The 275,281-nt window shown below is 39.8% G+C and overlaps 1 protein-coding gene, 1 long non-coding RNA gene and 1 other non-coding gene across 11 annotated transcripts; 1 reads left to right on the forward strand and 2 right to left on the reverse strand.

Moving 5' to 3' along the window:
• Positions 1-24,373: 24,373 nt before the first annotated feature.
• TNS3 (tensin 3) lies at positions 24,374-226,592 on the reverse strand. 8 transcript variants are annotated; one of them, XM_063158875.1, is made up of 32 exons: positions 226,457-226,592; positions 201,304-201,415; positions 182,477-182,551; positions 181,608-181,646; positions 157,338-157,388; positions 156,782-156,834; positions 155,853-156,024; positions 151,815-151,865; positions 150,471-150,593; positions 148,923-148,987; positions 144,447-144,530; positions 141,094-141,206; positions 139,406-139,466; positions 139,177-139,252; positions 128,272-128,401; positions 127,260-127,325; positions 123,823-123,927; positions 99,501-100,757; positions 89,776-89,951; positions 89,299-89,416; positions 89,084-89,167; positions 54,533-54,704; positions 51,537-52,177; positions 50,828-50,914; positions 46,788-46,916; positions 44,396-44,509; positions 40,885-40,962; positions 39,166-39,243; positions 34,936-35,104; positions 33,895-33,963; positions 33,739-33,765; positions 24,374-32,843 (listed from the first exon to the last, which is right to left on the reverse strand). In XM_063158875.1, exons 7-32 carry the CDS (start codon positions 156,000-156,002, stop codon positions 32,699-32,701), a joined length of 4,368 nt encoding a protein of 1,455 aa, XP_063014945.1. In that variant the 5' UTR covers positions 156,003-156,024; positions 156,782-156,834; positions 157,338-157,388; positions 181,608-181,646; positions 182,477-182,551; positions 201,304-201,415; positions 226,457-226,592; the 3' UTR covers positions 24,374-32,698. The 8 variants fall into 8 exon arrangements, 7 of the variants coding, with proteins under 7 accessions (XP_063014945.1, XP_063014927.1, XP_063014937.1 ...); XM_063158857.1 differs by lacking the exon at positions 182,477-182,551; XM_063158867.1 differs by lacking the exon at positions 157,338-157,388.
• TRNAE-CUC (transfer RNA glutamic acid (anticodon CUC)) lies at positions 55,421-55,492 on the reverse strand. The gene has a single exon. It is a non-coding gene; the product is annotated as a tRNA-Glu (tRNA).
• A 55-nt stretch (positions 226,593-226,647) lies between the features above and the next one.
• On the forward strand, positions 226,648-235,380 carry LOC134419541 (uncharacterized). 2 transcript variants are annotated; one of them, XR_010028077.1, is made up of 3 exons: positions 226,648-227,026; positions 230,236-230,322; positions 234,754-235,380. It is a non-coding gene; the product is annotated as an uncharacterized LOC134419541 (long non-coding RNA). The 2 variants fall into 2 exon arrangements; XR_010028078.1 differs by having other exon boundaries at positions 226,648-226,788.
• The last annotated feature ends 39,901 nt before the right edge of the window (positions 235,381-275,281 follow it).

Raw genomic sequence — 275,281 nt, forward strand, 5'->3', positions numbered from 1 at the left:
AGTTCCCTCTTTTTGTTTTTAAATACAAAGGCAGTGTCTGTCATCCTCTGCAGGGCCCTTGCAGACAGAATGCCCTTGCAGACTAACACGACACAATGTACAGAATAATGATGGTGACACAGATAATGCTCCTAATTGAAATGAGGCTATTTACCCTACTCAACAAGTCTAGCCTTACCAGCTGTTAGTTTACCCCACATCCCTTCAAGAGATTTTACAAGCATGTCCGGGAGCCATCAAGAACAGCTTTGCAGAGTGGTATGCCCCAGGCTATTTACATCTATGGCCTAATTGTACAAACTTAAAGAAAGTTACAAACAAGACAATTCAAACACTGTCAGATATAACAAAAAACTCTCTGGGGTAATGCACCACTGTCTTGTTTCCACTATAATATACGTATCCTTCTACTCAGTCCTGTCTTTAAAATGTCTGATTCTTGAAGTTAAGGGAAGTTTTAGGCAAATCTTCATATCACGGGTATATATCCTTCTGCTTAGTCTTGTCCTTAAATTGTTTGATCTTCAAGTTTAAGTGAAGCAATGGGCAAACGATTCCACAATTGCTGACAACATCTTGCATCTGACAACTGTCAGTTTGTTAGGTCATGATTGAGAATTTTAAGAACATCCACTTTTCATGGGGGTATATGCCATCCCTGCACCTCCTTCTTTGTTTTTTAAACATGCATTTCAAAGTGCCATGGGAACAGTCAACAGTATCTTCCTTTTAGCTACTACTTTAATTACATTTTCTTATATTCTTTCCAGCAGTTCCTACAAGGAAGCACTAGATGTTCCCATGCTATTCCATTTTTTATATAAACAATTCCATAACTGCTGGTTTAGAAAAGTCTAGTTTCTTTTAAACATGCATTGTGATATTGTTTAGCTGTCTCTAGCACTCATTTATGGTACATAAATTGAGTTGGACTGAAGTAAGTTTGGGTAAAAGACCAGATCTATTGTGCTCAGGCACAATATTTCACTGTTTAATTCTTGGATGACCTGTTTTTCCCAACATCATGGTTTAATGGAAGTCTGATTTTCATTTGGGGGAGGTGGTTCCCTGTGGGCACCTGCTGGAGCCAATCAACTGGCTAGTTTTGAAGAGCCAATCAGCTGGCTAGGTTTGAAGATTGACACCTGCTTAAACCACTTACAGGAGTTGAACATGCCTCTGTGGAGAAGCACATTTGAAAATGAACAAAGCCCAGGAAAATGCTCTTGGCTTCTGGTCTTTGGAGGGGTAAACTGGCTGACTGGGCCCCGTGCATTGCTGGGGCAGTGCATGGCAGCACTGCCCAGTCAGGGCAGCCCTCATGTGGCCTGGCCAAGATTTTCTGACCCTGGCAGTGTGGTAAGCAGGCTGCCAAGCCCCTCACCAGGGAGTCCACCAGGCCCCTTCCCAGCAGGTGGCTGGGGCCCCTTCCTGGCGGGGTCCGGGCACCTGCGCTGGGAATGGCCCCTAGTTGGCACTAGGGGCAGCTCTGAGGCCAGTAGAGGCCAGGGCCAGGAGCAGCCCTGCAGCTACTGCTGTCATGGGGCCAAGAGCAGCCATGCAGCTGCGGCCATCCCAGGCCAGGAGCAGTGACATGGCCAAGGCCACATGGCCAGGATCAGGGCAGCATTGTGTGGCCACAGCTATCTTGGCATTACTCTCAATGGACTGTGTTTGCTTAGCCATTTTTAGCTGGCTATGCTGCAGACTGAAGGACAAAAGCAGCAGCAACAGGTATTTTTTCTTACTCTTTCCCGGCACCCCACATGAAGGAAAAGCATGGGGTAGCACCAGCAGCTAGCACAGCTTGCACAGTGCCGGTGGAGACCACATGATTGGCAACAAAAAACACAGCAATTCCTCAGTTGCAGAGCCTAGATGAGATCAACCTTTCAATGATACAGAACTCTATAAAAACTGTTTCAATTGATATCAATTTGAGAACAAATTGATATTGAGAACAAAGAAACCTACAAAGATCAGTTCTCTCCTGAATCAAGAAAAGGAAAGGGTGAAGACATGGAGAGACAACAGCATGTGACTCTAAGGTCAGTGAAGAAAGAGTCAAATTCTAGATAGGAGGAGACTGAGGAGATGCCTTAGTCTTAGGCTGAAATTCTTTTTGAAAGGCTACAGTGAAGATATATTTGATCTATCAGACTGTTTTTCCCTCAAACTCAGGGAAATGCATTAAGAAGATGTAGCGTTCTAATACAACTGTAGCTGAAGCACCAGTATTAAAGCAAGCAGATGCTGCTGTAATCCATTAAGAAACTTGAACAAAAAGAGGTAAGAGAAATTAAGAACTTTTCCCCAGGAATAGTAATAGAAAACCTCTGTTCCCAGAGATGGATGAAAAAATTTTTTGTCTTTTGCTAGGACAACTCATCCATAAAATAGCACCCCCATAAATTGACGTGGCCCATGAAAGCAGCTGCGGGGAAGCTGTAAGGCATGAGAAGGACTTTCACACTACAAAGAGATTTTCCTTTCCCAGGTGGCTGATTCGCTTTAACAATGAAGCCACAAGAGAACTGTTCCTTGCGGAAAAGTCTCCATAACATGGCAAGAGAGATTCCTCTCCCTAAGTGGGCTAAAGAAAGATTATTTTAGAGGTGGTAAACTGACTGAAAGTCCCAAGCTTTGTCTCTTTACATTGTCAGTGGGAAAGAAAAGAGGATGAGGGAGAAGTGTTCTGAAGGTTTATTCTGATTTTCTTATAATTTTTCTTTTAATTCTGTTGATAGAGTTTTCTTTATACCCTTTAAAGTTTAAGTCTGCTTTGTCCTCCTCCTAACCCTTATCTCACAGCAGAAAATGGTAAATAATTGTAGTAAACAATTTAGCCAGTGCTGGATCCACTACATAATTAGTGCATTAGCCAGGAAACCTCAAGCTGGCAAACCCAAACCACAACACCAAATAAATTTGCAGTTCTCACAAATAGAAGGGAGTTATATGTTCAAAACATTAGGGCAGATACTAAAATTCAGACTCAGTGATAATTTTGTTACTTTCTCAATTACCTTTTGCAGATGCATTTAATAGATATTCTTTGACTGCACATTTGATACTTGCAGACCATTAGTGCGCATTCAAATTTAACCAGCATTATTATAATGTAATGGTTTTCAGTGAACCTCCTCTAACTGAGTTTGAGAAACTGCCCACTGTAAACTTTGCCAATCAATTTATCTGATATTTGTATCTTACTGGTTTGAACTTGCTGAGGATGAGAGTCTCACTGCTGATTGCATGGATTATGGATGGACAGTCAGCCTACCAAAGACAAGAAATAGTTAATGCTGTCAATTGCAATCAAGGAGAAAATAATTCATATATCAGAATTCCACTGATGTTTTAGTTCTTTGACAATTATAAAGACAATTGCTTTAAAAATTCAGTTCAACTTGTGTTGCAGGTAAGGAGATTCTCCTCACAGCTAAGTGTCAAGGCAGCTGTTTAATGCATGTTCAGCTGCATAGTCTGGTCCAGGTGAGTTAGTGATAGCAGCCTACAGTTTCATAAACAGTTTGGGCTGCTGAAATTAATATATGTGACTTTCGGGTAAAGTTTTGTTATTCATTTGCTACTTGGAAGGATGAATCTGAGTGGCAGATGGTGGAAGGCCATGAGTCAGGCTTGGCCCAGTTGGTTGAATTGAAGGCTGTTGCCATGGCATTCCAGCAATTTTCTCAGGTACCTGTGAATCTGGTCACTGATTCTGCTTATGTAGCAGACATAACCAAACATTTAGATTGTTCATTTCTGAAAATAGTCAATAATGCATCTTTGTTTCATTTGTTGAAAACTTTGTGGTGTGCAATTCAGGCCTGAGTTCATCCATATTACATCGTGCACATTCGGAGTCACACCAATTTACCAGGTTTCATAACAGAAGGCAATGCCAGGGCTGACAGGTTGCTAACCCTTCATGGGTAGCACCTCATCCAGACAAAATTGTTCAGGCCAAAGCTTCACATGATTTTTTTCACATACTCTGCAGAAACAATTTCAGTTAACACCAATGGAGGCTCATAACATTGTTAGTTCTTGTGCTGACTGTCATGGCTTGGCTGCATCTTTACCAGCAGGGGTAGACCCCAGAGGCCTAAAAGCCTTGCAAGCTTTGACAAACAGATGTCACCCATATTGCCGAATTTGACCAACTTAAGTATGTGCACGTGTCTATTGACACCTTCTCCTCTGCTATGTGAGCATCTCTCATACTGAAGAAAAGGGTCACAGTGTTATTGCCCCTTGGAGGATGGCTTTTGCAATCTTAGGTGTACCTTCTTCTGTGAAAACTGATAATGGTCCCGCCTACGTCTCGCAGAAGATGTGGCAGGTTTTACGTTTATGGGGAGTGTTACATGAATTTGGTATTCCGCATTCTCCAACTGGTCAAGCTATTGTTGAACGCACTCATGGTACTTTAAAGTGTGTTCTTGAAAAACAAAAAGGGAGAATGCCAGGAGAAACCCCTCACAACCAATTGGAAAAAGCTGTACATACAATTAACCACCTTACAGTGCCACAAAATTCAAACAATCCTGTCATTTTAAATAACTTTCTTTCATTGCAGTCTTCAAGCGTCATCCTTTGCTAATTGCTAACATAAAATCTGTCTTAAGTTATTATCCTCAATCTGCTTCTTTAAGGCTGCTGCAATTTTCTGAACAAATGGCAGAAATGGTTCCTTTATTTCTTGGGTTATTGTCACATATTGTGGCCTGAGAGCAGCTGTTTCTATAGTTTTTAACAGTGCCTAAATGCTTGTCTTTTGGCTCTGCTCAAGAATCCCAGGGTCCTGGGTAGCCTGAACATCAGGATTAGAAAAGACACCTTCCCCATAAGAGCATCTACTCCAACGGTATATCAGGGATCAGCCTGAGGCAATTGCATGTTATCTGCTGCAGCCTTATCAGCTATCCGCCTCCAGCTGTCCTCAAAAACTCTGAGTTGCACAGGTTGGAACAACACTTGACCCAGATGTTTAATATCATATAGGGCAAGCACATCTGTGTTTAACACCCTGCTAACTTGGATAACTTCTGAAGAACCAAGCCCATATTTTGCTACTTCATCTTGTAAATCTTGCACAACTTTCCATGAAATGACATCATGCTTGTCAGCTTGTCCCATTGGGAAGAGCATTAAATATGGGAAAGCTTGGACACCCCCATGTGGGGCTACAATGCCTCCCTGATTCACCTGCATACTTCCTGCAGAATCTGGAACAACTGCTTGACTTTCCTTTGTGTCTCCCCACCCTGCATCTACAGTCTTGATAATGCTGCCGCCAGGCATTCTCATCTTCTCAAGCAAGTCCCAATTCCTCATTTCCAGAGTTTGCAATTTGACCAATTCCCAAAAACCTCCAGGGTGCTCTGGTCACACGGTGACCTGACAGGGTGGCAATGTCCACAGGTGGCTCTGAGGCATTCTCACAGCATGTCGGTGCCAGGTATCAACTGACAAGGCAGACAAGCTGTCAGCTTTCATCCGTGTCACTCTCCGCATCCTGGGGCAGCAGCACATGGAACAGCCTAGAGGAAGTGGAAGAGGGTGGGCCAGCGTGAGGCGCTGAGGTGGGTGGGATAGCCATGGTGGGTGCTGTGGGCAGTGGCACTGATACAGCAGAAACAGAAGGCACGGTGCCCACAGTTCCACTTGTGGCAGAGGGAGGAGGTAGTGCAGATGCTTGCTCTGACCCCTGATGGGAACGGGGAGGCTGAGGGGACAACGGCTCCAGCTGCATCACCTGTCTGCAATGGAGCCACCCTTGTTGCTGCTTCTAGCGCAGAGGAGGGAGAAGCAAGCGGGGGGAATGCTGCTGGCTTCAGCGGAGCCACCCCCTCTGCCTCTTGTGGCATGGAGATGATAGTGGAGCCCTGGAAAAAGTTAAAGATAGAATCTAAAATGTTAAGCTTTGTGTTTTCCCAGATCAACTGCACCTGCGTAAGCAGTACGATAAATGGGTTATATATAATATATAATTATATAATTGTTAGATGTGATGATTGTTTAGTAATTAAATACAATTATTATATAACCATAAGAAGAATCATGAGAAACTATGTTGGAAATTTAAAGGGGGACTATGCTTAGCTGAAATCTACATATACAATAGAACAATATAAGTTTAATAATTAACATGAAAGTTATATAACGATAGAGTATAAAAACATGATCATCTCGGATGTATGGTCGGAATTAGATTTGGGTTCTAACACCCCGATTCCCAGAGCTCTTAATAAAAGCACAGCGTATAATCGCTTATGTGATTATGAGTTTCTGAATGCTAACAGAGAGAGGGATGCGCCAGTGGGAGGAACAAAGCTGTCTACTGCAAAGGCTCTGCCGCCACTGCTTGAGATGCAGAGGGAAGAGGCAGCAGGGCAGGAAACAAAGCTGGGCGCCACAAAGGCTCTGCTGCTGCTGCTTGTGGTGCCAGGAGAGGCGGTGGCAGAGTGGAGGGGACGGAGGAGGACACCCAGAAATTTCTGGCTGGGGTTCAGGTAACGAAGCCCTCACAAGCTGCATGACCGGTGACGGATATGTTGGCATTATATAATCATGGGGAGGGGGATATATCAGGGGGACGTAATCTTGTGGTGAGGGATATATTTTGCGAACAACTTCTGTGTCCCTCAGGGGTACAGGCAGAGCCAAGGGAAAGCCACCAGCAGCCCTCTCAGCCTCCTTACCTTCCGGCATATCAGTGTCCAGAGACGGATCGTCCACATCTTCTGAGTCCACCACATCTGTTTCACCCTCCCCAGGTGTACTGTTTTGTAATGCTTTAAAAAGAGTGCCCTACATAACAGATAATTCAAATGTGTCTGTAAGAGACAACTGCTCACTTTGAACATTTAAAAAGGTTTATTAAACCTTGACAAAAATACAACAAAAGGACTGCATAAGGAAAAATTCACAGTGCTGGGAACTGTCCTCGTGGATACCACATGGCTGGTTCGTCTTCAAGATGGGTGTTCAGTCTTTTATACGCCCGGAGATTGAATCAGCCAGCCCTGGCCCCTCCCAAAGTCTGTCAGTCAGCTCCTTTTGCCATTTATTGGTGGACACTGCTCTCTTGTAACTTGATTGGAGATCAGGTGTTGCCATGCCACACCCCCTAAGCAACAAGCATTTCTATTTCTATTCCCAACTGTCCCATGCAAGTGCAAGGAACTCATGCCCCATCCTAGACAACCGAGGCTGTCTGATGGCAATAAAAAGGGGAGGGGGGGGGAGGGAGCTATGGGGAGAACAGAAAGCATCTAAACTATAGTAACATAACTATATAACTACACATCACTAAAGTTTTCTTAATATTCACACAATAGTTATCCCTTAATTGCGAGAGCAAATTATCTCATTATTCATCTATGACAATGTCCTTATCTCCACTGGAGATTTCTTGCCAGAGCTGGTTTCCTAGCATCTGCCAAGTGTCTAAACGAAAAGGAGTCCCAGTGTCCACTGAAAATCCATGAGCCTTTGCCCAGCAAAGCAGGACGTGCATGGAGTGATCCGATACAGCGACTTCTATGCATGGCAATGCGTCCTTCCACACAGAAAGCATGATTTGTTCCTCTGTAGAGGTTTGATTTATCATCTCAAAGGGAATCTCTTCCCAGCAGTCTGTATAAGCAGTGGCTTGGGCCAGAACACAAATTCTCGCTTGCTGGGGACCCATCCTAGTAGTCTGTCTCCACTGCTGTAATATATGTTGGGAAATAATTCATGCTATGTGGAAGGGGCTAACAGCGGACCTGTTAGCTAAAGGAGCGAGAAGAAGCTGAGAAGCAGCTCTCTCCAAGGTTGTAACCAAGAAGACCGAGAGAAGAAAAGTAAGAGAACCTTGCAGCTGGATGAAGTATTTTTAGAAAGTTACTTGGAGTCACTATAACTTTTCACCAATAGTGTTATGTTGACTTATTGTGGCCAATAGTTAGGATAGAAGAAGCATAAACAATTGGAAAATGTATAAAAGGTCAGTCATGTTCAATAATAAAGGGTTGCCAACTGAGACTGCTTGTGGTCTCTGCTTTGTGTTGTGACCGCTTTCACAACAAAATCTGTTGATCCCCAACATGATAAGAACATAGTTGGCGGGGGCCCATATGGTCTCCTAGCAATTGGCAACCATGACCCACTGGGACGTAGTGGGGGAGGTGGTGTTGGTGCAGCTGAGAGTGGCAGGTGGAAGACACAGGAAGGTCCAGACCTGATTTCCTCCTATGAAGACACCTGGAAGTAGGTGAGCCACCAACTAGTAATAATGGGACATAATTTATCTGAAGAGGAAGAAAATGTTTTGGTTACATGGAAAGTTTTGTTACGAAATAAGGGAATATTTCAGACTATGCCCTTTGTAATATATTGCTGTGGGCTAAGTCACAGAATTTTGGCACTGATCCTGACACAGCATTTAGTGTTAAGGCATGGAAAAAAGTCGGGGACAGACTGGGAAGTCATCTGAGCGGGAGATAAAACAGTTGTCAATCTAGCAGTTACTTGGGAATCGCTCTTTGAGGCATTAAAGGAATGGAAAACAGAGCGAGAACAAGCAGAGCGGGATGCGGACGAAGAGTTGGGGCTGATAACAGAACCTGACGGGGGGGATGAGGCAGAGGGGCCTCTGATGGGGAACTTGGTAAATCTATGCTTGAAGAAAGTCTGGGTGCCATGCAAGTTACCTGGCAATCTGCTAACGCTTCTGGGAAAGCTGCCAAAGCTTCTAGGAAAGCTGCCAAGGCTTCTGGGAAGGCTGCCAAAACTTCTGAGCAACCTGCCACAGCATCTTCTTATCAGACCCCTAAAGCTCTTTATCACGCATCTGCGCAGCAGCTCACGATGGTGCCTGTATATACTACACCGCTACGCCAGTTAGCTGAAATGTCTTTAGCAGAGAGAGAAACCCAGCCATCTGCCCCGCCCACTTCCGTCTGCTCTCGTCCAGCCATCTGCCGCCCCGCTCCCCTCTGAGCTGCTTGAACAACCTGCAAAGCTGTATCTTCCGTTACCTGACAGTGACAGCAACAGCAAATCAAGTGATGAGTCGCCCACAGTAACACCTGAGTTGGGGCAAGGAACTCTGGTCGCTTTACCTCCTAAGAGCTCTAGCCTTACTGCCTCATGGACTTTGCCTCCACATCAAGTAACTGTGCTTCCTCGGCACCCTCAGGAGTTTTGGGAATTTGTTAGGAGGAAAGCAGTTGAAGAAAAGAATTCAGACATCACAGAAAGGTTAGGTGCTCCAAGAGTACCTCAGGAGAACAGTGCCAATGCAAATGTTGCTTGTGATAACCCTATGGCTTTTCCAATTTTTAAAGCAGCTTGTGGAACAGGGCAGGATGACAGTCATCATGTCTTTGCCTGAGGGGTTGTGCAAGATCTCCAGTCAAAAGTGGCTCAGTATGGTATTAATTCCTCACAGGTAATGCAATTAATAAGTGTAATTAATGCAGATCTGCTTGCACCTTATGACATCACGCATCTTGCTACAATTCTATTCCAGCTAGTACAATATGGTGTATTTCAAGAAAATTGGAGGCAAGTGGCTGAGCGCACTGCTTTAACAAATATGCAGTGGCCTCAACACGACCCTCGTCATGCTGTGGGTGTTGATGCCCTACTGGGCACTGGGCCTTTTGCCAATCCAGATTTGCAGGCAAGGTGGGATCCTTCGATTTTGGCACAAGCTCAGCAAATTGGCATGAGTGCCTTAACTAAAACAATGGAAATGGCAGCTCCAAAACAGAAATATGTCACTACACAAACCATTTTTGCAATTTGCAGAAAAACTTGCTGCAGCTATTGAGAAACAGGTAGATGATGAAACTTTGCGAGACAAATTGTGTATACAATTGGCTAAAGAAAATGCAAAACCAGACTGCAGAAAGCTTATTGACTCTTTATCTGGGGAACCCACATTGTCTGAAATGGTTACTGCTTGCTCAAAAGTTGGTTCAGTCGAGCATAAAATGGTAGCTCTTGCTGCCATGCTAAGACTTTCAGTGAAATGTTATAATTATGGACAACAAGGGCATGTAAGGTCACAGTGTACTGTCCAGAAAACAACATTTAAGCCAAGTGCAAGCAGCGATTTTGTATGCAATCATTGTGCTAAACCTGGGCACTATGCTAAACAATGCAGGAGTAAATATCATGCAATCGGTCAGCTATTGCCGGGAAACCCAAAGGGGAGCGCGAAGGGGCGCGTGGGGAAACAAATACCCCAACAACCACCACAACAGCAAATGCGGGCCTTCCCAGCACTGCAAAGCTACCCATTTGCGAACAATACTCAGGGGCAACAAGCGGGTATGCAGGGATTGATATACCCACCGCTGACACAGTAACCGTTCTAACAAAAGAAATATGTAAAGTGCCCCTCAATGCCTATGGTCCAATAAGACATTTTTGATAGGGAGATCAAGTACCACACTTAAAGGTATTCATGCGCATCTAGAGCTTATTGATGTTGATTATTTAGGACAGATTCATGCTATGGTGTCTATCAATGACCCTCCTGTCACTATTCAGAAAGGAACTTTCATTGCTCAAATTGTACCTTTTGTGAGTTCTGTTGCAAATACAGTGGACTGAAGTCACGGCACGGGAAGTTTTGGATCGACAGGAGTACCTCAAATGTTCTGGACTGAGAAAGTAACAGAGAGCCGTCCAGAAAATACATGCACTCTCACCGCCAGTGGATGTCATCCAGGAACTATATCAGTAACAGATTTGATTGACAGTGGAGCAAATGTCACAATACTCTCGCGGCTTTGCTGGCCTCAGTCATGGCCTCTCCCTCATGCAAGTTTTGGACTTCTGGGGTTGGGTGGTGCTACAACAGGTGGCCTGTCAGCCATTGTAATTAATGTGAAATATCCTGATGGCCAACAAGCTAACATCAGACCCTATGTTGCCGATCCTCCTCAAAGTTTGTGGGGACGAGATTGCTTATCTCAATGGGGTGACAAAATTACTACGCATTTTTAACAGGGGCCACTGTGATGCAGGGCAATGAACGTCCAGGTGTGGCCCTGACATGGTTGACAGATAAGCCTGTCTGGGTTGGCCAGTGGCCCCTTACTACTGAAAAGCTTACTGCCCTGTAAGAATTAGTCACAGAACAATTGCAAACGGGACATATTGAGGAATCATTCAGCCCCTGGAATACCCCTGTTTTTGTAATAAAAAAGAAATCGGGAAAATGGAGACTTTTACATGATTTACGGCAGACGAATTCTGTAATGGCAACAATGGGAGCTTTACAACCAGGCCTTCCTATACCTACAATGATTCCACAGGAATGGCAAATAGTTGTCATTGATCTGAAAGATTGTTTCTTCACTATTCCATTGGCTGAGCAGGACAAAGAAAAATTCACTTTTACTCTGCCTTCTATAAATCATGCTGAACCCAATAAAAGATATCAATGGAAGGTACTCCCCCAAGGCATGAAAAATTTGTCAACTATTTGTCAATGGTTTGTGGCACAGGCCTTGTCAAAAGTGCGGGAGCAATTTAAAAATTGCTACTGTTATCATTACACGGATGATATCGTGTTGGCATCTGATAACAAACAACAGTTATCAGCTCTTAAACAATGTGCTGTGACAAATTTGAAAGCTTATGGTCTGATCATTGCTCCAGAGGAAGTGCAGGAACATATGCCTTGGAAATATCTAGGTATGTTGGTGATCAACACTCAAGTTATGCCCCAACCTGTAAAGTTAAACATTGATGTTAAAACTGGTATTGATGTAAAGAAATTGGTTGGTTTAATAGGTTGGATTCAATCATATTTAGGTATAACTAATCATCAGATGCAGCCATTGTTTGACTTACTGTCAGGCATCACCTCCTCTACTGGTAGGAGGCAATTGACCCCAGCAGCAAAATACAGTTACTGATTCCATTTATGTTGCCAATTTGGTTAAGCATTTAGATCAAGCAGTGTTGTATAATATTCAAGAGAAACCATTGTTTATCATGTTAGTGAAGTTATGGACAGTTATTGGTGCTCGAAAACATCCTTACTTCATCATGCACATTCGCAGCCATACATCATAACCAGGATTATTTGTTGAAGGCAATGCCTTTGTAGATTCTCTAGTAGCTGCTGCTGCAATCAAAACTGTACCCAATGTGTTGCAGCAAGCAATTTTATCTCATCAATTTTTTCATCAGAGTGCTCAAGCTTTACAGCAGCAATTCAAATTGTCTCCTGGTGAAGCAAAATCAATTCTTTCTTCTTGTCCTGACTGTCACATGACTCATGTCACTCAGTATTATGGTACCAACCCTAGGGGTCTTTCCACATTAGAGGAATGGCAAAGTGATGTTACTAAAATGCCAGAATTTGGTCACTTTAAGTATATTCATGTTACAGTTGATACTTTTTCTCATGCAATGGTTACTTCAGCATTCACAGGAGAAAAAACTAGTGATGCTATTCGTCATTTTTATCACGCTTTTTCTATCCTAGGTGTTCCGTGTCATGTAAAAACAGATAACAGCCCAGCATATGCTTAGCAGAAAATGCAAGTATTCATTTGTGCTTGGGGCATTGAGCATTCAGCAGGCATTCCACATGTCCCCACAGGCCAAGCAATTATCGAAAGAGCTCACGGACTTCTTAAACGTCAGGTTCAAAACCAAAAAGGGGGAATGCAACAGGAGTCACCTCAAGTGAGATTAGATAAAGCTGTTTATGTGTTAAACTTTTTGCATCCCCTACCTGACTCACAGTTATCTCAAATCTTTTACCATTTTTCTTCTTTGAATTCTAAGCAACCAAATTTCTGTAGAAATGTTAAGGTATGGGTAAAGGATTTAATTACTGATATGTGGTCTGGTCCAGTGGAACTAATAACCTGGGGTAGGGGTTATGTCTGTGTTTTGACAGATAATGGTCCTCGATGGGTTCCTGCTCGCTGTGTTAAACCTTACCTGGAGCACACAGGAAAGGATAGGATGGATGGTTCCACAGCTGAAGCAGAATGTGCAGATGACACTGGCTAAGAGCATATATCAGTACTTATTGATGGATGAAGGACGGAAACGATTATATTAAGAATGGGAATTTTGTTGATGGCTGTGATTGTTGTTTTGTGTTTTCCGTCTGCTTGGATTTTTGCAAAGGGCCCTGCAAAAACAATTGGAAAATGTATAAAAGGTCAGCCATGTTCAATAATAAAGGGTTGCCAACTGAGACTGCTTGTGGTCCCTGCTTTGTGTTGTGACCGCCTCGACAGCGACAATGCTGTAAAAGAATGTATTTTATAAAGATTGTGAAATCCAAACGAGTCTCTGACCACAAGCAGCCCAAGAGGTGGACGTCTGTTCAAACTCTGAAATTCCTGAAGATGGCAGGATAACAATCGGCATTTAGCTTATGGAGAGACGCACCCAGCATGATGATCACCGCTATCCTGAGCCATCGGAAGACACCTAAGAGCGTTCATCGCTCTATTGATAACATCATTCAAGATAGCTGAAGTCGCCAGAAAGATACATGTGAATATGTGACTTCCCGGGATTTGATCAACACTGGCTATCAACCAGGAAACAGCAATTGTCCAGCTCTGCCCAGTGAAAGAACCAACTGTGAATATGCAGAGTTACAAAAGAAACTTGGATTCCTTCATCTCAGGCACAATAAACTGTATAAAACATCCCTGCTAGAAGCGACTCTCGTGAAAGGGGGAGGGTCCGATGCGATAGAGGTTGGATCCAGGTTCACCCAGCGCCGAAGCCAGGCTGTCTCTTTGGCTGTGGTGGTTTTGAGGACTGTATTTTGGTCGTGCAAAAAGATAAATCTTTTCGCATTTTTGGTAATTTGGCTTTCGACTGATCATTTATAACAACTACCCATGGTCAGAAAAGACCAGCCCTCTCTTAGAAGGGCACAGGGAAAAGACATTGTACCTATAGTCTCGGGGAACGGAGGCAACTGCAAATATCCAGTCTTGGCTGCAGGGAACATTGGAGATTACTGGACTCCTTGTTCATCAGCATCAGCTGCAGAGAACAACGGGGTCCACCAGACCCCTCATTCTTCAGTCTTGGCTGCAGTCACATCCAGGGTCCACCAGATGTCATTGTTGTATTGAGGACTGGTGAATAAAACGACATGCAGACTCCAAGGTCTCAGAAGGCAAAATGCAAAGTTTATTAGAAACCACACATTCTTTTTATAGACAGTTACAATAAAAGTGGACCTGACTGGTCCTTAATCAACACCCCTCACACCATTGGCTAATTAGAAACACCCTTCTTGCACCTCTTACAAGTAAACAACTTGTTCCAAACACCAGCTGCAGGATTGTTTTAATTCTTTCTCTGTGTTTTCTCAAAACTTCCCATAGGAAATTTCTGAGAAAGTTTACCTGACTGTTTCTCTGACCAGACTTTCAGTATCCATAGTCAGCCTCACTGATCAAAAATGCAGTGGATTATGGTAACTTTGGATAAACTTTTAAAAAGCCTTAAAATTATATCCAAAATGAATGCTGGCTGTCAGTCTGGAGTTCAATAGTTTTTAAAATAGAGTAATCTAAAAGGTTTCAATGTTCGTTGTTATGGTTTGGGCCTGGCAAAGCCAGAGCCCCCATGAGTACACCTTCTCCCCGGTGTCTGCTGTGAGATGTGACCAGGAATAAGCAAAGCAGGCTCCAAACTTAAACATAAAGAAAATTTTATTAACTAAGCTACACACAAACAATTACTAAACTACACACAAAAGAAGAAAGAAAAAAAACACAAGGAAAATGAAAACCTCACAAAAAACACTCTCCCCCTCCTCCCCCCTAAATTCCCAATACAATACATCCTCCAAAATCACCAATTCTAGGTCCAACACCACCCTTTAGATTGCTCAAACTTTCAGCTCCTCAAGAGGAGAGGGAGTCCTTCCATGTGTCATGGTGGCCTCTTCCGCCTTGTTCCGGTGCTCTCACCACCGAACAGGGATCAGGGCTGCTTCCAGGGTTGTCTTTTTAAGGATGCTTTGCCCAGTTCCAGAAAAGCACAGTATCTCACCTTCCCACCTTTGGGACATCAATCCCCCCCATATTTTATATACCCCCTGGGGCCGAGGGGTCCCCACACTGAATCTTCTTTGGCACTGGGACATTTCTCCCCCTGGACTCAGTCTCTGTATCACACGGAAACATGGCTCTGTCCATGGCTACACGAAAGAGTCCAGCATAACATGCCACTCCATCTTCTCTATTCTTTCAACATCTCTCACTCTCTCTCTCTGGTCCAGACCTCCATCACTCGTTCATTTCCTTCGTCCTCCTCCACTCTTATCACTCGTCTAGGAAGGGTTAATGTTCTGTAAGGCTTTCATTGTCCAAAAAAAGGGTTAAAAAACTCCTCCAGGCGGCTGGACTCCTGGCTGCACCCCCCCCCCCCATCTCCTCAGCTGGGCTGCCTGCTGCCCGCACATATTTACTGAATTTCAAGGTAACGACACAGGCTGCACTCTCTCTCTCTCTGTCTCCAAAGGGGGAGGGGGGGGGGGGAATGGCTGCCTGATGTCTCTTGTTGTTCTCCACCCTTTCATCCTCCAAGGCCTCCTCACTCCCATCTCTGTCCAGGCCCAGGCCTACCACATGGCTGCCCCTCCCCCGCCCAGCAGCAGCGGCTGGACGGGGGAGAGCTCCGACCTCCGTCCCTCGAAGTCCCAAGAGGCCTCCCAGGGCCGAAGCTCTGCTTTTAACCCCTGTGTGTTCTCGGAGGTGTGTCCTAAAACCCACTGGCTATACCAGGTGCCAATATCAAAATCCAAGCACCCATTGGTTTGACCACAACATCCCAGAATTCCCACTTCTTCCTGGTCAAACCACCACATTCGTGCAGGCCCTGACCTAGTGAACACTAGTCAATCATAATACATACTTGTATATAGTGCCACTAAAGATTTATTCAAGTTATCCGCATCCACTTCTGTTCTCAGCCTTAATAATTCAATCAACATAATTCAACCTATTAAATTCAGAAGAGTGTTCAGGACAACATGCACCTATCCCCTTATGAACAGTAAAACAATACATTCAACAAAATAATAAGCACCACTGAACAAAAATACCTACAACTGCCTAAATGTTTACCATCACCCAAGGTCTGCCATAGCTGTGAAGCCTCTTTTCCTTAGGAAGGACTTGGAAAGCCCGTCCCGGAGCAAGACCTCCAAGTCTACCTTGAGAAAGGGTGTCCAGCTTTTATAAGACCAAATTTACAATTCAAAGTGACTTGATTTCATTTTTAGGACAGAAACACCTGGGTTTGATGGCATACTTCCTCTGCCAGCCAGGGCCACAGCTTGGTCAGAGCCAAGACCTTGTATGGGAGGTTTTCCATATCATATCATATCATATCTTAAAAACAAACCTCTGTTAATATCTACTGAAAAAGTTTCTTAACATCAGTAACTTACAAATAATCAAAGGAATGCAGACAACTAACATAAAATAATATGTTATTGCTGGATCCCTATCTGTGCCAAGCATTGAGTTTAATAAAATTTAATACAAATACACAGTTAGGAGACGAGGTTATGTTCAGATTTTGATTTCAATTTCATCATATATTACTAAATTTTGCAAATGCATCAGCAGTACACTTAACAACATCCCTCTCTGGACTCTCTAGCTGACATGATCTCACACCAATTCCAAACAGGCAACCTTAAAAACCTTTAGCTTATTTCTAAGTGGGCAAATATTAAAACTGGTTAGCAGAATTAAACACCAGAATCTTCAGAAGTCATTCCTGTGCATAGTTAAATGCTGCAAGATAATCTCACATTTAGTATAGCAGACTTTCATAAGAGTTGTGTAAGTCATAATCAAATCTAAGTGGTTTTTGTTAATTCAAAGTTTACAGCAATATCAAAAAAAACCTGGCAATCATCAATTTCACAACTCACAGATATGGTCCTTAAATTCCATAATGCCAGACATTTCAAAATTTAGCAAGCTGTTGGTTGTTATTGCATCTTTCTACTGCTGGAAACTTCTTGGCTAAGACTTTCTATCATCACTTGCCTTGCTGTGTCTGATTATCAGTTCTTTGGAAGACCTCACCAAAGAAGCCTTCCTCAATGCATTTCAACTTGGTAAATAATTCTGGGTCTCCTCTGTGCATTAGGCACCTGCATCACGACAGGCAAGCAGGCCACAGCAGGTTGCAGCAGCCGGGAAGGCACCACCTGTTGCTCCCCATGGCTACCTTGCCCATGCCCTGTTCCCCAGTCCCAGAGCGGGGGCGGCCGCTTGGAGCCCCCCCAGGATAGTGACTCTCAGCATTGCCGTGGTTGGTTCAGAAGACTCTGTTGGGCTCTGGCTGTAGACAGTCGTTGCTAGACGATGTGACTTGTCGCCCGCTCTTGGCGGCATGTGGCTCTTGTTCGCTGGTTCCCAGGGCCACTCACAGCCAGTAGGGTCCTCCAGCCCCTCAGGCACTAACAGTGGAGCTGTCTGCCGCTGTGTCCCCCAGGCTTCTCAAGCCCCAACAAGGCTTGTAGAGCCTGTTCAGATATGTGTTTTATCCTGTCTGCATAAAAAGAGGGTCTATACCAATACCACGGCATTTTCTTCAGTGGAAACTTGTGTCCCCATGTCCCCAGTGTCTTTTTCTATTTACACAGTCCAGACCTTTGCAGCAAACCCCGCTGTGAGCAGCTCTCCTTCGCTGCCCTCCTCTGCTGGGGTTCCATCTCTGCTGCTATCCCCGTGGCCTGGCTATTCAAGACAGACACATGACACAACATTTGAGGTTCATGCCACAACAACCAACTTTTGAGTTTCTTTTACATAGTCATAGACATGTTTAGATATGTTTACATAGTTGTCGTAGGGTGGACAGCCTTTATCCCAATATCGTGTGTTATGTCTGGCAGCTGTGCCTTTTCTCTCTTCTCCCCCACCCCGGCCGTCTTGCCGCGGCGGGGCGGGGAAGAGAGGAGGGAGTGTGACCGGGCACTTTTGCTTTTGGCTTTTGGCTGCTTGGCTTGGCTTGGCTTGCCACTTGCTTGCTTGCTTGCTCCTGCCTCGGCCCCTAGCTGATAGTTTAGGGGGTTTTTTGCTGCTTTCTGCTTTCTGCGCTGTTTTTTTTCTTTTCTTTCTTTCCCTCTTTCTTATCCTCCCCTGAAGATACTGGACCGGCTCCGGACCTGACCTGAGACGTCCAGGACCCCCGGAGTCTGCGAGAGAAGCTCAGCGCCCTCCACAACACTGCCTGGTTTCTTTTCTTTTCTTGTGTTGGGGAAGTGTTCTTTTGTTACTTGTTGGTAAATAGGTTTTGTTTTCCACTTTGCTCCTCCAAGAAATTCCTTCCCGAACCCGGTATTGGGGGAGGGGTGGTTGGAGGTTTGTTTTTTTTTGGGGGGGGGGGGGGCTCCCTTTTGGAGATTTCCCCTAATTTGTCCTAAACCAGGACAGTATATTTTTTGGTGCGTTGGCCAGGAAACGGAGGCCAAAGACAGTGGAAAAAAAACCCCTATAACAATAATATTTTGGTTTTGGTTGTTTTGTGGGCATATTGGTAATTCATAATGTCATTTGGGGTGGAAGCTTGCTGATATTTCTGGTCCCTAGGGGTTTTTGAAGTTTTAAAACCGATTCTTGGATGGTAGCCAACGCTCTATGGGGATGGCTGAAGAGATGGAAAGAGGCCAACTGGCAGTGCAGAGGAAAATCAATTTGGGCTGTGGAAGAGTGGAAAGATATCGCTACTCGGTTAGAGAAGTTACCTGTGAAGGTTCGCCATGTAGATGCCCATGTCCCCAGAAGTAGAGCTAATGAAGAGCAGCAAAACAACCAGCAAGTACACCAGACAGCAAAGATAGGGGAGTTGAAGATAGATCTCGACTGGGAGCATAAGAGAGAGTTATTCTTAGCACAATGGGCCCATGATGCCTCAGGCCACCAGGGTAGAGATGCCACCTATAAGTGGGCACGAGACCGAGGGGTGGATCTAACCATGGACAGTATCTCTCAGGTTATTCATGACTGTGAGACATGCGCTGCCATTAAGCAGGCCAAGCGGGTGAAGCCCCTCTGGTATGGGGGGCGGTGGTCTAAGTACAAATACGGGGAGGCCTGGCAGAATGATTACATCACACTGCCTCAAACCCACCAAGGCAAGCGCTATGTACTAACCATGGTAGAAGCCACCATGGGATGGTTGGAAACCTACCCGGTGTCTCATGCTACAGCCCGTAACACCATCGTGGGCCTTGAAAAGCAGGTCCTTTGGAGGCACGGTACTCCCAAGAGAATTGAGTCGGATAATGGAACTCATTTTAAAAACAATCTTATTAATACTTGGGCTAGGGAACATGGCATCGAGTGGGTATACCATATCCCCTATCATGCACCAGCTGCAGAGAAAGTGGAAAGGTACAATGGATTGTTAAAAACCACCTTAAAAGCATTGGGTGGGGGGTCTTTAAAAAACTGGGAGCAGCATTTGGCAAAGGCTACCTGGTTAGTTAACACTCGAGGTTCCACCAACCGAGCGGGTCCTGCTCAGTCTGAGCTCCTTAATATAGTAGATGGGGATAAAGCCCCAGCAGCCCATGTCAGAGGTTTGTTGGGAAAGACAGTATGGATCAACCCTGCCTCGAGTACAGACAAACCCATCTGTGGGATTGTCTTTGCTCAAGGATCAGGTTATACATGGTGGATAATGCAGAAAGATGGAACAACATGGTGTGTACCTCAGGGAGACCTGATTGTGGGATGAGACTCATATATGAATGTCATTGTTTGTTGAATGTGAGACAGAAGGAAACTGTAAGTGTCAAAGGTCTGAGCAAGTAAGATGAGAGGAATGCGTAAGTGTCAAAGGTGTGAGTAAGTGAAATGAAAGGTTTTTATTGTATGTTCATGATATGGGATAAGGGGTGGAGTGTCGTGGGGTCACAGCCTTTATCCCAATATCGTGTGTTGTGTCTGGCAGCTGTGCCTTTTCTCTCTTCCCCCCCATCCCCGGCTGTCTTGCCGCGGCGGGGTGGGGAAGAGAGGAGGGAGTGTGACCGGGCACTTTCGCTTTTGGCTTTTGGCTGCTTTGCTTGGCTTGGCTTGCCACTTGCTTGCTTGCTTGCTCCTGCCTCGGCCCCTAGCTGATAGTTTAGGGGGTTTTTTTGCTGCTTTCTGCGCTGTTTTTTTTCTTTTCTTTCTTTCCCTCTTTCTTATCCTCCCCTGAAGATACTGGACCGGCTCCGGACCTGACCTGAGACATCCAGGACCCCCGGAGTCTGCGAGAGAAGCTCAGCGCCCTCCACAACACTGCCTGGTTTCTTTTCTTGTGTTGGGGAGTGTTCTTTTGTTACTTGTTGGTAAATAGGTTTTGTTTTCCACTTTGCTCCTCCGAGAAATTCCTTCCCGAACCCGGTATTGGGGGAGGGGTGGTTGGAGGTTTGTTTTTTTTTGGGGGTGGGGGGCTCCCTTTTGGAGATTTCCCCTAATTTGTCCTAAACCAGGACAATAGTTTAGACATAGTTAGACCACATGGTTGGTCCTGATTTGCTGAATTTCATTACCACCTGGCTTACTGGCCAATAGCTGTTTGTGTCCCTAATGACCTAAACTGGTTCCCTAACAGCCTAGACTGGTTGAGTTAATAGAACTCAGTTAGGGTTGTCTGTAACTGTGAGGCCCCCAGGCCACCTGTTGGCTACCACATGTCTCAACTACCCCTCCTAAGGAAATGCAGAGCATTGTAGTCACCCCCAAGCTTCCTTCTCTCCAAACTACATAAAGCCCAGTGTCCTTAGGTATCCTCAGAGAAAATACCTACCAGTCTCTTGCTCAGCTTTGCTGCCCTCCACCAGATGCCTTCAACAACCTTCACATCCTTTTTACCTCACGATACCCAATTGTGAGGCTGTGCCAACAGTGAATACAGCACGATAATCACCTCTTTGGACTGACTGTTTGATGCATGCCAGGACATGGTTTGCCCTCTGGGCTGCCCAGGCTCACACTGCTGCATGATATTGATGCTGCCAGTCAGCAATCCTAGCCCCCTTCCTGCAAGGCAGCTCTCCAGCCACTCCTCACCCAATTTAGACTTGTGTCAAGTGCTACTCCATCCTGGGTGCAGTTAGACTTCCTAAATTTAATCCCTTTAATCACTGCCAGATGTGGCCCTGTTCACTGCAGCGCGTAAGCTCTGCCCTTCAGCAAGATCTTCACCCAGTGCACCATGAACTCACTCATCCCACAGCTGCACAACTTGTCTGAAGAACAGACTCACCATGTGAAATACTGAACCAATTCCTTGTTTAGCTTTGCTTGCTCATGCAGCTATTGCTTTACCTGTGGCTGCATTTCTCTTCACAAAGCAAAGCAAGGCGCAACTTCTCAAGGATTTTCTGGGATTCACATTCTCTGAACCTCAGAGAAAGAAAAAAACAATTCTTATCTCATTTACTGCTCCTGTGTTTTAGAACAAGTGGAATGCATTTTGGAAGATTGTTTACCTGAAGGGAATTGGTAATTGGATTCTGGTGTGAGTGTTTTTAATCATTGACCAATTGAATCCATGTGTGTGTGTCAGGACTGTTGGCTGACAGTCACGAGATTCTGTGCAGTTGAGTTGAGTGCTTGTGCAGTTTAAGTTTAGATGTAGTGTAATATAGTATAGAATAATTTAGTGTAATAAAATAATTAATAAGCCTTCTGATTCCATGGAGTCCTCCTTGTCTTTCCTCCCATCATCGGCCGTTGCCTTGCTTTCCAATACTTACCTACTAACCTGTCTTTGTCAACTCAACCCATGAGTTTTCCCGTTTTCACTCTTCCAAATTTCTCCCCTATCTCACTGCAGGAGAGTGAGAGAGTGGCTATGTGGGATTGTCACTGCTTGCATTGCCAACACCCATCAGCAGCTCCAAGATCAGCTGGGGGAGAACAACCGCCATTCAGACGAGCTCTGCCTTCTCCATGTGTGTCCCTTCTCCTATACCCGCTGCTGCCCATTGTGCTGCTCTGGTGTCCATCGCAAACAGGTGCAAACCAAGAAGTAGAAAAATAGAGTAACAGCTCCCAAGAAGCTGTGACTTCCCAAAGAAACCTCCATAGGGCTGTGCTACTGTGAGCTGCATCACTACAACTTTGTGTCAGCATCATTCCATCAGCTGGCAAGAGGTCAGATCAGGAGGAGGCAAAAAGGCAAAAAAAAAAAAAAAAAAATTCTATTGAGTTTTTTTCACTGCACTTTGCCTTGTATTCTCATAAAGGTCTCAGACGTGGCTAATTACATGAGAAGCTGAGATGTAAGTTTTAAAAATGAGCATGTTTCTAACCCTGAGGAACTTCTGAAGGTCTAGCACCCAAGAACCTTCAAAACCACAATGCAGCCTTTGGGACATTTTTCCTGATTTCTTGAGTATTCTTTGCAATTTTTTATTTCTCAAGGTCAGCATTTTTTGTTAACAGGGAAAGGATTTTACATTTTCCTTAATGACATGGTTTTGTCTAGATCTTCCACTTTTCAATTTTTTCCTATATTACTGCCCTTATGTAAACCTAAATATAAGGCAAATTAAAAACTCTCAACCACCTATATTTTAACTAGAGTAGAAATAAGTATTAAGAAAAAAAATTAATTAAATTCACACTAATTCTCCCTTTCCAAGGCTCAAGTTTTTATGTTTTTTTCACAGCATACCATACTGCTACCTCTTTAGGCATGTTGCTCTTCCTTTCTCAGTCAGCCAAAAGGTCCTTGAGGATAGTGGGCAAGATTCTACATGGTTATAAGAGCACACAGGTTTAAGGACACAAAAGACAGCTCTGGAATACAAACACATAAAAACAGAGATACATGTCCAGAGATACTAAGTCAACCTTAGCTACTGCAATTAAATATAGGAGGAACAGGTCAAAGTCATGATTTTTTTGATACAAACCCCTACAACTTTACCCATCTCAGAAATCACAATTGACAAATTTACCATAGTATTAATGTTCACAGGTTATTTGCCAACAACTACTTGTCTAGTGTAAAGACAAAAACTTGAGACTGGATTTTTCCATGCAAGCATCTACCATTTTATACATGATTAATCACCTCCACTAAACAAAAATAATCAAGTCTTGTCAAATATTTTACATTGTTTTTCTTTTAGTGGTTCTATGATTTCAAACTCATGTGAGATTTTTTTATCTTTCCAGTAGTTTCTAAAAATCTTATCTATTACATGTCAGCAACATCTTGCCTGAGTCTGAAAGTACATACACCTAGATAGCCTTACTGTGAACACTGTACTTTAAAAAAGCCTTTGTGTGTCATAGTTTGACACTGGCTCAACACCAGGCATCAAAAAAGTCAATTTGCTCACTATCCCCTGCCACAGCTGGGCAGAGGAGAGAAAAGAAAAAATTAAGAAAAAGAAAATAAAGAAAAAGGGTTCATGAGTTTAGATAAGGACTGTGAGAAAACACTTAAAGGGCAAAACAGTCTCAACTTAAAGTTGCAAAGTGAATTTATTACTAACCAAATCAGAGGAGGATAATGAGAAGTAAAATAAGCCCTTAAAACACCTTTTCCCCCCAGTTCCTTCCTTCTTCCCACTGACAGTGCGGGGAAGCAGGGCATGGGGATTTTGGTCAGTTCGTCATCCCAGATCTTCTTCCACTGCTCAGGGAGAGAAGTCCTTCCCCTGTGAGACTGTGGGATCCCTCCCATGGGAGACAGTTCTCCAGCATGGGTCCAATCTCACAAGCAGCATTTCTCCCAAAACTGCTGCGGCATGGGTCACTCTTCCATGTGGTGCAGTCCTCCAAGGACAGGCTGCTCCAGCCTGGAAGCAGAGGTGCCCTCTCTGTACCAGGTCTTCCACTGGATCACAGCCTCCTTCACAGCCTCCTCCAAGCATCCACCCATTCTAGCTTGATCACCTCCCCCATGGGCTGCAGGGGGACAGCTGCTTCACCTTGGTCTCCAATCACCACAGCCTGCATCTTGGCTCTGGCACCTGGAACACCTCCTCCCCCTCCTTTCTCCACTGACCTTGGTGTTGCCATGTTGTTTTCCCTCACATGTTCTCACCTCCTCCTCTGTGATGCCTGAAAGACAGGCTGGAAACAAATCCCCACAGACCTGCTCTATAGAGCAGGTATTTGTTTACTGCAGCCAGTGGTGGCCTGTGGGATAGCTTTGCCTAACTCACTCTCCTTTGTCAAGTGCTGTGGTATAGCAATGTGGCAATATGGATGGTGTTAGCTGCTACCTGCCCAAAAGTGTCTTCTGAGAAAGCAAATACGGACAGTCACTCAATCCACACACACACACATCACAGATAGGTCAGTAAAGAAAAATGGAAAGGGTCTCTGTATAGAGTTCCAGCGAGGTTTATTGTAGTCATGCTGAAGGATTCCAGGGACAAAGACAGGCAAACAGTGCAGGGCACTGAGTTAACTATAGAGTCAGGAGCCAATCATATGGGACCACAGGGGTAGTACAAGGGCAGGGCAAAGGGCAGTGACCTATGCAGAAAGCACAGATTAACATAATGTCGCAGGGCATCATGGGAGAAGCCCCTTTTGACTCACCCTGAGGAGAGAGATATTCTCAAAGTGTCTAGTAAATTATTCCAAGGAAATACCCTAGAAGCTTCCCTAATAGGCTCAAAGGCCTCCACACTGTGGTATATTTATACAGTAAGCATTGCTTAGCATCATTATGCAGCTACAACATCATCATGTACATGCCAGAACTAATTTACATTGTATGATCTCAGGGTTATTCGTTCTTTTGCACTGTGCTCACATCTCCCCAATTTGGGGGTTATCAGGGATCTTTGATGAAGGCTTCCAAAGTCTTCCTCACATCTGAACTTTTCAACTTTGTCTTTGGATCATGTACAGTTACGGTGTTCCTTGATATGTCTGGTCTTAACCGGCCTAAATTCTTTGGTTTGTGGCTAACTGGCTTTGTATTTGCCAATTTTTCATTAGCACTATACTTATCTATCTCTAAAGCTATCCACCTGGTGAGTTTTTCTTCCTTTTTTTGTCTATTCAGCAGTAAGCAATTAGTTAACCATATACTAGCCAATACCTTGTATAAAAAGTTGTATCATGCTATATAGGTATAAAAAACTATTATTCAGGTTACACAGGTATCAGGTTATACAGATATATAAAAAGTCATTCTTTGGGTTATATTGATATCAGTTTATATAGACACACCAGGTTATACAGCTATATTATAACTCAAGCTATATAAGCACTTTGTAACTTTGATCTAAGTTATACAGGCATCTCTGGCTAGGAAAACTGTGCCCTCACTTTTTCGTTCTGTTCTTAAATATGTTATCACAGAGGCATTACCAACCTTTCTAATTGGCCCAGCTTTGGCAAGCAGCATGTCCATCTTCAGACCCATCAGAGATTGGCTTATATGATGGAAGCTTCTAGCAGCTTCTCATAGAAGCCACCTCTGTGGCCCCCCTGCTACCAAAAGCCAGGGCATGCAAAACCAATACATTGTGTGACAGTGCACACAGGAAAATGTATACTCAGACTGCATGTCACTCAATGAACTGGACTAAGGTTTAGGCCAGGAAGTATTCCACACCTAACAAATGTATCATAGGTGGGAGCAAGCAAAATTCTGAGCTATTCAACATGTTATTCTAACAAAATAAGGCACAAAAGTTTTAAGTTACAGTGAAAGGTGACTAACTGTTGCCACTGAAGAGATTCAAACCATGTTTATTCCATTTCTGCTGAGAAACAGGTGTGGATGGGTCCCATGTAAGAAGTAATACAGAAAAAATGCCAAATCTGGATGCTCTTCAACTGGCATGAGACTAAATATATATTTGACAGGAACAAATTTACATACAGGTTTCAGTGCATGTATATACCATATACTGTAGTTATGCCACTACATGCTCAATACAGCCTGTAGGGATTTTTTCTTAATTGCCTTGTGACAGAACATACTGACACATGTTAAGCCACATTTCCTCATAAAAATCCTTAACAGACTTCTAAGTGCTATTTCAAATATCTGGTACCAGATACTTCTTATGGAAAGAGAATGAAGTGGTTAGAAGTTGTACATAATACAGGTGGCAACAGAAAAAATCCAAAAGTCAGATTTAATTAGACTGGATACAAATAGTTGTAGATATTTAAAACAAAATTTGAGGACAGTATGAAACAGAAAATAATTCATTGTTACATAAAAAGCAAGTTCTGCTTTTTAAACAACTCTTCAAATAACACTACTAAAGACATTAGAAGATTTTTACAATTATGAAAATGTACTTTAATGATTTTAAAGAATTAGTTTTTTTAAAAGGTCATGCAGAAATCTGAGGTGAATCCATTCGTAAACACTGCTTACCTTACTGTAAAGGCCCCAGTGATTAGCTGCAACCCAGAACACCTTCCATAAAACACTGCTGAAATTGTGTACCTAGAGAAGAAATCTTTGCAAGGCAAAGCACCACCTGTTTGTAGGCCACAGAATCATAGATCATAGAATGCTTTTGAGTTGGAGAAGATCCTTAAAGATCTCTACAAGGGCAGGAACATCTTCCACTAGATCAGGTTGCTTAAAGCCCAATTCAACCTGGCCTTGAACACTTGCAGGGATGGGGCATCCACAGCTTCTCTAGACAACCTGTTCCAGTGCCTCACCACCCTTTGACTCAAAGAATTTCCTCTTCTAAACTTACCCTCTTTCTCTTTAAAACTATTACTCTGCTACCCATCATCTGATCACTAAACTGCCTGATAAAGAGTCCTTCCTCATCTTTGCTGTAAGCCTTCTTTAAGTACTGGAAGGTTATAGTCTCCCAGGAGCCTTCACTTTATTAGGCTACACCATCCACATCAGTCTGTCTTCACAGGGGAGGTACTCCAGCCCCCTGTCTACCTCCATGGAGTCAGCATGGCTTCATTAAAGGGAAGGGAATTAATCGCTGATCTACCTTCATTAAAGGGAAGTAATTGATGAAATTACTGACTTAGCTCAAGGAAAACCAGTAGATACTGTCTTCCTGGACTTCAGTATGGCCTTTGACACTGTCTCAGATAACACCCTCATAAACAAGCTGTTGATGTACATAGATAGGCAGACAGTAAAGTGGATTGAAAACTGCCTGCATAGCTGGGCACCGACACTGCTGATGAGCAGTGCAAGGTCTAGTTGGAGGCCAGTAATTAGTGGTCTATCCCAGGGGTCCATACTGGGTCGGGTCCTTCATACCTTGTTAATCGATAATCTGGATGAATGATCAGGCAGAGTGTATCCTCAGGAAGTTTGTTGATGACACAAAACTGAGGCTGTAGAAGCTGTGCCCTGGCAAAGAGGGCTCAGCTCATCAATGTGTATAAATACAGGGAGGGTGCCAGACTCTTTCCAGTGATGCTCCTTAACAGAACAAGAGGTGATTTGCACAAACTGAAACTCAGGAGGTTAGCTCTGAATATTAAGAAACACTGTGAGGGTGACTAAGAATTACCACCGATTGATCAGGGAGACTGGAGATTCTACCTCTGGTAAATTTAAGCTGTTTGGGCAAATGGCTCTAGATGTCCTTATTTAAGCTACACAGTTGGACTAGATGATCTCTTTAGGTCCCTTTCACCCTCAACCACCCTGTGATTCTGCAAATAATAAAACATTAAAACTGGTCCAAATATTTGTACATTGTGAGACAGTAAATGTCTTCAAAGAAAGGGAACAGTTCCGATTTGATATCCCTTGTGACATGTGATGCAAATCCCTTCTCAGTTACTCAGTAAGATCCTTTAATTCTCTAAAATGCTCCCCACTGCCCTCTTGGTAGCTTGCCAGATGTGCTAGGTCTCCTGCAAGCTTCCTGTTTCTGACTTTGGCTTTTAAAAACTTCTTCAGCTATTTGCCCTTGTAATTTCCTTCGTCCATACCCCCTGATACAGTTTACATTACTGTAACCTTTATTCTAGGTATCAACAGCAGAAGCAGATGAAAGATTTACTCTGCCTATCTCGTGGGCCGAGTTTTCTGGTTGCAAGAGTTTTCTAATACAAACATTTTAAAAATTAGAAGGCAGCAGCTACTGCCCCTTTTTATACAGTGTCTGGCTGTATACTTAACAGTCTCTCCAAATAAATTACATATTGGACAAAAAACAGCCTTTCAAACACAAAAGCACATTAAAGCCAAATGCTTTTGTTTAGCCTTGCCAAAAGAAGACTGAGGCGGAGCAGAACTCCTGCTTTAATATCTCAAGGAGAGGACAGTTATTCATACTAAGGGAACACTGGTATAAGAACAACTGCATATGAACTAGTGTGAAACTATCTAGGATGAATCCTGAAAGCAGATTTTCTTCCACTGGAGCAAAGACACTCCAGAGCAGCCTTAAAATACACCTAACAGCAGCACACATACACAATGGCATCCAGGTTCAAGGACAAAAGTTTAACAGGAGAGACTGGACTCCTGACACAAAAGATCATTTTACTATTCCAACCTTGTCATCTGTTTCACATCATAATTCCTTCTAATAAAAGACCAACACTTTTTATAGACAAATGTCACTTTACAACCATGCATAAACCTCACAACCACTGGTGCTGATGAATGACAGTCAAGCACACGAAATGAAAAATTCCTGCCACTGTATGCCTCACTGTCCTGGGTTGCAAAATGTGGGTGGGGGTCTTTATTCTGTTATCTCCTGTTAGACCAGAGCAGCAGCTTTATTTTTCCACTGGATTCCCAGAGTAAGACCAGGCCCATCTACACCACGACTGGGCCTTCAGAGGAAAAAAGACACCCTTCTACAGGATCATTGCTTCAACAGAACCATATCTGTAACTCCAGGAGGAGTGCAGTCAGCATTTAATTGGACTGCTACCAACACCCTGAACAACAGGGTGTTAGTAGTGCTGTCAGTGTTGTTTTGTATTACTGCATTTTTTATTTTCATTTTCTCCCCTAATAAAGAACTGTTATTCCTTTTCCCATATCTTTACCTGACAGCCCCTTAATTTCAAAATTATAACAATTCAGAGGGAGGGGGTTTACATTTTCCATTTCAGGAGAGGCTCCTGCCTTCCTCAGCAGACCCCTGTGTTTTCAAACCAAGACACTCACAGAAAGGGCATAAGCATGACATACCGGAGTTTATCAGTCTCAGAAATAACCCTGATAAAGCATGTATATAACTCAATCTTGACTGTCTGGCTGATGCACTGTTTCAGCCAGGGGTTAAATTTCTCAGCCCCCTCTGGAAGGTTTTCCAGCGTAAGCAGAGTGGAGGCAAAGTTAAATGGTTACAGTATCTCAGAGGATGGCATCATATTCTTCCTTCTTACACTGAAATATGCAATGCAAGCAATAGATACTTTTATACCATTATAACCACAAATTAACTAGGAAAATCATACACTTCAACTGATTTGAACCACTAACAGGCTCATCTGAAGTCCTTGAAAGAAATCTCAAACATTTCTTACAACTAAACCCCAGCACCCAAATTATTCTTCATTCATGAAGAAGGTTTTGCTTATTAGCTGATTTCAAATGCCAGAAGGTAACTTGCATTCAGGATAGACTGTCCTGTGACACCAAGTGGTGGAATTTCACTTTTGTAATTTTATTATAATCTGAAAGAGGTGGCATCTGAAGAGCAGAGAAAATGACTATACAAAGAATTTATAGAACATTCATTTATATACTGAAGACTTTTAGATGCTTCTTTACAGTTTGAAGAAAAAAACTTAAAATTTTCACTAGTAGGAAAAAACAAGAAAGAAATACTAAATATATAATGACAGTGTTGGATACATGAAACCGTTAATATAAAGCATGGCTTTTAGCATTTTTGTAGTTTAACACTGTATGATTATAATAATGTATTTATGAACCACATTAACAGGAGTCTGGCTAAATATATGTGTCAACTTGCTGCTATTAGTTATGAAATTGTATATACATATCTACCAAAAATCTTGAAAGTAATCTTATATTTCCTATGAACATGTAAGTTCCATTACTATTTTTCTACACAGACTACATAATGTTACATACTGAACTATCTTGCTTTGTCCATTTTAAAATTCATTAAAAAGCAAATGCACATGGCAATATACCATCCAAGGGAATGCAAAATAGAAAATCTCCCTGAGAAACAGGGTAACTTCTTTTTTCCCACTTAGCAAGTAGAGCTAGACTCTCAGAAAATACCACCAGGAGTGTCAGCATGCAATCCCTCATGCTTTTGAATTCAGCACACCTTAAGAAAGCACAAGGAATATAAAATAAGGTCCTGAATGGAAATGACAATACAGGAAAAAAAGACATTTTGTTTTCAGCCCAAAGGCCAACACTTAGTGTCTAAGAAGATACACTAAAATTTATTATCTACATAAGTGAAAAAATATAGTTTAAAAATCCTCCTCATTTCAATTCTTACGACACATCAGCTTAAAATCTAAGCGGGACTTAAATCTACTTTTAATGTAAACTGAAAAATTTCTGTGGGCTCCAACAGGGTGATGAGATTACGCAACTGGAACCTTACCACACCAAAAGAATATTAAAAGAAAACTTGTTCACATATTTTGTAAAAGGAGCAAAGCTCCTAGTTGTAAGAACTGCATTCTTTTTTTGGATGGTACATAAACACTGTTAAGTAGTATGCCTCTGTGCCAAAAGAACAGAATTATATGTTACTAATCTGAGGTACTTGCCTTTTTTGCTTCAATGGATAACTATTGAATTCCGCACTTTGAATTGCTTCACCCCTCTACAGATATCCAATGCCTGCTGCTACTAATAGACCACTTTCTGGTCCAAATACATAAAACTTCAAGTATTTCTTCTCTCTCTCTCTTCCTCCTCACTTTCCTCTTAAAAAACATAAAGTTATTTACACAAAATTGGTAGTTACACAAATAATTTGGTAACGCTTCAGCTATGGTCACTGAAAAAGGTTTAACATGGCCCCAACACTTCAGGAAATACAGAAAGAGCTGTTAAAAAAAAAACATATTTTATACAGGGCAAATATAGTTGAAATTGGCAGATAAAAGGATTAAAATCTACAAGTGGATAAAGTGGCTCATCTATCAACATACAAAATACAAAATGTTATTTTATTCCTCAGGTTTTTAACTAATATTGACAGCTGCACATGAAAGAAATAGAAGCAATGAAATTTTTCAGCACTTGCCCCACTAAAGTTGCATTATAACCATCAGTTCTGATGGGGTCTAGTACTGCTCTTTTTGAATGAATGGGAACTGGAAAGGAGACCTCAGTGGCTTACTCTCCCTTCCATTTCAGGCTTCCACTGTAACCTACTGCATCAATTTTCCATAAAGCTAAATAGCACTTTCTTATGCATTTCATATATCAATGTGTTAAGAAAGATAAAGAGATATGTACAAGTGTGCTGGATGCAGAAATCATGACATAATTGCTCTCAAGAAATGGGACGAAGTAACAAAATAAATTCAATTCACTTTCAGATTCTCTAGCTCAAGGAATAACAAATCAATATAGTTCCTATAGATGAAAAAAAAAGGTAAAATAATCCTCAGAACTCCAGCAAAATAATGGGGTAGAAGAGTCCGTAAATATAATTACATATTATGTAGGGGAATAAAACAGTGTTGCAGAGGCAGAAAATGGGAAGAGTGTTGTCACTGTAAGACAAAAGACAAAATATCAGACTATTTTCTCTAGCAAGGCCCAGCCTACACACACATTTGCTTACACAAATTAGTGCTAAAGGTAAAGCTCAATAGTGGTCTAGTTTAAGAATTATCTCTCTGGCATACCAAGATCTGAGATTCACTATAAATAATCTGTTACTGGTGAAAATGCATAAATTATACAATCTTTCTCTTTGCTTTCCTCTCATTTTTATCCTGTAATTATAAAATGCTTAATCTCCCCTGCCTAGTTCTCCATATTAAAAAAATTACAACCCCCCCTCAATTAGAGAACAGATTTTCATACCTCTTTTTGTTTTGCCACTTCTGCTCTACTGAAAAATTTTCAAACTAAAATAGCTCAGCCTTCTTAACACTAAATACAGAGCAATCTTCCTGAATATTCCATACTGCCACTCCTTTCTTACCACAAAACAACTTGCACAAACGTTCTCTTCACATGCATCTTCCTGTTTCTCCATTCAGTTCTCATCACTGATCACAAAGACATAGGGAAGAGCAAATAGTTTTCCTCAGATGATCACTCTCCTAAATTTATGTTTGCAAGGCCTATAACTACCATTGATGCAATCATGGCAAGTGTCTTTGAGGAGGCTTTACAAAACACTTCCTGAACAAAAAAGTAGTGCAATCTACTAAGTATTTCTGCTCCAAACTATGAGAAACAGCATATGAAGATACATTAGAACTCATCAGGAGGAAAGTTCTTCATTTATGCTTCATTCAGGTAAGGGCTACGTGGTTTAGGGTGGCACCCAGCTTCTTTTGTTTTGTCCTCTGATATAAAAACAAAGAAATAATGCATCTTGAAATAAAAGCCTGAGGTCTTGCAAACACAATACACAGATCATCCTCTGCTTTCATTATTGGGAATGACAATATTCAGACATTGTTGCTGAATAGCTTTTCTCCCTCTCACAGTGATTTCCTTCAGTGAAGCCAGCAAAGAGTTCTGAATCAAGGATGGAAAGGCATCAGATCTTCTTCTGGGATCCAATCATGACCTTTGATACAAAGTTTACAATAGCACTGGCAGGTTGTTCTGGATCATGCTCTGCAAAGAGGTGGCATACGTTGTCTGTGGCACTGCCTTGCTTCCTGGCAATGAACCCAAACACTCTGCAAGGGCAGCAATCAAAGTATGTCAGAGAACTGACAGATAGGCATTGCCTCACTTCATAAAACAGAAAAGATACTGCAAAAACCAAGCACACATATCAGACTTCTCTGTTCTGATGGACAAGGTTCCATGTGGGTGCTAAACACAGTGGTCCAGATTGACCAGCCAGCTCAGGAGAGAATCAGGGAAGCAGACTGTCTCCTTCCTGCTACTCTGTCCATATGGCATCCTGTACTGTTTACTGTCAGAGACATGCTGATAACCCTGGAGATATATTTAATCGGATTCGGTTGCCCAAAGAGAAGAATTAGAGGGCCACACATCTTAGTGGACTGAGTACTGGAAAAAGGATTTAAGCCATCTATTTCTGTTCCTTTCCAGAAACAAGTGCTGAGCCTCTCTGTGTAAGTTATTTCTTTTGATTAAGGGGCAACAACAATGTTTGCCTTCAACAGAAAACACTTTGCAATCTACAGGTAATCATGTATTTATGCCATACGCTAATATTACTAGGAGTGTTTTCATCTATGTACTAGAAGAAGGGTTTTTTTTAAAGCTATGAGTCTAAGTGAGAGAACCTTGCATAAAGCCTTGCTGGACAGGTGGAACACATAACTGAGAGAGCAAGTATCATTGGAACGCCTGAAACCACAGTCAAATCACAGACCCTCAATCTAAATAAACCATACGAGCTCTGGCTCCAGACTTCCCACCCCACCTATCACATAATTAGACCCCAATTTGCAGAGGTGTAGATGAAGTAACCAATGTCTAATTACAGAGATATGAGAGACTTTTGTCTCTCCCTTCCACTTCTCAGATGCTTTCCCTTCCACTTCTCAGACAAAAGTAATTTAGGACACCAAATATTCAGTTAAAAGAGACTCTACTTACTTTGCAGAAAGACCATCTTTCATCCACCTTGTCCATTAAGAAAACAGTAAAAAAAAAATTGGAGAAATAAAAATGTTAGTTTTAGTTTTTTGTTGGGTTTTTTTGGTAGAACAATACAAATAACTTTAAATTAAAAATACTGCTTGTCATACATACTTTCTGTCCTGTGGATCCAAAGCACAGAAAATAACAGTGTTGACTGAATAATGTCGCCGAAAAAAGAGTCTGTATAGGAAGAAAGAAAATTAATTTCAGAAACAGTAAAGATGCTTGGAATTCCAAACAATAAACTAATCTGAAAAATAAATTGTGTTTAGTCTTAATTTAATACAGACATTTTTTTTTGCTATCTCTGAGTGAATTTGAAATCTACCTGAACTGCTCTAACCCAATAAATACATGTTTAAAGCACTAACATAAAGTTTTTTGAGCTAAAGGAAAACTGACTCTCAAGCTAAGAGCTAGGAGTATGAAATGTATTTTTTCTAAAAACTGGCCATTTAGATACTATTTTAGTGAGACAGACAACTTTGTGGAACTTGCGAATAATTTGATCATATTACATTTCAAAATATGCACACTCCTAGGCATTACCATTAAGGTAAAGGTTCTGTGATCTGCTACAAATGATTGCAAACCCCATGGAATGAAGAAGTCTGGTACTTTTTTTTAAACCTATAATGAATTCCTGCTGTCCTTCTTTTGTTATTGTAATTTTTCTAATTGAAAGAGTTTGTTCCAAGTGCTAGTTAGGCTACCACAAAGTAAATATAAATTAACTTTTTATCACAGTTTTTTACAGGCTATCCAAAACACTGTTTCAGATCCTGGAGATATACATCATCTGCTTAAGTCAGCTCTGTTCAGTGATACTAGTGAAAGACATCATGAAGATAAGTTACTTCACAGAACAAGTTCAGTATCAAATGCTAGCAAAGCCATTACTTTCCTAAGAAATAACAATAAAAAATGTCCTATCAAAGTGACCTTCCAAAGGTAAAATATACCATGTGGAAATAAAGCACTCAATGTTAAAATATATTTTCCTGTACTACAGCTATCTTACACAGTCACCATCATTCCTATAATCCTGGTATCCTCTGAGACAGAGATTGCAAAATGTAACTAGGAACACCAAATCAACAGTGGCCAACGGGGACAGGGACAGATAATCCCTTCCCATCCTTATTTGCTTACTTTCTTTGATTATCTGTCAGTGTGATTCCCTGAGCAGACACCTTGAAATGGACAACGGTTGAGATAGGAGACGGATCTTGCATCAGCGTCAGGCTCAAAGCTTTCTGTACTGCCTGGTATCCTGTGAGGGACTCCATCTCTACTGAATTCAGGTACCAAACGTTACAAGCTGTAATGAAAGAGGGGAAAGATTTTGAGATTCATAGGCCTTTTACTCTCTCTTTGGTTTTGATACCTTTATATCAAAGCCAATGAATATATTTATTATTACCCGTAGATATCCTGAAATTTAAATAAATACAAAGCAACACCAGAGAGTACACTTGTAGGTAGTACTGGAGTAAAGGCATTCCTGAAAGAATGGGGATATTTTGCTTTAAAGTTAAAATACATCAGGCAGTAAGAAAATACACATTTGCAGCATACATTCACACATTCTACAGTTTCAAATATTTAAACTATATTCAAAGGAAACCATTCACTTGATTGGCAAGACAAGAATGTTTTCACATCAGAAAGAACTGAGGGTTATTTCAAAGCTCATTTCTCTTTAATTCTCATTAATAGTATTATGCATGTTTACTGATTTCAGAGCAAGTAAAACAATTTCCATACTGATAAAAATTATTGACATATACTTTTAAGCCTTTTCTTTATTTCAGCATGCACTTACTTCTAAAAGTACTATTCCTCTTCTAGAGATATTAGCAACTTCTGAAATATCTCTATAAAATAGATACTCACTGGTTTCTAAGGTTATCAAACAGTTACTTTTTTACATGGTTTCATATCAAATCTGCAGTGAGCACTAGAAAGTATGTATTAATATTATATAACATTATACAGTAGTACTGTATACTCTATACTACTACATAGTACAGTGGCATCTAAAACATGGACTATTGCACGGTATTAACAGAATTATTCACACGCTTACTATGGAACGATGGTATAAAGTCAAATTTACAAACAAATTAAGAAAAAGCAAGAATGATTATGCACATCCATAGCTAAACACTAGCACCAAGAGATTTTATGTTTGGTAAAAACACTTGTGTAGTTATCCAGGACAAAATTTACAACTCTGTCAGCTGACACATACAAATTACCATGGTTACATTTCATTTGTTTAGCCGTTTCATTTGGCTTGCCAACATTACTATGAAAGCAAAGATTAAATTAAATCTAACAGTTTATCTTTTTATTTAGCTATTCTGTAATCTGTCTTAAGATTTTTCCTATGACCATCTGCATAAAATTATAGAGCTAGACACTGGCACTTTCAAAACAACCAAGTAATCATACACTTAAAAAGTGCATAAGCCTAAGTTTGACTCCAGCATAATGATCAGCCCAGTAACTTCAAGCTCTGGAGTCCATCAGTGAAGGAATGGATCCTGAGATTTCATTTATCTGATTTGCAAGTGTAAAATTTCAAAAATATATTTTTGCATTGCAGTGAAAATTTCAAAAACTTTTGCTTCAATCAGTTAAATTCATGCAGAGAGGACTTAAGATGATGAGTAGCCAACCCAAAACTGTAATAAACATTCCAAACCGTAAGCTCTCTTCTTCTCCCCACATTACTGTGTATGGTCACTACAGATCTAAAGCTCTTCTCTATCCGGTGGGTCCTTCCCCAGAACAGGAAGTTTCCCTTCTTTCACAGCCACACACATCAGAGTCCCTTCCTCTTCTGTCACACAGTGCATTGCTGTCAACAGACTGTTTTCAGGTTTTGTTTCTAAATTAAATTTCCAAGCATTTTATCTAGATTGCCCTCAAAGTGATAGTTCTAACAGAATTTACCCAATACACTGTCCTTTGCTTCTGTAGCACAGAAAATAATAAATGGAAACTTATGAAAGTGTTGCAAAGTGAAAACATGTCATCTTAAAAAGGAAAGGAAAGGTAATGAGAAACACAGAAAGATTTGTCATTATAGAACATCATGCATGGCCTGACAAGGTAGCGACAACAGTAATCCTGGAGGAACCATGCTCCAAGTTGCAACAAAAGGAAGACCTGTTGTTCAGTGCAGCTACCCTGCAATGTTGCTGCTTTTATCTTTCACAGGTGACATTTTGAAGCACATCTGTGCCACCAGCAACAGCTTAACAATGCTGCTTTTAGACTGGGAATGTCCTTTGTTCAGAATGCTTAGTTTCTTGACTGTATCAGTGTAAAGAGAATTAAGAACTGCAATTTATTTGAGTAGAAAATTTTGTTGCTGAACAATCAGATTAATAAAGCAAGGTGTATTCTAGGGAAAAACCTCTTATCTGTATGGTTTCCAGTCTTCAATTGTCACTGTCTAAGAAGCAAAGGATTTCTAGTCAGCTTCAGCACTCGGAACCTGGAAATGCTCATTAGGTTTTTCAGGGAGCTATAAAAAATAATCACTCTAGGAAAACACACTGGTTTTTTGCTTGTGGAGTGAGAGAAGTGTGGGTATAGAAGGGCAGGGAGTAAGTATATCTGCTTTAAAGTTTCTTTGAAAGGACTCAATTTACATGTTTTGAATCTGCACTTCAGAGTTGAACTCCACAACTTGAATGTTTCTATGACTGGAAAGGGACCCCTGATGTATCAAAGCAAAAAAAAACCCAACTCTGAGAACCTCTCAGAGCTAATTTATCTATTTGGGTTCCAAATCCTTGTTTAAAAACAACAAAAACATCAAAACAGGCTAAAACCAAATGTACTAAGTACCCTCAAAGATCCATGATACAAAAGCTCCCATAAAGACTTATCTGACTACTGCCCAAGCTGAAGAATAATTCTTTTTCTTTGAAAAGCACTGTCTGAGCAAGGAGAAACCAATATTTCTTGGAAGATAATATATGCTCCTTTTGATAGGAAGTAAAGCTCTACAAAAATTGATTCTCTGGTTTTTTTCCCTGTTGGCCGCAACAAACACCAACTAGCGAGCTAATACGTGCTCACTCACAGCACAGCCTCACAAAAGTTTGCCATTGCCTCTGCCACGCATGCCTGCTCAATTACAGCACTCAAAGTGGTGCTTCAAATTTTGAAGTCAAAGCAGATTGCTGCACAAGCAAACAGCAACACTTTTTCCAGAGCTGGCCAGTTTGAAAACTGCCCTTCAGAAATGCTCTAAATGCTGCGTGAGGCAGCATTCTTAGAAACACATGCTTTGCCACAACACTCACTTGCGGATCCGGTGGTAGGCTAACCTCAAAAGAAAGGGGCAAATGTAGTGTATTCCTGTGCTCTAACAGCACTAATTGGGTGAATGCAGAGCAACCTGAAAACCAACGACCACTGCAGGACCTGGGCAGGATCCCCTGAACATGCCCACTGTACAGCAGAGTAACACAGTTGGTCGCATTTCTAAAGACAACTTGGATTGTGCAGAAGTACTCAGAGCATTATCCAATACGGTGAGTTAGAATGTCACCACACTTTTTCAGACAAGCTGTTTAACTAGTTCTCTGGATCAGATGCACACTAACAAAGCAGATAAGAAACAGAGCACACCTCTACACAGCTCTTGCAAACACCGTAGTTTGAGAGCCATACAGATGGTAACAGTGCATAGCATCACACAATTTGAACATACTCTGGTCATGGTTCTTCTGTCACACCAAATAAGCTTGCAGTAACACAACTCAACTTGCCAGAATGGCTGCTGCACTGTGCATAAGAATCCATAAAAGCACCCAGTGGAAAAGACACATGACATTTCCTAAGAAAATGCAGCACCAAGTGAAGTAAAGAGAACCGTTCTTTAATATTTTTTTCAGATTGATGCAACAGTAAGCATTTTACAATGGTATTGTTAACCTGTATGATGAGAACTTAACCCTAACTGAACACTTTTCTTAGTTGGCTTTTGCAGACTTCACACACAGTTCTTGAACCTCTTGAACCTCTGCAACCACAGGTAGAAAACATCCTCTCAAAGTTTATCAGTTATGAAAACAATGTCCTGCTTAAAAATCACTGTGCTTGAAGTAACCTACATACACCTCATATTCTCACAAGACACATGATGGGAAATGAAACACAGAATGCAGGAGCTGGTGGCAGAAAACGAAAAAACTTGGTATGTATCCTAACAATGCCCTTTACACTTCTACCCAGCACAATAAATTTAACTGCTACCTTTATATATCCTTTAATCCAGTCTAAACTTCAGCTTCTCCCAGCCTGTAAGATACAAAGTTTGGTAAACAAGTCAAATACAAGGATAAAAGTTTAACAGACCTGCACCCTGTTTGAGAAGCTCCGCAGCTGAGTTTGCAGCAGTTTGTGGAGAAGTTTCTGCTATCTCCTCCAAGGGATCTGCAAACAGAAAACACTGTGCATGTCTTGTATGGATTTAAATCAACAAATCAAAAGTCCATAGTCACATATGAGCTGTTACACTTATAATTGTGATCTCATCTACTAAACAACTCTTGGCCAGAAACACGAAACAACCTTTTATCTGCAATTATAATCATCTATGTTCCATCAGGGTTTTTTTGCCTTGAGCACTGCAAGCAGGATGCTTAACTTTTATTTCCTGACAATAAAAAACATAACACAGGCATATGCTGTAGAGACTCACATGATTACATAATGATTACATATTAAGACAGTACTTATACCTGTATTCCCTCACTACAGCCAAAAATATCTTGACTAGTGTGATTTTAATGATATTATTTGATTTGCATAATTTATACAAAAAGACTCTGTGTTACCATGATGAAATCAATTACTTATGTTTTGATCCAGAGGATGACAACAAAACCTTCTTCTTAAGTTGAAAAAAAACCATCTGAACCATTAAGACAGCAGTGGAACATTTCCTCCCAATTGATTGCTAAAAGTAGTAAGAAAACTGTCCACCAACATGTTATTTCAGGTATATAAATGCATGTAAAAAGATCTCGCTGCTGCATTTAGCATGAGGCGTGCTGTCTTTGAATATAATCAAATGAGGAAGAGAGCCATAATACAATAACACAGTTTGTGACACTATTCATATGGTTAGTTACAGTTATCCAAATATTTTAAATACTCCAGGCAATGTATCCTGTCATTAACTACAGAAAATCATCTTAAAAGGCATAATCAAATTGGATTAAAAAATAAAACCAAAATAAAATTTCACTGTGGTTTGTTTATTCAAGACAAGGTAAATGTTCCAGACCTGTACCTCTGGAAGAACAGAGCAATTTTTTCCATCTTAGGTGAGGGGGATAAAGGGAACAAGCCAACCTCCACACTGTTTCGCCATATAAATGCATGAGATCTCATCACATCTACCAGAGCATATTTTTGTGCTAAAATGGTTTCATTGGTGTATTTGCATAAATCAAATGCTATTTTTGTATATTAACGCATGATCGGTGACAAAAGTTTAAAGGGTTAACTTTATGTGGGAGAACATAAGACAACTGAATTACTGGAAAAGCATGAACATTTTGTTTTTGTCTTAAGAGAGGTTTATGAAATCAGTATAAGCAAAAGTAGAATCATAATCCCATGAAGCAACATGGGCTTTTTGATCATTTACCTGAACAATATCTGAACCTGTGCAAGTTGCTACACTTCCTGCCAGTGTCGCACTCAGGGCACCATCTACTCTTTATCTACTTGTCCTTTTGCTAACTAGACCTGAATGAGTGGTTAAATCTAACCACACACTGGCATAATGTCTTGTCTAAGAAGGACATTTGCCTTCCCACATGGTACATTACTGCGTGGATTTCCACGATGAATATATGCCTATGACTGGAATATCACAGTACCAGTATGCTCACACCCACGCTTTGGATAAGGGTCATCACCAATACTGAAGACAAACCCACAGCTTTCTCCTTGTTGAGTTTTTGCTTCGATCTTAACTTGTGACACATTCACCTGCCTTCAGACACTGACACTTTGAAGCAAAACTTGGCTGGGAATATCTCTTCTGTACTTCAACATGCATACCTCTGTCTGGGATGAGGAGCTTGCAGGGCAGTGCCAGTGGAGTGATGGAATGCTGATACACTAGAGCTGTCAAACTCCCTGTGGACAGAAAAGTAACAAGATATGCACAGTTAACTTGGTAGGCAACTAGAATGCTTAAGTTATGTTTGCTCTCAAGTATTTTATAGACTGAGAGCCCCCTCTGCTTCACTTTAAAAATCTCTTGGGACCTAAGCCAAGATCTTCTTGAACTCAGTAATCACAATCGTATGTTCCTTTTCCCTCTTATATACACTGCTTAGACCCTAACCTACATGTCTGTGCTTCAAATGAAGAAAGCACAAACTTACAAAATCAGTAACATATACAAGTCGGTAAATTCTTTTCAACGCTCTTAGCTTCTGCTACATTAAATGCAGTAAATTCTTATGAAGGTGGCAAGAGCACATGAAGTCATCTGTGCTACATGATGAGGTAAATAAAAAGCAAGTTCTACTTCTTAGCCAGTCTTCATCATCTAGTGTTCTGTCTACACATACCTCTATTTTGTAATTCTGAAAGTATAAAAGATAGTCCAGGTAAAACCTCTTCCATTTAAGGCAGCAGTGATGTACATTCTCTATTAAATGATTCTTCCTTTCTATTCAAAGTCACTCTTGCAATGTGGTCTTGGCTTAACTGAAGTAATTCAATATTAGTTACCTTTGATATAAGCATGTCAGACTATAAGGAGTGAGAGGAAGGCATAGTATTCATCAGCCTGTCTGTACAAAAAGCCATCCTTCAATCCTATTTACTAACAAGCAGCAAACATTATAACCATGTGCTGGAGAAAAATCCCAGTTCAACCAAAACCAACTGCATCTTTACAGTCCATCAAAAAATTTTTTGAAACAGAAAGATAACCCAATTCTACAAGTCTTACAGAAATGCAAAGACTGATCGATACTAATAGTCCTTCATGATCTTACCCATAAACATGTGTAGCTGTGCCTGTTCACCTACTTTGTGAACCAGTTTTGAGCCTGTGTCCTGGGTTACAATGTGGGGTGTAACCAAGCTATGTATTCTACTCCCATCTACATAAAACTTGATGAAGTGTTAACAGTGGGTCGTTTTTAACAGCTGCCCAGTGTGCACCCAACCCTTCAGACTGGATGTTAGGTAAGGTAGAAGAGGCAAACCCTGCAAGGCACAATGGTCTTCACAATTAACTCAGGCATAGTAACTACACCCATCCTGAGGGGTTCATCTCTGCTTAGGGGCCCTCGTGGACTCAACGGCTCTAGCAAGAATGGGTGACTGCAATGACTCAAGAGTATTACACCATTCCACTGTGAAACTCCCCACCCCAAGGGAGGTACCACCTGAACCTGTTTATCATCTGGAGTTTTGGGGACTTGGGGCACCACCACCACTGCTCAACAGACCCAGAGGAAGACCAAACCTTTCACGGCTTTCAACAAGACTGCAATCATCACTTCAACAGGACTACAACCACTGCTTAATCAGACTGCGACCACCACCCAGACCAACAGGGTGCAAGATTGTACTCTTAGTGAGTTTAAGCCAGTTTTTCCGTATCACTGCATTTACAGTAGTAGTTTTTATTAAATTGTAACTGACCTGCTCTCAAGGTATTTGTGTGGGGTTCATCTCTCACTGTGGTTTATTTTCAAACCAGCATAGGCTGTACAAACTGAAAGACCAGTTCAAACTAAATGACTAGTAGGACTACATAGGTGCCTAAACAGGTACTTCAAGACTGAGTAATGGACTAAAAGTTCTCATTTAAGGTAAGTCTCATGCCAAATACTGATAAACTTCAGTCCACCTTTATTTTAAATGTGATTTTATTTCACATCTCCTAATTTTATGATAGATGACTCTTTCACAGGTGTATTTGGTGTATGTGACAAGGACTGTAACAGGGGGTGGGAGGGCTCCAGGATGATCTCTAGGTAAAGTTCAGGGGAGCTTTTCATGGCAAACACAGCCCATTCCAGCAGACCCACTGCAGAGCACCTATGGAAAAAAGGCTGGGTGAGACACAGCAGAGAGAATGCCATGGGCAGAGGAGGAGGAAAAAGAGATGGTCTGGGTATCCATGTTGCCATCCCCCCACCCTGTAGCCTCTGGAGGACCTCACATTGGAAAAGATGGGACATTTTCTGTGGTAAACGAAGAACACATGCTCAAACAGATATATTTTTTTCCTGCAGGAGGGAAGCCTACAAGTAAAGCCCACATCCCAGGAAGGAAAAACTGCAAGAGAGATGAAGCAGCAGAGGAACTGCTCTGTAATGACCATATGCCCTCACACCCACTGCAGTGGGCATGAGGAGTCTGGAAGGAAGCAGTGAAATTGAGCTTGGAAAAGGGGAAGGAAAAGTGTTATTCAATACTTGTCTTTGTTTCTCATGTTAAGGAAACTTCTCTGTCTGACCATCCAGGAGCCATTCTGGCAGTCACTCTTGCACCACCTGAGCTGGTACTCAAAGCCCCTTCACAGCTACACACCCCACACTAACAGTAAGATGTTTCCTCAGAAGCTCAACCCCAGGTTTCCCTTAACAGAGTCTCAGATTTCCAGATCATTAACAGAATTTAATTTTGGTGCAACAACTTAATAACAAAATAACAGCTCAAACTGGGTGCCTCTGAGGAGAGATACCCTTACAATCAAAAGGCAGGAAAGTCTGGGGGTTGGCTGCTGCTGCTGCACCTCTTGAGTGGTCAGGAGGTGCGGGACTCTTTGCATGACAAAGGGCCATACAGGTCCCCGGGCCCTCTGTTATGCAAAGAGTCAGCAGATCATGGCCTCTTGACTGGGACACCCATAGATCAATCTGCAGTCTGCACTTCCAGCTTGCAAACCCAGCTACCTTCACTAAATGTATCCCTCAACACCTGACTGCCTGAATATTGATTTTCATTGGAAAAAAATTAAAATTATTTTCCCCAAGTTGAGTTTCTTTTGCACTGTAACTGGTTAGCATCTCCTTGTTTTCATCACAACCCATAAGCTCTCTGATCCTATTTTCTCCTCCTACCCCAAATGAGTGGAAAGAAAATGAGTCAACAGCTAGGTAGGCTGTTTGCCATTATGGGTATTGTAATTTCATCATATTACATTTAATAATGTACTAATATAGCATAACTGTACTTTGTGAATATCTCATTCTGGTGTCATTTTTAGCCACCTAATATGCAGCATAAATATAACACAAGATAAAAGGTCCTGAATCAATTAGGATGATAAGAGTGATTTAGCTCAGCTTTCTGCAGCTACACTGGTAGTGGTAGACAAGCCTGACTTGTTTGAAGCTTGGTCACATGCATCTATGCTAGAGTGCCCTGCATATCTGCTTAAAGTAAATGTGTTAAAGGCTCCTGGAACCTTGGAACGGGTTCCTACAGCAGTCATCAGGACTCAAACAAAGTAGTCTCTCATTTGTATTCCATCCCAAGCCAGCACTGGCAAATGCCAACTGTTTCCATCTTCTCAGTCCCTGTGATGCACAGTACTCACCAAAATATGGTTCATTCGGGCATCCTTTCAAGCGTACCCCCTTCTGAGTACATTCAATCAGAAAATGCCTTACAAGTTCATTTGATGAATCTCCAACTGTGTTGAAAAATAAAGCTCATAAAAAGAAGCAATTAACAGACAACTCTCAGAAACTAGGTATTTGTGAAGCAGTTTTTCCGCATTACTACAAAATGTTTTACATACAAAATGCAAAGACTACAATTAGACCTATTCTGCAAGTTACAAGATGTATTTAAAAGGTTGTTTTCCAAAAACAAATAAGCAAACAGCTCACTTCAGACAGCCAAAGGAAATGGTTTTATATTCTTAAGTGACTGACATCCAAATATACACTGGTTTCAAAAATGTCCAAATATGGTCCCAGCTACAGACAGGAACAGAAATTTGGAAAATGAGTGGTTAGAAATTCTGATGCACTTGCCCATTAAAAGAACTTGTATCCAAAGTGACAAGGAAGAGAAGTATGAAAAAATATTCCCATTTCCAGTGATATTTCTGTTCACAGAAGTTCCCCAGATTAAAAGAAGAGTAGATTAAGCTACACAAAGGTAACGATCGCAATTCTCTCAGTGCGTTTTTACATTTCTAAATGTCTGCAGTTTTATGCTATGTCTCTGCATCTGAAAACAAACACTTACATGAAGCACTAGAGTTTCACTAGATTTCTAAGACAATTTTAATCTCAGGAATCAAAGACAAACCAAAACTGTAGAGTTGGATGAAAAGAGGAGACTCAAAGTCCAAGAGACGTATACAAAATCACTCAAGATTTAACATTCTTTTAATGTGTACATATATATGCAGACATATAATTAAGACAAATATTTCTTGGAAGATGGATTAACAGTATTTCATACCATACAAAACTAATCCTTCTCCAAATAGCTAAAAGGTTATTTCATACCAACAGGACAAAGCTATCGAACCATTCAAACCTTAACAAAAGAGCTACAAACGGATGTTCCCATTGATCTGTCAGGAAACACCTCAAGGGTTGACCTTCAGGCCAATACAGATGAATAATACAGATGAATGCATTAATATGGACAGCAGAAACTTCTATGCAAGCAAGCAAATATTGCACTGATCACTTTTTCAAACAGCTTACTGTTTGCTGTTACGGTCCCACCAAATTAAAAATAAATTACTACAAGATATGTGGGGAGGGGAAGCCTGGAACAAGAAACACTACAGGAAACAGAACCAATCTCTGCTTTCTGGGATTAAACAAGGGAAACCAGAAAAGCTAAGTATCATGAAGTGAGAAGTGGAAGAATACTAGTCTTACTACTACTAACATAAACTGTCTCTTAAAGTCTATCAGAGTGTGAGCTTTCATGTCTTCCTGGACTTCACTAATAAGAAAAGACTACTAGAAACACCCTACAAGCCACTTTCAATTTGCCTCGTAGTTGTTGCTATCACCAGCCCAAGTACAGCTATGCTGAGTTCATTACATAAGTCATTGAAGTGGTTCTGCTGATGTTTATTGGCAACAAAAAGGACTACATGGCAAGTTGTGATTAAAAATTGTTTCAAGACACCAGAATAAAACAGATTCAAAGTGTTACTGTAATAGAGGTGAACTGCTAACAGTTGCCAAAGAGTAAGCAAATCCAAACCAACAGCCAAACAAAAAAACAAACCAAAACAGCCAAAACCATACTTCCATATAAACAACACTAAGAATAAATGTAATCTTAATTGCCTACCTCACCAGTCATTATGTACTAATGAAACATAATAAGCTTTGAAAAAGAAAAACAGCAGCAACAAAAACCACTCCACTAACCTTGCAGTAGTACAAACGGAACCAAGAACATTACAGATATTGACTGCTGAGTTTCCATATACCAATTATTGATTTCTGCATGTTCTTCTCACTTTATGTTTCACAACCATCAGGCACGAGTTTTATATGGAGGCACTAGAGCTGACAGAGTAGATATACAGATCGCCACTTCTTTTAAACAATTATCCTTAGGAATCTCTTTAGATTTTTATCTGAAATAGAACTGTCTCAAAACAAAACTTTGGGATTAAAAATATTCAGCCCTCCAGCAGAGTGAAAACTTTACATTGTAGCCTGTGAATCAAATGCAAACTTCTGATTGCTAGGGAAGACCAATTGCTGAGATGACACTGATTTTCATTAGGCTGATGAGGTACAACACATACACAGCCTCAACAGAAGTCGTGGTGAAACCATATAGTATAACAGGTATCGTATCCAGTTTCATTTAACAACACATCAAATGTAACCTGCAATTCAAGTTGCACTTATGAGAAGAGGGGAAGATTCCAACAGATTGCTACCCACTAATAAGGACTACCTACTATATATAGCATTTTCACAAACACACAGAAGTACCTTTCTTTAACTGTAGCACAGAAGGAGGTGGTGTGGCAACTTTCATTGCTAGCCCATAGGCTCCCCGGAAAGAATGACTGTCTCGAACAATGAAAGACCCAGGTTCCTTTTCCTTGAGAACAGCAATGGCTGCAAGAGATTCCAGGAAAGAGACAGAAAAACAGTTCAAGCACAATGCACACACTCAGAAAGTACAGAAGCACAAATGTATAATGAATAGGACACCAGAAGAAGTAAGATCTTTTTCTCTATCCTCATTGCCATGCAACGGAACATAATCGTGTATTTGGGGGACCTGAGTGGAAACCCCTTGTCCAAATCTCACAGACACTTATTTTAAAAGAAGCCTGCAGTACAGAACCCTGATTTTTACTGGTTTTTAAACTAAGAGGACTGTTCAGGTCCCACTAGAATTCCTACAACCAGTGAAGAGCCAGTCTACTTCTGCTTAACTTTTGTCAATTTTTTAAAAGACTGCATACCTCTCTGTAATTCCCACATTGACTAGATAGCACTAGTTTTTCACTTCCTATTCAGCCTCAACAGGCAGGACAGATTCATTTTCATCCACCACCAAGTTTTTGTCCCTACAAAGCTACCTTACTGCCTTAGGAGTTTTGAAGCAAAGGAAGGAATGTAAGTGTATATTCTGCTCTTTGAAGTACTTTTCATCTGTATTTTGGGATCTCTTCTGCAAGTGCAGTATGAAATCCCCTCCAAGAAGGAACACTTGCAGGGAAATTGCTGCTACTTTGCACAAGTCAGTTGCAGACTTTGAAATCTAGCAGCCCAAAATTTTAAACTTACTTTGAAAACAGACAAAAATTAATCTAATGATTGATCTTAATAAAATCTTTGTACTTTGCTTTCTTTCCTCCCCCATACAAGTTTTACAAATATATGTGTATACCAGTATACTTTGTTCCTAGAATTTCCAGCCATCAGCATGCCTTCAGAGAAACCCTAGAAAGAGCCCAAATTTGATGCTGGACTCCTTAATTGACTGTTCACACAGAACATGGATATTATGTGTATGGGGCACAAAGGCATATTTTGCAAGGCCTGAGCAATGTTTACAAAGCAAAGGTTCATTTCATGAAAAAAAGGGAAGTAAAAACAAAATCAGAAAATGCAGACAATTATCTCTTCTATCAAAGCAAGTAAAGCAAACATATGCATTCTATTATCTTCATCTGTCAGATGGCAAAATAAAGAACCTTTTTTCACAACAATGTCTTGTTTTGAGAGGATAAGGATGAATACACAAACCCCTGCAATTAAGCAATACATAACACTTCTAAATACAAAGGGATGCGGTAATCATTTGTCACATGAGCAGTCTATTAAACTCAGGGGAAAAAAGATCAAAAAAAGATCAGCAAGAGTACCTTAAAACATTTTTTAAATGAAGTTTTGCTTCAAGGATGAAAATAGGCATATTAAAAGGTTGGGAAGACTGTTGTTTCATTTGTTCAAGCAGTTAGGTTTTAAATTGCTTTATATCTATGTCCCATGAGGTATTTTTCCGCATATTTCAAGACTCACTTTTCATTATGGGTGGTCAGTAGATAACGAAAGGACCAGCAAAGTATCATCCAGAAATGAATTAATGTTCTGTTTTCTAAGATCTTTATTCCCCAGGCATTCTATTTACCACAAAAGAACATCCTCACCATCTAAGAACACAGTAACTAGACAGACACAGCAACTCATCATTTGCCAATAGGTGAAGTTCACACTATTTTGGTTTAGTATGAATATCTTTCTCATTATAGAACTAGTTAGTAATTGTTCATTTTTGACAGCCACATTTTAAAAAATCCCAGCTTAAAATCCTGCCTTATCTCATTAATCACAATTCACTGTAGCTGACTATTACAGTATAAACACAAGCACAGTCAGACCAACTGCATTTGGAAAGCACTGCCAGAGACTGAAATGTTATAGTTTCATGGCTGAAACACTGTTATGAAGGACTTTTGCCCATTATGGCAAAAGTGCGTAATGAAGCTGCAGCAATGAAGCTGCACCACCAAAGCCCACCCCACCCTGAATGGACCTCATGACTGAAACCCTGAACTGCGAGCTAAGCCACATAAAAGAGCTTGAGATAAGATAGAAGTGGCACTGTTTTTCAATCATCTCAGGTTTGATAAGAAATGGGTAAGGCTGGGAGAGAAGGATGCATTCACAGGAGGTCCAAGCTCAGCAGCTGTCCTGAAAATCATCCCCAGCTGGCTTCAGGGTGGAGGCCATAGTCCACAGGCTTATCTGCAGCCAGGCCTGCACAGACTCCTCCCCAACTGCTGATGAGGGGAGGGGGGACAGTTTTGGGTGTATGTCATGACCTCTGGACAGACACAGTGAACATCCACCCTCCATTACACAAACTGGCTCAGCTGTAAAACTCCCCACTGTGGGAAAGCCACATCTGGAGGACACTCATGAGAGGGGCAGCTGAGGAAGTGTCATAATCCAACAAAGACCCCTAAAGCACTCCAAAGACTCATTCCTGAGGCCCTGCACTACAGCACTATGCATGATGCAAAGTGATGCAACTGATTCAGTCTTGCAAGAGAGAGTATCCCCCTTCAGGGGAGGTACCTGGGCTCAACTTGTAGTAATCTTGGGACCCACAGAGGGGAGATATATTTCTACTTAATCTGATCCTGTCACTCTTCCTGTCCCCCCACAACCTCTTTTTCTATTTCTTTCTCTTTCTCATTTACTGTTAAATAAAATACATCAATTTGTTGGTATCAATTTTAACCTTGTTTGGTTTTAGTCTCATTTCACAGAATATTCAAACCTGAAGTTTCTATCCGGAACCCACAGAGAGCTCACTTTGCTCCTCTATGATTAGTGGATTGTAATGAGCACCCAGCATGTTTATATATGTACTGTTGTAGGGACAGTGTCTAAGTTCGTAGAATCATGGAAGAACGGTCTGATTGGAATGAACCTTCGAGATCATCTACTTCCAATGATGCTGCCATGAACAGAGACAACTTTCATTACACCAGAGCCATATCCAGCCTGGTCTTGAACATTTCCATGGGTGGAGGGCATCCCATAGCTGCTCTGGGCAGTCTCTTCCAGCACCTCATCACCCTCACAGTAAATATTTTTTTTCTAATATTTAATCTAAACCTACTTTCAGTTTGAAACCATTTCACCTTGCCCTGTCACCACTACATGTTCTTCTAAAAAGTCCCTCCCCATCCTTCTTGTAGGCTCCACTCAGGTACTGGAAAGCTGCAATTAGGTCACTTCGAAGCTTTTCCTTCTCTAGACTGAAAAAACTCAATTCTCTCAGCCTTTTCTCATAGGAAACGTGCTCCATCCCTCTAATCAACTTTGTGGCCCTCTTCTGTACTCGCTCCAACAGGTCTATGTCTTTCCTGTATGCCAGATGCAGTACCCCAGGTGCTCATAAGTATTAACTTTCACATAGGTAATAAAAGATTTCTTCAGTTTGCTGAATAATACATCTACAAATGAAAGTGCTGTATCTGCATCATACATCAGAAAGATGTTGTTCCATGGTACTGACCTTTAAGGAATAATGTATGTCACTTAACATTGAAATTCAGGCTACAAAATGACTGGTGGGTGAGGATGCCTTTGTGGTGATCTAGCTAATGAATTATGCTGAGATCATGTCAGAACAGCACACTTACCCTCAAAAGGTTTCAGAGAGCAGACAGCCATTTGGTGTTGTTTCATGCATATCTGCCATTTGAAAATCTGCAGCTTCACACCAAAGAGCATTTGCAGCAGCTACCACAGGTAGATCTATATTACTTCATAGTTAATTCAGTTAGGTTAACAATTTGTTTGATTAACTGAAAAATTTTCAGGACTATTTGACTGCCCTCCACACTTAAATTCAGCTGTTCAACAAAAGAAACAAGAGGGGTTGTCTATGGCCTTTCTAGTTTTATATTTCTTTTAGAGATCAGGTATGTATCTAAAATCAATACTTCACTAAATAGTTTTTCTATGAACGGATATGTCAGAATATTTATCAATTGATATACCTTGTTCTCTCGAAATATCTGGCTTATACCAGAACTTGGATGTGTCTTGAACAAATTTTACGGTCACATGTTTATCAGCTGTGTCTTCTGTGAAATAAAAAGGAAAAAAAGTCAAGAATGTTTCAAAATACAAAAGTGCTTTTACTTTTCTTTCCGACTCCCAATCACCATGATTACTCAAAAAACTCATCATTACTTTAGAGAAACTGAGCTGTTTTAGAACCAGCAAATATAATAACATACACTAAGATTTTGAAAGCATGTTCCATGTTTCATTTTGCAAAATCCTAAAATATTAAAACCTTTTCATTATAAAGCTGCATTAAATACAAACTTCTCAACAGGGCCCAATGAACACACATGCACATCTTTTACTTTTCTTGGCACAACTCCAAAAGGTACAGAGAGAAGCCAGCCATTTTTAAAAGAAATTGAACTCAACACTGGTCCACTGTAATCTGACAGCTGAAATAGTAAGCTGACCAATGGCTGGCTTCTAGGAAGCAGAGGAACAAATCTGAAGCCTTGTTTCCTGAATACTGCATCCAAAGACAAGAAACTGGCAACCATTTACTGCAAACATTCAAGTCCTCTGTGCCATTTTCATTCCATTATTTTTTTCTCTCTCCATTTTTAAAACGCCCACAAATCTTTTTATAAACTCATATAAAACCTAATGTATTTTGCATTTCTCTGATACAGAACCTACCTGGTACTGGGGAAGGGCTTAACATTTTTGAGAAATCTGGGAGGACATTTGGGAAGGGAATACTGATTGTGCTTCCACTGTGAGGGCTAGAGAAGCCACTTGAAGACGGTGACACAGAGTAAACGGAACATTCTCCTTCAGAGGACCTCGTCTTCTCTGGAAGAGGAGGTTGAGCATGTAGGTTCCCTCCATGGTGATGTGGAACTGCACTGTTCCGGCTGTTGTGTCCAGAGGTCACTGTGAGAAAGTTCTGCATCAAAAAGTCATTGTCATCAGCACTTGCCACTGATGAGCTCAGCGTTTTAGAAGTGCTAGCATTGGCTATGCAAGTAGCTTGTGTCTCCTCTTGGGAGGAGCTACTGTCCCTGGTACCAGTGCTGTAGCTCAGGTAGGCATGGGCACTGCTGCTGATACCATGTTCTCGGTGTGGCTTTGCTGGTGAACTCTCCAGGTTGCTCAGGGTGACAACTTGCATTCCTGGAGTTTGGAAATGAGACAGGAGAGAGATATCCTGCACAGCACTTGAAAATTCAGAGGGCACAAGGTAACCTCCTGGCTGCCTGGTGTTTCCCACTGAAAACTGGGTTGACAGGGAAACTTTAGAGCTGTTTTCAAGCCAAGGATATTCTGTGACAGAAGAGCTGTCAAAAAAAAAAAGCCAAAAATTGAACACAAAAACAAAACAGCAGCTACATCATTCCCTTAAAATGTTACTGTACAACCCATATTTCAGTGGCCATTGAAAGAAATGAAACATGACAGGACAAAAAAAATCCCAGAGTGCTCATTGAAAACATGCTGGACCATGTAATGCAGCTAGATCAAGGGATTCCAACCTCATCCTGACCAGTAACTTCTTCAATGTACATCCATTATGCTCTGTCTTATCTCACCCTCCACCTAGCCATGTTGATGGGATAGTTTCTGAGTTTGCTCAGTAAACCAGTCCATGAAAATAATGACAGCTAAAAATACTTCTCCCTGTTTGAGGGATTTAGTTTTAATATGAGGTTTAGTGAGGCTGTTTGCAGCATTGCTTCACATACAGCTCTACTGATGAGCTAAAGTGCTACCTGAAAAATAACAATAGGAGGCAACAATTTCTTATGCCAAAGCTGCACAGAGGTAGACATTATGGAAGAAACATGACATGGCCATACCAGCTCTTGCATACAGAGTGTCTTATGCTCATCAAAATAAAAATGAAAATAAATGGGCTGAGGAGGTGGTTATGCACCATCACACAACAAATCAGTAACTATGATAATGGTAAGAACACAGTTCACAAGGAATAAGTTGCAGACCAGATCTATTTCAATACAATTTATACTTAAAAAAAGAGGCAGGTCCAGTGGTTAATTTATTTGGTGGAAAAACTGATTTATATAATTAAATATTTCAACAGTAAACATTCTGTTTTTCTACTGGGTAGCAATTCTACTTGTCCAAGTAAAAAATAAAAAAATGTCCTTCCAAACAAAGGAAACTAAGCACCTGATAAAATCATTTGATAAAAGTTTAAGCTGTCTCTTTGCTTCTGAAAATGAAATGCCCTTAGGCTGTAGCTGGAAAGATTACTAATATTACCAAATCCAGAGAGAACAAACTCAATGTGAAATGCAAAGAGAAAAAGCTGACATAAGATATATATATAAAAAGAAAGGATTTTTAATTAAAAGGGAGTTGTGGAAATGAATGCCAGTCGATTTAAACAGCTCAAATTAGAAAGGCCATTAAAGAAATGGAAGGTAAGCAAATTGAAGAAGACATTGCTGCAAGAAAAAAAAAAACCTCTCCTCTAGAGCTGTAGCTATCTTCTAGGTGAAATAAAAAAATTATAGAAAAAGTATTTAGAAAGAAGCAAACAAAATTTTCTAGATAAAGTCTGAAGTAGGAATGTAAACTTGATAATGACTGAATTGACTGATAAGCTTTTAATACATATCCACTTGTAATTGTTACACTGCCTCTTCTGCAGCAAATACCAACATATTTTGTTCCATCTTAAGGTTCACATCTGTAATTACAAAACCAAAACATTATTTCATAGTCTCAGTACTGACTGAAAATGAAACCAATTAGATTGGAAGATAAATAAAAGATAAATAGGTAATGACATACTTGAAGTACTGACACTCTGACACTACAACCAGAAGTATTCAAAATACTCACTGTGAAAAAGGAGCCAAATAGCTAAAACCAAGAATAGGATAATTAGCCAGAAAGGAATGTTTTTGCAGAGTGATAGAGAAGGCAACTTCTTCAGGTCTAATGTACCACCTTGTCTATTGAGTAAATATAGCGCACAACTAATGACTGATCACGCATTGTTATAGTCTTCTGATCATTCTAACAGTAACTAGGGACTCCTTGTTAGTTTGCTGTTTCTTGCCATTTCTTAGCTTATGCTGTAAACTCCTTTGGACAAGAACTACTTTGTAAATTTATACAGTTCACACTATCGTCAAGAGCCCTGTATGTTTACCACAATCTAACTGTAATACAATAAAATTTCTAAGCCTGCTGATCAGTTGAAAGGCAATCAGCTATACACTACCAAAGCAGATCTACTGACATTTTACTGACTAAAAACATGTCTGCAGTGAGAAGAGTTCTCCCTTTCTCTCATATACAGCTTATTCCAATGTGAATTTTCCTGACATGGCTTTAAGTTAAACATCAGAGATGCCAGTTAAGCACACAGAAAAATATATATGAGCTTATATATGAGCTACATATATGTGCTAGCACAAATAACATAACTGAGCGATAAAATTCTATGTCTTCTCACTTATGTTCAAAGCTAATTGTGTCCCTCACATAAAAGTAACACCTCTGTATGTGTTAAAATTCATTCAATGGACTCCAACAATAAATGTGACAACTCACCTCAAAGTTCTTAGAAAATGGTCCGCAGTGAAGATGCAAGCATAATGTTTTGTCTGGGAACTATCATTACGAGAAATAAACAATAATGGAAGAGAATATTTTCCTACCTTTCTGCCCCTGGGATAGGACTGCTATTTGTAATAGTAGATGAAGATGCAAAACAGCGCTGAAAAGAAGGATCAGTCTGCATGTTGGCCCTCAGCAAAGAAGAGTTAGTGCCCACGGTGCCATCAGACATCACCACAGAGAGGTTAATGGCTTCCGTGTAACTTTGAGATTCTGCAGAAAAGAAAACAAAGTAAATGCAAATTTAAAAACAACATGCATTTTTATGAACCTTGTACTGAAAAATGTGTTCATAAAATAGTTTGGTTTTCTCTTAATAAGATTATAAGGAAGATTTTTTGTTTGTTTGTGCAGTAGATATTATTTCACAAAATTATGTTGATTTCTGAAAACATCCAGCACGTCAAATAGCAGAGGGAATAGAGATTACAGAATTGCTACACTCAAACTGTCTGATCACTTCTCCAGAATACATTCTCTAGCCCTATTGATGAGAACAGACTGTCTGTCCCAAGATGCTTTGCATTTCACAGTCCACAGTGCTAATCAGGTAGGTCTAGTCAAGTGCACCATTTGCACTTAAAATACCAGAAGGAAACTGGGTGTCCTGGTCCCAATCACTAGAGTTAATTTTTGCAGTAGGCCAGCACCTGGAGTTATTGTATACCACCTCCTATCATTGCTGGGGGTGGGGGGAAGAGAGTCTTTTTCAGGGAGAAAAGGTCCCTTCTGGTTAAGAAAGCATGGTGGAGGGAACAGGTGGTGGTGGTAGCAAGCTGGAAGGTCTCAGGGTGGGGCCCACTTGCTGAATGAACAGGGGACCTGATGGATAAGGACACAGATGACACTGAGGAACAGCCTTCTTTATATCTTTATATTCTCATGGGGGCACTGGCTCTGTGCCAGGCCCGAACCATGACATTTTCTGGTTCCCTGACCGGGAATTGAACCCGGGCCACGGCGGTGAGAGCGCCAAATCCTAACCACCAGACCACCAGGGAGAGGGTATTCTCATGGGGGCACTGGCTCTGTGCCAGGCCCGAACCATTTCCCACGCATCTCCACCAAAAAAATGTCATGGTTTGGGCCTGGCACAGAGCCAGTGCCCTCATGAGAATACCCTCTCCCTGGTGTCTGCTGTGAGATGTGACCAAGAATAAGCAAAGCAGGCTCCAGCTTAGAAATAAAGAAAACTTTATTACCTAAACTACAAGAAAAGAAGGAAAAAAAATATAAGGGAAAAAATTGAAAACCTTACAAAAAGCACTTTCCTCCTCCCCACCACCAAAATTTCCCAATCCGATACATTCCCCCAAATCACCAACTGCCCAGTCTGGCACCACCCTTTAGAATACTCAAACTTCAGTCCATGAAGAGGAAAGGAGTCCTTCTTGCACCATAGGCTTCCCCTGGAAACACGCTGAAACCTCGTGTGCTTCCATGTCACTCAGCACCGCCGAGAAAGTCCTTTTGCCATTTGTGACATCTTCCTTCCATGCCCAGTGCTCTCACCACTGTGCATGGACCAGAGCTGCTTTTAGGGTTGTCTTTTAAGGATGCCTTGTCTCACTCCAAAAAAGGCACAGTCTCTGCTTTGGGACATCTGTGCCCCCATTTTTTTTCCACCCCCTGGGGCCGAGGGGTACCCACAATGAACCCTCCTGGTTCTGAGGCACTGCCTCCCCCTAAATGCAGTCTCTGTATCACAGGAATAAAACTGGTTCAGTCTATGGCCAACAAGAAAAGTCCAGCCAAAAGGCCACTCCAATCATCTCTCTCCCCACTCAGCCAGTCTTCTCCACTTCCCTCGGGCCAGATCCTTGTTATCTCATCTCTTATCTCTCTTCTTATTCAGCTCCGAGGAGGATCAGCATTTTTGCGAGGTCCCAATCATGAAAGAAAGGGGTTAAAAATTTCAGTCTCTGCCTGTCCCAGAGCTCCAGCACTCCCACACTCGCTGCTGCTCCGGCCGGGCACCTTGTCGCGGCACTCCCCCGCTTCTCCTCCTTGGCCGGCTGCTATCACATTCCGTCGTCGCCGGCTCTCCCTCTCTCTCTCTCCTGGGAGGGCTGGGGGGGGTGGGGGGGGTGGTGGCTGCCCGATGCCTCCTGGGGCTCCTCCCCCCTTCCATCCTCAAGGGCCTCCTCACCCCCCATCTCTGTCCAGCCCCGGGCCTACCACATGGCTGCCCCTCCCCCACCCAGCAGCAGCAGCTGGACAAGGGAGGGCAATCCGACCTCTTTGCCTCGAAGTCCCAAGAGAGACTCCCAGGGCCAAAGCTCTGGTTTTTAACCCCTGTGTGTTCTCGGAGGTGTGTCCAAACCCCACTGGCCACACCGGGTGCCAATATCAAAATCCGAGCACCCATTGGTTTGACCACAGCATCCCAGAATTCACTTCTTCCTGGTCAAACCACCACACCTCCGTAGAGGAGGACTAAGCCAAGGAGAACTAAAACAAACTGGACATATTTGAGTCCATTGGGGACTGAGAGGATGAACACATGAGAGCTGAGGGAGCTGGTGATACCCTGCAAGACCATTCTCAATAATCTTTAAAAGGTCTCAATGACTGGGAGAGATTCTTAAGAACAAGAAGGGAGCAATTATCACTCATTCCTCCAAGAAAGGTATGAAGGATGATCCAGGGAATTGCAGGGTTGGTTAACCTAACCCAAGTCTCTGGAAAGGTGATGGAGCAACTAACCCTGGAAACCACTTCCAAACACATGGCAGTAAAAGACTGAGGGTTGTCAGTATGAATTTAGAAAGGGGAAATCATGCACATGCACTGAGATAACTTTCTTCAGTAAACTGACTAGCTTAGTGGCCAAGGGAAAAGCAGTGGATGTTCCTTATTTTTACTTTAGTAAGGTTTTTATCTTGGTCTCCCATAATATCCTCATAAACACACTGATAAAACAAGGGTTGGGTAAGTGGATGTGAGACCTAATAAAAACTGCCTGAATACCTGGGCCCAGAGGCTTGTGATCAGCTGCAGCAAGTCCACTAGAAGGCAAGTCACAGCACTATACTCGGGGGCTGATATTAGGACCAACAGTCTTCAACATCCTTCATTAACAACAGTGACAATAAGATAAAGTCTTTTCATCAAGTTTTGCAGACAACAGAAAACTGTCATTGACAGAGGAGTCATTGACAAACTAGATGGTTGTGCTGCTATTCAGACGTGGGAGAAATGAGAAAAAAGGAATCTTAAGTTCAACAAGAAGAAATATGTTGTGTTGTGTCTGTATAAGTTGGACTGTTCTGTTCCCCCTATCATGTAATGGTTCTGCCCTGGTTCTCCCCTCCCTCCTTTATGCTGCCAGTTATCCCAACTCCTCCCCAGATGCCTTGAAGATTAATGTACCCTTTCTCAAATCCCTCCCCAGTGCCCTGTCCCTCACTTGGCGCTCCCACCCTTCACTCTGGAACTCTCTAGAAACTTCTAACTAAAGCGTCAAGTGATTGACGCTGGGGCCCAGGGCTCTACCCTCAAGTTATCCCCATTGGTATTCTCCCTAAGTCAATCATTTGTATCCCACTCCCCTCTGAAACCCTATTCATCCAAGGACTGACTCCTCCCCTGTGTCCCTCCCTCCTTATAAGCAGTTGTAACTTCCCCCTCCTGCTCTTCAGCTGTCGGTTTCCCCCGGGACTCAATAAACCTGCATTCACCACAGCTGGAGAGTGCTCTCTTCTTATTTCTGCTGACTGTAGCTATAAGCCAAGCCATGTCCTACCACAATGTAGCGCTGCTGTCGTAGCGCAGAGTGTTTGCCTTAGGTGCTGTCCCAAGCCATGGAGATCGAGATAGTGCCGCCGTACTGCTAGCGGTGCTGGAAAGCTAACTGGGACGTCCGAGAAGGACCACTTTTCTCCAGCTGGACCGCTTCAGAAATACAAACTCCTGCAACTGAGAAGGGATAATCTGTGGCCATAGCACATGTTGGGGGCTGACTGGCTGAAGACAGTTCTGTGGAGAAGGACTTGGTGGTTCTCATGGACAATGAGCTGACCACGAGCCAGCAATACAACTCCATGGCAAAGGTGGGCAATAGCATCTCGGCTAGCATCACAAAGTCCTGCCAGCAGGTCATGGGAGGTGATCCTTCCTCCTTGCTTAGCATTAAAGGCCACATGTAAAGCTCTGTGCCTATTTATGGGCTCCTCAGTACCCGAGGAACAGGGATTTGCTTGAACAAGTCCAGCACAAGGTCATAAAGACACCATCACTGGGAGCGAAGTATCTTTATAGAAGCAGGGGCTGAGTCCCAGGCAGCTGGGACTGTACAGCCTGGAGATAAGAAAGCTCAGGGGTATATTAACACTGTGTGTATAAACCTGATGTGAAGGCATGAGGGTGCCTTTTGCTCACAGGATGAGAAAAGGACACAACAAAAGGGGTTTAAAGTTTAGCAGCAGAGAGCAGCACATGGTTTACCTGTTGTGCTGGTTTTGTCCAGGGTAGAGTTAACTTTTGTCACAGAGGCTAGTATGTGACTGTTTTGCATTTGTGCTTAACACAGTAATGATAATACAGAGATATTTTTGTTATTACTGAGTGTAATATATGTTGGGAAATAATTCATGCAATAAAAGAATGTATTTTATAAAGACTGTGAAATCCAAACGAGTCTCTGACCACAAGCAGCCCAAGAGGTGGATGTCTGTTCAAACTCTGAAATTCCTGAAGGTGGCAGGATAACGACTGGAATTTAGCTTATGGATAGACACACCCAGCGCGATGATCACCGCTATCCCGAGCCATCGGAAGACAGGAAGACACCTAAGAGCAATCATCATCATTCAAGATAGCCGAAGCCAGAAAAATGCGTGTGAGTAAGCGACTTCCCAGGATTCGATCAATGCTGGCTATCAACCAGGAAACGGCGATTGTCCAGCTCTGCCCAGTGAAAGAACCAACTATGAATGTGAAGAGTTACAAAAGAAAGAGGGACTCCTTTGCCTCGGGCACAATAAACTGTATAAAACATCCCCACTAGAAGCGAAAGGGGGAGGGTCCGATGTGATAGAGGTCGGATCCAGGTTCACCCAGTGCCAATCCCGGGCTCGACACTGTCTCTTTGGCTGTGATGGTTTTGAGGATTGTATTTTGGTTGCAGAAAAAGAAAAATAAATCTTTTCGCATTTTTGATAATTTGGCTTTCGATTGATCATTTATAACACTTAGCAAAGCTTACACAGAGCCAAGGCCTTTCCTGCTTTTCATACTGCCACACTGGCAAGGCAGCTGGAGGTGCATGGGAGGTTGGGAGGACAGCCAGAACAGGTGACCCCTACTGACCAGAGGGATATTCCAGATCATATGACATCATGGCCAGTATACAGAATAGGGGGACGAAGGACAAAGGGGAGGACATTTGGAGTGATGGTGTTTGTCTTCCTAAGTGACCATTACATGTGATGACAGGCTCTGCTCTCCTGGGGATAGCTGAACATCATCTGGGGATAGCTTCCCATGCTGCCCATGGGAAGAAGTAGAGTAATTCCTTGTTTTGTGTTGCTTTTGTGTATGGGGCTTTTGCTTTCCCTCTTAAACTGTCTTCATCTCAACCCATGAGTTTTTTATCTTTTACCCTTCCAATTCTCTCCCCAATCCTCGGGGCTGGAGAGTGCCCAGCAACTGCACTGGGCTTGGCAGCTGGCTGGGCTTAAACCATGACACCTGTGCAGCTACAGTTTTCAGGTGTGACCTTGTCCACACCATACAGACAAAGAAGCAAAACAACTGCAACCTTTATTTCCTAACAGCCTGCAAACAGCACCAGACTGAAATATGAAATATGTTCAACTTAATTATACTGCACATAAATATTAAAAGATATAGTTAAAACAGATACATTTAGATAAGGAATAATGTGGATTCTATTACTGCAGAGCTTTCTACAGGAACAGTTTCACCCCATTTTTCAGAGGTACACTTAAACAACCAGTCAAGCTCTAATGGAGATTACATTTAATTATTCTGTATTAGTAATAAAAAGTCAACACCTATTCACATTGTTATGAACAAAAATTTGGTTAATACTTTTTTGTTTTAAAAAGTTACCACTACTGCTGGGCTGCGGCCTTTGTTATTGTAATCACGGGTCGTTGTCGTTAATGGTTGTTTTTGTATTAGTAAAAGCCCTGGCTGGGGCGAGGTAATGGCCCTTCTCCTGGGTGGGGACCTTGCCCGAAGCTAAGTTTTACCTTTCTCAGAATAGGGAAGACACCTGAGAAGGTGGGGGGGGGGTTATGCAAAGTGACTCGCAAGACCAGAATGCTTTGTGGGACCCCCATCTCCAAACTCATGGAGAAACCCCAAAAACAACGAGCCACCTAAGAGTTGAGAGACTGGAGTGATGTCTGGACGTGAGGAACCGAGTGCTGAGCCTGCAGAGATGCGGGAAACCTTCATCGTTCCTCACCCTGTCCTCGAGATCCCCCGGGCCAGGACTGGGGGGTCTGGAGACCGGGACCGAGGCAACATCTGACGGGGACATCACGCCGTAAAGGCTCCCACGAGGACTGGATTTCCCCCAACTCTGTCCCTGGTGGACAGAGCTGCGCATATCCTCCTCCTCTGAGTCGCCTTGGGAGAGACGACGGACGCTGCAGACCGTCCAGCCGCCCAATCCTGAGCTGATCACTTTTTAATAAAGGCATTACACAGGAGAAGAAGTCTCCTGGCCCTGTTTATTTCAGCTGGGGGCTCTCGTCCGGAATAGCCACGCCGCAAGAGGACTCAGGACTGGCCATCTTGGATCTTCAGAGGACAGCTGGCTACCAGGACCAGAGGGACCAGCTCAGGACAGCGACGCAGAGGAGCACCGGAGCACCGGACTGGTGAGAAACTCGGTGGTGGGAGCGGGAGACGTGCGCATGTGTGTGTGAGTGAGACGAGGGCCGGCAGCCGGACCTTCAAAGCAAGAGTGGACCCCTCAGTACTGCGGTTCCGTCTTTTCGCGAGAATAGCAGCCAGGAACAGGAGGACGCGAGTGGAATTAGCGTGAGCGAAGTCATCTCCCAAGGGGGAATAAAGGGCCCCCCCCACTCCGGGCGTGCGGAGTGAATTACTGTGTATGAGTGGCACGCACCCCAAAGTCCTGACAAAGGGAGGTCAGGCACTCTTGTAAGTCTCGAGAAGGATTCCAGTAAGATTTGTCAGTCCCGAGAAGGATTCGGGTGGTTCACAAGCCCTGCAGGCAAAGTAAGTCCTGACAAAGGAGTCAGGCACAAACCCCAGCGAAGGAGGCTGCGGTTTGCTTTTAAGTCCTGATACGGTGAAGTCTAAAAATTGGCAGGTTAGGCAAACTAAAAATCAGGCAGTTGTTTCTCCTGACTGAGGGAGTCAGGCATGACCCAGATTCTTGGCCGTGGCTTCGTGTGTTTAAGTCCCAATAGATGTAAGACCTGACGCTGGGAAGTTGGGCAATCAAGAGATTGGGCAGTTGTTTCAGTATAAAGTCCTGAGCATCAGGCAGTAAATTTGAAGTTCAGTGGAGGAGGCTGGAGCTCCTCAAGGAAGGTTTTTTTTTGAAATTCCCGGTCAGTAGAGGCACCTTCGGGATTTTTTTATTGAGACTTGAAAAATGGGATGTTGTAGTAGTAAAAAGACTGGCAAGAGACTGAGGGATATACCTCCTAGTAGTCCCTTAGGAGAACTGTTATTAAAATGGGATTCTATAGAGGCCACGGAGGGATTAGATAAAGTGAAAATGATCCATTATTGTATGGAAGCGTGGCCAGAATTAGAGTTGCAAGGAGGATGGCCTTGGTGTGGGACAAAGGATAAGTGGATGTGCCAACAATTAAATAATTATCTGACAGCTCGAGGGGATACTGATCCTGAGCAATTATTGTATGTGGCTTGCTGGTTAAAGAGTGCTGTTGGGGATGAAGGGGTGCGAATTTGTAAGGTACAGAGGAAGAAAGAGGGGAATGAAGGAGGGGATGATAGAACTAGTAAAAGATGGGACCCCCTGGATTATTTGCCTCCTTCTGCCCCTCCACCTTATAATCCTCTTCTTCAAGCACCTCAAATGACAGGTCCAGTTCCTCCTCCGGCTGCCATCTCATTACCACCTGCTCAAACTCCTCCTTCCACCTCTTCAGCTTCTGCTATGATAAACCCAGTATCTCCTCCAGTCCCTTCTGCACCACCACAAGTGCCTACTCCACCTGCTGCATTCTCCACCCCTTCTCCAGCTCCGATTAATATCTACTCAGGTCCCTCTCCCCCTCCTATTGCTGTCCCTTTACCTCCTTCTACCTGGGACACAAATGCCTCCTCGCCCGATAAACAGCTATCAGCAAATACACCTGCTGATGGGCAGAAAGTTCAGGGTAACCCAGAAAACCCACAAAGTAGTTTGGCATCTGAAGATGGGCCTTACTGTAGCACCAGATCCAAGACCTCCAAGGCAGAGAGACTCTTTCCCCTCAGAGAGGTTCCTATGGGAGGAGTAGCGGGAGGTGTTGGCTTTGTGAATGCTCCCCTAACTGCTTCTGAGGTGAGAGGATTCAAGAAAGAGTTGGGGCATTTAGTTGAGGACCCAGTGGGCATAGCCAAACAAGTGGATCAATTTCTAGGTCCAAATATCTACACTTGGGGGGAGATGAATTCCATCCTGAGTATATTATTTTCCCCAGAAGAGGTCCAGATGATAAGGGCGGCTGGTATAAAAATTTGGGAGAAAGATAACAGTCCAGGACCCCAGGTGCCGTCAGGTGAACAGAAATTGCCACTAACGAAGCCCAACTGGAACCCTAATCAGGAGGAGGGGAGGAAGGCTATGAGGGAATATAGGTCTTTGATAATACGGGGGATCAGAGTCAGTTCCCAAAGGAACTAACACCCAATTGGCATTTGAGGGTACACAGGAGAAAGATGAAGCTCCTGCTGCCTGGCTTAATCGCCTAAGGTGGAACTTTCAGTTGTACTCTAGAATAGACCCAGACACCCCGGAAGGTCAAATGCTACTAAAAGTCCAATTTGTTACCAAATCTTGGACTGATATACGGAGAAAACTGGAAAAGATGGAAGATTGGCAAGAGAAGGACATTAATGAGTTATTAAAAGAGGCACTGAAGGTGTATTTAAGGAGGGAGGAAGTAAAAGCAAAGGCCAAGGCTAAGATCATGGTTGCAGTAGCTAGAGAAAGTGCAGGAGAGGTGGGCCCACCATCAGGGGGAGGCAGAGGAAGGCCAGTACTGACCGGGGCACGAAGGGTTGGGAGACCTCAAGAAGTCCCTTTGAGAGGACGACAGTGTTATTACTGTGGGGAGGCAGGACACACCAGGAGGTTTTGTAAAAAGCTCAGTCTCGATGAGGCAATAGCCAAGGAACAGGACAATTTAGGAAGGATTCTTAAGGGGGAGGACTAGGGGTGTCAAGGGCTTTTTACTATAGGGGACCCGATGAAACATCTAGAAGAGCCCTTGGTAAATTTTGAAGTGGGACCCCTAAATGAGGAATTTGAATTTTTGGTTGATACAGGGGCAGATAAGTCCTGTCTCAACAAAATACCACAAGGTATGGAAATTGGGAGACAATTTTGTGAAGTATTGGGTGCAGAGGGGAGACCATTTAGAGCATCGGTGATTGAAGAAGTGAAAATAATTGGAAACTCAAGGCAATATAAAGCTAATTTTCTTTATCTGCCTAACTTAGAAAAAAGTTTGTTAGGAAGGGATCTGCAAGTCCATTTGGGGGTTGGGATTGTTCCAAGGGAAGGGAGGATGGTAGTACAAGTGATGAAGCTGTCTCAAGGAGATGTTGCAGAAATAAACCCTGAGGTATGGGCTGAGGGGGGAAAGAGAGGCTTATTAGACATTCCACCAATAACAATAAAAATGCAGGATGATACCTCACCCATACGGGTTAAACAGTATCCGATTTCCCTAGAAGGAAAGAAGGGGCTTGCTATAGTCATCGAGCAACTGTTGCAGGAGGGAATTTTAGAACCCTGCATGTCACCACATAATACCCCTATACTGGCAGTTAAAAAGGCTGAAGGGAAATATAGGCTGGTACAAGATTTGAGGGAAGTCAACAAAAGAATCATTGCCAGACATCCAGTTGTGCCCAACCCATATAGTTTCCTAAGCAGAATTCCAAGAGAACATGCTTGGTTCACTGTCATAGATTTGAAGGATGCTTTCTGGGCGTGTCCTCTGGCAACAGAATGTAGGGATTGGTTTGCCTTTGAATGGGAGGACCCCAGTACGAAAAGGAGACAACAGCTAAGGTGGACCCGATTACCACAGGGGTTCACTGAATCCCCCAATCTCTTTGGACAAGCTTTAGAGAGTTTGTTGGAACAATTTGTCCCTGAACAAGAAGTGCAGATCTTGCAGTATGTTGATGACCTGATGGTATCAGGAAAGGAAAAAGATCAGGTCAGACAAACTAGTATTAAACTTTTGAATTTTCTGGGGGAGAAAGGACTAAAAGTTTCCCAAGGGAAACTACAATTTGTGCAATCAGAAGTAACATACTTGGGGCACATAATAGGGGGAGGGTATAAGAAACTAAGCCCTGACAGAATTTCAGGTATTTTAGCTCTCCCGGCCCCAAAAAACAAAAAGAGATGTGAGAAAACTCCTGGGCTTGTTCGGGTATTGTAAGTTATGGTTGGATCAATACACACAGAGTGTGAAATTTCTGTATAATAAACTAGTAGATCCAGAACCCCTAATTTGGACAGCTGAAGATGATCAACAATTGGAAAACTTAAAAAACAAATTGTCTTCTGCCCCGGTCCTAAGCTTACCAGACCTCAGGAAGGGCTTTGATCTGTTTGTGAGTGCAGAAGGAGGTATAGCCTATGGAGTATTAACTCAAGAGTGGGGAGGGTGCAGGAAACCCGTGGCTTACATATCCAAATTGTTAGATCCAGTGGCTAGAGGCTGGCCAGTTTGTATACAGGCAGTAGCAGCAACTGCAATCCTGATAGAAGAGACTCAAAAATTGACCTTACAGGGAAAAATTAAAGTGCATACTCCTCATGATCTTAAGGCAGTACTGAGACAGAGAGCTCCGCAGTGGTTAACCGATGCTAGAATATTAAGATATGAGATAATACTAATGAATACAGAGGACTTAGAATTTATCACATCAAATGCCCTCAATCCAGCACAATTCCTAATGGGAGAGCCTATAGAGAATTTAGAACATGATTGTCTAGAATTGGTTTATCTCCAAACAAAAGTAAGAGAAGATTTGGAAGATCAGCCTCTAGCAACTGGAAGAAGCTTATTCATAGATGGCTCTTCGAGGGTAGTAAATGGAAAAAGAGCTTCAGGTTATGCCATTATAGATGGAGAAACATTACAAATTGCAGAAAAAGGGAAACTATCCCCAAGCTGGTCAGCCCAAAGTTGTGAAATATATGCCCTGAAAAGGGGACTGGACTTACTGGAGGGGGACCGGGGAACCATTTATACGGACTCCCAATATGCATATGGGACAGTTCATACATTTGGGAAAATATGGGAGGAACGTGGGTATTTAAGTTCAAAGGGAAAGAGTTTAGCCCATGAGAACCTAGTCCGATCAGTACTAGAGGCCCTACAAAAACCTATAGAGATAGCAGTGGTCCATATAAAGGGACACCAAAGAGGAGACAGTTTAGAAGTTAAAGGAAACCGACTGGCTGATCAGATAGCCAAAGAAGCAGCTCTAGAACCAGGGGATCCAGTAAAAATTTTGAAGACAAAAATGACACCTGAAAAAGGGGAGGAACCTATATTTAGTAAAAAAGAATTAGAAGCAATAAAAGATTTAAAGTTACGTCAAGGACAACAGGGAGAGTGGTTAACCTCAGATGGACGAGTGTTTTTGAATAAAGCACTGGCTCGGACAGTGCTAACAGAACTACATAAATTAACTCACTGGGGAGTCCAAGGACTATGTGATCATTTCCTAAGAAATAACCTATGCATCGGGGTATATAGCCTGGCTAAAGCTGTTACCAGAGGGTGTATCATTTGTCAAAAAGTGAACCAGAAAGTTATGAGAAAAGTAGCACCTGGAGGAAGGGAATTAGCCTTGAGACCCTTCCAAAGCATACAGATAGATTTCACTGAAATGCCCCCAGTGCAAGGATACAGACATTTACTGGTTATAGTTGATCATCTCACACACTGGGTAGAAGCCTTCCCGACCAGGAGGGAAACAGCTCAAGTCGTGGCAAAAGCAATCCTCGAGAATATTATCCCCAGATATGGTATTGTGAACACCATAGACTCAGACCGAGGTCCACATTTTGTGTCCCAAACATTACAAAATATAATTGAGGCTTTAGGAATGAAATGGAGGTTGCATACTCCGTGGCACCCCCAGAGTTCTGGGAGGGTGGAGCAAATGAACAAAACTCTCAAAAATGTATTAACTAAATTGATTGAGGAAACAAAGATGAATTGGCTGAAGTGTTTGCCCCTAGCGCTATTGCGCATCAGAACAAGACCTCGGGCTGACATAAGAATTTCACCTTATGAAATGATGTTTGGGCTGCCATTCTTGTTAACACCTTATAGCACAGGAGACTATCTGGAAGGGGAAGAAGCTACCAGAAAGTATTTAGAAATAATTGGAAGAACTCTGGAGGGACTTAGAAAGAAAGGATACCTTCCTCAAACTTCCCCTCTCGACACAAAAGTTCACAACATTAGTCCAGGAGATTGGGTTTTGATAAAATCATGGACTACGGGAACATTAATGCCTAAATTTGAAGGCCCCTTCCAGGTGCTCCTGATCACAAATTCAGCTGTGCGGACTAAAGAAAAAGGTTGGACTCATATCACAAGAATAAAAGGGCCAGTCTCACCCCCAGGTACAGGACTGGATCCAACATCAGCTTCCCCCTCTGGCATTGGACCAGAGTCTACACCACTCTCACCCCCCGGCGCTGGACGAGATTCATCTGCTTCACAAGCTAAATCACCTGAGTACACTGTGGTAAAAGGACCAAAGGATTTAAAGTTGACTCTCAGAAGGAAGAGTCAAAAAGACTGAACTGTGTGGGAAAAAATTGTTTGTTAAGAGTTCTAATATTGCTTAAAATGTTTTAAGACTGTTCTGTGTAAATTATGTTGGTAAAAAGTTTAGGACTGTAAATAAGTAATTCTGGTTAATTCCCCAATTTATTTCTAAAGACTCCAGGTTAATCCTCTACAGAACACTCCCCTGGGAGGGGAAACCAAAATTGGCAGGGAACAGACCAAGAGAGGTTTAACCAGAGAAACGGGTAGAAGGGACTCTAAAGAGCTTGGAAGCTTCTCCTCAGTAAAATTCCCCAAGAGGCAAGGCCGGGTGGGCAGGCTGTGTGAGATGACCCATACCGGACTCTTGGGAAGGGTAGTGCTGATGGCTCTGATTGCTGGTGGTGCTCAGGGGAGCCCAGCTGAGCCGTGCAATGAATGCTACCAACCCCTCTGTGAGGAGGAAGTGAGCTCCTTGTCAAGAGTCCACATCAGTTCTAACCCTGATTGTGTTAACCTCTCCCAATTGGTCTTTTATCAAAAAAATAAGAGAGTGTATTGGATAGTATACAATACTGCCACTTTTAGGCAGCCACTCCTAGGAGAGTGCCCTATAGGGGAAGCCTGGTTGTGCTTTGAATGGGATGCTGCTGAAACAAGCTCAGCAGATCTAGTAAAAAGCAAAGAAATGGTGAAAATGGTAAGAAAAATTGTTTGTTACAAGTATTTATATGAGTGTACTGGAAAAGAGATAAACCCCTTTAGGAACACATTTCAGGGGAGCCTTAAACCCCTAGATTTGATCTTGTCTGGCAGCTGCACCGCTAGAGTGATAAAACCAATTTTCTTATTACCCAAAGAAATTGGATCAAGTTTGGGAGTTCCTATATATAATGATTTGGGAGAAATTAAACAGAACAAGCAAAGTGGAATAGAAATTGAGAAAATCCAAAATTGTAAAAGCCAAATTCGGATCCCAATATCTATGTTAAACAAAGTTATTCGGCTCCAGGCAGTATTAAAAATAAAGAATTCAATTATTAGGAACATTTCAAACGAAATAAAAAGGTTAGCATGTGTAAATAATGAGGAACAAACTCATACACTTGATCCCAGTGGGTGGGAGAACCTAAAGATTTTCAAAAAAGATGTATGGGAGAAGGTAGTTTTTCTCACTGTGTGTGTACTTGGAGGATTGCTATTTTTACTATGCTTGTTTATCTGTTTTAGTAAAATAGTACTGGCCGTGCAGACCAACCTGAAGAAACCAGGGAAAGTAACAAAGTTAAGTAACCATGATTACCAAAGTGCACAAGGGATTTATAGTAGATTCAAAAAAAAAAAAATTGGGAGTTGATGCGAGCTTAGAATTTAAGCTCGATCAAAGAAAAAGAGGGGGGACTGTTATGAACAAAAATTTGGTTAATATTTTTTTGTTTTAAAAAGTTACCACTACTGCTGGGCTGCGGCCTTTGTTATTGTAATCACGGGTCGTTGTCGTTAATGGTTGTTTTTGTATTAGTAAAAGCCCTGGCTGGGGCGAGGTAATGGCCCTTCTCCTGGGGGGGGACCTTGCCCAAGGCTAAGTTTTACCTTTCTCAGAATAGGGAAGACACCTGAGAAGGTGGGGGGGGGTTATGCAAAGTGACTCGCAAGACCAGAATGCTTTGTGGGACCCCCATCTCCAAACTCATGGAGAAACCCCAAAAACAACGAGCCACCTAAGAGTTGAGAGACTGGAGTGATGTCTGGACGTGAGGAACCGAGTGCTGAGCCTGCAGAGATGCGGGAAACCTTCATCGTTCCTCACCCTGTCCTCGAGATCCCCCGGGCCAGGACTGGGGGGTCTGGAGACCGGGACCGAGGCAACATCTGACGGGGACATCACGCCGTAAAGGCTCCCACGAGGACTGGATTTCCCCCAGCTCTGTCCCTGGTGGACAGAGCTGCGCATATCCTCCTCCTCTGAGTCGCCTTGGGAGAGACGACGGACGCTGCAGACCGTCCAGCCGCCCAATCCTGAGCTGATCACTTTTTAATAAAGGCATTACACAGGAGAAGAAGTCTCCTGGCCCTGTTTATTTCAACATAGCTCCAGGCTCAACTACACTGTCTTCCATGACAGAAAACTATAATACTACAAATGTCCATGCAGCTGAATATCTTCATTAACCTTAATAGTCCTACTGACCTCAACACTGGCAGGACTGAAACCCAGTAAGACAATCACAGATGAAACAATCTCTAATTACTGTCTCTTTAGTTGATATACTTCCAAAGAATCAGGGAGGGGGGAAAAAAAAAACAAAACCAAGGAAGTCACTGAATCTCCCACTCTAATATGAGCTCAGGTACATGCATAAGAGTTAGTCCAACAGATTTACACAGCAAATTCCACTCCTTCTACAGCACTTGCTTGAATAAAGGGACCAAGGCTTGATTCTTCCCTGTTTCAGGCCTTGGATTGCTGCTATTATCTTTAGAGCTTGAGGAAAAGACAACTGTCAGGCTCACAGATGCATTTCACACCCCATTTTCACAGGTGTAAAATACTAAACATAGAGTGAAAAGCCACTGGCAGCCAGGCATGTAAATTGCAGAAAAAAACCACAAACTCAGTACAACTCTTCCCAGGCTAGAAACAAGTATATCTTAAAGGAACTTGGTTAAAGGAACTTCCCATGAAAGCAGCCTTGTTTTTACTTCAATTAAAAACAAACCGGCTGGATACTTTAGCTATGTCCTCTCATTGTCTGATGCAGAGTTCACTGGTCAGCTGTTAACCCTTTATCTCAAGGAATCAATAATTCTGCGATTTCATAGCTTCTACATAATTAACTAGCCTGGCAAATCTGACAGAAAGCAAAGTGTTATGAACAAAAATTCTGTTGATTTCTTCTGTGAGAAAAAGGTTACCACTGTTGCCGCTGGGCTGCTGCTTGTGTTATGGTAATTATGGGTCGTTTATGTTAATAGTTGTTTTTGTATCAGTAAAAGCCCTGGCTGGGGCGAGTTAATGGCCCTTCTCTGAGACACTGAAGGGTGGGGTACCCCCCCCCCCCGAACAGTGAGGAGAAGAGACTTTGGAGGGGAGGGATATGCAAAATACTCCAAGGACCAGCATGCTGTGCGGGACCCCTGCTCCGAATGTACTGAGAAAACCCCAAAAACAACGAGCCACCTAAGAGTTGAGAGATTGGAGTGATGTCTGGATGAGAGGAGCGGAGTGCTGGGCCTGCAGAGATGCTGAACACCTTCGTTGTTCCTCACCCTGTCTTTGAGAGCCCCCGGGCCAGGTCTGGGAGGAGGCGAGACTGATAGCAATCCCACATCGGATGGGATCACCACACCCTAGAAGCTCCCACGAGGACCTGATCCCCAGCTCTGCCCCTCGTGGACAAAGCTGTGCTTATCCTTCTCTGAGTCGCTCTGGGAGAGACGACGGGGACTGCAGCCCGGCCGAGCTGCCCAATCCTGAGCTGATCACTTATAATAAAGGTATTAGAAAGGAGAAAAAAAATCTCCTGGCCCTGTTTACTTCACAAAGCATCAGTGCTTCTTGGTTCAGGCCCCTACCACGCCATTCAGAGCTGTGAAAATACTGCCAACGTAAAAGTGCAGCTCCCTACTTCAACAAGTGACATGACAAAGCCAGGATCATTCATGTTTGTATCTTTTCATGCACCCAGGTCAGATGTTAGTTTACTATCACTGATCATCAACTTTAAAGGCAGCACCTTAGAAAGGAGCTGGACTCTTTGCACCATACCCTACTGAAAAATGACATTAAGAAAAGAACACTAATTGTGTACATGCAAGGCACAAAAATATCCAGTTCACTCTTCTACTAGGCAGTAAGAGGTAAAACTTGTAGAAATTACAGGTTTTTTTCAGTTGTAAGCAGAAACTGCTGGGTATGCCAACCACACAGCCATATAAAGTAAAATCTTACAGATTAATCTACTAAACTTTAATCTACTAAATCTATTGAAACAAAGGAGAAGAAGGAAGCCGCCCCCACACCCCCCCCCAAAAAAAAAAACAGAAACAAACAAACAAAAAACTCCCACAAAACAAAACTCACAAACAAACAAACCATACACACACACACAAAAAAAAAAAAAAAAAACCAAAAAAACCCAGAGTAGCTTAACCGACACTATGGTCCAGATAAAAGATAGGTAACAGCATTCAGTCATTTTACTACCAAATCTCGTACTTTAGTAGGTTCTCATACATTTCAAACTTTGTAATCCTTTTTGTGAGAAGGTATTAGTTAATGTGGGTTGCATGAGCTTGAAAACTCAAGTGTAAACATCCTCAGTTACATCTTCTGGGGAAAGGGAGCTTAAAGTCAGTATTCTGCTTCCAAAACACTGAGCTCATTACTTCACAACTATCTGAGGCTAATATAAAAGCTGAATAGACACAGTAAATAATACTGCTCTGAAATAAGCCAAAGTAATGGCCCACTTGAGCCAGATAACAAACTAATGCTTTTCCAAGTCTATCTGCACTGTAAGATTCTTACAGGTTATCTATCTTCTCTTTCACTCCCTTGCTTTTCCAAATACAAAGGTGCCAAAAATGGTAAGAGAGTCCAGCAGTCTCTCCTGCTTTCGGCCAAAGTATTAACTTTACTGAAATTCTGACCTTTTAAACTTGTTACATTCTGCTTTCAATTTCACTAAAATACAGTGAACCAAATTATACCATTATATGAAACCCATCAACTTTGGTCACATGGTTCCTTCTCTTTCACAGAATATGTGGAAATCAATAAAGGATGCCTAAAGTCTTGTCTTTTATAACTTCAGATACCAGGGAATGGTATAACTTTTTTGTGTCTTTTGCGCAGCACATACTTTCCTATTCAACGTTAAGTAGCTCCACTCCTCCTTTGGAAGAAGCACGTCATGTACCAACACAAAGACACCTTCAGTTCCCACACTTCCCGAAAACCCACTAATACCAAGCAGAGAAAATGTAACAGAATTTTTCATGTTTGTGAAAGAAAAGACAAAATTACTATTGCTAGGAGATTCTGCTAATGCCTGTTTTGAGTGGACCAACTCTCTTTGCAAATAATCAGTCAGGCTGAACCTGGGGCAAGCCATTAAGACAGTGGCTCTAGCATCCAGGCATTAAACTCTCTGCACAAAAAAAGGTCAGCTTTAGTTGCTTCATCTGAGAAGAATCTCAGTGGAATATGTATTACATGATTGGATATTACAGAAAATACAAGAATGGAGTGACTGACAACCTCAGAAATAAAACAGCACATCGGGAGAGGCAGTAAAGTATTTCTCAGGGGTGTTTATTTGGTGGAAGAAAAAACATGTTCAACAGTTAGAACCCAATTTGCTAATAATTAAATGTAATGTACACTACAGTACTGAAGGTTTTAAACTGCATTATGTGCATTTAGAAAGCGTTCACTGTGTTTTTGGAGCCTGTCACATGAATTTAGAATTTAAAAAAAAAATCATTATTGCCTTATGCCCTAAAGAGAGCTGTAAAGAGAGTGTTGTCCCTTGAGGAAGCGTCTTTGGCACAGCACTCTTCCTCAGCCAGCACTGGGTGAGGAAGGCTGGCATTTCACCACCGTCAGGGGAGACTCTGGCCTACCAGCAAGATGCATGACAGGAGTGGAAGTGTATTGCTACATTCCCGTGTTCTGCAAGTTCTAGCTCCCATGACAGCCTGCCAGTAACAGCCATATGCAGCCTCTGAAGCTATGCCAGGCGTCAGCTTATCTCCAGACAACCACGGGCTGACACAATTAACAGCATTTACCCTCTGCACATCGATCAGAATCAAAAGTATGATTTACCAGACCACACTTTACCCCATCCTAAAGCCCTAAGACCTGTACTATAGGGCTTCTTTTCTGAGAAAATAGGTAGACCGTTTTACAGGTAACTTCATATCATACATTCACTCAAACACCAAAATACAAATAACTCCTATTTGCTGAACAGAGTAACAATACAGCATCTTGAAAGCAGTGAAATCCTTATCATGACTTTCTGAAAGGCTTTCTTATACTAATTCATTTCATTCTCCCAGGTAGTGCCCAGCAAAAAAAGAAACCTCACCAAGGACTAAAGCAATCGGTTGCATATATCTTTTCATATATTTTAAAAGATCTTGCAGATGCTGTGCTACTGACTTTAAGCAAGCTTTGCTGTCTTAGGAATGCAAATCAGCTGCAGAGGCATATTCTCAAGACTTCCAGATCACATGTAACATAAAATGGGATTAAAACACTCTTTAGGAGAGAATCACTATCACTACATAACACATAGACAAGAGAACCCCTATTCTATCGCTATGTACAGCAGCTCACTCAGTAGTGGAAAAAAAAATGAAACAATTAGAACACAACTATTAACATGTCCACATTAAGTTTACACAGCAAATAAGTAAAATGGTTTAAGAGACAGATAATTCCATTCTTATCATGGTTCATCTCGTAATGGAATTTCAGACATTCACACTGCTGAATATGACAATTTTCATCAAACCATAAAATTAAACTGCAATAGTTTTAGAGAAGAAAAAAAGAACCTATGAAACATGCATATGGTACCTTTTTTCAGGCAGAATGCACTAAAAACCAAGCACCTTTCAAGAAAAGAGTAAAATATCAGCATTGTGCTCCGAAGTTCATTATCCATTAAAATCGCTTGAAATGTTGGAGGTGCAGGTCTAAGCTGTCTGTGCTGAATTGAAAAGTGCCACTGATGTCTACAGACAAGTTACACTGCAAAGCCAAAGGAAAGGAGGCAAGGGTGAAGGCAGAGAGGGCAAACTGACTGAAAGAAGAAGGGACAGAGCTCGGGCCTGACTTTCTGACACTTCTGAGAAGCAAGCACAAAGACTGTGACATTTTCTATTTTGTGTTATGACCCTATATACTTCTCCTAAGGTGAAAGAGTGACAAAGAAGGAATTTGAACTCCCCTTTTTCTGTCTCAGTCCTGTTCCCTGGTGCCATGAGGAACCAAAGGTCCCAGTATGCAGCTTTTGATGTCTGAGGCATACTTGCCTCATAGAACAAATGGAAGCAATCAAACTGATGACTAGACCCTCTATCAAAACTCTCACTTCGGTCCTGTACTTCTGCTGTGAAAAAAACTCTGCCTAAATGTGACAATCTTCAACCTGTTCATTTTTCTAGTCACTTGCCTGCAACAAAATGCTGATGCCAAATGCAAAATGCCACTTCACTGCGGCCTGAATAACAAAAGTGAGGACTGTTTTTTTGATTTTCAAGCAGTATACCTAAACCATTTTATTTTAAAACCAGAAAAAACTCGACTTTTCAAAGGCTGTTTTTAATAATCTGAAATTGATACTGGTAAAAATAAACTCAGTTCAGTTTATCTTCAGTGTTGTTCAGTATCACAAACACACAACTGAGAAGTCGTGCATTTTTTTCTTGGTCTGTCGCTCAACTGTGATTCAGTAACTCTCCTTTTAGGGTTGCAGTCTTTACCCAACCAGGTGCTGCTACTGCCTGAATAGAAAAATTGTTTGCATTAAGGCAGTAGGAACCAGGCTCTTTATTCGGCTGCATCCTATGCACTGTACCATGTAATAGCTGGCTACTCTAGGACTCTATTAGATTTTCATGGAAAATTCAGATCTGAAGTAAGAGAGTGTCTACATGTATTACACAAATACAGTTCATCTTGGATGCACAAATTAGACCAATTACCTTTCCAGTGCTAATGTCACAATAAGGTGTTATTCTCACTAAGCAAGAAAGCAGAAAAACGATGCCACATTCCTCATTTAAGAAAGATTCATGTTTACAAAATCTTACACCTTTCATGTTTTTGAAAAGAAATTCAGTACTGCTATAACATTACTAAAAATTCCTCAGGGGAGGAAAAAGACTCAGCCTGGACCAATTTTCTTCTACGTAGATAGAAATTATGTATACTCCAGGCAGCCCTCATTTCTACTTTCGAAAAAGACCTACCACGGCACACACAAAGTTACAAGGCTTCTTCGGCAGGAAAATGACTAGACAAAACTCTCGAGCCCTGCCTCATGCCCTCAGTCATACTGACAGAACTCCTTGTCTGCAAACCTTCTCCGTTTCTGGGCAGACTCCCAACGTTGTTACATGACTACAAAAGGCGTAACTCTTCCTCCCACTTAACTTCCAGAGCTCGCAGCAGCAGCAGGCCGCAGGCTGCGTGCGTGCTCCCAGCTCCCCACCACGCAAGCGGAGCGGCCCCTCTCTGAGGCTGGCTCGCTTTAGTGAACTCCCGCCGCCCTCCCCTTTTCCCGGGGTCACATTTCGCTGCCGCTGCGGCGAGCGCGACCAGCCAAACACAAGACCAACCCACAGAACGAGTTTTCAGAGTTAGGAAAACGCACAAAACAGGGCGCAGGGAACCACAAATCTACCTACGGAAGCCATGGCCACAGCTGCTCTCCCACGGGGCTGTGCGAAATCCTTCCCTCCCTCCGTGCCGCAGGCTGCCTGAGGCTCACGGAATCGAGGCAGCGCGGCGCGCCAGCCCGCCACGCAGAGACTTGGGAAAAGCTATTGCCCGCATTTGCCAGCACCCGCCACTCTCCCTCGCGTGTTAGAACTTCACCGCAAAGTGGGCTCCAGTGTCTGCGGCAAGAGAAGTACAGGCTCCCTTGTCTCAATACAGCCACCCAGACGAAGAAGGGCTTCACTTCATCCACGCAGAAAGTAATTCCCCGATAGTTGTTAGATTAGGCTTCCCGCTCGCTCTTTAGCTCGACTGTCCATTCAGTGTATGCCTTCTGTGCTGACTCCACCTCATTTGCGTTTGACTTTTTCCCCCCACTTTCCCCGCCCGGCTCTCACCGCCTCTTCCACGCAGAGCGCCGCTCCCAGCGGGTCCTGTGCTCCGCGCAGCGCCGCGGAGGCGGAGAGCGAGCGGTCGGCACACGACCCGGGGAGACTGGGAACTTGGGCTGGGGGGAGGGTTCTGTGTGATGGTATTTGGTTGATTTTGGGGGTGTTTTGAGTGTTGGGGGGCGGGTGTTGTTCTTCCCCCACCACTTCATTTTGTTTCTTTCAGAGAAATGCGAGACACGAAACCGAGAATTGTCAGATTAGTGCTTTTTAATGTTGACCAAAGCCCTGCTAGTCCATTACACTAAAGTGGCCCAATACTCTTGGATAAATTTAGCATCCAGAGCTCTGAATAAAGTTTTACTCGCTTCCCAAGATTACAAAACACGTATAGCCTTATTGTGTTGCATTCAACATCCCCCTAGCATTGTTCTAAGCACGTTTTATTCACAGGTCAGGAAGACGAGTGGAAACACTGCAACTCCACAATGAGCAGCACATTTCCTTTTCAGATTGTTCATCAGTGCCCAGCACACAGTATTTTCTGAAAGGATCACTGCAGGAAATTACTAGATCTAGACAGAAACAAATACAACCATTTAAAACTTTCCCATGATGAATTATTCTGTTGCTTTCAAATTTCTACCGCCACCATGTTTTGAATGCATGTACTAAACCGTTCTGATAATATTAAAATACCCAAGCTGGCTTGGCTATAGAGATGAGTACTGGTAAAGTAATTAACATTTTGCTTTCTTCCACAGACCATAATGTAAATCAAACTATTCCTTTATAAGAATATTCATTCCTACCACTGTTTTTCTTCATAGCAGCTGCTCCTATTAAACATGTTGCATAAAGATTGCATTCAGAAGAACCAAATAGCAAAGGTTAGTTGTGATATACACCATATCATCAGGTAAAAAGAAAAGAAAATCCTTGCCATGGGGTCAGAACAGGTTATTATGCAGCAGTTCAGAAGTGACATCCGTTACTTTGAATAATTTATTATACAACTACACTTTCTCTTGGATGCTTCCTGGCAGAGCCAGATACAGGTAAACACAAACTCCACACTTCTATAAAGAATAATGGTTAGAGAAAATTTCTCTCCATAGAAAGCATGCCTGTCTCTGCATAAAAAGCACTGTAATCACAGGACCTTTGGATATCTCATTGTTTTTCTGATTTTCAAATCTAGAAAGCTTTGCTTTTTTGGCTATTTACACTTGCTGAATTAGATGGGAACAAGAATAGTAACATTTAACAAAGAAGATAACAGTAGTCTGAGATGACATATGAAGAAGACTGGTTAAGTAAGAAACTTTCCAAAGTATTATAAGGATATAATTAAGCAGAAATAATGTAATTAAAAGTATTAATATAATTGAGTTTTGTCAGTATTTATTAAATTCACCCTTTTTAAAGATTTTTTTGCATGAATCCTTCTAATAGACTCAGTTATACTTAAGGGGCTACTCATCAATAAAATCCCTCTGACATGCACAATTAGTAGCAAACAAAAGGGCACATAACAAAAATCTCACCTTTTGCTTGTCCTTCTGTCATAAATTCAAAGTTTCAACCAGATGAGACTTTCTTCTCCAAGGAAGAAAAAAGTCTGAAATTCTGAAGCCAGAAGATAGAAAGGGCAAGGCTGATCGCACACAAAAGAAGAGTTAGGAAGAGAAGAAAAAGGAGTGGTGGATGTCTAGTGAGGAACTGATTTGGTTTAGGTCAGTGTGCAAGATACTGCCATCTCAAAAGGAGAAAGTCTGTTATTTGGCAAGAAGAATTGATTTAATGGCTGTTTCAGGCACAGCAAAGCAAATCAGGATCAGGTCTTTCAATCTCTGCCAGGTGGTACCAGTGTACAGTTCTCCTAGATATAGTACAGAAGATTCCTGGCTTGATCAGAACCATTACACTGCAAATTCTGATGAAAATAGATTAAAATGTAGGGCTTGAATTGTAACATGCACCTTTCTCCAGCAAGAATCCCTGAAGACGAGTGGCTATGCCGTGCCCTTCATACAAATTCAGCAAACTCCACAATTTGTGAAGGAATGTCATGTGTTTCGCTGCTACTCTGATGATTGACAGAAACATAGGAGTCAATGTCAAGTAGATTGCTCATTTCAGATTTTGTCTACAAGGTGCCTGAATATAAATGGCTTTGTGAAATATCTTGCTTAACTCAGGCATAGAAAAACACAGATTAATCTGGTTTTCTCGTCCTCTGCAAGAGGGAATAAACATGAAGAGAATTAACACAGGGGAGAACAGCACCCTAAAAACCAAACAGCAATATGACTGTAAACAATTTAGACTATAAACAATTAAGTGGAACTGAATGTGTATTTCCTCTCTGCTCCCACTCAACACTGGAAGGTCTGTCATTCTGAAACTGCAGAATATCTTTAACTTGTAAATGCAGTAGACAAACCCTCCCATTCACTCAAACACAGGATCATTTTAAAACTGCAATTTTTTTGAAAATGTGTGCTCACAGTTGTACTTAGATTTTTGGAGCTCTCTTCTTTGGGCTTCCCTCAAACTACATGGAATAATTTGGCACATCAGTCATGAAGTGCCATGTCATATAGTAGGAGGCCTCATCCTGGAAAAGTTGAAAAAATTTCATAGAATCATAGCAAGAGCAGTTGCCGTTCCCATGGTTTTTGTTAATTTAAACTTTTCCAGACAAAGTAACTAATGACATCTCAAAAATGTATGCTATGCTCAAGCACTGCAAACAGGCAATCTCAGGTATGTGTAAAAACAAACACATCTGCCAGGCTGTCTGCTCATCCAATCCTTTAGTTCTATTAAAATGGTTTTTAAGTTTCTGTCAATAGCTTATTGTTTGCATCTTCAAAAGAAGCAAATATTAGTGATGGATTTCTCAGCTTCAGATTATTTTGGTTTTTTATATATGTGTAAGATATTATTCATCTATATTTCAATTAATTTATACAAAGATAGTTATTTATCAAATTAGTGATTTATGTGGGGAAATGCATTACTTTTTCCCATGGAAATCAAAAGAAAGAGAAACCAAACTCTCTAAAACAGAATGCTTTAAAAGCCACTCAAGTAATCCCTTTTTCAGTGGTTCTTAGCAAGAAAAAAGAGGAAAAAACCAAAATCAAATTACCACCACCCACCCATGTATTATCAGGGTGCATTTCAAATTTAACTGAAGAGGCATATTTGCTTTGAGACCATGATCAAGTAACACTGAAGCATTGTATAAACACATTTTTGCCATGTAATATTTGATTATATAAACAACATTTTTTTGGCATTTGGAACTTCAGAATTATACAGCTTATTTTATTGCCCGAATTTTAGAATTTTTGAGCTCTCACTGATACTAGTAAACATAACAAGAAACTGTGTTCAGCATCCTTGGAAGTGCCATCATCTTTTCAACTAATAAATGCAAATTCCAAGTACAGTCAGTTATCTTGTATGGCAAATATAAAAAAAAAACAAAACAAAACAAAACAAAAACCAAAAACAACCACAAAAATAAATTAACGCCAGATAATGCTACTGCTTTCTCTCAAGAGAAAATGCCTTTGTATTAGAGATACAGGAAAGATGAAAGCTGCAAGCTGCACAATTTAACTTTCAGATGTATTGGTTCCTGAATGAAACTGTGACAGGCAATAATGTGTCTTATGCAAAACTTCAAGTTTTTTCTCAGTTAATAAATCCTTTTGAAATAAGGCAGTTGTTTCATTTACACTTCACAGTGGTATGAAAAGTTAGTCAAGACAAAACAAGTAACAGACAAACTGGATTAAAGGGTGGTGCCCCAAGTAAGGGAAGCGTGTAGAGGGTGGGTAGATTCTTGATGAAGAACCTATCAGCAGTTGCTTGATTTAATCATAGTACTGAGGGATCAAGGACCAGTAAGACTTGTTGAGGTACCATTGATGAAAGACATGTAACATACAATAGACTTTAAAGATGTCCCAAGCTAGAAATCTTATTTCATATGAACTCCTGTAGGAAAACTTTTGTCACAAGACCTGCCATTCCTTTAATGCAGTTCAACATTTGAATTCAGGACAAAACGAGTGGATGAGAAAGTAGAGAGTCTGTTTCTGTATTTAGGGTCTCCACTACTTGGATACTCATTTCCTGTGAGAAAACTTAATTCACATTTGCTTGAGGCAGAAGACTCCATGTAACTTTTCAGAAGTGTCTTGGTTCGAATGGATAATGCAGGCAGTGCCAAGAGACCTCCGAGAGGGCCATTTCTAAGGGAACAGTCTCAGGTCTCTGATTTACATATCTATCGGCACTTTGCCCACAGGGAATGAAAAGTCATCCATTAAAACAAACAAACAAACAAACAAACAAACAAACAAACCAACCAACCAATGTAAATACTTGCACAGAAAATTAAACATACAGTATAAAACAAAGTCTTTCCAAATCAGTATCTGATTCCACCTCCAAAGCAGTTTTAACAGAGCAGTTTTAATGGTTTAATGCCCATTCTGATCTATGATCACAGTGTTTCTGTCCAGATGCAAATCCTGCTACAAAACCAAGGGAGGGAGGAAGAGGAGACAGTGAATAGTTTCACAACATCTCTTCAATGTAATGTTTGAAGAACCTATCTGTGGGAAATAGTAAAGGTAAGAAGGTTTTTTTTTTTAGTTTTAGGCTTGGCTAAGATGGACCTTAAGCCTGCAGAAAAATATGCTTACCAAGATAGTAGAAGGTTTTAAGCTTAATAATGGTGAATTGTATATTGTTAATAGAAGGTATACGTACAAGCATTGTATGAAGCAGGCATACATGTACTTTTAGTGATTGGCTAGAACAATTGTCTGTAAGCTTGGGCAATATGCTATTGGATAGAAAGTTTTTGAAACGCTCTGTAACAAAGAAATCTTTGGTTGCTGCTGGTTGCACATGAGCTGTTGGCATCTTTCTATTGTCTTAACCATCTAATGAGGCTGATGCTGCAATAAAAGTTCAAGGAACATATCCCAGCAGTCCCCTCCTGTTCATGAAAAAACCTCCAAACACACCTATACACCTATCTTCTTTTTTTTCCCCCTTCAAATTCTTCAGTATTACAGAGAAGCTGCACATGGAATTATGTACATGTGCACTAGATTATGCATTCTACTAGCACAGTATTTTCCATGACCATATATAGCACTTGAATTTTTCTTATTTCAATGTGATGTTCAACATCACATGTGGGTCAGAGTAGACTATGTCACTTTTCGGAAGTTTAGCTCAGGGAGCTGTAAGAACAATTAATCATGAAATATCTTTGTCTTAACATAAGCATCAGATTTGAAGAATTATTGAGTCTGTGATCAGATACAACATTAGCTCCAAAACAAAATGCATTCATGTTCCAGAATATTTTATCAACCTAGAGTATCCAAAACCAGTGGAAGAGAAAGTATATTTTAGAGAATGAGTTTTATTATGAAAATCCAGTAATGAGAGTGGCCTATTTTGTCAGCTTTAATGTATCAGCCAAAGAAAACATACATTTATGTTGTCCCACTGGTTTATCATCACATACTATCTGCCATGGACTTGGCACGCCCTAGCTTTTTATATTCAGTTATGTATAATAATATTCCATTCTCCTCTGAATCAATGACATATTGGAATATTTGCTGAGTGGCTAAAACATGTACAGATTTTTTTTAAGTTCTATGTAGAAACATATAACATAGCTGTAAAAAAACCTAGCTAGTTAAATGGATTAAACTCTAAATCATTTAATCTCTAAAGCTTTGGGAAGTTAAGTAGGGTTGACTAGGAGAGTTCCTCCCATGAAAATCTTAGCCAAACTGGGCGGGGCGGGAAATCTCAGTTATAGCTGATTATCAAATAGCTCAGTTGTGGACACTTACACTGTAAGGACTGTAGTTAATACCACTCAGTGGAGGCATAGATTACAAGTATTTAAAGTTATTTTCAGTTTTGATTTCATTCTACTTTTACAAGATATTTTTCCACCATTCAAATTGATATAAACCAAATTAAATTGTTGAGCTTTTTAGCACATGAGATGGAATATTATTACTTTTTCTGTGGATTTGGACTACCAGACTGAAATCACTGATAATAAGCATTGCTTATTTCTCCACAGACCAAATAAATACATTTCCATGGTTGTATTTGAAAGATATGTTGAGAACTGTATTGTAATCGGTGGCACAAAGGGAAGGAGATCTCTGACAATGAAGACTTGATAACACACCAAGTCATCTCCAACCTTCCTGCAATAAAAACTTTGTATAAAGATTAGTTTTACTGAACTAAATGTCTCAATGAAAATGACCCAGAGACAGAAAAGTGTGATAGATCATAGTACATTATATTGACTTCAGTGTTTACAACAACCAATAAGTGGTCTCTGAACATTTATGATTTTGCTTTACACATTCCAAATGCTCTTCTGGAAGCCCTCATTAAGTCCATGCTAGTAGAATCCCAACAGGAGATCCAAGTAATTTCCTGCTTGCTCCGGAAGCCTATGGAGGCCTCTTATGCACTAGAAAATGGTGTATTTTATATTAATTAAGTGTAGCAATGTGCCCCCTGTTGATGGAGTTACCAAATTATTCTTTGTCTGCTTAAAAAGGCAAAAATCCCAAAAGTTTCTTTCCTCAATTTGGTAAAAAGACACCTCAGAGGACCTTTGGGACTTCACCTCAGACCTGGGGTTGCCCAATTGGACAGAGGCCAAGAGGTCCCACCTAGATGATTCACTAGAAAAAGAAGACAACAAAGGAAATAATCGTGGGGTGTTTTAGCAGGAGCAAGGACCTCTTGCCCTGGCTCAGGTTTTTCTCTGTAAGAGCTTTGTTATTTTGCCTTTTATTAAACCTTTTTCTTTTTCTAATACTATCTCAGAAGCTATCCTGCTAATTTTTGTGCCATTCGGGATGGTTGAGCTATCTCAGGTGTGATGAGTTCTCTGAGAGCTCATAAGACCCAGCTCAAAGAGTAAACACACCAATTAAGAGACATTAGGTGTTTAATTTTAAAAATATTGTGTAGATGAACACTGTATTCAGCCATGACATAAACATGTCAAGGGCAATTGCAGGACAATGGAAAATGTAACAGAAATCTGATGTATCTGCTTTGCATTAAGTCATAAATTTCCTTTCTCTACTTCTATTTTTATTTTTCATTGATAGCCTCAACAAAGAAACAAATAAAAGCCCACTAAAATAAACAAAACATCCGAAAAACCCTAAACACAAAAATTGCAATAGCAAATATGAAAATGCACCTGTTTCCAGGAGGACAGAGCTTATGTTGACCATCCACATAAGTAGATGATTTGACGTTCTAAGCAAATGAACCCAGATGCCTGGAAAAGTTCTGAATCTATTACTTGCTTTGGACATGTATAACTTACAAAAACAGGTAAGAGGAGGAGAGAAAGACTGGTATAAATGAATATTATATGAAAACTTTTCACATTATGCACATCATAAACAGGGAATTTTTCCCTTCCATAAATTAGTTTCACTTTTATTCCCAAACTGGCTCTCAGTTTAGAACCCTGATATTTTTTTAATCAAAACCTTAAGCAGTATGTACTATTTCCCTTGCAACTCAGTGACTGGAAGAAATGACAATCCTGGAATAACAGTATGATACCATAACAGTATACAATTCTAATCAGTAATAGAATTATGCAATAATGAGGCTGTTAGGTTGTGGGTTTGCCTTCCAATACATTTATTAAACAACCATCACTCTGCTGGATTATGTAATAGGAAAAGTCTGTGTTATTAAATGAGGAGAATTAGAGCTACAATGTCTCTGTCAGATAAAAAGAGTCTGTGTGAGAAAAATTGTGGAAATATTCCAGTATGAGGTCTTGAAGAGTTCCACGATGGCATGAGGAGAAAAGTTGCCCTTTCTAAAATTTTTAGAACAGATGCAGCTCATACACAAGCTTTGAGTACAGTACATAGTCTAAGCTCCGTGGAAAAGATGAGAAGGCAAGGTTTTAGGTTGTAGGTTGAAGGCTCAGAGATTCCTTATACCAGCAGCAATGCTTTCATTCCATCATTTGCACTGCTTGAACTACACAAGTCTAGTTAGGCTTGTTCAGAAAAGATGGAAAAAAGTGACATCATATCTTCTCTTTGTCAGTGCATCCTTGATAAAGGATTATAGACAATTTTCCCTTGTTCCACAGATCCTTCCCCTCTGTTGCAAGACAATGCCTGTTTGTGAATGCAGACCTTCTGCAAAGTTTGATCCGGGCTGAAGAAGGGACATTTCTTCACATCTAGCCTCAGGGGTGGAGTGGCAGGGCAGCGAGCCAGCATTCAGTCCCCTGGCAAAGAGCTTGCTATGCTTTTATGCGTTACTTCTATATACAAAGAGACTTAGTTTAGCTGTCTGCTGTTCAAGAAAAAAGAGTCTCTATAAGTTTCAAAATAGCTGACAAATAGTGCTTCAGTTCCTTCACTGATGTGTGGGACTCTCCCTCCCATGTAATATACATCAGCTATTGTAAAATTCCAGGGAGCTGTATCTGGGTTCTGTGTGGAGCAGCCCTATTTTTTGAGGGGTATTTATAAAACCAGCCAATTTATAGGCCACTAGCCAATTTATAGACTACTTAGGTTCATCTCAAGAAACAAAGTGTCTTTCAAAGACAATTCAGAATGAACTCTGTGGGTTCTGTATTACTTTCAAGCTACGTAAAGTGAAGAAAAGGGCCATGAAACCATAGCAGCAAGTGATCACTGGTGCAGTAGTGCTGACACAAAATTGACTGAATGCATACAGACTGAGGGAGGTTAAATATATACTTGTTTGATAAAGAACAAGGCTCTGAAATATTGCAGGCAGGACATCTCCAATAAATCTACAGGGAGAATGAAGTTAGGGCATAGCTAATTTAAGGGAGGCAGATACATAACACTACTAGACTGACTTTCCCTAGCAAAGTGGTTTTACCTGGAAAGAAAATTAAGATTTCTAGGGATAACAGAGCTGCATTTTATAAGACTTTATTAAAAACAGTGTCCTTAAGTACACAGGTTGAAAATTATATGCATTCAAGATACTAGATACACAGTTTACATTAATAACAAAGAAGAGAGGATTTTATAATTTTTTATACTTAAGGACTGGATATTATTGCAATTCTTGACTATTTTTTCTTTTAAAATATATACTTTTGTACTCTTCTAAAAGCACAACAGAATCCCTTGATATGGTAAGTGCTACTTACACTAATTGCTATTCTCCACAAGGAAACAGGGAGGAAATAAAACAGTGATGTGGAGAAATAGCTACATGACAAGAACCCAGCTAATCTAAGTCCTGCACCTGCAAGGACACTGTCCTTGAGCATAGCTGTATTACCATAACAAGGTGCTGTAGTTGAGAGACTAGAGACATGAGAAAAAGCAGATTTAACTCCTTTGGAATGAGGAAGCTGATATCTAGAATATAACCAATGGATTAATCAGCTTGCAGAATATGTATGAGCTTATTACTTGTTATGCATAAAAGTTTGATGCTCTTTTCAATAAAGGGAGTTTGCTGATTCTCATATTGAGGGTCCCGAGCCTCCCTGCGCCATGACACATTAACTCATCTAGATAATTGGTAACCAGGTTACATCATCCTCACTGGTAACTTAAAAAGCAGATAAACAGCAAAGCTGATATGCAGAACAAAGCAATTTTGAATTCAAGGGTGATCTGAGCCGAGACAAAAGTAGTAATATCTTAATGGCAGAAATTAATACTCCAGACACAAAAAGCCTCACGCTGTTGAAAATTTCTCAACAAGTCAGTATGCTTCCTGACTTTTACCAAAATAAAGACCATGTAAACATTTAAAAGAAGAGGTGGGCTGCAAGGGAAAGTACTAAAAATTGAGGCTGTTAAGAACTCTTGCAAAGTGCACACTGTTAGAGTCACCTTTATGGCATGTGCATTAAAGCAGTCTCAACCACAGAACAGCTGCATCTGTTCCCTTCAGAATCTTGGCCTCTTCAACACACAAAACATAACACTTTTACTCAGGGCATGAATTAGGGTTTGGTAGCAGAAATAAGAAGCACTTCTTATGAAAGAAATCAGAAGACATAGAAGCAAGTAGATACAGTGGATACTTAGTGTAGATACAGGCAATAACTATAGTAGAAGTGAAGGGAAAAGAGAAAATTTTAAAACATTTAAAGTATGATTCTTACTTGCCTCTGACAATAGAAGTTTCTGTGCTCTGATGGGAAAATCACCCAATTAACATTTCTAAGAGATGTTTGCCAACAGGTGTCTTTACTACATTTTCTAGTTGACCCACCTCATACACTTTTAACCTTTAACTAATTAACAACTAACATTTTTAATGTCAAAGTACATTATGTTTACAGTTAAAACCAAAGCTGCATGGAGATGAGCATGTAACCTGCAGCATTCAGTACACCTTGAGCTTTATTTCAAAACAGGTACTCAGAGGAAGAACTGCCTCCTTTTCTAATAGTTAAGATTAATTATTTTCAGTGTTTCATTAACTGAGTACCTAAAAGCAGCATTTGAGAGATGACATTATTTAAAATTAAGCAGGAGAATAAAAAAAAATAGAGAAACACATTGAAAGCTAAATATTTTTCCAGGGCAAGTCTTAGCTCTTAGCAACATTAATAGAAACCATTTAACAACAAAGTCTTCAGTAGATCAACCTATAATTGATTTGATGAAGTTGCCACCAGGAGGATATCCGCCACTAATTACTTAGAAGTAGGGAGAACCATAAACAGATGTCTTGAACTGGATAGAAGATTTTTCTAAAGCTAGTTTTATTCTGTGTTGATGTTATTTGCCTTTGACAACTATTAAGTGAGGCAAATTGAACATAAAGGGTTTTTTAAGTTAAAACTGAAATACTATTATTGCATCAAAACCCGTCATCAAATTTATTGAAAAGTCTACTATCAAGATTCTCCTGGAGAAGACAGTCATGGCCTAAGCAGTAAAACTATGCATAACATATATGAATTTTCATGAGAACATATGCTATGCATAAAATGAATGCATAGTGATTTTTATTCAGGTTTTAAATACATTAGATGGCTTCCTGCTATGTCCAGCACTTTCCGATGCTGTTCAGAAATACTTTTTTCCTTTAAATCCTAGTTTTTTTCAAATAATTTTGCACAAAATAGGTGACAGGTAACAGTAGCTTAGCTGCTATTTTTTGTAGCAAAGAGTTAAGGCCTTGAAAATCATCCTTTATAATAAAAAAATTATTGTTAGATCATATTAAATCTTTAAATAGATAATCATCCATTGCCAACTACTTTCCCGTGGTTGCACATTTACAAACTGTATCATGGCAAAAAAAACCCTCCAGAACATCCATTCCTCTGGTAAAGGATCTCCTTGACTTGAGTGTTGGGGAGGATGAAACAAAAAAGCCTTATAAATATGACTGCCTGGCAAAAGATTTTGAGAATATAGAAACTATAAGCAAGACTGAAATGAAAGCAACTTTGAGATACCTTAGTTGATGAAAAACAATGATGTGACCAGCTGAATGTAATCCCCCCCTAGAGGAAACAATTCCCTCTGCAAGCAGGCAAGCCTAAGAGCCAGAGCAGGCCCTGCAGCTTGGCAGATGGGGCCCAAAGAATAAGATTCAGGGTTTAAAACGTAAACGTAGTATAGTAATGTAGTGATTCTTATAGGTTGTATGGAAATGTTATAGGATATGCATGCTGTAGTAGATTGGTTAATGAGAATCTGAATATTCAACACAGAAGATTTATTGTATTGTAACGGGAACTTCTCTCCCTCTCTTAATCTCTTAATCCCTCTCCCTCTCTTAATCTCTCTTAATCTCGCGCTCTTAATCTCTTTGCTCTCTTATCTCTTCTCACTCTCTCTCCTTTTGTCCCGCGCTCTTCTTCCCACCCTTTTCTCTCTTTGTCGCATTGTCTTCTCCTCTGCACTGACTTCACCCTCTCCTTTCTACATGCTCTCCACTCTTAAAACTTTGTCTTTAACTCTCTTACACTTTAAGCCTCTCTTCTCTCGGGCCTGCTCCGAGCTGGGGCTGGCAGCTCCCAGCAGGGCCCTTCACCCACGCCCTTTGCAATAAACTGCACATTATATGACTTAGCTTCAAAGAGATCTCGTCTCCGTCTGTCCCTACCGTGCGACCCCCCCAGCAGCTCCTACACTTGAGCATAGCTACTGTCAAGCTCTATTGTCAGCTTCATTGGCAATATGAAAGATGGCAACATGGATATCACCTGTCTTTCCTGAGATGGAAATAAAACCTGCTTAAAATCACAAAGAACTCAAGTCTCCTGATAGTAGTATTTTGATGTCATCAAATATTAGCAGAAAGATTGAGGAACATTGAAACCAGGCAGAGAGAGAACAAGAGCAGGATAGCCTCAAACACTGAGCTGCATTTCCTCTTATTTCTGTGACACAGCTGCCTAAGTGCTTCACACTAAATTTGCACAATGAATGTGAACATAGGACTCCCGTTGGCAGTTAAAATGTGGAAGGTATTAAATATTTCTTGGATAATTCTTCATTATTCATTTGTTTTTGGTGTGATTAAAATAGGACTGCTAAAATCTGTTTCTCTGACTCGCATGTCTAAATTCACCATTTATGTCCTACTTATAAACCACTGTTGTGTTAGTTGCCTTCATACACAGTTCATTTTCACATTACTTGGGAAAGAGGGATACCTTACCAGAAATGGTTCTGTACAGCTCTGATGGGCTGCTGACCTTTTGGCTGGAGGGAATCTGCTGATGGCATGGTGGAGGTGTTGTCACTAGGGGAGAGGGAAAAGGGCAGTTCGTCTTCAGTAACAGCGAAAATGTCAATAGTGCTATTTAAATAAATAAATAAATAAATAAATAAATAAATAAATAAATAAATAATTATATAAAGACATTTTCTTACCATATGTCACCTCTGGTGACAGAGGAAAAGTTGATGTGAATGTGACAGCTTCATTTCCATTTTTTATTGCAGAGAAGATGCCCCCATCTATTTCATCTCGGTAATGTACAACCATCATCTAATAGAAGACACAAAAAAGCAAAATTACAGTGTGATAATTCTCACTTAACCCTATAACACAGTGGAGCATTCTTCACCAAATTACAGAAGGTTTCTGTAATCAGATGAAATGCAATCTACTGTTCCAGCAGAGAGATTGTTGAACACTGAAAACATGCAAACATAAGAGACATCCAAACATGCAAAGAAAAGTCCATCCTTATACACTGAATTGCATTACTGAGGTGAATGCAGTTATTTGTACTTATTGCCATGATGCAACTGCCCAATTGCTTCACATTAATTTTGGACACAGAACATAAGACTTCCTACTGGCCACTCACTTCAGTATTTAGTGAAAAATTCTTGATTGTTTACCTCCTTGGTTTTCCCTCCAGCAACCGGTGATCTTGGAATTACAGCCTGGTGACTAGCAGACTTCATCCATCCACACCTGTTATATGATGATTCCCCAGGAATATCATTGTCATATTGCCCAACACTTAACTTTCTGAGCCTTTTCCCTGTTGCATCATCATCTTGCATACCTGTTGCTGAAAACAGGCAAGCTGGTTAAGAAACTAGTTTTTTTCAGTCAGAACTGTTAAAACAAACTTCACTATTCTGTCTGTAGTGACTATAATCAAGAATGTTCAAACTGTTTTACAAAACCACATAGGTGGGGAAAAGACACCAGTAGTAGTTTCTTTGCTGACACCAGTTGCAAAATATTCACAGTTCCCTTTGTTGTAGAGGAGTAAGTTAAGCAGCATGTATGATGCTCATTTTTGAAGTGATCACCCCAAGTGCAATCAGAAGAGCAAGACAGCAGAGGCCGCTACGGGCACTGCAATGGGAAGCACCTCTTGCCATTTCTGACACACAGTGGCTCTGGGCAGAAAAACCATTGCTGCTGCCCAGAGCTGTATTTCCCCCACCCCTTTCCCCTCCCAAAAGCAGATTATTGTTAGCTAAAACAGATCCTGGCCCTTATAAACTCAGTTCACTGTACACCTTTTGTGACACACATGGCAATCACACTTAATCACAAAAATTAGATATTAGCTACACACAGAAGCTGTAAATCCTTTTGAGGAACAGCACAGAAGAGTAACCTTAACCAGCAGAACGATCCAGGATATTCAAGTATATAAAGCACTATTTTTTTCTAAAGATGTTATTAAGAGCACGTCACTAGATGCAGAACTATGATTAGCAGGATTTTATACATGGTCATCCACTTCAAACAGCAGGCACTTCCAGATTACTCTGCAACAATTGCTTTCTCTACCCTTCTTGAAAATCAACAACAAGGATCCGTAGAACTTACTGAGTAGTCACAAAAACAACCACATGCATAGCAAATTTTCAAATACCCCTCTGAGAGCTTCTGTGGTCTATATATATATGCAAAAAGATCTTTGAGGATTAGCTGTTTCTCTTAAAAGAGTTGAGTATTTTCCCAAGAAGTTACTTTAATGCTTGGTGTAATTTAAACTTTTACAGTAATTTCCAACAGTAAATATGTGTTGTTGAAGCACATCGCCTACAGACCCTGATCATGGAGCCATAAAACTAGGAGTTCAAAGTGTGTCCTTGATCTAAACCAGCAGGAGGGCTTAATCAGCAACTTGGGTAGAGAAAAATGATAGCATACACCTTACACATCAATTTCCTAATCTGAAGTAGCTGATAAAAGCTAAGGTATAAAATCTGGCATGCAGCATAGGCCTCTGTGTTAAAGACATTCCACCTTGATTACACTACACAATTATAAAGCATTAATGCACAAATACATTTCTGTATAGTGGAACAGTTTTTATTCAAGCTTGAAACAGAGACGGGGATTTTAGACTAAAATCCATGATACTTAACTGATTCTGCATTGACATATGTATGTATCAATCTGAGTAACTTGCTGGCAAGTAGGGGCTTATCCTAAAAATATTAATAAATCTCTTGTTAAACTACAGAATTAGACACTTCCAAAAAATCCATCTCTGATAGCATCCAAGCAAATGTTATAATAGCTACTACTGAAGCAAATAAATAAATGCATAAAATCATATTAGTAATTTTTGAAAATTCCACCAATAAATTAAATTTCAGGGTCGAACTACAGCCAGTTATTAATTTTATCAAGTTAATATTTACAAACCTAGTGAAAAAATCACAACCGATATTCTGAAAAAAACCTAAGATTTTGAAAAAAACACAACTGAGATTCTGTTTTTATGGTTGCCACAACCTGGAAAACTCAAAAACTTTTTAAGCATCCATATTTAACTTTTTTCCCCCAACTTGAATTTTTATGTGTGGTCCCTCATTAATGGAAAGAGTATGTGCTGAAGACCCTGTGAGCAAACTAGATGCATTACTCAATATTTTCAAAGCCAGAAAAGGACATGAAATCACAAATATCTTCTAAACCTCTTACATGATACTAAACAGAGTGAATTCTACTGAAATTGCAGACATTTAAGAATGTAGACTGAGTTGATACTATTCCAGCATTTACCAACATTTGCATTGTATTTCCTTTTTTATTAGTAATTTCTGTAAAGAAAAATGAGTGGGAATCATTGCAGAATCTCAGACGATCTGCGACCAGATACTCCCAGTCCCACCACTTCTCCACAGGCGGCAGTAGGACCAGGAACAGCACATAAGAGTTTCACTCCATCTGTAACCAAGTTACAAAGGCATAGACAATTAATTTCAGAATATTTCTCTTAGTTAACATGGCCTTGTAGACTACTTTATGATAAAAAATATCTATCTTTTGGATGGGTCAAAAAAGACCTTTGAAATTTAACACAAGTTCTGCTTGTCATACTAATGAGAGGATTTCATAATCAATACTATTGGTACACTCATGAAGCTAGCAATTTCTACAAAGTTAATGTAGTCCTCAGAAAGCTATAAAGAGGTCTCTCTGGGAAAATGGATATTCTCCTTAAATAGACTGAAAGAGCTTTACATACCAAATTACCATTAGATGCTGCACAACACAGAGGAGAAGTTGAGCTGATGTATTTCAGTAAAGCTTAAAGCAAATAAATCTAAGAGATTAAAATTAAGTGAAGGAGTAAGCACAAAATTACTTCTACTTAGTTCATTCGTTTCAAAACTTTACTTCATAATACTTAGATTTATATTTTAATATTTTAGGCTTACTAATTTGAAAGGAGCCTTTTACAGTGTAAGGTGTCAGTTCCCAAGACTTCCTAGAAGTTACAAAATTCATTTTTGTTCTTATCATTTAGCTTAAAGTTTTGGCAGAGCTTCATAAATATCCCAGAAGCACATATTTATTTCTTTGAAAGCATTTCATATACTGTCCTTTCTCTCTTTTCCCAGGTGAAAAGTAATTTTTCCCTACAAAAGTAGTTTTGTTTTGCCCAATGAACAAATAATAACATTCCAACAGATTGGCATCAGAACAACATCAGGCACTTACCTCATCAGATGGTTATCACCATGCAAAAGCTACAGCTAACCAGTGGTTAAAGGTTAATCATTGTTTGGTTTCTTTAACTGCTTAGCTTTCCTCAACTACTATTGAGACATATTTTTAATTATTGGAAAGAAAACTAAGTTTAAAATGCTAAGTTTAAAATCTTGTCTCCAGTGGCTTGTCAATAAGACTGCTGTATCTCATTTATTAGCAAATTATCCAACTGGTTGCAAATATAATTCCTTGTGATAGCATTGAAATATAAATGTCTGAACTTGTAAAACTGACTTTAACCACTTGAATTCCAATCATCAATACAGCAACAGTTAAAATCTTTTTCTCTGAATATAGCTTAAGCAGTGTTAACTATATTATTTCACAGGCAGATTTTCACTTACTTCATTTATTGTCTAGCAGGATTTTTGGAATCTGCAATTCATTTCAATTCTAATCCTTTCACAAGAGGAAACAGGTAACATCTATACATTCAAGAAAATCTGACAAACTTTTAAGTGGTTTAAGAAAATTATATATTTTTTGGAGAAACAAAAGGAAAATTTACTAGGATATATGCTTAATCAACCAATCAATACAACTTAACACACTTTGCAGACAGACAAGCTGGAATTCATTGCTTTTGTACAAACATGTTACACACAGAGAGGAAAAGATCAAGTGCTTGCACTTCAAGTGAGCTTCTTACACAGCTCCAACTGGTGTGGAAAGCTAGCATGACATAAGCTCTACTCACAGAGCAATAAGATGCAGGGCTCTGTTGTGAAAGGAACAGTGAAAATTTCTACAAAACTGGTCTTCCAGTGTGCCTTTAACAGACTTCAGCAGAAGTCATTAAGGCTGAAAAACACTCTGGGGAGAATTGTGTTAGCATTCCAGAAATTCCAGAAGCCATGCCTACACAGCAGTTTAAAAAGACCTATCAATTACTGTGAAACAAGGGGATACAATGCAACATGAGGCTTAAGAACTCAACAAGGAAAAAGAAGTCTGTAAATTAACTTCTAACAGAAGAGCCTTCAGGGATTAACCCACATACTAAAAATGTTACCAACAACACTATCCAAAATGAAAGCGATCTCCTCCTTTGCCACCATTTATCTTCTACAAAGTTTAAGATTTCAAAAGAAGGCATGTAATGATCAAGCTTTCAAAACAGCTTTATGCTTAAACCATAGCAAATCTACTTTAAGAAATTAGAATCAGCTTTAGAATCATTATGACATATTGAAAGAATAAGTATCTTCAAAGACAGCACGACAAAACTTGAACTAAATATTACTGTGGTGGAAAAAGAATAATCAAATATATAGCTAGTTGAAAAACAAAATCTCAGAATATTCTGAGTTGAAAGAGACCCAGCAGGATCACTGAGTCCAAATCTTAAATGAAGTATGAGGATTTAACCCATGACCTTGGTGGATTAGTGATGCAAGTACTAAACAAGGATCTTGATATGCTCAAACTTTCAGATTCCCAGATCTTTAGGAACACTGTTTCAAAACTATTAATTAGAACAAAAGCCAACTATGCTGTGCCAGTGATACATTTTAGAAAGGTTAAGGCATTGAATGTAACACAAAATGCTGCTGAAGTCAGAAAATTCCTTTATTCTTGAAAAAATACCAAATAATTAGCAATTACTAACAAGCAAACTAATCTTTTTAACCTCAACTTTTAACAGCTAGTAGACTAGGAGTGTAAACTCCTTATAACCAATTAGTCTAACAAGCAAATGAAAAGGTCTAAACTCTACCCCAAATTCAAGTAGGCCATCAAGCATAGGACACAGCAGCTTTGCAGATCTGTCACTTTAGTTTCATAGCCCATTTACATTATGCTAAGAATGGGAAGCAAGCCCAGTGGAAAATCCAGACTGGTATCTCCAAATGCATACCATAATGATGATACACTCAGGCCCACATGCTGAAAATTACAAGACTCTTAAAAATTTGTGGTATAAGTACATGACATAAATTAAAAATCATTGTGCTGCTAAATGTAACTAAAATTCAATTTTTAGCTGTAGCTTTAAAAGTTATTTAATTTAGTTTAAAAATTGAATCTAGTTCAGTTATAACTTAAAACTTCAAATTTTACCTTTAATTTACCTAAAAACTCAAATTTACTCTTAACCACTGTAAAATTAACTCCCAAGTCAGGCACCAAATTTTCCTGAGCAACAGAAATGACAAGTTTTGTAGTGCATTTTACATACAAATAAGGCAGGTGAGAAGATTGACAAGCTTTGTTTTTCTCTCACTTCACAATTTATTTCAGAGGGACTGTGCTTACCCACAGAATAGCACAGTAAATGGGAACATCTGCAACAGTTCAATGCTTTCTAAAAATGTTATTTACTAAGGTATGCAAAAAGGATTTCTTTTTCTCTCCCTTGTCTGCAGAGACACTAGTATGATTTACAATATTGTATCTTGGGCCATCTCCAAAGGTTTATTTTTGATAGAGGAAAGATCTGTGAAGGTATTCCAGACATGTAATCAGACCCTAAGCCACCTCAGTTTTATTCATTTTGCATTATTTTTTTGAGAGAGGGAGGCTTTGTTTAATGCTCAATTCTGTGTTGAGCTGATAAACTCCAAGTGAAATATAAGACTGTAAGAATTGTGTATCTGTGTAATTCATACAGTAGGTAACCCAGGGAAGTTTTGAGATGGTAATTTCAAACACCATAACTCATGCATGAAGAAGAATTAGAATTACCTGAGAGCAACAATATAATTTCAACCTTATGGCAAATATAGAACCTCTCTTTCTCATGCTGGCAAATTTAGATAGAAATGCATATCTTGGTCACAGTCATTGAAACAGGCTGCCCTAAATATTGAATGCATGTGTTTCTGTGTTCTGCCTTCACTCGATCACACAATTCCTCACCTGCATGTAATACTTTTCTAAAGATGCAAATTGTAACATTTTAACAGTGAAAAGGTGGAGTACACAGATGAGACATGGGTGACAATGATGGTAGGTTATAATGAAAATGGGTAAAAACATTTCTGTCCTCTACATTTATTAACAAATTCCTGCTTTTACAGTTTTGTAGGTTGAAGCAAAACATTGATTTCACTTTCCTTTTTTACCGAACAAGCATAAGCCTTGTGGTAAAAGATGGCTGATTTGAGAAAATAAGTCTTACTAATATCTTTAGTAGTAGACTGAGGTCATGTGTTAATTATTAGGCATAAAAGAATGTACAAAGACTGAAGTAAATGGGGACTATAAGGCTGAAAGAAAAGCTTATATACACATCAAAATTTTTTCATACAACAAACCTCCTGTCATTTAAAATTAAGCACTACTACAGCACTGTGTTATTAGTAAACGGCAGCTTCATTCACTATCAGAAACACATCTGTGCATAACTCAGCTCACATAAAAGATAAAAATTGGAAAAATCTTAATAAACAGTGCACTGATTCATCTCTGATAAGCAACACACATGACACTGAAGGAGAGAAGAGGTCATCAACCATTGTTCTGCATGGTTCATAAAGATACGTCCTAGCAAAAAGAAATTCAATTATCCAAAAATGCTAAGCACTTAATGCAAGGAATAATTTCAGACAGAGCCCAGAACTCTGCCGCATGGGCAATCAGTAGTTTGTGCTAGGTTGACCTATGCTAAGGATACATGTGAACACCTAGGAAGAAGCATGAAAGGAGAGGTAGTTGCCTATCTGTCAGTCAGTGCAGAATCATATAAGCAAACAGATGCAAGAATGCACCACAATGTACATCCCAGCTGACACACATTTCATTCTTAGGCACATTCTTCCAGCTTTGCAGGGCACTGGAAACATGCACGCACTTTTAAGCTATGTATTTTCTGCAGGAAACCACTCATGCAGGAAACCAGATATTTCCACCATCCTCCTGTAACGCAACCCTCAAGTCAGACACACACACACACCATGCATCACATTGATCTCATTCACCTCCAGCACTGGGCACTCCTCCCATTGAAGAGATTCATGCAGAATGTCTCATTCATCCAATCAACCTCACTCAGACCATTCAGTCTGGATATGCCAACTCTCTTTATCACAGACCAATTCGTTCTATTAATATACTTGTTAGGTCAAGAACTGTTTAAGTCACAAAGTATAGAGCTCCCTCTAAAACCTGACTCTGTAAAATCAGACATTGTGAGCAACTGTTGTTTTCATTATCCATTATTAATTGCTACTTCTTCATCCCCATGGCAGCCAGCATTTCTTTGTGCCATCAATTACGGCTCCTGTGCTGCACTAGTTTAAAGAGCAAATTAAGTGCCTTGGATGTTCCCCTACTTATCCTAATTCTATAAAATTCTACGAGTCTACTCCAAAGTAAGATAAACCACATTCAACACATTCTGGAGTATGGCTTCTCCTCCCAGCTTTATGCATCAGCAATCTTGCTGAGGAGGCACTCTACCCCTTAATCCAACTGATTAATAAGTTAAAGAAGACTGGATTTAGACCCCTGAACTACAGGCATCTGTAGACTGTGTGACTGACAACAACCCTCTGAGACCTGATATGCAGCCAATTCTCAATCCAGTGATTCAGAACAGTGGTGTATATAGAGAAAAATATTCCAGTGTTCCTCCTTCTTAGTATTCATTCAGGTAAATAGCTTTTTCCCCATGCTGGTTTGTGTACACCATGCATGAATAAATGTATGATTCTGTATATTTCAGTGGGGCAAGTCCAAATATGTAAATATATAAATTCTACAAGCACTTAGAAAATCAGTATGTGCTGGTGACCTCCTAGTCTCAAGCAGAGGTGGCAGCATGCCACATATTTGTGTTGTTTTACCTCTAGAACCCTGAGTACTTTTAAAATCAAGCTCTTGCTAGTATAAATTGATTGTTACTTGCAGAAGTCAGAAATGGAACATTTTAGCACTTGACATAAAGACAAACTTAAAAAATTATTATTGTTCTAAAGCTATACAAATTATTTTTCTAATTTTGTTTAATTAAAGGCTATTATGTTCCTGACTACTAAAGTCTTCCATCTTCTACTGTGCCCTGATACCTTCCCTCAAATATCCAGAATTTTAAATACGGTCTATACATTTATATTTGATTCCCTTAAATACAGAAATTCCACAATTTAATTCTTCAAAACAAATCCTCTTCTAGATCATTCCCCAAGTACAATTATTTTCACTAGTCTTTATTTACCTGACATTAAAAATGGAAGGAAAATTACAGTGACTTCTACTTTGAGATGACCAGAATCTCTGAGAAAATTTCAAGTATTTCTTTTAAGCTTCATATATGCAAACTCTGAACTGTGAAAGGTGACTTATTCTAAATGATCTCTTTATCCCCCTTACTAGATTTACTGTATATAAGGAGAAGAGTTCTCTCCTGCTGGAAAAATCTCAATTTGTCCATCAGCTAATAATTTGGGAAGATTCAAGAGAATCACAAACTAATGCCACAAAATGCATATTGTGTGTCAGAAATAAGCAGCGAAGCATCTCACATTTATTAGTCATGGATTTTTGGACTTTTTCAGTCCCTGGTTACCTTCCTAAGCACAGAACTGTGATTTCACCTTCCCTACAAGAATCACCATCCTTGATCACATAGGTCTGCCTCTAAACAGACACCACACGCTAGTTAAGCCCATTCATGGTTTAGCATATCCCACAGGGCTTGAGCTGGAGCAACTCATTTGTGTCTGGTGAGGCTATGGGCAGATCTTCTGTCATGCTGCCTAACACTCAATCAAATCCTAAGGACTGGATTTGAGCAAGCCTTTCATTGCACCATGACTGGAGACAAGAAGAGGAAGAGGAATATGGAAGGGGAGAAAGGGAGGCAAGGGAATGTGTTTTGCCAGAGAAATTAGACCACGTAAAATTTTCAAACATGACAGTAGGACAGGCAAGAGCTTACTTGTCACAAATTTTAGATTGACCATTAATAAAAGGTTTAGTGGACTTAGCCAGAGGCAGACTACTCATCCTTTTACAAAGCTGCTAGTTCTAGTAGCATTACTTAGACAACACAGTCAGCAAGTGTTGTGTATTTAATTCCACAAGCTGTAATAATTTCAGAGTCAGAGATAACAAACAAGTACTGTGACTTGTACATTTTTAAACAGAAAACTTTCCAAAAGAGCAAGTCTTAAAATACTTTACTGGCAAATATTATATTATTTGTGAAAACATTGCAAAGGAATTTAATGCCAGCATCATTACATTGTATTTGAAGATAAAGTGGTGGGAACTTTTTCTCCTAACTTAAATGGAAATTGTAATAATGAAAAACCTACACCACAAATGTCTTCTACAAATGGCTCAATGTACAAATTCTGCTCCCTTTTAGCTTAAATTCACAACAGCAAAATAATCCCTGGAGATGATCTATAACAGGTAAGAACTTGCTGAACAGTACTTTTTTCAAGCAAAAAGACAAGTAGCTGCAAAACTCATATGGAATCATTTGATTCCATATCTTGGATGATTATGAAAAGAGGACATCAGAAATAATCCCTTGATAATCATCATCAAAGTTGCAAGTAATGACCTGAGGGTCCCGCTGTACCATCTAATGAACACACAGGTGCTAGAAAAAGAATGATTGTCAGAAAGTATTACAGCTTACCATATCCGGAGGCATTCCTGCTTCTGACCTCAAATTTGTCATGGAAGCCAGAACTACTGTTAAGCTCTTCCATGTGTGCATCAAGGCTGCTGAAGTCATTTACTTGATTTCTGTCACTGGTGAGAGAATCAATGTGGGTTGGGATAGGTTCAAATGTAGGGTCTAACTCCAAGATCAGCCTGTTCAATTGTTCAATGGACTGATCAATATCCAAAGTTGGAGAAGCTGGCAAGTCCCCAGCATTTTGTCCTACATCCAGGCCATTTGTGTTCCTCTGAGGCATTGACCTTGACTTAAAATTGTCAGCACTTTCATGTTCTTCAGCTTCTGCAGCACCCAGCATGCTTCCTAGCCCTCTCTGCACAGCATCTCTGCTGCTAGAGCTACGTGTTGGAGCATCTGGGACTTGGGACTGTCTCTGGACACTGCCCAACTTCTCCACAGTGTTATGAATGCCAACCCTAATTTCATTCTCTGGGGCAAAACCATATTGGTGAGCAGTGACCATCTGCTGCTGGCGTACCCAGGTCTGAGTAGAGTAGTTACTTGGGTGATAGGCTTGTGGATGGGGTGAGATAGAAGGATTCTGTTGCAATTGCTCAGTTGACTTTGGCTCAGTGCTTCCAAATGACCTCTCAAAGACAGAATCCACACCAATGCCCAGGTCTGCAGCAAAATTGCGATGCTCTTCCCCAGCATTACTTCCAAAGCCATCTGAAAAAAGTGAGTTTTGACTGCTCTTGTGGCAACTGAAGTTCCCTAGGTGGGTAGAATGCTGCCCTTCTGAGGAAGACAACGTCCCAATGCTGTCCACACTGTGAAGGTCATGATTAGGCATTTCATCATCCAGAATATCAGTCTCCCTGTCCTTCATTTTGGTGACTTCATTCATGTGAATGTGAGCTGGCACGATGTGGTGAGTAGCACTGTACTTGTTTTGAGCATCAATCATATCCTTGGCAGTGCTGACAGAATCCTCTAGACCAAAGCCACTAAGTAGCAGGTCCAGTTCTGCCTTCTCTTGTGGGCTCAAACCCCATTTAACTCCTGGGACAACGCGTTCCTCAGTCTTGTCTGTTCTGATGGAAGCTGTGGACCGTCCAGAATCACTACTGACAGACAGGGTATGATCACTGTGATCAGGACTGCCTGTAACATGAACACCCTGAGCAACACCAGGGATGTTGCCGTCTGAAGAGCTCTTCTTTCTCACTTTTGCATACAGACTGCCATCAATGGGTCCTTGGGTATGCAATACTGTGGAGGTACAAGCAAAAAGGAAAAGGAGAGATAAGGACAAGGCATCATACAAGGGCTTTGACTAGTGTCATGCCACAAGTATTGTTAACACTAACGGTATTGTTTCTGCAAAACTAAATCAACTCTGTAACTACAGCAAATACCAATGACCAATGACATTATCTTCTTTAATTTCGTAAGACTTTTCTTGATGGAAATACAATATGGCATTTGAACCTCAAGATCAAATAAAACCATCTCTTTTTATTCTGTTTTGAGTGCATGTTTATGGCACCACAAACTCTTCATACTAATTTAAAGAATCCCCCGTTACAGTACTAGAAATTTGAGAGTATCTACTATGCATTCCATTCAGAGCAAGAATGGTAGAAACCTACCAGCAATACTTGCTTTTAATATATACATATATATATATATATATATATATAAAATGTAATTATTACTTAGTCCATTTTTATTTGATGGTCTGACTACACTACAAAGAATAATTTTCTTATTTTGTTGGTGATGCAAGGAAAACACAAGCTTTTAATCAGAGCTGCAGTCCTTGGAATATACATAAAGCCTCTTCATAAAAGAAGGCACAAGTAAATGTTAAAAAGTTTGACATTTCTACATATATGGAGGATCTGGTACACATGTCATGTTTTTGTTTCAAAGAAGGACTAATGAACTTAAGTGGCAGCCTCCACAGAAGTAACTATATTTGCCTTACTCCCATCTTACTCATCACACTTAACACATCATACAGGTTAGACCACCATGAGGTTAAAATATGGCTACTGAATTTTTATCCAGTGGTGAAAACAAGTACAGTTCTATTTCTCAAGGAAAGTTTTAGAAATAAATATGTCTAGTGTCTGTAAAGTCGAGAAAGTAAAGTGAGTAGTTCCACTTAAAAATTGCTTAACATTCATTTACTAGAATATTTATATTAAGTAGATATTTCTGAAAAACTTTTCATACTCATAGTCTGAGAATGGTTTGAGATTAAGAAAATTAAACCATTACAATTTAGGAACAGGCAGATTTTTCTCAAAGGTTACCTCAACTACATCTGTTGTAGTTCCAGAATCAAAAGCCCCATGGAGAGTCCAATGCATTACAACATCAACTCTACCATACATTTTCAAAGTATGTGTAAAATGGCATCATGATCATGAACTGCCAAACTAGGAAACTTTTCTAGGCAATACCCATTTAGAAAAAGCATTATGCAGAAATTGTACTCACAATGATAATTAATTCATTTAAATTTATAATGACAAGAAAAGTGGTCTGGTTGGAAAAAGTTTTGGGGACAAACCACTGACAAGGTTCCATCAGTTAAAATACTTACATACTAAAGGTTATACAATAGTTTTAATAGATTTCAGCTAAAGTAAAGGACAATCTTTTACTTTCGAGGGACTAGGAACTATTATTTGTCTGATGCTGATCTTAAAAACAGCACAAGCAAAACACCAAAATACTCCTTTTCAGAAAAAGTTATCAAACTGAGCAAAAAGGAAAACAACTCCCCTTGCTGTAAAATTTATCTGTGGATCAAGTTTGATGTGTAAATTCCTTGTTGAAAAGGGCTGCTATGCATGAGGTTGAATGTCTGTATACAATACTTAAAACCAGTATTTTTGAAAGATGTATCAAAAATACAGCCAACGGACAGTTGCTCAGGCTTTTTCATGCTGTGATTTCTCATAAGCTTCCACAACCTTCTAAAACTATGAAGCACACTTGGTGTTTCATGTGAAGTATTTTGATACAGTTACCACAATAAATTGCAGAATTAAAAAAAACCAACCAAACAAACAAACAAACAAAAAAACAAACAAACAAAAAGAAACAGAACTAGGAGTAACTATTTGGTGGGGTTTTTTACTGTATGCTTGGTTTTAAATTAAAAAACTAGAAAACAATAAAAAACCCTGCTTTGTTTGGAATAGTTGTATATCCTGACAAAACACAGACTTGAAAACAGGTCTGAACTGGAATGCAGTGAAGTAAATACAGAACCAGTACATAGTAATGTCATAGTTCAAATTATAAAGTCTTCTTGTCTGACTGTTCTGTTATTCAAAACTAGGCTCTATGCCTTAAAAATGCTAGTCAGACTAAATGCTGTAGTGGGTTGACCTTGGCTCTCATGCCAGTTGCCCACCAAGCCACTTTATCAACTTCCCAGGCAACCAAAAAGAAAAATAAGGTGGAAAACGTTGAGATAAGGCAGTTTATTAAAGCAAGAAAAAACCGAAAGTTTGCGTGCATAAGCAAAGGGGGGAAAAGTGATCTCTACCTTCCAGCAGAAAGTAATGTTCAGCCACTTCCCAGAAAGCAGGACTTCCACACAGAGCAATTGCTCCAAAAGGCAGACATTGTAAAATAACAAATGCCCCCATTCCTCTTCCTTGCCATAGCTTTTATATCTGAGCTGACATCATATGGTAATGGAATTTCCCTTTGGTTAACTTGGGTCAGCTGTTTTTACATAGTTGGGTCCCCTTCCAGGGTATTGCCCACTCCCAGCCCACTTGATGGGAGGATGGTATGAGAGAATTGTTAAAGAGATGGTGTGCCAGTGCTGCTCAGCAGCAAACAAAACACTGGTATATTATCAACAGTTTTCCAGCTACCAATGCAAAGCCCTCTGTGAGGGCTCCGAGAGGACAATTAACTCCAGCTCAGCCAGACCAAATACAATACCTCACACAAGATCAAACATTCCAGCATGCAGATTTGATTCTCCTTGCAGAAATGGTAAGTACAAAAAAACTGTCAAATTCTCAAGTGCAATCATGGAAGCAACGGAAAACTTTTGTGTATCTCCCTCTCTTAGCCTTTCCAGTACCATCATACATTACCATACGAGCACAGTGGCAGAAGTACAGACAAAAAGACAGACACACTGACAGCGGACTATTGACTCAAGGGTCTTGCACAAGTGCACTCTGTAAGATTCAGAGATAAACCTGTCCAGTACTTCTTCCACTAGTACAAAATTATCAAGTTTATTCTGCATCTTGCTAGGAATGCTAGGCAACCCCAAATATTTGGGGGTCTTCCAGCTGTAAATTGTACAGCTTCTACTCTGAAGAAGAGATCCAAGTACAGCTTACTTAAAATTTCACTTCGGAAAAAACAAACAAACAAACAAACAAACAAACAAAAAAACAAAAAAAGCCCCAAACAAACAAAAAAAAAGCAAAACCCACGAACAGAAAATTAAGTACTGCATTTATCTGTTAGTATCCTTAATTTAGACTTAGCCTTAAACTACTTTACGATTCTCAGATAGCTTTCAAGGAAGTTTAAAAGCTTTTAAAAATAAATAACTTTAATAAATAAATAATAGTAAATAATAACCACTTTAATAAATAAATAACTTTAAGAAATAAACTTACTTAAAAGCTATCTCTCCTCGGTAACCAAAATTTTATTGTATACCATATCTATCTGTGCTCAGGATTGTAATTGTCTCCTTAAGACTCAGTTCTGTGTCTGGAAACATCGCCAGAGGTTGCCAGGGTTTCTTTACAAAGCTGGAGCACCCAAGCCAGGTTCTCTTTTCCCTGGTGGCTTTTGCTTGAGGCAGAGGCCTTGAGGCAGAGGCTTCACTTCCTCAGAGGTTGTTTCAGGTAAATTTTTCTGGGCTCACAAAAATAACAACTCAAAAACCTGAATTTCACAATCAGAAACTGCTTTCAAGTAAATTTTGCAAACTCTGTCAGCAGCACAAAGCCTGAGCTAGTCCACGGCTGGGTCACCCCACACTGATGCTGCAACACCATTTTAGGAAAAAGAACATCACAGCTGAAAGTCTGGTTCACTACCAAGTTTCAAAAATCCTGTTATAGATGGGTAATATGATGATTGGCACTCACAATTAAAGGATGAATATTGTGTGTATGTTAAGAGAAGTTTTGTTGATGTATGGTTATGTTATTGTAGTTTGTTGTTTGGACACCTTCTATTCTCCCCATAGTCCCCTTTCCCCATCACTGTATTACTGCCACTGGACAGCCTTGGTTGTCAGGGTTGTTAAGGGACATGTGGAGGGAGACCGTGCACATATGTCCCTTGCATGGGGCAGTTGGGAATGGGGAACACCTCACCTCCAAGGAAGTTGCAAGAAGGTTTCCACCAATGGACAGCAAAGAACAGTTGACTGGCAGAGTTCGGGAGGGGCCAGGGTTGCCTGATGCAACACTACAGGTATAAAAGGCAGAGCAGCCATTTTGTGGACTGCCCCTGGCAGTCAGCCACGCTCCCAGTGCTGTCCCTTTTTCCTTATTCCGTCCTTTGTTGTGTTGTTGAGGTTTAATAAACCTTTAAAATTTTAAAGTGAGCAGTTGTTTCTCACAATCCCTAAAGCATTTATTATTATTGGGAAGCCATTATTTCTTGGCTTCCCAAACAGAAGTCTCATTGATCATAGGTACAGTGGTGAGCCTGACAGACATGACTTTTGATATTTACACTAGAACTTAAGGAGCCATATTATGTGTCTACAAATGAAATGTGAAACGTAAGAGTTTGGGACCTGCTGATTTTTGGCTCTAAATTTAAGTATTAACACAATATTATTAGACCTTACAAGATAACAATACGATTGTGGGTCAAAATAATTTATTTGCAACTAGACAATTTTCTCGAATAGATAGCTGCCTTTTTAGGAACCAAAAAAATACCACTGTGCATTATAAACAGATAAGAAAAGATGAAACTCATAGCTAAACAAAAATCCAGCTGTTCCTGAGGAGTCTGAATATTTAAATTTGCAGATTTTAATTGTGAAAATAAAATGCATATTGCACATATCAAAATTATTTTCTAATTTGCCCAGCTAAAGGAAAACATTCTTAGATTAATTTGGAGTTTTTAAATTTAACTATCATCATAGAAGATAAAAAATAGTTTGGGTTGCAAGGGATGACTAAACATCATCTAATTCAAACCCCTCTGCCATGGGCAGGGACACCTTTCAGTAGACCAGGTTGTTCAAAGCCCCATCCAACCTGGCCTTGAGTACTTCCAGGGATGGAGCATCCACAACTTTTCTGTGCTGCCTGTTCCAGTGTCTCTCCACCCTCTATTTATTCTTTATATCTCATCTAATTCTCTCCTCTTTCATTTTAAAGACTGTCCTGTCAATACATGCTCTTGTAAATAATCTCCCTCCATTTTTCTTGTGGGCTCCCTTCAGGTACTGGAAGGCTGCAGTTAGGTCACCTCTTTTTCCTTTCTCATTTCCAGAACAAACCCAGTTCTCTCAGCCTTTCCTCACAGGAGATAAGGAAAACCATCCATCCTTCCAAGCAACTTGGTGGCCTCTGCTTGGTCTTGCTTCCTGTGGTGGGGACCCCATAGTGTATGCAGCACTGCATGTGCTTCTCACCAGAGTGGAGGGGGTGAATCACCTCCCTCACACTGCTGCCAACACTGCTTTTGATACAGCCCAGGACACGTGGCTTTTCTGGGCTGCAGGAGCATGTTGCTGAGTTGTGTCCAGCCTCTCAACAACCAGCACTCCCAAGTCCTTCTCAGTAGGCTGTTCTTGATCTGTTCATCACCTTATTTGTATTGATACTGGGGGATGTCCCAGCCCAGATGCAGCACCTTGAACTTGGTCTTATTAAACTATAAACTATATATATAAAAACTTTAAATATATACAACCATAAATATATAAAAGCTATATACATATATGGTTTGTTTGTTCATAAAACTAGGACAAATTAACTATTCAAATACTACAAACTCACAAAATACAAGGGTTTCTAGTTGTTCTTCTATTATATAACATCTTTATTTCATATTCTACCTTTTTCTTAAACGTAATTTCAGAATACCTCTGCACTAAGACTTTTGGATTTCGCTTTAGCCTGGTCTTCATCCATGTGTTTGCCAAAAAAGGTGATAACCAACATAATTAAAAAAGTAAAGCTATGCATATAGGCAGGGAACAGTTTTGACAAAAGAAAATGAGAAAACATAATAGCGGTGCAAAATTTCATTCTTTACGCCTTGCTAAGAAATGATTAACACTGCAGAGGCCTTATAAATTCAATATCTGATCTCCATGCATGACTCAATCCCTGCTACCATTTTTTCCAAGGAAGCAACACTTTAAAATACACAGTAGCTGTCAAAAAACAAGATTGCAACAGAGGTGACCTAAGTAATGCTGGAATTTAATTAACTAAAGCAAAGGGGCCCACTTTCTTTCAAACTGACCACTCTTCCCAGGAGCTGTTCCAACTCTGTGAACTGCCCAGGCTGAAGACCAACAACATTCCCATGCTGAATCTGAATTACACACACACTGATTCTCCTAACTGAAAATCTTAGAGCAAAGGTTATGCGTGTATTTTCACTCCTCTACCTGATACACTAAGAGTACCTCACTTAAAAATTATGACCTGAAATACTAACACATACCAAATTTAGTAACATCCTTCTAAGCCTGTGTTTTCCTGGCACTTCTCTTCTTGAAATCCAAATATCCAAAGGCAGGCTTGTGAATTTAAAATATTTCAGTCTCTAAGCCTTTTGACTTGTCCCCACAGCTATCCACTGTCCATTCATCATTTGGGAAAACATAACAAATGAAAGCCAGCTAGGTAAACTCATACATTACAAATTCAGCAAGAGCTGCTTCTGATCCAGTCCACCTGAACAAAAAGAAGATGATTGCAAATAAACAGATTTTTTCAAACTGTACCCTTGTTCATGTAGCAGCAAGAAACATTATAGAAGATCTGGATTATCTTTTATCAACCTCATAAAGAAATATTTTTACCTTCAGGCAAACCTGGACGAGTCCTGAGCTGCATTGTTTTGAAGTTAAGTTATTTTATGTGTGCTTGTCTTTTCATTTCTCTCTCTCTTACAAAGACAGCCTTCATTCCTTACAAGCTCTCCCTGTATAACTCCTACAAAATCCATAGAGAAATACATGTGGTTTGTATTTCCAGCTCTTGAACCACAACAAAGTCACTTACCCTTTACTAGGCATGACCAGGAATTTTCTGCAACAATCAATCACTGGCATATTTACATCAACTAATATTCTCTAAGCAAAACTCTGCACATAGGAGAATCCATGTTAGGGCAAATCCCCAAGCTTAAAAAGGCGAGAAATGTCTCTACTCCTGCTGTTTGAGCTGCAGCCACTGTTTCTGCTCCTACAGATAGGCAGTCTTGCTAAAGAATCGTGAGACTTCTATCAGCCAGAAAAAGCAAATGAAAATGTAAACACAAGGGAGAAGCAAGAGGACACAATCATGTTCAATGAAATCTGAACTACTGCAGCAAAGGAGGAGTGGAAAAAACTTGGCTACCAAGGTAATTCTGTCTACAAGCTATTCTCTTACAGTGATGGGTATAGCAGTTCTTATAGTGGTTCTTTTCACATTCTGTTTCAATATCCAAACAAAGCTGAGTGGATTTCAGTTTCTAGATCACTGACATCATTCTTCCCAAAATAAACAGCTGCTAGGAAAAGTTCTTCTCCTGCACTGACCAATCAGGCTAGACACTCATCCACATCTTCAAAAATTTGTGTATTGCCGGAATTCTCAGGCAAAAAAGGCTTTCTGGCAGTCCTGTAGCAGTAACACTTATTTTTATCTAACAGCTGCTGCTGTCAAGCTCCCAGATCCCAGAAGGCTTTACTTTCTGCATCTCTGGAATGAATCACTTCAAACGAGGGGAAGTGAAGCTGTTAGTTCCTCCTTTACTAACAACTATATCTCACTACAGAGCAGTCCACAAACTTCTACTTTAAACGTAATTCCAAACATACAAATGCATCGCCACCAGACAGCTGTGTCCTGGACAATGTTCATTGTCTATTTCAGGGACTGTCAGCACTTTAATGACTTGTCAGTTGAACAAGAGATAAAAGTGGTTCTTGTATCCCCAAAATACACCTACCTGTTCATTGTTTATGTAGGAGTTAAAAATTAAGTTCAAACCTAATTCAGAAAGTACACTTTGGTTCAAGTGTTGCTGTTCTTGCAAATCAGTAAATGGTTGCACATGAAACAAGCCAGAACTCTGATAAAAGACACAAAGCACACAACACATGCTGTGCTGGCAGTACTTTTCCAAAACCAGAGAACTGGGATGATCCTTTGCAATGATGCAGAATTGCTGTTAAATTTTAAACCTCCCACATTTGCCTCAAAGATATGAAAAGAAACAGAGAAGTATATTAAAAACTCCTAATGCAAACTGATGAGTCTCACTTAAGATGCAAATTCAGTTTTAATCTCACTGCATTTTGGTTTTCTGTGAGGAAAAAATCCCAACTGTTTTCCTTGCTTCAATTACAGGCCTCTTTTGTGTGGTAATCACATATCCTCTGAACAGAGAGAGACACAATCTCCCAGGATTTTCCTGAGAAGCTGTAAGAAAGCTCAGAGAAAAGAATGAGAAACAATTCTTATCTTCACTCACTGCACCTGTTGTTGTGCACATGTGAATGTGTTACAGAGATTTGTTTACCAAAGGGTGCTTTCTTAATTGGACACTGGTCATGGTGTTTGGATTGACTGACCAATTGCATCTGTCTGTATCAGACTGTCTGCAAGGGCAATGGGTGGAATGGTATGGTATGGTTTAATAACACAATTGGTCAGCCTTCTGCAATGATGGAGTCAATGCTAATTATTCCCCGTTCAGGGGCTCGCTGCTACAATACTTTTGTTCCTTCATAAGCTTGAACTGCATGTACATGCCAGTGATTTTGGACCATTAACACTAAGCATGCTGGAATGCAGGCTGAGGCTCAACACTGACACCTGCACCTAGCTAGATTACCAGAATAAACACAGACAACATAATAGCATCACTCTATAAATTAACTTACTCTATGGATAAGTTTACCTGAAACAGATTTATTCAGAAAGGTCACCATGCTGCTCAAATTTTATTGTTCAAGATATAGAACAATATGGTGCTCTTACTGCTGCTCCTGCTGCTGCTCCATCACAAGCATACTTTGGTACAACCACTACTTAAACCTATCCATGGATGTGTTTAGAAAGATGTTCTCTAACTGATTTTGTTTCCTCTTTTATCAGTACCAGGCCTCCTGGGATGCATCACCTTTTGCAGTAATAGTGCTGTGTGCACATTCCCACATCTGAGGTCAACTGGATTACTGGGTTCACCAGTCTGATCCACTTCAGATATAGTTTTTCAGATTTAAGTTTTGTAAGCAGGGCTACAAGATACACCTCTTCAAAATTTTTATGCGAACTATTGCAAGTATAGATGATACCTGGACTGGTGCAGAGTGGCAGAGAAGGGTCATGCAAATGAACCAATCACAATGAACTGATAAAAAATTTGGGGAGAAATGTATGGATTGTGAATCCGTGTCATCTTAGAACCTGGCATTGTCCAGTTGTAGTGCTTTCTGCAATTTGGAGACCCAGAACTGCATTTACTGCAACTCTCAAACTGTGACATAAAAAGTACGTAAATAGGTCCTGATTACATAAATTGGTTCAAGACTGCAAGATCAATTTCTGATTCATAAACATTAATCTGGCAATCCTTTATTATGTTTTTAAAGAGCTTTCAGAAAAGTATTATTTGAATATAACAGAATTTAACTAGAAAGGAAGGAAGAAGGTATGAAGTCATCTGTCACTTTTTTCCTTAACCTAACCCAAGCAAATCTTATATTCATACATGCATTTCATTTTAAATAAAATGAGTTTTCCAACTCATTTTAAATAAAAGAAGTTTTCCAACTTCTTTCTCATGATGAAACTTCGGGTCTCTGCTGGGTGTTTGCTTAATTACCCAAATCATCACAGGCCTCCTGCTAGCTATGCACTACACAGCAGACACCAATCTGGCCTTCTCCTCTGTCGCTCACGTATGCCGGGATGTACAATTCGGCTGACTCATCTGTAACCTCCATGCAAATGGAGCTTCTTTCTTCTTCATCTGCATCTACCTACACATCGGCCAAGGACTTTACTATGGCTCATATCTAAACAAAGAAACCTGAAACATTGGAGTCATCCTCCTCCTAACCCTCATAGCAATCGCCTGTGATGATTTGGGTAATTAAGCAAACGCCCAGTAGAGACCCAAAATTTCATCATGAAAGAGCAGTACTTAGGTCATCAGGAAATTATTTGATTTGCTAAGTTTCTCAAGTCCCTGAGTATAACAGAAAAATAAAGGAGGCTGAAGAAACAAGGCATGTTATCACAAAACCAAAATGTGAACAAACACTGAAAAGAAAACAACTGATGGGATTGTTATTAGCAAAACGCTAACAAACAGAATACACAAGATCACATGAAGTCCTTAAACCTTGAATCTTTTGAGAAGCAGAAAAGAGGACATCCAAGACCCAACAGAACATTTATCTGTGCAAAGGTTAAGATGAATTTTGCCAGTCAAAAGTATCACATTTGTACTTTAATGTTTTTACAATTACACTGAAGCAAGAAAAAACTGCTTCACGAAGTACAAGTTTCTAGACCAGAAGCTAGCTGCTGTTCAGCCAGTATGGAACATGGGCAGAGTCAGCCAGCACAGGCTCATCCTTAGAATACTACTGCAATTTATCATCCCACTTTTGCCCACCAGGGATCAACAGAAAATAATACTTGTTCCACGATCCGAAGTACAAAGAATAGACTGATATATTTACAACTGTCGCCCAATATACAGAAGCTATTGTGTCATTTTCATTCTACTTCTGCAAAATTTTTTCAGCTATTTTAAGCAAAGACTCAGCTTGAAGTACCTTGTGCTTAGATAGAACAATGTAACATCACAGTACAGAAACACTGTCACAAGAACAAAACAGTAAGTAAAGTTTAAGGTTATTTCAAAGTCACTAAACTACATGAAACTATCTCCCTTTGTTCCTATCAAAAACAAAGCCCATCTTCAGGAACACTTCAGTAATTTGCAAGTGCATACTCCAAATACTCATGTTCAGAATCCATCCTTTTTCTTTCAAACAGCTGAAACAGCACACACACCATGAGTCATGGCATTTTTCTTACTACACTGTTAGGCTTTCAGCAAAAATTAGTTATGGTCATCAAATATAAAGGAGCAGAAAAACACTGATGGCTCTACATGGTTGCAGAAAACTGTACAGAACCACACTGAAAGGCTTAAAGTAGCTGTCCAAAAGGTCAACTTTATGGATTTATTCCTTTCTTTATGTATGGAACATGTAGTTCTACAGTATTTCCATTTGTAATAAAATTGCTCCACCACTCCATGGCACCATAAATTAATCTTCAGGTGTTTCTAAACAAGTACATATATCAAAAAAGGAAGTTCAGGTACACATATGTTTAGCAGAGCTCTTTAATTTTCTAACTCACTAATTGAACTTAAAGGATTTTGCACTGGGACTTGTCATTTATTTTCAAGGATTAGAGCAAAAGTACAAGCAATATGGGGTAACCTTATATTGTGGATCTGACAGCCTGGTCAGAGAGAGAAAACTAGATAAGTTTTCCCAGAATCGGCCTGGGAAGCTTTAGGGAGCTGGTGATAAACAATGACTGCCAAATATTAAAAACAACCTGCAGATGGTGTCTTTCTAATAATCTGTTTTGCTGTTTTTCTTATAAGATTGTTTACAAATGTGTGGCTTGTTAATTAGACAGTCATGTGAAATGTATTGATTAAATGACCAATCAGGTCCATCTGTAGCAAACTAAGCTATAAAAGAAGAGAGGATGAAATAAATGAAGCTTTTTTGCCTTCTGATCCGATTACATGTCATCTCTGACTCAACAGTGACATTATATGATAATAATTATAGTATTTATTTCTTATAAAAAAAAATCTGAAGATGGTCTACAGACATTCAACATAAGCATATACTAACATAACTAATTATATATTTGGTGGAAAACTTATACTGTACGTAAATGACTTAAGAACAAAAGTTCTTCATACAAAAAATAGTTTATGTGTATTTACTGAAAGGAGCACAGGGAATATCCTGACACAGAAAACTTTAGATGAACTTTAGAAGTTTAGCAAGTTCCTTAAAAGGATAACAGTTTAGGCAACATGCTTCAAGGTTTAAATAAGATAGCGAAAAACAGTATCTAGCCATACCACTTGAGAGAGAGTTCACTGCTCTGGGCCATCTCAGAAGCTGTACAGACCCTTCTACTTGGAACTCCAAGAACAGAGAAAACATAAACAATGAAAAAGAGATGTAGTAATGCAACTTTTACTTCCACAGTTGGAGAGAGCATGTCAACAGTAAGAAATAGGATTGGGTTCTGACAAAAAAATTTTCCTCTGATTACTGAAAGCTACCTCCATCTATTCAGTCTGGAAGGAGTTTAAACTAGTGCTCTCCTTCAGCATTTGGATTCTGCGCATGTTTGAATGCAGAATCTAGAGTAGGTATGATAAATATGAAGGTAGACCTGCAGTCTACCCCATCTCTCACTTTCCTCTTGCTTAGCAGTCTGATCCAAAGCATTCTGATGTCCAGGAAAATCTCTGAAAAGAACTTAGGCCTTAAACAAAAGGAATCACAGATAAATATTTAACACTTAAGTGAAACTGCTGGAACAGGGATAGAGGTGTCCAGGGATCAATTTGGATAACATCTGATCACTTTCTGGGATCAATACATGATAACAAATTGTACTATCTCTAGTAATGCTTCCCTTACTATTAAAAAACAAGCAAAGCACTAGAGCAAACTACACTAAAGGCTATTAATATTATGTGTACAGCTTAAATTCTTCTGTCACTTAAAAAAATATAATCTCCTGGTTTGGAGGAATTTATTTAACCACAATTTACTATCAGAAGTATCTGTGGTCTATAGTGCTAAGAAAACTTACAGAGTATTAAGCTTTACTCTGTACAGACTATTGAATATAACAGGCACCTCTTCAAAATCCAGACATTAAAATCTAAAACTATGGGACTCAGGAGGGTGAGTCTTTTATCATGGTCTTTTCCAAAGTCAAGGAAGAAATACACCAGCACATATTTGAGGTGGTTGTTCATGTACTAACACCATCTTGGAAACACATGCAAGGAAATAAAAAACTTTTCTACATATCACTATTTGTAGAAGATGGTTTCCTGCAGAAACCTTTCCAGGAAAAGTCCTCAGTTCTTCTGTAAGTATTCAATGGTGGAAACTTTACACATATTGTTTAATTAACCAGCGTCCCAGACACTGTCACAGACAGTTACAGGATAGTCCAAATAAATCTCAGCACGATAAATTTGCTGAAAATGCCTTCCTTAAAAAAAAACACCTGTCATAGAATCAAGCCTCCCTGACCAAAGCACCTTCATAACAAAAGAACACATTTTGAAAAAGCTTTATAATCAACAGAACATGCTTGCCAATGGGGAGAAAAGTGTGAACATCACAAAATCATTATCCTGTAAAAGAAGCGTTGCAGTGGCCAGCTGAAACCACCAAGCAGGACCAAGAGAGTCACTGGAAAGAAGTCTAGCCAAAAAAGGAAAGGTACATAATGTTAAAAGACCAGCAAAAGGGCAGAAATTTCTCTCAATCAGAACAATATGATTACTTCAGGATTCACCAGAAAAAGGATTGCTATTGCTTCGTGGTGGCCTAAAATACCTGTCTCTTGTTCTGTAAGTCTTCCCAGAGATTTGTCATTTGACATTCATAACTTAAATTAATATTAATTAATTTAAATAAAATTAATGACATAAATTAATTATTAATTTGGTATCTTAATTCAAGTTCATTCATGAACATGCAATGGTTCTATAACTTCTTACATCATGTACAAATGGTATCATGACTGATAATGCCATCTATTCACATTTCCTTTGTTTACTAGAGGAAACACTCACATATATAGGACGCATAAGGTAGTTGAGTGTATGCATAGTTTGGTGAGGACACAGAGTGGGGATTTAATTGCTCCTCCTGGTCTTAGGAAAGAATGAAATCATGATTTGTACTAAGGCATTTTGGATTGTTTCTTCCTTACACTTTTAATCTCTGAGGCTACCATGCTAATTTTACTCTCAAGCAAGTACAGTGTTAAAATAAATCCAATACTTATAATGTCAAGAAGGTTATTTTTCCTTGTCTAATGAAGCTAAAGAGGTTGGATGCCTTATTGCCTTCAGAAGAAGGAGGAAGAGTTGTTCAGGAAGCAGGTGCAGGGAAGGAAAACACCTGTGGATGAGGCTTGCCTCTGATGCCTTTTTTGAGCTTACCTAGAAACAGAGGCCAAACAAAGTTCAAAGAATAAACTTATAATAATATTTAATGAAGAGCCTTCAGGTACATTAAGGCCAGATGAAGCCTCCCCAAAGGGCTACACCCAAAATGAACTATGGTCACGAGTTTTTCAGACAGCTATAAATTTGGTCTATTTACATATCAGAGGTTAATCCTCCAAGCTTCAGGCAATGAAGTCATATTCCTCCAGTTTGCTCCCCCCAATTCACTTTTCTTTATACTTTTTCGAGGCCTGAGGCTGTAGGGTGTCCTTGAGTTTCAGGCCTAGAGGAATTGTTTTGTCTGACCAAAATGTGTAGACAGTAGCTAACACTTTATATGGAGTTTAGAGTTATGCACTAATGCAGTACAGGATTTGAAAAATAAGAAGGCTAAAATCTTAAGGCATCACCTCTTGCAACTTTTTATTCAACCTGGTCCATTAAACAGGTTGTAAGATTGGGTGAAGAGGCTTTTCCTGTCGTATCTGTACATGAGAAGAGATATTGATTTGGACATTAGTGTGTAAATTAACAACATTAACAACCATAGATTGAACGTGACATGACTAAGAAAAAGGCACATGCTAAAAGATAAAGACAAACCTACTAAAAAACCCATATACGCTGGGCAAATACAGACTTGGTTGAAAAAGCAGCGTTACATGGCCCCTAAAGCTAGTCAATGCTAGTCTGTTGTGGTTTAACAGATTGTTTGGTTTTTAGTTGGGGTGGGAGTCCACGGGAGTCCAGGGTTGGTCCTCTGTGGGGACCAGGCGGAATCAATCAGCAGGCTAGTTTTGAAGACACCTGGTTAAACAACTTAAAATAGCTGGTTAAACCACTTAAAATAGCTGAACACTCCTCTGTGGAAAAACACATTCAGAAACGAACAAAGCCTGGGAAAAGCTCTCTTGCTTCCAGCCTTTGAACAGATAACTGTCCAGGCTGGCCCCTCCCTGGACAGTCTGCCAGGCCCCATCCTGGGGGGTGGCTGGGGCCTCTTCCCAGCAGGACCACGCCCCTTCCCAGCAGAGCCCGTCAGTCCGTGGCACCAGGGGCCATCCCAGCACCACGAGCAACCAGATAGCTGGGATCAGCACTCGGTGTGGCCCTGTGGCCGGCGCAGGGGGCGGCCTCGAGGCCAGGAGCGGCCATGTGGCTGGGACTGCACGACTGAAATCAGCACGACTGGGGCAATGTCATGCGGCTGCAGCTGTCTCAACATGGCTCGCAATTAACTTTGTTTGCTTAGCCGCTTTTAGCCTAGCTATGGTGTGGACAGAAGGACAAAAGCAGTGGCAGCAGTTTTTCTTTTTCCAATGCCCCACTTGAAGGAAAGTCACAAGGTGGCACCATCAGCCAGCATGGCTTGCGTAGTGCCAACAGGGACCATGTGATCAGCAGCGAGAGACACGCGCTTCCTTGATTGCGGAGCCGGGACAAGATTAACCTTTCAACACTGCAGAACTCTATAAAAACTGTTTCAATTTATAAAGCTTGAGAAAAAACAAACCTACAAATACCATTTTTCTCCCAAATCAGGAAAAGGAAAGGGTTAAGACATGTAAAGAAAACAACATGGGACACTGAGTTCAGTGAAGACGGAGTCAAATTCTAGCTGGGAGGAGACTGAGGAAATGCCTTGTCTTGGACTGAAATTCTCTGGTAAGGCTATGGTGAATATATAATTGATATATCAGACTTTATTTTTTCCCTGTAATGCGCAGAATGAATTGGGGGGCTGTAGCGTTCCAACTACAGCCGTGAGCAGAAGCACCAGTGTTGAAATAAGCAGATGTTGCAATAGCTGTAATCCAAAGAGAAGCTTGAACAGAGAGAGATCAGAAACTTTGCCCCAGGGGTGAAAGAAGAAAACCTCTGTTCCCAGATATAAAGGAAGAGAACTTGTGTTTCCATACTAAAACAGCTCATCCTTAAAATAGTACCCCAATAAGCTGAAATGACCCATGGTGGTAGTTATGAGCTAAAACTTCCAAAATGTGGGACGGACTTCACGATTGCAGAATTCTGGGCGCCTGCTGATTTGCTGTGACTTAATGCCACAAGAGAACTGTTTCATGTGGACAAGTCTCCATAGCATGGTAAGACAGACTCCTCTTCTGAAGAGAACTGAAAAAAGACTGTTTTAGAAGTGGTAAACTGACTGCAAGTCTCAGGTTTTATCTCTTTACATTGTCAGTAAATGTAAAAGAAAGAAAAGAAGGTGTGGGAGGAAGAGAAGTGTTCTGAACAGAAGGTTTATTCTGATTTTCTTATTATTTTTTTCTTACTATTCTTATTTCTTATGATTTTTTTCTTTTACTTCTGTTAATAAAGTCTTTTAATAAAGTTTTGAGCCTGTTTTGCCCTCTTCCTAATCCTTATCTCACAGCAGAAGATGAGTAAATAATTCTAGTGAGTGCACTGGTGATTTGGCCAGCACTAGACCCACTACATTAATTGGTGTATTGGCTGGGAAACTCAGATTGGCAGACCAAAACCACTACACCTAATTGTTGTTTCTGCCCAGTTTTTGAATCGAAACCGCCACATAGTCACAGTCACATGTGTTACCTTCCTCCTAGTTTATACTATCTGAATCTGCTGTGCTGAAGAGAGAGGTCTTTTGCACAGTCTTACAAAAGTAGAACTGCAGAGAACATTTAAATGTCGCATAAACTACATTAACATGTATTAAACCACTCAAATTTCACCTTATGGTCTTTGAGTTTAGAAGCATAATGAAAGCTTTTGACAAAGGGCTAGTGAATAAATCCTTGGGATAACAACACTGCCTATTACTGAGACAAGACAAAAATAAATTGGAGGACATTAAAATGCATTTTTTTCTTTTGAAAGCAAAAAATTGGTTCTGCAGTAGCTTGGAAGTATTGGACAAGTGCAACCTGTGCTTCACATAAACTTGTGCGCTGTTAAAAACATTGATGCCAAGGGGTGTGGAAGCAAGTGTTCCCAGAAATGGAAATATAGATAGTGAGAGGCAGGAGGCTCACAGAAAAAATTCACGGGCCCAGGGAACCCTGGTTCTCATCTCTCTTGTCTTCAAACATAAGATTTTCAATGTTTAGGTAAGGTAGAACTATTCCTCTTTGGCCCTTTGCATTTTGGGGGAGATTCTCCTTTTATCTGAGCTAAGTTTAAACTGAGCAGAACTGGTAAATGGTACCTAAGAAAATCACTGTCTCGGAGCACTAAGTAAAATACACATAATTTCTCACTTCAGACATTGTCTTATCAACATAGTTATATGTTTGGGTAAAAGGAAAAAACTATTTTTCAACAGAACTGGACAGGTGAAGTTCTGGAGTTCAGCTCAGCACTTAAGTAAACCCTCTAGGCCTTCAATGAAGTGTTCAGTATATCTTATTATATAGTCCTAAAAGAGACAACAAAGTAACTTTGAATGAGCAAATCCTTTGAAAGTCGGGCCCCTGGCTGCACTTAACTGTTGGCTCCTATCTGACCTATGCAAAATACTATAATAATTTTATTTTTGGTAACCAAAAATACCCCAACAAAATCAAACACAACCAAAAATCCCAAATCTCCAAAGCATAAGCCCAGAGAAAATACATTCCAGACCAATCTTAGTTATCAAGCACAAATTTGAAAACATCTGTGTGAAATTAAATTTACTCCCTAATATATTGAGGTAACAAAAAATTTAAGCCACAGTACTGTTAAAATTAATGCTGTATTAATGAGGAAGGCAAAAGAGAATTGCCTATTGCTGCACATTTTGAAATGAAACCTTGTAATCCTGTGTTTCTATTCAATGTTTCTAACATACTAAAGAAACCATCTTATATTAATTTTTCTGTCTTTGTCAGCTTCATTATTAAGTAGACAAACTAATTTAAATTATATCTGTTCAAGAAAAGAACATACAAAACTGCAAGAAATAGAAGAATTAATTTTCTCAAAGAAAAATCAATTAAAAACAGACACTCCACAATGTTTCAGATACTATTTTAAGCCGGCAGCGTTTTATAGTGTAAATGTGTCTATCTGCTATAGGCTTCCCTATTTTTACTGTCAAATAGAGGGGAATTGTTAGAGGACACATTTTTATCCCTACATTCAACCAAATTTCTCTTAGTCTCAAAAGATAGTGCATCCAACTGGTGACTAAAAACTGAAATTAACATTTATTCACTAGGAATTTGTTCTTCAGCATCACTCATCAGAAATGGCATCAAAGCTGCCATTTTCTTTGGTAGTCATCTGCATTCCTGTGAAGTGACAAAACCAAGCAGTTTTGCCTCAGCTTTTGAGTTTTACATTATTGAAGGGGCCTTTGCAAGTGTTTAACAACATAAGAGGGCACCTCCCTACTGAATAGCTATTTACTTTGGGTTGAAGAGGACAAAAAAATCTCAGTAAAAGTCAAACATCCTGTCTCATGACATGACATGGGTGCATACCAGAATGTTGGTTATTTATTGCCTCCATGGAAACATTTATTGCGTACATGGAGACACTTCTCAGATACTTTCCTTTATGAGAAGAAAAAAGCAGAAGCAAACCAGTTTGTAAATATTTGACAAATTTTGACTGTCTGTTGTTGATTTCAGTTACAAAAGACTAGAAAATTTGGAAAGCAACGCTCCTGAGACATAGGAATTTGGATTCGCTCAGCCCTACCCTGTTTGGATTAAAACCCTCATTTTTATGCCAGAACTGTTTCTGTTCTAATTGTCAAGCACCACTGAGCAAGCAAAGGTAGTTTGCTGGGAAACAAACAGCAAGGCTTTGTTGAGAAAGAAATTTAAGTGTCTGCTTTGTAAAGACTAAATCAAAGTCCTTCATCTGTCATTTTAAGCAATTTTAACATGCACATGTGCTTCTCTTTCCACAGACTGTAGAGTTGGAAGACAAAAGAGTGCAGGGGGTTTTAGCAGTTGTTAAATGAAGTGAGATGTCTTAAAATGGAACACTGAACAAGAACCGTGTGCATTTCTGTTGCCAATCCACTTAATTCAGTTGAACCAAAACAAATACTATTTTGGCCAACAATGAACTTTGGGTTTACCAGCTTTCTTTATTAAAAAAAAATGAAAATCCTGTATCTCAGGCAACTGAATACCACATACACAAATGGCATTTTCTCTCTAGAATAATTTTAATGGTCTATCAGGATACTTAGAATAGACTTAAGAAAAAGCAGTCAGACAGTGCAAAAGGAAGAGCAGCATTCATCTCTTCTTCCAATAATTCACCTTTTCTATTTAAATGAGTTTATGTTCTTTAGCAATATATATTATTTTAGTATCTTTTTATTTCAATATCTTTTTGAAATCTAATTTCGTTTTCAGAACACTTGAGAGCCCAGGTTTTTACCAGGATCCACTGGCAGGTTTCATATAAACTAATGGTTCCTATTCAAAAAAGACTTGCATTTTCAGCAGGAGGGAAGTGTTTAAGAACAGTAGCTCTTATGCACTATGCCGAGTAAAAGTCCTGGAAATTATCACTGAGAACTAAAAAAAAAAATTCCTCAACAAAAGACAAATCAAACCTTTACCATTTACCTCAATTCCTCTGGTTTGGGGAGCTTTTTTCAATATTATTTGTCATTTCATATTTGAGAGAGATTTTGGAAGATACATGTGTGGCCACAGGTATCTTGGTATTTTGCAGCAAAAGAACAACCTTTTGTAAATCCATACACATTTATTGTATGGTAAGTGACACTTTAAAGAAAAAAACAAGAGAGCTCAGAAAGATCAAAAGTCATTTCTGTTCTTTTCTATCACAAAAGTCTTTCCTGACTTCAAAAACATAGGAAAAGCAAAACTTCTACACGGCAGTGGGAAGATCCAATTCTTCTGGTTCCAAATACTACACTTAAATGCATACTTTTACATCAGTGTAACAGAAGTCTCTGTGCTAATGTCTTGCTCAAGGAGGAGGAAATCTGACATAAATTGAAAATTAAGAACTTCATAAAACTTTTTATCTATTATGGAGGACCACTTCCCAAGGGATTGGAAAAGAAACAGTATTTATAAGAAGAAATGCAAATAATTTATTGCTTTCCAATTGTCAAAATTCTGTAAGAGTATTAAGAATGAAGGATAAAGAACTAAATTCAGATAACAAACTGAATACAGCCTGGCTACATTCAACACCTATGTACACAATCTTATTAGCAAAGGATTCAAGATCATTTAAAAGGCAGTTGCTTATGTCCATAATACTGTATCATGCCAGTAAATCAAAAGCCTTTGGGAATATTTTTCTTTTATCATGTCTTCCCATCTTTTGTTCTTTTGGTAATAAAGCCAAATAGTTGTACCATTTCAAAAGAGATACTATTCTCTTATTCACTTCTAATTTCTATTTTAACATAGCAACTTGGAAATACACATTCCATGCACATATACCTACAAAACAATTCATGTTCACAAAGGCTCTGCTGTAGCCTTCCTGACCACCTTGGTAAGGAATTTCATGGGCTCACATTTTTTGAAATTAACAAAAAGGTGTATAACTGTAATATAAGAATCATCTGTCACACTAACATCTCATACTGTTACCACTGAAATTCCTGTGGGAAAACAGGTACAAGTAAAACCATAAAGACTAGATCCTACATAAGTCTATGGGTTTAACTTAATGTAAAGTAGAACTGGAAAAGGTGCTCTATATGACACTTCCCTGCACCCTAAATATATCACCACTGTTATGCACTTTCAATGTGCCATGTATTGCACCTTTACATTTTTTAAAGTACAGAAGAGATTCTCTCTCAGGCTTCAGGATTACAGCTAGAGGCCTCATATTCTAAGGTTTTTTACTTTGATCACATTCTGGATGTGAAATCATCATCTCCTCGTAGTGGTCCCTCACCTTAGTGAAAACTAGGATGCAATACACATTTTTAACACACAAGCATGATACTAAACATCTGCACAAACCCTAAAGAGAAGCTTGTCCCGGTGTTTATAAATCTTACACAGAAGATTACCTAACTGCAGTATATTTACCCTAAGCAGCACAGTAAGCTCAAACTTGTGTTAAGTAAAGACCCCATCCTTAAGAGAAAAATATATCTGTTGCCTGTGTATGTGCTCCTCGTGATCTTTTGCCCAACCTATGCAGAGACATTGCTCTGCCTACAATTCTGTTATTGAATATTGTAAGGCAACAGTCTGCCTCATAAATATTTACTTGAGAAAAGAATAACTAAATACATCTAATCTTGTGGTATATTTTCTAGCTTAAAATCAAGTGGGTTTTTTTGCAGATGTACAATGAAATTCTTAATATCTATGCTATCATATCATATTTCTGGTCTATCTCAGGTAATTTTAAAAGTACCCCGCACACAAATTAGATATAAAAATCTATTCAGTAGCACATATGACTTCTGAACAGCAGGCAAACAAGCTAGCTGTACTTGAAAATGAGCCCTGACTAACTCTTATCAAAGACATGAACAGCATACAGTTCTGTATCTTCCAACAGAGTGCTGCCTGCATGTTTATATCTGCTTTCAACTTCCTGCATTGTTGTAGTTACCTACAATGCAATCCATGAGGATGGGAAGGACAAACCCATCTAGCCAATCAATCTCAGCAATTAAAAAATATTTGACACCAATGCATTGCTTGTTGAGGGCTAGGTATATGCAAAAGAAGGGGGAAAGGATGGCAGAGGAAGGAAGGGAAAGGAATCATAAATTAAATTGAAACATCATGGGTAGGAATTAAGACATCACTTCCAGTCAAGATTCAGTCTCTCTGATGTTACTCCTAAAATACACTGCACAGTCTCAATCAACTCTGATGACTCCCTATGGAGTGGTCTACCTGCTGCATAAAATGATTGTTCTCTTTCCACCCTCTCTATTCCTCCAGTTTTCTGCAGGTTGGAGTCTCCTGTGCATTAGGAAATACTCTTATTACAACAGTGAGGCAGTGGTAGAAGGTCAAGCTCCCAGTAAGCTTCTGCCTTCACTGATGTGGTCATTAGATGGTCAATGACAAATCCAGACTATAAAACTCAACTGAAACCGAACCTAGAGAGCAGCTACCTAAGTATCCTAGCTTCATGTGTCTCTCATTTGATAACAAGCAAGTTGTAAAAACAAGAACTTTGGCATCTATTCAATACCTTATCTGATGTTTTTACTTGCAAGAAGTCAGGCACGCATGTGCACTGACGTGTGCAGCCACAGGTGTAACATTCTGAGTCCTTACATGAAAACTACATCCATTAAAAGCACAGCATTCACTCAAGCAAAACATCAGGAGAGCATTCACACTGGAGTCAGAAGCTGAAGGCAGTACTGAAGGTTCTCATCTTTTGCCGTCTGATTACAGAAAAAAAATCTAAAAAATCTGTAAAGAAGTACATTTACAAAGGAAGGTATTAAAATAGGCACACCCTTTAGTGTTTGTTTATTAACAGCCTGGTGCATGTTCTGAAATACTCCAGATAACATAGTAACCCAAAGCTAAAAACTCACCATATAATTTTGTTGTTCTTAAAATTCTGTATTAGAATTCCAAATAGAAGTTTTTGAACAAAGAGAAGTCTCTAGGCAAATTTACAAGTAACTTCTATCAATCAGTTGTGTCTCAGTTCATTCTGTGTATTGACAGGAATCTCAACTACTACAGCTTTCTTTCCTAAATTAGAACCACTAATGCCAAATAGAGAAGGGTAGAAAGCTACTTCACATATCAGTAAAGTGGCCTTACCTTCAAGCAAATGAGGTCTCCTTTCTTCTTTCGAACACTCTGGAACTGTTGCAAAATGTTTTGCCCTGGTCTAATGTGACAAAATTACTCACCTTCCCCATCAGGGCTCATATTTTCATACGAATCCCAGCGTATCAGTGGGTCTGATGTATTGTAATCAACTATTACTCCATGATCATTATGAAGGTGTTCACATCCTAAAATGAGACGTGTTTGAAACCAAAAATTATCAGTCACATATGTAATTATATACACACACATATGTACGTATGTCTGTAGCCTTCTGACAGACCTTTGGTCCCTGAATGGCAACTACCTATTCTGAAATGTAAGAAGCAGCAAAAGGGGAAGAAAGGTTAAATAAAACAGTTTAAAAAGAAGAAGAAAAGCTTAATTTATCATTTATCATTCAGATAATTTTATCTTGAGCTTTTTGATTATGATGTAGGCTGATAACTTGGATCAGTCCCTAAACACAAGTAACAAAGATGATCCACCCAGCCCTAGAGGGTCAGACATGATAAAGAGCTTCTGAGAATGAAACTATGAGTATCTATAAGGAGATAGTTTTAAAGGAATGACAAAATTAGACTTTGTTACACATTTCATTCTGATTCATATAGATTATCATTCTGATACCAGAGCAATTTATCACTAAGGATAAAGAAGAGCTGAAAACAGTGACTTCATGTCCATTCCAGTTCCTCCAAGATGGCAGCTCTGCAGAATCTGAGACTAGACAGCTGGCTTTCAATGTGTTTTGCTGCATTTAAGTATGCTCTGCTGAGAAGACCTGGAATTTTCAGCAGTAACCCATGGTTTTGTGCCCTTAACAAGGCATTAAATAATGTTCAGGTTTTAAATGGATACAGTGAGGAATTTAGGCATAATGCAGTGACTCAAAAGCAAAGCACAGTCATCAACCACGTTCATGACTGTGAACGTGGTTTTGATACTGATACAAATCACAGATTGTCTTTTCTGTCTAGATTAGGGAACAAAGAAATTCTCAGTTTTGAAACCTTTGGTTGTGTCTACAAAGCAAGTCCTACTGTAAATTTTTCTAAAGCAACAGTATTATGCATATACTGTGACATTTAAAACAAAAATAGTTACAAATAAGACTAGAATGCTATGGTCCTGTACCTTTATATGCAGCCTGGAAAAAGCCATATATAGAGTGTTTCTGTGATGACATTTGTAACAAGGCAGATTTATAAACTCTATTATTAAATATTCAAGGATATTATATTCTTGGCAACTGCATTCTTTCTTAAAAATAACACAGTCAGTTATGTTCTAGAACACTGTGTCCAGCTTAAAGCTACAGAATACAAAAATTATATTAACAAATTGAAGCAAGTTCAGGGGAGCATGACAACGGTGATCAGGACTGGATGACTCTCCCTGTGAGGAAAAGGTGAGGGGTCAGGGCTTCTTCAGTCGGGACATGAGATGGTCTTGACAAAGAGCTGACAGCAGCCTCCTGAAGGCTGTAGAGGAAACAGCCAGTTTGGAGCAAGGCAGAAGGAAAGGAATATTTGAAAATAATTTGAATAATTTGAATCTAGATAAATTTAGAGTCACCATGAGAAAAAATAATTCCACTGTGAGGACAGTCAGACATTTAAAAAGCCCACCCACTGAGGCTGTGATCTCAGTCCTTGAAGTTTTTCATTATTTGACTGGACAAAGCTCTAGGGAAACTGGTCTGATCTTACAAATGAGCCTTGCTTCAGCAGGAGGATAACCCAGAGATACCCTGTAGTTTTTCTATGATTCTATAATATTTTCAGATGTGGAAAACCCATTTTGCAGAAATTGTAAGTAAGTATTTCAAGATGTCACCAAAAACCAGGAAATAAACTCTCCAACCAATTCATAGGTTAGAAAGCCAACATAACTAGCAGTGTTGGCTGCTTGGGGATTTCTCCTCAAAGCAGGTACTCCCAGTAACCTAACAGACCACCTTATATTCCTGAAACAAATACATACTCATCACATTTCCTGAATACATGCATTTATGCTAATTATTTCTGTGGACTTATTTGGATATGGTTCCAGATTTTCTGATTAATCTCTTCTCTTTGAGAATATTTCAAATGTGGTGATGTCATAATGTCCTTCTCTTATCATTCTTTGTTCTGAGATAGATGATCCTTGTTCTCAAAACTAAGATCTCTACTAGTACATATTAATCACTAATACAAGTAAATAAGGAAGCATTAGCTGGCACAAGCTGGCACAGATGTAGAGAATTAACACAAGGTCACATTTATCTCTGGTATTTGTATTAAGCACTGTATGGTGCAAAACTAAGCATTAACCATTATATAGGGATCATATACTATGGTGCTACAGTTAAAGAATTTTTCAATGTCTTCCCAGACTGCTGCATAGACTTCTTCTTAAAAAAAATATAACTTGTTGAATAACAAAGGTGAGCTGCTCTTCCTACCTAGTTAATTCCTCAGACAGCAACTGAATACAAATATCCAATTACTTACAACCTTACTTTTCAACAGCTTGAAGTCTACTAAAAAATCCACACCTCTCATTTGTCATCTAAGGAAGGCAAACTTGAAAAAAATTTTGGTCCTTTTTTAGGCATGTTAACTGGCCTATCTTCAAACATTTACTATCCAGAAACATTTAGAACAAGCTAGACAAATTCATTTATAAAACTGGTTTTCTTTTATGGCTTTCAAACAGGTCAAGTGAGATTTTTGTGCTCAGTTGGACAGAATCCAAATTCTTAGTGGCTATGGCCATAATTTTCTAGATTATCAAACTCATGTGGAAAAAAAAGGAGGAAAATACACAATTCACAGGACAGTGAGGATACTGAATGGGAATACGTGTAAGAGAGACAGTTAAGAGTATTTGGTTTTCAATCAGTCTTAAGCAGAATCCATTCTTTTTGGGACACCATAAAATTATTAAGAACACATTCATTAACAGAATTAAGCTGCAATGATCTACATAATCTTAAATTCTTACTGCAAGTAAGAATTATCACATAATCTTAAACATATTAAAATAGAATTTTGGAAGCATGCAGAACATCCTACAAGCCAACATGAAAGCAGAAACATTTCCAAGAAAACTACACCTGTATCTCTTTATACTAAACTGAAGACAGTCCAAACTTCAATACTGCAAACATAATCAATTATGACAACATCCAAAAGAGGTTATGGGATAGGCCACTGCTGTCACTTACGTTGAGCCAAACCACCTACTATCTATGTTTTACACAGATACATTAAAGTTTTCTACTAGTTGTAGAAAGTGTTCTGGTATAGCTTTAAAACGAAATCTGGTGACTTCTATGCTGATATAAATGCAGAGTCTTTATTAACTTTTCCAAATTTAAATCAATAACTAATATATTTTAATGAAAGTGTAAAATTTCAGATTTTTTACAAGAGAAATGGAAGAAAAGAGGAAAAAATACTTTTTTAAAAAAATGTGTATTTCAATATGATTTATTTTTAAATTAAGCATATTTTTGGTTCTCTATGCTCACCTCGAATTTTCTCTGGAGTTTCTGAAAACACTAATTCCACCTTGCTGTAGTCAGGGAAACGGTCATCTGAGAACAAAGGACAGGAATTCAGCAAGATGTTTCCCAGAAGACCAGTTTCAGTGCACTCAGAAATCAGGATTCTCTACAGCTTTCTCATGTACCCTCGTCACTCTTCCCTTCCCACTTTCAGCTTAGTGATCTGGTTTTAAAAGCCATATTTTTTGTGCCACACATTCTCCAGAAAAGACCACATAAATCCCAGCTGGAGTTTTGCTTGTTTTCTAAAACAGTCAAAAGCAGAAGAGATGTACATCCTAATCCTCTCTCTAGACAGTAGACCGACGTGACTTATAAAGAAAACACACCTAGGAAAATTAAAATTGCTCCCCGTATTGTCTAAACTACAATACTTGACCACAAAAGTTTTGGTATCCTTATGGTGCATGCTGCAGGAAAATATGATTGATTTTAGTTTGCTAGTAACATAGGCTTAGGAAGTTCTGATCCTGCATATGAACACAATAAAACTGACAGTATGATTTGGAAAATATGAGGACTAGTGTGACACATTTTCAAGTGTGTCTGAAAACTGTGTCCATTCTTTGATATTCTGAAGCATATTAAAAGACTCAGACTATGTCACAAACACATTATCAGACTTTATGACAGTTTTCACTAGCCAGAAAAGATAATAATTTAGCTCATCTTATTTCCTTCAATGGTGACAAAGAGAGTCACCATTTAAATGAGGGAGAAGGTGATAAGGACTGTGTAGGAGTATCTGAATTATTCTGACAATTAACTTGCTTGAAGACCTTTTCCTGTCATTAGAGTTTTACTGGTATTACACATTACAATTTAACTAACTCAAAGCAGTCTCCCTTTCCCCAAAAATAAGTAAGGGGGGAAAAAAAAGAATCCTTTTGAGAATGGGTGCTGAAGAAGATCGTCACATGCATATGCTTGCACACCCGCATATATACACATCCAACCAACCACAGAAGACAAGTACCTTTGTTGGCATTATCCAAATCTTCTTTGCCCAACACCAAGCCATGTCCTTGAATAGCTCCAGTGTGAAACTGAAGGCGAAAAATCACATCACGAGTAGCTGACCTGTATTTTTTGTGATAACACTTTATCTAGAAAAACAGAGCAACATTTTATCTCAGATAGTATTTTCTTACAATTCTGAACAAATGTGTATATATTAGTTGCTAATTAAGGCAGGCACAACACAATTTATTGTAGACACCTCTGATATTGAAACAAGCAGGGTATGTGTTTTTTAATCCTTTAAGATTACACAGGTCCAGGGCAGGATACTTCTGGATATGTAAAAAATAATAATCACTATTTTCGTTGTTATCAGTCCCCCATCAGTAGGTTATGAGCCAGAATCACAATATCTGTGATACCATACACAATATGTGTACAATATTGAAATGCTGACTAGTATACAAACCTCTTCCCTACCAAATTAATGAATTTCAGCACACTGTTTTCAAAAGAACTCAAGAATATGAGGACTTTCTCAAAGCAAGCCTGCAAGCTGATTATATCTATTTTAGGACTTGTAAAAAACCTGCTCTAATGTTAGGATCTTATTTTAAGTTACTGCAGGAAGTTGATAGCAGTATTCACACCTTGGCTAGAACAAGAACTATAGAAAAACATCTAGTATGAATTTCAGTAGCTAAAAGTGAACACCACACCCATTGTCTAACACCAGCTTCCCTTAGACAAAACCTATGGATATTTTACCTACTAATTCTCTGACTCTACTGTCATACAAAGGCACTCAGCATTCTTACAGGAATATGTAAAAAATTTGGCAACCTTAGTCACAGGACTGAAAATTCTGTAATACTATCCTGATTATATCAGGATTTTATGATAAAGCAGATATTACTGAAATGCATTGAAAAGAAAAAAAATGTCACTTTTATTAAAGTCAGAATAAGAAAAGCATCCTAGATAGAAAATGCCAAACAATTGAAGAGAATAGAGTTACTCTAATTAAATAATGCAAGAAAAATCTAAGAGCTTACAAAGTATGCTTCTGAAAGTTGGGGTTAAAATATAGTGCTGAAATTCTTCTCACTACAGAATGAAAAATCTAACAAGATGTTACTATCTAGTCTTCATTATAGTAACCTCATGATATCCTAAATTCCAGAAGTTAATCAGCACTTACCATATACCTGGCACACAGGACAACTTCTGAAATAGTTCAGCCTATATACCAGAAATGTTTTCTGTCAAGTATTCTGTATGAAAATCACATATTCCTAAACCATTATAAGGGCTGGGTGATTCTCTGTGCATGTAGTCTCTATTTAATTGGAAAGCAAGGAGGTTGGTTGTTTGTTTTAAGAGAATCCCCTACAGTATATTGGCAATACCAGGTTAAATAGTATTTGCTTCTTTCTTTAGACAGTGCTCTACATGCACTAATTGTGTACATACCCCTGTTAAAGGGATCTACTTCCTTTTAGTCCAACACAACTACCAGCATGACTGGACTACTTTAATTACCAAAAGGTAAGGCATGAATAAAGTTTGACTGCTTGAATCAATAAACAAGTGCTCAATCTCCAGCATGCCAAGCAGCTCTGTAAGGACAAAACACCATCATAAAGGATGAAAAAGGCAAGTTTGCCTACAAGTGAAAAATGGACAGAAACAGAATTAAGAGAGCCCTGATGAGAGATATTAGAACTAACCTGTTGGGTTTTATTTTTTTTTAATCATCTAGAGATGAGGCAACTGAGAGGCATTTTAAAAACTTCATTTTATTTTCAGTCTGCTGAGAAGGTTGAGACAATACAGATGTTATAATTCATGCCATCACAATCAGAAGCCTACTATTTCTTAATTACAATACACTGTGTTTCTTGGCCTATCAGCTTTTTGCCAGCTTTTTGCCACACTATGATGTAGATGCTTTAAAGCTAATTATCTAAAACTACCCCTCGAGGGTCTCTACAAATCTATTTTCCACATTAACCTGCTCCAAAATGTAAAATTATATGAAAGTAACTGTGATAACTCCATGTAATTGTATTATGTGAGCAAAAATACTTGAAAAGAGCGTCTTTAAGTTTATATACATTCATACATAATTTAAATTTTGCCTTTGAACAGTTGTTGGATTTATTCAAAATGTACTGCCTTTTACATAATCTCATTTATAAAAACACTGAATGACAGAGGGAGTTCCTCCTTCTTTCTACTTGCTAATCCAAAGTACCAGCCCTGGATTTAACCCAGATTAGTTTCAAATTAAATAATTTAAAGTTTTAATTAATTTAAGTTAAAATTAACTTAATTTTTGTCCTAACGAACTTAGCTACAGAGAATTGTAATTTTTAATGAAAATCTGTTCTCTCTTACAATCAGTAATATTTTACCTCTATATCCATAGACTAAAACCATCTTGTAGTGCCCAGTATGCATAATAAACTTTCAATGAAGTCTAAGCATAACTTTGAATTCTGACTTCACTACCTTTTGATGCCATAATCAAGAATTAACTCAAGTGTCCTGGGGTGACGTTATGATGCTTGTATCCCCATTCATATGTTCTCTGCCTTTAAGACTGGCTTTGAAGAGTGAAAGTTTTGTTTGGGTTTCTCTTTGCAGGGACACAGAGACGGGCAGTATATAGGACTGCTTTCGTTTGCTTGTGGCTTTCTGCTTTGCGCTCTCTCTCTCTCTCTCTGCTCTCACTTTGCTTGCTTTTGATTCTGCTTATTAGCTAGTTTAGCTAAACAGTCCAAATTCCTTCCTGGACTGTTTATCCTCTCCTTTTTCTTCGACCATCTCGAACCTGCACCGGACTGGGACTGGGAACACCGAAGGTTTGCACCGTTTGGCTGCAGCAGCTGCCCCAGCGCCGGAGGGACTGAGAACAGAGCAACCACCCGTGAAAGAGACTTTCTGATTTTGTCATCTTTCTCAGAGCGGTGTCATCCGGTATTGTTCATTTTGTGTGCTGGGGGGGGCTGTGCCTGTTAAATAAACAGGTTCTTTCCACGTCTCTCTGAGGAATTCTTCCCGAACCGGTTGGGGGGAGGGGCCGTGTGGGTTTTGCTTTCTGGAGGGGCCCTCCTTTGGAGATTCTCCACCAAATTTGCCCTAAATCAGGACAGCAAGCCACTGTAATGTGCTGGAAAATTCCTATATGCATTTGCAGATGTCAGTGCAGCTTCTCAACAGCTGCATCTGTTCTGTATCACCACATGCTATTCACATGATGTTAACAAATTCCTTAAATCTAAGGCAAGAAAGGATATTTACCTTTTTAAAACAAACAAACAAACATGCATTTCAAACAGTTAAACCTTTTATGAATTGGAGGTGGAGCATCTTACATATCATTATTTTTGTCTGATACCACTGAAGATTTTGCTTAGACAGAATAAAAAATATTCAAAACTAAAGTTTTTGTTTAGAAAACACTGAAATGCTGAAAAAGACACTAGTTTGCTCATAATTATCTCAGATAATAGCATGAGATTATGGAAGATTATCTCTTTTAAAAGATGCATTACTGAAAAGCTACATGCTCTTTTTCTATTCTAAAATCTCATTTGAGAGATACTGAGTTTATCTCAGACTGATTTCTATTGTGATCTATTCCATTTCCTTAGGCACCAACAGTCCTTCAAAAACTAACAAAATGTCCTTAATTTGAAACTGTCTCAAACTTTCAAAGTATGCCAATTTATAATAGTATATTTAAAAATTGTTTGTCCCTTTTTCAGTGAAAGAACAAAAGAACAATATACAGAACTGAATAGGGAGAGGGGAAAAGATAATCTGATACCAAATCTGGACACTTGTGGTTTAGGAATGGTATTCCCCAATTCAGTGTTCCCACTGAAACATTTCAAACCACACACCACTCAACCACACCCTCTCCCCTTTTCCCCAGCAGCAAGCTGAAGAGAATTGGAGGCACAAAAGATAAGATGACAGACTGAGATAAAAACAATTTATTGAAAACAGCAGTGAAATAAGACAACGAAAAGTAACAGCAACAATACTAATAACAGAGTGTACAAGAAAATAAAAACCACAACAACAACAAATGAATGAGTCATATACAATTACTCAAACCTTCCCCCCACAGAATCCCCAACAGTGCCCAACTGCTCCTTCCACCATGCAATCCAAACCAGAAGGAAGCCCTTCCCCATCCCAAAAAAATGAAACAAGGTGGTATAGAATAACCTCTGTGTCCTAGCCATGCCCCTTCTGGCTATTGCAAAAATTAAAACTGTCCTGAACAGGACCAGGACATTATCCATGCCTTATTCTATGCCATCTACATCATGCCCAAAACCCACACCTTCCATTTACACACACACACACACACACACACACACACACACACATATATATGTACATACACACACACACACACACACACACACACAAGCACAGGTATCATTTCCATAGTCACTGGCCTAATCCTTTCAAGTTGTCTGCTGCATTCAATCAGTTCATGACTATCATTTCCATTGTCCTAGGTGTCTTCTAAGGCAGAAGGGCTGGTGTGCTGTTGGGTGGTTGCAAGCTGCAACAGGAGCTCATGACTGGTGTATCTGGAGTGGTCCATTCTCACTGTTTGTTCTCACTGTTTACACTGGCATTCAGTGTCATTCAGCAACCAACATTATACAATTTAATATTACTGTTTTCACCCAAAAATCAAGTCCCCTTGAAGTACACACCATATTTCTCCTATACCTCTCCATTACACACCAAGTGCATCCAGGTCCCTGAGTAAAAACAATCCCATGGATGGGTTTGCCTTTGCTTGAAGCAGAACTTATTCAAACTGTCTTGCCTAACATATTCCTCATGCACCACAGGGTCTTTATTCCCTTCTGCAGTATGTGGAGGTTTCGATTGGGCAGGGCCAGCTCAATTGGTAGAGTTCTTGTGTTAACTTAGCAGGTGGCCTCTGCTACGTCCCAGTGTTTGAAGGTCCCACCATCCATTGTTTTCAACATGGTTTTAACAGTCCATTGTAATGTTCAGTTTTCCCAGAGGCTGGTGCATGATAAAGAGTATGAAACACCCACTCCATACCATGCTGTCTGGTCCAGGTGTCTATGACACAATTTTTGAAATCAGTTGTCCAATCAGTTGTCCAACTCACTTCTTTCTGGGGTGGCATGTCTCCACAGGACTTGCTTTTCAAAGCCCAAGATGGTGCTGCTGGCACTGGTTTGAGGTACAAGTTATATGTCCAGTGGTTGCTTCCAGCATTGTAAGAAGGTAATGCTTGCCTTGGTGGGTTTGCCTGAGTGTGATGCAATCAATCTGCCAGACCTCCTCATATTTATATTATGACCATTGTCCCCCATACCACAGGGGCTTTACCTGCTTGTCCTGCTTGATTGCAGCACATTTCACTCTTATGGATAACCTGAGAGATAGAGCCCATGGTTAAATCCACCCCTCAATCACAAGCCCATCTGTATGTTGCATCTCTTCCCTCATATACTGAGGTATCACGGGCCCACCAAGCCAGAAGTAATTCACCCTTATGTTCCCAGTTCAGATCCACCTGAGACACTTTAATCTTGGCAGCTTGAGCCACCTGTTGGTTGCAACGTTCTTCAGTAGCCTAACTCTTCAGTATGTCTGCATCTCCATGAGGTACTTTTGCAGCCAACTTCTCTATCCAGGCAGCAATGTCTAGATGCCATTCAATCGCCCAGATAGGTTTACTTCTGTGCTACCAATTAATCTTTTTCCACCAATACAGATACCCCCACAGAACACTTGCCACCATCCGTGAGTCAGTGTACACCATCCATGGTAGAGTGCTGGCCATTTCTCTCATTCAGTAATATCTAAAGGCAACTGGATGCCCTTCAGTACTGTGACCTGACTTGATCCACCTTGTCCCTCAATAGCTTCTGCAACTTGTCACACAGGACTCCATACAGGAGCTTTCTGTTTTCAATGTATCTCTACAATACAGCAGAACTGTTGGTAAAGAGAGCATATTGCTTTCATTTTCTGGGGCTGATTATATAGTGAGATCTCCTCAGCATGTCACCTTCTTCTCCTGCTTCTCTGATGTTAGTACAAAATTTTTGCCTACAGACCAGTTTGTGATGACTTCCAAGATCCCTGGGCAATTGGGGTTTCCTATTCAAGCTAGCCATGTGATCAGCATGACTCGCTCCATGAAGCATCAGTGGCATGTGTGAAATATCCTTTGAACATCCAACCCAGCACTGGCAGTTGAGGCTCCAGGATGAGCTGTGCTTTGATGTCAATCATTCTGAAGCAGTCAAACCCCTTCATAAGCTGCCAGGATATCTTTTTCAGTAGGGGTGTAGCAGCCCTTGGATTCCTGACTCTGGAACCCTAGGGCTTGTCCTCAGGTCTCCCTGGATATCTTTTGCCAGACACTTCAGGAAAGACCATTTTCCCCCCAGCTGCAGTATAGGGCACACTTTTCACATCTTATCCTGTCTTGATTGGCCCAAGGGCTACTGCATGAACAGTCTTTTGTTTGATTTGTTCAAAAGCTTGTTGTTGTTCAGGACCACACTTAAAATCATTCTTCTTAAAATCATTCTTCTTCACTTGATAGAGAGGTCTTACAATCTAACTAAAATCTGAAAAATACATCCTCCAAAAACTTCTATCAGTTAGGAAAGCCTGTGTTTTCTTCTTGCTGGTTGACGGGGACATATCTGCTATTTTTTTTTTTTTTTGCCTACATCCATTGGAACCTGACAACACTCATCTTGCCATTTTACTCCTAAAATCTGAATATCCTGGGCAGGTCCATTGACCTTACTCTGCTCTATGACACAGCCAGCCTTCAGGAGGACCTGGATTGTCTTCTTGCCTTTCTCAAAAACTTCCTCTGCTGTGTAACCCCACAGAATGATGTCATTAATGTGTTGCAAGTATTCTGGAGCTTTGCCCTTTTTCAGTTCAGTCTGGATCAGTACATGGCAAATAGTGGGGCTATTTCAAATCCCGGAGCAGTCCATTTCAGGTGTACTAGACATCCCTCCAGGTAACATCACACTGTTGCCTGCACTTTTCTGCTAAAGGAATGGAGAAAAGTGCATTAGCAATGTGAAGAGACACCATTTTGCTGCTTTGGGCTCCAGTTCATAGTGAAGTTCCAGCATGCCCAGCACAGCAGCACTCAGAAGTGGTGTCCACTCTCCAGTGGACTTATGCACTGGCCACAGAGTACTAATAAAGGGTGAGCGAGTCTCGCTGACCACTCCTTGGCTTTCTGGAGGATGAATCACTTCATTCATGAGGAATCACTGCGGCAACCACTCTCTGGTCACAGAGAGCGACAGGCACAAGTTTCCCAGGCATTGTCCTGGGGAAGGCTGTGAGAAGATCAGAGAAAAGAAGGACAAACAATTCTTATCTTCACTTGCTGCACCTGTTTTTGTGAACATGTGGAATGTGGTATGGAGATTTGTTTACCAAAGGGTAACTTCTTAATTGGCCAATGGTGATGGCATTTGGATTCAAGCACCAATAGGGTCCACTTGTATCTGATTGTCTGTAAGGGATATGTTTTTCTTAATAAGTATAGTCTAATAAAGCAATTGATCAGCCTTCTGGAATCATGGAGTCAATGTTAATTCTTACCCAACCAGGGCCACCATGCTATGACAAAACATGGTGTCACTGTTTGTTGCGCTACTGTCAAGGCTACATTGTCATGGCAGTTAGCAGAAGGGTCCTCTGAGAGATCAGGGAAGGTGTTCAGCTGTCCAATTTCCTCTGTCTCCACAGCAGCTGTGGAAACACCAAAAGCCCAATGATGCCCTTTTGGGTCCTCAAAATACCCTCTCCTAAGGTAATCTATGCCAATGATGCACAGGGTTTCTGGACCAGTCACAGCTGGGTGTTTTTCCATTCATTCCCAGTCAGGCTCACTACAGCTTCCATTACAGCCACCTGTCACCCCAGAAACAGCAAAAGATTCTGCTCCTACATATCTCAACAACATCAGGGTACATTGTATGCTGGTGTCAACTAAAACCTCACACTCATGTGGGTCTGATGTTCCAGGCCGTGGGATCCATGAAGTCAAATAAATCAGACTTTCCCTTTCCCACACCTGGCTGAAGGTATGGCCCCTTCTGTAACAGTACTTGTTACTTATTTCTTGTAAGCATAGAGATCCCTTCAAGAGCATTGGAAGTAGCATCAGCCCACCTATTCTCTCTGATGTCTTACTCACTAGAAATTGGAGCAGGATTTATCCTTGAAGAATTTCCTGCAGTAGTTGTGCTTCCTCTCAATTCACACAGCAGTGCTGCTAGGACAGAGGTGGGTTTTCCATCCCACCTCCATATATCCTCTCCATGGTTATGCACGTAAAACCACAGGTTGCTTTGTATGGTGTACCCTCTCTCTTGAGCAGGACAACACTTGTTGTTAATAGCAGAGACTGATCTGTACTGGTAGGGCATGGGACATTTCTTTAAATTGCTGATAGTCCTGTCTGAAATTCCAGGAGGTCCTGGGGCAGTCTTTCTATGGACAAGATGCAGGCCCATAGGGAGGAAGGTCTTTGTTCACTTTCTTTCCATGATATCACTGTCAATGAGTTCATATACAGCAATGGTGCACTTCCTAGGAACTTCCACCACATGCGGTGTTTGTGTACACCAGACTTCATCTGGATTTATAGGGAATTGCTCATTATTTGAATCCTTACAAAGTACCTCCAGCACAGCTATTTCTCTCAAGTACTTTTCTCCATGGTGTTCCACTTGTCTCACTGCACTAATAGATCACTCTTGTTAAGATACAAGACACTCCCTATACTTGACAGTAGTTACCTCCTGAGGCTGAGACGCTGTCCTCTTCCCAATCCCAATGCACGCATTCCAAGACACAAATCCCAGTTGCTTGGCTTCACTACCATTTGGTTTCATATCGTTGGCCACAATATCCCAGTATTAGACCAGCCACATCATCAGGGGCTACCCAGCTGGTGGCTGAAATCTTTACTCATACCTCATAGCTCACCCAGAGACAGATGTCAGGTGATTGCCCTGCTTCTTCCTCTTGTCGAGTGCCCTACTGCCTCTTCATCCCTTATGCCAATTGATTCAGTCTTGGATTTCTTCTTCTGTATAGGAGCAACTGCTACCAGCACATGTTGTTCCCCTGGTTCAGCTGCAGTTTGAGTGGCCACAGTGCCTGTTGATATGCTTTCCTCCCTTCCCACTGATGGTGCTGTCTGGTAATGAGAAATGTCCAATAAACAGATGCCAGAGCCCCGCACATTGCATAACTTCATTCCTTTCTGGAACTGCCACAGCATTTCTTCTTTTGCATATTTTATCACTTCAACGGAGTCTTGTAGTTCTTCACGGGTGAACTTACAAACCATTGGAGCAGAATAGTCCTTCAGAAGCTGGCCCATTTTCTCCTGCCTTCCATGCCACTCATAATGACCCACCCTCAGGGCAGATCTCTGAAAGACCCTCCAAAAAATATGTCCTGTAACTAACATGGTGTGGACCAGACTGAGGAGAGCTGGCAGACCTAGCCACAAGAACAAGCTTTCCTTAATATCCAAGGGGAATTCAAAATTTTCAAAAACTGTTGTAAGAGGTCTGAAAGAGAAAAAGGAGATGAAAAGCTTGGGAAAATCATTCTCCCCTGTGCCCCCCACAAACTGGATATGATTATTAATGGACTCCCAAAGGTAATGCTGGAGGTAAGGGCAGGAGAGCAGTACTCAATACACATCCAAATGACCCTCACTGTCCTTGATGCTACCACATCATAAGCTTGTATCACATAGTACACCAACAAAACAATCCTGACCCCTCTCCCTGATCTGAAAAATATCATGAGGTATGGAAATATATAAAGTTAGGTACCACACTATATGGACAAATTAAGCAACATTGTGACCAGTGGCTCTGAACCTAATGCAACAAAATGCTTAGATGAAATTTGTTTCAAACCCACTCTGAGCAGACCTGTTGCTATCCTAACCTTTTGTGCCTCACATTGGGTGCCAAATAAGACTATCATGGTTCAGAAATGGTGTTTTCCAATTAGTATTCTCACTGAAACACTCCAAACCACACACACTGCTCAAGCACTACCCCTTCCCCTCTCCCCTGCAGCAGGCTGGAGAATTGGATGCACAAACAGTAACAGCAACAATACAAATGACAGAGAGTACAAGTAAACAAAACCTAGACAATTCACTCACAATTGCTCACAGACCTCTCCCATTCTTCCTCCCCCTACCTCCCAGAAACCTCAGCAAAACCTGAGCACTCCCTCCATCACGCTACCTGACGAGGAAGGAAGGCCTCCCCCTGTCCCTGAAAAATAACATGAGGTCATACAAAATAACCTTTGGGTCCAAACCATGCCCTCCCTGTCTGGCTACTGCAAAATTTAACCTTATGCTGGCCAGACCTTGGACATTACCTATCCCTTATTTGGTATACCACTTTTTTGAGTGCAGAACAATTTAGAATTACTTAGGCATTTTCTTTATAGCAGATAGTTTTACAGTTGTGCACACTGCCTGCCAAATTAGAGGGCAAGATATTTTAATGCCAAATTACAAATACTCCCCACAGTTATTTTTATAAAGAAAAGAGCAATACAGGTCTTACTGGACTTGGTGATGCTATAAAAGGAGAATGCTGAGAGCAATTGTTTTGAAAACAATTTGCTCCTATAAACCTTTTTGTTTGAGTTTTACAAGATTTTTTATTCCCATGAAAGCCAAAAATGATGACTAAATTATTCTGTAGTATTTCCAGGCATTTCATTAAATATTTTTTTTTACAGCACAAAACAGGTCAGAAACTGTAAACTAAATGTCATGTCAATAGATTTTCATTCCATACAATTAACTCACCATAATATCTCCTTTCAAAAGCTGGGCAGGGTCTATAGCAATGCAGATTTGACTTTGATTTTCTGACTGTATGCTACTTGACAGAAGAAAAAAAAATACATGGTTTAAAGACACAAAACCATAAAACAAAGAAGAAACCCACAAACAAAACTAAAAAAGGCTATGTAATTCTGCAATCATGGAAATTAAAACCTAAACCCAATCATAGTGGAAAATGCTTACAACTTACTATATTCCAGATGTATAAACTGGCTGCATAGCCTGGTATAACTTCAGAAAAGGCCAACAAGCTGAAAAGAATCCAACAAAAAAGAGTGTTTTGTAACATTCAGATATAGGAAAACCATTACAACTAGGAAGTTTCATGCACAACCAGACTGAGCAAAATGGCACATAAGTGGTAATGCTGGACTGTCAAAATACCCTTCAAAGCAAAATTGCCTAAAAGGTATTTTATTTTATTTTATTTTAGACTAGTTCTGAATTCAATAGGGAGGGACTTTAATGGATTCTAGTAAGGAAGGAAATAAATGCTTCAAGAAAATGAAATTAATAAAGGAAGAATGACGATGGCCAAAAGAAAGCAAACCCCCAATATAAAATAAAAACATTTTCCAAATAAATAGATTATTTGATCTTCAGATTTTTTTCAGAATTAATAAGGCCCTTAAATTTCTAACTAGAACAAACAATACCCTAACTTTATTAAAACAGTTATTTTAGAAATAAAAAAAGATTAAACAACAATGAAAATATATTAATATCAAATTCATGCTGATTATATTACAAAAGACCAGTGCTATTTTACCTTCGGATAATAAAAATGCAGAAACAAATCATAAATCATTAAGACCTCTAAGTTCATCAAGTGCAACCACTAAAGTTTATTCCTTCACTGTGCTCTAGCACATTATCTCATTCTATCATTTTAATTTTAAATCCACTTAGGATAGCAAGCCATGTTAGCAGCAGTGGTGAGGCTACACTTCAACTACTGTGTTGAGTTCTGGGCCACTCACTTCAAGAAAGACACTGAAATGCAGTAGTGTGTCCAGAAAAAGTCAAGAGAGCTGGTGAAGAGTCTCCACACATGTCCACACATATGAGGAGTGGCTCAGGGACCTGGGTTATTTAACCTGGAGAAAAGGAGGCTCAGGGAGACCTTATCACTCCATATAACTCCTTATCACTCCAATCTCCTGCCTGAAGGGAGATTGTAGCAAGGTGGGAGTCAGACTTTTCTCCTGGGCAACGAATGATACAATAAGAGGACAGAGCCTCAAATGGCACAGAGAAAGCTCCTTTCGGACAGCAGGAAGAATTTTCTCACTGAAAGGGTTGTTAAACTTTGTAACAGAATGCCCAGGGAGGTGGTGGAATCACCATCCCTGCAGGTGTTCAAGAAACAACTGGACATGGCACTTAATGCCATGGTCTCGCTGACAAAGTGATGATGGGTCAAAGGTTGGACTCTATGATCTTGGAGGTCCTTTTCCAAACAAAATGATTCTGTGTAATTCTGTAAGTACACCCTATCCGAACAGCTTATCAACACGAAATCCATTCTCAAAACAGAAAAGAGATTATATTTATAATCATTTCCCAAAACAAAGAGGAAATAATTATGAAACACGACCAGGTTCCCAGATCCTTTACAGTAAGAGACCACAACTGTTCAGAGATAGGCAGAGACAAATAGCATAAACTATTCATTTAACAAAGAACAAGAAATTGATTTCACCTGCTCCAATTTTTACTCTTAGAATGCTTCTCTTCTGGCTACTTTATTTGGAATATTTTGATGGATATCAAAAAGATATTAATTCTAATCTGAGATTCATGCAGCCTTTCTAGAAAGTTCCAAAATGAAACAAGACTTTGATCCTACACCTGAATAGGAAAAATTAGATAATTTACCTCCCCCAGCATCTAAGTTGGGGATGCCATGAAGGATAACATAGTGCAGGAAAAGAGGGGTTGCATTCATTTTCACAGATCCAGATAGAAGGCCACTTAAGAACTGCACGTATCTGAAAACAAAAAGTTTATCTGAATTATATAAAACCACTAATACTAGGGAAATACATTACTTACACAATGGTATTTCCAGATTATGGGTAATCAATAGTATTGTGACAATGCACATAAATCCAAAATAATAATCTTCACAAAACAGCATGAAAAGACACTTTAATTTACCACTGTATTAAATCCATGGCCGTTACATTGCTATTGTTGATATCTTTATTTTAGTTGTTGACATTACTACTCTAAGTAAGAAATTAAGTAGAAGAGACAGTAAAGTCAATTGTTTTGGTACACATTCCTAATTACAACTGTAGTCTTAAATGTCTTTCACGGCAGCATGATATGGTTCCCATCCAATTTACAGTGAAGTCATCTTCATTAAAACAAGAGCAAGAAGTGCCCTCATCAGAAATCTCAAGAGCAATGCAGTCAAATAACATCTTCATAATGAGAAGTGATCTCATTCAGCACCAAACAAGAGGAAAACTATCACAGCACTGTGAAAATTATTCTATTTCTGTGATTTAATATGTGGTATGGTCACAAGATATTGAGCAAATACATGCAAGTAAACATCACTGCTGTGTCTTTAATTTTTCCACCAGCTTTGAGTCCCTTTTTTTTCCATGCCTATGAGACAATCTTCATTTAACTTTATTCTCAGGAATGTATAGAGAAAAATCACCTTTTTTTCACCTTTATGCACAGATCTCATTAGCTGAACTCCTGGCAAAGCCACAACTAAGGATATCCTGCTGAGTAACAACAGCTTTACTATCCCAGAATGGGGGTTGTGGGTAATTTAAAATAGATTTAATTTTACAGAGAGCTTGCAAAGCTCTATTTTAAATGTTAAGAAAAGGCTTTTTTTGTTGTTGTTTTCTCCTTCAGTCTTTCTGAAAGGATTTGGTACATCAAAAGCACAAATTTTACAAATTGACACACCTAACGTGACAAAAAATATTGTCTTAAAATGTTTTGTCAGTGACCTCTCACGACTTTAATAAATTATTTACTATTACCAATGTGACCATTTTCTCTTTACCAGCTTTCAATTATTACAAAAATTAGACTGAAATTTTTGAAAACCTTTCTCAAGGTAGTGCACTTAAGGGGCCTAGAGACAGTCAGCTTATTTTTGAGAAGAGCGTTCAAACATTTATCCTCAAGGTTTGTGAGAAATTTTTTTCATATGAAGGGTCTCTATCTGCATTTTTCATTCAGAGAAATCTTCAACTGCTTATCTGAGAATGGATTCAAAATAGATCTGGTCTACAGCTACTCTTCTTGTCATTGTTACAGTACCCAACTAGCAGTAGGAAAAAGCTAAGTGACTTAGTTGCGACAATTTATTTTTATCTAGACAAGATTTGGTAGAGAAAAGGTTTCAGAATGTGAAAAATGGGTGCATTTTCATATTTTACAATTTTGAGATCCACTTAAATTATACCCATTTATACATCAACTGGGTTTTAACAAGGATATCACTAATTAATTACCCAGCAATGGTTTCAGAGAAAAAGGGTATTAAAAGGCCACTGACTGATCAGAATGGGGACAAAGGAGTATAAAGTTATCCACAAATATTAAGAGAGTTGGTTTTCCTTTCTCTACAATAAGATTAGTGGCCTACCATCTCTACCATCTGGCCTACCAGGCCAGGCAAAGGTAGGAGAGATGAGATTTGGGATAACAGTTCTGACATAAAGTTTGGAAAACTACCTCTGTTCTCATTAGAAATTACCCTCTTAAGTGGTAATGTGTATATGTATGGAAGATGGCAAGGGCAGCTCAAGTTCAGTACTGGTGAGGAAAGATGTTAACTCCTTCAGTCAAGAAGGAAACCGAGTATCTCTGAGGCCCTTCCACCGGCAGTTACCCCCAGAAGAATTAAGTAAGTGTCCTTAAAGGGGATGTAGGAAAGACAGATGCAATCATTTATACCTAATGTCTAGCTTTAGGGCTCACCTACAGTTCACTTAAGTTAGTAGCTACTGAAACTTCCCATCAATATGGTTGGAAAACTACCCTGATGCACAATTCAGAGGCTGTTGTGGAGGTTCCTAGCTCTCACTGAAATATGCCTGCTGTCTAGGGCTTCTGAATGGGAAGATTAACAACATCTCTTTCCTTTTGCTGCTATGGTTCACACTTCTCTGTCTGGTAGGCAGCATTCTCAAATCCTTATTATTGAAATGCAATACACATATACACATATATACAAGCACAAAATGGAAACAAAAAAAAGGCCAGCGAACTTCTACTAATGAAAAGTTTATTTCAAGTCTAACTTCTACTAATGAAAGTCTAATTTCAAGTCTTGTGTTACTATTTTTCAAGTTAAAAGGAGCTGTGCATGTCACCTAATGGGTTAAAAAAGTAACTGGTACGTTTTTATTTAGAGATTAACAGAACCAAACACCTTACATAGTTATTACTACTGGTTTTTCTGTTTTAATTACTAGCAAATTCTTATACTATAAACAACTTCTAAACTACCTACTGCATGCACATGGATTAAGACAAATAAAATAAAAACAAACCAGTAATTACCAAATCAAACCCAGATGATATTTTATATTTCTAAAAGAGATTCACCTATATCACAATTATTTGTCTGACGGGTATCAGTCTCTTTTGGTACTGAATTCTTCAATTACCTGTCATAGTAGATAGTGAACCCCCGAACTATTCACTTTCCAAAGTGAAATACTTTGAATCCTAATTCAACCTTCGTCATACAGACAGACTGAAAAGATAACACATCCAGATACATGAACTTGCCATAATGAATATCACATGCTTTGACAAACATTTACTAGCATGGACATGGGGCAAGTGCATAATCTGCAGATCCTCTAAACAAGTAGTAAAAATATCTTAATTGCACACTAATCAGCATTCTTCACATACTCATTATTGTATCACAGAAAAATTAGTTTATTATTATCTTGGAAAAATCAAGATTGTGATATCTCTTTGTTAATAAACAATGCAGTGAGAACCCATTTAGATAACAGTCTGGTAAAAAAGGTCTCGTCTATCTGGGACCACGTGCAGGAACTCAAGGAGAGATCTCATCAATCAAGGAATATTAATACAAGATAAAGTGCTGCAAATTCAGGAAGCACTGAAAGATCTTGTGGAAATAGCTTCCACATAGCTGGAAAGGGACTAAGGGATGGATGCAGAAGATAATTATGACATTTCCTATTGATATAAATTAGAAACAAATTGAATACCTTCTTTGGGACGGCTGCATTAAAGCTGAAACTTTATCATCAAAGAATTTCTTCATAGCAAATCTGTCTAGAGCCTGATCAGCACTGTCAAGAAAGAGACACATGTTATTCTGCTTCAGTGTTATCTCAAAAATTCAGCAGGCTACTGCTTGAAATATGCAAAAATATTTGGAAGAAAAAAAGGAGGGAAGTTAAGAAAAATTAAAAAAACAAGCACCTAACTCACAACTCTAATAATTTGGATATTGTGGACAATTGTGTTTATTCCATTGACACCTTCTCATTCAACACCTTAAGATAGTTTCCTTCCTGAGCAAAGCATCTACATGCTTATTCAATAAACTGAATTGCATACTTCCAGCAAGAATACATTGAAATCAGAATGCAAAAATTTTGGCAGAACCAAACAGCTCAGGCTCCCAAAGAAGGATACTTGCCATAATTTTTTTTAATGTGCCACTGGGAGTTCTCTCTATAAAATACAAATTCATTTTCTTTTTCAGAAAGAACTGTAGTACCAGGATAGAGGTTAATTTAAGCAGTCAGTAATTCATTTAGCCTTTGTTTCCTGTACCATGAGCCATCAAGAAGAGACTGTCTTTGAAAAAGAACTATTTTATATCAGAAACCATAAACTCTTCAAACACAGAATCAAGGAACAACATATTCAAAAAAATACATTTTCTTCTATTCTTTATCCAGAATGGCTCTTATGTGGGTCTTTTTTGGGTGAAGGAAGGCAAGAGGTTACAGAAAAAAAGAAAAAGAATGTGTCTCATAACAGATATAGTTCACAGTTTTAACTTGCATCAGAACATAAAAGATTCAGAAGTTCCAAAATATAAGAATGCACATGTCCTAGGGTGACGTTATGATGCTTGTATCCCCAGTCAGGTGTTCTGTTTATGCTGGATGTTATATTCTGTGCCTTCAAGACTGGCTCTGAGAGTCTTGTATTGTGCAGGGAGAAGAAGAAGCACAGAGTTTTGTTATCAGCCTACTCTCACTCCTCCATTGTGTTCTCTGTGCACTGACAGAGCAGAACAGAACACTCCTTTGCTTTTTAGTTGGTTTAGCTAGCTGAGGCAGAGTCTGCCCTGGACTGGTTTTCTTTCCCTTTTCTTGGAACTGTTCCAACCTGCTCCCAACTGGGACCTGGGGAGCATTGAGAGCTTGCGCTTTGTGGTCTATGGGGGCCTGCTCTGGGCAGCAGCCTTTCCCAGTGCCAGAGGGATTGATAACAGCGCAGGCACCCACAGGAGAGACTTTCTGAATTTGTTCTCTTCAGAGCAGTGAATGAGTTTTGTCATCTGGTATTGTTTATTTTTTTGTGCTGGGGAGTGTTTTTCCTGTTAAAGAAACAGTTTTTTTTCTACTTCTCACCAAGAAAATTCTTCCCAAACTGGTTGGGAGGAGGGGTCATGTAGGTTTGCTTTTGGGGGGGGCTCCCTTTTGGAGGTTCTCTCTCAAATCTGCCCTAAACCAAGACAACACCAGTATCTTAACTTTTAAATTCCACAACTAGTTCAACCTAAATGAGTTCAGAGGAAAAAAGCCCTGCAAAGTACACATACGCATATCAGGATAAAAATGAAATTTATGCCTTTTCCAAAAATTAATCAGAAGATGCCAATTGTCTTGACTGGATGCTGGGTCAGGCTATGAAGTCAAGCCTTTTCTTCATGGGTGCTAAAAATTGCATAGTGTGTACTTACAATATTCGTGACCCAAATCCTCTTTCTCACCCAATCCATCATATATCTTCATTCATCTTCACCCACACTACCATCCAGAATTTAGGCAGCCTCTTCCTAAGTGGCCAAAAACTGCTAGCACTTTGCTTGTTAAAATAGAATTTGCCAAAAATTACAAAGAGCTCTGTTTGACCTCATTAAATGTGATGACACATTATTCCTTCCTAAATGAGAAAATTTGATATTACAACATATACCTAAAGGGAGGTTGCATCAATAAAGATTTTTCATAGAATCATACAATGGTTTAGCTTGGAAACAACCTTAAAGATCATCTTGTTCCAACTCTCTTGCCATGGGCAGAACACCTTTCACCAGACTAGGTTACTCAAAACCCCATCCAACCTGGACTTGAGCACTTCCAGAAATGTGGCATCCACAACTTCTCTGGACAGCCTGTTCCAGTGTCTCATCACACTAACATTAGAGAATTTATATTTAATATCTATTCTAAATCTACTCTCCTTCAGTCTATAGCCATCCCTCACTTGTCCTATCACTGCCTTACTTTGAAAAAGTCCCACTCCACCCATCTTGCAGGCCTCCTTCAGGTACTGGAGGACCACCAGAGAGTCTCCTTGGAGCCTACTGTTCTTTCAGACTGAACAACTCCAACCTTAATTCTTAGTGTGTCTTTACAGCAAAGGTGCTAAGCATAAATTCACAGAATTTCATTAAGCCTAGATTTCTTTGGCATGTTGTTGTGCTTCAGGAAGGGAATTCCCTAATTAAGTGCTCCTACTGATGCTCTCCAAACCACACTGCTGCTTGTTCCCTCCCTCCTTTCCCCTTCCCTGCAGTGAGATGGAGAGGAGAATTGGAGGCACAATGGCAAAGATCACAGGTTTTGGTCTATGAATAAGAACAATTCACTGGACACAGGAATGAGATAAGAAAATGAATAGTAACAACAACACTAATGGCAGATGGTAGAAGAAAGGAAACAGTATCTCTCACTGTGGAAACTCCCAACAATAGACAATGCTGGATGGCTCTGTCTGCCACACTTTCTCAACCCAAAGGGACCCCTTCTCCCTTGAAGGATCCCCTTCCCCGCATGCCTGGCAATGACATGAGGTGGTCTAGAATAACCTCTGGGTACTGGCCATGCTCCCTCAAGCATACTGAAAAAAATAACCCTGTCCTGGCCAGAACCAGGACACCTATGCATGCTGACAAATATGAACTTTCTTTAAGGCAAACATCCTCAAGGTCTTCCAAGTAACAATTCAGACACAGTAGATGGCACCCTTAACAACAGCATCTGCAGTAATTTCTGCTTCTGCAAGGTTGCTGTGTACCATTTTCAAGAGTCTTGATAATGCTAAGGATATACAAATCCTAGCAGGGAAACCCCCAATCTCATCCTTACACAGAAAAGTTAAGCTTTGCATAGCAGGTGCCAGATATCCAGGAAGTTAAAGAGGGCTTCCAAGCTCACTCCTCTCCTGCAACTTCACTGGAGGAGTCCTGAATTTGTTTGGGGTAAAAGGTCATACCTTTCATTGCTGGGCTTAACAAAACACCACCTGAATGTGACTGTAATGGTATATTTATAGCTAGGTACCACCTTTAAGGATGACATAATACTGCAACACTGAAATCACACCATAACAACTGTACTACCTTCACTTGACAGTTTTTGCCATTCACAGTACTTCTCAACAAAATATGAAATTGTGACAATCACTGAAGCAAGTGGTTTTTTAAGCACATATTGGTGTACACAATGCACTTAGTTGCTTGGTCCATAACTATTTATAAATTTGGTTTACCCCAATGAACACAGATTATTTTCCAGGATTCTAGTTTGCCTGACATCCATGAGTAATTTGCCATTAACCTCCAGTGATTCAAGACTCCGTCAACTACAGTAGCAGATCAGATCTATTACTGACATGCTGGTGTGAATTCAGGACCAACTTTGATTTAACCATGACATTTAGAATGTATTCTTATTTTAATATATTTATGTATGTATATAAAATGTATATACGTACATTTATGTATGTGTATAAATTTAAAAAACCCCAAAGGAAAACAATGTGATTAGAATCCCAACAAAAATATCCAAAATGCATTTCATCCTTTTTGAGACCATTTATCAAACTGTATATTTTTTTAATAAAAATTGTCAATTGTCATTTCATAATTTGAGTACTCCAAAAGAAACAATTAAAACTAAGTAATCAGACACCTACTGTTTGAAATGACTGCAAACTCAAGTCTAGATTATTCCTTACACTTCAGTCTGCACTCGGATCAATGTCTAGGAGTTCCCTATTCAAACACTCTTTCCAGATTTTAATAACAATTTTTCTTAAGTAATTAAGGAATAATTTCTCACCAATTCAAGAGGCTACTTGATGGATGTGGCAAACAGAGAGGTTTAACAGAATAAAGATAGTACCATGACATAAAAATGTTTTCTTGCACAGTCTATCATTCATCTGAAAACATCCTTCAGAAAAGTTTTCTGAAAACCAATAAAATGTCAGTTTCAAAGGGATCTTAGGCTGTCACCTAATCCAGTCTTCTACTGGAAGCAGGATTACATGAAAACTATAATGAAAACAGACTCTGTTAAGAAAGACATGCTTCAAAACTCTTTGAGAAGAAAACCTGACAAAACATTAAGCTGACAGACAATAATCAACTAAAAGGCATTTTCCCCAATGTTTATTGGAAAAAAAACCACACAACATGCATTATTCATACTTACCTTGCAGAAACATTGGTAAAGTGCATATATGATGATATGACTACACCTATCCTTCCTTTTCCTCCCTGTATTAGGAAAAAGGGAATCATAACTTATGTATTACATTATTTGGCATTATTATATTTAAGACCCATACTAAATACAATTTCAAGGCAAGAGATTCAGAGTCCTTTCTCATGCACCCTGGGTTGATGGAAAGGTGGAAATAATGGGTAGCAGCTTATCTGTCAATGTAAGCTGGCTGACAAATGACATAAAAAACACTAAGTAGGATTTCTATGTGCATGCCTGTCAAATCTTACCAATTAAGAGGAATCAAATGGGAAAAAAGAAAAAAAATTGTATGAACTACTCTAATTTTGTATTATTTTTTAGTGATCATTCACAACAAGTCTAGACAATGCTGCAATTCCCAGGATGAAATGCATTAAAATACCTATTTTAGAAAGAATAGACCTTTCTGGCATGTTTTCACATTTTTACCTCCTCAACACCTGAGATTTATAGTAACTGATTTTCTTTGGATAATTTCAAAAATGTTCTAAAGGGTTTCTAAATAATTTACATGACAAACACAGTAAAATCTAATATGAAGTAATTCTCACAGATTTCAAAATATTTTCAGTCTCTCAGCTGATAGTAGGTGGCTGTAACTATCTCTGTGGCTGGAAACCTATATTAGCAAAAGGCATTAATCAAAAACATGCATTATCAATTTGTATATGACTGTGTATACCTAGAAATACTTTGCTCCCTTTTGTGCCAAGTATGGGCATTTTCCTGGCTGCATTCCTGCAACTAGTAAGATTTCAAGTGCTTCATACAATAACATTCTGGCTGGAAGAATTTGGGACTGGAGACTACACAAACCAGATTTGAAGTTTCCATCCCATTATCACCATCATTTTGTTTAGAATAACATCTGCCAGTGAAACAGAGATAGGTTTGCATCAAGTGTCATGAACGCAGCTACCAATCCAGTTCTGAATTAATTTTATCCAAATTTAACTAAGGTTTTTCTTTATTTTTGTTTATTGCGAGCAAGCAGGAGGAAACAACACAGCACGCTGGTAGCTTTACTCTAAGGCACTGCAATGATGCTGTCAATTAAAACCTTTCAAAAATATCCAGAAGGTCCTTAATGACCTCAATTCCTACAACCACATACAGTCTAAAGAGATGATGTGTGATACAGTACCTATCTTTTCCCAGCAACAAAATTCATGAGTGTCACAGAACATGGAGAGTTTTCCATCAAGCAGGAAAAACCTCGAGCTTCTAAATACATTTACAGAAGTAACAGTGATCTCTGAAGGGTTAAGTAACATTGGTTCATGCTATACCTGCAGCAAGGGCTAGGACATAAGTAATAAAAAAGAAATCTTTAACAAGAATGGAAGATCAATGGATTTAAGCTTATTTACATCAACACAACATCTGGCACACTGTTGTCAACACTGAAAACAGATTAACTTTTTATTTTTTTACACAAGAATAGTAAAGGACAATTTTTTTGAAGATGAATACAAAGTCATCCACAGCACTTACTCTGCAATGGATCACCACCACGTGTTGAGGATCATTGTCCAGCCAGGACTCCATAGCCTTACAGATGGTGCACAGCTTATCAAGAAGCGGAGCATGGAAATCAGGCCACCCCACATCCATAATCTGCAATTAAACAAGTAACATTTACGAGAGACACCTTGACTCCAGTATCACATACTAAAATCTGGATTCAAATAAATGTCATGGTTGAAAGTCCTCACAACTTTTCCCATCACAGATAATCATGCAATTCAATTGTCTTGATGCTTACAGGTCTCTAAAGGGGAAGAGGGAATTTATGTTTTTTTAAGATACCAGTACTTTCATAAAATCAAATAAACAAAAAACTTCGTCCTCCCCCTCCTCGCCCCATCCCAATCTCACCAACCATTTAGAAGTGACAATTTCTGAAGGTCTTGATTTTTTACATTATTTTTCATTTAGAATTTCTGGTATTTTATACCAGTAAATTCAAACAGAATTAGAGCAAATAATGATTTTTGATGGCTTTAATTTTATTTTAAATTTATTTCCTTCATGTGCAACATGATTAAACATGAAAAAGTTTTGTTCAGATTTTCTATTCACTATATAATACGGTTTACTAAGTCTATTTTTATTATATGCATAGTTAGTAACAAAACATATGCAATACATACATATTATGCATTCAACATATGCCTAATATTAAAAAATTCATCCTTCGTGATCAATAAAGCATGCAAAAAGTTAAATTTGAGAGAGGTACTTTCCTCAGGTAGCTTATCTCTGTAAATCTACTGCTGTAAATACACATCTGGGCCGCTCTATCTGGCCTTATAACAGATGCTGAAGTGTACCTGCACACCATTTCTTACAACAAACAAACACATCAATTAGTGAGAAGGAACAAGAGTCAGATGTCAATCATTATGAAATTCTTTATTACTCTATTGTGCAGAGAAGCAACTACTCAAAGACAGTACAAAAGGGAAGTCCTTATCTGAATCAAGTTCACTAGCTTCAGCTGACTCTACGTTACAGTATACAACTCCAGTATTCTGTGACTGCACAAAAAAAGTATACTTGAAGTAAAATTTGTATCATCCAATAGAAGTTTTTCAGAAGTCACAACAGGCTTATGGTCCTAAGAAAATAACAAGAATAGCTGTGTAAAACACAGAACTAACAGACACAAAACAGAACTTGAGAAAAAATAAAAAGGGATGCATGTGGGATGTTTTAGTATCTTTCAAAACAACTTCTCTTACTCTGTATATCAACACTTGCATAGCTTCAGGGTTTATCAGGCCATTTAAGTTGTATTTAACACTAGAAAGCTATGTTACTGAAGACAGTCGTTACCTTTGGGTTAAGCTTGCCAAGGTCATACCTCTTTTCAGAGAGGTTTAATACCTGTTCAGAAAGAACGAAAAAAATATTAACCATCAAGAGTATATAATTTAAGTGGTAAATAGATGTATTTGAAACATAAAAATTGCCAGAAACTACAATGATATGGCTAACATTTGACATTAGGTAGCACTAATGTATTTTAGATATTCAGTTATTTTACAATGTAACTAAAGCTAAACTTAAATGCACATTTTGAAAAAGGACAATTAAAATTCTACTACATCTTATTTATTTCACATGGCTTTGAGTCAGAGGTATACTGAGAGACCTGGCTACCATGAAATATAATGATGACCATAAGAATTAACAATAAGAAGTCTGAGAGGGTGGTACACTGTTAAATATTTGAATTTGCATTCCTGACAAGTATTGGTCTGTCAAAACTTTGCAGGGAAGATATGACATACCTATTTAATTATAACTTAGACTGTGAGGTTTTCCAACTCTTCTGTTAACCCACTAAATAGCAAGTTACCCTCTACTTACTGTTTAATAAGGAGTAAATGAAAAGACAGACTGCAAAATGAACAAAAGAAAGCAGTGTATACAAGAATAACTGACTCTTTCATTAGAAAGTGCCTTAAATTAGTATCAATCAATAACAAAAAGTTGAAATACCATTACTCAAGAACTGAAACAATGCTAATGAGGCAGATTCTCCTTCACAGCATGGCTATTTTACATGCCAAGTTATGTACAGATTGCATAATCATTGAAAAAGTCTCATTAATTACACTGAGAGAAAGGAATAAATAGGTCATAAACATGAGAAAGAGTAAATATGAGGCAAGTCCCTTATATAGTTTAGCACTACCCAAGGACAATTTAAGAACCCTTTTCTAAAGTGCAACACTCTTCTAAAGTATTACCCTTTTGCATTAACCAGCACTCTCATCAGCTGTCTAAGCAAAGAAGCCAAAAACTGAACAGGTTAAAGCAACTACATCACTGTACTTATCCTTCCTGAAATGCCAATAGTAAAACAGGAATTAAATGAACATTGTCTTCTATAAGTGACACAAATTTTTTTGTAATTTTCTATTAGCTTTCCTAGTTGGAAAACAAAGTAACAGAGAGGTGTAGTTCTCAATACTGAATTCTTAAAATGAGTGCTAACGCTATATTAAGAAATCAATTACCTAAAATTTTCCACAGAAAAATAAGGGGTATATGACAAAAACTTTTTTATTCATCTTTCTTATTGTATTTATATTTAAGAACAATTAAGAATTCCTGTGTCAGGATACAGTCGTGCTCATGATGGGTATTTGTAACTGCTGGGTCAGACAGCAAACTCAAAGACGCTGTTGTACCCAAGTCCCCATCAAGCTACAGTGATCACATCGAGATACTCCAGGAATTCTAACAGCACAGAACAGAAACAAGAAGGTGCAGGAACCAACATTTTGCATACAACAAAGCAGGACATCATAGAAGCCTTTGAAGAGAAATATATGGTATAAATAGATGCCATTGTGTGTTGGTTTTGGCTGGGGTAGAGTTAATTTTCTTCACAGTACCCCATATGGGGCTGTGTTTTGGATTTTTATTGAAAATGGTGTTGATAAAACAGGGATGTTTTCATTATTGTTGAGCAGTGCTTACACAGTGTCAAGAGCTTTTTTTTTTCAAGAAATTTTTTTCTTGCCAAGAGCCTTCATACCACCCCACCAGTGAGTGGGCTGGGGATGCATAAGAAGCTGGGAAAGGACAGAGCCAAGACAAGTGATCTCAACAGACCAAAGGGATTTTCTATACCATATAACATGCTCAGCATATAAGCCAAATGAAGGAGGGAGCAGTGACATTCAGAGTGGTGGTGTTTGGCTTCCCAAGTCATCATTTTGGCTTATGAAGCCTGGCTGTCCTGAGGATGGTTGAACATCTGCCTGCCCATAGAAAGCAATTAATAATTCCTTGTCTTGCTTTGCTCGTGTGTAAAGCTTTTATTTAACCTGTTAAACTCATCCTATGTCTTTTCTCACTTTTACTCTACTGATTCTCTCCCCCATTCCACTGGTGAGAAAGCAAGGGAGCAACTGTGTGGGGCTAAATTACTGGTTGGGATTAAACCATAACACAGTGGAAGATTAACTGCGTCCCTTTTGGTCCCTCTTTTGCATATCCTAGGTCTACTTACTTATATTTTGGTACAAGAAAGAGGAGCATTAACTTCAGTTTCTAATTTTCATCTGTTGGGAAAGTCATGTTTCTTCTGGGAACCAAAGCCTACAGGGAATATGGTTTTTTAGGACATCAAAGCAGAGAAAAATTCACGGTAAGCTATCAACAGACTTTAATCTCTGGTTTCAGACTGTCAAAGTATAATCCTCTACTGTTAAAGAAAATTAGATACTTAGGGGTTTTTTTTCATATTCTTCATACCGAACAGGAATCAAGCAGGAAACAATGTGTTCACTCCCTTCACTGTAGTGAAAGGAAAACAACTAGAAAAAAATGACAAATGCTGTAGTATATGTTCTGTTATCTGAGACCCTGACCCAACAGAAGAGTAGAATTGTTCCTATCAACTTCAGCAGGATTGCTGAGTTGTATACCATTTCATGGAGGTTTTGGGGTTTTTTCTTTGCTGATTCACATGTGCCTCTTGAGCAGGCTGAAGAGGTGTTCAAAACATGAGAAACAAAAGGTAGTTTAAAAACAAGCTCTCTGAATCTACAACCTGGCTGTGCTTTGTCAGGTTATTTTACAAATTTGTAGAAACACATTTGGAGTAGATGGCATAAAGCCTTCTTTTTATCAAGACAGCTGATTTCCAAAGTAGCCATTAGAAAATAAATTAATAAATAGAACAGAACTAAAACAAAAAATAAAAAAATCCCAACTTTGCAGAAGAAACTGACTACAACCCCTTTCAGAGGCAGAGACTACAATCCTTCTGAGACACTAAACCAGACTTACCATATATCAGATTTTTGTAATACAGTCAAGCATTAAGTGAGATTAAGAGTAGTGGAGAGACTACAAGCTTACACTGTTATTGCATGGAAATGGCCAGAGAACAGGTGAATTTGAACCTATAAAGCTTTACACACTGGTCACCTTCACACTATTACTATCATGTGCCTTATAAGCTACCAGTGCTTGATGGAAGGGAAGCCAAGGGCAGCTAGGCAGCATGCTGAAGACTTCAGTCCACATCACAAGCTCAATCTGGTTTATAATGCACCTATAGCATCTCAGTTTGTGAGAAGAAGATAATGTGTTTAAATCATGAGTACAATCTCTCCAGCAACAAATTTCTACTGTGAATGGAGTTCATGTTCCTGAAGTCATGGATTTGATTCTAACAATTAAAAAGACAGTACAAGAAAAAAAAGTAAATAAAATATTTGCCTTGTTTCAAATTATCCCTCATAGAACAAGCTGAGACAATACATGCCATGGCAGTAGCCAGTAAACAGCACAGGAGATTAAGAGCTTTTTGTCAACATTAAAAAAAAACCTGCAGAGAAAGCTCACTATATATTTGTTAGATTTCCTATAGAAAATTAAATGGCATGAAAAATGCACCTAAACAAATTAATGAGGAAGAGCTAGACAGAATACAGCAACAGCAACCCTACTTCTAAATGTTGCCTTCACAAGTGAAGACATGACAGTGACAGACTATCAGATACCCACTTGAGAACCCAGATGTAGCTCACTGCTACAAACAAAGAACACACTCCTCATTGCAGGGTATCTTTGTAGAGCATGCTTTGGACTATGAAAACAGTCAGTGAAATTATTCTTCAGCATTTGACTACGTGTTATCACCACACCAACACAGAGACTGCAATGCCCCAGCAAAAAAAGTGTTTTCAATATCTAGCCGCTTAAACACTACTGAAAATCTTGAACTTGGCTTACAAGGCTGTAAAGATGGCCCAAAGAGTGAGTTTTAGTTTATAAATGTTTATGTGGACATAAAGTAGTCTTCCTACATGACAAAGATGTGTCACAAATGGCTGATCTTTCACATACCAAGTAATTATCACCATGTTTGGATTTGAGCATTTGTGTTACTTCTTGTAGATTGTGGAGGTAAGTTTCCTCAGAACAGCCCACAGGGAACGATACAGCAATAATCCGCTCTGTGATGTAAGTGAGGTCAAGTTCAGAGCCTTCCTCCATAATGTGATCAAAGTCGGCACTTCTGGAAGAAATTAGATGTGGCAGTTTAGAGCACTGTAGCCAAGAAGAAACATGGCATATTAATAAGAGGAAATTGCAACTTAGACTCCCACAGCCAAGCATCAGATGTTTCCAATAATTTCTTTACAATTACAACTCACTAAATGCCTACAGAGCTCAAAGTATTCAGTTCAGAACACAAATGGAGTTCTTCACCAGAATTCTTCACATCAAAACTGTAGTGAAAAACTCTCTGCAACTAATAATGTGGAAAATTAATACAATCAATTTGATAAATACTAGCACAACAAATTTGTTAGTCAAATAGAAATGTATAGGTACTTCTGTCTGTACACATGTCTCGGTAGAATTCTGAAAATGCTTTACGAATTGGAAGTTTGACCAGCAATCTGTAAAACACTGCAGATCTTGAAGGCTGCTCTGAGTAAAACTGAAGTGAATCTAAAACTAGTCCCCAAAATACAACAGACATGAATGTGATTAAAATAAATTCACTGGTTAGTCTACAAATACTTCTCTTTCTTTTCCAGGTGATGGAACTTTAACACAACTCTGTCCTTCTTAATAAAATATCAGAAGATCAGCTCAGTAAATATGTCTAGTTGTTTTCTCACGAAGGCATTGTAAAAATGGAACTTGCATACCAGATCATATCTTGCAGAAGACTGAACTCACAGAAATCACAACCACAAATAACAAAACCTAAGCCCATCACCACACCACATAACGCTGCTACATAAATTGAAAGAAATACTTGCCGTGATACTTTGTCACAACTGAAAGATGAGTTCTTCAAAACACTGCTGGAATTCTGGAACAAAGAAAGCAGAAAAATCAACCCAGAACCTTAACCTACTGTCACTGATGTCAATGTTTCTACCTTTTTTCCTCATTTATGATTTGAAAGACTGTAACAACAAGAGGATACAACAGGATCATTGCCCTATGTTTTGAATGCACTGTGGTTATGCCCAAATTTTGTCTAACTTTCTATTACTTCTTCCATCTCACCACTGCCAGAAAAGTCTTTTGTGACATTTTTGGTGCTCTTCTTGGCATTAAGATTAGAGAAAACATAGCGGGCTTTGAGAAAATGCAAATTGAATTTTTGTATAAACCCGCAAAAGAAGTTCCTCTCCACTAATTTTCTTATGACAATATTGAAACATATACTTATGTATCAGACTCCTGAGAATTTATTCCTGAGAATGTGCAGTAGTTTACTTTTGTAGTTCCATTTTTTCAGTAATAGTAGGAATGAAAAAGTGTAAAAATATACTCCCACATGAACCATAGTAATAGAATTTGTCTCACCTAATTGTAGTGGTCTTAGATTTAAGCTCCAGCGTTATTGTCATCCAAGCTCTGTATGTAACAGAGAGAAAGAGACATCTGGAGGGGACTATTTCTTCCTTCTAGGACAGGTTTAAAAAGAAAAAAACTCTACAAAAAGACCGCTACTGATATACAAACATTAAATAAAAATAAATAATATTATTCAATTTACATTTAGCCATTTCTATATATACTTTTTTAGCTTGTGTATATTTTATGTATTTTTAATTCATGTGTTTTGTATATTTTTTAATTTAGCACTTAGATACAGATATATTTTGATACAGAAAAACAAAAGTTCAATTTAGTATCACGTATCAGTAAATCAATACGAGAAAGAGTACTCCTTGCCCTGAATTCATGCTTAATATACAGACACATGCACATAAAAGCTTATTTATCAAGAATTAGGGCTCAAAAACTGATAAACTCTATCAATTTTGGCTATACACAAGTATTCCCAAACCAAATAAACTGTGTTTGAATGGAAGATGTCTTAGAACTTTCCATAAAATGATGCTGTGTATCAAAATCTGGGAATAGCTAAGACACATATAAGCATGAAAGTGACACATTTTCTTCCAGAATTTCTCAAAGTCAACTGTTCTGGCAAATTTTAAAGCACAACTGATGGCATGAGGTGCACCTCATGTAAGTGTTTGGTCCCAGTTTCACTAGTTTCTGTCTTTACGTTTACAACAGAAGAGGAAGAAACTTCATGGTATTTCCAGCCTCTTTTTAACCTAATCCCTTCTTAGAATTTTAAAGGCTTTAGATAATATACTATGGGTGCAAAAACAAGTAAATAACTATAACTGAAATTCAAGACATAGCTTTTGGTGTATTTTGTTTTGGTTTTGTAAATAGAAAGCAATTAGAAGCAGGACTTCGTTGGTTTCTGTTGGCAACAAATGTATCCATTGCTTAGAAGTACTTCTTCAATTTACTAAAAATTTGATGACTAAACTGTCATGTATCCTGAATAATCAGACACTTAAAACAGCTTCCTCTGGTAAGAAAGTTAGTGATAAAATCATTCTCTATTTCACACTGTTGTGCCAGATAAACTAGAATAAATCCTAGTAGCACTCAGTGTATAAGCATATAAACAATAACATAATGCAAACCACTAGCAAAAAAAAACCATTAGTGAGATATATATTTACTGTATGCATGCTGTGTCACTAAACCATCAGAATACAAGTCTCCCCAAACAGGATTCAGCAGCATAGGGCAGACCATCCTTAAGGTCAAATCATCTCCATCCAAGTGAAAACAAATAAACACTGTTTTCTGCTTGCTATACACTGGAGGGATAATGGCAAAAAATTTGACTAACTTTCAAAGATAGCAAATGCCATCTGGCATATCCCAGAATGGACAATTACACAGAATATCTCACAAAACTAGGTATGATTTTCATTTCCTGACAACTAACAGCAGTAGAGATGATGCAGGGCAATGAAAAACAGTGGTTCCAAATGGAGTGTTTTAATCACACCTGGCTAAAAATTCAGAGTTGCAACTACAATAGATTTGGTGAAACTAGTGCTTGATATGTTGTGAGTAGAACAGACCACCCTGAGATTATTGTTCCGTTAATTTCTCCCCATGATTCTTGTTCCCCTGCTTCCCTGGGAATGCCTGGCAATGCTGCCATAACCTGTACATCTGACAGTATAACCAGTCATATAAGAAACAGTTTTCAATAAAGTAAACACCTTCCATTCACGTATTTCTTCAGTTTTAAGCAATTTTAATATTCCAAACAATACCACATAGAAGATCCTAAGCAAGTGCAAGGAAACATTTGGTCAAATTTACCTGCATTTGTATGAAGTAAGCAAGTACAGGCAATAGCTTCTCAACAAACAACCACCTTCTCTCCAGTCACAGATTTGAATTAATAAGCAGATTCATTGCATCCAAGGTACTGTGTCATTGCCCTTTTCCAGAAAAAACTCAAGCCATACAACTCTCTGCTTTGACACACTCTGTATTCCTTCTTTCACCATCACTGGCTCCTGCACCTAGTACTGGACTCATCACAGAGCTTGTGATGCCAACTTTCTCAAAAATTAAGTCCTCAGACAAAACCATCTGTATTGGTTTTGCACAGCCTGGTATTTGGTAGCAGGGGAGCCACAAAGATGGCTCCTGTGGGAAGCTGCTGGAAAAGTCACAGGTTTTGCTCCTAGTCAGAGAAGAGGAGGAAGTGAGAACATGAGAAGGAAAACAACACAGCAACACCAAGGTCAATGGAGAAGGAGGGGGAGGATGTGCTCCAGGCACTGTAGCCAAGAGTCCTCTGCAGGCTGTGGAGACCATGGTGAAGCAGGTTGTCCCCCTGCAGTACATGGGGGATGTAGAGATCCACCCACAGCCCATGGGGGAGGTGTCCATGTCGATGCACGTGCCTGTCCTCCAGGCATGTGGATGCCTAGAGGAGGCTGTGATCGAGTGGAGGACCCAGTGAAAAGAGAGGGTCCCTGCTTCCAGGCTGGAGCAGCCTGTCCTTGGAGGACTGCACCACATGGAAAGAGAGACCCATGTCACAGCAGTTTTGGAAGGACTGTGCTCATTGGAGGGACTCACATTGCAGCAGGTGCAGAAGGCAGCTGCTCGTGAGAGTGGACCCACACCAGAGAAGTTCATGGAGAACTGTCTCCCATTGGAGGGACCCACAGTCTCACAGGGGAAGGACTCCTCTCCCAGAGCAGCAGGAGAAAATCTCGGTTATGAACTGACCAAAATCTCCATGCCCTGTCTTGCTGTGCTGTTGGTGGGAAGGAGGGAGGGGCTGGGGGGAAACAGTGTTTTAAGGACTTATTTTACTTCTCATTGTCTTCCTCTAATTCTGTTAGTAATAAATTTCACTTTGCAACCTTAAGTTGAGCCTCTTTTGCCCTTGAAGTGTTTTTTCCTGCTCCTTATCTAAACTTGTGAAGCCTTCATCAACATTTTTTCCTTCTCCTCTGCTCACTGTGGCAGGGGAGGGTGAGCAAGTGACTCTCATGGGTGCCTGGCATTGGGCCAGTGTCAAACCATGACACCATCCCAGAGTCCCTTACAACCACGACATGATACAGAAGCTAAGAAACAGTCCCATATTTAAATCTGAATCATTTTCACCAGCTCACAACAGTACCTAGACATGTTTCCCAGTACAACCTGCTATCAGTGCAAGTGTAGAAAGTGAGCCAAACAGTGCAATTAAACTAAAGCGCAGATTGAACAACGTGGACTTTTGAGATCAGCCCTGTTTATTCACCTTCTTCTGACACCAAAGAGGGTGAATTTCTTAATGGATTTCCTGGCTTGCCTCAAATAGCAAGCTTGTGCTTGTCCCACACAGCAAACAGCATCTCATATCTTTACAATCTTACTTTAAGCTGCTTCACAGCTTCAGAGCAAAAACATGACAAAGATCATATATAGGCCATCTCACACCATGTGGCACAGAGATGGCATTGAGACAACTTTTCCACAAGTCCAGAAATAGAAGGAATTAGAAATAACCTTTCTGCTAAATCTGCATCCCCTGTCCTATTCTGAAAGGCTTGAGAAGGCTACTCAAAGAAATTGAGACAATCAAGTAAAAAATAATGTCTGCAAAAAAAAAAAAAAGTATCTGTAAAAAAGCCATTATCTCAGCTAGATGATGATTTTCAACTTTTCCAAGAACAGAAAAAGGGAACTTGGCTCACAGCCAGTAGGTGTACATACCTCATTAGGCTTACACAGTTCATAGGCTAAAATCCTCTGTAATAGAGCTTCTGACACCAGAAAGATTATGAAAAGGACAAAGGATGAAGGTGTGGGAAATAGAAAGGTAAGAAGATTTCTAGAAAGCTGTAAAAGCAGGCCTTACAAACAGAAAGAACATACAAAAAACCACTTTTTTAACACAGTTGTTTAGCCTTCAGGCAACTTTAGGAAGGAACAAAAGCAGAATTTGTGAGTTGAAATATATGGGAAAATGTTTTGCCAAAAAATAGCTTATGAAAGGTATAGAGCAAAATCAAGTGTTACACTGGTGCTGGCTAGCTTTAATTGCTTCTTGCAGTGCAGATTTGCCTGTAGAACAACCAAAACCAAGTGACCTCTGGGTGACCTTAGCCAAGGCAGCAGGCTCAGACACCATATGCCTGTCCAACTCAAACACAGAAAAGCCTTTTTCAACCTGTCTAGACAGTGTGCCAGTGAAAGATTAGCCGATACCCATCAGAGAGGGATCATAATATATGATCTCTTGACCAAAAAACAACAGTAAGCCAGGTGAAGTTGCCAATGGGAGCAATCCTGTAGTTAATTGGGACATTTAGACTAAAGAACTTCCTAAAGCATCTTCTGAACCCCAAGAATTGAAGATTCTTAGTTCCTTAACAATGGGTTTCTGTCTTACATTTTTAGATAGCAATTGGAGAGACAATGATCCTCCAAAATACAATGTCACTCACAATTACCCTGCTTACAGAAACTTGAGCTTTTGGTGTAATTACTCAGATAGCTGGGGTGGAATTTCTGGGGTTGAACAATATCCAAGACAATTACCAAAAGGATATTAGTTCATTTGTAGAGATAGGGCTTAGCAAAGCATTATATCATGCCTTGAATGTAGTCCATGCAGTATTAGACAACTTACTGTGCTAGCACCTAGTACTAAAACAGTCATTAAGAAAAAACATAGAGGAAAAACATTCACCCATCAATATGAAGAAAATTGAAACAGTGACTTTAGGCCCTAGAAAGCTGTGAAAAGAGTTTCAGCAGGTTTGCTTCTATCCCAACTTACTTCTGCCATGGCAGTGAAACAGATCAAGTTAGATATTGGCTGAGTAAACAAATCAATGCCACTTTTGCAATTAGCAATATGCTAATAGATGTCAGCAGCGTTAGACATACTACCCTTCAAAACAGAGCAGCAATTTTCTTTTACTGACACAGACATGGTTGTGAGGAATTTGAAGGATTGTGTTATATGAATCTGTCTGACCATTTTGAATCCATTCACAAAAGCATACAAAAGCTGAAAGATCTAACAGCTCAAATCAAAAAAAGACGGTAGATCATAGAAAATTTGTTCAAAAGATAGAGCTTTACACCTTAGTTAAAGAAACTTTGTAAAATAGATTTATATGTGTTATTAGTTTTAGTGGCAATACTAGTAATAGTACCTTATATACTTCAGTATGTGCAACAAATGATAGAGAAAACTATCAAAGAAGTTTTTATCGTACAAGAGAAAGATATCTGACATAGAATCACAGAAAGTTCTCCAGATCTTACAGAGATAGTAGATGCAAGTATAGACATTAATAAAGGCTATAAATTAAGAACAAACAAGACTTATTAGAACAATAAATAGTAATTACTACCAGATTTGACTTTGTCACAGACATCTTTTCATAAAAATCCTTTCTTTAGGATTTTTCCCCTTTCTGAGAAGCTGTGGCCTCAGCAACAAAATGTAAACAATGGTTATCTGCTGCTGTGGAATGTAACAGGTGCGTCCGTTTGGATTTACTGGCCACTCAGGGCAGAGCTGTTCTTGCTTTCTTCCTGGACACAGAACTTAGTTATTCATTCCTTTCCTATTCTTAATGTAGCTGGCATTCTGAGAACTTTCTCTCTATTTCTTTTTACTATAGTAATAATGTAATATATATCATAAAATAATAAATCAAGCCTTCTGAACATAAGGTCAACAATCTTGCCTCTCTCTTCACTCTGAAAAACCCTTGCAAGCCCTGTAACATCTGGTGACCCCTCGTTGGAAGAGCAAATTAATTTCATGAGACCCCAAAGGAGCAAGAGCTGCACTGGGTAAACCCCGAATGTGTGGCATTGATGGTTTCTTCACAAGTAACCACAGAAGTGGATTCTAGCCAGGAGCTGAAGAACTGAAGATCCTGATTTGGACAGAGTTCACAGCAAGGCTGACCACAAAGAGAACCTTCTGAAAAGCCTCCAGGAAGATGTTCGCAAAGAGCAGCAGCACCATGGAGCTGGCCAGAGTATGCTGGACTCTTTCAAAAGGTACTGTTGGCTTTTCCCTTCCTGAAGATGCAGCCCTTCGTAGTTTATGGCTGCTGATATGGGGGACAGCCCCCATAGATTATGAGGTTCCTTTTTCTCCTTCAGAGGAGAATCTTATTGCCCTCTGGCAGAAATGGGATGAAGAGGATGGAATTCTCCTGTTGGAGACAGATTTCTGTGAGTTTTTTCGATGGGCAAAGCTCTTTGGGTTCTTTACTAATGTGCTGTATGCTCTGGATGTTTTCGTATGGGAGTGCATGAAATCCATTTTCCAATTCGTTTGGGACCGTGGTGTGGGATACCCCCGCATTTCCCCAGTCATCTTCTGTGTACTCTTTTCTATCTTGAAACGGAGAGCAGCTGTTTTTCCCTGGATTGCTAACTGCTACGGGCTCGCTCCATTTCCCCTGAATTCAGTGGGAGAAGACCCTTTGGGGGATGATCAGCTGCTTTCCAGCCCCCCTGCTTCCCCGCGGGGGGTGAAATTTTGCCGCGAGAAGAAGTTTTTTTTACTGCGCTTTTGGAGCATGCTCAGATGGAGCGGTCCTTCTCCCCCCGTTCTCCCTCTCCGGGGGGATTGGAAGGGGGTGGCACCGCCCCAGCCAGCGCTGCAGATGCTGCCGCCCCTGGAAGCCCGGCAGGACCGTTCACAGCCGGCCTCTTGGACACCGCCCTGCTCAGAGATGGGGGTGGCACCAGTCCCTGAGGCCCCCCCGCCTGCCGGGCCCCGCGGCCGCCTCCCGGACCCGCCCCACGGTCGCCTCCCCGGGCAGTCCCGCCCGCGGCTTCACCGGCTTCCCCGCCTGCGTCTGAGAGCTCAGAAACACCGCTCCCTGCGCCTGCACCGCCCATGTTGCTAGGAGACACCCTCGGCGACAACAGCCACTCGGCACCGCCCCCCCGGCTGTCCTACCACCTCGGCCAGCCCCGCAAGCACCCAGAGAGCCGCCTCAACTCGACCCGCGGGTGCGGGCGCTTCCCCGCACGGCTTCTCCCGTGGCTGTCCCTCCGACAGCTTCCCCACCTGCGAGCTCAGAAACGCCGTTTTCCGTAGCTGAGCCACTGTGGCTAGGCAACGAGGACGCGGCTGCTGCTTCCGGCTCAGCGGGGGAGGCATTCTCTTCGGCCTCGGCCCCTCCACCAGCCCCCTCGGCCCCCCCGCCACCTCCACCGGCCGCCCCAGCAATTCTGCCGCCCTCGGGGACTTTGTCCTCCGTGTCTGCGTCAAGAGGCTGCCCTGGAACCGGCGGCAGGTTCGAGCTCAGACCGTCCCGGGCCAGTTGCCTTTGCAGCAGCGGCCGCAGCGGCCACCCTCCCTTTCCATGGAGGAGGGATTGCTCGCCATCTGGCTGTGGGTGCAGCCCATCTGCCTGCGTTCAAGATCAGCATTCTCGGCGGGTTGGGGGTGTTTGGTCAGTTGCTGCCCCTTGGAGATTGCCATTTCTGCCCCGTCTCTTGCGCCCTGGCGACGAGGGGCAGGTGGGTTCTGCCGAAAGTTCTGCCTTTGGTCCCCAGCCCAGAGGGGGTGGTGCCATGAGGCAGATGGGAGACACACCTGTTGCATTTGCATTGCAGAGGCAGAAGGCACAGAGGGAAGAGATCGTGGCTTGTTTGCTGTGGGGAACAAATATTCCTAGACCCGAGATGAGGATTTTTGGGGCTACTTCTATTCCCCTGCTGCTGGCATGCTTCAGTGATTGTGGGGAAAGGAAGCGTCTCACCACCCGTTCTGCCATTGTACTGGCAGCAGAGTGCAGGCCTGTGGGAATGCAGAGCCTGCCTCATGGGTTTGGCCTGGGCTGTTGGGCTCAGGTTCCTGGGCCGGGGCCACCTCCCAGCCTCCTGATGGATTTGGGTGTTTTGCTTCCCCCCTACCGGTCCTGGCCCGCCTTTTGTGGGCCAGATCTGGTGTTCCTGGTCCGTCCATGGGCCAGGGCCCCCCAGGGCCTTTCTCTGTCTCTGCTCTGCTGCTGCTGCTCTTTTCGATCACAAAAAAAAAAATAAAAATTGAAATAGATGGCAGCAGCTCTGAAGCACTGAAGGGCCAGAAAAGGACATTCCAGAAATTGTTTGAAATTGTTTGATGACTGTCAATGGCTTTGGATAACTATTGATGGACTTTTCTGCAGCAAGCCTGTTTCAGCACCAAAAAGGACTTTCAGATATGTCCAAGAGGAACATCTTAAGTCCAGGAACCTTTTTCCTGAAACTCAGATGTTTGGACTTGAATTTTCTTTGCATTGTTTTTTGCATTTTCTTAGATTGTAAGATTGTTTTAGCAATTTGATAAAATGGTATGTTCTACAGGTGAAGAAATTCCCTGTTCATTCCACACCAGCATTTGAGTGAGGTTTTGATTGGCAACAGATAACCTGTCAAGTGTTTGTCCTTTCCTCTGCATGTGCCCAGCAGAGAAAATTACAAACACTTTTCTTTTTAATTAAACTAAACTAAAAAGCTGACATGTCACAGACATCTTTTCATAAAAATCCTTTCTTTAGGATTTTTCCCCTTTCTGAGAAGCTGTGGCCTCAGCAACAAAATGTAAACAATGGTTATCTGCTGCTGTGGAATGCAACAGGTGGATCCGTGATTGGTCTTGGGTGAAAGTTTGGATTTACTGACCACTCACGGCAGAGCTGTTCTTGCTTTCTGCCTGGACACAGAACTTCGTTATTCATTCCTTTTCTATTCTTAGTGTGGCTAGCATTCTGAGAACTTTCTCTCTATTTCTTTTTACTATAGTAATAATGCAATATATATCATAAAATAATAAATCAAGCCTTCTGAACATAAGGTCAACATTCTTGCCTCTCTCTTCACTCTGAAAAACTCTTGCAAGCCCTGTAACATGACTTCTATTCTTTGAACAGACCAGATTTTTTACAGCATTAAAATTGCTGTAGTGTAAAATAGCAACGCTTAAAACAAGCGAGAGAAGTGCCTCAAACAAGCAAAAAGAAATACCTATTATAATAGAGCTATGTAATGCAAGATAGTTAATAAACTGCAAAGTGAAGAAAGTTACTTTGTAGTTGTAGCGAGAGAGAGAAATGTGGGAAATAGTAAAGATAAGATTTCCAGAAAGCTGTAAAAGCAGGCCTTAGAAACAGAAAGAACAGAAAATTTAAGAGCTAGCTGCAGCTGCAAAGTCTGAAAGTAGAAAAAGTTAGTACAGCAAGCAAGGACATGAAACAATAGCTTGAGTTTTAGGCCTTAAGACTGCAGGAAAGCAGTGCAAGCAATGCTACGCTTAGCAAGATAGTAGAAGGTTTTAAGCTTAATAATGGTGTATGGTGTATTGTTAATAGAAAGCATACAAGCAAGCATTCTGTGAAGCAGGCGTACATGTTCTTTTAGTGATTGGCTAGAACAATTGCCTGTAAGCTTTAGCAATATGCTATTGGCTAGAAAGTTTTTTAAATGCTTTGTAACAAAGAAGTATTTGGCTGCTGCTGGCAGTATATGAACTGTTGCCATCTTCCTATTGTCTTAACCATGTAATGAGGCATATGCTGCAATAAAGCTCAAGGATGGTATCCCAGCAGTCCCGTCCTGTTAGTGAAAAACCCCAACAGAAAAGGGAGTTTCAGTTTTGCCCCAGACAAATTCATCTGCATTTCTGCAGTACACTGAGTTACTACACAGCTCTGGAAAAGTAAGTAAATCAATGTTACCTACTAGTTTCCAATATGAAAGTAAAATTAGACCTGTGGGCCACACATGGGCTTAGAAATCCTGCATGGGATTATGACTTGCCCCTTTTGAGACTAGAATCAATGACAGACTAAGGAAGCTAAATGAAAAATCCAGCAGTTGCCCTTCCTAAGACCCAGTTGCTGGCCCTGAACTACAATACAATAATATTAGCAGAAAAACATAGTATCTACTTAAAAATTATCCCAGCAGAATATAAGAAAACCTGGTTTCAAGGACTGGGCTAATCTAAACAGCTGAGTCAGCAGTACATCAACCATATATATACTCCTTTGAGGAACTGCACTACTGCAAACTCAGAGCTCCAAGATCTGGCACGCATTCACGTAGCTCATCTGTTTCTCTCCTGGGCTCTCTCCTGAATGAAAGCATTGATAGGCATAAGGATCGATGAGTAGAAACCAACTATCTGAAATATCAATCGATGACAAAGCTAATGACAATTTCAGGAAGCTCACTAATGGTCAAGTAATAATCACTGCAAAATACAATAAGACAAAAGGCACAGCTGAATAAACATTGCTTGCTATTAAATCTGCATTCAAAATGGCTGTGCACAAACTATTACATGTACAGAAAAAAAAGTCAAGAAACATATGATCTTGGCTTGTGTAACAACCAGTAGAAACAGAAACCAGTAGAAACTCTGAAGTATTCAGATGTAATACAAAGATGCTAAAAACTTCCAACTAGCAACTAGATCAGAGAGTGATCTCACTATTTTGCTTCACATTTGTTTCACTATAAGCAGCTGTCAAAACCAATTATTCATATGCAAATAACTAAGAAGTAGGCTCTTTTCTGATTTTTTAATTTTAGTCAATTTGTCTAGTTAAGGAGGAGAACAGTGAACTGAAAGGTGAAACAATCATGTCACTAGACATTTTAGCTGGTCTCAATATCAAATATATTCTAGCAATTAGAAATAATTCTAATTTTACTGAAACAGAGTAGATAATAGCATGGATACAACACATAGATACCCTTGGTTGTAGAAAAACATTTTTTGTCAACCAAAGGAAATTAACTATACTGCTAATACAAACATGACCTCTTTGAACATCTCCTGTCTACATACGTAGTCAGGGATCAGAACTCTTCACGCCCTGCACAGTGGCACCAGCAGAAGCCTGCAGCACTGAACCATGGACAGCATCACAAAATAAATGCAATGCACACAGGACTTACACTGTGAAACAGACACTCATTTATTGCAATAGAGAGCTGGTCTAAAATTGAACAATAAATCAGTGAAGACTATGTGCATCTTGCAAGTCCTTTCTTCTGTCCCTTTTCAAATTTTAGCCTCGTTTTCACAGTGCCAAATCAAACACCTGCATCACAGTTGCCTACTAGCAGATAGTTAACTATAGGCATCTCCCATAATTTATTTAGAAATCTACAAGATTTGACATATCTGCTAAAAGGTAACTCCAAAGGACTTTAAAAGTTTTCTTTTTTTGTCTTATTTATTTTACAGAAATTGTGCTAAAAGTATACTTATAAGTGTTATTAGTATTGAAAGGGGCTGTACTTCCTATTTGCAGAAATTTCTACATCAATCAGACAACTGGGTTCTACTGTACTTCAATAAATGTCATTAGTACTACTTTTACCAGGAGTACTACAGCCATAGTAATAAAGGGTTGGAAGCGGCACCTAATTTGTTTTTTAAATAACATGGCATAGCAACTGGAAAAAATATAAGCCAAAAGATCAATTTCATATTAAGAATTAATACTATTCTTGCTGAAAAAAAATCTCTTGACTTTCTGAATGCATCTAAATACAATTGAGTCTATGAAGACTATAATATTTCCTTTTATTTCTCCCCGGCTTGATTTAAAAACAAGGGATGCAGAGGTCATTTCATTGTTTCTGAAAAAACTCAGTGGTGGAAAAAAACACTAATGGTCCTAATCAGAAGTTAATTTCACACAGTACAGAAACCAAAGTGCATACTTTGAAAATGGCTAGCAACAAATGCTGTCTGAAGATGTGATACAAATAAGCAGCCACAAGCAGGAAAATTAATCAGGCCAAGTAAAAGAAAAATTAATAAATAAACCAGAATTATTTACACTTCTGCTTACATGATTTTTAACCATCTCAGAGTTATTAGCCTGTAAAAGGAGAAAAGTTAACACAAACTATTTCTCCAGATAGCTTAGGTACATTTTAAGAAATTCCCTCCTAATGGCATATATATACATATGCACACATACACAAAAAAAAAATCATTCAGAAGTACATATTCACTCTACAGTATTAATAAGCTAACTACCTTTCAAACAGATATGGAAAATTAATTAGTTTTGCATTAACGTCCTGCATATTCAAGTCTATATGACAGTACTCAGCTACTGAGAGTGTTTATTCCAAGGTACAAGATCTATGGAGATGTACATTGCTAACCACTTATTCCCTTTTTCATTTCCACCCAATCTCTCATTTTATGCTTTTTCATGAAAAAAGACACTTGAGTGGACATTATTGAAGTGAACTGCTGAGAATTTTCTGTATGTACTGGACAAAAAAATCTTCTCAAGGCTTAAAAACATGCTAAATTGTATCAATGGAGGTTTAAAACAAACCTTTTAAAAGGAAAGAGCCAATCCATTACTACAAAAAGTCTATTATTAGCAGTGGTACAACTAAAAATTGGTCTCCAAATCCTGCTGTGAGAAAGATGCTTTGAACTAAAGAGGCAGTTTCATAGCTGTCAACTTTTTTTGCTCACTAAAGTCCAGACACACAGTAGTTACAAATGTCAACTGGAAAGAGCTATAGGTTTTCAGTGTGTATAAATTACAACACCTTCAAAATCTTGCTTAGTTAAATGAACCACACAGTTTACTAGGGCATACATCCCACATCAACCGTAATGCTTACAATGTGAGACTGGCTCACATTCATGAAAATAGGCTTTGCGTTTGTTTGATTTTATTACTTAAAATTTTGACTTGCCTTATCAGCTATCAAATCTCCACAGTGTTGCAAGTACAAATCTATCAGTCAGAAGAACTAACATACAGACTGATCAGTGCTGTTAATTCAACCCGTGAACCCTATTGTTTGAATCTTCCAGATTCTTCTCAGCAGAAGACAAACAACTGTATAACCTCAGTTAATATTATTTCAGTCTTAGCACATCCACTGCTACCTAGGAAAATACCCAGACTCAAATAGAAAAAGACAAAACACACAAAATACAGTTTTTGGATTCACTTGGAAATCTCCGTACAAAGAGACTTAAAGAGGTGCACAAGCAAAGCACTTGGGAAAACACACTGCTCACTTTGGCCCTTTACCAGAAAGTTCATACATAAGCTGAACTCAGCACCCACTCTTCCAACACAAGCCTATTTGTGTAATTGCATATAGAGACATAAATGAGGCTTACACCTAATGTGTGCCAGTTAAAAGGGGTTTTGTCCATGTATTTCTCAGTCTGGCATTGGATTGGTGTAGTCTGCAAGTTTTCTAGGATAGCTGTAAGGTGAAATATGGAATAAGAAGCAAGAAGCTCTTCTTCTCTTTAGTTTTTAATGTTTTGAATTTGCTCTCCAGTTTGTCAAGCTTCTACTGAAATATCTATAGTCTCTCACGCTGCTAGATGCAATAGCTCTCTCCACTTCAGTAATGAGGAAACACAGAGCGCTAAAAGCACAGGGCTTGACATAACTATCTGAGCTTGCAGGATCACACTTTTTTGTTTTGACTTAAGGGGAAGACTGCTGAAACGAGTTGTGCTGAAAGAACCAACCACCTCAGGTAAACAGATGTATTTGTATACACATGGAGTGTCTGTATGCATATATGTAATAAGGGATTACACTCAAGCCCTCATATGCTCCCTTCACAGCTTTAAAATTGTTGCCCCAAGCCAAATATTGCTATTCCTGCTGCCTATTCGTCAGCTCTAAGACTAAAATTACAAATAAACTCCTTGACTGGCCAACTTCTGAGGTACATTTGTTCAAGATGTAAACAATCCAGCTTCAAGTCTCTGACTGAACACATATGAAGAGATCCTCTGAAAGTATATTCTAATATCCAAGTTAAACGTCTTAACCAAGACTATCAGCCCCATTGAGATTGAAGACTTAAACTTCAAATTTCTAAAGTTTTAGTGAAGGCTTGACATTTCCTTTGAAACTTCAACATCATTTACTACACCTTCATGGGGTGACCATTCTAACCACTCTAAGAGATAGCTGTGCCAACTATAAATCTTTCTGGTTTTAAATGCTAAAAAAATAAAAAGGAAGGGATCACACATAAATCTATGGCACATCCAAGTGATAAAAGTAAAAAAAAAATCATAAAAAAAAAAGAAAAGCCAAACTGATTTTACAATCTCTGTAACAAAACTGCGAAAGTCCTCCCTTCCCTCCTTCCCTATTCATCTCATGGCTGCTGTTTCCAGTTTCTGACTTCTCTTCAATTTGGAAGACATACTGCCATAGGCGAAAGGTCTGATATCTCACATGGAAAACATCACCAAATATTAAAATATCTCACTGCACCATTTTTGGTGGTGTTTTTTTTCTAACACCATGTGTAAAAGGAGGTTTCCATGGGGAAACTGTGATATGTATTAAGAGAATTATTTTCCAGATGTAAAACTAGAAATCAGAGACAACAGAAGATTTGATGCCTATCACATTTCATGAGCTCCATGTGTAGTCATTATACTTAAATTCAAGATATTGAACACCATGATAACAGTATACTCAGTATATTATGGCTAACCTGCATAACACATATGTATGCTTATGACTTTACTGACATCATGGAAACATACTGGAGCAACTCCTATGACTGGAGTTTTGGAATGGAAGGGTACAGGCTCTTTAGGAAGGACAGGCAGGGATGATGAGGAGGTGGTGTTGTCCTCTCTGTGAATAAGCATGGAGCTCTACCTCATGATTGATGAGGAGTTGATTTGAAAGTTTACAGGTCAGGATGAAAGGGGAGGAGGGCAGGAACAGATGACATTATAGTGCAGGCCTGCTACAGGCCACTTGACAAAGAAGACCAATATGATGAGGCCTTCTACAGCAAAACAGAATGGCCTCAAGAGTCACAAGCCCTGGTCCTCATGGGGAACTTCAAACAAACCAGTATCTGTTGGAAGGATGACACAGCACGACAGGCAATCCAGCAGGCTCCTGGAACACATTGATCCCTTCCATCTCCAAGAGACAGATGAGCCAACAAGGAGAAGAGCTATGCTGGATTTTGTTTCCACTAACAATGAGGGGGTGGTGGAGAACATGATGCTCAAGGGAAGCCTGGGCTACAGTGACGACAAAGCAGTGAAATTCTAGATCCTTGGGGTAGTGAGGAGCATGCACATCAATCTCACTACCTTGGAATTCAGATCAGACTTGCCCCTCTTTGGGGATCTCCTTGGTAGAATGCTGTGGGTTTAAAGCCCTGGAGGGAAAAGGGCCTCAAGAAAGCTGGATGAAATTCAAGTATTGTCTCCTCCTGGTTCAAGAGCTATGCATCCCTACCAAGAGGAAATTGGGCATAAATTTCAAAAGGCCTGCATGGATCAACAAGTTACATCTGGACAAACTCAAAGACAAAAAGGTACATTCTAAAAAGGTGAAGGTAGAAACTAAGAAAAACAAAAAACTGTCTGAGCAGCCACAGAACTGACACGATCTGGCCAAGGGCATTAAAGGTAGGTTACCATAGGTTTACTGGTAATGAAAGAAAGACTAGGGAAAATGTGGGTTTCATCAAGAAGGATACGGGAGACCTGGTTACCCAGGATATGGAAAAGGCTGAGGTACTCAATGAAGGCAAAGGCAGGGATTGGAAGAATGAAGAACTGTCTGCTGTAGGAGACCACAAGGTCCAAGGCCACTTAAGGAACCTGAAGGAGCACAGGTCCATGGGACAGGATGAGAAATATCCATGGGTTCTGAGGGAACTGGAAGTGGCTAAGTCACTATCCATCACATTTGAGAAGTTATAGAATTCCACTGAAGCTCCAACTGACTGGAAGAAAATGAAACATAGGCCCCATTTTTATAAAGGGAAATAAGAAAGACCCAGGGAACTACAAACGAGTCAGTCTCACCTCAGTGCCTGGCAAGATCATGGAGCAGATCCTCCTGGAAACTAAGCTAAGGCACATGGAAAATAAGGTGATTGGTGATGGCCAGCATGGCTTCACTAATGGCAAATCTCGCCTGACAAATTTGGTGGCCTTCTATGACAGCATCACAAGAACTGGCAGATGAAGGAAGAGTGACTGACATCATCTACCTGGTCCTGTGCATTGCATTTGACATTGTCCCACACAACACCCTTGTCTATAAATTGGAGAGACATTTATTTCACAGATGGACCACTTGATGGATGAAGAATTGGCTGGATAGTCACAGTGTTGCAGTCAATGGCTTAATGTCCAAGTGGAGACCAGTGGCATTCCTTGGGTGGCTTTCGAGACTGGCACTATAACATCTTTGTCAGTGACATGGAGAGTGCACCCTCAGCAAGTTTGTCAACACCAAGTTGTGTGATGTGATGGGCATGCTGGAGGGAAAAAATGCCATGCACAGGGACTGAGACAGGCTTGAAAGGTGGGCCTGTGTAAACTTCATGAAGTTCAACAAGGTCAAATCCAAAGTCCTGTACCTGCCTTGTGACAATCCCAAGCATAAATATAGTCTGGGCCAAGAATGGATCAAGAGCAACCCTAGGAAGAAGGACTTGGGATTTGGTGAACAAGAAGCTTGATACATCTCAACAACATATGCTTCCAGTTGAGAAAGCCAACCATATCCTGGCCTGCCTCAAAAGCAGCTGGTCAGCAGGTCAAGGCAGATTGCTCCTGTGCTCCTGTGAGAACTCACCTGGAGTGCTGCATCCAGCTCTGGGGGCCACAATACAAGAAAAATGTGAACCCACTGAAACAGGATACAGAGGAGGGCTATGAAGATGATCACCTCTCCTATGAAAACAGGGTTAGAGAGATGGGGTTGTTTAGCCTGCAGAAGAAAGGACTCCAGAGAGACCTTAAAGCAGCCTTCAAGTACCTAAAGGGAGCCTACAAGGAAGGTGGAGAGGCACTTTTAACAAGTGTATGCAGTGGTAGGAGAAGGGGGAATGGCTTTAATGAAGGAGGGTAGTTTAAGATTAGGTATTAGGAAGAAATTCTTTACTGTGAGGGTAGTGAGGCACTGGAACAGGTTGCCCAGAGAAGCTGTGGATACCCATCCCTGGAAGAGTTCAGTGCCAGGTTGGATGAGGCTCAGAGCAATCTGATCTAGTGCAAGGTGTCCGTGCCAATGGCAGGGGAGTTGAAATTAGACAATCTTTTAAGGTCCCTTCCAACCAAACCATTCTGTGATTCTATGGTTCTACCTCTGCACCTCACCAATCATAGCATTTCAACATCAAACACAACAAAACACCCTTATCACCCCCCAATGAAGACAACTTAAAGGAAATTAGATTGACATGGCTAGGAATATAAACACTTTTCCATGAAACGAGCTAAAATCATTCCAAAACCAATCCTACCTCTCCCTCCTACCATTATTGAAGAAAATCATCACAGATTTTTGACAATGACTCCCTAAAAATGGCTTCTCTGAAGGAAAAATGAAGTCATTATAGCAAAAGATAAAATGACATCACTTATAGTTTCTTCACATTTGTTAACTTTGTTTCACTCATCAGTAAGATTACCTTGCCCTGAACACTTCTCATTTGGTTGCCCTTTAAAGACATTGAAAACCCAATAAATTCCTCCTTTCCACCCTCAAAATCTACCAGATGGTGTTCTCCAAGCATTTCTCCGAGAAACAAACAGGTTTGACTCCAGCATTCAATGACATTAAATGAGAATCAAAAATAAGTAATCAAAAATATGAGAATCAAAAATATGTAACACTTCTACCACATCATTTTACTTACAATCAAGTACTAAATTTTTGCACCAATGTGAAAAATCTAAATTAAATGAAACAAGTATCATTTTTGACATGATAGAGAACTAAAATTGAATGGGATGCCAGAGACTGAAGTTTAGTTAAGCAAAAAACAAACAGAATTCACCATTATATAGCAGTCAGACCAAAGATCAGAATTTTATCTAACGTATCACACTTGCTTCACAGTTCTATCTGATGAGAAGGGTCCTCATAGATACATGATTCATTGTGCTTTTTACAATGAATTCTGACTATAAGAAAAACAGATTTTTAAATTAACACTAAAAGATTTGTCCTTTCCTTTTGAAAGAAAAGTGGCAGTCATTGATTACATTGTAAGAACTAATGCCACAGTCATTTATTATTTTAATATTCGGCTAGCATTCACTTATAGTGATGGCATTAGTATCGTCCTATCCTTTCACACATTTCAGTGTTGAAAAAGCCTTTTCAAATATTAATCAGAGGCATTTTCACAAGGGACATAAGATCTGTCACTCTCAGGATAAGCCATGAAAGAATAGAAAATTATGCAGATAAGCAGGAAAAAAATACACCCTGTAATGGGTATTTCCCTTTTCCAGTGTGAGTTGTCAAGCAGAATCTATGCAAGCCCATTTGCTTTTTAGTGAAGTCAAACAAATAAGAAAAATTTCTATGCCATCTGAAAACTATCTATACAGAGTAATCTGGGTAACTTTGCTTTAGAAAAAGAAAGGTGGGATGGCAGAAAGAAGCATGCTATACCTTGAAAGAAAATCATGCTTCTGGATTTATCTGCTCTAGTAATTACTGTTACATTTCTGAAAAGCAGATGCTTCTGCCTTGAAAAAGTACCACACTCAGTGGAAAGGTTTGAAGTCAATTTGGAGAAAACAAACAAGCAGGAAAACTTGGCTCTGGGAACTACCACACCTTTCCCTCTTGCTGATTCCCTGTTTCTGTTGCTTCGATTGTTCAAAGAAAGCCTGCTTTTCATTTCATTTTGGATGAACGCTTGGAACTGAACATACTGTATTATAACAAAAATTCATCTTTTAATTCCTATTAAATCTTGTAATCCTCTAATATTCCTAGAAACAATGTGAGTCCTCCCTCCTGGCAAACGCAATGACTAGCTTTTGAATTGAGTGTGCCTTGCACAGCTCAATTCGGGATCACTGCATTTCGTAATTTGAGGGATTGGAATAGTCAATTCATGCAGTTTTGTTCTCTGTGCTCTCTTATGACTAAGTCAAACACTAATGAACAAGGCATTGACTGCACTTAAAACAGCATTTTGGAATTTCAACTCTGCATGTCTTCGAAGAGCATGGCCTTACTCTGGTAAGCACTTGAAATCTAAAACTAAAAAATAAACCTCACAGAAATGCATTACAAAGAGGCCCATACCAGCCTGGTTCTGGAGAGCTGAAATCCAAAAAAGGTTTAAAAACAATCATGTCAAGTATTTCAATCAGGTATCAGCTCACAGGTTTTGTCAAGAAAGTGTCACATTAGTCTGTTCTTCTGCATATCTATGACTACAAATCAAGAGATTGAGAAAGCTAGGTAAATCTTTTTAAGAAGCTGAAAGGAAAAAAAGGAAAGGAAGAGAAAAGCGCACATCAAAATTTAATAAAGAAAAACTTAACAGCAAGAGAGAGAGAGCTTTAAAAAAAGTTTCAAAAAGTTTCAAGCAAAAGTTTCACCTTTGCTTCCTTGTGAGTTCAGGAAAGCTGCATGAATCAGAAGTGAGGAAGCATCCCTCCTTTAAACGTTTCTCCAAAGCCCACAGTTTTCACGGAGACATGAGCACTATTGTTCTGGATGGTGACAGAGCAGGAACTGAACAGACAAATACAAACCTCCACTGGATATTCCCACCTTTTGCAAACAAATCAGAGAACAGAACAAGGCTGCTGCATTTCCACTCCCATGATGTGCAGGCATGCGCATGAGACAGGCAGCTATGGCCTGCAGCACTCCCTTAAGAACTGCTCTGGTGACAGTCTTGGAGGGAGTCAGGAAAGTTCACATCATTGGGTAAGTCTAGTAGATTTAGCATGTCCTTCACCTTCACCAAATCAAGCCTGCATATGCATATAATGCTTGTTTTGCATGCATCTCACAGATTCTGTGAACCAAAGTTTGAATGTAGCATATAGGAAAAAAAAAAAAAAAAAGAAGTTTCCCTAAATAATGGAGCTGGGCAAGTTCCTAGTTTTCCATAAGCTTTCCACACTATTTCTTGGAAGAAGAAAGACAGGAAAACATGAGAACTAATTAGCCATTAGTCACAGACACTTATTACAAACTAAATCCATTTGATAAATTTTTCACAAAAGCTTTTACTAATGTAAGCCAGAAACCAAACTCAGAGCTGGCAGAGCAAAATCACTGTATATATTGTATATGTCAGTTTCTAGTTCAGTTTAGTTACTGTCATCATACTCCACTGTGTTTGGAGGTCATGCCTGACTAACCCAAATTAACATATTATATCTTTTAGTAATGAGACCTCACTTATAATGAAATTGAAGAATGCAATTATTCATCTACATGCACAGACTTTCCCAATACTACAAAGAATTATTCAGCTTCCCATTTCTTAAAAAATCTCTTGCATGCCCACATTAAAAACAGATTGTGTTCCATCGGAACAGTAAATTGTGTCACAATTTTTTTCTCAAAACATGTGTTTAAAAATGAATGCAGTAGGGATAAAAAAATCATTTTTTCATATTCATTGATCTTTCTCATACAAAGCTTCTGGAGAGGATTGCATTCAACAGCACAAAAAAAAAAAAGGAAGGAGAGGGTTCTTTAGCAACAGGGAACAAGCATTCTTACGAACACTGTTAAGAGTACTGAATTTTCTTAAAGTTTCCTGTTCTTTTCCTCACTTTACCCACACATAGCTGGGAGCTTGGTTTAACTTTTATGTATCAACATGTATTTTCACTTCTTCGTTTTTGAAATGTTTTTTGAAAAAATACTGGCACTAGGTTTAATGTATGTAGGTGTATATATGAACTACCTTGGATTTCAAGTAAAAAATGAGATAGGCAATTAAAATGAAGCCTTTGTGACTTCACACTCACTTCTTCGGCAATTTTTTCAAGGTATACTCCTGTTCCTTTTAAAAAACCAAATGAAAAATACACACAACAAAAAAAAACCCAAAGCAAACCAATCTCTGCTTCTCCCACAAGTACTTTTATTCTGTTCTCCTCCTATTTTGAAACAGTACAGAGCACAATCTGGCTTACTGTTCAAAATCAGGTTTTAGTCTGTTAGGAGAGGCCTGAATGTTCAAGTCTTTGATTTTTCTTTCCACAGGCAGAAAAGAAGCTTGGATAATTATGCAGAAGGGGGTGGGAATCAGAACCATTGACAGCCTTCCCCAATGTCTATCAAAATTATCAAACTTCCATTCAAAGACTTAGCAAAACACCTAAACAAACTTCAGCTTGAAGTGACTGTTATGGTAAAACATACTTTACAGGTATGTGTCCATTTAATCTGTCCGCATTATAACAGCAAGTTATGACAAGTGATATTTAAGTGGCAGACTAGAGGTATGCAGAATTCTTTGGTAACCATTTGGAAAAAAATGTAAGGAAAAAGGAGGGGAGGAAGAAAGGCTATTAAGGTTAAATCAGAAATTTCTGTGCTGAAGATCACTTTTTAAATGTATCTTAAAACTGACATGTCATGCAGTCATAAGGACCATTCATGAATGAAGTAATTTTAAGATAAGAATTCATGTATGTAAGAAGTTTGGGCCTTTACACATTTCTTCGCTTCAAGAAATTTGGCAGCATATGTGATGGGACGCTGAGGAATTAAGATTTAGTCTGCTTTATTCTTTTCAAAGATACACTCTCATGAAGGACAAAAAAGAAATTCAGTGAAGAAGACTAGCTTACTGCCTTTTTGAAGCATCTTAAAATACCCTAGACTATTTCCTGGAATCCAAAAATTATCTCTAAAATAATATACTTCCATTGGCTTTCCTTTTCATTTTTATCTTTTTTAAGTAATAGATGAAACAAGAAGTATTCAGAGCTTTACAGTTAGGGCCTAAGCCTTTTCTTATTTTGACAGCACTAGAGAAAAAGACTTAAGTTGTCAGTATTTTTTTAAATTAAAAACATCAATTTAAGGAATACTATCAACTGAGTAACTAACAATCTTTCAAAATACAGTCCAATAATTTCAGTAAAGACCATTAAAACAAATCTACCATCTTTGATTTTTATCTAGTTTTAGAAGTACTATATTACCTCACTGAGCTCTAAGGTAAAAACAAACAAACACAGTGACCATGACACTTTTCCTCCCCTTTTTTTTTCTTCAGTTTTTGGATTAAGCTATAAATCTCGGCAATGAAAGACAATTCCCACAAATAGGGCATTGTTTCTTCATGAAATAAAATTAGGTGCAATACATCATCTTTGCTAAACATTTGAATTGAATTAATAGAGCTAGACTAACATCGTCCCACATTCCGAGGAATGTGCGAATGTACATGACACCATAAAGTAAGCAGTGTTAGAACACAGGAATTTCTTTCTATTTTAACACCTGAAAGCCCAAACAGCTACATTGATTTGATATATAAGGCTCCTGATGTCATTACAAAGCTTCAATACATGTGGTTCACGAGAAATGGGAACAGCCAGTTTGGTAATAAACAAAAGAAAGTACTTAATAAAACACACATTTTAAAGAAAAAGAACATCTGTGAATTTCATCAGGCTTCAAGAAATATGTCACTGAGAGTCTAACTACTATCTTGGCAGTTTAAGGAGCGCAATATACGTAATCTTTACATTGACTAAATAGATGCAACATTGATTTAAAGAAGGCATATGTATTGTTTATTCATGTGAAGACCAAAAGGTTGGAATTCTTTGGCTGGAGTGAATGGGGATAAATCCATGGTTCAGCAGCAAATTATGATGCCACAATGTTTTGTTTAATTTGAATAGATGTTGCCCTCCCTATTATCTAAGCCTCTCAACTGCTTATTCTTGATCTTGTCAAAACTTCATACTCAAAACAGTTTTAAAAGAAATTGCTTGGAGCTATTCCTTCTTCAGAACAACAGAACTCTTCACTAAATAGAAAAAATTTACTTGTGCTGAACAAAGACTCCTAATATAAAAATGTCACCACATTACACACCAAAAGCAAACCACACTATTCAATCTCACTCTCAGCAATAAAACATACTGTATGCTGTATAGTGGAAATATTTCACATACAGATATCCCTGCGAGAAATTTAAATAGAATTCCACTCCTTCTGCCCAAACTAGTAAATGTTTATTTGGTGACTGAATATACCTCTGTCCACATTCCTGCTAGTAAACTAAAACAGGTTAGGCCAGTTATGCCATCTACACTCTTTACATGCCAGCAGATCAGAGAGTCCATTGGGACTACATTATCAGCATTGCCCCATGCACACATAAATCAAGTTCAATCAGAATTATTAATGACTAGTAACATATCCCATAGGTTGCTATATCTTTTAAAATTTCTTCTGAACCACAGTTAACTGGTTTTCCATTTCAGAATCAATACTTGGGTTGTGCGCACAATAAAAAAGAAAGAAAGTGCAGTTGCCACTATGTCCCTAATACTGTGAGCTACAAAGAAAGTGTTTCTTTTAATATTTTTAGCAGTGATGCTATACAAGATTCTCAGACTCTGATATGGGTTAATTACTGGGTGAAATCTAGGAGAGATCTTGAATGAGTTGATACTCACATTCCTCATAATACCAGAAATTACTGATTTTGGTTTCCAGGCTTTGCTTTAAAGGATAATAATTTTAAAAGCACTTTTTGACTTCTGTGGTTCATGAAGGTAAGCACCATTACCTCTATTTTTCCAGCAGGGCGATCAAGACAAAAATGTACAAAGTAACTTGGCCAATTCACAAGCAATGCAGAAGTGAAATGTAGGATTCCTAATTGCCAGTGGTTGTATCACTTACCTAAAATACATAGAGTTCTTAGGTGACACTGGTGCATCAGCTGTTGGCTGCTTAGTCCTAGTAATGACACTAGCATCTGCCAGCGCTGGTTCAATAAGTAACTGTTACAATCCAACTTCCGAGTATCACTCATACTACCCTTGGAGCTAAAATAATCAACTACAGTATTTCAAGCCAGAAAAGGCTTAAGGTTTTTCTATTATAACCAACTATGGGTTCCACCAGGAACAAAAAAATAACAGGTCTCAAATAAATCTTACACTACTTGTACTTCCAAATTAACATAAGACATGAGTATGTTGAAACAAATAATTACTGAAGTATTTTTTTTTATTTAAAACACACAAAAGCACAAAACATGTGGATTCCTGCATGGGACAGGACACAGTAACAAGCTTCAGGAAGAGACCCTTCATTTGCCAAGCCTTCAGAGAGGAAGGTGATAGCACAGTACTGAAATAATAAAAGGTTACAGGAGACTACAAGAATAATCTAACCTCTTACCTAATAAAACCTGATGGATATCAGTAGTGCCAAAAATACTTACCAGCTCATAGCTGCTTGGAAGAAAGCAGGGTGTCTCCACCTGGAATAAAAAATGATGATAAAATAAGGAAAAAAAGATAGTACCTTTGAAAATGTCCCAGCTGCATTGCTTGAGCTCTTTCCAGACAGAAGCACCAATCAGATCAGACACAGAACCTGAGCATCCACTGCTGCTCTCAGGGGTACTATCTACTTTCAGCTCCCTAAAAAGTTAGCACTAGCTCAATGCAGACTTGGTGCCCTGCTCACATACTCTAATCAATGAAACAGGTTGAAGAGTAATGTCTTCCCTCACGTCACATATACAGGGAAACACAAAGGGTTTTCTCCCTTCCTCTATCCTTTATAACATTCTTTAATCATCATCTCAGTTTTAGTTAATGAGTAAAAATATTCTGCTTTTCAAGAAATCTAGAACTTCAGCAGTTCCCAACACCTTACCCTTGTTCTGGAACTGACTTTGGGTCATGGGCTTAGCAGAGGAAGCAGAACAGATAGTCTGTGGAGTCACATATCTTCACAGATTTGTCTCCAAATTAAAAACACTTCCTATGAAGAACATAGCCTGTATACATTACCAAAAAACCACAAACCACCTTATTTTGATATTCAGAAACCAAAACACAAAGAAAGTCAGGAAAACCATTACTGACTTGGATTACATGATGATCTAGGGAAAACCAAGTGTTAGATTATTTCTGCAATCTCATATAGCAGGCACCCTCAAATCTCATACATACAGTCTAAAGACTGTAGGTTCATCCCTTTACACCACTCAACTGAGCTTCCGTAGTAGTCATCATGCATGCTCACTTTAGCAAGCACTTTGAGGTTAACCCCAGTGAAAACTGTTTCATTTAACATATTCACCTTCAAAATTATGGCTCTCTGGGACACATTTGTCTCTCAGCCAACAGAGTGGAGCCAGAAACTCTGCAGCAACACCTGGACAACAAAGGTGGAGTTTTTTATCAGAACAGCTGCTATGATCTTCTGAAAACTCCTATGATGACTCAATTCATGGTAGAGGGGGCCTCATGCCTCAGGTCATTTATAATCCTTAGAATATTAAAAAGAAGATGCAGCCCATGCAACAGAGCAAGCTGCAAGAACAAAAAGAAACATCAGTTCTGTACACAACACAGGCAAAGAGTCAAAGGGGCCTACCTGAATACACAAGGACAACCCACTCCAGCTTAAACACTCAGGTACAGCTTTTAACCACTAGCATAGAAGAGACAGCATTTGACTCCATAAATGGTTATGAAAAAGATTGATCTCCAATTCTCAATGCTTCTTAAATCATAAATTACTCATAAAAAGGGGGGAAAAAAGTAGCACAAGTGAGTCCCAGCTCACTCATGATCTCTAGACTATCCCTAAAGAAAACGGGACAGACTGAACTTTTGTAGTTTGTCGGCTCTTCCCTCTGACTTCTCAGTGGCCCTGCAAGTCCGAGGTCTTAATACGCTGCACCTCTGCAGTCCATTTTGTGACTGTGACTCATGATTCACTACTCTATCCAACCAAACACCCATACTTCCATACATGGAAGATGTTAACTAACCTGTCATAATAGCATGCCTATTGCTGGAAGCAAGGACATCATCTGCCTTGGTGACCTCTTGCCTGACATAGCATGTAGAACTTCATATGCCACCTTGAATTACAACCACCAACTCTCCTTTCAAGCCAAAGTGACAAATCACCAAGCAGAACAGTGCCCAGTTGAAAGAATCAAAGCCACATGCACCCTGCCCCACCACCACAAGCAGCAAACACCTGCATCTAGAGAGGAAAGACTATTTCAGTTGTCCTGACCATGCGATTACCTCATACTTATAGACTGGTTTTGCTCATGTTCTCATTAGCAACACCTAAGGTTAAAGTAGATAAACATGATATGTGAATTTCTTTCCTCTCACTGCATATACTAGGAAGAAATAATTAATGGAAACACCAAAGGAGCTGGCAGACTGGCTGAGTAGTGCAATGGAAGAGATGAACTAACATTACGTGCTCATGTAATTATTAACTGGAACCACTGTGGAATAAAATTGTCATCACTGACATACATAAATACAGTCTCTGCTGTCTCCCTTCCCTCCACTGATCAAGACCCTTGAGGAAACAAGCATATCTTTACCCCTTTGGTGAACTAAAACACAGTTCTGCTGTAATTTGCTAGCTAATTACAGCTGACTCACTGTTTAGAAAAATCCCCTTCCTTCTGACACAAGAACACTGGGGACATTCAGTGGACAAGAACTTAAGAAGAGAATTGCAGATCTCTGCAGATTTGTGGCATCTTATTCAGGCAACTCTGGACTGTAAGAAGATGAGGGCTAACACTAAAAATAACACATGATTTTTTTTCTTTCCTGAACTCTCTATACTTGAAACAGCTGTATATAGCAAACTGACTTTACCAAAAAATTTTGTCTTCTTCTGTGTCTTCTGCACTTTCTCTTTACAGAAATCAAAGACTTTGATGTTCTGATGCTGCTTTTGTGCTACAAAACTCAATGAACAACCCAAGATGCCCTGACCATTTTTTCTTCTAACTCCATATACACAAATAGCACATTTCTTCTCAGATGAAGCAAAATAATCAAGATCTTCCGGTATTCCAACTTCAGTTCTCATGAACAGTTGAAGCAAATTCTTCCACTGTTAACCCAGACACAGGCTAAAAGCAAGAGAGTTTTTAAACCCATTAACAGATAACAGAGGATATTATGACATCCAAACAATCTAGGTTGAGAATATATGAGTGACTCCAATTCTCCTTCCTAGTTTTCAAAGGTCTGGGACATGCTAAAAAATAAAGTTATATAAAAAATATAGAGCTAAAAAGTAAAACAGCAAGACTTAAATCCAGTGACAATGCAGAGACAGGAAATCAAGTAAAGAGGTCTCAGTCATTGGTTTAGAAAGTTACACACTCTGTTACCAACTGCACAAAACAATACATTTCAGAAGGACTTTTCAGGCCCACCCCCTGAAACTACAGCTAATCTTAAAGACATCTACAATAACCAGGTTTGTCAGCTTTCAATAGTTTCTTTATTCTTATAAGAAATGCACTGCATATTCATTAGTGTAATATTTCATAGTTCCACACCAAGGTGGATTTAGCTTCTGTACTTCTGTACAGTCACATATTAACAAGCCATACCAGAATGTAAGAATGCTTTGCCTAGTTTAAGAAATACCTACCTTTTCGATGCCCAGCACTTAGATACAGAGGTACATTGTTAGTCTGTTCACAAATAATCAAGCAACTATTTCAAAGACAAACTGTCTGTTCTTGCATACACAGTTAATATGAAAACATTTTCCCCGTGTGATATTTCCTGCATTCAGCCTTAGTTTGAAAAAGTCCAATAGTGATGGAAAAAAGATTAAAAATAATTTCTTTTATGAATAATTCTAATTCCAATGAATCTGTGGGTAATTCTTCTTCATATGACTATAACATCAGCCACATCAGTTAATGAGTAACTGACTACCATGAGATAAATGTTAAGTCAAACAAACAAAAAAAAAATCAACAAATGGCAGGATATCTGGCGCTAGGAAAATAAAACATGTTCCTGCTCGCTCTTAAAAGCAACACAATCATGCCCCCACACAACACACAACAGTTCATTGGCTGAGATAACCATACTTACATTTCGGTGGGGTTTTTTTCCCACTTCTACATGCATATTTTGTTTTTATCTTCCTCCCTTTTCATTCTCTATTTGCAAGAAGTATGTGAACAACTCTCTTCAAAGAGTGAGCAAGTTATTACCAAAGTTGCATTTCAAAGTCCAAATCTCAAACACTATTATATTGCTTTTTCAAAAGCAATTGAACCACATAGCTATAATGAATCACTTTCTTTCAAGCTACAGTTTTATCAAGTAAGGAACTCTAGCATGCTTGTCACAGGTTATATGAAACACTAACTCATCTATAAAGTAAACTACTAAAAAACCTGTTCACTCTAGCCCACTACTTATGTTACAAAATGGAGGAGAAAGGGTGAAAAGACCAGTAAAATGAAGTCACTGACATCCTGCAAATAGCGTTAAATTACAGTCATGTTGTGAGGTTTTCTGAATGCTACATATATATATATATACACACAGAGACACACATTTATACACACACATCTTTTTTTTTTTTTTTTTTTTTTTTTTTACAAAAACCACACACACCTATTTATTCCAATCTAGAGCTCTTGAGTTAAGCCTGGTGGAAAAAAATATTTTTCTGCTTAGTTTTCTTCTTCTGGCATTTCTGTCAGTTATTGTTCCCCTTTTCCAGCCTACCCTTCAAAACACTCATGACAAATGCTGGCTTTCTTCCATGCTGTATTTCATTTTGCAATGTCATAGTCCTGACTTACATCATGAAAGTTCTTCAGTTCTCTGAGGAATATATACAAGGCAAAGACACTTGGTCCATAGGTTATTTGGGGAAAAGATTTTTTTAAATCTTCTAATAAAACAGAAGGTACTTGGAAGCAAAAATTGATGAGTTTCCCTTGATAACTGTGAACTAGTAAACAGAGATGAAGTCCTCTCCTTAAAATAATGGGATTTGTTCAAAATGAGTTCAGAAGCAAAGGAAAAGAAAGTCAGAATTTGGGTGTTTCTAACAGGGGTTAAATCAGACAGCAGAAACCAAGATCTTAAAACTAGATTTTACTGGACTTTGCACTAGTTCTCTGCACTGTGGTTCAATTTGCCAACCTGAACTGTAAATGCTAGCTACTGCCCCTCCTGATTTAATCTGTGTAACAGATGAAAGAGCTTTGTAAAGTAGGTTGAAATTATTTAACACAAATAAGTGCAAAAATATAGTCTATTTGCTCAAAATGTCTCATTTTGCTGCCTCTTCAGCTAAAAAAAAGAAAAAAAATCCTAATTTTGACAATTGTATACATCTGTTTGAGACTTCTGCTTTCTTTGTATCTGATCTGACTTCTCCAAGCTTTATGAGGCATAGATTACTCACAGAACTATGCTACTCTTTAGGTATTCCATGTGTATGTATTTTGGTACAATCTCCAGTGTAACCTCTGAATCTTAGTCATATCAGCAGGCCCAGAGATATAAGAAAAGCAGGTTGACTTCAAAATCACAGGTCACTAGTGCTGGCCAGACTGTAATTTCTGACTATGAAATTCAGGTTATACAGTGTTGCAAACATTACTTTCAAGAGGTAAGCACTTTTAAATTCCTTCTTCCTAGAGCGGGATGAATTATAGGATGAATTGTTCTAGCAATCTTCGATTCAGGAAACAGCATTAAGATATAAAGCAGCCAGTTGAGCAGTGATGTAACTGTGATGCAAAGCACAATAGCTAGAATGTGACACAAGCTGGTTTTAATTTGATTTTCCCTATGCACTTCCTCCTTTACTCTGAAATTTGCTTTAATTCCATGCAGTGTCTATCCTTTGGGTTACCATGAGCTAACCTGTATTTTAAATTCAGGAAAAATTTACTTATTCAATCTCCAAGATCAGTAAGCTGCAGAATACCACAGAGGTTTAACTGCAAGATTAACCAGGGCATAACCTCAGACCACTGAAGTTGAAAGCCATGTTTGTCTCTTTGTGCTTCCTAACCCAACAGGAAAGATACAAGTACCAAGGTGTGAGGTCAGCAAATTCTCACACTCATATTCAAGTGCATAAAGCCCTCATGCTTCAATCACTGCTCAGGGGGAAAAAACGTAAGGCTTACTGACACATCTTCTATTCTATCTTGTACATGTGTCCTGGTATAGGGCAAATTTGGGAGAAAACCTCCAAAAGGGGGGCCCCCCCAGAAAGCAAACCCACATGACCCCTCCCCACAACTAGTTTGGGAAAAATTTCCTCGGAGAGAAGTAGAAAAAAACCTATTTCTTTAACAGGCAAAGCACTCCCCAGCACAAAAAACGAACAATACCAGATGACAAAACTCATTCGCTGCTCTGAAGAGATGACAAATTCAGAAAGTCTCTCCTGTGGGTGCCCGCTCTGTTATCAATCCCTCTGGCACTGGGAAAGGCTGCTGCCCAGAGCAGGCCCCCATAGACCACAAAGCGCAAGCTCTCAATGCTCCCCAGGTCCCTAGTCTAGAACAGGTTGGAACAGTTCCAAGAAAAGGGAAAGAAAACCAGTCCAGGGAAAAACTTCTCTGCCTCAGCTAGCTAAACCAACTAAAAAGCAAAGGAGGGGCCTGTTCTGCCCCATCCATACCCAGACAACACAGTTCAGCAGAACATGGAGGAGTAAGTGCAGGCTGATAACAAACTATGTGCTTCTTCTTCTCCCTGCCTTTGCTCTCAGAGCTAGTCTTGAAGGCACAGAATATAACATCCAGCATAAACAGAAGACAAGACTGGAGATACAAGCATCATAACATCACCCTAGGACAACACGCTATGTTCATTTATTTTCCCCACATATAAGTTAGGAGCAAGTTCTTTGTTCATAGTTCCTTACAGGATCAAGTTTCTTTATTCTCAAAATGTATTAACATTCGCACAAATATACTATTAGCATTGATAATGATATATACCACTTAAAAACTCTATCAACCTTAAAGCAAATGGAAGACTTCTCTTAAACCATGAGGAAAAACTTACTTTTCTTGCATGACAGCATAAGGGATAAATGGCTAAATTCATTAAGCAATTTCACATACCAAAACTGTTTGTTTAGTAGAATCCATACTTTACATCAGTATGGTTTATCAGCAATGAAGATAGGCAGGGAGACTGAGAGGTGGTCAGAAGCTGTCTTTATTGTGGACTACGTATGCTTATGTACTACTCCAGGAAGGCTAGTAATTTTTTACTACAATGATTGGGTTAATCATCACATAAACAAACTTACACATTTTGCAACATCTCTTGCTTGTAGAAGTCTTGATGCAATCTTCTTTCTTGATTCTATCTTCTTGTTCTGTTTGTTCTTGCCAAGGCATCCTGATTATCAAATCTCTTACACATCAGGTCCAAAGTACAATGATTAGCTTTAACTTTGCAAAAGGCTAACAAATGCTCTAAAAATATACATATTATCTGTTTATTCTATAAGCTACTTTGAGATTTCCTCCAAAAACAAAGATAACCACAAATAAAGTAAATTAAAAATGGTGAATCTGTCGGAAATGTCTGATATTACAGACAAGGTCTAATCTACTTTATAGATGCTCAGACCTACATTTCTGTGAGGCAAGAAGAAATATAAAACAGATTTAATTCCATGACAATTTCCATGATTTTGCTACTGGTTCAGGTAAAACCAAATCACAAATATTACCAAAACACAAAATCTGTATTAAAGTTGTTGATAACTAAATGCAAGTATTGGGGGTTTTTTAATTTTTTTTTTTTTTTTTTTTTTTTTTAAGTTTCCATGTACAAGGAAATAAGCATTTTCTGCACTTGTGTAACACAACAGCTCTTACAGTTGTTTCTGGAAACAAATCACTCAAGTCAAATGTGATCTTAACCTTGACAGCAACTTCAAGACTGAGTCTTTCAGAAGCTTCAAGAACAACTGTGCCAAGCTGGCTAGTAGTAAAATGGAGACTAAGCCATATTTAGTCAATTTACTGCACTTCAAAACAGTTCCTAAACTTGATAAAATAGGGAGAAAAAGGGAGTAAGGGCATCAAACTGAAGATGTGTTAACTCCTGCAAGTTACCAATATTGCTGCCAGGGTAAAGAGAGAAGAATAAGCACAGTGAATCATATTTTTTAGACTTAAGCTCCAAAGGTTTTGTAAAATGAAAGTTCTGCTTCTTACATTCTTGTGTGTAAGAAGGAAAAACCACTAGCAATGTTTTTACAAAGTAAGAAACTACTGCTGTAAACGAATCACAGAATGATTTATGCTTTACCAGGACAACCTTTTCTCTGTCTGGTAAGGGCTCTGCACCTTGACACATTTAAGCATTTAATGGACTTATGTTATGGCAATATGTTCCATATATTCCATCACGCTGCACATGTAGTGAATATGGGTGGTTTATAAAGACAACAATGCACTTAACCACAGCTTTTATCAAGTGATTCTCTGTGATAGGTTTTTGTGTCTTTGTTTATAAACTCCACCATGTATGGCAAGGGTAGAAAGAAGATAATTCAGGAATACTCTTGGGGTAGAAACTTGCATATAAATAGAGAATCAAAGAGATGTAACCCAGTTTAATGCCTTTTTAATCCCTAAGAAAAATTACTTGTTTCAAAAACATACACCTAACAGGCCTGGATATTCATTTTTAACTTCCTGGTAACAAAATTAACTGGGATGCTAAATCAAAGGCCTAGATGTTTGAAAGATACTTTCTTTCCCTCAGCATCTCCAATTCAGCAAAACAGACACATGCTATTAGAGATAGATTTTGACAGTAATAGCAGAGTCCTTGAAAATTCACAATAGAATGTAATCTAAACCAAGCATATAAAACGATTTGTGTAGTCAAGACTTAAGTTTAGTTCCCAACTCCAGACTTCTCTCTTAATACCAGGACAGATAGGTGCCAAGAGGGCAATAGAATTGGTAGAGCCCAGCTATTTTAATATGTAGGCTAGTGATACTGCTACTGACCAACAGCTCACACCTGCAGGAAATATCCTGCACAAAATATCAGGCCTGTCATTGGATCTGAAGAAAATTTGTTTGCTTTTTGTTAAAATAACTTGATTTGGTTTCTGAAAATGCAAATTACGGCCACCACAACAAAATCTCACAAGGGCAGGGAAGAAGAAGAGGCTATTTTTGACCAAAATCTCCCAAATGGCCACTGGCTACAGCAAACCAGTCTGGTTGAAATGGCATTGTGGATGAAATGTTGCTACAAGTGCAGTTTGCCGGCTATTTTTATTTCAACAAGTGTTTAATAATGTTGTGATCAGATTATGAGAAAAAAAACTCACACCACGACACTTTTCTGCTGATCTGTTCCCACCAACTTTGCAACAATTCAACTCAAGAAAAAAATGAAAAGGAAAGCAGCATGATAATCGGACACACAGAAACTAAGTACAGCATTAAAAATATATTGGTATGCAATTTCGTGTGAGGCAGTTTTGTGCCCGTAGCCCACTTTGTGTAGAGAGTGGGATAAGTGTAGCCCAGCTGAACATATTAGTCATTAGATGCAAAAGCAAACACTTCTATTTTTAAGAAGTTACCAAAGCCACATGCCAAAGATATCACTACTATAAAGATATAACAGCCACATTACAGCAACAACATCTGCTAGTGCATTTCCCAAGCTTCAAATATTATCCTTCATTTACTTTTGTTCTTTTCCTCATATTCAGCCAACCACTGTATCCTCATTTGAATATTGCTCCCACTACTTCATTACAGTGACATTGTTTTTGAAGATGAAGGCTGTAGTGGTATTGGTTCGCCGATATGAGTTTCCCAGACAACGCACCAATATACCTAGTGGGTTTAGTGCTGGTCAAATGGCAGCGTACCCACTAGAAATTATTTATTCATTTCTTGCTGTGAAATACGGATTAGGAGGAGGACAGCAAAACCGGTTCAAAACTTTAAAGAGTATAAAAAAAACTTTATCAACAGAATTACAGAAAAGTTATAAGAAAATCAGAATAAACCTTCAGAACACTTCTCCCCCACATCCTCTTTTCTTTCTCACCAAACGTAGAGACAAAACTTGCAATTTTCAGTCAGTTTACCACCTCAGTCCGCTTAGGAGAGGAGTCACTCTTGCATGCTATGGAGACTTCTCCACAAAAACAGTTCTCTCAGCAGTCTTGGCTTCCATGTCACAGCCAATCAGCCGCCTGGGTAAGGAAAATCTGTTCCCAGTGTGAAAGTCCCTCCCATGTCTTGTTACTTTAATGGGCCATGTCAGCTTAGAGGGTACTATTTTAAGGATGAGCTGTTTTAGCATAAAAACAAAAGTTCTCTTCTTTTTTCTCTGGGAACAAGGTTTTTCTTCTTTGATCCCTGGACCAAAGCTTCTCATCTCTCTCAACTCTCTCTGTTTAAGTTTCTCACTGAATTACAGATTTTCAGCATCCACACACTCCAGCATGAGTGCCCTTTCTTCATGGGCTGCAAGTGAATGCTGCATCTCCCCATGTACTTCACGAATTACAGGGAAAAAACAAAGTCTGATATACCAAAAAATATATCTTCATCATAGCCTCATTGTGGAGAGCTTGGTTCAAACATGGCTTAAAGAAAGAGGCCATGAAAATATACAGCTGATGGAAAAGTAAAAAGCAGCCATAAAGCAGCAGTTCCCAAGTCTTTTTCTGTAAATAATTAGGTTCTCAGGCACATTTTTTATAAACAGCAGGATTCTCAGACAGTCTTCTCATAACAGGTAAACATTCTGTCCTTGGCTGCTCTGGGAACAGATATGAAGGTTTTGAGAACTTTTCATATCACGGTGAGAACACAAATCTTGGTTTCAATAAACAAACCACAGGTATTGTAAACAAAAGGAGGGGTTAGAGTTTTCTCTGTAGCCTATCGTGAGCTCGGATTTTGCAATATGCATGAACTTAATTAACACTGTTATAAAAAGTGACTGATTGGATCAATAAATCGGAGTCGATGCTCATCAATCGGATGGTCGTCTCCCTTCACTTCAATACCTCATAAAAGAATTCCAGTCCAAGACTAAGGCATCTCCCCAATCTCCTCCCATCTAGAATTTGATTTGCTTCTTTACTGACCTCAATGTCTCATGTTGTTTTCCCTACATGTCTTCACCTTTTCCTCTTCCTGATTCGGGAGAGTATTGGTGTTCATAGGTTCATTTGTTCTCAAGCTTTATCAATTGAAACATTTTTAATAGAGTTTTATAGCACTCAAAGGTTGATCTTATCCAGGCTCTGCATCAGGGAAATTTATGTGTCTTTCGCTGCTATTCATATGGTCTCCACCGACACAGTGAGAGCCTTGGCAGCTGCCAGCTTTACTTAGCACTTTTCCTTCACTCAGAGCACCAAAACCAAGGAAAGCTGCTGCTGCCAGTTTTGTCTTTCTGTCCACAGTATGTCTTGCTAAAAGCGGATAAACAAACAAAGTCCATTATGAGCCATGTCGAGGCAACCATGGCCCTTTATCTCAGTCATGCCGATTTCATCTGCACAGTCTCGGCCATGTGGCCCCTCCCAGTCCAGGCTGGTGGCAGCCACAGAGCCACCCCAGATCTGGCCACTCCTGGCCTCAGAGCTGCACCCAGCGCCAACTGCAGGGCCACTCCCGGTGCTGGTCCCCACTGCATGGTTGCTTCTGGTGCTGATATAGCTGCCAGCCGGCATGGCACGGCAGCGCCAGTAGAACAAAGGACAAGGGGGCTTCGCTGGGAAGGGGCCCCAGCAGGCCACTGGGATGGGGCCCAACAGGCTCCTTGGTGAGGGGCTCGGCAGCCCATACACCACCCTTCAGAGGGCAGAAATCTCAGCTGCACTGTGGGCAAAGCTGACCTAGCCACGTGGCACCACCCCAGCCCGGCCGTGCAGGCCACGCGACGGCAGCCCTGCCCAGCCTAGTCCAGCCCTGCCCAGCCTAGTCCAGCCCTGCCCAACCTGGCCACACAGGGCCGGGTCAGCCAGCTACCTCCTAAAAACCTAGAAGCCAAGAAAGCTTTTCCTGGCTTTGTTAGGTTTTAAATGTGCTTTTCCACAGAGGCATATTCAACTCTTTTAAGTAGTTTAACCAGATATCAATATTAAAACATAGCCAGATGATTGGCTCTTCAAAACTTGCCAGCTCATTGGCTCCATCAATTTTCCCACAGGGAACCACCTCCACCAACTGAAAACATATGGTTTTCCTTAAACCATGACAAGGCTAAGAGACAGTTCTGGGAAATTTGTGCAGAACTTCAGCATCTTCTTGGGGGGCGGAGGGGGGGAGCAATACAGTGTTGTGAATGAGCCATGAGCCTTCCCACAGATGAAATATTTCCACTCCTGTTGCCAACAACAGTAATGGAAAATTTTTATAAAGAGAAAAATATTTTGGCACTACATCTGCAATAGCATGTCCTTTCTTTTCCTTTACTACCACCTTCTTCCTGTTCTGCAGAAAAATCTTGATCACCAAAAGTTTACAAAGGCAGAACTGTAGCAACAATGAAAATGTTTTAACATTTAAAAAAATACTGTTAATTTCTCCAGTCTTTTTAAGACATACTTGCCAATCAATTAGGAAATTGATAAACCTTACTCCAGTTTAGAACCAAAGGTAATTTTTAGACCTCCTTCCTCCAGCTAAAAAGATAACCCCATGTTGCAACACGGGGTTTGTTCATCCACAAAACCATTTCAACCAGACTGTGGATTACTGTAGACAGCAACCCACATGAAACCCAAAAAATGGCTGGACTGTCTCCAGGTTTTCTTCTATCATCAGCTGCAGACAGTGTAAGATCTCAAGAGCTTGCATGTCTGTGATGGATCTTGAAAACATATCCTGCATAAATTATGCTAAGAGCAAGGATCAAAGAAAAATAAGAAGAGATCAGCTTAAAGTTCCAAAGTAAGTGAGAATGCAGATGTTGCTAGATTATGTGGGTAAAACCTTATGGGCCTAGAAGTTCTGATTCACAGTTGTTCTTAAAGCTCATACAAAAAATGTAAGTGACAAAGACTATCACCAGATGAAAATATAATATAGCTATGAAAAGAAAACCATCAATATGATCTGAATATTATCAATATGATATGCTGTCTTGGTTTGAAAAGTCCTCCAAGGAAGGCGGGAGCTTCTTTTGATATGGAAAATGCCAACGCCCTCCCCTCCAAATTATTATAATTTTGAAATTAAGGGGCTCTCAGGTAAAGATATGGGAGTAGGAATAACAATTCTTTATCAGGAAAAAAAAATTAAAAGAAAAATAAAGATGCAGTAATACAAAACAACACTAACAGAGTCAGAATATGACCAGATACCCTGTTGGTCAGGGTATGGGCAGCAGTCTGATTAAATGGTGGCTGCAGTCCTCCTGCAGTGACAGATGTGGTTCAATTGAAGCAGTGATCCTGTTAGGAGGGTGCTGTTTTCCTCTGAAGGTCCAGTGGTGGTGTAGGTAGGCTTGGTCTTCCTCTGGGAATCCAGTGGAAAAGGCTGACTGTGGTGTTCCAAATCTCAGATTATATTCAGGTAGGAATGCCTGGCTCCTCCCCCTGGGTGGAACATCTCACAATGGGATGCTGTAATTTTATCAGTCATGCAGTGAGGCTCAATGGCCCATTAACAGAACATATTTTCCAGAGGGGGGACTGGTTGTGGAAGAGATAAAAAACTGCCCCACCTGGTTTTAAGTGGTGGCCCAATTAACAGAAGATAACTGCCCCACCTCTAACAGACTGCAATAGAATACACACCCCCAGCCACATCTTGCATTTCCAACCTAAGACATATGCTTATATAATCAATATGTTATGCTTGTAGACTGCCTCGATCTTGAAGCTTTCTTCATGTACCAAAACAAACTCTTCAGTATTATAACAATTATAACAATTTTCTTCAGCCCACCTTTTCTTTAAATAATATTTTATCTTCCTATATATTATTTCTGTCTCCCATTGTAGTTGTTTCCCTGGCCCCACCCCTTGTTCTGAAGCTAATTAGAAGGGTGAAGTTGTTTTTGAAATGCAACAATATTTATTTTGAGGTTCCTCTCCTCACATAGCATAAGAAGTTTGTCATATTCACTCTAAAGATACTAGTACATTTCAGATTTTCCCAATAGAGCAGATAATTCTATTTTCCACTTATCCTTAGGAATTTTATGTTCCGTTCAAGTGGGCTAAGCTTATAAAATTGCAGGAAAATCAGATGAAATAGCCAATAGTCATTGGCTTTGCTGGCAAAAACTGTAGGGTGAGGGATCAAATTTACTTTTTATTTAATTATTTATTGGTCATAATAAAGAGAAGTTGCAGCTTTTTAGAAACCTTAGGAGCACTAAGGTTAAAAGTAAGGTTTAAACATTAAATTAAATAATCACAGATCAAATTCTGGTGTCATTAAATTGGTGCTTCTGAGGTAAACAAATACAGAACTCAAGTTCTACAGACAATTTTCTGAAACATCATGCAACAGCTGTGAACATTAAACATTCCACAGAGGTCTTTGCCTTGTGCATTTTTTATTTTGAAGTTAGTAGGAACTTACCTTAGAGATTTCTGCAAAAATTCCTCACCTCTCCCCGAGTTTTTACTAAGATACCAATATTCCATCAAAGGATGTCAATTTTACTGTCTCTCTCAGCTACAGAGTGGGTGTGTTCAGCCAGAATGCTTATGTACCAGTTGCGTAATGCCTGGTGATTACAGTGGCTTCTTTTGTATCTCTATATGCTCCAGTAAGTCTTTAATCATCATTCCCTTTTATGTCTGTGCTGTTGTTATGCACATAACTTCCATGGTGTGCACAGCTTCCATGTCTCACTAGCTAAGCTCTGCACTGAAATATTAATGCCTATCTTGAAGAATTGTGTTAGAGTACATTTTACTAATCCAGTGGAACTTGCTATTTACTGTGTTCACCTTTTATCTAGAGAAGAGAGGCTGACAATTCCAAGCTTTCAGTGCCACAGATGGGCTGCAGTCCATATTTCTTTCTTCACTCTCCTCCTTTTTAGGACAGTACACTCCGTGTCACTCATATCCAGGTCAACCTCCACCCATTTCTGAGGGGTCACTAAAAAGACTTCTCTGCTTCAATTAACACAGTCTCACTTGGACACCCTCACAAACAAGACTGAAAGTCAAATGAAATTTTACAGTAAGAGCTTGGGTCCCAACCAAATTGAGCCTTGCTTGAGCAATTTTCTAATCTCTCTTCCTTAGAGTTCACCAGAGCTGTTAAGTTATTCATCTGCTCTAGGGACAACAACAGACCATGCCATTTGGTCCTATAAGCTGCATATCCTGCTTTAAATTTGGAGGTAATTAGTAGTTAATTACTTTGGAAAATAGTATGGTTTTCTGGTTTGTTTTCTGCTATTTCTTGGTGAGTCTAAGCCACACATAAAAGAGATTCAAAGCCATCTTAAAACCGTCCCGCAGAAGACAAGCTGATCTGCTGGATCAGTCCTCAAGAAAACAAGTGTACAAACACCACACAGAGAGCAAATAGTGATATGATGAAAATCCCCTTCAATTTGATGACAATCTTTCCATTCTCTCAAAAATTTCCCATGTTATAACATCAACATGAGTTGATGGGTATGCCTGTTGCTATAATTAATGATCTTATGGTTAATCAACCAACGTCCATTGCCATAATTAACTAGAAGGTGGCTTAGTTGTGTTGAAGTTACAGTGTATATATATATATATATATATATATATATATATAAAATATTAGATAGCTCGACAGATAGATACATAGATACATCTCATAATATACCCATGTAAGCACCTTGCAGGATCTTAATTCACAAGGATCACTCAATGGAAATCAGACTGACACAAATACTCGCACCTCACTGCACTTTTTGCCATTTAGAGCCAACTGTAATGCCACTAGACCAAGCAGGATACAAATTCTAGTATTCTAGTTTGTCAATTCAAATTCAATTTCAAGCTTTCTAGTTTGTCTGCCAGGACTGTAACAAGAGACATGCTTTGCACATTATGAAGATGCTCATAACTTATTACTGGTCTTAACACTTACTGAAAAACAGAGTATATAAAACACCTGCAACATAATAATATTAAATTAAATACGCATATATTTGCACACACAGTACACCCAAACAATCTGTCATGTCCATATGAGTCTTAATATAAAAATGTATTTTGACTTGCCATGAATTTGACAAGCAATGAATTTGATTAAATACAGAAGGCTTTTTCAACTGAGTAACACCAACTAATCCAAAAGCGAGATATTAAGTGGATCACTAGACAACCACAAGCACAGTCACAAACAAGTAGGTGAATTTCAAAGAAAAAAGCAAACCTCTTAAAGAAGAAAAATTGTTCCAACAGTCTTCAAATCTTGATCTACAGTCTGTAAGCATGTGAAAGCACTTGATTAAACACAGATATTGCAATTTGATGAGAACATAGTTTCTACCATTAACCTGCTCAATGAAATAGTCCAGGACTTATTTACTATAAGCCAATTAACAAATGAATGAAACACATGTTAATACAATTTACAATTTACATTTTAAAATCTATAATATCTTACAAATAAGACAAGAAGATGAATTGCATTCTTTATTACACTCAGCTTGCACATAATATCATGGTAAGCATTTCTCTGCTCACAATAGTTAACAGCACATACCAATATAATTTGGCACCTCTAGCTAACACTTATACATGTTTTAAAGTAAGAAAGTATCAAAGGAAGAAAGCAAAACTCAAATGTAGGTAAAGCATCAAGGAAAAAGGTTTCAAGAAAAAAAACCTAAGACAAGGGAACTAAAATTCTACAAGAACTGCTATTTGCATCACTCTAACATATATACTTCCAAAACAAACACATTCATAGCTACATTAGATGAACAAAAAGACACTCAATTTATTCAAAGAATCATTAATTGCTTTAAGTTCAAAAATTAGTTTATGGAATTCTTTGTATTGAATGTAAAGCCTCACTAGCAGCTAAACCTAAACCAGGTAACTTAACTATCAACTGGAGATGACAGGAATTTCATCAAAAGACATCTGTACAGTGCTTCAACTTTTCACATATATTTCACCCATCACATCAATGTTCTAAGAGCTGTGAAATTATACTTTCTTATTTAAAATTACTCAAATTTCCCAAATCTGGTCTCCAGTTTTTTTAATTGCCAGGAAGTCTAGAGATTCAGGAGGTTCAGAGCTCTCTGTTCTACACTAAAAATTATTCAATCACAACACAACAAAGATAAATAATAATTTTTCAAAGGAAATAAAAGAAAACTTTAACATCTATTTTATTTATATAAAATATAAAGTAAAAATAATAAAATAGAAATCCACTTGTAAAGACAGAAATTACATCCTTATGACAGCTTGTTTACTGTTGGAACCCTGTTGCACATGGAATATTTCTCTGCCTGTCCTGAGAAGATCCCCAGGAGAATACCGCTTTTAACCTTCATCCATGGAGAAAGCTTCCAAGACTTTGGGATTATTTGAAATCTACAAGTGTGTGAAATAGATAGTAGTATAGTTTATCACAGGGTGAAAAACTTAGAGATTTGGGTTTTTAGGATGGAGGCAGATAGAAGACAAGATGGAGGATTTTGGGCATTGTCTGATCGCCTTCTTGTTCTTCATCTGCTTCATTTTCTGCAGTGTTGGTAGCACAGAGTGATTGGTTAGAAAGAATCGCAATGCAGATGTTGCATGAACAGACAAATAATTAGTTATTGGTAGAAAGATAGAAATAAAGTACATTCTAAGAGTTAATTGGACAAAATAGCTTTAAAAGACCTTGAACCTGTGTGCCTTGTGACTTTCGGTGCCTTCTCTTTGTATGCTAAGTCTGAGATGTAGACAGTGTGCTGAACTTTTGATAAGAAAAAAATAAACAGCAACCTGAAGACCAAAAAAAACAAAAGTCCCATTCATCTGTCAATACTGGCACAGAACTTTGTAGGGGTCTCCCCATCACGGGGATCCTCAGAGGGGTTTCTACATTTACAAATAAGATAAAATAGTGAACATTCAACATTTAGGGTAAGCAGCTTTAAAAAATTCAAAAGGCTTCTGTAACTCTAGTGGCCTTTTGCTAACCATGTAAATGTGCAAGATTATTATGTATTATTTGCTTAGCCGTGAATTAAAATATACTGTACTTCAGGGAAAATCAAACCAGAACATTCAAGTTTGAGGTAGTGCTGAAGAGACACGGGGAGTTGTGCAGTCCTGGGCTTACTGCAAGATATGCAGGTACTGTCAAAATCAATCCACAGCTTTTTGTCCTTACTTCATAATGAGAATCTGTATCAAAGACAAACATGCTTACCATGCAGAAGAAGAGCCAGAAGCTTCCCATCCTTCAACTCTCTTTCCTTTCTGCCACTGCTTTTGTAAAAAAGCTGTAACTGAGAATGCTTTACTGGGACAGAATGAAGTATGAAAGGATAAAGGGACATCATTCAAAGGCACCTTTCATTCAAACATTCATTGTTCACAGTAAGTTTTTACGCACCACATTTACAAGACAGGGCTAAAAAACACACCCCCAAAACGACTACCACATACTACTAAAAACCTACACAACACCCACTCACAGCTTTTTTATCCAAAACTGACTTCGACACAGACACAGATGTATCATAGACATGAATGTATTTGAATGGGGAGTGTGTTGGAAGGAAGCAGCATTTAAAAGACACATCAATGTGGCCCTTTAGGACATGGTTTAGTGTTATACTTGGACGTGATGGGCTAGCACTTGGACACAATGATGTCAGAGGTCTTTATCAGTCTAAATCATTCTATGAATCAAAGTTCTGATTCTCTCCTGATAGAGTACTTTTTATAGTGAAGCTGATCAAGAGGGTCTTTAGGCAGTTCCTTCACTAAACAGTCTTCCTTCCAAAAAATTTCTGCTAATTTGAAAACAACTAAATCCTAAGAACTTTGGAATCAACTTCCAGAAGGACCGACAGACGAATTTTTTTTTTTTTAATGCATACATGATTACCATTCCTATGATGCTAGCTACAATGCTGAATATATAGCTGTTCTATGGTGCAGTCTGTACCATAGCTCCAAAAATGGCCACATCCTTTTCACATCCTCTCACACTTCCCTCTCAAACCCTCAGAGGGATCCTAACGTGCCTGAAGAATATGGAAGGGTGGAGATGGGAGAAGGAGATTCAACTAAAACCTGAAGTTGGTGCAAACACCTCTAACTGAAAACAGCAACTACTTTTTAGATGAACAGACAATAACATTCTCATTCTGGGAGGTACTCCATGCATAAAGCAAGTAAAGAAACTGTTTGATTAATGTAAAATAACAGGAGTCAAACATTAACCAGGCAGAACCAGGGGATCAAAAGCCCTATCCCCAGATAACCTGCAGAAAAGACATATTAAGCTTTCCCAATATTTATCACAGGTATCCCCATGGAGAAGATGAAAGGATGGGCATTTCTACAAGGGAGAAGAGTGAGGGAACACAGCAGTAAGGTGCAGGCAGGAATGCCGCAGGCAGACAGTCTCTAGTCTGTGTTATCCAGGAGATCTTTATTCTTTCAGTGAGCGATTAGACTGAAGGACTAAGGATTAGACAGAGCATAATGCAAATAGAAAAATTAAAGGAAATAGACAACTGCTTTTGTGATTTTTTTTTTTTTGCAAATTAACATAGATATATCCTTCATGTCTCAGAGAGCAAGGCTCACACACTTCCTTATTTGTAGACTGAATTCCAGAGCCAAGTGTTATCCACCATGCAAATGTCACTCATATGCCCCCTCACAGATCCTCGGCAGGCACTGCCTTATTCTGTCTGAATACCATAGTAGTAAAAGCACATACAAGTCCAATTACCTACTACAGAATCCTATTCCCTGACAGTAGCAGGGAATCCTACTGTACAAAGGAAGGAAATAAACCAAAGGTAACTTAGTCCAAGGGGAATTACCAGAAACATGTATTCCTAGAAACTTTAACATTAATATAAAGCTAATTTTCTTAACAAAGCAAGAAAGTAAAAACCACATCATATATTACTCACCTCTGCAGGAAATTCCTTGGTTGTCAATGACTTGTTCGCAAAATCCACAGATACTGGATTTCTTAAAAGACTTATTTTTGAAGGTGTGAGACTTTGAAGCTGTTTCTTGATGCTGGAAGCAAGGAGAATAACACCAGACCTTCACTCAGCTTTGAGTCAGAATTTTAAGGGAAATATAAATAATTTTAAAATAAAAGTAACAGTGGTGTTATATATAGTAATGTATATATATAAAATAATTTAATAGTATACTTTTGTATATAATACAATTTAACAGTAATGTTATATTTAGCAGTATAATAGTAGTAACATATAAGTGCTCTCACTCGCTCTCTCATCCTTGCCCTTCAACTCTCAAGTGTGGGAGACAACAAAATGTGAGGAATCTCTTCCATATCAGCACATGGCCACTGCAATTAATTTTTTTATCATAATTTCACAATTCCCTCTATAACTTACCTTTTAAGTGGAAATACAGAATAATGTCTATTATATGACCCAACAGTCCTCTGACGTAAGGTCTTATCTACATAAAAACTAGCATTGGTTCAGTTTAAAGTGGTTAAAAATATCATAAGTAGTGCCCTATCACAGCAGCCAATTTAACCAAAGCCTTAAAATCCCTTTGTCTCATTCCTGCATAAGAAACATACACTAGTTTAAAGTAGCACTATTTCCACAGTAGCTGAAATATCATATCGTAATATAATGCAATTATTTAATTTCTAACTGGGGACAGAATTCAAAAAGTCAATACCATATTTGTAATATGTATTTTATGGCTTCTATAACTTAGGAAACATTTAGGCAAAAAACCAGATCAAAGTTTTTTGCTTTGAAAAATCTCTGTCATGATTGGGTTTTTTTGCCTTTGAAACTACAGGAGATGTTTTTAAGGAGACAGGGGTCTAGGAGGAAGAAAAAATGTCATTACACGCAGGTTACTTCTCTAATCCAAGACAAGGAGGTTCTGTACTGGGTTTGGGCATTGTTCCCAAAGAGCTGGGAGTCCCTCATTTCCACATCCTCATCTACATATGTATTTGAAAATAGGGGGGAGAAAAAGCAATCTCCACTGCTTGCTGCAGTTTCTCTTTGTAAACTTCTAAACAAAAAAAACCACAATTCTCATTTTAGATTTATCCTCTCTTCTTCCCTACAAAGTTCTACTTTTGGGACATGTCTGTGATGCCCTCTAAAAATAAGCTTAGCAGAACTTGCACTTTTGAAGAAATTAATGGATAAACTTCACTGTAAATTCATTCTGTTGCTAGGCCTGCTTTTCCTTATTTCCTACCTAACAAACACTTCTTCGCAAACCCTGGCAACTGCACTCTTACAAAGAAAGACAATTACCATAACCCACAGTTTATATACTGAAGTTTAGTTTAAGTAGGTCTTGACATTAGTTGATCAACTAGTCAACCTGTCCATTTAATTTATAACATAAACATCAAATGCAATTTTTCTCCGTGGTATTTAGGAAATATTCTGCATTGCAGTCTTGGCATCTGTATTTTAAAATGTGCATGTTTTGTTCCCTCTTGTTCATTTTAGGCCACTGTGGCCTCTCCAAGCAATTCAGTTAAACAGTTTATTTAGGAAATTCAGTACCCACAACTTACAGTCTCCTTATACAAGAACTCAACATAACTGTGAAATCTACAGAAGCCTAGATAAAGGTTTTTTTGTTGTCACCTGGTAAAGCTTTAGTGGAGAATCACAAAGAAAGACACCAAGGAAAAAGAAATAAAAATATATAAAAAGAAGGGGGGGCAGGGGGGGAGGGAACTGAAGATAAGGCAAAGCAAATACACCAAACAGCAAGCAATGCTACTTTCACGAGGCTCAAGATTGGAATCCAAAGTGCTCATAATTGTTAGGAGCAAAAACTGAAAGAAAACAGTGCAGAACCACAGGCTCCAGACTCAGGTTTTGGCAAAAGAAAAATGCTGTAATTACATGTGGTCTCAATTGATAGCATTATAAAAATTACTCTGGAAGTATTTTGCCATGCTGCGCACTCTTTGGCATGCAGAAATCTAGTGAAGTTGGAACTCTGTCCCAGACTTACATCAATGTAACTCTGAGGATTGTGTAAAAACTTACAGATGCATCCTCAGCTGTCCTCATCAGCTGATGAATTTCAAACACTACTAATGACAGAGCATTTTCATTAGGTAGCTATAGGCTAAACATCATCAGATGCAAAATTCACAGCAACTCTGTCAAAGGCAGTTGACACAAAAAACTCTCAAGACTGAAATTAAGCCAATATAGATTAAAACAGTCAAAATCCACAACTTTGTTTTTGGCAATACCAGTACAGCAATTCCTTCTTAAGAGAGACTTAGCACTGGTTCCTTACACCTATGGAATAGGTATTCCTCATTTTATTCCCAAATATCATATCACAACATAACAGTTAACATTTCAATGAATAACTAACTTTAGCAACATTAGTTTATTTCAACTTCATGTTTCCAACATGCAAACTGTAACTGTAATAACAGTTCTTTCTTTAAAGAGGAAGTCAGAGGGTCTAGATATTTTATTAAATAATCAAGGAAATATTTTTAAATTAAATATTTTCAAATAATCTTCACAAAAACTATATAACTATAGTTATATTCACACACATACATGCTCCATTAAAAACAAACCAAAAAAAGGCACTTAGCTGAACAAAATTGGTTCCCTAAAAAGTCATCCAGGCAGTGACTAATTTATATTTATGAGAAAATTTTCAAAAAATCTAATAAAAAAATGATTAGACTTTGAAAATGAAATAGTTTATTTCAGGTGTTTCACTGTGTTGATGAGATAGAGAAACAATGTGCAAACAGGTCTTGGCTATCTCCAAAACTTGTAAAATTCTATGTCACATTCCAGCTAAAAGAAAATTATAAATATACGTAAATAGCCCTATTAACTCTATGGCAGACTCTAGTCCTGCTGAATTTTACATGGCCTCTTAGCATAACTGCAGAATCATATTAAAAAAAAATATGTTTTGTTCACTTCCCACCTGTGGTCATACAAATTCCTTTTCCTTATCCTCTAACTTACCAACCTATACTGCAATTTCCTAGGACTCTCCTTGTGCATTCTTCAACTCTCCAAGGTAGCTTTAAATCCACTGGATTATATAATGGTTACAACTATTATTTTAAATACATGGAGGGAGGGGCCAGCAATGTATTAGCAGAATAGGTATTCAACCACCTTCTACAGGCTAAAGAAATGTTCATAGAGTTTCCAAAACATTATTCACCACCAGTAAATATATAAATATTGTAGAACCTATGCTACATGACAAGAATATGGGATGGTGGCAAAAGAATTAGAACACCAAAGTATTTTTACACTGGCTGAAATAAGGCATTTCTGGCTGTATATGTATGTATGTATGTATGCATAAAAATATGGTTTTATTTTCACACACACATCCTAAAATGTACACAAATGGCTAGTTATGGTACTAACACTAATACTAAATAACTTAAGAGGAATTTCAAAGACAATGGAGTCTTTGTTACAGATAACTCATTTTCTCCTCATTCATTCAAGGTGTTTCACAGAAAGATAAACAAGCAGACCAAGCTAGAGAAGAGAGCTATGACTTAGGATCATACAACCTGAACCAGCAATATGTGTCCAAGTGGAGTCTGCTCCTGACTTGTGATTCAAGTGACAGCACATGGAGAAGTTAGTGAGGAAAAAAAAAATGTCTCACCAAACCAGCTGAGTAAAGTTCATGTTAAAAAGAAAAAAGTCATGTTATTTGGTAGCACAAATTGCCTTAATATACAAGCATAAGGGGCCAAAAAAGTAACATAAAATGACAGAAAGTACTTTTATCCCAGCTTGTTGAAAATATTTCATGTTACAATTTCAAGCAGCAGACACCTTTGTAGTCTCTCAGACTAAAGACATCCAGGTCTTCATTATTTTAATAAGAAATTCTGCCCAGGTACCAGGGTTTCAAACCTATACACTTTTCAAAAAACAAACAAATAAATACACCCAACCAAAAAAGCCCCTAAAAAGCAGGGTCCAAATGACCTTACACGCCGTACAGATTTAAAGAAAAAGGTCAGAGGTGAGAAGCACCAGCACTCAATGTTTATTCAGTGTATCCACAGCCAATTGCAAAAATCATGGCTCAAAACATAAACTTTGCCTTATTGGGTTAGCACAACATCCACCTCCTTCACACAAGTACTTCATTGTTGTTTCAGAGAGACACTATTCAAGCAGAGCAAGCCAGCCCTGTCCCTTCTGTGTCCACTCCCTTCATGCTCCTGCATGTTCATGCATGCTAGAAGGTCTATCACAGACCCATCCTTCCCATTTATGCTAATGGATACATTTGCCACTAGTTCTGTCAAATTCTTGCTTTGAACATGCTGGTACTGTCTGCCCCACAATATTCTGTAGCAGAATGTTCCAGAAAGTCATACTCTCCTTTGTTTAAAGTATCTTTATTTGTTCACTTTAAAGTAAACTCCCACTGTGTCTGACACTTACTAGTGGGACTGCATAACTTGCCCCATGTTTCTGGAAAACTGTCACGGACATTTTTTCATAGAAAATCCTTTCTTTGGGATTTTTCCTCTTCTGGGAAGCTGGGGCCCCAGAAAGAGAATGTAAACAATTGTTATCTGCTGCTGTGAAATGCAATAAGTGCACCTGTGATTGGCTCATGTTCCATGTTTACAATTAAGGGCCAATCACAGGACCAAGTGCTCTGGGACAGATTCACAGAGAGCTCTCTTGTTTTTAGATTCCTATTTCTATTCTTAGCTGAGCCGCTTCTGCAACTTTTTTCTCTATTCCTTTTAGTATAGCCATAATGTATTATATATCATAAAAAAATAAATCCAGCCTTCTGATCATGAAGCCAGGTTCTCATCTATCTCTCTCACCCTGAGGAACCCTTGCAAGCCATGCAACAGAAAACCAAAGTGAAGAGTCCCCATCTTTTCAGTCCCTTCCCAAAAAGCAACTCTTCCATCCTGTTGACCACTTTCATAACCCTACCACATGCTTTTATACAGGCTGGGATCTGACATATAATTCAAAGTTTCAAGTTAACAATCCAAAAGGATGAATTTGCTCCACAGCCTATTCATACAGCCTAGTACTCTAGATCTAGATCTCTAGACATAGCTGCTTCTAATTCCTGCTGTCAGAATTAAAAAAAAAAAACACCTTGGTAGCTGAAAGGAAAATGGTATTGGCCATCACATACAAAGCTTTTCACCTTAGCTCTCTCACTTCCAGCTCTGAACTAACAAGTTAAAAGCCAGACAGACACAAGGCAGTGCAAGATGCAACAGAGAAGCAGCAGAACAAACCTAGTTTCACACTGGATTCTAGAACACAGGTCTGGAGCCTTAGCTACCCTATCAAGTGACCTGTCCAGAGACAGCCATGACTAAAAGTAGCAACAACTTCACTGCTCACTAACAAGAGAGTGGATCTATGTCTCATGTACTATTCTTTCACGCACATTTGTCCTTTGTAGACAGTCACCTCAGAGGAGGTCCTTTACCTAGACCATCTAGGTCCTTCATCAATTGCAGGTGCTCTTCTCAAAATTTTCAGTTCTTGAGACAAAACGCTATCAGCTTTCTTTGAAAAACGATTTCTACAGAATGCAAACATAACATAAGAGAATAAAGTGTTTGAAAAAGACTGGTAATTAGATAAATTTCTTTTCCCTTTTTAAACTTGAAGTCGACCACCTCCAACTTTAAACAACAAATACAAACTTCATCGTGTTTGCAATTTTCCAAAAAGTTCTTCCCAACATGATCTGGCTGAGATTTCAGCCCAGAAAATAATATATCCAGATCTGCACAGAAGTGGGTAACTGAAGAAGAAGTGGGTATGCTGAAGAAAAACAGCACTCAGGATTGTCTGAATGCATGCCCATTAGTAGTCTAACTTCCTTCCAGCAGAAAGGAGGCAGAGCAACACACCTGCTGGAGAGAAACAACCTTCCTGCCTTTCTCCAGCCAAATCCTCACTGCTCTCTTTTATCCTAATATCCCTAAGAATCAGTAACCTGTATAGAGCAGCGGTTCATCCCCACTCCTTCCAACAGGAGCAAATGGGGAGCTGAAGTTCACTCCTCGCATAAAATAGCAGCAGATCTCACATCTTTTCATTTCATCACTTCTTTGCATTTTTGTTTCAATATCTTCATTTCTCCACTGTTCATGCATCTGTATAAGCAGAATAGCAATTAGGAGACAGACTGACAGTCCATTAAGACAATCATTACTCCAGACACTGAAAAGCTTGTCTATTTTTATCCTCATCTCATTGGCAAGCCAACATTTGTTTTCTATGGGAAAATACCACAGAAAGGAAATGTCTGAAAGCGGCAAAGGACTATCCTTCACTTTTCATAAAATTTCAGTGTTTGTCAACGGCTATTTTTCTTCTTTTTTAAATGAACTGACCTTGTCTTCTCTGAGACTATAACGCCGTTTTTATTACATAATGATTGGAATTCCCACATAGTCAGAACTAGACAGCTGAAGACTAGAACTCACGTATTTAAATAACAGGGGGAAAAAGGCCATATCTGAACATACTTGGTTTATTCTGCTAACAGGAAAAAAAAAGAGTGTAAGAAAAGTTACAATTCAAATACATCAGGCATCTACCCTCAAAATGTTGCCAGCTAACCAGGTTTTTTTAAAATCATCTTATACACAATCTCCAATCAAATCTTTTCCAATCAAATCAAATGATTTTTCCAATCATACCTGCAGATGAATTCTTTCAGGTACACAAACACATTGAGTTTACATGCATGTTTCCTCTCTCCATCTTGATAGTCCCTAATGAGACCATTTCCAGAAGGAACAAAGGAGTGCAGCAATGTGCAATGAAACCCTCTTGTGACATAATGCAGATACAAGACCAAATACCAGAGAGCTACCAAGAGTTCTCTTGTAGGAATTTCTGATGTGGTAGAACCAGATATTAAAAACAACAAAAACAAACAAAATAATAATTTAAAACAGAAATCATAAAACACCCAACCAGGAAATCTCCCAAGGAAACAACTAGGAACAAGGAATAACCAGGAAATTTACCAAGTTCTGCAGAGAAAGGAGAGAAAGCAAAAGAAGAGGTCAGACCTGCACTAGAGAAAGGACAGACAGAAAGCAGCTATGTGTCAGAACATTGGTCAGAAGAAAAACAGCTGAGAGGAATGAAGATGTATGTCACTAAATCAGTCACGAAGAAGTAGAAGAAATATTACTGATACCAATGTAGTATTTTTACCCATTTCATTTAGGCTCAAAGCTTGAGTTTGCTCTCCTACCCTAACAATCCTGCTTGAGGCAAGTGTGCTACATTGATACATATACAATTTAGCACTTCAAGCAGGTAATGTGTGCAGCACAGAAGTGATATCTTACAGATATATCTTTTCTACTCACTATCCTCCAGAAAAAAATCAGCATCCAGGACAGAAGTACACAGAGGTAAGGAAGTTGACAGCTGCACACTCCATATATATGTGCATTCAGTAGCTGCTGTACTAAGGAAGAATTAACACTGAAAGTGCATTTATCAGGGAGGTCATCAGTCAGACCATTACATCTTCAAAAGCAGAAGATAACAAGCTTTCCAAGTCTGCAGGAAGATCTCATTGAAGGCATTCAGGCAGGATGAAGAAATGGCAATCTCAGTTTCCTCCTCTTCCCACACACATCCTTATATAACTACTTAATTTTAACCCAGGCCATCAGCATGGCTCATAAGACCTACCGACAAAGACAATTATTAGTGAAGTCTACCTGGCTGTTGAAAGGCTGGAGTTACATTAAGCAAGAGCGTAGTGTAACAAGAGCACAGACCAGCATCTGTTGCCAAAACATCATTCAACACCTCCACTCTCCACACCAAAGCAGGTACTTCAATTTATTCCTCTAGGTCAGAAGCAATGGTATTCCAAACACTCCTGTTTCAGTGTGTAAGCAGCTCAAGTTAAGCAATCCTATACAGATTACCATCTGCACTAATGATAGTAACTCATATGGAAAACAACACTCTGTGTGTATGCCTGGAATTATGTCCTTATCTATTTCCTCTTTTTATTTTTATTTTAGACTATTCCAAACAGTAGTCTAAACCAACATGTTTTATATAACAACTTAAAATAGAAATATATTTTGCATTTCATTAAACCTGAGGACTCAACATTTTTTGCTTACAAAATTTTTTTTTTCCAATAATTTAGGAAGCAGGAGTGAACCTCATGTGGAAAATTAAAATCTCCATTGTGCACTTTTGGGTAAAGCCTAATTTCCTTCATAACATCTAGTTTCACTTTTTCCTGCTCTTTTACTGAAGCTTTGACAATTTTTTTCCATCAAGTTATAATCAACCATTTTCAGGAAAGAGAATCTGACTAGTATTACACAGACTTCTACAAAAATTATAAAGGATAAGTGCCACTCCAAAAATCAGAAATGTTTACTCAACAGTCTTGCTCCAGGATGCAAATTCATTACTTTCACTGGAAAGCAGACAACTTGTGGTTAGTCATTTATTTTGCATTTATCCTGGTGTTGCTGTGTGGTCTTTAAAAACACAAGCTGATGAAAAACACTCTACTTGGAACTGTAGATTTTACATATGTTCTGGGTTTGGGTTTTTTTTTGATAATACAAGATTGGTGGTACCGACCAGTGAACACAAGTGTTTCTTGTTAAAGCAGTATACTGCATCAAAGCCTTGATCATATTCCCTTATTGTTACTAACCACAGATAATATAAAGAATCCACACCCACCACCTAAACAAATCAGAGGAAACTTTGAGATGGTGCAGGTACTAGGTAGGTTTGTATTTTTATTGTATTTTTACTAAAGAACCTGAATGACACACACCAAAAAACAAAACAAAAACAAAACAAAAAAAAAAAAAAAAAAAAAAAAAAAAAAAAAAAACAAAACAAAAAAAAAAAAAACCCAAAAAAAAAAACCAGCAAGGATTAGTGTCAAAACTTCCTGGTTAAAACTGTCATTTATATTACAACAACATTTTCATGATGCACAACATTTTTTAAAAATGCTAAGGAAGAATCAGTGTTCACCTGATGGTAACAGACACATTGCTTACTGTGACAAACAGCAAAATAAGACTCTTCTTCCAATCTGCACACTGCTTCCAGCTCTAACCATCCTTTACACTCTGGTACTTGAATCAGTACTATGGAAAGTAGGCTATTCAGGCTTTGGCAGACATGAAGGGGAAAGCACTTGCCATATCAGGTTCAACCTTACCTCTATTTGAGAGAGCAAATGGAAGAAATATTTAGCAACAAAGCGTACCATGCTATGGTAAAAGAATGCATCAATAGCAGGCCAATAACCATAATTATACCTACTCCTGCTGAACCTCAGATTTTTATACATAAAAAAATTTTACTTAAGTTAACCTTAATCCCACCTTATTAATAATCGTTTTCACAGTCACTTCAGTCACAGGCTGGAGATGGGATAACACCCTTGCCTGCCTGTCCAAATGGTCTCCACCTTTTCAGGTAGCTATTCCTATTCAAATCTTTACCTCTAGCAAGAGTACAAGAAAATAGCCATCTCGACAAATTTCATCAATTCAGGTCACTGACAAGTGCAGGCTGCAACCAACTGGGACCATTCTATGTTCTCATCCAGCCAAGAAAAGATTTATTGCTACTGGTCTGAGGCTTGGAACTTTAATTCCTCTCCTCTACCATATAAATGAACCAGAATAATGTAAAATGGCGTAAGTACAAGGATCACATTCAGCTACAAGATCTAAAGCTCTTGTGGAAATGAAAATCAAACACAAGAGACATTTATGGAGTTATTATACTTATGGAGTTATTATACTTATACTATTATATTTATGTCTGCTCTGTAGCTGATTAACTTGGACACTCGCCCAAAGACAAACAGTTAAACTATTACATCAAGAAAATGACATAAAATGCAATTGTTGCTTAATTCAACTAGCCTGCTCTTTTCTTTTGGCTCAAAAAATGACACACTTTAAATTTCTAAATAGCTATTCTGGTTATTTCTCTGGCACTAAAATCAGGATCTCTTACCACAGCAAGTAAAGAAAAACTCACCAAGACACATGCCTAAGTTGATTTTCATGATCCTTTTCAAAGGCCCAAAGAATCCACTTGAAACAGCAACTTCTTCCTTCTACCAACAACAAAGCTCCACAAACCCTTACTGTTATCAAATACTCTCCAATCTCATCAGTATCCCTTCACCAGGGATCTTCGGTTTCCATTCACATCTGTAGCACCAAGGGTACTTTCATATTGGTACACTGGAAAAGTACTCTGCTTTTTTACTCTTTTCTCACAAAAAAATTTCCTTTAAAGCCTTCATAGTTTCTACTTTATCATAGGTTAGATTATTTTTCTTGCACTTCTAGAGGATATCATTATCAGAGCAGTTACTACCCCTTCTGTCCCACAGGAAAAAAAAAACCAAAACAAAACAAAACAAAAAAAAAACAAAAAAAAAAAAAAAAAAAAAAAAAAACCCCAAAAAAAAAAAACCAGAAAGCACTTCTAGAATAGATTCTTCAAATAAAGTAATTTTCTAGATTACAGCAATTTACTCTCATAATCTCTGCTGGTCAGAGTGACCCCGAGATGCGTTAGAAAGTCTCTTTTCCCAGCCTGGTAGTCGAAGAAGGAGTCAGAACTCTTCTATTCCCATTCTCAAGGTTGTTTATTGTTTCTTATCTATAAAATTCTTTTTCTGACCTGCGGAGGTCTGACTGGCAGGTCGGGTTGAGGCACACTGACCACCTCAGAGGCGGTGTTATCTTTTTATACTAAAAACTACATGTACATTATTTACAATAACTTTCCAATACCTATCACCTATGTTACACAGTGAGCTTCTACTCTAAACCAATCTAAAAGTGCCACCATCACTCAGAACACAGAGGCTAGGAAGAAGAAGGAAAAGGGACAAGGCATGTCCAAATTCCTCTATCTTGGGACTCCAAGCCCCCATTCCAAAAACCACAAAAATCTATTTTTTCACCCCATGACAAACTATTATTCTACTTAAACTCTCTTGACTTGTAATTCTGCATATAAAGGTGGTAATTTGCTCCATGGGTCAAGATCAAAGGCACAGGGGTCTTGGACTCCGTGCCAAGGTCTCTGAGCTCCCCAGGCATGGGCTCGAGTCCTCTAGGGCAGCCAGAGGAATTTCCTGGGTTCTGACAATTTACAAAAGCAATAGTCCCATTATGCACTTGCCAAAATCCGAAATTTCATGGAAACTAATATCAAAAAACATGGGAGACCACTGAATGCTTATTTAAAAAGCTTAGTTAGTTTTGACATCCAATTATTTGGTAACATTTTTATTATTACAGAGTAATCATGTAGTGTATCATGTAGTGCTGTTGAAATCAACTACAACTTCTGAAGCATCTTTATTACCTGGACATGTTTGTCTTCAGGTTGGTTTACAAGGCAGATCTGAAGGCTGGTATTTTTACAAATGTTGTGAGGGGAAAGCACAAATACAGTTTTGTCAAAATCTGAGGTGCATCTGCAATCATCTATTAATGAAGAAGTGGTAATCTTTCCAGAAAAAGCTACCAAGTCCAAAAAGCCAGATGGTTAGAGGTTTTGCTCTTTCAAAATATTTTTATCTGGCAAAGTAGACTTCTTAACAAGCAGCAAGTCATTTGACAAAACTAAGCAACTAAGAACAAGCAGTGATTCTGCAGTACTGGGAAAACAGCATCTGCAAGTATACAGTTAGCTAGTCAAGATTTGTATGTTGACCTTTTAGAATTATGTGAGTTTCTTTGTATAATGCAGCTTAGAGCAGGAAAATTTGTAAAATTTTTCAACTGTAGCTGTATATCAACACAGGCCCTGTCCTGTCCTTTCCCTTACAGCAAAGGCAGAATTTCCAAACAAAAACTCAATTTCCTACAAACACATATAAGCATATTGAGCGAACTACAGTCGGAACACACACTGTTCTCCCAAGCAAGAGCATACAGAAGAAAAAGTGGAAAAGAGAGACCTGTCTCTTCATAGTATTCTTTCAGCAAAGATTTATGTCTTAATGTTGCCAAACAAACCTGATACTAACAGCCAAAGAGAGCCTATGACTATATGCTTGTTTTGTTTGTTAATTTTCACTACACACAAGATTGTAAGGCAGTAAAATTTTTTATAAGATGCAGCCCTCAGCAGTAGAGAAACCACAAGGAATGCACAGATGTGATAACATTCTTCCAAGTTAAAAGCATTACTTCAGAAACATCAGCATATAAAATATGTTGAATCACTGATGAATGAATGTACCTCAGTTTGCCCACAAGCCAATTCTCCAGATGAATTGTTTTGAGCCTGTTTTAAATAAAGGGTCGCTTCAGTTAGTGAAATATTACTAACTGACAAGGCAAATTCCAAAAATACTTCACTAGAATTAGAAACCTTTTTCCCCTCACTAAAACAATTTTTAAATAGCACTTAACCCCTACACAGCCACATAGGTATGCTCTAAGCATATCCCTTTCCCCTCTGTACATCAAAAAAGCAGTTAAGTGAGAAATAAAAATGTTTACCAAAGTATCTGAAAAAGCTTCCCAATGTTATTAATGGAGATGACGGCAACATTTTATTTCACATCTGTATCAGATCCCACTTGGTCTGAATTTTTTTACAGGGGGCAGAAGGAAGGGTGGCAGCACAAGGGAAAACGTGTAAAGGAAAACAAAATGCCAGACAGCTGTGCAAACTAATGTTCAATTCAGCTTAAGTTCAATTCACAGCCTGTTATTACACTGACTGCAGCTGTCACCTTCCCCTGTCTGCAATTAATTGTCCACGCTTTTGCTTTCCAGTTATTCTTTCACCACCTTGAATAACCTAACACACCACAGTTCACCATGTGAACCTGAGACTCCAACCTGTCTCCAAGTCCTCCATACAGTCACAAGCGTACTGTGTTTATATATAATAGCAGCTTGAACTCTGGAAACCAAAATTTACTGCTGATAGAACAGGTAGTACGACATCAATACTAGTGCAGAAATTTATAACAAAGAAATACCATTTTGCAAGCAAATAAAGGATGAAGTATTTTTCCTAGAATAAGTGATAAAATTCTTTAAAGTTAAGCCAAAACAAATTCTGCAATTTCATAACCTGAACTACTGTATTCTATTCACTCAATCATGACAAATTAATCTTTTCCATGCAAAACATGCACATATACACAATCTATTAATTGTATAATTCCTGTACCACAACATATAGATGCCCTTTTTGCTCTCACTGCTAGCAGGTGTGTACACTGCTAGCTGTGAGTACAGAGAGATGTCTTCAGACTAAATGATATGTCTTTGTCATGGTAACCCTTTGCAGAAAATTTATTATCTTTCTATTGCTCTGCCTCTTGAAGGATGGCTGTGTTTAACTGTCTCACTGTGACTGAATGTGTTTTGTGAAAAGGAGAGAACCTCTTATAGACTTCTTGGTTTATGTGAAGCATTCTCCAAACATCAGGCTGCTTGAACTGAGATTCAGTATTCCAGTGAGCTCAGTCTCAGGAAAGCAAGGTGATCCTACAAGGTCATCTAAGTGAAAATTTCTAGCAGAATCAGATGACCAGGAATTTAGACTCATAGTTGTCCAACTCATCATTTCCATCATTTCCAAGCATTCGAGTCAGCATAAGCTTGTATAGTTTATAATCTACTGCAATACTTACTTGCATCATGACCTATGCTAAGACTTCCTCTTCACTACTGACTGACCTATCTAAATCTAGAAGCAAATACTTCCACAGAGACAGCAACAAAAAATTATCCTCCAAGGTGTCCCAGAGGTCCTCCTATAATAAGTGCCAATACCTAACACAGTCCTGAAAAAAAATTCATTTTTACAGGCATTGCACAGTTCATGTTCTTTGACTCATTCAACTTGCTTGAGTCATCAGCTCCTTAAAGAGACATTTCTTAAGAAAGTAATTCAATTACTAGAAACCACTTACTGCTCTTCAAAAATGGTAGCAGATGGCGGAATTGCCAGTTCTTTCAATTTTTTTTAATAATACTGTATCACCCAAGGTCTCTCAAACACCAAAAAAAAAAAAAAAAAAAAAACCACAAAAAAAAACAACCACAAACCATGCTTTATTCAGTTTATTCAAATTTAACTCCAAATACACAGCACAGTCTCCTGTTAGCAGACACTGATCTACCAGCAGGTGACAGTCACTGTGAGTTCAGGAGGTTTCAACTGCCCCTGGTTTCTTTTAAAAAGACCTCTGCAAGATGGGTGAGAAGAGTGAGAAGAGTGCTTAATATTCTTTCCTTAGGACCCAATGCACCTAGAACGAGCCACAAACTACAAATGCATCAAGGTAAATCAGCTAACCAAAGCTGGACAGACTACATTTATTCATCCCAGAAAACGGCCTTTATCAAACACATTTCTGAACAAAATTCTGAGAGATCTTAAAATAATCAAAGAGTAATCCCAATCCAAAGCAAACTCCTAAAATCTTTGAATGTAGAAGCAACACTGGGGGAAATGCCACTAAAAAAAACCCTATAAGCTTATGCCAGGATTCTGACTCACGTGCTGCTAGTTTCTACCTTAATAAGAAATAAATACCCTCAGAAAGACAAAAAGTTCCAAATGACACACACGCACATAAAAAACTTTTGAAAATATCTTCTGGTGTGGGGAAGAGGTAAGGGATTAAATCTCTCTGTAACCTGATGAGTGCTATCTTACCTGCAGGATAAGCACCCAAGAAGAATTCTGAGAAAATTCAATGCAAAGAAAATCCTAATTCTTTTGGAAAATCTTGACTTAAAAAAGAGCAACTTAAGAGGAGGCAGGGCAATACAAGTTCAACAGAGAACAAGCTCAACAGTTTTTAAGATGTTTGGTTGAGAAGCAGAGCATAAAATTTGCAATTATCAGTCCCTTGTCCGTGTATATGATCCCTTCTACCCACATGTAAGAGGTCTGAAGTTGAAATAAACAAGAAAAACATATTCATGAGAGTGAACTATTGTGGATTGTCAATAAATAAAATTTTCCTACACTCACTAAAATATCTACATAGTAACCAAATACTACAGAGGAGGCTCAGAGTGCTACTGAGCAAGTTTACTTCCCTCATCCTGCAGAATACATGATGTTGTTCTGGACAATTAATGTCAATTTCTTCAAGAGTTGTAGCTTAGGAGTTGTGCAGCCCTGCTTCCCATCTACATTCTTCTTGCATTCTCTCTATCTAGTCTGGAACTCCATGTCAGCAGACAGAGAAATGTCTTCCAGCAGACAAGAATGAACAATCCCTCCCCAATTACAGAGTCACGTGTGGGCTATAAGCAATTTTTCAAACATAAAAGGAAGGCGGGAATTTGCTATCCCTATGTTAGCAAGCTAAAACAAGCCAGCCTGCAGATGGCAAGGATCAAAGCATCTAAGTCACCTCAAAATTAATCCCCTTCAGGAATGTTCACCACCTCCCATTCACACATACTATATCCCTCCTGTCCTTCCCAGAGCAATAAATTCTTTGAAATTAGAATGATTACCCAGATTACCATCACGGTTTGACAATGGCCAAACACCAGGTACCCATGAAAGTCACCCACTCACCCTCCTACAGCTGGGCAAAGGGTTCATGAGCTAAGGACTGGAAGAAGACACTCCAAGGGCAAAACAGGCTCAATTTAGAGGTACATAGTAAATTTAATATTAATAAAATAGGAGGAGGATAATGAGAAGTAAAATAAGCCCTTAATACCACTTTTTTTCCCCCAGTGCCTCCCTCCTTCGTACTGACAGTGCATAGAGATAGGGGGCAGAGTTTTGGTCAGTTCATCACCCCAGATCTTCTTCCACTGCTCAGGGAGAAAAGTCCTTCCATCATGAGACAGTGCGGCTCCTCCTACAGGACACAGTTCTCCGTTAACTTCTCCAATGTGGCTCCAATCTCATGAGCAGCAGCATTCCCAAAACCACTGCAATGTGAGTCCCTCCCACAGACAAAGAGTCCTCCCAAAACTGTTGTGGCATGGATAACTTTTCCGGGGTGGAGTCCTCTAAGGACAGGCTGCTCCAGCCTGGAAGCAGGGACTCCCTCTCTCCATTGTTTCCCACTGGATCACAGCTTCCTCCAAGCATCCACCCACTCCAGCATGAGCACCTCCCCCACGGGCTGCAGATCTCTGCATCTCCCATGGATCCCCATGGGCTGCAGGGGTACAGCTCCTTCACCATGGTCATCAGTCACCACAGCCTGCAGAGTTATCTTGGCTCTGGCACCTGGAGCACCTCTTCCCACTCCTTCTTCACTGACCTCGGTGTCTCCATGTTGTTTCCCTCACATGTTCTCACCTCCTCCTCTTCTCTGGATAGAAAAACACTGTGCCCCCACTTTGTTTTGATTTTCTTGTAAATATGTTATCACAGAGGCATTACCATAATTTCTAATTGGCCCAGCTTTGGCCAGAAGCATGTTCATCTTCAGACTCATCAGGGATTGTCTCTGCTGGACATGGTGGAAACTTCTAGCAGCTTCTCACAGAAGCCACCTCTGTGACCTCCCACTACCAAAAACGAGGCCATGCACAACAATGTGGCTTTACTCACATTTCAGTCCAGCTCAGTCAAACCAAGTTTTCTAATTAAGCAGAATAACTATATTTTCACAAAATCTCACACCTGCAGGGGACATAGTCTCACTTGAAAGCACAGAGCTAAAGGCACTAACCAGGACAACTGGATCTTGTATATGAAGTGTTAATTCAACTAGGGGCTGCCTTCTTCACAAATAGCCACAAACCATTAGAAAACAATTCTCAAAGATTCTTCTGATTATTTATCAATTCCTTCTAGCAACACATGATCTTGCACCACACGATCATTGAGCATTTTGAATTGATAGTCTTAAGCTAAACTGAGAATCAATGCTTCAGTCCTGGTTTTCCTCAGAAGTACTGTTCTGTACTTGTAGATTCAAGATGTCACAGTTGAACACAGACACTCTTTCTCAATTAGCACCCAAATCCTCTTTCTTGGTAAGAGGCATATTATCTCCTGCAGACCATAATGAAAGCTGGAGTGCCTCATTATGTCTCTATAACCTTTGGTAAAGGTCAGCTTGTTCATACACCTTATTACCCTAACATACAAGGAGAACAGCTATTCTCTTTTCAGGGCAGAATTAGCATCTGCATTTCAAAATAAAATAGAGTAACAGCATGTATGCACACAGGGAACAGTCAAAGTGTTTTAATGACATAGAACTAAAAAGTTAAAACTGCAATTTTTTTTAAAATTTGTTTTCTTCAAATTACCTCTGCATAGCAGAGAGAGCAGGTATTAAACAAAAGAATACTCCCCGCAAAAGCTAAAAGATTTTGACATGCTACTCTTGTACTTCCTGGGGAATGGAGTTCTAACTGGCTTCTGGCATAATTCCTCTATAGGTTCATTTCCTAGATGGAACTATATATCTTATGATGCATTTTATCAGTGCTAACTATAAAACTATTGTGCTTCAGGAAAGCTATTCCTTGAAGAAAAGTCCAGTGTGCTTACCAAGGCTGGGGATGGGGGAGGGGGGAGAAAAATATCACAAATTAAGCACATTACAGAAAGCAGTACAGAAGTCAAAGCACAATATTAGACTGAAAAGGCAGAATTTCTAAGCTTCAAAAGGCAAGAACTCTATGGAAGAATATTAATGTCAAGCCAGAACTAAAACTAATTCCTCCTCTGGCCCATCATTAAGTGTCTTGAAACAACATACGTAATTTAATATAGACAGACAAATTTTAACATAAGATTCGAGCTTTCACATTTAAATATACTTTTGGAAGGCAGGCAGGTAAAGGAGCAGAAGGGCAGCACCAAAATATTTTACATAACCACAGTATATAAGACAGAAGGAAATTAGACAAAAAGAATACTAGCATCCATAAAATACTGCAGAATACAAAAAGCTCTCAACTACACTAAGACCTCAAAATAACAGAACAGCTGGTATCAACTGCAGCAAGGCCACTGCTGAATACCTGCTGAAAGGGAATACCTGCAAAGTTACAAAAAGCACAGAATTGTCAGGCATTTGTTTCCACAATCATAAAGAAAATATGTAAGGCTTGCCCATATTTATGTGCTATAATTTACTTATACATTGAAGATGCATTCCTGAAACATGCATGTTGCTGATATTTGAAAGACAGTTTTATTTCAACAAACCATGCTCAAAGAGCAAGAGCAACTATAATAGAATAGCAGGGGTTTTTTTAATGTTTATAACCTTACAGGTCAAAAAAAAAAATCTGATACTGGGGCTAGACCAGAGCCCCAACAGAGAACAGACAGAAATTTTAGGAAACAGGCTAATAACAATCTCAGTGGTTCAGTTGAAATCTACTAATCCAAACATTTATTACATAAAATCCAGTCTACTACTTTAAAAAAACCCTGCAGAGTTTGATCTTAAACACCCTAACCTACTGAATTTGCCACTGGAAATGCCAGGTTTCCCAGAACCTGCAGTAATAGGTTGTACTTAACTTTTCATCTTCCAAATCAAATCCATCTCAACTGAAAAAACTAGTCCTAAAGACTGAGTGTGGCTGATAACTGCAAGAATAATTGAATGACTGGAAAAAAAGATTACATGCCTCAGGAATTACTTATTTCTAACTTAGTGAAATACTTTGTGTTCTTAAAGGAAGCATTTTCAGAGGTTTTTCAAGCACAAATTAAATTGATTACATACTAAAATCAACAGCAATTCATTAAATCACAGACCTAGGCTCTCATTTCTTCACCACCACAACAGTCTATGTGTTTATTAGCTATAATCAGGTAACAACACATTCATCAAAGCCAGAGGGAACAGTTTGTTACTAAAATCCAAGCAGCTGAAGTTTCTTCATGTATATATAATAAATTAAAAAACAGCAAATCACCTATAACCCGGCAGACATACAATATCAATTATTTGTTTAAAATTACATTTCAATTGCAAACACGACAGGAAAGTGCACCAGGTAAACAAAACCTAGCACATATTTTCAGAAAACCAGATGTTCCCAGAAGTACACAATACCCACAAAGATATTCTTTATAGCTACTATTTCCAGGACACAGACTGTTAGAAAAGTATCCTGTAACAAGTCACTATCATCCACTCATCAAAAGCTTTCATGCACAAAAGTTGTATTTCCATTACTAACTCATTTACAATTAGGGTAAAAGTCACACCAGGCTGTGGAACACAGATCATGTCTCCTCTTCACTAGCTCCATGAGAGGCAGAAGACAAGGATGCTCACAATGCAGTACAGAAACTAACACTGCTAAAGCTAGGCATTACAAACCATCCATCTCTGGAAGAAACCTCTAATGGAGCAATCTACTAGCTTGTAGTTGGTATAAAACAGCCAGGAATGCCTGATCTGAGCACATCTCAGTCTCTCCTGTTACAGCAATTGCTCTTCATACTAAAGCACCGAAGCAGGGAGGGGATAATCTGCGTGTACAGCATACTAAAAGGCATACCGGAAGACTTCTAAGCCAGTACACTGTCCTCTGATGTGGAAGGCTCAGCTTCAAGCTCCTTCTCACCTTTTCTTCCAGATTGCACATGAGCACCCCAAACACAGTGCTGTGGTATCTGTCTTTTCTTGGCTCTCTGAATAGTGGATTATTTACCACAACGATCTAGTCTCAGATTCCAACACCAGTTTTACCCCTCTTCTTCACAGTGGGTTGCCCTCAATTCCCCCTATGGTGCTAAACTACCAACTTACCTAACAGCAGTAAGCTATCTCTGCTAACCACTACAAACAGCCACAGCCCTGAAACAGGAAAAAACCTCAGTATATCAGAGGATTGAGCTACTGACACTACTGCTGCCAGAGGTCTGGAGAAGGAGGATGTACCCGCTTATGCAAGGACAAGAAGCAACAGCAGCATCCTGACACTGACCAGCAGCATGAAAGAAGGTGCAGAATGCAGAACACAGCTCTCTGGGCCTTCTTTATCCCCTCCAGAGAACAGGTGGTAAGCCAGATCAAAGTGTTCTCTGGGTCACTTTCAACTGCAGCAACTTGCTGAATCACTAAACCAAGAGATATGGAAACCTAAGTGCACAAAAAAGCCCCCAAAATGCACTGAGATGAATAAAGATGATTAGGACATAAAAATGTCCTATTTTGGCAACCAAGAAGCCTTGCAAAAACCTGACATTTTTGTCTGCCAAAAGATAAGAGGTGCAACATGCTTTATATGGCACAAAGAAATATCGATAGAGAAAATATTTCAGCAGAGACCCTGGTATACAACAAGGCAATATTACACAAATATAAATATCCCTCATCAAATTAGATACTAGCAATTTCCTTTTACCTTATCTCCTCAAAAGAATTTTAGTAGTACTAGTTGCAAAAAAAGAACAAGTACAGAAAGACCTATTGAAGAAGAGAGACCACCCATTTTACTTCAACTAAAAAGACAGCTGTAAATACAGTTCTTCTACTGATCAATGATAATGTGCTTACAAAGCATTGAGTCTGAGATACTGTATGCAAAGTACACAAGGTAGTATAGTACATTGAAAATTTTACATATGGTCTAATGTACATTCTTCCTTGAATTGAAGAGAGCTCAAACTCACATCACAGGATTCCACAGTTTCCCCAACTAAAATTATCCTTCAAGAAAAACCATAATACAGCATTTTAATTGAAAGTAAAATCAGATGTCTACAATCACCTTTTCACTCCGTCTGCAAATATATGGATTTGACCAAGTTGGGAGAAAAAAAGATGCCCTCTACCCTGCTTTTTGTTTGTTCCATGTTTAAGGCTTAAAAGATATCACCACCAAAGTTTTGTTTTTTCATTAAATTAATGCAAGACCAAAAGTTAAAAAGCTAAGTTCTAGAGGTTTCTCCTGAACATATAAAACCTAATAGACTGTTCTCCAAACACCACCATTCTTTTTCTTATTCCCCAAATCACAAATAAATACATTCCTAAATGGATTCACATCCTCTTTCTGCCATCCCCAAAGCTAAGAGAGTGTCTGTGAAGCTCATGGAACTACAAAGATATAACAGCATCTTCCCTTCCTCTGTCTTTGAGGCTGCTTAATTTCCTCAGGTCCTTTTCAGTGGATGTACACTGAAAGCAGGCTGAATCAACACATCTGTCCATTACACTGCTGCATATCAATCTGCCCCCTTATGCCTCAAGCAATTCATTATCTCAATTCTGTTATGACAAAGGTCTGTACCTGCAAGGTAATTAGATAGTAGCATGGTGGAGTAGGCAAGATGAGAGAGGGAGTAGTGAGCAAAAGAAAAAAGAAAGGTAGACACCTAATCCCTGTGAAGCAAGGCAATGTTAATTTCCTGTCACTGGCAGATTGCTACAACAGACCCTGCAGATTATGAAAATTCTGGCTTAATGTATCAAGCACAGAAAAGCTATACTCTTTTCCAGAAGTTCACAAGTCCTGAGTATGCAAATCCAGTTATATTGTTAAACTGTGAAAAAAGCAACTTTAAAAGCACAGTTACGTTGTGAAATACATCAATACAGAAGACTATCAAGTGGAGAAAAAAGGGTGAGGGGGCACTTACACACATTAAGTGTATTACCATTATCACTGCAGACTCCCTCACACTACCATAAATGTAAGAAAACCTGAGACGTACCTCAGGGTGATAGTGACTTGTTACAGGATACTTTTCTGAACAGTCAGTGTCCTGGAAATAGTAGCTATAAAGAATATCTTTGTGGGTATTGTGTACTTCTGGGAACATCTGGTTTTCTGAAAATATGTGCTAGGTTTTGTTTACCTGGTGTGCTTTCCTGTCGTGTTTGCAATTGAAATGTAATTTTTAACAAATTGCTGATATTGTATGTCTTTTATCTTTTATCTTTTAGAAACAGCAGCCTGGTCTATCCCTAGCTATAAAACATCATACTGCAGGCTGTTTCTCTGAAACTCAAGTTTTTATTCATCATCAAATGGCAGGCTTTGGGGACGTTGGCCTGCCAAAACCTTTAATAGCTTTGATATTTCCCAGATGCTTGCTTTCCCTACCCCTCACTAAAATAATGTGCTCCCAAACACTTGCAAATACTTACATACAAATCCAATCCCTGTTACAGGCCTGCTGTGTAAGAAATAACTAAGCAGAAACCAAACTTCTTTTAGAGAGGGTATCCAGTCACATGGTTTGCTTCTCACCTTCCACCCACAAAGGTACTAAGACCAGGAGAAATAACAGAACAAAAGATCCAAAACCCAGCCCAGACAAAACAAAAACAAAAAAAAAAACACAAAAAAGCAAACAAACAAACAAAAAAAAAAACCCCCAAAAAAAAAAAAAAGGCAAAAAGCTGAATCATTTACTCCCCGTCTCCCACCTCTCCTATCACACATCTTTCCTTCACAGCTGGAGAGTCTCCATCAAGGTACTTTCCAAGAGACTCTTCAGCAATAGGTCAAGTGTGTAGCTGATACATCAGACTCTCATTATGACATGGTAACTTCTGGTTACTTTCAGTTCTGTATTTGAGCCAAGATCCTTCCAAAATGCAAATGAGTTAATAATCCCGTTCTTCAACTGGCAGCCAGAAAAACACCACTAGAAATTCTCACCAGGAATAATATGGAACTGTAAGCCCTAAAATTAAATGCTAACCAATTATTAAGTTTCTATAGCGTTTTTACTGACTTCTAAAATAATTTCCTTACATTGGTTCTCCTTCATTATACCTGTTCTGCAATTTCAGAACTACTCTATTTTAGTTATCATTGCTCTTTTTGTTAAAGAGTATATTTAGGAGACACGTAGGTAATTATACTAACAAAGTTTTATATAAATAAGTGTCACCCATCTCTCAAAAATACCAACATTCTCTGTCATTACAATCACTTCCAGAGAAGGGAAGTCAGACAAAAGAGAATAAGAGACTCCCCATCAGGTTTTTCTAATACAAAAAGAAATTGCTGTATTTTTCCAATATTCTGCCTTATTATATCTCTGTCTCAGTGGTATCTTCTGATCTGCTAGCTATAGAGCTTATAGTCAAAGTGGCAGATAACCCAGAGGAATGGACTAACATGCCTCCCTGGTGAGCAGCCCAGAGAGAGAATGAAAAAGATCCCTGTTGTGGGTGCTATGTTTGAGATAGAAATATTTTCTGAATGACCAGAAAACAAGAGCAGGCCAAAAAGGTAATACCAATGGTGATGATATCCAAAAATATCACAGCTATTTTACTAAAACAAAGTGTGACCAGCAGAAAGGTACTTTGGATTAAATTGAAAGGAACATGGATTAAACTACTTGTGGCCACTGCCTTCTATAAATAATAATTCCCTGGGGCACATGCACAATCTAAACTGAAATAGAATGTTTTCATTTAAATCATAGAAAACTCTTGGTAATGCATCACTAATTCATGAGCACATGTAGTTCCAACAAATTATATAACTAATTAAAACTTCCAATAAACATGAGTTATTAGAAGTAATCGATTTAGTTACACAAAAAAAAAAGCCAATTCTGCCTATGTAGGAAGAAAAACCCACTATTTTCAATAGGTTCTCTTCTAGGTTCACTAGAACCTAGGTTTCAATAGGTTCACTACTTTCTGAGGTTCTCTTTCACAGCTTCAACAGCATCAAAAATATCATTCGTTTATGCAAAAGTCCTGCTTAGCCTAGACTAACTGTAGTTCTTTCTTTTAAAAATTAGTCATTTTAAGACATCTGTAATCAGTTGAAGTTGACCAGCATACAGAAATTTCCTATCAAATATCACATAAAATAGTCCCTAAGTCCTTATAGCTTTCACTTCTGTTTCATCATAACTTGTAGAAAGTAAGCACTGTGATTACAAATGTAATGACTACCACCAGGTACTTCTCAACATTAAAAAAAAAAAAAAAAAAGATAAAAAACCCCACTCTGTTGACCATATAAGCAGCATTCCAAAATAAAAAATTCAAGTTACAGAAAATACTGTAGTTCTCACCTTCTCACCTAATCCTAGACTTGGAAATGTGACTCTTGGTTAAGGTGCAACTCCCTTGGTTAAGGTGCAACTCCCTTACATTCAGGAGACCACCCGACATGGAGGATCACAGCTGTGGTGCACTACTGGCCAGCACCAATGCCAAAAGCTGCTCAAGACCTGGACGTTTGTGAGAAGATATACAAAGGTTCTAAATACCGATCCTCAGTAAGGATCATTTATCTAAGAAAGTGATCAGAAGGCTTCAAGCATCTGGAAGTTTTAGCCAGTGATGGCAAGACACTGCCAACAGTTCAGAAAATCTGGGCATCGGGAGAGATCTGGGTGGGTACCAAAACTAGCACCATTTATCGCACACGCCAGCAGATGTGCTGAGGCCCAAGGCAGCCTCAGCAAGGGCTGTCTGTGGACGACGAGCTAAGCGGGGAAGGAGGGGGAGGCCTCCCCGCTGGCCGACGCACCTCAGCCCCAGACCGGGCGTCTCCCTCCCTGACAAACCCACAGGCTGAAGTAACTTTCTAAGAGAGAAGAGAGTGCCGGCCACTAAGTTGCCCAGCATGGAGAGAGAGCTAGCGGGACTACAAAGATACGGGAGCGCCTTCCCGCCCCCTCGGCCGGAGCCTGCCTGCGGACGGCACGGTCCTCACAGCCCCGGCGCCATCCTGCCTTCCCTGCGGCAGCGCTCTACCACTTCTACCCTCCTGGTAATATGAACTCCCGAACACTGTCTCAGCGGACGGCGCTCCCAATCCCTCTAGACTGCCTGAACCCCCGCCCGGCCCCACCACCGGGAACTGTGCCCTTCCCGCCCTAACACGCTCCGGGGCGGGAGCGGAGCCCTGGCACCCGGTAGCGGCGACTGTGGGGGCCCCGCATCCCCTCAATCCCCACCGCGGCGGCCCCGCGGCCCACCGAAGGGCCTCCCTCCCTTCCCCGCCGCCGAATCTCCTCCGCCCCGCCAGGAACAAAGCCCCGCGTCGCCGCACCGGCCGGCGCGTTATCATTGCCGTGGATCACGACGGCCGACAAAGTTTACCTCGTTTTCCCGGCTCAGCGACAGGACAAGGCGGCTCGGCCGGGGAGCGGGAGCAGGGATCCCCCTCCCCCAGCACCACACACACTTGTTTTTATTTTCTCTGCTCCCTCCCGCCGTGAGAAGCCTCCAGCGTCTCGAACAAGACTGAAGAGGAGGCGGGGAAGAAGCGCGTGGCACTGCTCCCGGCTTGGGGCGGGGGGGTACGGGGCAGCCTAGCCGCGCCTTGCTGCCCCTCACCCTGAAGCGGCGACACCAGCTCCCTCCTCTGGCCTGCTACCTGGCGCCATCTCCCCGTGGCAGCCTCTGCCTCGTTCGGAGGGCTTGCGAGGGGGGTAGGGGATCTTCACGACGGGAGAGTGCCGCCACCCCTAGGCCCTGCATGGCTTGGCTTTCCTCCCTGTATCCCGGCGGCTTTGAGCTTAAGTGCAGGGTTAGAAGTTGCAGCTCCTGGAATAAGAGCATTTACCTCTCTCCGGGACGGCTTGGCTTGGCTGCCGGCAGAGGAGTGAGGCTAACACCCATAAGCAGCCACGCGCAAAGCAGCCACAGTAAAGAAGCCAAAACCGAGAGGTTTGCACCTTTTAGTTTCTCAGCACGGCATCAGAGATGCAAAGATGATCCCTAAAATCACAGCTTAGATGCTGCTTGTCATAGACACGTATTACAATATTGGCTCTTTGCAAATATTGAAATGAATACTATATGTGTTATGTTGGAAAGTTATACTGTATTAATCTCTTAAATAGTGTGGTAAATATACTTTTTAGGCTATAGCATAATATTAAAATAGAAACTATGTGATGTAAGATACTTTTTGTAACTAGCTCAAGGAATGGAAAGGATAACCAAGAAATTCTTCACATTATCCTAACTGGATAGAGATAACAGCAACAGATGCAAAGATCCCAAGAGAAGAAGTATCACCTCCTTATCAGGAAAGCTCAGACTTCGAGGAACCAAGAAGATTGATTTTCAAGATGGGGGGGGGGGGGGGGAAGTTAAAATTAAGCAGAAACACCCTAGTGTGAAAGGAAGGTTTGAATCATGTATGAGATATATGAATATGCAATAGGCTATTGCTTTTAAGGGGTAATTCTTTGTTAGCAAGGTGTGCTTTGTGGCAGAGTGCCAGGCACATAGACGTCCATAATTCTTTACTTTTTATTGTCTCTTATTGTCCTAATTTTTATTACTATTTTCATTACTACAAAACTTTTAAAATTTTAACAAAAGTGAATGGCGTTTTTCACACTGCCTAAGGCTGCAGATTCCCTCTGTACATATGTTCATGCAATAGAGTTCTTTACTACACTGGTATTTATGCTATTTACACACCAAGAATTACCTCTCCCTTGAAGTAGCTCAAGAAAGGGCAGCTCCATGCCTGGAGTTCCTGCCGGACATACACACATGGCACTGTTCTCTGTACCTGCTGGTTCACAGCTACTTCCACTTGCATAAGGAGTAACTTCCATAACTTTCCTTTGGTGCAGAATTTCACCCCCAAAGGGACTCTGAAATTTAGCTAAAATGGGTATAACTTGAGGCCATTCCTTGCATATATATATATATATATATATATATATGTAATCAAATATTAACTGAAGCAAAAAGGAACTTAATTAATAGAATTGGATTTGCTAACACACACCACACTCAGATGGCCTCACTTGAGGTGAATGCATATTACTAGTGATAAAAAGATTTGAGCATGCCTCTTATGACTAGGACCCCATGTAAACATGATGTGACCTTGTTGTAGCTTGTCCCAGAAACAAGCTCAGGGAAGTGACAAGCAATAATAAATACTTTATTACTCTTAGAGGCTAGATTTACAGCCAGCCTATTCTAGCACTAGGCACTTCTTCTGGCTGATTTAGGCAATACAGTGGCTGATATTTGCAATTCCGTTGCATTGAGTACAAAGGACCACCAAGAAACAGAGATCTTTAGAGATCCCAGAGATGGGTTTCAAAGTTCAATGTTAAGTCTGTTCTTTGCAATGGAAATTTCATATTATGGGAATAGGCAAAGTGCCTGCAACACCAACAAAACAAAAAGAGAATTACAATCATCTTCTAGCTTTCAAGCAAAAGTTTCAAAACTTGACCTCCAATGAAAGAAGGTAGAAATGACTATATATTGTTTAAAATTTAAACTATCATGATTTAGCACTCTGACAACATGGTTTTTAAATTCTTCCACTTAGGCAATACTTCACATATATGCAGACACCAGCTTACAGATGCACATATTTTACATATGACACTAGCCAAAGAAAAAAAGTATTTTTGCACAGTTCTGCAATGTGAAGGCTCAGTGCCAGGAAGTTTAGTGTGTAGGGTTAATACCACAGTGTTAGCCTAGCATAAATGTTCTTTACTTTTTATAGTATGTCTATGGTAAATAATACCTTCTAATATGTTTACAGCTGTACTTATCACCTCTATATTGTGAATTCCTCCCTTCATCACTTTTCCCTAGGAATTGGGAAGGACAAGAAAGGAGAAAATCTGTGTCTGTGTTTTAAAGAGGTTTCAGTGTTTTTGAACCTGCCTAGAGATATTACCACTGACCATGTTAAACATTCATCTCAGACACAAACTTGCTGAGTCAAAGAATCTGCTGTGTGCTAGGCTAACCTGCTATCAAAATAGTCTTGTCTTCTACTTTAATAACATCACAAACACATTTACGTATTCTAAAGAATGGAGTAAGAGTAGTTATGGTAGTGATTCACACCTTTCACACACTGGGTTACTACTTGCTCTGATGTGCTTTACTCTTACTGGTTTCTAGAGAAGCAACCAACTTTGAGTAATGTATCAGGTGAACAAATAAAGTTTTTATATCAGATGAAAGAAGGACTGCTTGGTCAGTTATCGCTGTGTTGAAACTAATCATCTATTCTTACCAGCAACCAAGAAATTGGAGAGCAAGTTACGCAGAAATCAGGGCACAGAAAAATGGTTTCGCTCCTATTGCCATTTTGCTTCAATAACACAAGGCAGAACAGTAGTCTCTCATGTGCATAAAATACATACAGTGATGGGATAAACTATGTTTATAACCACTCATAATGCATATATCACATTTGCATCAAGAACACTTGATAGATATCAAGTTTCCCTTGAGTAAGGGTCCTAAAATTCAGTATACTCTTTCAAACTAGGCTATTTACTATAAATTTGTGATCTGACTTCAGTGTTAGAGATCACAAAATAACTTTAAGTAGCTCCAAATGTAACATAAACAGTAGCATAAGAACTTATAGTGTTTCATAAATGTCCCTCCAGCAGCTCTGTATTCTGGCATGAACAACCACCACATTTTTATTTGTAACAAGAAAAAGAGTTCTCTGGTGTAGCCACAGCTCTCTCCACAGAGAACAACAGGCACAACTTTGCCAGGCATTTCCTGGGGAAGGCTGTGAGAAGATCAGAGAAAAGAATGATAAACAATTCTTGCCTTCACTTGCTGCACCTGTTGTTGTGCACATTGTGTAGAACGTGTTACGGAGTTTTGTTTACCGAAGGGTGATTTCTTGACTGGCCAATGGTGATGGTGTTTGAATTTGATTAACCAATCTGCTCAAAGCTGTATTGGACTGTCTGCAAGGGTGATTGGTTTTTTCTTAATGAGTATGGCATGGCATGGCATGGCATGGCATGGCGATTGATCGGCCTTCTGCAATCATGGAGTCAATGCTAATTATTACCCAGCTGGGGGCTTGCGACAACACTCTGGTAACTGGTTTTATTGTTTCTTTTCATTTTCAGCAAAACAAATCCTTATAGCTGCAGTGCTGTACAAGTAATAATCATCTCATTCATGTACTGTTAACAGAACTGGTATCTTCCTTCCAGGTAAGGTTCCTTCCAACACACACCATTCTATGATTTATTAATTGCCCTGCATATGTCAACTTTGGGCACTAAGTCACCATTTCAGAAATTTTCAAGCGACCACACCAACAGACCATATTTAGCCTCATGTTCTAGGAATGAACCCACCTGACCTATTTTCCATCACTGACTTACTGGCACAGATGATGCATGGTATCTGTGGTGGTTAAAAAGCTAATGTTAAATCTGCTGACTTATCAAACACACTCGTGATTGTGTTACAAGTGCAACAATGAAACATCAATCTGCATTAACCTCCTGAAATGTTCAGTTGATACAAAATCAAAAGAAAGATACAAAATCTCTAAACTGAGAATAACTTCAGTCCATACCGACAGTGTGTTGCAGAAAAATCTATCAATTATCTGATTCTTATTGGTGCTCTGGTTCTTTAATAAAAAAATGGACAAGAAAAAGAACCTTGCATAGTATTTACAACATTTTCTCTCTGTATTGATTTATGATATTCCTAATAAATGATTACATTTTTGCAGGTTATCAGCTTGCAAAGCAAGCCCCTGTAAATGCATGCCTACATTACCCATTACCAGATAGTATAGGCATGCTGAAAATAATTGTAGAAAATCAGGACCATGCAGTTTTAAGGTTGGCTCATTTATATTATTATGATACAACAAGCACTATATGTGTATTCATGCAATCCAATACTTGATGCCTTGTGATATAACAAAAAAAGCCTACTACTTTACATAGTCCCATAAACATTTTTCTATTCTCCAGTTTCCTAGAACTGCTCCTCTTTTTTTTTTCCTTGCATTAAGAAGAAACTAGTAAGAAACACTGCAATTGGCAAGTTCAAAATTGTGAAGGCTGCAGAAAAGCTTCTAATATATTGTATAATTGATGCTTTAACATATACTACTACAAATGTAGTTCAGAAAAAAAACCCCACTAACTCTAAAGGTGCTTTCAAGGCAAGTCTGGTGGTACTGAGTGAGTGAAGTCGTGTTATTTGATACAGAGAAAACTGATAGGAAAGCAAACTAAATAAAAAATAAAACAGTTGCTGCTTTTTACTCTTCACAAAATTCAAATCAGTTCTCTCATAGGACTGTCCTGGTTTAGGGAAAATTTGGGAGAAAACCTCTGAAGGGTTTCTTCTAGAGAGCAGATTCAAGGGGCCCCCTCCCCCAACCAGTTCAGGAAAATATTTCCTTGGAGAAAAATGGAAAAAACCTGTTAATTTGGCAGGCAAAGCATTCACTAGCACAAAATAAATGAGCCATATTAAAAAACAAAACCTCTTGCCACTCCAAAGGAGGCGACAAACTCAGAAAAGTCCCTTTCGTAGGCTGTAGCTTGGCTCACTCAGTCTCTTATCAGTCCCTCCAGCAGTGGAAATGCCATGGCCCAGGCCCGGCCCGGTGGGCCACAGGTGTGAGCTGCCGGTGCTCTGCTGGGTGTTCAGTCCAGAGCAGGTTTTAACAGGTCCAAAGAAAAGACAAACCACAGTCCAGGGAACTTCTCTGCCTCAGCTACCTAAAAACTAACTAAAAGCAAAAGAGAGCTTTGTCCTGCTGTCTGTGTGTCCATCTGCAGACAATGCAGTCCAGGAGGAGGAATGTGGAGGAGTGAGTGCAGTTTCTGAAAAAAAACTCTGTACTTCATCTTCCTTCCCCTTCGCTCTCAGAACCAGTCTTAAAGGTCGAAAACTTATTTCTGGGCTAAACAGACAAATGGGGATATGAGCATCATAAAGTCACCCCAGGGCAAGGACTCAAACAGAAGTTCCATACACAGGGATCAATTGCACAGTTCTTCAACTTCTGTGATGGGATACAACTGAATCAAATGCCACATCACATACTTAGTGTAACATGACTGGAAATTTAGTGCAGAACATACAAAAATTTCTGTAACTGGCTACACAAAGTTAAGAAAAACAAAACAGAGAACCTATAGCATGATGCTCCAACATGCTTCCTCAAATCTCAGTGCATTGCTTCAGGATTAGTGACTGCCAGGGTTTTTTGATGGCACAAGAGCTTCAAAATAATATTTTTCTCTTCCTTCACCTCCCTTTATCCTACAGTGAAACAGGCCCCAACTCAGAACAATCTGTAGAGATAACAGCTCTGAGACAGAATCTGCTGTACGTGTTGAGTGTCTATGAATAACATTAGTATGTGTGTACACTACTTATTAGTGGAGATGGGAGGATTTCCTTAAACTGAAGAGAAAGCAAGCTTTCTTCAAGTCTGTGCAGAGCATCCTACCTCCTAGTTATGGTCCAGTAGTATCAGCTACCAATTATCAGTGAAGTCATACAAGACCTCATAGATGAGCAGCCATGAGTTTCCACGTCCATTTAGAACCTTCACAGACTGCAGGTTAGCCACCACTGTTTTCTAGAATATGGAGCTAGACAGCTTGGGTTCTAGCAATTAATTTGAAATTAAGATTCTTTAGATAGGGGTAGATAGAGCCACACTCTTTAAGTACTTGTTGCAGGTTAGAAATGGTATTCCCCAGTTTAGTATTCCCACCAAAACGCAGCACTGCTCTACTTGCTCCCACTCCCCCTCTCCATCTGGCAGCTGGAGAGGAGAATTCAAGGCACAAAAAATAATTATCAAATAAGAACAATTACTGGAAACATCAATGAAATAAGAAAACAAACAGTAACAATCCTAATAACAAAAGTATACAAAATAGAGAGTGATTCAGAGAATTCCTTCCCCCATCCTAGGAATGACATGAGGTGGTATTGAATAACGTCATGGTTCTAGCCATGTCTCCTCATGCCTACTGGAAAACTTAACCCTGTCCTAGCTGGAACCAGGACAATACTACAAACAGAAAATTTATTTAACCAAATATAATAATAATTATCCCTCCTTAGGCGTAGTATGCTATGTCTCTGTAATATGTAAAACCAATGGGTGTGCCTCAAGGAGCCTAAATTTTTGTCCAGTTACTCAACTTCTGGCTGCTTTTTACAATCCCAGATATCATCTCCAGTGTAAGGAAGATCCCTAAACTTTCATTATAATTTCAGCTGTACGAAAAGCTTTAAAGATTTGAATGGCACATCTATGATTCACAAAAATCATAGGTCTCGTAGTTAATCTTCTCAGGGAATATGATGTCCTCTTTTTAATTCATAATGACATGACTCAAAGAATACACCCCAAAGAGTAGAATCTAACCTGCAAATGTATATGTATATCCCCCCTTATGAAAGGGAGATGCAACAAGACAAATTTTTGTTTTTGTAAAAGTCCTTCCTGTGAGTTGAAACATGTTTAGCTCCAGGTGCCCTATTTCAAACTCCTGCATCCTTTCCCCTCCACTCCAGTTTATAAATCAAAATAGTCTTTTTCTCCCCAATTTGAATCATAAGGGGAGAGAGGAAGACACCAATTTTGAGTTTAGTGTGAGCTGACCAATAACATCAGAAGAGTTGCAATAATATAACTGTAGCCGCATGAATTAGGAAAATACATTCAATTAGCCATAATAAAATAGAACAGAGGAACAACATTGCTCTGAGTGAACATGAGACACAAATCAGCCTGTTGTATTTTCCCAGAGCTTACATTCAACTCTGCAGACAAACCAAAACTATAACTGTTGAATGAGGAGGAAGACTTTTAGCATAGTGGCAATTATAAGACGCAAGGGAACTGCTTGTTCAACACCTACTTGTTCAACACTAAACCTCAGCACAGTATCCAGTCAAGAAAAATGTAGGATAAAACACAATGAAATTCTTCATTGAGATCTGTTATAGGGATGGAGAATGTTTTAATAATTTCACTGCGTCTTTGGTGCTCAGATTGTCTCCTGAAGACAATTTTTAAAAAAATCAAAAACCTTCTTACAATCTGTCATTTCCCATAGAAGTTTCTGAAAAGTTGCTTTCTGCCTACTTGTTAGATTATGCCAGTCTTACAGGAGTAGAGATACTGGTAAATTATTTATGACAAGTGGCAGGAAGCACTAGCATGACTTTTTCTAGGTTCACTCAGCCACCTGTGAAAGCCCTCAACTTCTTGAGCAGGGCACTAATTGGTGCTGTCCCACACTTTTGGCCCACTTATGCTGACACAGCTTCCTACCACAGACTTAGTTTGCACTGGTCTACAGAATGTCTCTTGCCACTACAGCCATCTTACCTGTTCAAAAAATATGAGCACTCAGAGAATTACCCTTCTGCTGGGAGGCCTCCATCTCCACTGAGGCTTTGTCAGCAGTGTTCCACCAGTTTAGAAAAAGGTATTTTCCCTAAAAGGACTCCCAGTTGACATGAGTATGCCAGTCCAACTTCACAACTTTAAAATGTACAGCATGACAAAATTCTGAGATTAACTCCCCTTATCCATGATAATCTTTGTTTTAATTCCCTTTCTTTGCTATCTGTTTTGTCAGCCTGGAGACTTCACATTTTCAAGCCTTTATCCCAAACCAGGAACTATCCTTATAATACAGAAAACTGGGATTAATGCATTATTTACTTATCTTCAGAACCTTATAAATACATCAAGTTATTGCAAGATTCAAGATAAAATGAAGATACAGGCAAGAATATCCACTTGCTCAAAGCTACAGGCAAAAGATATTGCCTAGAACTACAGAAACTTGCTATAGCCGAGACATATCTACTTATTTACCTATGTCACCAGAACAGCTGATATATATATTTACAGGCTGACAAATCTTCCTGATCTCACATTATTCCAAAAGCAGCACCTCTGAAATGAACTAAGAACAGTGCTTTTCTCTCTTCAATACGGAGAACAGAAATAAACCTAAAATAAGGGATGTTATCCTTCACTCAAATTTCTTTCACAAGCTTGATCAAGTTTATACTTATTTTGGATCATTCCTATGCCTACTCCAATATCAGACAGATGTACAGTGGTAGCCTAATTGCGTGACTCAGATTTTTGTGACTGATTTTTCCTTTCTTTTCCAACACTTACTGAAAAAAAGGCATTAAGTGGAGGAGAGAGGGTCTAGAAAAAGAAACTTAGACTTCTAAGATTCTATTTTAAATGGCCCCCATAAAAAAGGTACAACAAAATCTCAAACAACTCTAACTACCCTAAAGGCTGGATCTTGAGATCACAGTGTTGTTCACATAAGCACAGAACATTCTGATTTAGGAAAGATCCACAAGGATGGTCAAGTCCAGCTCTTAAGTGACTGATGCATACAGAGATTGAACTTGCAAGTTTGGTGTTATTACCACCATGCTCTAACCAATGTGATATTTATAACTTCACAGAACATCTAAAGACAAGTTATCAGGCCACCTTAGTTTACGACAATTATATGGAGTGGAGATGCCAAAATGAACTACCTACCCTTAGTTTTAACCACTCCCCTTTCACCAATAAGGAGACATAAATGGAAGAAGATATAAGTGAATAAAGAGTTTACTAGAAAACAAACAACAACCACCAAGATAACAGCAATAACCACTAGACATAAATCTGCTGAAACCCTTGGACTCCCCAGGAACAAGAAAACCACATGCTAGGTATCTTGGTTTAAGACAATTTAAGGGAGATGCTCTAAGATTAGTTACCTGCTCTTGGTTTTGACCAATCCATTGCCACCCATAAGGAGAAATTAATACAAGTTGATAGAAGTGAAAAAATAAGTTTACTGACAAGCAAAACAGAAACAGGCAAAAAAAAACCTCAGTGAAAAATCTATTAGATACAAAATTGCCAAGTCTGCCCAACTTGCATGGGAACAAAGAGAAATTTAAAATGGCAGGGACACCTCCCACCAAGATGGCTGCTCTGTAGCCAAGTATGTGGCTCAAAAACAGTGGGGAAAAATGGCAGCCTTACCTCTCCAGCAGTGGAAATTCCATCAACAAAGGCAACTGGCACACTCCAGCAGCTGGTACTCAGTCATGGGCTAGAACTCATGAAGAGACTTTGCCATCCTCTTGGCAGGCAGGAGACAGCAAAGCAGAGCTGGAGCGACTCTCCCTTCCTGCCTCACACTGTTTGTGGGCTGAGGACCACACAGAGTGAGGCTGCTCCACTCCCCTTGACACAATGTACTGGCGGCAGTCAAGCACTCCCAGAATTCATCTTGAGGCAGTCCAAGATGCAAGAGAAGAACAAAAGTGGAAAAAAAAATCCCAAAGCAGACCTTCTGCCTTGAGCAAAGACCACAAGGCAAAAAAGATGGTCTGTTTGGGTGACTCTGACTTTTTAAAGGAATCCCAGCAATCCCCCAAACCTGGCACCCTGTCTTAAAAAGAGATAGTAATAAATCTGGGCATTGATACATAAGGAGTACATCCTTCCTCCCCAGATGGTGATACTGTAGCATGCTGCATGAACTAGAAGACAAAGTATGGTGGAAAAACCCTCCCCCAGGATGGCAGCCATCATAAACAGACTGGATGGACCAGAAGGCAATGACAATATGGCAAAGAAGCCCCACTCAACTCAACCTTTCCCCTGGAAGAAAAAACAGGAAGCAGTTCTGGTGGCAGACGGGGTGTGCTGGCATTGCCTAGGGGGCTCTGGCCCCAGGGTGTCAGCTCCCCTTCTTCCTTTTCATGACTGTCATGAGGTGTATGTGTGTGAGAGGTCAGAGCAGCTGCTCGCTGCCTCCTCCTGCCACCTGCTGCACTCAGCCGGTGTTGGTGCTGCTGTCATAGGCCCCTGTCCCAAAGGGTAGGAGGGGGAAGAAGAAAGTGGACCCATGGAGCACTGAAGAAAGGCCGCCCCAGTCCCCACCAGTCCTATCTTGGTATGGCAGCTGCAGAAAGGTATTCACTCTGAAACAGTTTTGGATTGCAAAATTCAGCTTCTCAGGTTTCTAACCAGAGACCTGCCCAAAGCAACTTCCTTGGGAGCCCAGAGAGTGACAAAGGCGGTCTCTGCATGTCTGTTGGCTGTCTTTTAAAGGGACCACGGACCGCTTCTTTTCTGTGAACCGAGGTAAAACACACAAGTGCAATTTCCCAGGTTGACTCTTAGTGACAGTAACACAAACAGCGTATGTTATGAGTAGAAAAGCTGCCAATTTTTTTAAAGGTTGCAGAGTTCACAAGTTAAACCAGTTGCTGACAAGTTGGAGTTCTAACTGTTAATCATTTCATGTTGTAATCTCCCATCAACAGTTTCCTTTTTAATTACCTGTTCTCAACAGCGCCCCGAGCAAGCCCACCGCTGCCCCGGCGGGGCCTCACCCCCACCTTTCGGCGCGGGCCCGCCCATGCCGGGGGTGACCCGGGAGCGGCGGGGTGTTGGAATTTATAAGGTTAGAGGATTTTTAAGAAATGGTTAAAAAAAGTATGTAGGCTTTAGATTAGAGTTTTGTTAGCATTGCAGAAAAGTTTCTCATGCAAGCAGAAAAGCTTCCTAAGCAGTAGACGTGACAAACAACAATAAGCCTCTGTAGAATTGGCTTTAAGATGGCAACAAGGTTATTTAATGTATATCTTTAGAAGTTAGCATGAATAGAACTTTGTTCTTTGTCTCTTATGAACCAGTTTTTGTTTTAGCTACGATTACGTATGTTTTATAAGATTAGATAGAATGCTTGTCAATACGTGTTTTCTGTGTGTGATTAGCTGAAATCTAGACTGAGATGATTTTATGTATTTCTGTATCAGCTCTCCCAGAGGAGACATTTTAGTGTAGATCAGTGAGCTGTCATATCTCCATTTTGTATTTTGAGACTGATGTGCTGAAAATAAAAGCAAAAAATCTCTTCACTAGTCTGGTTACCATGTTATCCATATTTGGATATTTTGCCGCGGCCTAGTGGGTTCCTTTTTTAAGGCGTGGGTTCCTGACACCATTGGACTTATACCTGTCCCGTTCCCCCGCATATTGGTGCCCCGTGTGAGGAGACCCTTGTCTGAGGACGTAGAATAGAAGAAAAAAAGAAAAATCCTGGTGTCCCAGCCGCGGAGACCCAAGTGTTAACAAGGAGGACACTGTATCATCTCTCCCGCCGAAGCCAAGAAAATTGTAAGTAACTTATCTCGGGAGAGTGCTTGGGTGACGTTGGGAGCAAATATAGAGAAAAAGAAAATTATTCAAAGAACACAAAAATGGGAACGAATTTATCAAAAGTTGAATGGGATGTTTTTCATCAATTAGAGACAATGTTACAAGAGAAAGGTCACTCTGAAATTTCAAAAACTGAGCTTAAAAATTTACTTGTCTGGGTTAAGGCGAATATGCAAGATTTAAATTTGCAGTCTGTTTTTACTTTTCATTTTTGGGATCAGATAAACTGGAGAATCTATAATCTAGTCTCTCTCAAAAAAGATGAAAGCTTAAGAGAACTTATGCCGATTTTTAGAGCTCTGTTGGAGTGTTTTAAACAAACTGATGTTAATAATAAGATCAACTCGGACTCAGAAAACAAAGCTTCTGGTTCTGTCTCATTAAATTCCAGTAAACCGGAGACTGTGTGAGTATCGGAGAATGTTACAAGTGTTGTTGCAAATGCTGAAAGTATTGCTTTGAACTCTGTTGAACAAAATCTTTCTTCTCTCTCTCTGGGAAAAAATGAGACTCTTTTGGACTTTTCTTTGCGTTGTTCTGTTAATGTAAAAATATGTGACTCTTGTAAGGGGGATGGGACAAAGTGTGTAGAAAATGCAAATGAAAAAGTGTCTGTACCTTCTAAAATTGTTTGTACAGGGACATTGAAATCTAATTCAGATTCTTCTATGCCTGAGACGGAAGCTGAGAGTGTCACTTCAACTCGAGAAATTGTGGTTCTGGGGAACTCTTTTCAGTTAAGCAAAAACATGGTTTTTCTGGTGTTTGTCAATCTATAGATACAGAGAAAGAAAAATTCCCTTTAAGGGTCGAGTCCTTTGAAAGGATGGATAACTCTGAAAAACCTGAAAAAACATGGGTTCAGTTTTTAATGTGTCATGATCCTAATTCTTGTATTTTAAAACACAACCATGTAAGTTTAAAATCTAGATTTGGGGACTCCCAAGCTGAGTTTTTCTTGGCAGGGAGACAATGTGAAACTTGTAGTAAAGTAGCGAACTCAAGGTTAAATGGCACTGTTCCCAGAAGAGAGGAACACACCTCTGTCCCGGCCCCTTTAAGTCGGGCTTCAGAGGAGGCGTGTTGTTTGTGGGAGTCCACCCTCTCAGCCCCTTTGGGCCGGGCTTCAGAGGAGGCGTGTTGTTTGTGAGAGTCCACCCCTGCCTTTTATGGACAGGAACTGACATCTGGAGCACACTGTGAGCCTGAACAGTTGTGTCCGTTGATTACACGGGAAACCACTAGCAATGTGTCAGTACGTACCTGTAATATGAAGCACACAATCAACACCACATTGTGTCAAAGCATTCACTTTCTGAGTACAGTGGAAATGCAGGTAATAATAGCTGACACTCGAAAAAATAATGTGTTTAGTGAGTGACTCTGGGGGCAGCATCTCTGGCCCTTCCCTTCTATTAAGACTATTTAGATGTTTAACCGAATAGTCGTAATTTCTGAGGCTATGCTAACCATTACAAGAGGAGTTTTCAGCTCCTGTATGAAGCTTGCCAGTCAATAGCTTTCTTTCCCCAAGGAATAAATGGGTCAAATGGCACCTGCCTCAAAGGTGATCTTTTACTGTCTCTACTAATCAGCTAAAGCAGTTAAAATCAGAATGAAATTACTTAAAATTTTACAGTGAGGTAGAAGATTACAGTAGTGATTTTGCCTTTAATCTGAATATTCTTTATAAAAATATTTACCAGTAATAAAGGTTTAATGATCATGAAAGAGGATGTGGGCTGGTTTTGGCTGGGTAGAGTTAACTTTCTTCACAGTGGCTGGTATGGGGCTATTCTCTAGATTTGTGCTGAGGTGATAATAGAGATGTTTTTGTTGTTGCTGAGCAGTATTTATGCAAAGCCAAGGCCTTTTCTGCTTTTTGTTCTGCCACACTGGCAAGGAAGCTGGAGGTTGTTGGGAGGAGACACAGACAGGACAGAGGACCCAAACTGACCAAAGGGATATTCCAGACCATATGACATCACGCTCAGTATATAAAGCGGGAGGAAGCAGGAGGATGAAGGGAACATTGGAAGTGATGGTGTTTGTCTTCCATAGTAACTGTAATGCATGGTGGGGCTCTGCTTTTCTGGGGATGGCTGAAAATCTGCCTGCCCATAGGAAGCAGTGAATTCATTCCTTGTTTTGCTTTGCATGTGTGCACGGCTTTAGCTTTCCCTATTAAACTGTCTTTATCTCAAACCATGAGTTTTCCAGCTTTTACCTTTCCAACTCTCTCCCCAGTCCAGCTGGTGAGGGAGTGAGCGAGTGGCTGCATGGTGCTTGGCTGGGGTTAAACCACAGTAATGTGTTGAATTTATATTTACTCCCCTTAAGAAGTCCCCATCAGTGACATCAGAACTGCCTGAGGTTTTTAAACATAGCTACTGCAGAGCCACCCTCATGCAAATTTCCTAGATTTTTCTCACTCACCTCTGGCTGGAGGTATTTATGTATTCCTAGACACCTTTCAGTAATAGAAATATTGTAATAACTATAAAACTCATTCTTGTTTAATTCGTGACAAGTTGAAAATTCACAGCTAGCTGCAGTGTGAGGCAGCAGAGCTAACCAGGAATTAGGCTGTGATGGCCTTGCACAGTGCATTTATCTCTGTTACTTTTACTTTTAGCTTGATTTTATAACTGTTACTTGTGAGTACAAAAATCACCTTGCTTTAGATCTCTGTCTTAATCATTTTTTCTAGTAGTTTTCAAAGTCAGCAATTCCATTCCTGGATAGTTCATTCAGATTTCCTAAAAACAGGAAATAGCTGAAGCATGCAAACTATGCTAATGCCTCCTGAGAGGGACCAATCTGATTTTTATTTATGCCTCAACATATGTTATACATTAGTTGAAGGATTCCTATTGTGAGATGCAAAGCTATGTTTCCTGTCAGGTACAAACAGGCGACGTGTGTACTTGCGAATGCGAAATGTGTGGACACCAACAATGGGATAGTTACAAATTCTAGTAATAACTGAGGAAAATAAAGCATGGAAAAAGGCCTTTGAACCTATCTTTTGTTTGCAATTAACCCTGGTTGATTTAGGAGCATTGGAATTAAGGTGTTAAGGATGTTGCTTTTTGCTTGCATTTAATCCATAAAAAAGCTCTGCAATAATAACCTTTTGAAGTATAATTTTAGAATATTATTTGTATCCTTGAAACTATAGCTTTGGAATATATATAAAGGAAATATGCTTATCTCACACCTTATTGAAGCAGAGAAAAACAGCTTGAGAAAGGAAGATGAACATCACCTCAAGGATTTAGGGTTTCGACCAAAGGGAAGCTAGACATCACTGTTATGAGATTTATAGTCTCTGCAATTAAAAGGTGGACACATCTGGGGAGCTGGACTCCACCAGATGGGAATCGTCTTTCTTCTTTCGGAAACTGGACGATCACCATCTGGGGATTCTCCTTTGAGAATACATCCTGAGAAGTTAAAATCACAATAGTGTATAGAATTGTGATGTAATAATTTGGAATAAAAATTGCTGATGAGTAAAAATTGGAAACAGAAACTGCTGAAAAAAAACTGATGAGTACCCCTATAAATACCTGTAACCATCAATTATCGGCATGCAGTTGGAGGGAAAACTTCCCCCACTGTACCCAGCGCTGTATTGCTCATACTTTACCATATTAAATGATAAATTGATTGCTGCTTGAATATTGGCCTAGTCAAGCTTATTATTCATAACACTGTAAGGGCTGTACACGTGCTGGCAGCCCTGTCCCAGGGGAGACTTCACCGGGCAGCCAGTCGGGAGAGACGATTCCTCGACTGGGTTGCAAGCGACCCCCGACTGGCCAGTGGGGCAGATGTCTGGATGCCCGGGAAAAATGCCCAGGAAGAAATGCCTGTGAAATCGGGCTGTAGGAGGAATCTTAGAACATAAAATCAGTTAACTGTGACACAACCGTGGGCCATTTTCTTTGGTTTTCTTGGAGGGATCAAGGGCTCGCTCGGAAGGTCAGCTTGGCCCTCCTCCCCCCCTCGCCTTTTCCTACCTGTGGTCCTGCTTCCCTGTATGCATGTGTCCTACCCTGCCTCACCGCTTCCGCAGTTCCTCGCCGAGACGACCGGGTGCTCCTCTGCTTCCCGGACGGAGCAGTCCAGAGCTGCCCGCCACACGAGTCTGCCGCAGTACCAGCCCGCGGTGGCCGGCCCACCACAGCCACTGCCTGCACCCAGCCGCTCACAAGATTCGCGCAGGCCTGCCGCGGCTTGCCGCCGACGCCGGAGACACGCTGTCGCAGCCGCTTGGAAATCGTGCCAAGCGCTCACCAGAGCCGCGTGGGTTCACCGCGGAGTGCAGCACACACACTCCATTTGCCGAGCTGACGCCAACAGAGCACACAGGGTTCTTGAGGTAACGCTATTCCTGTCTTCTGTTTCTCTCTCTGTCTCTCTTTTCCCCCTCTCTGCTCTCTTTTCTATCCCCCTTCGGTAAGAACACTTACCCTTCTTTATCAATAAACAGTTCTCATATATAATTTTGTTGCATTTGCGCTTCATTTTAGTCAGAAAATCTACCAATTAATCCTCCTGACTCCCCCTTTTGGGACACCTTCATCAATAAAATCCTGAGAGCACATCCTTGTTCATTGAGTCCACTCAAGAGACTGACCTCAGGACACTAAAGCTCAGGAAAACAGACCTAGTTAACTCTGCTATTTATCTTTGTTTTAAATGCACTTACTTCTTCTCTTTTCTCTTTTCCCAAACCAAAGGGCATTCACTTAATTGACTCTCCACAGTCCAAACCACAGTAAAGAAACACAAGCTTCAGCATCTGGAATACAAAAGAGAAAATTAGTGTTTGCCACAGCTGAATTCAATCTTAACTTTGTCCTTAGACAATAAGAAGGACAAGTATAAACAAAACAGTCCTTCCTTTCACAAACCTGCCATATATTTGGCCTCTGCCTTCCCCTTTCCTCTTGTCAGCTGCTCTGTAATCACCCCATTCCTGGTGAACAAGGGTTCATGCTCCCTCACTACCCCTCCCTCTGGAGGCATGATGATAAACTGGGTACTGGGTGAAAACCTGGGACAATATCTTTAAGACAGCTGAAGTCCTCTAAATGAATCCTGCAGTAGTTAAAGTTTTTCCCCTCTCTTTTTCTTCATATTCTAAGTAGAAGTTACCATTAAGCAACAGCTTCTGAAGGAAATCTTCACAACCTATGTTTGTGGGTTGTATGGACCAAGGGCAGCATCAAATTACTGCACCCATGAGAGAAAAAGCTTATCTGTCTCTCATTCATTTCATTTAGATAACAAAAATACTGTAACATTTGAGATAAGATTCTCTTTGTCATTTATGAACTGTGGGAGGGAACCACAGGGAAGATGGGGCAGAGATGCCCTGGGAAGGTACTGCTGTCTGACTGTCAATCAACTATGGTTCACTCCCCTGTTCTAGAATGTTCTCCACTTTCTTTTCCCCTCTTGCTTCTCCTCAAAGGACCACCCTCGTTCCACTCCCTCATTGGAGTACCCCATGTCACCCCATTTCGACTACTCCCCTGACACCCTTCCCCATTGGACAACTTGTAGTGGAGCAATGCTGCAGCAGTGTGCAGAGAAATGATTAAGCAAAGCTTCAATTTGGAGAATCAAGCACAAATTCTTTTTACAGACTTCTTACTAAGCACAGGTGTGGAGTCATGTAGAAAACATAGAAAAGGCTTTTGGCTATCTGTGTCAATGTGCTAATTTCATTTGCACTTTTCAGTCTTCAGAGATGGAGGGAAGAAGACAAAACATTTAATCCCAATGCCACCTATTTCAGTAAGTAGTTCTTCTTTCCAGTGTGAAACTTTGCTTGCCTACTTAATCCACTTATTTCCCATGGAAATATTCTATATGCTTCTTCTTTTTTATGTATTTTAATCTTTCACATATGCAAAATAACCACATTGCTTTTTTTGCCTTCACTCAGCTGAGGCAAACATTACCATATACTGGGGACTTTGCAAGAAAGAAGGTACACAACTGAACCTAAATCCTGTGATAGTCCTAAGTGCCCAAGACTATTTGTCACATTTTAGCAAAATTATTTATACTCATTTTCTAGGGGTCCCTACTCAAGACTTTTTCAAGGAATCTAAAAGAAAAGTTCATAATACTTCACTTTAAAACAGGAGGACTGAGAAACACCTGCCCTTACAGACAGACATTTAAACATGGGAAAGGCACATGCATGGGAAAAACTAAATTTCTCCCCTCAAGAACAATTAGCAGTGTTGTTTTTCCACAAGTATTCAGGATTAACACAGCTGAATTCACAGCAATACTTCTCAATTGGAAGACAAGCCCATAGCTTTCAGTGCTGCTAGATAAGAAATCAGAAGCCAAAGAAACATATTTGGATCCTTTAATTCACATTGAATAAGAGTAAGTCAGGTTGGTATCCTCACTTATGGCAAGTGAAATTTTAGATCATAATTACAACTGTGAAGACTAGGACAGCTTATTAACTGTTTTAATTAATTAAAACAGAATTAAGTTTCTTATATAATCACAATTTTTTTCTCCATTCCTATGTCCTCAGACACCTTTCCTATACTTATATTTACACCCCCAAAATTTGGCAAGACCTCTAAAATGCTAATAGTAATAAATGCTAATTCATTCTTTATTCTTTAGTGATACATAAAGCAAAACACAAACTAAACTCTGTAATAGTCTTAACATATGGGTGAAGAAAAAAAGTATCAACTGTCAAGCTAAATTATTTTGACATAAACAGGTTTTCTTCCTCACCAAGTAAGTTTGCTGACCTACAGTTCCATCCTGATCCTATAAGAATACCAAGTTATTTCTAAGAAACCTACATCTTTTACTCTTAAAAAAAATCCAGCTCTAATACACTAAATTGTGGAAGGGGCTAGCAGCGGGCCTGTTGGCTAAAGGAGCGAGAAGTAAGAGGAAGAAGCTGAACCAAGGAGATCGAGAGAGGAAAGATGGGAGCCTTCTGCGACTGGAGGGGAAAAAACTGGAAAGTGTATCAGCCATTTTCACTAATAAAGTGTTGCCAACGGTTGCTAATGGTTGCAAACGGTGCTAACGGTTGACAACTGAGACTAAGACTGAGTGTGCTTGTGGTCTCTGCTTTAATGTCGTGACCACCTCGACTGCGACATTTTTGTGACCCCGACGTGATAAGAAAATAGTCGGTGGGGGCCCATACAGGGTCCTAGCAATTGGCATACGTGACCCACTGGGACGTAGTGGGAGAGGCGGCGTTGGTGCAGCTGAGAGTGGCAGGTGGAAGCCACAGGGAAGTCCGGACCTGATTCTCTCAAATCAAGACACCTGGAAGTAGGTGAGCCACCAACTAGTAATAATGGGACAAAATTTATCTAAAGAGGAAGAAAATGTTATGTCTACATGGAAAGTTTTGTTAAGAAATAAGGGAATTAATATGTCAGACTATGCACTTCGTAATATAATGCTGTGGGCTAAATCACAGAATTTTGGCACTGATCCCGACACAGCATTTAGTGTTAAGGTATGGAAAAAGGTCAGGGACAGACTTTGGCAAGTCATTCGAGTGGTAGATAAAACAGTTGTTGATCTAGCAGTTACTTGGAACTCGCTCTTTGAGACTTTAAAGGAATGGAAAATAGAGAGAGAATTGGAGCAAGATGCAGACGAAGAGTCGGGCCTGATAAAAGAACCTGACGGGGGGGGCCTCTGAGATAGAAGGGGGCTCTGATGGGAAGGCTGCCAAAGCTTCCGGGAAGGCTACCAGAGCTTCTGGGCTGGTTGCCAAGGCTTCTGGGAAAGCTGCCAAAACTTCTGGACGACCTGCCCTAGCCTCTTCTTATCAGGCCCCTAAGCCTCCTTATCTCACACCTGTGCAGCAGCTCGTGATGGTGCCTGTATATACTACACCGCTACGCCAGTTAGCTGAAATGTCTTTAGCAGAGAGAGAAACCCAGCCATCTGCCCCCCCGCTTCACTCCTCTCTGGTCCAGCCGTCCGCCCCCCCCCCGCTCCCCTCTGAGCTGCTTGAACAACCTGCAAAGCTGTATCTTCCGTTACCTGACAGTGACAGCAACAGTGAATCAAGTGATGAGTCGCCCGCAGTAACACCTAAGTTGGGGCAAGGAGCTCTGGTCCCTTCATCTCCTAAGAGCTCTAGCCTTACTGCCCCATGGACTTTGTCTCCATGTCAAGTAACTGTGCTTCCTCGACACCCTCAGGAGTTTTGGGAATTTGTTAGGAGGAAAGCAGTTGAAGAAAAGAATTGGGACATAATAGAAAGGTTAGGTGCTCCAAGAGTACCTCAGGAGAGCAGTGCCAATGCAAATGTTGCTTGTGATAACCCTATGGCTTTTTCAGTTTTCAAAGCAGTTCCTGGAACAGGACAGAACGACAGTCATCACGTCTTCGCCTGGAGGGTTGTGCAAGACCTCCAATCGAAAGTAGCTCAGTATGGTATTAATTCCTCAGAGGTAATGCAATTAATACATGTGATTAATGCAGATTTGCTTGCACCTTATGACATCACTCATCTTGCTACAATTCTATTCCAACCAGTACAATATGGTGTATTTCAAGAAACTTGGAGGCGAGTGGCTGAGCACACCGCTTTAATAAATATGCAGTGGCCTCAACACGGCCTCGTCATGCTGTGGGTGTTGATGCCCTACTGGGCACTTGGCCTTTTGCTAATCCAGATTTACAGGCAAGGTGGGATCCTTCGATTTTGGCACAAGCTCAGCAAATTGGCATGGGTGCTTTAACTAAAACAATGGAAATGGCAGCTCCAAAACAGAAATATATCACTATACAACAAGGGATGAGAGAACCATTTTTGCAGTTTGCAGAAAAACTTGCTGCTATTGAGAAACAGGTAGATGATGAAACTTTGCAAGACAAATTGTGCATACAGTTGGCTAAAGAAAACGCAAAACCAGATTGCAGAAAGATTATTGACACTTTGCCTGGGGAACCCACCTTGTCTGAAATGGTTACTGCTTGCTCGAAAGTTGGTTCAGTTGAGCATAAAATGGCAGCTCTTGCTGCAGTGCTAAGACCTTCAGCAAAGTGTTATAATTGTGGACAACAGGGGCACGTAAAGTCACAGTGTACTGTCCGGACAACAACATTTAGGCCAAGTGCAAGCAGAGATGTTGTATGCAATCGTTGTGCTAAATCTGGGCACTATGCTAAGCAATGCAGAAGTAAATATCATGCAATCGGTCAGCTATTGCTGGGAAACCCAAAGAGGAGCACGAAGGGGCGCGTGGGGAAACAAATACCCCAACAACCGCAACAGCAAATGCGGGCCTTCCCAGCCCTGCAAAGCTACCCATTTGCGAACAATACTCAGGGGCAACAAGTGGGTCCGCAGGCATTGATATACCCACCGCTGACACAGTAACCATTTTAACAAAAGAAATATGTAAGGTACCCCTTGATGCCTATGGTCCAATAGGACGGGGATTGAGTGCATTTTTGATAGGGAGATCAAGTACTACACTTAGAGGTATTCATGTGCATCTAGGGCTTATTGATGCTGATTATTTAGGGCAGATTCATGCCATGGTATCCATTGATGATCCTCCTGTCACTATTCAGAAAGGAACTTGCATTGCTCAAATTGTACCTTTTGTGAGTTCTGTTCCAAATACAGTGGACCAAAGTCAAGGCACAGGAAGCTTTGGATCGACAGGAGTACCTCAAGTGTTCTGGACTGAGAAAGTAACAGAGAGCCGTCCAGAAAAGACATGCACTCTCACCGCCAGTGGATGTCATCCAGGAACTATATCAGTAACAGGTTTGATTGATACTGGAGCAGATGTCACAATACTCTCGCGACTTTGCTGGCCTCAGTCGTGGCCTCTCACTCGTGCAAGTTTTGGACTCCTGGGATTGGGTGGTGCTACAACAGGTGGCCTGTCAGCCATTGTAATAAATGTGAAACAACCTGATGGCCAACAAGCTAACATCAGACTCTATGTTGCCGATGCTCCTCAAAGTTTGTGGGGACAAGACTGTTTATCTCAATGGGGTGTCAAAATTACTACGGATTTTTAATGGGGGCCACTGTGTTGCAGGGCAATGAACGTCCAGTTGTACCCCTGACATGGTTGACAGATAAGCCTGTCTGGGTTCGCCAGTGGCCCCTGACTACTGAAAAGCTTAGTGCCCTGCAAGAATTAGTTACACAACAATTGCAATCGGGATGCATTGAGGAATCATTCAGTCCCTGGAACACCCCCGTTTTTGTAATAAAAAAGAAATCGGGAAAAGGGAGACTTTTACATGATTTACGGCAGACGAATTCTGTAATGGCAACAATGGGAGCTTTACAACCAGGCCTTCCTACACCTACAATGATTCCACAGGAATGGCAAATAGTTGTCATTGATCTAAAAGATTTGTTTCTTCACTATTCCATTGGCTGAGCAGGACAAAGAAAAATTGGCTTTTACGGTGCCTTCTATAAATCATGCTGAACCTGATAAAAGATATCAATGGAAGGTACTCCCACAGGGCATGAAAACTTCGCCAACTCTTTGTCAATGGTTTGTGGCACAGGCCTTGTCAAAATCCGGGAGCAATTTAAAAACTGCTACTGCTATCATTACATGGATGATATCTTGTTGGCATCTGACAACAAACAACAGTTGTCAGCTCTTAAACAATGTGCTGTGACAAATTTGAAAGCTTTTGGCCTGATCGTTGCTCGAGAGAAAGTGCAGGAACACATGCCTTGGAAACACCTACGTATGTTGGTGACCAACACTCAAGTTATGCCTCAACCTGTAAAGTTAGACATTGATGTTAAAACTGCTACTGATGTACAGAAATTGGTTGGTTTATTAGGTTGGATTCGATCATATTTAGGCATAACTAATCATCAGTTGCAGCCATTGTTTGATTTGCTTTCAGGCATCACTTCCTCTACTCGGGAAGTGTTTCCTTTCCATCTTCCACGACCGTGCGGGAAAGGACAGGATCGATGGTTCCCACTTTCCTCGACCGTGCGGGAAAGGACAGGATCGATGGTTCCGCAGCTGAAGCAGAACGTGCGGATGACACTGGCTAAGACCATATATCAGTAATTAAAGATGGATGAAGGACAGGAACGATTGCATTAAGAATAGGAATTCTGTTGATGGTTGTGATTGTGATTTTGTGTGTCCCCTCTCTGCCTGGATTTTTGCAAAGGGCCCTGCAAAAATCCATAGCAGCTGTATTTACAGTTCAAAAACAAAAAAGGGGGAATTGTGGAAGGGGCTAGCAGCGGGCCTGTTGGCTAAAGGAGCGAGAAGAGGAAGAAGCTGAACCAAGGAGATTGAGAGAGGAAAGATGGGAGCCTTCTGCGACTGGAGGGGAAAAAACTGGAAAGTGTATCAGCCATTTTCACTAATAAAGTGTTGCCAACGGTTGCTAACAGTTGCAAACGGTGCTAATGGTTGACAACTGAGACTAAGACTGTGTGTGCTTGTGGTCTCCGCTTTAATGTCGTGACCACCTCGACTGCGACGCTAAATAGCAATAATTTTGCCAATTTTGAGACAGCTAAAAGCTGGTCTTCCAAGTTTAAACTGTCTGAGCTCCCTCTGTAGTCAGCAAACATCAGTAGCCACTTATAAAATGGGTTGAATACTTAAGTAGGGAGCCTAGATGCATAAGTTCTGAAGAAACATCAATTTAAACCAATATATACATATTACAGAAATGTATGCCACTTGTGATAAGTTATCTTTTCTTGGGTTTTCATTTTTTGCTCAATCTCCCTGTGTCTTCCTCACTCCATCTTTTATTTCCTCAGCTATTTTTGTTTCACTTCTCTGACACTGTTCTTTGCAGCTCTTGCCTTCATATCCAACTTTTGGTCCTTCCTGTTCAAGATCTCCTTTGCTCTCTGCCTTCCTCTTTAAATCTCCACATTCAAATATGCCATCTACTTCTGAGTCCCCACTACTCTACCCTCTCTCTTCATTACTTTCTCCCAGTCACTGAAGTTTTAAAGTCAAGAAAGTAATCAAGAAGTTTCATTACACATAAGGATAGGAAGAAAACAGAGGGAACAGTAATATCAGCTAAAAATCAGTTTTTCCTTTTGTTGAGCTGAAAAGAGAATCGGGACCAACCCTGCTTGCACAGCTATGAATTAGTAATTTAGTTAGTAAAATAATCTTGCTTGACAAATGGGTGATTCTTAACCAAATCTAATAAAGCTATAATTTTAAAAGGTATTTGGCTTTGCATGTATTAAGTTTGTTCTCTAGTGCCTAATGACAAAAAACCTCAGTAAACATAAAGCATCTGCTTCTCTGGCATCGTTAGATATATAAAACTTGTTTATATGAATTTAGCATAGCTGAGTGGACCAGCAACCAAAATCATTCCTTTCAGGAAGGCACCAGCTTGCACCAGATCTCCCTGCAGGAGGTTCAGGAAGTCAGAAATAAAATACCCTTTCTCTAAGAAATCATAGAGTACAGTTACAACAACTGAAAAGGAAGGCAATTATTTAAAGGGTTTTTTACAAAAAAAGTCTGCTGGAACAGGATGTAATTCTAAAGAGCTAAAAAGTTGTAATAAAAATTAATTAGAAAAAGAACAACTTACTTATTCCTCCTGGTTTATTAATATATCGTGGATTTTGTTCTCCATCTCTCTCTTAATACAGGAAGAGGCAACCTTTTCATAAATTATCACAGCTTCAGTGAAACTTTTTTCATATTCCAAGATCAGTTTCACAGGGGTCTTTCCATAGCAACTTACTTGCCCATCACAACCAGATATCCCATAACAACAATGCATGCATTGGAAGGGAGAAAGGCTGAATTATAGGAAAAAGGCACCAATGGGACTAGTTTTCCTTTGCTCTTGACTGACCAAACTATCATGGCCATGTATTAGAGGAAATTAAATGTCCAGAAGACTTTAATATTTGTTTGTATGATTATTTCTCTTTACCTACCATTTCCATAGCCTCAACTCTGCTCCTGATTAGTACTGCAACTAAAGCAGTTAGCCTCATTTGTTTGCACAGAATGAAAATATGTCCCTATGAACTTACTTCTGGGTGCACTCTGCCAATTACATTTGCAGCCTATGGTTTCTGCTGTGTCCTGAGAGCTGTATGTATTTGACACTGTAATCATCAACTCTTTCCTCCTCTTGCACATTATTGTGATGTCTCAGGTGTCATCCATTTGGCTCTGAAGAGGCCTCTTTCTCTACAGCAAAGTTTCTGGTTTTCTCACACTCTGCATAGTATTCAGCTGTGAGGACTAGGTTCACACTTATTCCACTGTTAATGGTGATGTGTCCAGTTAAACATTTATATGTGTGATTAAAAACAAAACTAGTTATAATCCCATGTGTTGTTCTGTACCTTGTCGTAAAGTCATTTGTTTCTTTTGTGTAGGTCTCTGCATGACATCTTTCCAGTTGATAAAAAGACATCAGTCAAGGAAAGTCAGAATAAGTGTGCCTCAAAATATTGTACAGCAGCCCACGAGATGCTATGATAATCAATAATCGGAGGTGTTTTTCCAGTCACTGTAATATCCTAGCTTACATTGGGTACAATATTTTTTTTCTCAATGCCCCCAGTTTCTGAGTGCCTTTGAGGAATGTACAGCCAAAGGGAGAAAGCTCTCTCTTAGGCAAAAAAGTCCTGTACAAATTCCTTACCCATGTAAGCAAAAACTTACCCATGTACCCCAGGGTCATTCCACTAATGATATGGACAGTACCAGATCTATTTGATCTAGCCACTGCTAAGAATGGATATACTGCAAAAAACTGAAAAGGAAGCACTCAGTGTGTCCAGTCTTCTTCAGCTGTAAAGCAGCCTTTTAGGAAGACTTTTAGAGAGCATGCATGTCGACATCCTAGCTCCTTAAGCTATATACCTGAAGTCTGAAAATTATTTGACAAGTTTCTCCTAAAGAATAGGCTGTAAGCCAAACAAGATGGACAGAAGTAGTAAATGTTGTGGCAACTAGCATTCTGCAGATCACACACATAGATAAAGTTTTTCTTACCGGTTGGACCACAAGATGGAGATGGATTTCAAAATTATTGGTATTATGAAACATAATAGCAAGAACAACTGTTGAAGATTGCAATGCAAGTTGTTTTCCATTACCATCTGTATGGCAGATTACCTTTGTCAAGTGGGCAGTTTGCTTTATCTCTCTCTTTGAGTGACCACATTCATACCTCCCTGGGGAGGGACATCTGCTGATAACAGACTATTGAATGTCACTGCATGACTGATAAGAACTATAACATCCCATTGTGAGATGCTCCACCCAGAGGGAGGAGCCAAGTATTGCTACCCAGATATTATCCAGAATATAGAGACCCCAGCATAGCTTTCTCCACGGGATTCCCCAGAGAAACAGCAACTGCCTCTCCTTCCACTGGATCTTCAGAGGAAGAATACATCCTTCTCTACAGATTTCCCTTGCTCCAACAGAACCACACCTGATACTTCAGGAGGACTGCAGCCACATTTCCAATTGGACTGCCACCAACCCCCTGACCCACAGGGTATCAGGTTGGGTTCTGACTCTGTCAGTGTTGTTCTAGTGTACTGCATTGTTTATTTTATCCTTTATGGGTTTTTTTCCTTTTCCCTATTAAAGACCTGTTATTTCTTGCTCCCATATTTTTGCCTGAGAGCCCCCTTAATTGAAAATTTATAGCAATTCGGAGGGGTGGGGAGGATTTACATTCTCCATTTCAGGGGAGGCTCCTGCCTTCCTTAGCAGACTCCTGTCTTTCCAAACCAAGACAACAACTTATCATGTAAAATATACTTAGATTTCTAGACCATTATGTCTTCAACACCAAAACACAGAGAAAGTGCCAGAGTAGCATTTTCCTGTAGTTTCATTTAAGAATAAGATACAAAGTCCAACATCCTGATGCTGGATGTTGATGCTGAGGTTTTTGATTTGTAAGTCTGATATTCTGGTGTATAGATATTGTACATTATGCTATTTGGAATATACTCTAAAAATCAAAAAAGCTAAGCTAAAACTAGGTCACTAACGGTGGACACAAGACTGACGCTGAAGATGGCGGCAAGCATCAATAGCTCACATTATTGTAAAAGCCAGGCTTTTCTAGCGGTTAGTCGGTTATCAGTTTACACAGTTTTAAGGCACAACAAGCCTAAGTCAACCAACCACCACACACCACAATGTGGACATGCAGCTGTCTCTGCAGCACATCTCTCAGTCTCTCACATCTCTCTACCCCTATTCCAGCTGAGTCACTCTCCCATAGTCCTCTTCTACTTAGCTGAAGTAGTAGGCTTGAGCCATGATTTCACAAGGGCAACAAGGCCCTTATTTCATAAGGCTTCACCTATATACAACAGGTCACATGTAGTGAAACATGAGCTCAGTGTAAAGATCTTCTGACATCACTGAGTGATACATCCCTTTTTTGTCACTATCAAAAGATACAATCACTACTGCTGCATTATTCAATCAATCTCTGCCTTTTTTCCTGCAAAGAACCTAGAAAGCACAAAAAAAGAGAGACCACAATAAGGGGCAAAATCAGATCCCTGTAAAGAGTCCATTATTCTCGAATTGTCATTTTCTGGACTATAAACATTTTTGCAGCTTGTACACTCTATTCACTCAATATATATTCTACAAGAAAGAGCATACATGAAAAATATCTTATACAGACCAGACAAAAGTAATGTGGGGGGTAAAAATGAAGATATTTTAAGAAGTAATCAATTTTTTCTTTTTGCATATTGATTTTTTTGTTTTCTTTTAAAAATGTAGCTTACATCAAATTATCCCCCTTCAAATAAGAATCACAGAATCACAGAATAAACTAGGAAAATATTTTTAAGATCACCGAGTCCAACCTATGACCTAACACATCCTCATCAACTAAACCATGGCAATGAGTGCCACCTCCAGCCTTTTTAGCCTTTTTTTAAACACACTCAGGGATGATGACTCCACCACATCTCTGGACAGACAATTCCATTGCCCAATCACTCTTTCAGTGATGAATTTTATTTTAACATCTAACTTAAACTTCCCTTGGCACTGTCTTCTTCTGTCAGTTGATGCCTGGGAGAAGAGACCAACCCCCACCTGACTAACACCAACTTTCAGGCAGCTGTAGAGAGTAATAAGGTTACACCTGAGTCTCCTTTGTTCCAGGCTAAACACCAGCTCCCTCAGCCGTTCTCCATAGGGCTAGTGATCCAAGCCCTGCACCAGCCTTATTGCACTCCTCTGGATGTGTTCAGAAATCTCAATGTCCTTCCTAAACTGAGGGGCCCAGAACTAGACAGAGAATTCAAGGTGTGGCCTCACCAGTGCCAAGTACAGAGCAAGAATCACTTCCCCGGTCCTGCTGGCCACACTATTCCTGATACAGGCCAGGATGCCATTGGCCTTTATTTGTCATGTGGGCACACTGCTGGCTCATGTTCAGTCAGTTGTCGACCAGTTCCCACAGGTCCCTTTCCACCTGGGCACTGTCCAGCCACTCTGTTCCCAACTTGTAGTGCTGCAGATGATTGTTGTAGCTAAAGGGTAGGACTCGGCACTCGGACTCCTTAAATTTCATGTTATTGGACTCAGCCCATCTATCCAGTCTGTCCAGGTCCCTTTGCAGAGTCCTTCTTTCCTCCAACAGATCGACACATGCTCCCAGCTTGGTGTCATCTGCAAATTTACTGACAGTGGACTCAGTCCCCTCATCCAGATCATCAATGAAGATATTTAGACAGGACTGGGCCCAGCACTGACCCCTGGAGACCCTGCTGGTGGCTGGTCACCAAGTGGATGCAGCACCATTCACCACCACTCTCTGTGCCTGGCCATCCAGCCCATTCTTAACTCAGTGAACCCAGGATGCAACTCTCCAAGCTGTGGGCTGACAGCTTTTAGTATTAATATTTGGATCAATTGAGATTTAACTATAAATTCCTCTGCATTTCAGAATCCAACTATTTCCTTAGTTAGAAAGACAGTGTAAGGGATGGAATGAGATGAGAAACTACCATGTACTACAATTTCTACATTTTATTTTATACACTGCAGACAGGGAAAAATGATCCACAGTTGAATGCTTGAAAGATCTCTTAAAATCTGCAATTCTTTCAGAAGAATGCTTTCAATGCAGTGTGATTTTCACAGTTTAAGGGCACAATTATGAAGGTAATTAGGAGTAGACACCAGTCTAGTGACACCAGTAATATTTTTCAGCTTTCCATTTTTAGGATTTCTTGGCAAGGTTTCCTCTCTAATCCTGGCTCCCAATTTCTGTAGAATGGCCCAAACTGCCAGCAGGATTTTAGAGGAGGAATGCCTTGTGGCAAATTTTTTTCTAATTTACTACAGGAAGAGATGTGATTTCTCCACACACCATCAGCCAAAAATATAGATTCAGAGAATTTTCAAGAATCCATCAGCCAGCAGTCTATTCATCTGTCAAATCCCTGTTAACTAATGCATATTCAAGTGTACATCCCAGCTTATACCACAAACCCCCAAGTTAAATCTTTCTTCTCAGTAAGCATGCACTGAAAACACAATTTTCGTATTTGTGCTGTAGTGTTTGACAGGTATAAGCCAGGTTTCAGTTTGCAGTCAGATCTGAGACACAAGTGTTTCAGACTGAGACACTCTTATTTTGAAGATTATAATTCAATTAATTTGATCTTCTGCTTTTATGGTGCAAATGATCGAAACACTGAAGATAGGACTGAAATGCAGCTGCAGTATTAACAAGGATTCTTTTTATTTATTTATTCTGCAATTTTAATCTTTGTAACAAAGTGTAATACATAAACTTCCACAGTATGTAAAAGCAAGACAGGATATTTATAAGGAAACCATTAAATTCACAGTATGGATAACAGCCATCACTTTCAAGTGCACAAATCTGTAGCAAGATCCATCATTCTCATCCTTTTTTCTCATTCTCACCATGTTTCAGCAAAAAGTTAAGATTAAGATTTTAAGTGTTGTAAGAAAAGCCTTTGCAACTAAGTGTCTTAGCTGAAATTAGAAAGAGCTTAAAACAATTTAAACTGAAAATTCTCTGATGAGTTTCACACAATTTTTCCATCTAATGCCCTCCAACATTGCTGAAACCTCTCCAGGATTGCTAACTTTTTGAATAATATTCCAGTACTGTAACACTGACAACTTCAATATGGCTGCAAAATCCAAGAAGCAGCAAGCTTTGCCAGAATGTCAGTCAGAGCTGCCCAAGGCTCAGCTTCCACCTTTCTACAGAAGACTCTGCCTTTCAAGATGGGGGCCGTGCACAATGAAACCAAGAACTTGATTCTCCCAGTCAGTTGTATGCTTTAATGAATACTTAGCATCAACATCCTTTCATGATGGATTCCTTTCATGAAGGGAGAAGTAACACAAGTAAGGCAAACATCTTTCTGCTTTCAGTATTCTTCCATTCCAGATGTTCAGAGCATTCATCGATCTCAGCTGATACATTAAAACCCTGTTCCTTTTTCTGTGTGATACATTAAAACTATGCTTCTTTTTCTGCAGCGAAAATAGTAGTGTTGTGGTTTAGTGACATACCCCATCACTATTGGAGGGTTCTTTCAGTGTTGCTTTTGTCTAGACTCTTATATCTTAAGTCTGGATAGATGTGTAAATGCATTCCCAAATAGGAATTATTTGTAATTGAGGGCTGAGAAAAGAAAAGCCATCCCCATACTGGTCTAACATGATTCCACAGTGAGGAACACTACAACTTTTGCCTTCAGATCACTGGCTTTAAAATACAATAACCTAGGAACCCTAAAGTCCTGCAATGTTTGTTCAATTTGAGTGAACGCATTCTCTTCTTTTCCCAGGTGAGGACACACTTCATGCAACTAAAGCTATTCAGAGTCATTGGGAAATATCTTAGGACAGACTCAGTGAAAATTACAGGTCAAATGTCACATAAGCAGTTAACAGAATATACACTTTTGTGTCTATCTTAGGTTACAAATGCAAGATGTGGCTAGGGTATTCTATTGCCATCTGTTAGAGCTGGGACAGTTATCTTTTAATTGGGCCACTTGTTAAAACCAGGTGGGGCAGGTTTTTTTTGTCTTTCACAACCCATTCTCCTTCCTGGGAGCTATCTGCTGTTAATGGGCCATTGAGTCTCACTGCATGACTGATAAAATTACATCATCCCATCGTGAGATGCTCTGCCCAGGGGGAGAAGACAAGCATTCCTACCTGGACATAGTCTGAGATTTGGAGCACAACAGGCAGCTTTTTCCCAATGGATTCCCAGAGGAACAGCTTTCTTTTCCACTGGCTTCCCAGAGGAAGACCAAGCCTACCTACACCACCACTGGGCCTTCAGAGGAAAAAGACACCCTTCTACAGGATCACTGCTTCAGCAAAACCACATTTGTCACCACAGCAGGAGTGCAGCCACCATTTAATTGGACTGCTACCAACACCCTGACCCACAGCGTGTCTGGTCATATTCTGACTCTGTCCGTGTTGTTTTATATTACTGCATTTTATTTTTATATTTCCTAATAAAGAACTGTTATTTTTACTCCCATATCTTTGCCTGAGAGCCTCTTAATTTCAAAATTAGAATAATTCAGAGGGAGGGGGTTTACATTTTCCATTTCAAGAGAGGGTCATGCCTTCCTTAGCAGACACCTGTCTTTTCAAACCAAGACAGCATCAAAGTAACTGCAAACATCAACTTCCTTCTATATGAGAAAGCTACAACCACAAAACCTCAGGGCAACAGATTATCCACCAAACTTCCCTATGCATGACTTCAGCCCCCCTCAAGTTAGTACTGCAGCTGATGTCATGGCACTGAAAGAGCTGAGTGAAGTAGTGTACTCTAAATCATTTTTACATTAATGTAGTTCTTCTTACAGTACCCATCAAAAACACCCATGCACAAAGTAGCACTTTCCCCTGCTCAAGCACAAAGGCAAGAAAAAGCTGCTTCAAATACCTTAAAGACAAGATAATAATATAATCCTTTGTTTAACTGCCCACCAAAATTACAGCTGTATGAAATACAGATCAAAATCTCCAGGCTGAGCTCCCTTATTTTCTGCATTGATCTTTTTCTCTCACACCATACATAGTGGCACGCACACTCAACATATCTAAATTCTGGTGCTACAGTGTATACGCTTAAATTGATGTCCTTTGGCCACTGCATTAAGATTGTAACATGATCAGCTTGTTGTTGAAATGCCATATGGAATGAGTGCATGCACTGAAAACCCATGAGTAGATATAGCAATAAATCTACAAAGAACTTTCTTAGGTTTTATGGGGAGCCTTCAAGAACAAAAGCACAAATGGTTTTAATTTTTCTCTAAGTGATAGCCACAGTTAATACCAGATCTAACAGGGAGCAAGCATTACATGCCCATTGGGCTTATACAGACATGAAAAAGAGTTTATGTTTGACATTTGCTTTAAAAACATAATGAAAATCTTTTGGCCTTTCCAGGCCCAAATTTGCATTAATTTCTGAGAGCCTATTACTTTAAAAAATATTCGTTAACTCTATTGCTTGGATAACTGACCAAAAAAAAGCATTAGGAGCAGGCTCTTGGTTAGTGCTGACAGAGAACTGAGAGGAACAGAAACAAGATGCTGAAAAGCACATTCGCTTTTTGTCTCCCTTTCAACTTTTTTTATAAATAAGTGGCTTATGACATCAAGCTCTGTTTCATCACTGGAAGTTTTTCATTAACAGAAAGGAAACAATATGTAAAATTTCCACATATTGCTGTGGTTCTCTCCACTTGTTTTGTCCCTGAATGTCACATACTACTATCTGCCTGGTGCCCTGGTGGAAAAGTCAAACCACATAAAAAATATTGTAACAGTGAAGATCCATAAGCAGCAGTACATTTTTCATCAGTTGTGTTCCACATTCCTGCCAGACATGGAATAGAAGGCTAATGCCTCCTCCACACATTTGAGATAGGTTAGAGCTCAGAAGGTTTGTAGATGACAATCTTTTCAGGGCAGAACATATCAAAGAGGCAATACCAATTAGCTGTGAGAACTGGAATTATCACTTTAATATGTTGTTATTAATTGTCCCACAGTCATGATCAGCCTTCATCCTGAAATCCATATGGGAACCAAGATACATCTTCCTCCATATGTGACAAGTCCTGAAAAATTACTGACTTCATCCATGTGTAAGGCAGCATATGTAACAGTATGATTGAAATCTTAAATATCATGACCTGTCCTAGAGTGACTTTATGATGCTTGTATTCCCAATCGTTTGTTCTGTTTATGCTGGATATCAAGTTCTGCATCGATAAGACTGGTTCCGAGAGCAAAGCAGGGGAGAGAAGAAGCACGGAGTTTATTTGCAGAAACTTCACTTGCTCCCCCACGTTCCTTCTCGTGGACTGTATTGTCTGCAGCACAGACAGTGGGAGTGTTGGAAAAGAAATGAAATTTAGCAAAATATTTAATTATAGTGAATTGTGTGTGAACTGGTTTGTTAAAAAGTAGTTTTGTAGCCGTTGAAAGTGTGTTGGGTTTTGTGTGTAACCTAGCAGGTAGTCTTAGGGATTTAATAAATAATTAAACTAGTGCAGGAAAGTAAGAATGCTAACCTGTCTGGAGGCAGCATACAATGCTCTTAGAATAAGATAAGCAGAAGATTAATGATCTTGTTTGTGAAACAAGGAATGTATCACAAGGGTTCTTTGACCAGGCAAGGGGAACGGGGAACTGTTTCTTAGAGACTAGGCAAGGGGAACGGGGAACTGTTTCTTGGAGACTTTGTTGTGAATTGCATGTATAAGAGGGAAGCACCCATACGTGAATTTGGGGGCTCGGACTTTGGGACGTGAGTCCCCCAAGCTCCCCGGGCCCTTAATAAAGCACCCACAAAACTTATCCAAGTTTTGTGTCATTTATCAATCGGGCAACAGGAGAGAGCTCTTCTTTGCCTTATAGTTGTTTGGGTTTTTTTAGCTAGCTGAGGCAGAGAAGTTCCCCAGACAATGGCATTTATTTTTCTTGGAACTGATCCTGATCTGTACTGGAAACCCAGGAAAACACTGGGAGCTCATGGCTGTGGCACACTGGGGACCAGGACACAGCATTTTAAAATGCAGGAGGGACTGATAAAAGACTGAGCAAGCCCACTGAGCTACGCCCCACAACAAGGACTTTCTGAATTTGCCATCTCTTCAGAACAGCTTAATATTAAGAATTTTTATGCTTGTGAATATTTTGCTTGTTAAATACATTTTTTTCCACTTTTCTCCAAGGAGATCTTTTCTTGAACCAGCTGGGGGAGAGTCTGCTTGGATCTGCTTTCTAGAGGGACCCCTTTATAATTTTCCTCCCAAATTTGCCCTAATCCAAAACATGACTTAAGAAAAGGAGCAGCTCTGTGGAATGCCATAGATCCACCATCATCATGAATTAATGCTTAATGCTGCATTATTTGAAATTAATACACCACCAGTTTAACCATGTGTTAAAATACATTCTGGGGTTCACAAGTACCTTGAGATACAAATAGTGTGAATACATTAATATATGTCATTAAATAATTCATGCTTAAAGTGAGAATGTATTTTATAGGTTTGTAAAATCCAAACGAGTCTCTGACCACAAGCAGCCCAGGGACAGATGTCTACTTTGGAATGTCAAAATTCCTGAAGGCAGCAGTAGAACAATACCCCATTTACCTATGAACAGACGTGGCTAGGTGATGATGTCCTCCGGGTTAATCAGGAGACACTCAAGAGTAATCACTGATCGATTGATACAATCGATGGGGATAACAGAAGTTGCCAGAAAGATACAGCTGAATACGAGATTTCCCCTGACATGATCAGAGCCTGCCAGGACTCAGGAAACAGCAATTGTCCAGTCCAGCACAGTGAAAGAAACTCTCATGCATATGTGAGGTTACAAAAGGAATTGGGGCTTCTCTGCCTCAGGCATAAAAAACTGTATAAAACAGCCTGGCTGGAAGTGGCATGGGTGAACGGGTGAAGGTCCGATGCGATGGAGGTCAGATCTATGTTCACCCAGCGCCAATCCCAGGCTTGACGCTGTCTCTTTGGCTGTGGTGGTTTTGGGGACCGTATTTTGGTCGCAGAAAAAGATAAATAAAATCTCTTCACATTTATTAATTTGGATTTCTGACTGATCATTTATAAAAACATTCATACATATACTCTCACATATCGATTATGTGCTGCATTTTGTAAAAACATAGACAATTTTTTCAAAACATAAACTCAAGGTACTGAAACTACTTATACTCATACATAGGCAGTAAAAGTACAATTAAGATTACTAGTAAAACCTAAGTGCCCAAGAAATGACAGATACCCTAGTTTTGGTGACTTTGAAAGGGATCTAGGACATAAGTACACTTTCTTAAAGACCACAGGGTTGAAAAGTGGTTCAGAAAACAGAAAGTTATCTCAATATCACTGTTATATAATCACCTCTCCTTTTGTTACCAGCTGGCTGAAGTTGGAATCCAGAAAAGTGGGGTCAAATAAGTGCAAACCTTTACTCATAAAGGGGATCCATGACCAGCTGCATTAGAGTCAATGGGAAAATCTACCAAGTACAGCTGTGTGACAAATATGTGGATTAACAGCAGCATTCTCAGGCAAGTCATGCTCAAAGCTGTTCATCACACAAGGTTTGGCAATTACCTCTGTTTTCAAAAGCCAGTTCAGACATACCAGACAACCAGATCCTGATCATCATGGTATAAGGTGCTATTGGGGGTTAGGTTTCTTTCCTTTTGTTCCTATTTATTTATAGAATTTCTTTCCCTTTCTAACAACTGGGTACTTAAGGAAAACAAAAGAAGTGACAAAGCTTAGGGGAGAGGGGCAGGGATACCTCCAGAATTGGGCAGGAAAAAGACGGGCTGAGGAGTTGCTAGCTCTCTCCCTCTTGGCATTGCAGAACTGTCAAGCTGAGGAGTTGCTAGCTCTCTCCCTCTTGGCATTGCAGAACTGTCAAGCTGTTGCTTACTGCCGGGAGAATTCACTGTCACTGCTGGAGCCCACTCCTGTACTGCTTCATCCTTTCTGTGGGTGAACCTTTGCTGTAAGAGCAGCCATTGAACTTGGGCCTTATTAAAATCCTACCTCACTGTTATATGTAGTGACAATAATTCATGCTATAGATATAGATATATCTAGGTATAAAATATTAATAATGTTTGAACCTATGCTTGTGAAACCACTCTGTCCAGGAACAAGAAGTTATTCACATGATAACTGGTTCCCGGATTGAGTTAAGATAAAATCAAAACCCTGTTCTCATATGAACAGAGTAGCCCTGAGCCACGGTGTCTGCAATTGTCTTTGTCAGGGCTAGAGGTATTCACATGGCAACCAGTTCCAGGACAGGCTCTGGGACAGCTAGACCTGGTATCAGATGTAGGAGACAAGCTGGAGCCATCTGAAAGGATTTCCTCTGCACCTGGAAGATATCATCTGGAATTTCCCAGGTGATGATCAACGGGGCATCTCAGGAGGGCCACTAGGTCCTGCAGCTGGACTTGATGGAATCTGTACTACTCAAGAGATGGCATCACCTACTACATGTGAACAGCTCTTCCTCCCAGGCAATCACACACTTGTCTAGGTTTTGGACACTTTCTTTGTCTGCTTTTACACATGTATGGACCCAACTTTACATGCCAAGAGAAACAAAGAATTATGTGGTCATCTCTGCCTTAGGTAGAATAAACTGTATATAAGCAGGCTGCTGGAAGCACTCGGTGTACACCTTAGGGGAAACACTGTCTCTCTGTCAGCAGGAACCCAGTGTCACCCAGCGGCTGCTCCCAGGGCTGATGCTGACTTGGCTGTGAGATTGTGAACTTTTCTATTTTTGTTGATTGACTTAATAAATCTTTGTCAAAGTTTTTTTATGATTTGGCTACAGATTTGACCATTTATAACACTCACTAAAAGAGGGACCTACTTCTATCTGCTTGGGTGCCCAAGGTTTTCAGCTCATCCCTCCTTGCCCTGTTGGGAACCTGTCTGCCACTATCTGCTGCTTCTTCAGCACTGCTTCTAGTTTTCACTGCACTGTAGCCCTGCAGCCCCTGCCTGCCAAGATGTCCCAAGGTCCCAGCCACTGTTCTGGAGCTTCTGATACATCTTGTCTAACACCTGTGAAAATGGCCAATCACGTGTTTTTAAAATTTGAAAAGTTTAATAGTATTAAAATGGTTATTAAAATAGTCATATAATTAGAGTAATAAAAATTTGGATGATTAGGACAATATGAGACAATAAAAACAAAGACTTACAGACAGTCTGGGTACCTCTTTCTGGGCAAAACAAGCCTGAAAAAGGATACACGTTAACAGAGGATTAACCCTTAAAAACAATAACCTGCTGCATATTCATACATCTCATACATGATGCATAAAATCCATTCAAACAAAGGATTCTGTATGTTCAGTGTCAACTTCTTCTTCTGAATCCTGACAGCATCTTCAGGGCTGAGCAAGGCAGGAAGAAGTTAGTTTCTTCTGATAATAAGGGAGCAATAAAGTCTTTTTCTTTGAAATATTTGGGTGTCCTATGGCTGCTATCTTGGTGCAAGTACCTCATTCTTCTCTTTAAAAAAAAGTATCTTACATAGCATAGTTTCTATTTTAACATTATGTTATAACCTAAAACTATATTTAACACACTCCTGAAGAAAATTAATACAGCATAACTTTCTAACATAACACATATAATACTCATTTTAATATTTGCGAAAAGCCAGTCATAAAATACGCATTTTTCACACACTCCAGGATTTTTGCTTATTTCTGTTTGCCCAGCTTGCTGCTTCCAAGAGTCCTGATGGGGCACCAGGATTGACTGCCTCGGGGTTTTTTTTGTAAAGCAAAGCCTCCCTTCCATGCCTTCCCTTCTCAGTTGAGAAGGTTATCACTGGATTCCTAGTTCTTTTTTGTTGTTAATAACCATAGTTGTTGCTGTTGATTTGCTTTATTATACATACTAGTAAAGAACTGTTATTCCTATTCTCATATCTTTGCCTGAGAGCCCCTTAATTTCAAAATTATAACAATTTGGAGGGAAGGGGGTCACATTTTCTATTCCAAGGGAGCCTCCTGCCTTCCTTTGCAGACAAAGGAACAAAGACCAGTGGTCATCCTTGTGATAGCAAAATCCTCAGGTCTAAAGGACTCCTTACAAGAAAATGTACTTGTTGGCTAAGAATAAGTAGAAATCTCAATGACTTTGAGATAAATTTCATTTTACCCTATCACCATAAAGACTTTGCTTAGTTTTATGTATATGCTAGGAAATTAAACAGGCCAGGAATGAAAGAGACTGCCTATTTCCTTCAGTTAGCTAAATTTAGTTAGCTCCAGCATTATCCATTTTTTTCTCCCTAGACTTTAAACAGCTCTGATAAACCATAGTGGCAGTTGACACTCTAAAACATTTCACATCTACATTATTTGGAATAACTGAAGAAAGGAAGACACACAAAGAACAGTGTGAGAACTGAAGAAGTGACCACTTACTGTGGGAATCCATAAAATCAGAGGGTTTTAGGAAGGTGGTAAAAAGACAGGCCTCAGATACGGCGGAATTGTGAACAGTGCTAAAACAGCAGAAAAAATATCTAAGCTGTAGAGAGGACATGAGAAATAGAACAATAGAGCTGTGTAGTTTGGCTTTCTAAGTTGCAAAATGTTTATCCAGTGGATATTAAGAAGGTTATGATTATGAATAGAGCTTTATTCGTTGTCTCTTATAAACGGTCATTGTATTCGAGAATAAGCAACCATTGTTTTAACCAAAGCTACATGTGTTTAAGATGATTGGATAGAACTACTGTCAGTATGCTTTTGCTCTATGTAATTGGCTAAGACGGCCATATGGTATGTTGTAACATTAAGTTTTTTTGGCCTGCTGCCTGGATAGCGAGCTGTTCGCATCGCTCTATTGTCATAATCATGTAATGAGACTGAGGCTGAAAAATAAATAGCTCAAGACGCTTTTCACAGCAGCCCCGTCCTGTTCGAGTCTGTATATAAATTGCTGGCATCACTTACCATTTGAAATTATAAAGGTTTATTAAACCTTAAAAAAAATACAACAAAAGGACTAAATTAGGAAAAATAACAGCTCCACACTTGCCACTCCTGAATGAAATCCAGGTTTTATTGGATCAGAGAAGGAGAAGAGCTGAGCTTCAAAACAGCAGAGAGCAGCTCTTGATCAACATGCCCATGACCAGGATGACTAGTTTTGATCAACAGCATGAGTGTGGGGTCAAGACTAGAGATGTTCCATTGGGCACCTTTGTGGCGAGCGGGGAGCCAGTAGACACTCCCTGTGGGAAAGTGAATCCAGGTTCCAAATCCCGAAAAGTTAAAGGCCAAACTTGTGGGGGCTCCCTTTTGGACTAGTAAGAGGAGTCACTTGGGTTTTGGGTGGACTGGTCACAGGAAGGTTCTTTCTAAAAACCTCAGGGCTCTCGGGAGGGGAGTGAGGGGAGAAGTAATTGGGAAGGGCCAGCAATGGGATCAACACTCACCATTTGCCAACAAGATGTTTATAAAGTCCTTAAATTTATTTCAATTTCCTATGGGAGAGACTTTTTCAAATAAGATTTGAAAAAGATTGTCAAATGGCATCATAACACCTTTAGAATATCTACAGACATCATTCATTATGCTGACCTTTGAGACATGATAAGTGTGCCTTTAGAGATCAGGGCACCCCAATTTATGCCTATTTTTAATGTGGTTCAAGATACCATCCACCAATTTGAGCAAAATCGAAATTCTAGATTGTCAGCTCCCTCTCCCATAGACCCTTTTTTAGCTTATTTGAAGCTTCCGCTACCCTCTCTCCCTCAGACTCTCCCATCCCATTCCCAGTCCTGAGACCAGGATACCATTGGCTGTGTTATCCCAGTCTCCCCTGTCCAAGATGGCAATGGCTTGGAACTAGTTTTTCTGCGCCTCTCCTTCTTTTCCTGTCCATAATCCTGCCCCGGCTCCAGCCCCTTCCCCTGAAGGCTCCACCCCAAGGGGTGGCAACCATTCCACCATAGGTCACGCCCCTTCTGGAAGGGATGGAAACAGAAGCTCCCTACTGGAAACCATCATTTTATGTACTCCCCCGACAATGGCAGTGCCCATGTTCCCCACCCTGTCCTTACCCATTCTCCTACCAGAAACCCAGATAGCTTTGCACTATCACATAACATACAACATCAGTGCCCCTCTGGAAACAAATCCCTCCATTGTCAACCCGGTCAGAATGATACAGTCCTTCTTAAATAGAGATGATACAGTATTCTCTAGTATTTGAAGTGCAGCATCTGTCATATAGACTTTCACAAGACCGGATTCCCCATTCCCTCTTGGTAACAAACCCACATGAGGGAAGCACCATCTCTCCACAGAGCTGGCCAGACCGCCAAGACTGCTCCGACTCCCAACTAAAACAATGGAAATTTTTAGAATAACTGTGTTCCATTCCAAGTTTTTAAAGACTAATGGCAAAAGGAAGGAGATGATCATCATTTCCATGCAAGATAATAATTAGTGGCAACTGTCCAAACTGTTTGGGACACTCTAAGCTCCCTTCTAAGTTTATTTTGCTGTGTAAACCATCCTAAGCCTACATGGGTTTTGTATCAAAAACATGTTTGTTTAATTATTTCCATTATCCTAGTTACTTTAAAACTGTTGAGTATTAATATTGCTTTTGTTCTGAGCTCAGAGTTACGTTTTGTGAGTTCACTAAGTTTAATTATTTCATTTTAATTTTAGTAGTTAAATTAATTTAATACACTCCTTTATGCTCTACCTATTGCCCCTTTTGCAAAGGGCCTCGTAAAGGAACAAATATTCACAGTTTTATAAGGAAGAGTGTTCTCTTTTGTGTGTTCAACCATAAGACATTTTAATTAGTATTTAATGTTTTAAAACATAATGTTCATCCATCAAAAGATAATAAAAAGTTTATTGGGAACAAAAAAGTAAGTGTAAAAAGGTACGTGTAGAATGTTGATAGTAAGACGAGGAGTGCTGTGTAGAATACTTAAAATTGAACTCAAGAAGCTGTAAGTAGATAGCTTGGTCATAGAATAGGTCATAGAATATAATTTCACCTGTACAGTTTCCACAGGGTTAATGACATAATTAGCATAGGGGAAACTTGAAATAATGTTGTTATAGAGCAAGCTGCTTCCTGATTTACTTATGAAATTCTTACTAGTAAGTTTGTTTGATGGAGAGAGGAAGAGAAAGATAGAAGAGACAGTGAGAGAGAATGCATGAAACAGAAAATCAGTGGTTTACTAATAATAAAAGGCATTAAGATGTGAGTAAACAGAGGACAGCAACCATTTTAGTTAATAGTTACGTTAATCAGGGTGTTTAACTTTATTTCCTCACTTCTACCTCAGTTTCCTTACAAATGCTAAATTTAATCTCTTATATGTACCCTGTTTCATAAAATAGCCCATGTAAGGGTTTATGCAATTTAATCTGTGATGTGAGTTCTACATTGCAGAGAAAAAGGCAGTAAAAGAAAAGAAAAACAATTCAAAGTGTAGTGGCGCAGTGCATGGTGGGCTGTGCCTGTAATTTCAGCTGCCAGAGAAGCTGAGCCTAATGGATTACATGAGTCCAAGAATTCTGAGCTACTGTGCACTGCACCAAGCGGACATCTAAGCTAAGACCACCACCAATTAGCAACTCCAAGTTTCCATAATAGACAATAGCAAAATCGCACCTGTAAATGACCGTGCTGTCACAGCCTGAGCAATACAGAGAGCCAAAGATCCTTCCATCACAAGAAGTTTCCAAAAATGAACTACTAACAAGAGTTTGCTTGAAGTTAAACTTCATAAGTATTACTATAAAGTTAATCACCTTCTTCAGTTTTATAATTACATTCCCGGGAATGTTTAGTGTTATACATGTATATCTGAGAATCTTTTATTACTCTTTGTTATTTCTTTAATAATTGTTCTCAAGTTTTATTTTGCTAATTTCTAAGATTTTGTTTGTTAATCAAGAATCTCTTCTTTAAAAAAAAAAATACAGAGGGGCGGGGAATGTTATGATGTGTTTTTGTTATATATTGTTTTCAACAATTGGTTTTGTACTCCTCTCCCCTGAGGCATTGGTTTAGCCCATTTCAGTCCTCCTTCAGTGCTACGTCTTGTTCCAGAGATTTTCCTGTCAATTTTGTATTCCTTGATACCTTATTGGTTTAGTTAAACTGTTCCCCTCCCAAGTAACTCCCTATTGGTTTAAACATTGCAATCCCCACCTTGTGTTCCTTCCCAGTCTCTTAGCTATTGGCTCTCCACCCCAAGCTCCACCCCCGTCCTGTCCCTTAAAACCCCACTGCCTTGCTTTTGTGGGAGATTCCTCTTCTTACATTTAGTTTTTCGCTTTGCAGTTACGAACGCTTTTAGTTTCGCCCTTTTAGCATAAGAAACAATCCTCGGATAAGCAAGCAAGGCCCATCTCGTCATTCTGTGTTGATCCATTGGCAACTGCTGAGGAGGGTTCGGGGTCCTGGGAGAGTGTCACCCCCCCATCACCGGGTGCGCTGTGACAGGGCAGTTGAGAATGAGAAAAGCTTGTTGCTGGGGGGCGCAGCATAACAACACCAGACCTCCAATCAAGTTGCAAGAAAGTAGGCTCCATGAATAAACGGCAAAGAAGAGTTGACTGATAGACTTTAGGAGGGGCCAGGGTTGCCTGATGCAAACCCCCGGGGTATAAAAGGTGAAGCAGCCATTTTGTAGACAAGGACGTGGCACATGGCCAGTCACAAACTCTCAGTGGCACTGTCCTTTTTCCTTATTCAGTCCTTTGTTGTATTTTGTTGACATTTAATAAACCCTTGAAGTTTTAAAAGTAAGGGGTTATTTCTCACAGCAATAACACGTTGGATTACCCAGAACATGACCACAAACACAGGCAAAGGAATATTAGTATCAAGTCTGACATTAGCTTTCCAGGAAACGTAGCAGTGTGAAGTCATTATTGAAATTATAGCCAGTTACTTGGGGGACAGAAATTACTCAGGCAAGAAGGACATTTGCCTCATGGTGCCATTATTTATATTGAGCAGAAGAAAAATTATTTCATGATGTTGCATCTGTATTTGAACATCTGCAGAGAAAGATCACAGAAGTTATATGACATTCTTTCAAAATTCCAGGAATTTTAAGCATTGTTGCAGAGGGTAGAGCACCAGCCCCTAAATTTTGCACTTATTGTTCAGGTTCTATTGGTTAGCCTTCTGATAATCAAATACTTATCTTCACTCTGTTTGAAAGTTTTGGTTTTCCAGTATATGACTGCCAAAGAAAGTCCCATTAGCCTTAGCAGTATATGTTAACAGGCTATTTTTTATTATTCAGATTATCTGGACATAACAGAAATTATGTTTTTAGTAGAAAAATGACTAATTTAAATCTTAATTTTGTTAGTCCAAGTAGTTCTACTTGGACTAACAAAATTAAGTTTGAAATTAGTCAATCAATCTACACTTGTGTTCTGGTTTTGTCTGGTATAGAGTTGGTTTTCTTCTTAGTAACTGTAACATTGCTATGTTTTGAATTTAGTATGTGAATAATGTTGATAACTCACTGCTGTTTTACTTATTGCTCTGCTGTTTTAGTTAGTGCTTACCCTGAGCCAAGGGGTAAGCCATTCACCCAGAATGGCCAAAGGGATATCCCAGACAATAGAATGTTATGCTCAGTATATAAACTGGGGGGAGTTGGCTAGTATTGGTTGATTGCTGCTTGGGGACTGACTGGGTAGCAGTCAACAGGTGGTGAGCAGTAGTATGGTGCATCACTTGGGGTAGGTTTTGGTTTTAGTTTTACTCCTCCCTTATTGTAATCTCCCTTTTCATTACAATTAGTACTAGTAACAGTAGGAGTATATTTTACTTTATTTCAAGCATTAAATGCTTCTTCACTTAATACACAAGTTCTACTTTTTTTTCTAATTTTCGTCCTCCATCCTTCTGGGGCAGAAAGGAGAGAATTGTTGACCTGTTGCATAGTACTTAGTTGCTGGCTGGGTGTCTTGGGGTGTTTTTTGATGATAGTCTATTCCATGATCCTCTGCTTTATGCCCAAAAATGCTTGCTATACCTTTAAGGTGTGGCCAGGGTAGAGGGGGGCCTTGGGCTCTTTGGCAGGCTTTCTCAAAGCCTCACTCCCCTGGTATCCAGGTGGCATGTGGTCTGCTTTTGCTTGGTTTTTTTTAGCCCAGATTAGAAAATTTTTCCCTTCCCTGGCCTGGAAGACGCTGCAGCAGCAATCCTTCAGCAGCCTTTTAATGTGAATTGGACAGTTTGTTAGTCCAAGACAAAGAATTGTGGGCTGCAGGGCAGGGGTTGCTTAGGATCAGTGGGAGAGGGGCCACTCTGTTTCAGCCTCAAACCTTGGGAAAGCTGAGCCAGGGAGAAAAAGCACAGCAAGCACACCAAGCTGGGCTCCAGCCCAGCTGCTTCATCTGCTGTGGAGAGGAGGTCAATGCCAGAGAGTAACCAGATTTTCATCTGTTGCCCAAATTGCTGCATGAAGCTCCTGTTTGTTTCTTTTTTCGCTCCTCCCTGAGAGAGACCCCTACACCACCTTGTACCACATGTTGTGAGTGGGTATTTTCCCTAGCATTTTGGAGTTTTGTTCCAGTGTGTGTGGGGGTAAAGGTCTGACAGTTGAATACCTAGCATTTATTTACTTTTTTTTCTCCTCATCTTGTAGGTGTTAATAGACTGTTGGGGACTTCTTCCCTTCACTTTCATCCATTAGTATTCAGTTCCTATTGGTGGAAAGGGATTTTTGGAACCCTTTCAGAGGAGATGACTCATTCCAGAGTGTCTTCTGCTAAATTTATCCCTAAACTGAGATACTGGAGTTAAACCATGAAAGCCAGTTTTGATCAGAGTTCAATGTTTTGTGAGAGTAATAATACATTACATTTCATGCATAGTGATTTAAATGGCACAATTTAAGAGCCAAGCGAAACCAAGAGGGAACATGCTCTTCTGTAACACTTCACATTTTTCCGTCAGCACAAACAGTACTGGTTTTTATTGGTATTTCCAATATTGCTGGATGGGATGTGCCTTGGCTTGTCTGGCCCCTGCGTCTGAACCAAATAGTGGCAACTGTGGTGTTTTATCCCGGTTTCCTGCTGGGCTAATTTGCCCCCGAGCAGGCAGCACGGGTCAGATAGCTCAATCCTCTTTCGGGGACAGAGTGTCCAAGTACCCAGGCTCTTAGCCGCAGGCAACCTTAGCAAGCTTAAGGGATATCAACTCTTTAGTGATTTATCAGCTCTCTTATGATTTCAGCTCTTTGCTTGCTAAGGTGCCGATGCAGGCCTGACCAAGAAGACAGACAAGAGGAGAAGGCAGCTGGAGTTCCACAGCGATGTCTTTATTGGGGGTCTGTGAAGGGTTCCAGCGACAGCTTTTCTAACCAGAATGGGCTAAAACAGCCCTTTATACAGGGTATAAGGGGATCCAAACTTGTCCAATAGCAGGGGTTAAGGGAAAGTGACCTATGGGGGTTCAGAGAGATAAGCATGGGTCCGAAAGGCAGAAGACAGGGGCTTCTTTGCTATTTCACCATGACTTGGCATTTCCTATCTTTAAGCCTCAGCTCTCCATGGGGCCCTAGCAAGCTCGGAGCCTGCTGCAGTGTTTCACCTCAGAGACACTTTTGGCTAGCTGTAGGTTGCAGCTGGGCACGTGGAGACAAGTCCAGTCATGCCAGGGCGAGCTTCCTCCTGTGGAGGGTCCATTCCTCAGGTTTTCCTCTGACAGAGAAGCTTTAAGGCAATGGTGAAGGAAAGGAATCGGTTCTGATGGAGGGTTTCAATTCAGAGCTTTTATTCTGGCCCACAGGCCTCTGAATCTAGCAACTGCTTCAACAGAACTTCCCGACCGCATGGCTGCACACTCTTCCTGGGGGAAAGGCAGAGGGAAGGGATAGGAAGCCCACCAACCAGGTACAGGAGAGGAGGTTTCAAGGGACAAAGGACACCTGGATGGCGCAATGCCCCCGCAGGGGTAGAGGGCATCTTTTGAACCTGCCAACCACTTGACACCTTTCTGGAATTCGAGGATTGACAGAGACAGTGCTCAGCAGGGGTCTGAGTGGGGAAAGGAAGGATGATTGACACACCTGGGAGGGAATCTTCCTGGGAGGGAATCTTCAGCGGAGGGACCCAGGGCCCTGAGGTAAACCATGAAATCACACCGCAACAGGTTTTGGTAAGGAGTTTAGTGGTAACATCCAGTCTTAAAGACCAAAGAAACTAAAGTACTGTCTTCCAAGGGAAGTGAAGTATTACCTCAGCTGTGCAGTGCAGCACACAGACCCTCTGACATTGGTGTGATACACTGATGTTGATCACAAGCTCTGAGTCTGATACCTATGCAAAAGCAGCACTGCTGTTAATAACTTCTACAAAATATTTTTTTCCTGAGAAGGACTATGAGCATGCAGAGTTGAGGGGAAAATAGGTATATCAGGTTTAATATTTTCAGAGTGAATTCCAGACTCAGTATAATAATAAATACTAACATCACAGAATCATGGCATGATTGAGAGTCAAAGGCACCTCTGGAGGCCATCTGGTCCAAATTCCTACATCAAGCAGGACTGCCTAGCACCAATTGCCCAGGATCACATCCAGAAAACGTTTGAGTATCTGCAAGGGTGGAGAGTCCAGCATCTCTCTGGGTAATCTGTGAGAGTTTTGGTCAGCTTTCCAGTAAAACAGTGCTTCCTGATGTTCAGAGGGAGCCTCCTGTTTTTCTCTTTATGCCACTGCCTCTGGTCCTGTCAGTAGGTACCTCTGAAAAGAGCCTGGCTCTGTTGTCTTTGCAGTCACCCTTCAGATACTTCTACACATTGATGAGATCCTTCCTAAGCCTTTCTTCTCCAGACTTCATAGTCCCAGCTCTCTCCACCATTCATCATAGGAAGAATGCTTTAGTCCCTTAATTATCTTAGAGGCCCTTTGCTGGACTCTTTTGAGTACCTCCACAATTCCCCTGTAGCCAGTAGCCCAGAACTAGGTCAAGCATTTCAGGTGTGGCATCACCAGTGTTGAATAAAGGAGAAGGAGCACCTGTAAGCCTGCTGACAACACTTTGCTTAATGCAAACCAGGATACTGGTAGCCTTCTTTGCCATGAGGTGCACATCATTGGCTCATGTCCAACTTGGTTTCCATCAGGATTCCCAGATCTTTTTCTGACAAGATGCTTTCCAGCTGGGTGACCCCCAGCATATAGTGACATATGGAATTGTTCCTCACAATTCCACACATCTTTCCTCACAATGTTCTTCCAAAGGTGCAGGACTTCGAACTTCTCTTTTCTGAACTTCCCAAGGTTTCTGTCTGCCCATTTCTTCAGCCTGTCAAGCTTGTGCTGGATGATAGCATGCCCATCTGGCCCAATAGCCATTCCTCCCAATTTCGTGCCATCAGTAAAATCTGATGTATTATCAAAATGTACTGCCTTTTAAAGTGTTTTGGATACTGGCATGTGTAGATGGTTGCTATATTTCCTATGAGAATAGAAACAGGTGTTGCTGCCAAAAGAATTAGAAAACTTTTTCCTAATGTGTCTTAAACCTCTTATACTTGCCTCTTCTTCACTGAACTGACACTGAGAGCCACAAAAACGTTTCTACATAGTATTCCTCCTGCTTACACTCATATTTGTAGTTCTAGCTCTTCTTCACCTATAATTAGAGAATTTAATTAATAACTTTGAAGGAAGGCTTGAATATATTACTACCCATTTAAGGAATGCAATGCAGCAAAATTTATCATCATTGACTAATAAGAATCCTGTGGATCATCTGTGTGGAAAGGGCTGAGGGACTTGCTATTCACTAATCAGTTAATCTGGATGGAGATTAAGCTACAAGACTCAGATATCTGATGCCTCTACCATAATTTGTTCTACAGGAGGAAATACTGTCTGCCTTCTCTCACGATTTCTAGGAAGAAGGACTTTCAGCCTTCAAAAAAAGAAATGTCCATCTATGACAAGGACTAAATTAAATACTGAGGAGCAGACTAGAAAGGATTTAAATGTTAGCATCTAAGTGACAACCCAGCTGTAGATGAGTGTAGATGGTCAATGGCATACAGCTTGAAGAACCTCCCCAAACAAGTGCCATGCTGTTGTGGGTAATCCAAAATGTTATTATAGTCCATATCTATCTGCATCAAAAACTGTTAGTGTCTCTTTAAGACCCTGCCGCTGGAAAACAAAAACAGGGGTAGTAGGGAAGAGGTGCAGCACTTACTTTTAAAGTTGGGTCTCCCAGGCATCTCCCACTGTTGCACAGACATGTTTGCTGAAAGTGGAGGCTCTGCTTCCTAGGGAGTTGCTTCAGGCAAGTGTAAGAATCCGTATCTGGATGGGCTGTTCGGGTCCGATCCAGCTAGCTATGGACCCCAGCCCACACGATCTCACATGGACAAAGGTAAAGGACAAGAAGCGCTCTTCTCCACATGGGGACAAATGTCCTCAGTTTATTCCCAGGAGAACCACCAGATGAAAAAACCCACATGGAAAAAAGAGGCCAGCCACCTGCCTCTAGGGGGTTTTAAGAGCTGGGAAAGGGGCCTGGATGAGAGGGACTACAGCCAATGGGATACAAGTGAGGAGGGGCAAGGGGAGGGACTGACCGGGGAGAGTCCACCACCAGGGGGAACTGGGGAGAGGGAAAAACCATGTGATAAGAGAGGGGAAGAACAAACCATGTGATATAACATAAACTACTCAGTTCAATGTAAAGACTACTCAGTGCAAAT

The sequence above is a fragment of the Melospiza melodia genome, chromosome 1 (genome assembly GCF_035770615.1).
Source record: "Melospiza melodia melodia isolate bMelMel2 chromosome 1, bMelMel2.pri, whole genome shotgun sequence".
Taxonomy (NCBI): Eukaryota; Metazoa; Chordata; class Aves; order Passeriformes; family Passerellidae; genus Melospiza; species Melospiza melodia.

What these genes read in the sequence shown, in the direction of transcription:
- TNS3 (XM_063158847.1), bottom strand. Translation starts at nt 156,002, where the DNA reads ATGGAGGAAGGCTCTGAACTTGACCTCACTTACATCACAGAGCGGATT. An exon ending in ATGCAGCCGTCCCAAAGAAG is followed by an intron (nt 141,207 to 144,446) that starts GTATTCAATTTG and finishes TTTTGTTTTCAG; the next exon opens with ATACGTGCAGTTCTTAAGTG. An exon ending in AGATATTTCGAGAGAACAAG is followed by an intron (nt 46,917 to 50,827) that starts GTATATCAATTG and finishes AATCTCTTGCAG; the next exon opens with CCATTGCTGTTCTCAAGGAA.